Source organism: Lytechinus variegatus, chromosome 3 (assembly GCF_018143015.1).
Source record: "Lytechinus variegatus isolate NC3 chromosome 3, Lvar_3.0, whole genome shotgun sequence".
Lineage (NCBI taxonomy): Eukaryota > Metazoa > Echinodermata > Echinoidea > Temnopleuroida > Toxopneustidae > Lytechinus > Lytechinus variegatus.
This window is the reverse complement of record NC_054742.1, coordinates 5,552,007-5,779,818: the sequence shown is the minus strand read 5'-3', so window position 1 is coordinate 5,779,818 and position 227,812 is coordinate 5,552,007. Positions and strand designations below refer to the sequence as shown.

Below are 227,812 nucleotides of genomic sequence, written 5' to 3'. Positions count from 1 at the left end.
TTGGCAATAGTTCTCTAGCTTTATCAATTTGTACATGAACAAATGGACGAGCACACTCTTGTACATAAATTAATGGACTCCATCGCATCCTCCCCGCTTTCTCAAGTTTTGATTTCTCTCCCTTCCTCTCTCTAGCTCTAATAGCTGGCTTGGTCACATTTGTCCTACGGCCGGCGTACGGTGAGTCGAAAGCAGCAGTTTCTTTAATTAGGTGATCTGTCAATCGACAATAATAATGCCGTTTTTACATTATATATTAAGATCTAGGCCGGAATATCTTCAGCCTGTATAATTCATTACCATTTCAGATGTGCAGAAAAGACAAATCACCCTCCCCGGCCCCATGCTGTACTGACAACAGTACATAAACTTGAATACACGGGACTAGCATTGTTTTTGCAAATGCAAGTTTGGTAACGATTAACGAATTCGCGAATTTCCCTTTTTTAACGTAATTTTTGAGTCGAAAACTTAAGCTGAACTTACGAAATCAATGTCCATCCACATCCTAGCGATTAGAGCAGTTGTATGCAGCTCATGTAGGCATGAATAATGTGAAATCTAAGCTAAGACAAGTTCACCAACTCGTCAACAACTACGTGACCGGCCCGACCGGAGCTTTAGACATACAGCTAGCTAGCTGCAGGCGCTGGCAATCAGCGACCCATAGCAGACAGAGGAGACGAAATTTTTTTGTGTGTTTTGACACAAAATCATTTTGTCGACGGAATGATTTCGCAACGGAACGAAATGAATAGACAGAGACAAAATTTTTTTGTGTTTTGACACAAAATCATTTCGTCAACGGGATATCGCATCTGAACGAAATGAATAGACAGAGGAGACGAAATTTTTTTTGTGTTTTGACACAAAATCATTTTGTCCACGGAATAGATATCGCATCGGAACGAAATGAATAGACAGGGGAGACGAATTTTTTTGTGTGTTTTGACACAAAATCATTTCGTCGACAGAATAAATTTTGCATCGGGACGAAATGAATTTTGTGGACGAAATTGATTAAGGGTGACACAGAATAAATTTCGTATACGAAATCACACTGCATCATGACGAAATGATTTTCGTTTGAGTGAAAAAACAAAGTGTGCATACAGAATTTTCCATTGGACACTTAGGGCGCCATTTCGTTAGATCAAAATTCATTTTGTACATACGAAATAAATTTTGTGGACGCAATTACATTTCGTCTCAACGAAAATTGATTTCGTCGGACGAAATTAATTTTATGTGACAAAAAATAAATTTCGTATACGAAATAAAACAGCGTCATGACAAAATGATTTTCATATGAACAAAAACACATTTTGTGTACGGAATGGCGTGAATTGGACGGAATTACACATCGGACATTTGGTGCGCCATTTCGTTTGATCAAAATTCATTTCGTATGGCACGCCAAATAAAGTTTGTGGACGTAATTGCATTTTGTCTAGACAAAATTTATTTCGTGCATTTCGTCGAGACGAAATTAATTTTATGTGACAAAAAATAAATTTCGTATACGAAATAAAACAGCGTCATGACGAAATGATTTTCGTCTGAATAAAAACATATTTTGTGTACGAAATGACTTGATTTGGACGAAATATACTGGCGGACACTTGGCGCCCCATAGAAATGATTGCATTTGTTGATTAGTCTTCTGACTTTGAAACAGAGGGTCGTGGGTTCGAATGCCAGCCATGCTGTAATTTCCTTCAGCAAGAAACTGATCCACAGTGTGTTGCTCTCAACCCGGGTGAGGTACATGGGTATCGGTAGGAAGTAATTCCTTAAAAAGTTGTTTGCGCTATGAGCGCCTAGCTTAGCTGGGTAATGTAGGAGTGCCTTGAGCACCTAACAAGGTGGATATGTTTGCAATATAAATACCCTATATCATTAAGGGATTTTAGTTTTTAGTTTTAAGTAACTGGGTCTTGAGAAAAGACTATGCTTGATTCTCAATTTACTCTCAGCCCATATATTCACAATACGCGCCGTATAAGTTAAAACAGCAACAAAACATTTATTCCACCAGTTTTAATTAACTGAGTCTGGAGAATAGACTAAGCTTGATTCTTATTTCATAGGCGTAAATATTCATATCTGAATGACACGCGCCTTAAAACCCAAGCGAACAAAAACAACAACATTCATTCCACTGGAATATCATTTTCGTATCATAGTTTGGATTTATATTATATTTTTTTAAATAACCGGGTCTGGAAAAAAGACTTTGAAATTATACACAACAAAAAAAGTAAGTCCCCCCTTGAACAAACATCAATAATTTCTGAACCAATGCGAGTTTTTGATATATTTCTACATGAGCGTGAAGGTAATTTTATAAGCTACCCTCTGAGTAAATTTTATGGACGTATTTTACGTCATGCTTCAATGAGCACCGTCGGAAGGCAAAAATGTCACTTTTCAAAAGTCACAAGCCAAATATCATGACTTTGATTCCATTTCATAGGAACTAATTCCACATTCTCATCATGAAAAATAGTCAGAAAGCTTGTAAAAGGTACTTTCTAAAAGATGATACAACTTTTTTGGCTAAATTTCACGGTTGAATAAACACAAATCCAAATTTGCTATAATTGGATTTTTTACACATTTTTATCAATAAAAATGATTGAATGTGATGACAATTATTTTTGGAAAGAGTATCTTCAACAATATTCATCGTTTTCCGGTTCAATGGACATTTATTGAAAACAAAAAATACGATTTTCAAATATCATAGGCAAGTATTGTGTCATTTTTGTAACTGAAACTGATCTTTTATCATTTTTTTTCGTTATGTTCATGAGCAATTAACATGCTTCAATGATTCAAAGGCGTTTAATTAAACATTCACGCTTGAATGAACATGAGGAATGTGATTAGCTCTTTTTTACGTTATTGGAAAAAATGCGATTTGTAACTATGGATATCTGTCACAAACCTCCTTGTATGGTTCATTTGATTTGATTTTTATGAAAATCCCGATGTTTAATGCATCATATAGTGAGCACACAATATTCGAAAATTATGCAAATGGAAGAAGGTTCAAGGCGCCGATTGTTAAGGCCCTAAACCGCAAATTGCACCTAAACCGCAAATCGCCGCCTAAGCTTGTAGAAAAAAAGTATTTTTGAAAAGAAGGACCTTGGATGAGTGGTTTCACTCCCCTGGTAACATTTAGTATTAAAGTTTGAAAATTTTTGAAAATAAGCTACTATTACTACTACTTCTACTACCACTACTACTACTACTACTACTCCTATACTACTACTACTACTACTACTACTACTACTACTACTACTACTACTCCTACTCCTACTACTACTACTACTACTACTACTACTACTACTCTACTACTACTACTACTACTACTACTACTACTACTATAATACTACTACTACTACTCCTACTACTCCTACTACTACTAAAACTACTACTACTACTACTCTTACTGCTACTACTACTACTCTTACTGCTACTACTACTACTACTACTACTACTACTACTACTATAATACTACTACTACTACTCCTACTACTCCTACTACTACTAAAACTACTACTACTACTACTCTTACTGCTACTACTACTACTCTTACTGCTACTACTACTTCTACTACTGCTACTCCTACTACTACTACTACTACTACTACTCCTACTCCTACTACTACTCCTACTACTACTACTACTACTACTACTACTACTACTACTACTACTAAAACTACTACTACTACTTCTACTACTGCTACTCCTACTACTACTACTACTACTACTACTACTACTCCTACTACTGCTACTCCTACTACTACTACTACTATTTCGTACTGATTATGACTATAATAATATGAGTACATGGCTTCATTACCCTCGTAGCATTTTGTATTAAAGTTTTAAAAAGATTATAATAAATATTTAAAAAAATATTTATAGCGATTCTTTCTTTATTTTCCGCCTTTCATTTCTTCCCTTTTCCTTTTCCATTGCTTAAACCTACAGGCGTTAGATTATATTAGGGGAGAATTAGGGATACACAAAAAAAACACCCAAAGGGCGGCAAACATAAATCGCAGAAGGATAGAGGTTGAAGAGCGAGGAATTAGAACTAGGGCGCTGATCTCATTTTTATGAGAAATGTTGTTGTTGATCCCTTTGTTGATACACGTATTTATTTATTTGTTTATTCATTTAAATATTTTACCAGGGTGCTCATTCAACATAAAGTTGGTCTCCCATGGGGCCCTAAAAGGCTATCATTATTGTTCTTCTTGTTTGTTGGTTTTGGACTCTTGGTTATGGTGGGAGTTGGGCAACTTGGGCTGTACATAGTGCCGTTTTTTGTGTGTTTTTTTTTGTGTTTTTTTTTGTGTATCCCTAATTCTCCCCTAGTATAATCTAACGCCTGTAGGTTTAAGCAAAGGAAAAGGAAAAGGGAAGAAATGAAAGGCGGAAAATAAAGAAAGAATCGCTATAAATAATTTTTTTAATATTTATTATAATCTTTTTAAAACTTTAATACAAAATGTTACGAGGGTAATGAAGCCATGTACTCATATTATTATAGTCATAATCAGTACGAAATAGTAGTAGTAGTAGTAGTAGTAGGAGTAGCAGTAGTAGAAGTAGTAGTAGCAGTAAGAGTAGTAGTAGTAGTAGTTTTAGTAGTAGTAGTAGTAGTAGTAGTAGTAGTAGTAGTAGTAGGAGTAGTAGTAGGAGTAGGAGTAGGAGTAGTAGTAGTAGTAGTAGTAGTAGTAGTAGGAGTAGTAGAAGTAGTAGTAGCAGTAAGAGTAGTAGTAGTAGTAGTTTTAGTAGTAGTAGTAGTAGTAGTAGTAGTAGTAGTAGTAGTAGGAGTAGTAGTAGGAGTAGTAGTAGTAGTAGTAGTAGTAGTAGTAGGAGTAGCAGTAGTAGAAGTAGTAGTAGCAGTAAGAGTAGTAGTAGTAGCAGTAAGAGTAGTAGCAGTAGTAGTTTTAGTAGTAGTAGTAGTAGGAGTAGTAGTAGGAGTAGGAGTAGTAGTAGTAGTAGTAGTAGTAGTAGTAGTAGTAGTAGTAGTAGTAGTAGGAGTAGTAGTAGTAGTAGTAGTAGTAGTAGTAGTAGTAGTAGTAGAAGTAGTAGTAATAGTAGCTTATTTTCAAAAATTTTCAAACTTTAATACTAAATGTTATTAGGGGAGTGAAACCACTCATCCAAGGTCCTTCGTTTCGAAAATACTTTTTTTCTACAAGCTTAGGCGGCGATTTGCGGTTTAGGTGCAATTTGCGGTTTAGGCCCTAAACCGCAAATTGCACCTAAACCGCAAATTGCCGCCTAAGCATGTAGAATATTAACAAGAACCGTGCGCGCGTCAGAGGCGTGAACACAGAGGGCGGCAAACATAAATCGCAGAAGGATAGAGGTTGAAGAGTGAGGAATTAGAACTAGGGCGCTGATCTCATTTTTATGAGAAATGTTGTTGTTGATACACGTATTTATTTATTTGTTTGTTTATTTATTTATTCAAATATTTTACCAGGGTGCTCATTCAACATAAAGTTGGTCTCCCATGGGGCCCTAAAAGGCTATCATTATTGTTCTTCTTGTTTGTTGGTTTTGGACTTTTGGTTATGGCGGGAGTTGGGCAACTTTGGCTGTACATAGTGCCGTTTTTTTTGTGTTTTTTTTTTGTGTGTTTTTTTTGTGTATCCCTAATTCTCCCCTAGTATAATCTAACGCCTGTAGGTTTAAGCAAAGGAAAAGGAAAAGGGAAGAAATGAAAGGGGGAAAATAAAGAAAGAATCGCTATAAATAATTTTTTAAATATCTATCATAATCTTTTTAAAACTTTAATACAAAATGTTACGAGAATTTCACCACATAGCCAGTCAGTAATCGATTTGGTATGTATTTCTGATGCACTTGTTGACAATATTATTAAGTCAGGAGTGCAGTCAGCTGGACTTAGTGATCACTCTGTGATTGAAACATCAACCCCTTTCTCCTAAAATAACTAAATGTCGTTCTTTCAAGTACTTTGACAGTGAGAAATTTAAAGATGATGTAAGGAAAGTTGATTGGCATGAGTTTTATTCCTGTGGGACTGATGTTGAAAAATTGTGGCACTCCTTTAAAAACGCACTCCTAGACATTTGTGACTGGCATGCCCCCGTGATATCAGTGCGGCAAAAACAAAGAGGGGTACCTTGGATAAATGATGATTATTTGGTGTTAGCACGCGAAAGGGATTATTATCGAAAGCAATTTAGAAAAACAAGATTAATTCATTGGTGGAATAAATTTCAGTCTTCCCGTAACAGAGCTAATAACTTGATTAAAAATTTGAAAAAGAAATATTATCAGGACAAATTTAAGGACTGTGGAAATGACATAAAAAAGAACTGGAACGTTTTATCGAAGCTTCTACCTAAGAAAAATAAAACCACGAGTCATGATGTTAAGTTAACAATTGATGATGATCAAATACCTAACAATGAAATAGCTCACGTTCTAAACAAAGCCTTTAATGAAGTCGGCTCAAGGTTGCAAGCCCCTTCGAATAATTTCTCGAAAGATTTATTAAACAATTTACAAACTCTTTTTATTCCAGATTGTGAATTTAAATTTTGTGCAATCAAAAAGGAGTATGTTTTGAAAGAGCTATTACATATTGATTGTTCGAAAGCGGTCGGAGTAGATGGTATTTACCCTAGGTTTATTAAGCTGGCAGCAGAGAGTATAGCTGGACCTTTAACCCATTTATTTAATGCAACTTTACAAACTAGTGTTATTCCAGAAGATTTTAAGACAGCAAGAATTACTCCTGTACATAATTGACAATTATAGACCAATTTCTGTGCTTCCAATCCTGTCCAAAATACTAGAGAGAGCAGTACATGATCAATTGTATAAGTACTTAAATGTAAATGATCTACTTGCAAATTGTCAGTCTGGCTTCAGACCGTCTTATTCCACTGCCACTTGTCTAACTGAGATTACAGACTTTTTGTATGATCATAAAATGGACCGAAAACATGTTACTGGTGGTATTTTCTTGGACCTACGCAAAGCTTTTGATGTTATTCCTCACAATTTTATACTTGCAAAACTTAAGTACTATGGTATTACTGGCAATGAATACAACTGGATGGAATCGTATTTAACAGACAGAAGGCAATTTGTAATGATTAACAATTGTCGCAGGGAATTTTTAAAGATAAAATCAGGTGTTCCACAAGGATCTATATTGGGTCCATTGATATTTTGTATTTTTATTAATGACATGTGTAATTTGAAATTGCATGTACATTCTAAAATGTCTCTTTATGCTGATGATACCGCCATTTTTAATCACGGTGAATCAATTAAGGAGGTACAAAAGTATTTGCAAGATGATTTTGATTCAATATGTAAATGGTTAGACTTAAATAATATGCATTTACACCCGCAAAAAACAAAAGCTATGGTATTTGGTCAAAAGAAAAAGTTGAGGGGTGCTCATTTGCCAGTGAAATTCAGGAATATACAATTAGAAAATGTAAAAAAGATTAAATACTTAGGTGTCATGCTCGATCCGGGCTTGACTTGGTGTGAACATATTACTAATATCGTTTGTAAAATATCTCGAGCAATAGGTTGTATAAGGCGGATTAAGCATTTACAGTCCTTTGATATCATGAAAAAGCTGTACTTTTCTATGATTTTACCTTACATTGATTACTGTATTACATCTTGGGGAAGCAGTGCAAAAATACATTTAGATAAGATACAAAAACTTCAAAATAAATATGCCAGGATGCTTTTGAAAAAAGATTATAATACATCACAAATATCTCTGTTGCAGTCACTGAAGTGGCAATCGGTAGATCAGCGTATAAAATATCAGTATTGTGTTTTTGTATATAAAATAATGAACAATTTAGTTCCAAATTATTTAAAACCTTTAGTATGTAAACGGCCCGTTAAATACAGGACACGGTTTTCTTTGCGATGCCCCCTTCAGCTTCCCAAAGCTAGAACTGAATATAAAAGAAAATCTTTCGCATATTTCGGACCCAAATTATTTAATGCACTTCCTTCAAATTTACAAGCCTGTACGTGTACCTCCTTGTTAGTTTTTAAAAAATTATGCAAAGCCTTTCATACGAATTGATGAAGAGCGAAATAATATTCCATTGATTTACAATGCTATGTACTTGTATGTTTAGATTGTCACTTCCCACTCTAATTTTTTTTTATGTTAATTGTTTCTGATGTTAAATAGTTTGTATTTTGTATATTTGACGTTGAATGTTTTTTTGATGATATATTTTATAGTTATCTTGACATGTATTTTAAACTGCAGGGCGCCTTTGTAAAGCAGTTTCAAGAACTGAACAGGCCTACCCTGCAGTATAAAATAAATAAAACAAAATAAATAAATAAATAAATAATACGAGGGTAATGAAGCCATGTACTCATATTATCATAGTCATAATCAGTACGAAATAGTAGTAGTAGTAGTAGTAGGATAGGAGTAGTAGTAGTAGTAGTAGTAGTAGTAGTAGGAGTAGGAGTAGGAGTAGTAGTAGTAGTAGTAGTAGTAGTAGTAGTAGTAGTAGTAGTAGTAGAAGTAGTAGTAATTTATAGTTTATTTAGTTACAATTAACCAACGATATAAAGTTAATTTCTTTGAAGAGATTTTGGTATTGAACAAGATACAAAAACATGGTTAACTATTATATTCATGTGCATTTTTTTAACTTCTGTGCAGCCCTGATTCCCAGGACCAAAATCCAATTGAAACCAGTTGGATTTCCAACTGGTTTCAATTGGTTTCAATTGGTTTTAACTGGAATTTAACAATTTCCAATTGAAACCAGTTGGGCAACTGGAAATCCTAACTGGAACCAGTTGGGCAACTGGAAATCCTAACTGGAACCAGTTGGGCAACTGGAAATCCTAACTGGAACCAGTTGGGCAACTGGAAATCCTAACTGGAACCAGTTGGGCAACTGGAAATCCTAACTGGAACCAGTTGGGCAACTGGAAATCCTAACTGGAACCAGTTGGGTAAATGGATATGACTTCCAACTGGAAATGATTTCTAACTGGAACCAGTTGGGCAACTGGAAATCCTAACTGGAACCAGTTGGGTAACTGGAAATGACTTCCAACTGGAAATGATTTCTAACTGGAACCAGTTGGGTAACTGGAAATCTTAACTGGAACCAGTTGGGCAACTGGAAATCCTAACTGGAACCAGTTGGGTAACTGGAAATGACTTCCAACTGGAAATGATTTCTAACTGGAATCAGTTGGGTAACTGGAGATGACTTCTAACTGGAAAGATGGGTAACTGAATTCTAATTGGAACCAGTTGGGTAACTGGAAATAAAACTGGAACCAGTTGGGTAACTGGAAATCCTAACTGGATCCAGTTGGGTAACTGGAAATGATTTCCAATTGGTTTCCAATTGGAAATTTTCCAGTTACCCAACTGGATCCAATTGAAACCAGTTAATTTGCATATTTTCTGCCAGTGTGCACGGATTAATGTTTTATGAGATTCATCACGATTTACAATGTATCTATTTAATTTTTTTCAATTTGAAGTTCCACACTTTTTTCAGATAAGTGTTTCCAATACTTAGCAGTGAAAACCATGTTCATAAATGTTATAGATTATAATTAAAACAGATTCAAAGATAATTAGTACACCACTAACTGTTACCAAATTACATCAAATAAAAATACATATATTTGAAGAACTCCAATATGAATATATACATATGAAAGTCTGTATTTTATCAATGCCCTTTACATTGGTATTAATAGACAAATAACACTGCTTCTGTGTTGGCATGAGCAATAGTTAGTGCAAATGCTAATTAATTTGTAACTAATTAAGTTCATTCCAACTGGAAGTTCCAATTGGATCCAGTTGGAAACCAATTGGTTTCAACTGGTTCCAGTTGAAAACCAGTTGCCTCCAATTGGTTTCAACTGGAACCAATTGAAACCAGTTGCCTCCAATTGGATTCAACTGGTTTTAATAGGGAAATTGGAACAACTGGAACCAATTGAAAACCAATTGAAACCAATAGCCAACTGGTTCCAGTTGCCCAATTGGTTTTAACTGGAACCAGTTAGCAACTGGTTTTCAACTGGAACCAGTTAGCAACTGGTTTTCAATTGGAACCAGTTAGCAACTGGTTTTCAATTGGAACCAGTTGTTCCAATTTCCCTATTGAAACCAGTTGGCCAACTGGTTTCAATTGGTTTTGCTCTAATTTGTTTCAACTGGATTTTGGTCCTGGGTTCCAACAGCCAAAAATTAATGGAATTAAATAATTTGAAATCCAAAGTTCCTTTATCACCATTCAAGAAAAACATGTTAAATTTAGCATTCTGTTGAAATGACAGCAATCGGTGGCCTACCTTGAGAGAACAATATTTTCATAATTGAGTGACTGTCCTTTGAAAGCGATAAGGGCATGTCATCCGAAGTGATTGACTGTATAAGTGATTCGTACTTCAAAGCTATATTCCATGATGAAAGCCACGACTATAGTCCACGTTGTCATATTTCACTTCTTTTTAGCGGGAGAATACAAAAAAAAATGTCTGTGGTGATATTGTCATTATAATTACGTTTATGTGGACAGTTTTTGCTGATGGTATTCAAGTTCAGAGAAATAAAAGCAAGTAGCAAAAGAATAGGTATTGATGCGTTCTTGTTCTTTTATATCAATTTCCCTGTCCACCCCTTTCTCTCTATTCTCATCCTATAACACATACATTCAATCACACACACAAACACACAAACAGGTACACACCCAGACAGACACACGCACACACCATCATTTTGACAAAGTATCAGACAAATAACATGAAAACAACAAACTTCGGTGACATATTATAATAGGCATTACGTGAGTTACATGTTCCACGTACACAACTAAAAAGAAAAGGAAAAACAAAGATAGAAGAACAATGAATTCATGTTAAAAGATTTCCCTTATAAAAATCGCCAATGGTATTTGAATGGTGCCGAATGGTAGTTGAATGGTAATCTGAATGGTAAATGGTACGCGAATGGTATTTAAGTGGTGTTTCAATGGTAAGTTCTTAATGGTAATTGGTAGTTTATTTAATGGTAAATGGTATACCATATACCGAATGGTGTTTCAGTGGTATGTGACTAATGATATGATTGGTATGATGAATGGTATACCATTTACCCAATGGTGTCTCAGTGGTATTCAATGGTGTCTCAGTGGTATGTGCTTGTAATGGTATGATTGGTATGATGAATAGTATACCATACATCCAATGGTGTCTCAGTGGTATACAATGGTGTCTCAGTGGTATTCAATGGTGTCTCAGTAGTATGTGCCTGTAATGGTATGATTGGTATGATCAATGGTATACCATACACCAATGGTGTCTCAGTAGTATATGCCTCTAATGGTATGACTGGTATAATGAATGGTATACCATGCACCAATGGTGTCTCAGTGGTATACAATGGTGTCTCAGTGGTATTCAATGGTGTCTCAGTAGTATGTGTCTTTGATGGTATGACTGCATGGTATACCATGATATACCCAATGGTGTCTCAGTGGTATACAATGGTGTCTCAGTGGTATTCAATGGTGTCTCAGTGGTATGTGCTTGTAATGGTATGATGAATAGTATACCATACATCCAATGGTGTCTCAGTGGTATACAATGGTATCTCAGTGGTATTGAATAGTGTCTCAGTAGTATATGCCTCTAATGGTATGACCGGTATAATGAATGGTATACCATGCACCAATGGTGTCTTAGTGGTATACAATGGTGTCTCAGTGGTATTCAATGGTGTCTGAGTAGTATGTGTCTCTATAATGGTATGACTGGTATGATGAATTGTATACCATATACCCAATGGTGTCTCAGTGGTGTCAAATGGTGTCTGAGTAGTATGTGCCTCTAATGGTATGACTGCATGGTATACCATTATATACCCAATGGTGTCTCAGTGGTATACAATGGTGTCTCAGTGGTATTCAATGGTGTCTCAGTAGTATGTGCCTCTATAATGGTATGATTGGTATCAATATGGTGTCTTAGTAGTATGTGCCTAGTGGTATATAATATAATCATGTTGGATAATTGTAAAGCTATAGTGGCTTAGTGGTGTTTGCCTTATGAATGCCATTTGTGTTAATGCTGAATGATATGCCCAATTGCATTACCCATTAACATAATTCCGAAGATTTAAAGAAAATATATCAAAGATTAAAAGGTATTTAGAGTTAATTAAATATTTGACCTGTGACTTTTATGCGAGCAGCTTCCCCAAATCAAGTGTAATCGCTCATGATTGTAAACATGGTCTCTTGCATTCTTTTAAATTGTCTTTGTCCTTATTAAGTAAAAGGTCTATATGTGTTTAAATATTATTGATCCAGTGGTTATGATACAATATTATAAATTTGTTATATTTTACTATTGTACATAAATTTAAATCTGATGCAATGGGTGCATGCAAAAATAAAATCAATCGGTCAATGAAATCTTTTTTGATAAAAAGGGTTTTAATTTTTAATTAATAAGTTTTATTCTATTTTTATAATCATTTTGCTTGTTTATGGCCGCTTTTTATAAAAAGAACTATATATTTAGTGTTAGAAGATATTTGCAGTCAATCCCAAAATTCGATCAGATGCAAATTTACAGGTGATGATACATTAAGTTTATCTAGAACATATCAATTTGGATTTTTTTATGGATCAGTTGCAAGTTTGCAATGAAAAGTATGACTCTCATGATTTTGGAGTCTGAAATTGATTTGCGTTCGATTGCTTCGATTGCAAGTTTCTTGCAATGCCCCATATTTTGCTAAAAATGAATTCACTGTTGGTTGTCTTGGTCCCCCAACCTCTATCAAATTCCCATCCGCAAACCCTGATTTGGTCTGTCTGCAACGTCAAAAGCCCCATCTGACCCATTTGTACGCTATTATAGCTGCTTCCAATCATGAATTATTTCACCCTTTTTTTACAAATGATAGTTCCAAAATTCTAATTCTATTTTAGGCTCTAAATATTCTTTCCCACTTGTGGACGGCGTTTATAAAGAGGAGAGCTATTCTATAGGCCGGCATTACTTGATTGAAATGATTTATCCACATGGTCTTGCTCCCTCACCCCTATCAAAATTCCCTGCCGCCATACAGGGTATAGTACAATGTAACAGAAAAGAAATCTACTGAATGAAATCTCAATTTCAATCATTACAAAAGCAAATTAAAAGGGAAGAGGAGTGAGTAAAAAATATATATATAAAGGGGAAAAAACAAGAAAAGAAAAAAGGCAAAGAAGAAAAGAAAGATTAACAGAAAAGAAAAAAAGACAACGAAAATAAAAACGAAAATAACATAGAGAACAGCAAAAAAAAGTGAAGGGATCGAAAACTTTTTTCATACATTCCAAGATCCAAGGAAAACAGTGGCATGCACTCACGCCATCATGGTTTCCAACCCAGAACCAATCGAGAGGAAAAAGAAGACACCCCTGATTTGGTTTTAATTCACCCCCCACCCATATCGGGATGTGTATTTATCTTGGCGAAGAAGTCCCCTCCCCCCATATTTTGTGATAATTTATCCCCCCCCCCATATGCTTTCGCGAGAGGGGCCGCTTGGCTGCTTGCCAGGTAGCTCTATTATACGCGTTGTTCTCGCACTACGCACGCGCGAACGTCTATATCTAACCGCCAAGTGCAATATTTGAAAAAGAAAACTCGATCTACCGGTACTACCGTTTTGCTGTTGATAAGTCCGTCGATAATTCATCAAAAACTAAAGGAACACGGGTCAGATTCGGACAGCGACTTCAAAGTCATTTGTAGAAGGCTATAACAGTAAGTTCTATAACAATTTTCTTTGATTTATTTCTCAAATTGTCTCAAAATGTTAGATGTCGTTGTACTGCCACGACATGCACGACCACTGCACTGCCACCGTCACTGCCCCGTTGGCGCTGGCCGCTGCTCTACGGGCCGGGACGTGGCTTTGACGATAGGGAGTGCTTATGGTTTATGCTTTGTATTGGCAGAGTTAAGATCGGCGAGCATTGAATAGTAATTCGCTCATATTGCCTGATGTTTATTGTCAATGTTTTACAAAAACCATCTCTGAATACATTGAATTCGTGAATGAATGATTTGTTAATGCTAATGTCAAGACTGTCAAAGTTTTAATTGTGAATAAATAGACCGTTACTGCACACGTTAATTTACTGAAATTGAAAACTTGCCGACAAATATTGCTTTGAAATTAGGCCTATAATTTGTTGTTGTTGTTGTTGATAGATGTTGGTAAATGAGATAAAATGGAGGTGAAACATGGTAAGGGTCCTAAAGTTTAAAAAATGATAAAGGCTACGCAGGTCTATAACTTTGCTACACTGTACACACCACTCATTGCACATACTATTTCAATGGTAAAATGTGCACTTTGTGTGTGGAACTGTGACTGGACGGAGTGACAAACGATTCCTATTCAATTTTTCTACAGAGGCTGCAATAAATATGCAGAGAAAACTGGCGCTAATGCAGTTTTGCACCGGCCGATTACCAGCATACCTCATCACCAAAACTTGTTCCCAAATGTCATGACAGGTCTCTCAGTCACATTTCGATGTTAATATACCCACCGTTTTTCAAAATATTGGGAATGGCTGTATTTAGTCTTCGATCTCGACGTCGTTGATCTAATCCGTAGACATCACTTCGCGGATCTCTCGGATTCGCCGTAATATTTATATGGACTGAAGTTAGCAACCAAATCATGCTAACATGTGGCAAACAAACTGCCAGCATGCCGCATGCGAATCTTTTGATCGCATAACTTCGGTCCATATCAACATGACGGCGAATCCAAGCGATCCGCAATATTTTGAAAAGTGGTGGGCATATTGTGTATTGATCTCAAAATGTGTGTAGACAATTCTGGTGGGGAGTTTTGCTTGAAGTTGCATGCACAACGAACAATTGTCCATAGACTGTGTACAACGGATAGATCGTCTCCGCACAGCGATTCGAAGACCGCTGATTGGTCAATAGCGCAGATCACGTCATGACCACGTGGTCCCAAAAATAATTCCTTTGGACTGCGTGCGGAAGTATCGATAACGATATCCGGTCATGTTGTGTACACGGTAAATGGTCTTGGTTCGTGATCGGATCGCTCCGGTATCGATCGAAAATTATCGAAACTGCAATTTCATGCATATTCACGCGACGCTCCAAAACCCGGAAGCCAATTGACTTTATGCACGTTGCGATAGACTCTACAAATTCCAAGGAACACGATGACATATAGACGCTAATTCGTAAGATTTTGACGGAAAAGCAAGAAGTATTCAAAATTCGCTTACCTGTGCGGTATCGGTGAGAAAATAGATCCTCCGAGAATACCTTTCATAATTCATATAAAATATAGGAAAATTGAAATTCTAGGTCGATTTTGGTACGAGGTGATAGGGAATTGCACACTTGTTTTGGTGGAATTCTGTGTGGGGAAACAAAAGGCTTGCACTGCGCATGCTTACTATATTTTCATTCATAAATTGGTTCTCGGCAGTGGCTGGATGACGTCATGTAATAAGCAAAAATGTACACGACCGCTACGTTCACGCTCCGCTATCCGTTGTACACAATTGTTCACTGTGAGTTGGCTGGTGTGAAACTGCATTAGTGCCGGAGGGTATTCTTAGATCCTTTCATGGGGCTAGGCATATCAATTTTTAAAGTAAATTTTATCCTCTTTTAAAGTTAAGTTTGTCCTGTGATCACATTTTATCTGTTTTTATTTATTTACTGATCAAAACTTGCCTAAAAAACGTCTGGAGTTCATCCACTGGCATATGATTGTCCATGAACGGATCCATGATTTCTCAAAGGGGGTAGTGGGGCACATTTTCCCAAGGAAACTTTAAATAACAAGCAAACCAAAAAGGAGATCCTCTTGTATGAGACAATATTTTTAATATAAATATTTGCTGTAACTTTCGAAGGGGGGGGGGGGGGAGAACACTTGTGTAAGAAAGCCACATTTTTATCAAACACATCAACTATTGCTCTCAAGGTGGGGGCACAGGTCAAATGTGCCCACTTGGATCTGCTTCTGCGATTGTCAATACCAGAAAAATGGAATTTATGTCATCGATTACCCTCTTGAAAATTGCTGCTCTAGAAATTTGATTTCAGATGACATAGCTATTACTAGTATAAAGCATGCACAGTTATAATACAGCCTTGTCTGAACTACGCTGAAATACTATCACATTTCCTTATTTTTATCCTAAATTCTGGGCTGGTAATCAGAGGTCCATGAAAAATATCTTTAACATTAAAGTTCTAAGATCATTATTTTTCTATTACTATATTAGTATTCTATTTTTGTTTGTATCTGCACATACATGCAGATTTTACAACACTTAAATTGATTTTATTTCATTTTCAAAGTTTGGACGACGGATACACTGGATGATAAGGTAGATGATCCAGCCTTATCTTGGAATGACACGGCGGGTGTTGAACACAGAAAACGTACCGTGTACAAGAAACAATTGGAGTTTATGAAAGGTAGGTGTGTAAGAATTTTCTTCAGTAGAAAAAAATGCAAAGCTTCATGAGATAAAACAGATTGTATTCCTGCAGTGGCATAGCTGAAAAAAACCTTGTCAGGAATGGTAAAAAATCCTTAGAAAGGACAAATGTCATCCCTATTTAGAGGAGCACACGTCTTTTCTGACACCCCCCCCCCAGAAAAAAATCAGTATGTTGGCTGAGGGGGGAAGGGTGGACACTTTCCCCAGGTATTCATTTGTTGTGGTATTTGTCATCATTGGGGCAACCTCCCATTATATAATAGGTTATTGTCTACCCATCTATGGTTAAACATAAATTTATTTATCATATTTTACAAAATGTTTTGTTGATATTTGTTAATTGGTATCATTCAATTGAATGGTAGAGTATACTGCAAATTTCTCAATATATAAAAAAATATATGAACTTCTAAAGAAAGCTTACACACATGACAAGCATTCATATTTTGAACCCTTAGCTAATATACTGTCCTTTGCATTGTTTTCATCCAATATTTCTTATTACAGCTTCAAGGAATTAATCCTGCCGGGTACCCATTCACTTCATCTGGGTCTAGTGATGCACAGTGTGGATGAAATTCGGGCTGAAGGAAAACACACCATGGCTAGGACTCAAATTCACGACCCTCTGTTTGAAAGATGAGAGTCAGAACCACTAGACCACGACGTTCCCAGCTGATGTCATATCCCCACTTGTTCTTTTGTATTTTATTACAAGAAGTCGCGCTAATTTACATTTTGTCCTCCGAGAACTATAAAAAATGGAGTGAAAATTTATTTCAAAGACATGTCCACCCTAACAAAAAAGTTGATTTGATTAAAAAGAGAAAAATCAAACATAAAAATCGGATGAAAAATAAGAAAGGTATGACATTTTTAAGTTTCGCTCAATTTCACTTAATAGTTACATGCACATCCAGGTCGGTATGCAAATGAGGGAACTGATGACATCACTCATTCACTTTTCTTTGTTTTTTAAATATGAAATATTATAATTTTCTCCTCATTGTCCTATGAAATAAAGTTTTATTTTTATTTTTTATTGTCAAATCTGTAAAAAATTGAAATATTGTACAATTCAAACAATGAAAACCAAAACAAAAAGTGAGGGTCTTATTTTGCATCCGATTTAGATGAAATATTTTGCATGATGCTTGCCTGATTTTCTCTGTTGATTCAAAACAATCTTTTCTGTGGTGGACTAGACCTTTAATGTGAAGATATGCATTGCTGGAAATAATGATATGATACTTGGGACATATCATACACACATGTATGAAAATATGAAATAATTATTTCATTTTATAGAATAAGCCTAACAAATATTCCTGACGATCGTGTGTACATTGGGTTAATTTTTTACCAAAATGTTGTTAAATTTCAAATTCAATAACTTTGTTATTATCAGATTTTAATGAAATTTTCAGCATGATCCTTTTCTGATTCATTCTCTCCCTACCAAAATCTCCCCTTTTCTCATGCTTTCTTTCTATGGTCCCCTTCATTCTCCTTATAACTATGTTATATGTAAAGTGTAACCGGTCGTCCAACCAATTTGATTGAAGGGCTAGAGGTACTCGAGACTGAAAGCTATGTGATATAATTCAAAGTGTACATCAGACAAACAAAAAACACTGAAAATCTCATCCAAATTTGTTTAGGATTAACAAAGTTTTGACGAATTAAAGTTGTTATTTTTTGCTAAAACTGTTCTCTGCAAGTCCTCATGAATATACAAGATCACAATTTATATATTTTTTGTATTATATGAATTTAAATTTTGTCCAAGCTCGGTTGTAAAAAATTACGATTGACTACTGATTTACTGTGTAAGACAATATAACACAACAAAAATAGACAGAAAAGAAATGTGGGTATCTTGTATATATTATTTTCTATATATTTAGCAAAAAAGGTCTCTATTTTTCTTCTGTTTTTTAGTTTTCCAAATTGAATAATTTTCTTTCCTTATTTTCCTTATATTTTTTTTCTATGTGTGATATATTATTTATTTATTAATGTATCATTATTGTATTTATGATAAACTTTTGGCGTGTTTCTACAGTAAATCATTAAAAACAGTTTATCTTTTCCGGACTCGAATTACGATTGACTACTAATTTACTGTGTAAGACAATAATCTTTCTCACACATATTTAACACAACAAAAATAGACAGAAAAGAAATAAGTTGGTATCTTGTATATATTATTTTCTATATATTTTGCAAAAAAGGTCTCTATTTTTCTTCTGTTTTTTAGTGTTCCAAATTGAATAATTTTCTTTCCTTATTTTCATTATATTTTTTTTCTATGTGTGATATATTATTTATTTCTTAATGTATCATTATTGTATTTATGATAAACTTTTGGTGTGTTTCTACAGTAAATCATTAAAAACAGTTTATCTTTTCCGGACTTGAATAACCTTATCGTTCTTAAACCAACCTGTTTCTACAGACTGAATAATCTGATTAACTTGCATTTCGCGTCGCAAATACGGTGGAAATCGGAAAATTCAACCTATAACCTCACATTGCATTTTGGTATGTCAAAAATTGCATCTCGTTTGGAAAATTTTTAAAATTCATGGTAGATCTCACTCATTGTAGCAGGTACACGTTTCGCGATCAGCTGGCGAGATAAAAAACGGCCAGAATATATGTTTACCGTGAGATCGCACTTCTTGGTTCAAGCACTTAAGCCAGACACGTATGCTATTTTGCCCCGTGTTTTTACAGAAAAGTTAAACGGATTAACATGGCAATAACCACCTCTCAGAGAGATGGTTATGAGAAACCGTATTTTGCGCGATGCAATTTATCAATAAACCGCATCGCGTCTGTTTCTACAGGAAAGTTATCAGGGATTCTGGATACTTAGGCGGGTAATACCTTTTAACAATTCTATGTAGAAACATGCCATTGATATATCTTTTTAGGTGAAAAGAAAAAAGAGACCAATTTGGGAGTACTATTTTCCCCCCTTTTGGGGATATTTCATTTCTTCTAGGTGTGGTACCCTTTATTCATTTGGCCATGTGAAGGCTATCACACATTTTGAGTTTAATCTTCGAAATTTGGTGTTCATTAGTTTGTTGTCCAAACTCTGTCTTACATGTAAATTTGTTTATAGGAAGATTAACATAATATTTATGTGGAGTGCAATCATTGATCTCTTGTGGAGTCGCACAGTCACATGTATTCATAATATGGTGCTTTTATGCCATACCTGTCAATACTCTTTTGTACTTGAACTTATTAGTAAAAAAATGTTTATTAATGTCGTTGAAAGCAATTACACACAACAGGTTTAATAGGCCTGGGACTTTCGGGTTTTTTCTTTTCGGGTACCCGTGGTAATTTTCGGGCGGGTACCCGGGTACCCGAAAATCATGTCGCTCGAAATATGACTGGTGGAAAAACCCCATAGGTGACGTCATCCAGCCACTGCGACGCAAGCCAATTTATGAATGAAAATATAGTAAGCATGCGCATTGCAAGCCTCAGCCCCACGCAGTATTCCGTCAAAAAAAGTCTGCAATACTGTGTCACCTCGTACCAAAATCGACCTAGAATTCCACTTTCCTTTATTTCATATGAATTATGAAAGGTATTCTCAGAGGATCTGTTTTCCCACCGATACCGCACTGGTAAGCAAATTTTTATTACTTCTTGCTTTTCCGTCAAAATCTTACGAAGTAGCGTCGATATTACATCGTGTTCGTGAATTTCTAGAATCTATCGCTACGTGAACAAAGTCAATTGATTTCCGGGTTTCGGAGCGTCGAATGCGCCAGCCAATCACGATCGTGTTACCATTTTCGGTTTATGATAAACTGAAAATGGTATCAAGAACGTGATTGGCTGGCGCCTCGCATGCTCCGAAACCCGGAAATCAATTGACTTTGTTCACGTAGCGGTAGATTCTACAAACTCACAAACACGTTGCAACATCGACGCTACTTCGTAAGATTTTGACGGAAAAGCAAGAAGTAATAAATTTGGCTTACTTGTGTGGTATCGGTGAGAAAACAGATCCTCTGAGAATACCTTTCATAATCCATATGAAATAAAGGAAAGTGGAATTCTAGGTCGATTTTGGTACGAGGTGACACAGTATTGCAGACTTTTTTTGACGGAATACTGCGTGGGGCTGAGGCTTGCAATGCGCATGCTTACTATATTTTCATTCATAAATTGGCTTGCGTCGCAGTGGCTGGATGACGTCACTGCGCTGCAAAAGAAACATGGCGACGATTGAACGATCTCAGTCACATCGTCATCACTTGAAAAACTAGTATATTTAAGGATATTTCGAGGGTAATTGGTGAGATTCAGAATGAGACTTGTGTACTTTTGTGATGAGTTTACAATCATGTCTTACACTACGCAATACAAATCAAATGTACGTTATACTGGTGAGCAATTTTCGGGTATCGGGTATTGATTTTTCTACCCGGGTACCCGACGCTTCCGGGCGGGACCCGGGTACCCGGGTTTTAGTCCCAGCCCTAAGGTTTAACATCAAGTTTATTGTATTACAAGTATCAGGTTTGTATGCAGAACAGTGGTTTTGCCAAGTACTCAATCCATGTAAAAAGCAATATGAGAGAACAGGTTTATTCTTGGAAATGTTAGCCTTCATTTGTTGTGTTTTTCAATCAAACTCTGTCTTGATGCATGTTTACTTTTAGATAACAAGATTGACAGAGTATAGATATCAACGAGTAGCTAAGTCATATATATTAATAACTTATGTGCTTTAATTATAAAGTCTATACTTGTGAATACTCTGTGCCATTTATGCTGTACTTAAACTTCTTATAGTAAAAACATTTTATTGACGTTCTTGAAATAAGTAACTGTTTTCATTTTTTTTCTTGTGTATACTTATTCCATTATTAAGCCTACCACTAACCCCAGAGATATGCTGTTCACCAATGGTCTACCATTCACTGTACTTTATTGGCCTACTATACATTGCACATCGTTGTTCTACTGTCTACCATTCAGTGTAAACCATTGGTCTACCATTGAACTTGTGGTCTATAGTGTATGACCAATAGTGTTATTTGAATGGTTGACTAATAGTATAGTGTGTATGACAGTGTTGTATGGTAAATGGTAGGTCAATGGTGTACGGTGTATGGTAAGCCAATGGTGTATGGTAAGCCTATGGTGTACGGTGAATAGTAGTTCAATGGTGTATGGTAGGCCAATGGTGTACTGTAAATGGTAGGTCAATGGTATACGGTGTATGGTAGAATGGTGTAAAGTGAATGGTCAATCAATGGTGAATGGTGTGTGGTGTACGACGAATGGTAGTTGAATGGTGTATGGTGAGCGGTGAATGGTACGTGAATGGTGTACGACGAATGGTAGTTGAATGGTGTATGGTGAGCAGTGAATGGTACACGAATGGTGTACGGCGAATGGTAGTTGAATGGTGTATGGTGAGCAGTGAATGGTACACGAATGGTGTACGGCGAATGGTACGCGAATGGTGTACAGTGAATGGTGTACGATGAATGGTACGCGGATGGTGAATTGTACACGAATGGTGAATGGTACACGAATGGTGAATGGTACACGAATGGTGTATGTTGAATGGTAGGCGAATGGTGTAAGGTAATTGGTAGGCCAATGGTGTCCAGTGAATGGTGGCTGAATGGTAAATGGTAGGCCAGTGAATGGTGGCTGAATGGTGAATGGTGGTCAATGGTAAACCTGTCTATAGTGGCCATATGGTAGATCAATGGTGAATGGTGTTTGATCAATGGTATATGAATGGTAAATGGTGCTCATGAATATGGTAATAGTAAGGTCCGAATTATTTAAATTAGTTTGAATGGTATACCATTGAGGCTTGAATGGTATACCATTGGTGTATGGTGGGTGCTGTGCGAATGGTATTCCAATGGTATATCAATGGTGTATGATAAATGGTAGTCAATGGTATACCATTCAATTTTTTTTATAAGGGTTATTCACGAATGCATAAAGGACGAACGTGTAGCAGACTTAGCAGAACCAAACAACTTTCGCGAATTGCATGAAGTGTTTACGTACATGTATTCATGTATGCACAGCTAGCTGGCTCAATTTCTCGCGCGAACGTGCACGCACAAAGAGTGCATCGCTATTGAGTAAACGAGACTAAACTTTTTTTCTACAAGCTTAGGCGGCGATTTGCGGTTTAGGTGCAATTTGCGGTTTAGGGCCTTACACGCTACCGGTACCCGGGCCAAATCGTCTGTGACATCGACACCGGCGATACGATACGCGTGCCTACACGTACACGGATTGAAAGAAACCATCATGGCTGACGAGCAAACCCTCTCCCAGACAGCCAAACCAGGCGGAGACACAATTTTTAGCAAGATTGTACGAAAGGAAATTCCCGCACAGATCTTATTTGAAGATGAGGAGGTATGTAGTAGATTTATGTACCGTATTTTATCAATTCGTAGTTACCGGCAACAAGAGTCACCTGACATGCCTGACCCTGTCGCAAGTAAACCCATGGAGCGCCGGCCCGTGTAGCGGGCCGGCGCCCAGGCCAGGAGCTCACCGTGCATTTACCCATACTCACGGGACAACCTTTGGGTAGATATAGATTATGGTCAAAATATCTAGCAAGATGAATTATGAAAACAGAAATTATGCACTTACCACGATTATATGGATGATGGTCTAACGAGTGGTACATTAGGTATGTTGCAAAAAAAAAAAAATCTCAGAAATAAGGTGTTTTCTTCATGGCATCATTTCGAGCTCATCAAGACCTTTAATTTAACCCCGGGGGGGCCACTTACATTGACGAGTGGATACCATGCGCGACCAAAAAAACACGTAAAAAGGATGTCCTTTTCACGATAGGGCACGTTACGTACGTAACGTGATAAGGGTGTCAAAAACACAAAAATGAAAAAAGGGTATCTACATGTATTTCGCTAGGAAAATTACGTGTTTAGGGTCGAATTTGCGGGGATGATAAAACAAAATTAACTCATTGAGTGCTTCGTGCACGCTACGTATCCTACTATAACATGCCACACTCGTGCTCGCACGCCTACTATTGATTGCTTTGTGCTTGCATTGTTTCCTACCCTCGCCTGCTTCGTGCATGACTGCTCACATTCGGAATAACAATCATTGTTACGCCGTTTTGCATTGTATCGCGCATCGCATGCACGCCGTAATTAGCACTATTGTGTGCAGTGTGAACTCTGCTTTCTGACAGATAAACTTACGCGGTTTACATTCGACTTTTTCGAGTATTTCTACATTTTTTACAAGATATGGCTCCGCCTCTGAGAGAGAAGAGACCTAGGTTTTTGATCCATACAAAACACTCCACAAAATGGAACTACTTGATACAACTCATATTTTAGCGGTAAAGATAATAACCAATCCACACAATGAGGACATCATTATAAGGGGTATGAAATTTCCTACAACTTTACTACACAATATTTTGTGGATAAACTAATCGTTAGAGAGTTACAAGCAATTGTAATCATGACTATTGGAAGGAGTGAATACGACTCGCGATAACAAAATCAATGTGGCACAGGGTGGTTTTGTGGCTGGCACAGGGGATTAGCATCGGATTAGCACTGTGGCATTGGCTTAGTAGTGTGCGTGGCATGTTAAGAGTTAAAATGTTTTATAAAGGATGTCCTTTTTGCCCCAACACTACGTGTTTAGAGTCCTATTTGCGCGAGGTGTAGAAGGTGGGGCACAACGAACAATTGTGTACAACGGATAGCGGAGCGTGAACGTAGCGGTCGTGTACAGTTTTGCTTATTACATGACGTCATCCAGCCCCTGCCGAGAACCAATTTATGAATGAAAATATAGTAAGCATGCGCAGTGCAAGCCTTTTATTTCCTCACACAGAATTCCACCAAAACAAGTGTGCAATTCTCTATCACCTCGTACCAAAATCGACCTAGAATTTCACTTTCCCGTATTTTATATGAATTATGAAAGGTATTCTCGGAGGATCTATTTTCTCACCGATACTGCACAGGTAAGCAAATTTCGATTACTTCTTGCTTTTCCGTCAAAATCTTACGATTTAGCGTCTATATGCCATCGTGTTCGTTGGAATTTGTAGAGTCTATCGCAACGTGCACAAAGTCAATTGGCTTCCGGGTTTCGGAGCGTCGCCTGAATATGCATGAAATTGCAGAGTTTCGATAATTTTCGATCGATACCGGAGGGATCCGATCACGAACCAAAACTATTTACGGCGTACACAAAGTGACCGGATATCGTTATCGCTATCGATACTTCCGCACGCAGTCCGAAGGAATTATTTTGGGGACCACGTGGTCATGACGTGATCTGCGCGATTGACCAATCAGCGGTCTTCGAATCGCTGTGCGGAGACGATCTATCCGTTGTACACAGTCTATGGACAATTGTTCGTTGTGTGGGGTCGCACTAAACCAAAGTAAGGTAAAGCCGATCGACGACCGAAGGACCCGTAACAATAAAAAATTTCTGTACTTGTTTAGGGGTTCATTTCAGGGAATATTTGCCAAGAGTATCGTTTTGTTTCCAATACTTGTTAAGGGTAGGGTTCCACACGTCAATACTTGTTAAGGGGTGCATTTTCAGAATATGGAAATTACGTGTTTAGCAGGGCGCGACAAACCCGCTTGCCCGGGGCAAGTGAAAATGACGTGCGGGCAAGCACCTCTCAAAGTCAATTGCCCGATCGGGCAAGTGGATGTTGCGTCTTTTTTTTCTGTACCGTACCTCGTTTTCCATAAATCATCCAAAATCCACACTCAAAATCATGAATCAGCCTTAAAAAATAGCAAGTAGCGCAGTTTCAAATTCCGAAATTGCGTTATTTTTTCTGTACGTATTTCCATACATGGTACCAGGTATGAAAAAAAATCAACGCAATGGCCGGGAAACAGTTGAATGTAGTATAGGGGTCCATTATGACTACCACCATGTGCAATTTCTAATGCACATTTTCCCCCTTCCGATATCACAATTCTGTGATAAAATAATTAGAATTACACAGGAAATAAATCACAGAGTCTAGTAACCTCGCATTGGTGAGTTGTCATGTCATTCGGCTTTGCTTTTCAAAACGGCCTATTTAACATCCAAAATAACTTGCTGTATTTGTTAATTATAACTTAAAATTCATTTGTTTCCCTTTTTGAGGGGATGAGGTAAATATCAGACAATAAATCATCAAACAAAGCTCCATCTATACAAGGCCGGCGGGAGGCTCACACACGTGCGCATACTAGCTAGCCAGTCTGAGCTCTGTCTCTCTGCCAGAGCTCTGGGGGACAATTCGCTCAGTAAAGGCCTCAATGATGGCGATTTTCTGTTTCAGACAGAGTTTACATTTCGGGTATATTATTCAAAACTTCCATTAAAGTTTGATGATTTCTTCATTGTCATGTATATTTAAGTTATTAATGAATACATTCTCACCAAATTTAGACTCCCCCATAGAGAAATGCAATTTTCGTAGAAGTCTGCGTTTTCAAAGAACTTCAAGAAAAGTTAGGGTATGTGGGCCTTTATTACATGGCCGAGTATAGGTTATTGTACTGGAATAGGCGAAGTAGAAATTAGATATTGAATTCATTTGTATCAAAGTTCAACTCACAGTCACACCCACACAAACACGCACACACACACACACCCAAGATTCTAAGCAGAGTGAAAAAAATTACTTAAAAATCATACAATATTAAACAATGTTACTAAAATAATTCATTAATAAGTGAACAGGTATTCCTCAAACTAGAAAAAAAGTAGCATGTGAAAACATGTAGATAAAATTATTGACCGAGTGGAACATCATAAAATGATGAAGAAAAAAAGACTTGATGGTTTCCAAATAACTTTTTTTTTAATCAAGGAAATATGGAAAATAAATGACCATTTCATGGATTTAAAGATGCAAAATGTGAAATTTTAGCCACTCCACTTTTGATAATAAAATATTTTTTTCCGAGTCAATAAAGAGCTGAACATTTTACACTGGCTTTCTTTATAGTTTCCAACTACGGTAAATGAAAGCAATTCCAAGGAAATATGTTACGCAGGTAGCCATTTCATGGATTTAAAGATGCAAAATATGAAATTTTAGCAACTTTTATTGAAGGGTTTTTTAAAACCTTAAATAGCCATAAAATATTGATTTTTTTTCTCCAAAATAAACTTAAAGACTCAGGCCTACGTTGCTGAAAATATCCTTTTCAATGTGTGTTCTTTTATACTGGACAAGATTCTCAATTGTTATTTCGTATACCTTAATAAAAATAAGAGTAGTGCCGTCATAATGAAAAAAATATTTTAAAAATTGGGCAAGCAGTTTTTTCTATCGGGCAAGCAAATTTTTTCATCACTTGCCCAACAGGGCAAGTGACGAAAATTTTTTTGTAGAGGCCTGTGTTTAGGGTCCTTTTCGAGACCCCATGGTCGCGCATGGTATCCACTCGTGAATGGAAGTGGCCCCCCCCGGGAATTTAACACCTCATTTATCTCAATAGCTCCAGAAATAAGAAAGTTATTGCAGTTCTAAGCCAGTCTAAGGTCATATAAATCGCCTATTCAATTCTTATGTAGGCCCCTATTTCTTTGTTTTTTAAGCCAAAAGTTGTGATCTTAACTGGGACCAAGATGCGCTAATAGAAAACAGCAATGCGCATGCATTTGCATATATGGAAGTGCCCCAAAACACTCCCCAAAATAACAGAGGCCGCCGAAACAGGGACATAAAAAACATCTTTAGCGTCAGTAGATTTCATTCAAATTTCACCACAATATAGTTTACCGTAAGTAACGGTGTATTAACCGCACCTTTTTCTCGGCGGGATAGAAGCAAAAGTCGGGGTGCGGTTTATACACGGTGACGGGTTTGAGCCGGCCCGCCGTAACCCCTCCCGTACATGTACGATGTCTGCCAGTTCACAACACATCGAGTGGCCGGGCGTAGCCGCCCAGGCAATGTCGTTTAGAGGGGTATGAGCCGCGGGTAATGGGAAGCAATTATTACGATCTTAATTAGATATTGTCCAAAACAAACGCACCCACCTTCATGACACTAATTTTGACTTTATTCTCAATTCAAAGTAGTGAAGTTCCCTGGCTAAGTTAAAAGAGACGCCAAGCATACTCTGTAAAATTTTGTCACCGCTGAGCGGGAGTTGAGTGAGCTTGGAGATTACGTTGTAATATGGTTATAGTGCGACTTAAGCTGGCGCTATTCAAAGTTCCGTTTCGCGCCAGCTTGTTTTTTTCCTTCCTGTTTGCTCTTCATAAGATACCATGTAAACCACGCACGAGAGAGACGGCACGAAGCCGTAAAAAACAACTGGAAAAAATGTCAATTTCTTTGTTTCTTGAACTTTCCTGTAATCCTGTATCCAAAATTCATGCTAAGACATCAAATTTCTTATAGTGATTGTGAGGTTGTGATGCAAGAAATGTGAATGTTTCTTGCTCCTACGCTGGGAAAGACACAGATCATAATTTGATAAGATGTACTGGCATGACTGCTACTGTATGTAGTTTGCAATGTAATGGCAGTTCTGTGTGTGTGTACACTGTGACTGTGAGGTGAGCGAGTGTGTAAGTTGCCAATATTGTCGGGACCGTTCTTTCTTTCTAACATTTGTAGATGAATTGATCAAGAACAGCAGATTTCCGCATACCGGTATCTTTGGATACTTAACTTTGAAATCTTAAACTTAGTTTTTGTTTCTTCGTACCTCAAATATGCATGTAAATGTGAGAAGGATTTTTTTTTTTTTTTTTTTGTCCAAAGTTGGGTTAGGGTTAGGGTGCGGTTAATACACGGGTGTGGTTAATACACCGTTACTTACGGTAAATGTTGCTCTATCGGAATGAATACATTTTAGAGTGGGATGATACCTGTAAATGTGAATAGCAAGAGGTTGAAAGCAAGGCCAAAGTTCCAGTAGCACACAGAGTCGCAAGATTACCAAGTGAGAATTTTTTTCAAGTCTATATAGCTGCCATAAACATTCAACTATGTAAAAACAATGATGCAATGGGGAATAACTTTTCCTTAGACATGTACAAAAACAATACAAAGCAATGCCTCCACAGTCGCCCTGCAATTCTAGCCAGCACACTCAATGCCTCATTCAGAATGCACCTAGAGGGCACTTTTGCAACATACCTTCTGACATCAAGGCACAGACTGGAACCTCAAAAAATTTGAAAATAGGGTGTCTGGAGAATTTTTTTTTTTCCTTATTTCAAGAAAATGTCACGTTTTCTTTGTGAATTTGAAGAGAAATGACCTTCAGACTGCCAGAAATGTAACATTTTGAAAAAATTCCAATTATTGGCAGCAAAAAAGAAGAATGGAATTAGGTCAATTTTCAGCATTTCTCTGCCATAGACTTTTGTAGATCTAGTTAAGAAATGGGACACACACAAATCCAAAATGTTAGATTCCGAGAGCTGTTATAAGTTTATTATTAATGCCAAAAACTTGTCCATAAAGAGTCCAATAGGATTCGTTATGCTCTTTCTGATGGTATGATTTTTATAAAGATTTTTAAACGAGATCACAATGGAAAATTGCGACAAAGTGAAAAAAATTGTGCAAAACAGAAATTTCATTTTCCCATAGAAAACGCATGGGGAAATGGCAATCTTAACACACACACAAATAAGGGTTTGCAATTTATCTCTAAATCTTATTTATAATGATCATATAAACTAATTAATATAAACTTGTCCTTACTGTCAAAAGAAGCCCCTGAATTTTCTCTTTCCGTATGCCAAACACAAGTTAATAATCAATTCAGATCACATTTTTCTAGCAGCCTGAACTTCATGAAAAAATGTGCCATATTTTCCCCTAAATCAGCCTGTTTTATGCTGACACTTTTCAGTGTGGCTTCCGACACCCTAATCAAAAGTTCTCTCCTTCTACGCCAGTCTCGATTGAGCTCCCGTGAGTGAGGCCTGTGAGTATGAGTAAATGCACGGTGAGGTTCTAAAATCTGGCCCGCTTCACGGGCCGGAGCTCTTGATTCTGGGTTAGTTTCTGACGAGACCTATGAATAGCCAATTCTATGCTCCGCTGGCTCCGCGGCATCCCCTCCGACAGGCTCCGTCAATAGACAGATGACGGCCCTGCCTTGGCTTGGGTTCGTAATGCTGTACTATCTGTAGCCTGAACGAGCCAGGAGCCGCAAGTTTTTGAAAACCTCTGGGATGCTACATTATTAGGGTCCAGTAACACAAAAGTTAGCGATTATTCATAGACTCGATTTTTATTTTTAATTTTAAAATGATCATGTTGATTGTATGGGGGTGTATCCTACCTAGTTATAATGCCGGACACCAATTCAGTGCTTTAAATGACAACTGACAGTAACAGGAAGAGGAAATACAATCAAGAAAAATTCGCACTTTGCTATTCCAAATATTATGAAAATGATGAATATAGTAAAATTATTTTACTATTTTACCAACCGTTTTCTTTGCATCGCACTTGCTGCATGCCCCTCCACGAAAAACAATTATTTTCGTGCGTGACAAATTACATCATGATTCCAGACACCCGCCGGTCGGGTAATTGGGTAAATAGTCTCGATTGACGTAAGAAAGAATTGGTGTGAATTTATCTTTTATATCATATTATGAGTAAATTCTAAGTTTTTGCTTGCTTTTTGTCTCGCCCACCAGAAGTGAAGGCGAGACTTAGGGATCCAAATGTCGTCCGGCGTCCGTCAGTCACAAACCTAATGACACATAACTCCACAACCGTAAGTCACTTTTCAACCAAACTTGGGTGGTAGATGGACTTGGGGGACCTGCATGTTATGCTGCACTCAGAGGTCACGAGGTAAGATCAAAGGTCATTTTTAGGTCAACGTTAAAGTTTACATGCAAGACTCTTATTAAACCTAACTCCGCAACCGTAAGTCTCTTTTCAACCAAACTTGAATGGTAGATGGATTTGGGGGACCTGCATGTTATGTTGCAGTTGGAGGTCACATGGTAAGGTCAAAGGTCATTTTTAGGTCAACGTTAAAGTTTACATGCAAGACTCTATTATGACACCTAACTTTGCAACTGTAAGGCGCTTTTCAACCAAACTTGGATGGTAGATGGACTTGGGAGACGTGCATTTTATGCTGCAGTCGGAGGTCACATGGTAGGGTCAAAGGTCATCTTTAGGTCAACATTAAAGTTTTCATGCAAGACTCTTATGACACCTAACTCCGCAACCATACAGTACGTCACTTTTCAACGAAACTTGGATGGTGGATGGACTTGGGGGACCTGCATGTGAGGCTGCATTTGGAGGTCACATGGTAAGGTCAATGGTCATTTTCAGGTTAACGTTAAAGTTTACATGCAAGACTCCCTTATGACACCTAACTTCGCAACCGCAAGTCACTTTTCAACCAAACTTGGATGGTAAATGGACGTGGGGGACCTGCATGTTATGCTGCAGTTGGGGGTCACATGGTAAGGTCAAAGGTAATTTTTTTTAGGTCAACATTAAAGTTTACATGCAAGGCTCTTATGACAAGTGTTATTATCCCAGTCATTTCACAATGGAAGTTTCGATACAATTCTGTTGCGTGCCCTCACAAATCACAATATTTCTGGTCATTTTCACATGTGGGCGAGACACAAACTCGCTCTTGCCTTGTTTTATATCGAATCTGAGCAGATGTTGGTGATATTACTAGGGATGCCACTTGCGCGCCGAGAAATTCCTGCCAGTGCGTGCTGCTGATGGTTATCCTCGCAAATTCTTGGCAGGAATGATGAAAGTTATTCCAACAATGCAAAAAAAGTACACATATAACAACAAAAACAATGATACATTAACCTGAAGAAAAACTTTCAAGTTCTTATATTTTTATACCCATTGCTGACACATAGGCCTACATGTATTTCAACTACACCTTCGATGAAACCCTAGCATAATCAACCCATTCATACGTAAGATCAGCTGATTCGCATTGATCAAGATTTCAGGACAGAAAAATTTTATCTTAAGCAGGGGTGATCGAGATTTGAAGGGTATTTTGAAACTAAAGTATTCAGGCCTATTACATGTATGTTTTGTTTCATCATATACTATAATAGAAATATATATCAATCATAATAGTCGATGTAAAACTTACTTTGGTTTATATCCAGTGAATTATTTTTGATTAAATTTTTATTTTCCCCATTCGTTTTAATAATACATGGAATTATTTGCTATACATCTGTCATAATAACCCTAACCCTAAGGTCGTAAAGTGTTTGCTGTGTTTTGTTTCAGTGTAAGCTATTATAGAAATATATATATCATGATAATCGATTTAAAACTGAATTTACTTTGGTTTACATCACATTGAATATAAATTTAGATGAAATTTCACTTTCCCCATTCTTTTTACGCATGGACAAATGTCCTCTACGTCATAGCATGAACTTTGATCACTTTGATCTATTGCATAATAACAACAAAGAGTTCTATCATTTCATTTATACATAAAAACATGATTATGAGAGATTTCCAGCTTACATGCATTTCGATTCACAGAGTTTTAATGACAAACTTTTTATAAATTTTATTGATTAAAATATTACTTCATTAACCCAATAAGTAGGCTCACGATTCACAGAGTTTTAATGACAAACTTTTTATAAATTTTTAGTGCTGTAGCTCGTTTCCTTCAACTCGGTTCGAACCCGGCTCGTAAATCTTATCAGAATCATAGCTCGACCCGGAGAGGCCCGGTAACCCGGTCCGGCTAAAATTGATTTATGTCCATGCAAAAGTACAAAGTTTTGACCTACTTGACTCTTATCTGTGACCGACATCACCTTCTGACCTTGTTCTCAAAAGACGATACAAACCCCCAAAATATTTAATTCACTGTTTAATATATCATCCAGTAGTAATGTAGAGAGGGGATGGAGACGATACAAGGCCAAATTCGTCACATGCTTATCACCAGTGCAGCGGTCAACAGCACAGTCTGTGCACTGCTAGTGATTTACTACGAAACATGTGCTTTGAGATGATTTTTTTTGTGTGTGTGTGAAATCAAGAGGCAGACTACAAACCACATTGTTTATTATGTTATCATTCTGGTGACCCAATTTTCAAACAGGCTCTCACACTTTCTGTCTATCATAGGGCAGATTTTTTTCGGAGGGGTGGAGGTGGCAGAAAGAGTTAATTTCTGAGCGGATTTCATTCTTCATATTTGCTTTGAAGCAATAGAATATTTTACTCAAACTATTTTTTGTGTATGATTTATTTTTATCTGTCTTATTTTAGCCTTCAGCTACTAGTAATAATATTTTTAATAAAAATATTTAAAAAAAAAAAAATGAATCAAAATATATTTTTATTTCATATTAAACTTTGACAATCGGTCCAATACCATCCTACCCCTCCAATATCATCCTACCCCCATATCATCCATTTAGTCATCTCTCACGTTTTTTTTGTTTTTTTGCTGTTGTACACTTACCCTCCCCCCTTCTCTCTCTCTCCTGGTAACGGCACCCTCCTCTTCTCGTCCGTTTTGTCCACCCTCTTTAATGTATCCTTTAAATGGGAATTAAATTGTTTTGCACCCACTCCCAGCTAAGCTATTATTTTCGGATCACCGACTTTGTGGAAAATGTCAACACAACAGGGTTTGGGATGGAGGGCTTTTATGGTTAGCAGAAAAAAACTGGTATAAAAGATATCTCAATAAACCGGACAGATTATTTTACCAAAAAAGAGAGAAATATTCTGCATGTCATCACAGTCATAATATCAAAAGGAAAACTTCTTGAGTTATGACCATGCCTAATGGACCAACTGGCCTTTACTTGTAAACAAATTGGACATTCTCACCCAGTGAAACCATTATTCTCAGCCAATCACATGACCAGTCAGACGATATCGCATGGCAGGTACTGTACATGTGCTCCGTTAGCCGGCTAGCTATATCATCTCGATCCCTCACACACAAGGCCATAACTCAGACAGGAGGTCCGATCATGATGGGGAAAAAATGAAAATAAGGTTGGGATGGTTGGCCTTTGACCTGTCCCCTCGACCATCACACTAGGCAGATGGATTGCTTGTTAAAAATAGTTTCACTACTTTTATTGCGGTGACAAATGACACCTCAAATATCAAACAATCCGGGTTTATTTTCCGGGTTCGAGGGATTCAAAGTGAAACCCGACCCGTAAAGCTCCGAGCCGGTCAATGCCAACTCGGCGGGATTCAGCCCGGTAAACAATCCGAGCTACAGCACTATAAATTTTATTGATTAAAATATTACTTCATTATAGTCCAGGATAGGCCCCATAGAAACTTGACCAAACCTTGTTTTGTTATATATACAATATTTTTTGATGGTTTCTTGTCAATTCGAGGGTGCTGATTCCGAATCTGGATGATGCCACTCGTGTAACCTTGAGCATTTTCCGCAAATTGGCAAAATCCAATATGGCCGCCAAAATATGCAAATTACCCATGAAAATCCTAAAATTGTCCGCACATTGGCTATGACATGCATGAAATCGTGTTGCAGGGGTGAAATACTCTCTGAAAAAAAATAATTTTTGACAAAATATTTATTTTCCTGATATTCAAAATGGCCGCCATAGGCCATTGTATACTCTATTATGTACAATATGAATAGGGAAAACTAATTTTCACAAAAATTAGCACTAAACCGCAAAAAATCGCGATGTATGAACGAAGTAATATATGCAAATCATCATTACTAACGAGATATATCACTTATTATCTCATATATGGGGATATTGCTGTATTTTGATGTCTAAAATAGCCGACACTGGCCCAAAGAGATGTAAAATGGCAATGGCTTGGGCCAAAAAATGACAAGAGTGAGGACTAAAATGCATATTATTAAGATAAACAAGTGGAATGCTGACTAAAAGCATCATTGCCATCATTGCCATTAATATGCCATTTATGTGATAAATGCTGTATTTTGACATTCAAAATGACCGCCACCCATATAGGCCCTATATTTATCATGTACAATGCGAATGGACGAACTAATTTTCACAAGAGTGAGAATCATAAATGCATATAACTGATATACGATTAAAAATATTGTAAAAAAATTATTCTAACTAAATACATCACATATTGGTCGTGGAGGTAATGAATGCTGTACTTTGAAATCCAAAATGGCTGCCATAGGTCCTAAAAGTATTGTGTACATTGTAACATGGGACAAATTTTGACATAATTTGGCTTTTCTTGACTCTAAATATTATATATAATTGTGAATTGTGAATTGTGAAATGGTGAAATATTGTCTAAAACCATGTTTTCTACCGAGATACACCTTATATCATGTGTAATTAAGTTGATAAACGCTGCATTTTTAAATTGAAAATAGCCACCATAGGCCCTTATCGTAGAATATACAATTTGAGTGGAGATAAACAATGTTCACAAAATGGGCATATGGCAGCCATTTCGAATGCTGAAATACAGTTTTTATCACCTTAATTACTTAAGATATGATATATTCTGTTAGAAATCATGTTTTCAGACAATATTCCACTCATACATCACCATATGGCCAATCAAAGCCAAATTCTGTTGATATAATTTGTTCCCATTCACATTGTGCATAATACCATAAGGGCCTGTAGTGGCCATTTTGACTCTGCAATAACAGTATTTATCACCTAACTGGCAGAATAAATGATATATCTTTATAGAAATTTTGCTTTCAGACAATATTTTACTCATAGATCACCATTTATGGTGCTCACTCCTGTGAATATTGGTTTCCCACTTTGCATTATACATAATACTGTTAATGTCTATGGCGGCCATTTTGAAAGTCAAAGTACAGTATTTAACACAAACTTGAAACCTGAATGATGAATTTCGTTAGAAAATATGTTTTAGACAGTATCCCATTAATTTATCACATTTATATGCATTTCAGTGCTCTCTCTTGATTTCTTTGCTACTCTTTCTCATTGTGCATAATACTTTTAGGGCCTTTGGCAGCCATTTTGAATATCAAAATAAAACATTCATCACATACATGGCATATTAATAATATATTTCGTTAACAATTATGTTTTTAGTCAGTATTCCACTCATCCAATCTTAATAATATGCATTTTATTGATCACTCTTGTGACTTTTTTGGCCCCCATTGCCATTGTATGCAATACTGTTTGGGCCAGTAGCGGCTATTTTAGATATCAAAAAAACAGAAATAATCCCAAATATGACATAATAAATAATATATCTCGTAAGTAATGATGATTTGCATATATTACTTCGTTTATACATCGCGATTTTTTGCACTTTAGTGCTAATTTTTGTGAAAATTAGTTTTCCCTATTCATATTGTACATAATAGAGTATACAAGGGCCTTTGGCGGCCATTTTGAATATCAGAAAAATAAATATTTTGTCAAAAGTTTTTTTTTTCAGAGAGTATTTCACTCCTGCCACACAATTTCATGCATTTCATAGCCAATGTGTGGACAGTTTTAGGATTTTCATGGGTAATTTGCATATTTTGGCGGCCATATTGGATTTTGACAATTTGCGGAAAATGCTCAAGGTTACACGAGTGGCATCATTCAGATTCGGAATTAGCACCCTCGAATTGACAAGAAACCATCAAAAAATATTGTATATATAAAAAAACAAGGTTATGCCTCTTCTATCCTGGACTATTAACCCAATAAGTAGGCTATTTCAGACCAATTTATACAGGGGGGGTCAATTTGACCCCCCCCCTCAGATCTCGGCAGTTGATTGCGCGATCGCTGAAAAAATTTGCATGCGCGTAGAGTCAGATGTAAACTGCAAGACTGTATAGTAAATTTTTCAAAAAATGAATTGCTTATATTTTAATTAGTTATTTAAAGCGTATGAAATTTGCCCTAATTTTTGTTTTTTTGTGTACATGTCTTTGCCTTTAACTTGAAATTCATATAGCTAGTTGAATGCTACTAATTTTTGGTGAACATATAGATTTTTACATATCTAAAATTATACAAAAAAATTGCCAAAAAATAATTAATTTACTATGAATCTTACTGTTTTTTTAATTCTTCTGAATTTCTTTTTTTTCTTCAAACTTTTATTTTTTATTGTTTTTTATGAACTTTGTCAGGGACCTTTTTGCGATCATAAATAACATAAAATAAATCCATCTTAACCAACAAAAGTAAAAATAATCATACATTTATGAATTTGGGTTTAAAAACAACAATTTGCATTGACTTTGTACACGTATTTGAGCAATTTTTGGACCGACATGTACTTGCAAAACATCGCATAATTTCGGAACCGTGTACCGGGGCATTGCAAATTTGGTCTCAAAAGATGTACAAGACTTGAAAGTAAAAATTCAGCGAGTGGCATGTAAAGAAAAATTTGTGCGGTGGCATAGCAGTAAAAATTGTCGGGGGGGTCATATTGACCCCCCCCTCCTCCAGTTTAATAAGGGTTAGTGGAATTATAGATAACTAATGTTTTTACTGAATAAAGAGGTACTGGCCTTCCAAAATCCATAAAAGATTCTCTATTGTGCTTTTATTTATCTATTTTTTTATACAGCTTTAAAATCACTAAATTTCCTGTACATTGTAAGTCATATAGATTGGTCCTGCCCCATTGCAAATTTTACACGAGAAGCCTGTTAACCATAAATCAGTGATGTTAATTGTCAATATTCTACAATGTTAAGGTTGTTGACCTTTGCCAGCTCTCAGGGGTCAAAGGTCAAGCATAATGCACACCAATTATGCCATTAAAATCAATATTAAATAACTTAATACAAAAAGTTATCATGAACTAATGATGCATAAACATCAATATTTTCATATTTAGAGGTTGTTGACCTCTAAGTTTATTGACCTCTAGAGGTCAGCAGGGGTCATTTCTGACTTGAATCTTAATTTCAAGATGAAGCTTGTGGCAAGATATAACTATCATAGGGGGTTAATGCTTTATTTGAAAAGTGCTATGATGAGACCAGTGTTTGTATACTGCCAATTATCCTAAAAAAGTTTGCACGATGGCTGCCAATTTATATGCAAATTAGACAGCTTTCCACCACTTGGATTTTTCTTGACTTTTCGTATGTGCCTTTGGGGACTTCATGGAAATGCATTGTGGTGAAAAAAAATGTGTTGCAATTTGTTTGAGGTCAAACCTTAATTTTCCTGGACTATAGGAAGAAATAGAGGATTCTTCTTCCCTGCTATGCTGCATCACGTTAGAGATATCGGCAGCAACACATTGAAAGTTAGCCAATGTGTAATACAAACTTTGTGCACATCTGCGATTATCTGGTGCTCGCTGCCAATGCTATATTATAATTGGTGAAAATAATTGTTGGTAAACTTGTCACATAGAACACTTCCCTGAGAAGTTTGGCTCATGCTGGTTAACAAAATTTTATTTTCAATGTTTTTGAATTTCTTCAGATTCTAGCCTTTAAAGATGTCAATCCTGCAGCTCCTGTTCATTTCCTGGTGATTCCCAAGAGAGGTATTACAGGCATCTCAGCTGTAGAAGAGACTGATGTTATGGTACAGTAAATATGCTTTGAATAACTTCTTAAAATCCTATTCAATAAATACATTGTGTGGCAAACATGTAGAAAATCCAACTGAATAGCATTGAAGTGCAAATTATGCAAACTTTGAATAGTTGGAGTTGAAGGTTATCAGTCATGTTGTCATGTAACTCTAACTATACCCACAATGACGATGCCCTACTTATCTATTTAATTCAATTTTGCAGCTAAAGCTGGCACTTTTTTAAGTGAACTTGAGAAAAAGGACTCCTACACCATAATAAATTCAAAATCAATTATTATATAGCTTATTCTTGGATTATCCATTGGCATAAAATGTATTTTACATCTTTAAGAGCAAATGTATTTTATACCTTTAAGAGTAACAAATTTGTGTTGGCTTCACCAGTACATCAACTGAAGACAAGTGTCCAAAAATTAATATTCTTAAGTCATGAATATCTTCCAAGGATATAAACAATAGATTTGGATTTCATTGACTTTGGAAAAAAATTTGTATGGTAGAATAGTATGGCAAAGTGATAATGCTTATGAAGGGCTAATTTGATGACGATTAACCATTTGACTCATCTGTACAGTATGTACCCTTTAAGATTGCACAATAATGAGAAAAAGAGGGAGGAAGTGATTAAAACAAATCGATGGGATTTCATTCAATTAGCATCATAGATATGATTTGTCTCGGGGTATTTATGGTTTTATGTCTGCTACATGTCCATCTTAATAACCATGATAAGACTGAGCTCTTTTGATTCCTAAGAAGATGGGGGGGGGGGCTGATTCAGCACTCTATATGATTTTGACTATCGACAACGCGATCACAAAGATCGGCACACACGCTTCCCATGGCATAATCTACAAAACCGTAAGATGAAAGAACTAAAAATCTCATGTCCAATATTGTGTAAATTTATGTGGTCACATGTCATAAGGTTGTCCAATTTTGCGAACAGGGCCAAAATTGTCCAAATAAAATTGATATGTTATAGATACATGTATTACCATTCTGTAAATAATGAAAAAAAGTTTTAAGTCTCAAATACCTTTATTTTTCCTTAAAATGACCAATTAACAGCTAATTATTACATAGACGTCATTGTAAATACATGTATGAATTTTAAAATGTGTTTTTCTCAAATGGTGGCAAAAGTTATTAATGGAACATTAGATTACCCTAGTATTTTGCAGTTTTAATCTTGTAACATCAATAATTAAATCTGTAACAGAAATCGAATAATTATCTGTTATTGTATGCATATTAATTACACTAATTAATAAACAATATTCAATTTCACATAAAATTGCCCCCAAAATGTCTGTCACTATTTATATGCTAAGCAAAATGACTACATCATGGGAAGAAATGTTTGTTGCAATGATAGGCCTACACAACTTTTGTACTAAGAATTAAGTTTACAAATTTTCTTGATTAGGTTGCAGATCAGAGCTGACATACCTCTCATTCATTCCTGCATATTTTCAAAGATGTCAAAGTTTTATAACATTTACATGTAGTTGTTTTCTGCTTTTAAACTGCCTGGAAATATGAGGCTGACAGTCATATTACATATTATATTAACCTGTTAATTAAGTTTGATTAAAGGGGAATCCAACTCATATAAAAACTTGTTTTTATAATAAGAAAAAGAAAGATCAGACAAGTTGATAGGTGAAAGTTTGAACAATATTGGACAAACAACAAGAAAGTTATGAATTTTTAAAAGTTGTAAATATTGGTAATCACTATACCCATGGAGACTTCAAATTGGCCGCATATGGGATGTCATAGTGATGTAAGGCAAGGACTACTCTTCCATGTACTCCAATACATTTTATGGCTAAAATGTCACCCTTCCCAAAAGTTTATTTCAAATGATATTTTTCTTTCGTGAGGACATAACAAAAATATACTACCTGGATTATATTTAGATTACTGCCCCAGGAGAATGGGTACTTAGGAGAAAACCACAAATCCCTGATAATAAAGTACATGGCCTATGGGAAAGTTGTCCTTGCCCCTTGTCATAATTTACTTACCCAGTTGCCAATTTAAAATCTATATATTATTAGTGATCTCAATTTTAAAGTGGCTATGACTTTCTTATTGCTTGTCTGATTTCTTTCAAACTTTCACCATTCTGTTTAATTCTTTGTTTTCCTTCCCAACACAACATTTTATGGCTAAGGCTGGATTCCCCTTTAACATTCTATCATTCACCGCATCCACCGGCTATGCCACCCCTGTTACTAAAAATTTAATGTGCTATAGTTTTTGCTCCTGATATTGTATTGATCTAATTTATAGTACGGTAATATATTTAACCTATAGTTCTAGCTTCAAAATGAGATCTTACTTAATAAATTTGGTCAAGATGCTGTGATGTAGCAACAATTTATCCATGGCACTGTTTGGAAAATTGTTCATCCACCACCATTTTGGCATACCCAACATATGAAATGTGACCATGTGTAAAATAAAAAAAATCTTCTAGTGAAATTAACTAGACAAGGAACCCTCTGCTAATTATTTTTATTCGCAGACTCTGACACAATTTTTTTTTCTAATTGTATTTTTTTTTCAATAGAATATCAGCGACTTTATTCTGACCATAAATAAGATGAAAATATTTTTTAATTAGGAAAAATAGAAATAATGATGAATTTTGACTAAAAACACAATTTGCATCACATTTTTATTTGAGTTTTTAATGGGCTATGCAATTTCAAAATATGGCATGATGCCCCCATCTGATCGCACCTAAATTTGGTATGTAGTACACTCCTTAAGAATATAAACTACAAACCAGTAATAAAAAAAATAAATTATTATGAATAAAACTATGCAAATTTATGTGTGAAAAACATTTTCATATATCTAACATTCTATTTCAATTTGAATTTATAAAAAATTCCAATTATCAATTATCTTTATTTTCATATAGATTTTCATGAAGAAAATTGCACATTTTTCATGTGCATGCATTTTATTGTTTTTAGAATTTGTTATGTATCTCTTTGTTTTTAGAATTTCTTATGTATTTCATTGATTTTTTATCATTACACATCATTTTAACAAAAAAATTGAACCCTAGAATAAAGCAGACCAATTAGAATGAAAAATATTTACCTTTTCATGAATTTCATCTCACACTGACTTTATACAAAATTTAAAAAAATGAGCCATTATCGGGTTCCCGATAAGTTTCCATTGGTTAAGAGTTTGTTTTTTTTCAATGAGAGTTTCACAAGCTGATTGCAGAATGTGATACATGTATAAACATTCTGCAGTCTTTGTAGGATCTGAAATCTATGCATGAAAAAATTAAGGTTTTTTTCAAGACTTGTTCTTTTAATTTTTTAATGCAATTCAATGGCAACAGTTTTGTTCTTTTCTAACCATTTTCCCTCTTCACCAATTATACTCAGATTCTTGGTAAGATGATGTACACTGCTAAGAAGGTTGCACAGGAACAGGGACTGACAGATGGTTATCGTTTAGTGGTGAATGATGGTAAACATGGCTGCCAGAGTGTATATCACATTCATATCCATGTCATAGGTGGCAAACAACTGGGATGGCCTCCAGGCACTGAGTAGGTGTAATACGATTCATTTTTGTGAGTTTCAACAGGTAGTTTATCAAAATCTTGGTGGTAATGTTAATTCAAGTGGGCTTATGATAATTAATATAATCATGTGATATTTCATAAAGTGGTTAATACCATGTTTCTAAGTGTAACATTTTATTATCCAATTTTTGATAAGGACTGATAACGATCAGGTAATATATTATTATTTTAGTATAAGTATTTTGTAACATTATTTCTTCCTCATCCAGAAGTTAACAAAAAATTCTGTAAAAATGGCAAGATATTGGCAATACTTGGCCAATTCAAAATTCATATTTTGTGTATGAATTTTACGATACATTTTATGTGAATGTTCTTTCTGTGCATAACTTTCCAGACTTTCACAGTTGTATCAGAGAAGGTACATGTATTTAAAACATCTCACAGAATTCTTTTCATTTGAAGCAAATAATCAATGTTTATCAAATCCATGTAGATATGTTTGTAGAGGGAGCTTTTCAGACGAGATTTGATTGGTAAAGAGCCTCTCTAAGATAATGGGAATGTGTCAAAAGTAAATTGTAAATGATATTTTAATTTAACTTGCTATTTGTGTGGACTGAGCCTTTAAGAAAAATCATATGTTATAACCTTGAAATAGACTAAGGCTTGTATTCATACAACCTTTAATCATACTTATTTTTGTTTTTGCAACTTGTACTCTTTCTATTGACTTCTCTTTTGGTTTTGTTTTTAATAGAAAGTAAAATGAAGGAAAAACATTCTGAATATATAATAAAAAATATACAATCAGAAAAGGCGTAAATATTCTTTTAGAATGCAAATATGCTGTTAAAACAAACACCAAGTAACCAACAGCATCTTTATTTGTAGCATGGATTAATGTACAACAGATGACTTTGTCATTGTGATATTGTTAGAGTATTGTTAAATATTTATTATCCATGATGTCTCACTTAAAGATTAATCATTCTTCATGCATTAAATTGTAACTGTAGTCTTGTCTGTTTATAAAACTCTAGCATCCTGTCATTTGTTCAGAAAAAAAAAGGGGGGGGGGTTGAATTAACACCCCCTCAACATTTTCTGCGATTATTCCGCCGCGCGAATTTTTTTTACCGTGCCACTCGCAGAGTTTATACTTTTAAGTCTTGCGCATCTTTTGAGACCAAATTTACGACGCCCGGGTATGCGTTTCCGAAATTACGCAACATTTTTTAAGTGCATGTCAGACCAAAAATTGTTCCAAAACGTGATTTTGTGTACAAAGTCAATGCAAATTGAGTTTTCTCATCTTATAAAGATATGATTATTTTTACTTTAAAAAGCTGAAATCAATTGATTTTAGCATAATTATGCTTCTAAAAGGTTGTGCAATAAATCTGGTGAAAAAACAAAGAAAAACAAAAGGTTGCAAAACAAAGAAATACATAAGAAATTCATAAAACAATGAAATACAAACCGAAGTTTTTTTCAATTGCAATTGTTAAGAATGCTACAAAGAATATTTTTACCAAAAATTAGCATTCTAGGAGCTTTATTTAGTGAATTAGAGCAAAAAGTATGATTTATGCATAAATTTGCGTATTTAATTCATACAAAATAAAATCTCATTATTTTGGAAAATTTTACCATACAGCCACACTACTAGCTTGCAAATTTTTGCTGTGCTCGCGAGATCTTAGAGGGGGTTTGAATCAACACCCCCACCCCCCGGCCACAGAACAGCCCAAAAAGCCTGGCCTAGTTAGGCTTAAGTTGGTGCATTTTCTTTTAGGGTTAATGAAATATAATTCGGTAGAAAACATGCAAGGTGTTTGTGAAGAAAGAATTTTGTATGGAACTGCCATTTTTGTCTCGCCTGCATAGCAGAGCGAGACTAGTGCGGCAGCGTCAACATCAAAATCTTAAACAATGATTAAGTTTTTGAAATGACATCATAACTAAGAAAGAATATGAACCTAGTTCATGAAACTTTGACGTCTTAACATATATACCATTATGTGAATGGTTTGTTTTGGGAATTATTATTTTGTAGTAGTTTTTAGAGTCAACCTTGCTGCTATATTGAATCACGTAATGCAGACTGTTAAAGGCGCTCCACTTGTTTACTAACTCTAGCTGAGAGGTGACATGTAGAACGAAGGCCGTCCATTATAAATCCATTTTTTTGTCATAGACCATAATATTAAAGGCTGTTTGCTGTAACCCTTTTAATTAATTGACAATTAACTTTACATAGTCTCTATTAGGGTGTGTTCAATCATAGACCTATTAGAGATGGACATTTGACGCTATAATTTCTTTGATCGAACAAGATCCGCCGCCTAGCAATAATGTGCATCTGAATGAAAACATACAGGTCTTTTGACAATAGCGACTACCAAAGCATATCTGATGATTTACAAAGGGTACAACTTTCCTAGTTTTGGATTTTTTGGCTGATGCCCTGTGTAAGAAAATATTTTTCAGTCAACATGCTTTAGATTTGAAGAAGCGAACAATTTTATGACGTAAAAATATTATTATTTGATCCGCACACCTCTGCACGCACATAATGACCTCAATAACATTAAGAGATAAATGCTCTTTACTCGATATGAGACATGTATCTCTGGAATATTAGGAGAAAAATTTGACAAATATGGGGTTATAAATGACAGACAATTAATCACAATTTGCCACTATCTTAAAATACTGTATGCATACATTTTCTTAAATAAAACACATGGAACTAAGATTGCCAAAGCTAAACCAGAACTGCAGATTGATTTTTCAGGATTTAGGTAATTTATCATCGTATGCGCATACAGTTTGTGCAATATCAATGTCTACCGTAATCACGAACTGCTTCTTTCAACTAATTGATGGCAGAACACAGTAGGATGAAAGTAGAAAAATATGAAGAGAATGTTATTCAATGCACAAAGACGGTCACATGTAAGTGAATTCATTAACTATTCAATGAATGTCCATCTCTAATAGGTCCATGGTTCAATGTACATTTTTCAAATTTAAACAGCAACATGAATCATGATTGGAAACATGATTATAGAACACTAACAAGATCAGGTTGCACCATTCAGTGTAAAAAATATAAAGCTGTTTATACATGTACATCAGTTGTCTTAAATTTCCCACTCTCTTTTTGTCTCGCCCACCAGAGGTGAAGGCGAGACATAGGGATCCAAATATCGTCCGTCCATCACAAACCTTATGACACATAACTCCGCAACGGTAAGTCACTTGTCAACCAAACTTGGATGGTAGATGGACTTAGGGACTTGCATGTTGTGCTGCAGTTGGAGGCCACATGGTAAAGTCAAAGGTTATTTTCAGGTCAACGTTATTAAAAGTTTACATGCAAGACTCTCTTATGACACCTAACTCTGCAACCGTAAGTCACTTTTCAACCAAACTTGGATGGTAGATGTACTTGGGGAACCTGCATGTAAGGCTGCAGTCAGGGGTCACATGGTGAGGTCAAAGGTCATTTTCAGGTCGACGTTAAAGTTTACATGCAAGACTCTACTGACACCTAACTCCGCAACCGTAAGTCACTTTTCAACCGAATGTGAATCGCAGATGGACTTAGGGGACCTGCTTGTTGTGCTGCAGTCAGAGGTCACAGGGTAAGGTCAAAAGTCATTTTCAGGCCAACGTTAAAGTTTACATGCAAGACTCTTTTATGACACCTAACTCCGCAACTGCAAGACACTTTTCACCCGAACTTGGATTGTTGATGTAGTTAGGAGACCTGCATGTCATGCTGCAGTCGCAGGTCACATGGTAAGGTCGAAAGTCATTTTGAGGTCAACATTAAAGTTTACATGCAAGACTCTGTTACGACACCTAACTCCGCAACTGTAGTTCACTTTTCAACGAAACTTGGGTTGTAGATGTACTTAGGGGACCTGCATGTTATGCTGCAGTCGGAGGTCACATGGTAAGGTCAAAGGTTATTTTCAAGTCAACGTTAAAGTTTACATGCAAGACTCTTTTATGACACCTAACTCCACAACTGCAAGTCACTTTTCACCCGAACTTGGATTGTTGATGTAGTTAGGAGACCTGCATATCATGCTGCAGTCGCAGGTCACATGGTAATGTCAAAGGTCATTTTGAGGTCAACATTAAACTTTACTTGCAAGATTATTACGACAAGTGTTACTCCATCCCAGTCATTTCACAATGAAACAAAATCACTTATACCTTTTGTTGCATTCGCAATGCTCAAGGTCATAAAAATCTGAGCTGATTGCATTTCCAAACGTACCTTTTTCAGCATTTGAAATCTCCTCTGAATCAAGATCTGAGAGACATTTACTTTTACAACAGGGAATGGGGGACATTGAATATCCACCATTTTCCCCCCATATTCAAGTTTGTAATCATGTTTTCAATCATGATTCAAGTTTCTGTTTAAATTTGAAAATAGACATTAAACACACCCTAACTCTGAATGCAATTTACATGTAACTTGGGATATTAATCCAGTGGCTTAACCTGCATTTTATGGTACTGTCAATGGTCATGCTACAGTTAAAGGTCATTTCAGGCTATGTTTGCTAGCAGAACTATATCTGAACCTATATAATTTTGTAAGCTTCTGGTTTCAACAAAACTTGAAGTAGTGGTAGAGTAAGTATAGTATCATTCATGATGTGCCATAGAAAGCCAGATGTTTAGATCAATGGTCACCTGAAAGACTTTCTTTTGAATGTTTTCCTCCTGAGATGTAGTTTGGATTATCATTATTTTTGGGTTAAAATAAAGGAAGAAAGTTTCAAAGCCTGCCTAGATTGGAAATCCCCATGCCATTGTTAAATCACATTAAAAACCTGACAAATCTCAGTACTTTGATTCACATATTTCATATTTATTTCTGTCTCAGGAAATGTGAAGCATGTTTGTAACTTCAGATATTATTTACATGTATGATGGTGAAAGGAGGAAGGATACTCACTCATTTGGTGGAGCTGTGGGCAGAGATTAAAAAATGGACCCCATTAAGTCAAATACTAAAAAGGTGATGCTATGTGATTTTTAATTGGCATACTGTACATTGTTTTTAGGGAGAATTAATAAATTTTATTTTTCAGTACATTTTTTTAAAAAGCAAGTTCTCTCTGCACTGTTTCTGTGAATAGTGGATGAACCAAACAAACCTAAAATTCTCATTTGACATTATTTCAGACCCATATTTTGTATTTTTACTATGAATTAATTGAAGTAATACTGCTCCATGTAGATCATGAGCAGGTGCATAGTAAATGTTGTCTTTGTGACTAATTTGGTGATCCTCTTTAAAGGAAAGTCTTCATGCATTCAAATCCTCTTTTGTGACTAGTGTAAGGCTCATTCAAATTTCTCCTATTATAGTCGTAATACAGCGAGTCAAAACAGTGATTTTAATATTTTTGTATCAAATACATGTGCAGGCTTCACATAAATAGTACAGCGTGTCCCCCCCCAAAAAAAAATCCATCTGACAGAGGGCTGAATTCATTCTAAGATGTGATAGAATTCTCAAATAAATGTTTATGAGTAGAAAGCTCATTTCATGATCTAACTTCTATGAAAATTTCATTGGTCACACTTCAGCGATTTTGAGTGCACACTGCTACGTAACAGTAGTGCATTTTAGCCCATTCCAAGTTTGCAGCATTGATGCATTTCTGCATTGTCTATGGCATATTAACCCCAATTTCTATATCCAGGATCTGATGAGGGGAATCAGTGCACCAACTTGGAAAGGAAATATGAATGATGGATAAGTAAAATAAGCTGAAAATCAGGGGAATCCACAAGTTAATCATTACCCTTTGCGAAAAGGAACTTTACCAAAGAAAAAACAAATTGACTTTTTTTTTCTTTTAAAAAGTTACATTGAATTAAATTTAACTTGACCACAGTAGCTTATTAACTAAAAAAAGTAATGGAAACAAGATTGCAGTATAAGGCATGAAACAGACATGACCTGTTGCCTTAATCATTGTGCATCTCCTGTTATCAACATGAAATGAGTTGTTAAATGTTGTTTTTGCCCTTCTGAACATTCTCAAGGTTGTGATTTGATGAACCTGGTTAAGGCCTGGTCACACCGCCCGAGCGTTGTTGGAGCAGTCGTGGAGCGGAAGGGAAAGAGGGTCGAATTTCGCTCACAAAATTGGGGGAAAAAATAAAAAAAAACCCACAAACAATCGAAATAAAAAATGGTGAACGGTAGCGAGCGGTGATAATTTTTTTCTCTCCGCTCCACGACTGCTCCAACAACGCACGGGCAGTGTGACCATGCCTTTAGATCATGGAGATTTTCCTGGTCAGATCAGGGAATTCCTTGGTCAGAATGGTCAAAGGGGGGGGGGTTATATACTAGAAAGTGCAGAACAGAAGTTAGAACATATGAGCTTCCTAGTTCCATACATTTTTATTTTTTGAAGTAATGTAGCCGCATATCAGGGGAGCATTTCATCAATGTTTTCATCCGACAAGTTGTCAGATCTGACATCTTTCCATGATTTTGATTGGCTGAGAGGCACTGTTACTATAGTAACTGTCGGATAAAATGGGACTTGTCGGATAAAACGTCCGACAAGTCCTTTCATGAAACGCTCCCCTGAGGGACATTTTGGGGGGGACGCGCTGTATGTGTTATTCTTGTTTGATTTTTCAACTTTTTTGTGGAGGTGGACTTGCCCTTAGGTTTGAAGCACTGGTTTGTGTTTGGCATGCTTTTCCAATGAGCAATTGCCTTTTGAGCGAATGTCATGAAATCATTTTTGATTATGGTTAAGGTAGGTGTAAGTCAAAAACAACTTGACACCTCACAAATCCCTAATTTAACTCTTCATGCGTTACGTTCGCATTATTGCACATCCGTAGGCGTGTTTCGTTCGCATTTTTGCACAACCACACATTTCCCATAGATGTCCCCTGTTCCATTGTTTTTCGAACAATTGCATGCCCCGGAGTGTGCCTAGCTACAATGTATAGCCTGACGCTTTTATATACCGTACATGTGTACCGATTGATCGCGCGTGCGACATTACTTTAGCGTTCGACGGATAATCCGGGGGATTATCGCAGTTTACAAAGTACAGAATCATTGAGTTTTCCCAAAAAATTCAATACATCCTGATCACAGCCAGGAAGTTCATTGAAAAATGAGAGGATAAAATCAATAAACCCTCATCACAAACAATACCATGGTCAAGTTTATTGTAAGGAGTCTGTGACTCATGGCACGAATGTGAATGAGACCCTAAAATAATGCAACACACAGGGGGTTTACAGGTGAACGCATGAAGAGTTAAGAAAAAAAAATTATCATGTATTAAATCATAAAACATATGGCTGGAAAAAGTATCTTTCCCCAAATAGTTTGATACCATATTGTGGTATGTCTTCATGCTTGGATAATCAGTAGGTATTCTTTGCAGTGATATAAATTTTGATTTGCGCCAAAGGCATGACTGTGATTGATGAGCCTCATATGCCTATGATGTGGAATTTATACTAAAAAGTGTTGACATCTGGGGAGTGTTTCATGAAAGGAATTGTCAGACGGGTGCGTTGCAGAAAGAGTTGCGTTTAATGGCAAGTAAAAAAAAAAAATCGCAAGTCCCAAATACGCTCTGTTGATTGGTTAAAAATCAAGTTGCACAAGATGTTTAGAGTTGCGATTGATTGCAACTTTTTCTGCAACAGGCCCCAGTCCCATTTTATCTGACAGTTACAGTGATATTGCTTATCAGCCAATAAAAATCAAGGAAAGGTGTCAGACGAAAATGTTGATGAAATGCTCCCCTGCATACATTTCAGGGAAGGGGGATCTGTGCCTGGTTAAGGGAAAACAACGCCTGTTGGGCCATGTATTACTCTAATTAATTTGCAAGCGAGCAAACAAAAACAAATCGTTAGTGCTTGAACCCTAAATAGACTGGGCTATTTTTACACCTATAGAAGACTGAGGGGGTAGGATCTCGGCCATTGATCGCGCAATCGCAATGAACATGGGCACGCACATTACCCATGGCATAATCTACAAAAATTTAAGGTCAAATTCTGCGAAAAATCTCATTGCTAATTAATTATGCTAATTTATGAGTAAAAATCAAAAGTTTGCTCTAATTAACTGAATAATGCCCCTAAGATGCTAATGTTTAATACACAGACTCTTTATGGGAATCTGATCAAATGTACTTTTAAAAAATTACATCACAATTATATTGTATTTACTTATGTATTTAATTGTTTCCTAAATTTCTGACGTATTTCCTTGTTTTTTGACTTATTTTTTTTTTGTTTTTTCAATGGAAATTATCAAGGATTTTATTTTGGAAATAAGAAGGAATTAAATGATTTTAATCAGTAAAAAGGAATAATGATACATTTTGGCAAAAAACACTATTTGCATTGGATTTAATTGTACACAAATTCACGTTTTTGAGCAATTTTGGGCCTTCATGCACTTACAAAATGTTGCGTAATATCTGAATCGTGTACCGCGAGGTAGCAATGTTGGTCTCAAAAGTTGCGCGAGACTTGGAATACCTGACCTTTCGTTGGAGAACCCGAACGCTTATTTACGACGGTAGTTGATTTCGGAAGAGACTTTTGGGCCTGTCGTCATGGCCGTAAAACTCTTGTCCTGCAATGCAAATTGTGTGACATGAGATTTTTTTCGTTTCGCATCTGGGGGAGTATTCTGAAAAGTCTCGTAAGTTTCCACTTAAATTTCCTTTTAAGTTACCCATTTAATGGAGCGCTAATGTACCTCCAAATTTGTATTCTGAAAACTCTATTTGCGCTCAATTAAGTCCCTTTAGGCCACTCCCCTACTGAGTCGAATTAGCCAATCAAATGCGCTCTTACAACGTAGAATTTTCTCCTAGCGCGCAGTGTCTCTTCACTTTGCTGGCTTTGCAGCGCAGCGCCCGGCTGCTGCAGGTGCACTGCACTACGATCTTGATGAAAATAATTTTTGCTGAAATGCTAAAGCATTTGCATCTGAGACTAGAGGTTCGTTATGTTGTTGAAATTAACTGTTGTCTTTTCTCTTTCTCTCTCATTTATTGTACCTTTGTGCTTTTCTCTTTTTTTCGAACGGGTTCTGATTTTCACATCCCCCTATTTGAATCCATTTGTAGCTTTCTTTTTCTTATTTTTTACAATATTTTATTTGCCTCTGTCTTGGGGCCATGATGAGGGGGGGGGTCTTCTTTAACTTAATTCCTACTTATTTTAAAAACTACATACTTTTCATTTATATGAGAAATCTTCTCCAACAAAATTTGAATAAACATATTTTAAAAATCAACAAGCATTATTTAAAAAGAAAGCCGAAATTTGATTAAAATTTAATGTACAAACGTTATGACATTTATAGGTTTTTATAGGTGGGGAAAACGATGGCATCACTCACTATTTTTTTTTTGTATTTCATTCTATATTCGTTTAAATATCTAAGGGTCTATGCTTATTTTTTCATTGTCAGAAACAAAGTTTAATTCACCCCTGCACATTGCTGCATCTACCCAGATTTGGCAATTTCATTATTGTCAAAAAAAGTGTGCAAAAACAAAATAGTTTATGAAGCTAGAAAATATAGAAAAATAATAGTCATATTTTCCCTATAAGTACACAATTTCTGTCTCCCTTTTCCCCTTTTCTATTTTTTTATTAACAAATATAATCCCTATTTCTTATTTTACTTCTTTCTATATACCACATTTCCCCCCTTTATTCTATTCCCTTTTTAGCTCTCTCCTTTATTCTCTTCCTGCCTCCTTCCTTCCTCCTAGTATTAAACCGATTTGATGATATTTATACGAAATGAAAGCCACATCTAGCAAGATATGATGAGACTTAATGGACCTCTTATCACCATTATCTTTCCCCACTGGAAAGTCCGCTAATTGAGTGCTATGAGACTTTTCAGAATACCAAAAGTCTCGTAAATACTCAATTAAGTCTTCGTGCGGTCATAACGCGTACATTGCAAGTGCGCGCCACGTATCCCTGCCAAATAAGGATAGGGGCAATAAAGTGACTTTTCAGAATACCAAAATGCTAATTGAGCGCTAATTGAGCTTTCAGAATACTGCCCCCGGAACGGAAACATTCAATTTGCGTTTCGTGTGCAAAATTCTGGTTGCTACTATGGTAACAACGATAATCAGATTTTTTAGGACGACTTTCCAGAGCCACATTTGCTTCCTCCCAGAGCTCGAGAGGCCGCCGGGGGGCCCACTTCCATTGACGAGTGGATACCAGGCGCAACCACGCGTAAAAAGGGAGAGTGGGTAAGTACATTACGCATAGGCCTGTGTAACATTAAAAGGGTGTCAAAAACGATGATTAAAATAATGAAAAAAGGGATAAATTTCCAATACGTGTTGGGTGTCACAAGCCAAATACCTGTTAAGAGATGTATTTTCACAATCTGGAAAAGACTTGCTTCCCTTGTTTAGGGTGCTTTTCGAAACCCCATGGTCGCGCCTGGTATCCACTCATCCACCCAAGTAAAACATAATGCCCATTACATTGTGTGCTAGAGGCATATCGTTTGTGTAGGAGCAGGCAAAAGAAAAAAAACCCTGCAAATTTGGCTGTTGTTCAGACGTATTATGGCCTGTTGCATGCTGTGTACATGTACATAATCAACGCATGCAAAATGGTTTCGGCTGGAGAGGTGGTCTGACCCATGGAATCAATTGCCAATGATCCATCAATAATGCACATTAAATGCAATATTGATTCGATGGACTGTAATGATCTATAAGCCTTAATTCAGTATTTCCTTACTCAAAATGTACTCGGATTTGTTTGAAAAACCACTTTCTTATCCATGTCATAATCTACATTTCGCATGTCTCTAGCCAGCTTGAGTCACGATAGCCATGGTACAGGAACAGTCCCGCCGCGAGCTCAGGCAGGGCCTGTAACACGAAGCTTTGTAGAACACTTCTTCGTTTGCTTCTATTGACTATAATGTACAATCAATCTTAAAAATCAAGCGTATGATTTATCGTTAACTTGTGTTAGGGGACCAGAACCTAACCATCCCTGAGGTTTGCAAAAGGTGGCAAGTATGTCAGCGGGCGACGTGGTCAAAACAATTTGCGCAGCGGATTTATCGCAAAAGATGTCGAGGAGGGGGATCAGCCCCCTTCTTCTTAGGGTTAGGAAGTTGCATCTAAAAGTTTGCAGTGGATCTAATTTATTTTGAAAAATAAAAAAACATATTGTTTCAAATGAAATCTGAAATAATAAAACTCTTATATTTCTTTTTTCCCCAATTGATCGTGAGCACAGAAGGAACTGTGCAGTGCCAAATTGGTGCTAGTTACTCTATTCCTTGAACAACTAACAGTTCAGCAGCAACTCCAATCTTTTTTAACACCTGATGCAAACCTCCGGGTTGTGAGATGGACAATCTACCAACTGAGCAACATGTCAGTTTAAGTGCATTAATTAGCATGATTAAATGATAAATAAATTTGGATAATTTTACCACAATCTAATATTGGAGTTTGTGTATAGGGGTAATTGGTTTGCAGATTTTTATTACAATTTCATGTTCAACAGCAGCTGTCCTGCCATATCCTGGACAATGCATTTGAAAATTGCCTTGGGCTATACATGTAGATGTATTGGGTTAAATAATGGAAGTACATGTAGTCTTGGATTTTAGAGTATGATTTTTCTTTTATTTTTTTTCATTGCATTTTATGATTTCATTAAGTATAAAAGTATATAGCAACATAAGCAACAAAAAAAATCAAAGTGAAAGTTCACCCTGAAAAAAAGATTTAAAAATATTGGCGAAGTTTTAACCCTATCTAGGCCGGGGTATTTGGGGAGTTCCTATGGCCGGGGGGGGGGCCTCCCAGGCCCCCCCCCTAAGATCTCGGCCGTCGACCGCACGGTCGCGCAGAAAATTGGCACACGGGTTGCCTGGGACATAATCTACAAGATTGTAGAGTAATTTATTTCATGCGAATCGCTATTAAGTGATTATGCTAATTTATGCGTAATTAGTATGCGAAATCTTACTTTTTCCTCTTACTCCCTAAATAAAGCTCCAAATGTACTAATTTTTGGTATAGAAACTCTTTGTGGTGTCCTTAGCAAGTGTACATGAAAAAATTTGTGATAGCAAATAATTTTCTTATGTATTATATTGTTTTTTGCAATTTCTTATGTATTTCTTTGTTTTTTTGACCTTATGTTTTTCATTGTTTTTTCAATGAAATTTGTTGGGGACTCTTCTGTGATCATAAAAAGCATAAAATGAATACATTTAGACTAGCAAAACTAAACATAATCATACATTTATGAATTTTGGTTGAAAACACAATTTGCATTGACTTTGTACACGAAATCATGTTTTTGAGCAATTTTCGGTCTGACATGCACTTACATAATGTTGCGTAATTTCGGAACCACGTACCCGGGTGAAACAAAATTGGTCTCAAAAGTTGCGCAAGACTTGAAAGTAAAAAGTCAGAGAGCGGCGCAGTCAAAAAATTTCGCACGACGAAAATATCGCGCGATTTGTTGAGGGGGGGGCCTCTGAGGCCCCCCCCCCCCAGCCTAGATAGGGTTAAGGGAAATCTGTTAAAGATTAAGAATGTTAGAATTTTAAGTTTTCAATTTGTGACGTCATAAACGAGCAGCTGCCCCATATGTTAAGTAATATACAATGCACGAATTGCACTTTTTAAATGGTTCGTGACGACTTATTTTTGTTTTCTTTTCATGATGAGGTGTTAGATGCTTTGTCTATTTAAAGGACAAGTCCACCCCAACAAAAAGTTGATTAGAATAAAAAATAGGAAAATTCAACAAGCATAACACTGAAAATTTCATCAAAATCGGATGTAAAATATCAAAGTTATGACATTTTAAAGTTTTGATTTCACTAAAAAAGTTATATTCACATCCTTGTCGGTATGCAAATGAGGGGACTAATGACATCACTCACTATTTCTCTTGTATTTTATTATGTGAAATATGAAATATTCGAATTTTCTCCCTCTTGTCGTGTGAAACAATGATTAATTCCTCCCTGAACATGTGCTATTAGCATTGTTTAATACTACCATATATGGTTCAATCAAGTAGGTCCTTATTGTCAAATTTGTAAAAAAATTAAATATTGTATAATTCAAACAATAAAACACAAAAATGGAGAGTGAGGGACATCCACTGTCTCATCTGCATGTCACTGAGCTGTGCATATACTGTTTTGTGAACAATAAGCGAAACTTTAAACTGTCGTAACTTTTTTATTTTACATCCGATTTTGATGAAATTTTCAGCACAATGCTTGTTTGATTTATCCTTATTTATTCAAATCAACATTTTCTAGGATAGACTTGACATTTAATATACAAAATGTAGAATAAAAATCATTTTCAATTTTCTGAGAAAATGACATTTTTTCATTTATTTTTACCATTCACTTTGCAGGAATGCTGCTCGCATATGACATCACAAATCAAATAATAAAAATTCTAATAATTTTTCTATTCTTTGATAGATTTTTTCAAACCTTCAGCAATATTTTTCTGCTATTTTTAAAATAAACTTTTTGTCAGGGTAAACTTCCCCTTCAAAGTAACAAGGATTACAAAAATAAATTTACAAAAGGCATAATAATAAATTGTCATAACATATACGGTAATCCACTTGGTGTCATTTATTAATTTGTTCACGACTATCTAAAGATAGATGTTTATGTACAAAAAGATAGTACCAATTTAAATTCCAACCAATCTTATTCAAAATGTAAGAATGATTTACAATCATCTGAACTTCCAATTTACAAACCTGATATATTTAATTGCTCTCGATATCAATTAAGACCAAAACATTCAGTCTTTCATGCTCTCATTGAATTCATTAAACAAATACCTAAATGCTGAATAAAACAGCTGCTATTTCATTTCTTGGATAAGCAATTGTCTGATGACTGGACTATCAAGCAATCCATAAACTTAACGCTAGAACAGATAAAAATTGAGTAATATTACCTGGAAGGGCAAAAAGTATACAATGGTTATTAACATGGACTTCTATTCCTTGGCTTGGGAGACCTGAGAATTAATCTTACATGTAGGTCCTCTTCCATTTCTAATATACACAGATGATATATTATTCATATCTAGGAAAATTAAATTTCATGATGTTCACAGATGACACAATTTTCTTCTTGCCTAAACTACACATCAGTACATTCTGTGAAATATTTAATAAAGATCTACTTTGAAGACATTCAATAATTGTTAGCCAATAAAATAAATATATGCAAAATGTCATAATTGTTTTTCCTACAATAGTCAAAATAACATGGAAGTCAAACATGCAATTATCATATAATTCATGTGTTTCTAACTAAATGATAAAATTTCTTGGTAATATCGTGATGTTCTATTATTTCAATGAAAGTATGTACATATTTAAAAAAAAACACAAGCTAAATCTCATAATTTATGTAGGCCTGTTGGTCAGTCTCGCTGAAGACTTTAAATGATTTTTACAGTGTATTGTCATAATGAGCTAAGAGTAACATTACAGCCAGAAATAATGAAAGATGCAACACTGTGATCCTTAAGTCACCTTTGAACTCTTTTTGTACTCTAAATATTCTTACAAGTTTAGGTGACATATTGCAGTAGAATGTGTAGAAATAATGAACATTCAATGTCTTATATGTAAATTTCAACAGATGACATCAAATTATCTTTTAAAGCTTATCACATGACCTCTGACTTGGATAATAAAATGCAGGCCCCCACAGTGCATCTGTAACTGAGGTATAGTTGAAATAAAGAGCAAGCAATGAATAACTGCTGTAAGGGTTTTGCATGTAAATTTCAATGTTTGACCTTGAAAAGTTAGCATTATTTGATTTAGTCATTCATAAAGTATGTAATCACAGATAAACATAACAGAAAATGTATATATACAGGGTGTTTCTAAGAAAACAGATATGTTAACCAAAGGTCAGCTAAATCAGAAATACATGAATTATATGATTTCTATTCTACATAATAACTCACCAACTTTGAATTAACACCTTGTTTGCATCACAATTGTCACTGGTCATAGAGTTGTGGTCCTTCGAAGGCGAAGGGTACAAAACCTACATTTTTCAAGTTTGGGGGTTGTTATGTACATGCACGAAACCCACTTTGTTGTACAGTTTTGGTTTCCCCTTAAAATTCCAGTGAAATACTATCCCCTGTGCTAACTCTTAGTGACTGTCTTTGACATATTAACTGCCAACATCAATCTCTGTTGAAAACATTCATCCTACCTTTTGCCCCAACATCTTCAACATTTTCACAGAACCTCCTCTGTCGACACTGCATGTCTCACATTGCTCTTCTAACCATTGCAAGAAAGTGGCGAAGAACATCTGTCTCATGCCAAACATGTGCCTGCAAGTCACCAAGACGTACCCAACCAAGATTCCAACTAGACACCATTTATGTGACATTCACTCGCAAAAAAGTTATCAGAAGCGACATTTCATGGCATTTGAAGGGTAAAACTTTGATGAAACCAAAACCTTTAAAAAAAGTGGGTTTTCATGCATGTGCATTAAAACCCCCAAAACTTGGGGGAAAAAGGTTCTGTAGGGGAAGGCGGGGTGAGTTGAGCATAGGGGTAAGTTGAGCCACCACCACAAGGCTATTAATGAATAAGTCAGACATTGGGTGATTTCAAGTACGGTGTTGAGAGCGTGAAAAGGCAGCTGAACCGTGCCCCAACACCGAGCTGAGTTCAGAGGAGCAATACCGATCGCGTTATCGATATCCTATGACGTCACGCCTCTGCGCTGCTGATCATCTCAACTTTACGCGAGAAATTCTCGACGACGAAAGTGAAATCGGGAAGAAATTGCAGTAAAATCTTATCGTACAGAATGCACAGGTTAAAATCACTGCAATGATCAGAAAGCATAAATATTATTTTTCATTAAAATGTGTAAAACTAATGATTGCGCTTATCTTAACTTTAATAGATAATTTTACGGGGGTGTTTTATCGTGTTCGCCTCATGTTCGTGAACTACAGTTCATTAACACCAACACCGAACTTGAAATCACGATTTTCCCAATCCCTGGGGGTAGGTGTTGGTGAATAGGAAAATTGCACGTAGATCGTCAACACCAGCTGTAATGCTCAGTTCAGCAGACGACATTCAACACCAGAGCTCAACACAAACTGCCGGAAATACGTCATATTTTCCGAGGTCAATCCAACACCAGCGTGATTTCAAGTACGGTGTTGTAGCTGGTGATGTCCCAACACCAACACCAGATTTCAACACCGTACTTGAAATCACCCATTGTGGTGGTGCCATATATTGATGACCCATTACATAACCCCTAACCCACCACATTGTTTTCAACATTGAAACAAATAATAATTTGAGGGAAAAATACAAATTTCAGTCAGAAGAGTATTTAAAAAAGGTGTGAAATAGATAAATGCTTTTTACCCACACGCTTCTTTAAATATAATAAAGACAAAAGAACAATATTGTTAGTCCAGGTATCCTCATTCTTGTCATAGTCTTAAATTATGGATGCGGATGTGAAAATATCACATAAGTTTGGACTGGGGTAAGTTGAGCCATGGTAATTCATATGGTAATTAAAAAAACTTGAAAAGCTATTGATATGCAGGTAGAAAGGACCAAATTCACAAGGCAGTTGCTTACTTTCAGAGGATGTTAGTATTTATAGAGAATTAGCGCATGAAAAGACTTTAAATAAAAAATTGTCATGCTGGTTCTTGTCCCATACCTTTTGTACATGGTTTTTGTGGCTCAACTTACCACATGGGTGGGGCAAGTTAAGCCATTTAACATCTTTTTTTTTCAAAGGTGGCCATGACTTTCAGAGTGTGGGTATAATAGGTAAAAATGATTCCCCAAAAATTCAATGTTTATGGCAAGGTACTCATTTTTACAAGATTATGAATCATATAAGTTCTAACATGGAAAAAGCAAAAAAAAAATCTCAACTTACCCTGCCTTCCCCTACCCTTCACCTTCAAGGACCATAACTCTAACCCATGAAAATTGTGATGCAAGGAATGTTTCAAATTAAAGTTAATGAGTTATTCAGATATTTAGAATAGACAGGAACAGAATCATGTATTCTTGATATGGGGGGGGGGTCGTGGTCTAGAAGTTACGACTCTCATCTTTCAACCAGAGAGACGTGGATTCGAATCCCAGCCATGGCATGTTTACCTCATGCAAGAAATTTACCCACATTGTGCTGCACTTGACCCAGGTGAGGTGAATGGGTACCCGCTAGGATTTATTCCTTGAATGCTTTAGCAACTATGATGCCGGCTCAGCTATAGCCAGGGTCATAATTTATTACAAAGCATCAAGCCTAGTAGAGTATATGCAATTACGGGAGCTGCACTATACAAATGGAACATATTATTTAGAAATTAATAATTTGTGCTCAAAACTTAGTGAAACCCACCACAAAATGCACTCTTTCATGCTGAGTGTTGAATGTAGAAAACAACACTTCAATGTTTGGTGAGCCAACAGAAACTACTTAATTAATTGAAATATAGTTTTCACCTGACTTCGCAATTAGAAATTTATACATGACAGAGCTTGAACACTTTAAACGTGTTCATTTTCTAGTGGGATTCACTAAATTTTGAGAACCGCTGTCAGGGGGAGAAGCAGAGGCCATTCAAAGAGCATAATTTTTTTCTAAAAGTAAAATCTTTATACCTCAGTAACTCAAATTTTCTTACAACCATTATTTCCTCATTCCCCCTCACTCAAATAATTTTATTCCAAGGTTCATTTTAATTTTTTTTAATCACACTTATAGCCATGTATGATCTATGATAAATGTGTTTACTACTAAACATGTCATAAAATATATCAACATTTTTAAAAGCAGTCTTATCAACTAACAAGGTGGTTCACAAACCACAAGTCTCACCTGATTTTGCATTCAATAAAAGAAGCAATTTGATATTTTGACCACTAGATGACCTGTGACCTTATATCATCATGAAGATGTGTGGTATTACCAAATGATTATTTCCGCCAGGTACAAACACAATTGATGCAGAAATAAAGAAATGAGAGAATTTGAATGAAAAATGGATGGATGACCTCATACCATTTGATCTTTGACCCTTCCATCATTAAACCACAGGTATTGTATTACCCAAGAATTATTCTAACCAAGTGTGATCAAAATTGATGAAAAAAAATAAAGAAATGAGAGCAAAGTGGAAATAAACTTCAAAAAAATGATGGTCATGACCGCATATCATTTGACCCTTTGACCCCTAGATGACCTTTAACCCTATCATCCTCATGGGCTCACATGTAGTATTACCCAAGTATCATATGCACCAAGTATGAACATATTTGGTGCAGTAATAATGAAATGAGAGCATATTAAAAAAAAATTAACATTTTTTATCACACCAACATAAGTGGTAACTGCTGTAGGTTCCTAGTTCTGAACTTAGTTCAGGCAAGACAAATACTCTGCTCACATGGCCACAGGACACTCCTGATTTTGTATTTCAACAAGAGCTGTTTCAAAGCATTCATAGCTTTATTGAGGAGATGAAAATTGTTTTTGTAATCTCATTTTCTTGGACTGATAATCATTAATTAAAAATCTAGAAAATGTATCTTGGTTCAATAATCACCCCTTCAGATTTTCAAAGTAGTATAGGTACACAACACCTTGTTACAAAAAAACAAACATGTGATTTGAAAAATGTACCTACATGTATATCTACTGATCCATGAATTTTCAAAATCACCCATTATGTCTTTCTTTTCTGCATGTTACTGGGAAGAGAAAAAAAAACCTAGATGTATTCTCGATTACACAGTCAAACTTTATGACTGCACCATTGCCACATCAAGAATGTATTACACACCTACTGACCTCAATGACCTAGTGAATTAAAATATCATCAGGTCACATATGGATATATGAGCCAACTGTGCCATATTTGATATTGAAACCTCAAACAGTTCTTCACTTTTTGCGAAAATGTGATAGTTTCCAGGTATATATGGTATAACCCCTAGATATACATATATCTCTACAATATATAAATACACATAATTACATATTTTCGTATATGTTTTCGACAATAATGGCAATTCTTTGATTATGATACAAAAAGAAATAACGCTGAAAACTATGGACTTTTGCATGAAATTGGTTTGAAGACCACAACTATCCCATAATAGACATTAATAAAAACAAATACATTGCACTCTTTGGGCCGGTGTGACAATTAACATGAAAATGAAAGCAACTACACCTCACTTAAAAATAAAATTTGATTCAATATTCTTTTACTTACAATCAAACTTTGTTGACACCCCAAAAAAAAGAGTATAACTATAAATAAAAAAAATCTTACAATAACTGTTAATTTTAACAAAATGGCCACATTTATAGCCTAAAGTGGATAGTTCATGTACTAGATTGTGGCACTGTATTTCTTTGACATATAACATTAAGACAGGCTCTCTCAGGAAATAGAGTAGATGCTAGATAAGAAGTCAAGTATACACCATCGGGCAAACAATGATGGTCATCTATAATGAAGTTTCGTACATACTCTGTGATTGTCTTTAGATCTACGTAGCTCCTGTTCTCAAGTGTACTATCAAGAAGCTTCAAGGCCTGATGAATAGTCCCACTAGAGCCACGTGAAGTACGAGATGTGCTGGGGTACAACACTGCTCCTGGAGCATTGGCAACCATGCGGATACCTTCCTTTGGAAGTTGTGCCATGATAAACACTGCAAGGCTTCTTGCTGCTAGACGAAACCTTGTAAAAGAAATAAACATATTTGACGCAAATACATGTGACAATTTTAAAACCGTAACTGAAATCTAAATAATTACAAATAAGGCATAATAATTGACACAATCCTTATTAAACTGGAAGAGTGGTTTCGATTCGACCCCTCCCCTTGACAAATTTTGTAACTGCCACCGCACAAAATTATTTGAACCCACTGCACACCAACCGCGTAGCCAGGATTTCATTTTGGAGGGGGCGGTAAATGCACACAAAGCGTGCCAACACTTACAGAGCGCGCAAAGCGCGCTCCCTAGGGGGTGGGTGCAGGGAGGGGGAGTTTCCTCCTCCTGCGCGAAGCACGAAGCTTTTGGTGTTTCATAAATTAAAATGAAAAGGAGCCGTCTCTCTTGTCTCTATTTCAGCTCAAATTCAGTTGACTCATTGTGATTTTGAACATTGTTTTCATGAACCTTAATTTGTTTTCAAAAAGTGATTGTGAACGCACAAAAAAGGAATACATTGGAGGAAATTAAAATAATAATACCCTCATGCGGAAGCTAAAGCGTTTTATCAGTTTTTTGCCATGAAAAGGGTCCTGACTAAAGGGTCTTCTCAAAGATATATTGAATACTTCCCTTGGAAAGATCAGATTTGATTACAAACAATTTAGCGACAGTGCATATCTTTAACTCGCAAAACAGAGGAGAAGTGTATATATGCCGGGAGAAAGATATTCAGCCAAGCGCAGAGCAATGAAACTCTGAAATTTCAAAGGGCGGACGTTTCATCAAAATAATGCAGATACGTCTAATACCACCATCGGCTCTAATTAAAATGATTTTCTAAGATTATTGAACTTCTTTACGAGGAAATAGTGCGCAAAAAGTTGAAATTTCTGTGATTTATTGAAATCAAATTTAAAAAAAGAGGATTCCTAATTTCTTTGACTTATCCTGAAGTGCTTCATTTTTAATAATAAAGAAACTTAAGTGTCATTCAAAATTTCAAACTGAGTGTGCAAAACAGGGCAGGAGATGAATGTGAAGGCAAATGACATGAAGTTTAGGGACGAGAGCAAAAATATTACAGCATTCCCCCTGCAGGCTTCCCCTAAAGCACGCTCCAATTAAGAAGCCCATGCCCCCTGCAGGCGGTCATCACTTGCTCTTAAAAATAATCCGCCATGCCCCCTGCGTGCTGCCGCGTCTAATCTCTATAAATTAATCCACCATTCCCCCTGCAACCTAACACCGGATGTTCTAAATAATAATCCGCCATGCCCCCTGCGTGCTGCCGTGCAAAATCTTTCCAATTGAATCCACCGTTCCACCTGCAGCCTACCACCAGTTGCTCTTGAAAATAATCCACCATGCCCCCTGCGTGCTGCCGTGATAAATGTTAATCATTTGGGTGCGACGGGCTACGACGGGCTTCTACAGAAGCCGAGATTTGTTTGGTTTGATTCGATGGAGTTTTTTAACTTTTTTGAAATCTTTATGTACTAAAAGCTGTGCCACGTACTATTTCCTTTATAAACTTTTTTCAATAACAAAAATCCCGAAAATAGGAAATCATTTCGACTTTACCCGATTTTTACGTTGAAGTCAGACGGGGAAAATAAGTTTTATGACGAGTACGTACAGGCGCGCACTAGGCCAGGGGCCCGTTTCAGAAACGTTTTAACGCAAGCCAAAAAATCAATCACAAGTCCCAAATGCATGCTATTGATTGGTTGAAAATCGAGTTGCGCATGCTTTTTACAGTTGCGATGGATTGCAACTCTTTCTGCAATAGGCACCCGATCACGTAATTTGATCCATATCGTTGTTCTGAGAGTATATAGGCTAACATCTTTTCTGCAAGATCGTCACGTAATAAGCTATGCGTTTATTCACCACTTTCGTCTTATTATTTGTTTCATCAAGGAGATATATCTCTAGAATGATATCTATTTGTAATTGTATTTTCATAAAAACAAAAATCTTGTAGTGACGAGAGCAATGTCTTATACTTTGAGCTGATCTCGGTGCACTTTTGACCCCATCATCCCTCTTCTTCTCATTATTTTGAAGAAAAAAAAGAGAGAAAAGAAAGCAGTTTAGCACACCATTCATATGCTCTTTTCAAAAGGGAAACGTCCATGTAGTGCATGATATATCGGCATTACCAGAACAAAAGAATGTCTGGGCGGCCACTCAAACAAATTCCTTCCGAAAAGAGCAAGATACAGATGGTCAACGCCCCGAACAAAAGGACGATTAGTGTTTATCGGCAGGACGACCTGTTGAATGCTTTTCGAACTTAGCAATACAAAAAGCTTTTATGAATACTCTTTTTTATTTCGACCAACAACCAGTATCTCAAAAAAAAAAAACCTTGTTTCATTTCCGACAACACAGGTGCTTATGACAGTGAGTCATATTGCGTAAAAGCGCTTCCCCTGGGTGATAACAAGTATAAGGATGAAAAAAGAATCATTTAGGGCAATTCTAGAATAAAAAAATGCTCAGATGTCACGGAGAACGAGAGAGAATGAGAGACAGAGATATAAAGGGGGAATAGACCAGTGCGCTTTTGCTAAAATTCCATGAATATCTACTTAAACGAATAAAAACATGACTTTATTTGTTTGGTTATATCACTTTAAAAAACAAACACGTTTTGTTTGTCACAACTCTGTCCTCAGACCCTTGTCGGACTGATGACTTTTTATTATTACTCTTGTTTAACTCAGCCCCCACCCCCCCCCCCCCCCCCCGATGGAAATGTTCTGACCTACACTCTAATGTTGCTTGTTTGTCTCCTCTCTCCGATGTTCTGTTTGTAAAGCGGAAAAAAATAAGAATAACAATCATCCTGGCCAGTTTTTTCCCCGTTACGACCCCCCAAAAAATCGCATTTGGGCGCTTACCATGGTTAGTGTCCAAACGAAAATATTTTGGAAAAGAATTGTGTTATACAGGGACAGCCATGTTTTGTTTTTTTGTGCAGGGGTTGAGCTGTGGGACGGGGGTGAATCGAAAAAATCCCAATATTTCTAATTCATGTCATTTTACAGAATAAATTCATAACATGTTAGGTTTTAGAAGCTTGTCATCTCATTCTCCTTTTCTTTCCCAGATGAAAACTTGTGCATTGAAAAGTTGACAAAAACATAATCACTTCAAATAAAACCAATAATGAACTAAACGTTTCCTCTCCCGAAATGGAGGAAATAAAATAACATAGGAGGAGAAATTACGTTAAGGCATCCCCTGAAGAAAACATGTTTGTCTGGCGTGTCCCGACAGAACCCTCTTAATCCTACAATCTTTTACTCATTTGTGACCTACCACCCCCCCTCAAAAAAATATGTTGATACCGATCTAAATTTTATTGATGTTCCTACCTTTTAGCCAATTTCTTTCCCTTTTTAACCGACGAATAGCGTGGTAGAAAAGAATCATATGAAGAGCTCACTCGCAAAAGGGGTTAGGTCCATTTTTCATCAAATTTGATTTTTGGGCCTCAATATATAGATTTTTAGTAGTTCTATATTAAGATGATACCAAAGAAAAGTTGAAATTCCTATTCAAAAGTGATCCAAAATGGCAAAGAAAAATCACTTTTTTCAAAAGGAGCTAGGTCCATTCAAAATTTCAAACTGAGTGTGCAAAACAGAGCAGGAGATGAATGTGAAGGCAAATGACATGAAGTTTAGGGACGAGAGCAAAAATATTACAGCATTCCCCCTGCAGGCTTCCCCTAAAGCACGCTCCAATTAAGAAGCCCATGCCCCCTGCAGGCGGTCATCACTTGCTCTTAAAAATAATCCGCCATGCCCCCTGCGTGCTGCCGCGTCTAATCTCTATAAATTAATCCACCATTCCCCCTGCAACCTAACACCGGATGTTCTAAATAATAATCCGCCATGCCCCCTGCGTGCTGCCGTGCAAAATCTTTCCAATTGAATCCACCGTTCCACCTGCAGCCTACCACCAGTTGCTCTTGAAAATAATCCACCATGCCCCCTGCGTGCTGCCGTGATAAATGTTAATCATTTGGGTGCGACGGGCTACGACGGGCTTCTACAGAAGCCGAGATTTGTTTGGTTTGATTCGATGGAGTTTTTTAACTTTTTTGAAATCTTTATGTACTAAAAGCTGTGCCACGTACTATTTCCTTTATAAACTTTTTTCAATAACAAAAATCCCGAAAATAGGAAATCATTTCGACTTTACCCGATTTTTACGTTGAAGTCAGACGGGGAAAATAAGTTTTATGACGAGTACGTACAGGCGCGCACTAGGCCAGGGCCCGTTTCAGAAACGTTTTAACGCAAGCCAAAAAATCAATCACAAGTCCCAAATGCATGCTATTGATTGGTTGAAAATCGAGTTGCGCATGCTTTTTACAGTTGCGATGGATTGCAACTCTTTCTGCAATAGGCACCCGATCACGTAATTTGATCCATATCGTTGTTCTGAGAGTATATAGGCTAACATCTTTTCTGCAAGATCGTCACGTAATAAGCTATGCATTTATTCACCACTTTCGTCTTATTATTTGTTTCATCAAGGAGATATATCTCTAGAATGATATCTATTTGTAATTGTATTTTCATAAAAACAAAAATCTTGTAGTGACGAGAGCAATGTCTTATACTTTGAGCTGATCTCGGTGCACTTTTGACCCCATCATCCCTCTTCTTCTCATTATTTTGAAGAAAAAAAAGAGAGAAAAGAAAGCAGTTTAGCACACCATTCATATGCTCTTTTCAAAAGGGAAACGTCCATGTAGTGCATGATATATCGGCATTACCAGAACAAAAGAATGTCTGGGCGGCCACTCAAACAAATTCCTTCCGAAAAGAGCAAGATACAGATGGTCAACGCCCCGAACAAAAGGACGATTAGTGTTTATCGGCAGGACGACCTGTTGAATGCTTTTCGAACTTAGCAATACAAAAAGCTTTTATGAATACTCTTTTTTATTTCGACCAACAACCAGTATCTCAAAAAAAAAAAACCTTGTTTCATTTCCGACAACACAGGTGCTTATGACAGTGAGTCATATTGCGTAAAAGCGCTTCCCCTGGGTGATAACAAGTATAAGGATGAAAAAAGAATCATTTAGGGCAATTCTAGAATAAAAAAATGCTCAGATGTCACGGAGAACGAGAGAGAATGAGAGACAGAGATATAAAGGGGAATAGACCAGTGCGCTTTTGCTAAAATTCCATGAATATCTACTTAAACGAATAAAAACATGACTTTATTTGTTTGGTTATATCACTTTAAAAAACAAACACGTTTTGTTTGTCACAACTCTGTCCTCAGACCCTTGTCGGACTGATGACTTTTTATTATTACTCTTGTTTAACTCAGCCCCCCCACCCCCCCCCCCCCCCCCCCGATGGAAATGTTCTGACCTACACTCTAATGTTGCTTGTTTGTCTCCTCTCTCCGATGTTCTGTTTGTAAAGCGGAAAAAAATAAGAATAACAATCATCCTGGCCAGTTTTTTCCCCGTTACGACCCCCCAAAAAATCGCATTTGGGCGCTTACCATGGTTAGTGTCCAAACGAAAATATTTTGGAAAAGAATTGTGTTATACAGGGACAGCCATGTTTTGTTTTTTTGTGCAGGGGTTGAGCTGTGGGACGGGGGTGAATCGAAAAAATCCCAATATTTCTAATTCATGTCATTTTACAGAATAAATTCATAACATGTTAGGTTTTAGAAGCTTGTCATCTCATTCTCCTTTTCTTTCCCAGATGAAAACTTGTGCATTGAAAAGTTGACAAAAACATAATCACTTCAAATAAAACCAATAATGAACTAAACGTTTCCTCTCCCGAAATGGAGGAAATAAAATAACATAGGAGGAGAAATTACGTTAAGGCATCCCCTGAAGAAAACATGTTTGTCTGGCGTGTCCCGACAGAACCCTCTTAATCCTACAATCTTTTACTCATTTGTGACCTACCACCCCCCCTCAAAAAAATATGTTGATACCGATCTAAATTTTATTGATGTTCCTACCTTTTAGCCAATTTCTTTCCCTTTTTAACCGACGAATAGCGTGGTAGAAAAGAATCATATGAAGAGCTCACTCGCAAAAGGGGTTAGGTCCATTTTTCATCAAATTTGATTTTTGGGCCTCAATATATAGATTTTTAGTAGTTCTATATTAAGATGATACCAAAGAAAAGTTGAAATTCCTATTCAAAAGTGATCCAAAATGGCAAAGAAAAATCACTTTTTTCAAAAGGAGCTAGGTCCATTGTTCATAAATTTTATTGTTCTGTCTCAAAACCTCTAAATTTTTAGTCGCTCTGATGAAAACAAAGAAAATTTGAAACTGACATGCAAACATGAATAAAAGTGGCAAGGAAAAATCACTTCTTTAAAACCAAAATCGATTGGATTCATATCAGTTTAGTTGCAAATGGGGTTAGGTCCACGATAATGATTTTAAAAAAAATATATAGAAAAAATGAAGACTGGTAGATTTCTTTTATACCAAATTTTATGTTCGCATGATAGGGTAGTACATCATGACAATTTAGTTTCTCATAAGAATATTGCAGTAAGTGAGAATAAAAAACATGTTTTTTTCTCGGAATGGTCAAAAGTGGACATAACCCCTTTTGCAACTAAACTCGTTATATAGAAAAAAAAAACACCCACGCATTTTTTGTTTCCATTACTGCAAACAAACATTTGGGGCGCTTACCCTGGTTAGCATCAAAACCAAAATATCTGATTTTTTAATTAAACAAAAAACAGGGACCGCTGAGCCTTTTTTTTTAAATAGAGGGGTTGGGTTGAATGTGAGATCGAGGGAGAAGACCGGCCAACAAAAATCACAAATTTATACAGACTTCGACTTTTTCTTGTACGTGTTTGCTGAAGGGGGTGAGGACTGAAACTTTCTACCAACTCCGCCGTCTCTGAACTTTTAGACTGAACGATTAAAACGATAGAGACAAAAATGCATTCTAGCTATTTTGATTGTTGTTTTAATGATTTATTTATTATTTTAATTTGTCGAATGAAGATGCCGCTCACAAGAGTTCATATGGTGCAAAGCATACGGGAATGGTATAGCCTTAGTGGTAATTTATTCCAGAACCAATTAGAGCTTGGAGTGGACGAGAATATTATTACGTGTCTGTAGTATGTTCATGATATTATTTATTGATTATTATACAGTGTAGAAATGGAGAAATATATACTCTTTTTATTAATTCAGTGTTTTCTGACACTCTCGATCTTGAAAAAGACATCCCTTTTGCGCATGGTTTCCAGTCGTCAATGAAAGTCCCCCACTCCCCCCCCGAACAATGAGCTGACTTGTACACAACATTAACATATAACAAAACAAAATAAAGCGAAAATACCTTAGCACTTATGAGCAATTATATACAACATCACATGATTGCCAGATGCGAGAATATAATGGGGGAAAAATGAGTCACTTCATCTCCCCCCCCTCTCTCTGTCTCTTTTAAGGAGGCCCGAAATACCATGCGTCTTTTTGTGGAAGAAATGCGTCCGGGATTGGGGATTAGCTTTGAATGCATTTTACTTTGACACCATGCCGACTGCGCACTGAACGGGGTAATTACCTATTAGTGGGCGTCCAAGCTGGCTGCGTCCGGCATAGGGGATTATCTTGAAAATGCGCCATGATCTGACCCCATGCCGCCTGCATGCTGAATGGGGTTGTAGAGAGGCCCATGCTGGCTGCATCCGGCATGGGGGATTAAATTGAATATCGCATGGCTTTGACCCCATGCTGCCTGCGTGCTGAACGGGGCAATTGATTAGTAACAACCGTTCATGCTGGCTGCATCCGGCATGGGGGATTAATTCTGATTACCGGTACCCCATGCCTCTAGCGTTCACCCCATGCCCCCCGCAGGCTTCACGCTTTTTTGCTCTGTTCCCTTAATAGAATTTGATAAAAAAAAAAATATTGTACTTCTTTATTTAATACGACGCAAATTTTAGGAACCTGTTTGCCCCAGAATTATGGTTGTTTGGTAATGAGCTGAAAAGCAGGAGAAGTTGACTTTATGGAGGTGGCGGCAGAAATTGATATCAAATTTTACCCGCCCGGAGCCGACCCGACCAGATGTTGCGCGATCAATTTAAAAAAAGATAACTTCATATACTTTGGCGTAGCTTTACTCTAATTCCATGCCCTAATGGATACATTTGAACTTTAACCGGTAAGAAACACATATACCTGAGGTGGAAAAACAGGGTTAGAGAAAGGGTGGGGGAAACAATGGAGAATCGCAATATTGTCATTTAACTGCGCACAGCGCGAAAGAAAAATTCATATATAAATTTATAGCAAGAGTGATGGAGTTTCTATTTTAAGAAAAAAAATAATAAAAAGAAAAAAAACACAAAGCTACCTTTCCTCCCTTCCCTTTTTCTTTTCTCCTCTCTTTTTTCCCTTCTTATTTTTCCTTTTTTTTGGGGGGGCGACCGCCCCCACCGCCCCCCCTGGCTACGCGCCTGCTGCACACTGACGAGTCTTCCACACCAAATCTGCAGGGCTCGGTTCCAGATAACATTTTGTAAGTGGAAGTCGGACCAAAAATTGACATGACATGAAAATCAAGGAAATTAACATGGCCGGTTTGGAAATATAAAAATAGATCAAATAATAAATACAGAAAATTCTGATGAAATTAATTGGTGATCTGTCATATCTGAAAAACCACCTAATAATGGATTTACTAAAATGAATATAAAATCAAGAAATTAATGAAAATAATAAGACAACATTTATAGAGTCCATTGAAGGCTGTGATTGAGATTTATATGGTAGCCATTTTTTAAATCAAATTACAACATGCAGTTGTACGTTAATTTGTCTCCCTACCACAATAATGTTCTTAGAAAAAAGGTTAACAGCAAAAATTCACTACATTACACACACAAAATTGAAAAATTCTGTGTTGCAAATTTGGTTGATAAGACATCAGTTTTACATGTAGCTGCATAATAAGCATGTATTGTATGTTAACAAGAAATATTAATTAGTATTTATTTTGGTACACTATATAACAGGGATGCCACTAGGTGTCCTCCAAAAATACTGAAAGTTATCGCGGGCAGGGACAGTGTCCAAGATCAGTGGATTGGGGCATTGGCGACGGAAGCCCAAAAATTTAGGGGGGGTCCACTAAATTTTGAGATGGACACAGGTAAATTTTTTTTTTTTGGGGGGGGGGTATCCCCCACCTCAAAATTTAGGGGGGAGGGGCAAGTGGCTTCTTACCTTGTTCAAGTTGTTGTGATCGAAGACATTGAAGCCAAGGTTTGAAAAAACTGATAGTAGTTAGTTGTGTTTCTAAAGTAATAGAACGCTAGACTAGTAAAAGCTTCAGTCTCTGTATTTTGGTTGCTCTGCTGAACCGCGTTGGCTCCACTCACCAATACATAGACTGAAGAGTTGTTGGCCTGTACATACGACAATCAGCTAACCAAGTACCAGGTAGAACCGACCAGCGAAGCGGGCCGGACTTCACTGGGTTACGTATCGTATCAGCATGCAGCTATAACGTTAGATCCATCATTCGGCAGACCAATTTCTGGATCGTTTTTGGTACATAAAATGTCACATTATGAAAAAACAATCATATCCAAATTCACGAGAAAATATATAAAATTCAGAAACATCGTACCTTATACAGCAGTTACCGCTAATTCCTTTGAAATTATGATCAACACTTAGTCATCCTCGATCCTTTTGTTGGTCATTGTAAGTTGCCATCTTGGATGACATCATCATCTTTACAGACGTATTTACCAGTCACTATTATATTGCGATTCGTGCCGCTGCTTTGCGTTTGTCTATGTGCCTGCGATCGGAACTTGTCGCTCGCATTGATTGGCCAGGATATTGAGGATTCCAATCGAAAAGCCTTGATAAAAGCATAACTCAATGAACGTAGTGGGCAGTGCGTGCCTTTATAAATTATGTACTGTATAAAAGCAAGTATCTCTGGAAATATCTTTCACTCGGTCGATCGACATGCATCGCAATTAGAGGGACTTTCCAACTTTTTTTTAGTACACAGAAAACAGGAAAAGTCGGAAATACGGAAATAAGACGGACAACAGGGGAAAAAGACAGAATTCCGTATAAATACGGAAAAGTGGCATCTCTGATATAAGGTTATACTTCCCCTACAATGGCCATACGGTGAGTAAAGAACGGCCATTTTAACATTTTTGGAACCCGCTACATATAGGTGGTTTGAATAAAAACGAATAAAATCTTTTTTTTGACTGGCAGTACGGCCGCCATTGGGAAAATGTGACTGAGGTATAACTCCCCAGCCAAGCAGATGGGAAAAGTTTTGATATTTCACAATTGGCTACACAGAACCCAACTCTAGAGCAAAGTAGGGAGGCAGGAACGCTTGGGAGTTAAAATCCAGCTCTGATCTGTGCCCGAGAGTCCAGTTGGGGGCTATTATTTCTCAGAAATGCAGGAACGCCCAAATCATGTGAGTTAAAGCCTGGGAGTTGAATGGGGGCCATAAGTAGGTCCAGGTACCACAGGTTGAAAACCTTGGGAGATGAAGGTCCAATACCTTCCAACAGAACTAGCCGAAACTTCAGGTAAGGGCCCAAGAAATGGAGTGCAGGTCGCAAGTCAAGCCCCAAAAATTTGGATGCTCGGCTTGTGATGAACATGAGTACCAGGCAGGCTATGAGGCAGCTTAGCGGTTATAGCCCAAACCCTAGCCCTGAGAAAGATGCCCAGGCTCGACCCAACATCTCAGTCTGTAATTTAAGGAAGGCAAGAGGTGTGATGGCTCCCTCAGAGAGCTGAGAGACAACCTCAGCATATCCCTGGCTACTCTCAGTGGAGGAACAGTGGATGAATTGGCAGTGCTCATGTGCTAGAGAATGCTGACCTCAGTGGGTGCGACGGCATGGGTTAGAGTATGGCCAGAACGGCAAGCACCCAATAGGGCGTCGTGATCTGTGGCAGCGGTAGTGAACTAGGACGATGGCAATATCAGCCAGGTGTGATTTGCTAGCCCGCGGGGGGGGGGGGGGGGGGGTGTCAATGCTCTGCCTAGTGAAGGCTGCCTCCGAGGAGTTGTGGTTCTCTGCCTAGTGAGGTTTTCTGAGGAGTTGTGGTGCTCTGCCTAGTGATTAGTGAAGGCTTCCTCGGGGAAGTTGTAGTTCTCTGCCTAGTGAAGGCTGCTTCGGGGGAGTAGTGGTGCTCTGCCTAGCGAAAGCTTGTGGTGCTCTGCCTAGTGAAGGCTGCTTCGGGGGAGTAGTGGTGCTCTGCCTAGTGAAGACTTCCTCGGGGAGTTGTGGTGCTCTGCTTAGTGAAGGCTACTTCGGGGGAGTTGTGGTGCTCTGCCTAGATGCAAGGGTACAAAATTATGCTCCGCTCCCCAACCAGGTACCTAGTCATCACAATTTTGGTTTAAAAAATTTCACAAGACTTAAAAACTAAAAGTCGCAGTGTCCACCTAATACTTTAAACAAAAAATTGGTCATTATCTATATATAGATTTTTTTCTTCTTTTATTTATGACTAGCAGCAATTACCCACGGCAGCACAGGGGGTAGGAGTCATTTTTCTTTATCAAAGTGTGTGGGGGGAGGAGGGGGAGGGGGTGACAATCTTGTATGTACAGCTAGACTGCCTATTCACACTGAAAGCCAAGCAGTTTATTGATGAAATATATTTAGACAATTGATTCATAGCAGACTTCTCTTTCAATCTAGATAGGAGGTTCAATTAAGTTAAGCATCTTGGGTTGAACTGGAGGAAGAACTTCAATAATCATTACAGAGTGAAATCCAAATCTAACTATAAAATGGAAAAATGTATTAGAACACGGTGTATTCAGTAAGTAGTCAAGAGGCAATTATTGTGATATAGAAATGTTATGATTACATGTATTGGGTCAGAAATAAATATGTAAGTACATTGCACATGTACCTTACAATGTACATTAGACTGCGGTTGTTTGTACTTTTTAAATTAAAGGTTGCTCAATCATATATAAGTATGGCAGGATGTCAGGGTGATAAAATGAGTGAGACAGTCTGTAAAATCATTTTACCAAAGCTTGTTTATTACGATCACACTACATTAGTATTTTGTTAATCACACAGAAATAAAGTTTAACATATGAATTGGCGAACATAATACTAAAAATAGTTCATTTGGCCATGCGTTTTAAGTTGGGCCCGCAAATAGGTGGTATCGTTACATTTGCACGACAAGCACAGAAATAATTAATGGTATAAAACTTGAAATACATGTGCTACATGGGTATATTTGGTATCATATTAAAGGGAATCTTTATACCAATTACTTAAAAGAAAAAGAAATACTTGAGATTACTTCGTTAACCAGTAATTAGCAGTTATGTAACATCGATTGGCCATTTTTGCATGGTGGTAGACGAGGGGAGCATGACGAGGGGAGCATAAATTTTCATTTCATTAAAGGGGACTCCAGCCTTGGTCATGAAATGTAGTGTTGGAAAGGAGAAAAATAGATAAAACAGAATGGTGAAAGTTTGAAAGAAATCGGACCAGCAATAAGAAAGTTATGGCTGCTTTAAAATTGAAATCTCTATGATTATGTAGATTTCAAATTGGCAACTGGGTAAGTAAATTATGAGGAGAGGCAAGGACAACTTTCCCATAGGCCATGTACTTAATTATCAGTGATTTGTGGTTTTCTCTTAACTGCCCATTCCCCTGGGGCAGTAATCTAAATATAACCCTGGTAGTATATTGTTTTATGTCCTCATGAAAGAAAAAATAAAATTTGAAGTAAAACATTTGAAAAAATGACATATTAGCCATTTTATGTATTGGTGTACATGGAAGAGTAGTCCTTGCCTTACATCACTGTGTCATCAAATATGTGGCCAATTTGCAGTCTCCATGGATCTAGGGATTACCAATATTCACAACTTTAAAAAAATCATAACTTTCTTATTATTTGTCAGATAGTGTTCAAACTTTCACCTATCAACTTGTCTGATTTTTCTTGTTCCCCTAAGAACAAGTTTTTATTTGGGTTGGATTCCCCTTTAAGAAACTAAATGTGTAACATCACAGTACCTAAATTATGTAATAGTTTTGGAGCTCACTAGCTTACTCTTCAGTCATAAGTGGGTCAAATTTGAACTTTTAAGTTTAAAGGATACCTAATTAAGCTAATTAGTATAATTAATTGATGTAAAACATGAAATTAACATGATTGAAATTGTGACTGTCTGATGTATAGGAAATGAGAGATAAATACATTTGTGGGTTACACCTTGAATAAAATTTAGAAGCTGCATAAATTTCAAAAAGAAAAGCACAAAATAATTAAAGGCTTCAGAGATAAATCAATCTATTGTTTTAATAATCATGACCTCATGGTTTCAATATTGACAGCATAGACCGATAGTGATAACTTTGTGTCAGAATCTTCAGATTACTCTGGTATCATAATAGATACAAATACACCTTTTATGCAATTTTAATTAATGAAAACTTGTTTGTTGCAATAAAGTCCTCATCTGATTCTATTTACTTTTTTCTTAATGTTACATCACACTGCTTCTATAAATCAGTAAATGACACATATTTGGCTGGCACAAAAGTGTTCAGAGAATATTTTTCCAAATTATAAAAAAAACTAAACAAAAAACTACTTGAGAATGAAACTGGTACAAAGATTAAACAGAGGCAAATGTACCCATAGAAATATGTTCTGTGCATTGACATTCAATTGACCCAGTACCAAGAGACCATGTCCTGCAGAATGTTGAGCAAGAGGGTATATTTAAAATAAAACACTCTAAAATAACAAAGTATTTTTGCCAGGTGTCTGGATTTATTTATAACTTGTCAGTTGTTTTTGTTGACACTAATTTTAAATAAGCTTTTTAAGCAGTAATGAGAACTTTTCATTGTGCATTCACATTTTTCCTATATTTATATGTTAAACCTGACTCTCAGTTGTCAACCTGTGGTCCACCGGTCTTTGAGCCAAGAGGTGACAAATCCCACAATTTGAGTCAAATGAAATAATTTTTTATTCATAATAACCACAGTAAATATATTATAATATGCTGGTAAGTGTTTGCAAGTGTATTTATGCAAATAAAGGCAAGACTAATTAATGTTTTAGGGGTAAATCAAGCATTGATACATATTTACCCGCAAAAATTGTGATGTGAAATTTGGTCTTAAAAGATGATTGTGCCCAGTTATTTTGGTAGAGTTATCCCCAACAAGTTATATATCACTGGAAAGGTCTCACTCTAAAGAATTGAAATATGCATGTTATTTCCCTATAGGGTGTAAAGTTTATCCGATTCTCAGATTTATTGGGAAGTATGTTTTTTTCACAGTTTTCCACATATTTTGACCTTTAACTTTTTATGACATTACCCTATGCCTTTTCTGATTGCATTTTTGAATTCCTCAGACAATTTCCTTTCAGAATATATATACTTTTATGGGTAAAGGATGTCAAACATAAGAAAAAAATACAATTGTATAAAATGGTGCGATTTTCAAAGAAAATTTGAGTTGTAACGGAAATGGGCCCAACTCAAAACGCATGGCCATTTATATTTGTAAATGAATTTTAGAGACATTAATTTTGTTGAATGTGGGTAGCAAAGAAAGAAAATGCCAGTGTTATCAATGTTCCGAAGAAAATCTGATCAAATTTGCCCTTAAATAAAAGGGTTAATAGCAAATCTATTAAGAAATTTTTAATTTTGGGTTTTGGAACTTAGCACTGACTGATTAACAGACTCAACCAAACAACTTCATCACATGTTGGAATTTAGATTTACTGCGGCATCAATCATTCAATATAAATATTATGTCTTATACGTCAAAATACTAACCATGCACTGAACTGTGTGCAACAGAGCACTGGAACCATAGGCGGCGGAAGCAGGGGGGGCGTGTCCCCCCTCCTAAATGTATTTTTGATAATTTTTTTCTATTTTTTTTTTGCTTGTTAATTTTTTTTCCTGCGTCCCCCCCTAAATTCCCGTGGACCACCCCTCAACGTGTGTTTTCCCCCTAAAATTTAGGTTGATGACCCTTTTTTTTTATTATTTGCTTGTCAAAATTTTTTGGTTAGCAACTCCTAAAATTTAGGTGGTTGATAACCTTTTGGGGGGCGCTTTTCCAAATTTTTAACTGTGTCCATCCCAAAATTTCAGGTAGACACCCCCTAAATTTTTTGGCTTCCGCCGCCAATGACTGGCACAGCTTGGCCTTGGAGCATTGAGTGGCAGGTAGCTGAATCTGTTAAAATACAGGATTAAATATAAAGGATGTGTTAATGAAACTGGGTAGGTAGGTCATTGGATTGACCTAATTATCAAGAAAAGGTAACCTCAAAGATTCATCATGAAGGTTTTATCTCCCGATTTCACTGATGTTGACATAGATTCTAGGCCTACAAATAATATTCTCACTTCATAACCACACGCGTGTGGCCACATGTATGTGGCTGTATACACTGTCACTGCCTATAACATAAAAACTTTCTTACCACTTATGACCAGCATTTGATAGTAGCCTAGGCCTAGGGCTAGGCTATAGATTTCGGCCAAATCGTGTTTTGGGGAACCACTCGTAGATTTGTGTACGCGCACTTGTGTACGAAGTGAATGGAGGTGGAAATGGGGAACCGTGCGTGTGACTGAATAAAGCACTGCTGTATGAAGTGAACGGTGGTTCCCAATATCACAATAATGCCTAGATTTCTAGATCTTGAGACTTTTAAGTAACAAATTTATCATTAATAAAAGAAATAAATAGGTTTGTCAGAAAGTCGTACTCACCGGTACGGTAACCACTAAGGACATCGGCCGATTACGGTATGTTGTTTACGTTTCAGCAGCGCGCACACATGCATATAATGCAGCCAGCGCATGAGTAAGTACATATCGTATACCGTACCATACCTGGTCGACTGTCGGCATGCTTTGTATTTCGCTGACTCGAGAGAGGTAAAAGGGACTGGGAACTTCGAAGCTATACTCAGGGCTGCGAAAAGGAATGCCAAAAAGTTACGAATTGTAAAAAAACTTTAAATAATGCGACCAAAATACCACAAACAACCCCCCTCATGACAATCTGTGAACAATTTAACCATGTTTAGAAAAAATTCCAGCTCTATTGAGTGGAAAACTACGGAGAAAAGCTGCTTCAAACAAACGGAAGGACACACAAGATTAGCCAAATTATAGTAAGGATTCTCTATTTACCTCAAAGAGAGTTGTGAATGTCTACCAAAACCCAATGCTCCTAGGATACCAGATGATTTCCTATCTTCTCCTAATGTCAAAATGGCTGGCGCTAGATTATTGAGAGAGCGACACACATTACTCTCTGGGGCTCCAAAGTTGATCATCCTCACACTAAGCTCAATAGCCTTGTACCACCAAAGTAAGAGCTTGTACTCATGGTCTCGACTGTAATATAAGAAAAAAGATATTGCTTTGTTCATTAGTAAAAGCTGCACTTATTAACCAGGCATCGCAAATTTAATTTTAAGAGTAGAGTGAGACTTGAAAGTAAAGAGCCAGCGATAAGAGCAGTCAAACTAGCACACCAATCATGTGGAGCTCATCCAGCATCTCGCAAAGAAATTTAACACATTTCTTAATTTCAACCCAGTTGACACTGCAGTGAATTATGTTGGTGACATAAATTGACGAAACAGAAATGAAATTGATGAATAAATGACAGAGAAGAAGATTTTTTATGATTTAAGAATGAATTTTGTATAAGCAATAATAATTTTCTAGTTAAAATGTCTAAATTCTGTTTAGAACTTTGGTGAACCTCTTGTAGCTCTCAGATGGAACAAAATAATTCAAAATCGGTCAACAAATAAGCATTTTTTGTGAGTTTTGAAAAATATGCATAAATTAGCATATTTAATGAGTGTCAAAATTCTGTGTATAAATTTTGTATCACCACCTAGAGCTATCATATAAAGCAAACAAAATTGAAATTTATCAACATATGAAGGAAAAAAAGCATTTTTGTGATTTATAAATAAATTTCGCTCAAATTAGCATAATTTTCTAGTCAAAATTCTGTGTGGAAGTTTGATGACCCTCATGAAGGTCTACCAGATGGATGAGAAAAAAAATAAAAAAATTGGCCAACAAATAAAGAAACATTTATTTTTGATTATGAATAAATTTCGTATAAATTTGCATAAGTAATTTTCTAGTCAAAATTTCAAAATTCTGTGTACAAGTTTGGTGAACCTCATAAAGCTCTACCAGGCAGAAGCAAAACAATCAAAACCAGTCAACAAATAAAGGAGAAGCATTTTTGTGTAGATTTTGAAAAATGCGTATAAATTAACATATTTAATGAGTTTCAAAATTCTGTGTAGAGGTTTTGAATCACCCACCTAGTGCTATCATATAAAGCAAACAGAATTGCAATCGGACTTAAAATGAAGAAAAAGAATCATTTTGAAATTTTGGATGGACGACATGGCATAAGCTCATCCAGCCCTTCGGGCCGGATGAGCTTAGAAATTTGTTGTGGGGAAATATCACAAAAATATAAAGGGGTCATAAATTCCCCGGAAGGACTAGTGGGGTTAGAATCCCTCCATATCTTGTTCAATTGGATGTTGTTGTTTTTTACTGGATAATTTTTTTTTCAAGTTTCATGTTTTAAATCAGGAAAAGCTAACAAAGTTATACATCAATTTAATATATAATTATTTTCCTTTAAAGAAAAGACAAATATTTCATTTCAATATAAAATTCAATTTTCTCTGAGTAAACTCTAAAACACAATTGTTAGAAAAATTCATGTAAATGAAATAATTGGAGAACATATCAGTCTGGTACTGTAGTAGAACCCTCCATTCGTTGTGGCATTGGCATGCCGTCGGAAAAGCGGTGCCTATCGTCTCGCTCTGCTATGCAGGCAAGACAATATGCCAGGCATTGAGAAAGTACATGTATAGAATTATTTGTCTGGGTTGCACTGGCATTTACTATCCTTACTGATGGGCAAAGCCCCAAGCAAAAATAGGAATATTGTCAGTCCAACCAAAACAATCAAAACGAACGCCTGGTATATTTGTTTTATATCCTACTATTAATAAGTTAAAATGCTAGATTCTGATAATCTTATCCCACTGGTTCATCTCCAGTCTGAACTAAAATCTAGATCACACGCTGTACTGCACAGAACCCGCTTACTTGTGCTGACTGACTTACTTTACCTTTGCCACCGCATTAAGCAGAATATCACTATTGCCTGTACTGTCCCTTATGTCTCTCTGAGAGGGCGCATGATCTGTGACGTCAATGATGGAATAGTGTGCTATTCCAACATTGATCTCATGGCATAACAAATATTTCTCATGGGCATTTCGTTCTAAAAATCATAGTAATATTGCTGGTCAAACAATGCTATTTGAACCACTCACTACGAAGGATTTAATCCCTAAAGGAAATGAAATAATTTACCTTGGTTTGCAGTTGATACACCACTCTAACAGCCTAGTATTTATAGCTGTCTCCTCCTCTAGGCTCCTACACTGTGGAAGCTTCTGTGCAAGGTATGCGTACAAAGTGAGATATGAACCAGCTTCTAAGCATTGAAGAAGGAATTCATCATGAGATAGCTGTGGGATCTGAAGAACTGATACAATACTAGCCCAGCCATGAGTCTTATCATTAGGTGGTGGTTTCACTACAAAAAAGTAAGCAAGAAAATGAGTTATTCACCCTATACTCTGCAAAAATGTGGTGAAAGTTAATATGTCATTGTACTTGTACATTGACCAACCAGCTGTTGTGGCTGGTTGGTGTATGTGTCTACGTGTATAAGGAGGTTCCTCTTCAATTCCAATTGTTTATGTGTTTGTTTTGTGACTTACATCCTCTCAATGATCTGGATCTTGATTTTTTGTTAAATTTAATGGTTTACTCTCCAAACCTTAATTTTTTTCATGAATAACAACTTCCAAGATCACATTGATAGTATAGTCAGTGATTGCAAGTATATAAACTGTAGTGATTTTCGATGTAATGATATTAATAAAGTTTCTATCCTGCATGTTAATTTGAAAAGTATTTTCAAGAATTATGAACATATTGTGGTTTTCCTATCAAGTATAAATCACAAATTTTCAGTTATTGGTATTTCAGAAACCTGGTTCAAGCAAACAACAAATACATGTACATGTATGTTTGGCATTCCTGGTTATTCTCTTTTACAAATTTGTAGATCGAATAAACGAGGTGGTGGGGTATTATTATACATCAGAGATAGTATTGATTTCCAGTTGCATAATGACTTATCAGGAAAATTTTCTGGTTTTGAAAGTGTTTTTGTAGAAATAATAATGGATAACGTGAAATCTCTTGTTAGTTGTATATATAGAGCTCCTGATAACAACATTCCATCCTTTATTCAATCATTTGATCAACATATGCAAATCATTTGGATTATTTGCTTCGATGACAAAACCAACTCAAATTGCTTCTTTAACTTCAACACTAATAGATAATATTTTCACCAACTGTATCCAAGATGATTTTGATATTGGAATCTTTTGCTCAGATTTTTCTGATCATATGCCCATTTTCACCATTAATAAAGGTAAGTCCTTTTCGAAGGAAAATGTAAATGATATATCATATAGACGTGTGATTTCAAAAGGAAGGTTCAAAAAATTTAAGCAAGATCTTCTTGAGACTGATTGGTCTTTACCGTAAGTAACGATCTATTAACCGCACCTTTTTCTCGACGGGATAGAAGCAAAATTCGGGGGTGCAGTTTATCCATGGCGACGGGTCTGAGCCCGCACGTCATAACCCCTCCCGAACATGTAAGACGTCTGCCAGTTCACAACACATCAAGTGGCCAGGCGTAGCCGCCCAGGGCAATGTCGTTTAGAGGGGTATGAGCCGCGGGTAATGGGAAGCGATTATTACAATCTTAATCAAATATTGTTCATAACAAACGCACCCACCTTCATGACACTAATTTCAACTCTGGCCAAGTTCAAAGAGACACCAAGCATACTCTGTAATATTTTGTCACAGCTGAGCAAGAGTTGAGTGAGCTGAGAGCTTGCGATGTATTGTGGTTATAGTTTAAGCTGGCGCTTTTCATTTTAACCCGTCCCCTCCAAAGTCCCTAGGGTTAACCCTAACCCTTTCCTGTGTACCATGTACACCATGCACGAGCTGTGAACTGTCAACAAGCTGTGCTTCACTGGGGTCCCAAACCTATCATTCTGAGTTCTATGATGTTGTGCTTTGTACCACTGTTTGTGTTTGATATGGTTTGAATAAATACTATACTATACTAATACTGTGAAATCTAAACATAACACTAAAATATTTGAAAAATCATGATTAACACAAAGAGCCTAAAACAATTAAATTCTCTTGGTGTCTTCCAAGGCGATATTCTGGGGCTATTTTATTTTATGAAATTTTTGTGATATTGATAATCTGAGATCACTCTTTAGCTCTCAGATGATAAATTCATTTTTAAGTGAGATTAATTTTATTTTGAGTATCTTAAGGATAATATGCAGCAGTGCAGTGCCTGTGTAGACACATCCATAACATATCTATCCATTGCCATGCAGATGAAGTGCTTGTGCCCATGTTACTTTAAAGAAAATAAAATATATTTAAAATAGGTTGGGTGCTATATGCAGATATTTTCTAAAATATTTCTAGGTGAATCTATTCCAAATGTTGAAACGACTATAAAGGAAAATTACATAATCACTGACAGTAATACTCTATTATCTAACAAGACTTGTTGACTACACAAGTCTTTGAAATGATACTTGTAATGACGTGATATATACATCAAACAAAAATAGAGTATTGTCATTTTTTTTAAGAAATCCATCTCAAGACGCACCACCGTATTTGAATTTAAGAAACTGTCGCAATCTTATTCCTTTGCAACACTTCAATGAGGAAAGAATTTTAATTGGTTGAATGAGATGAGAGTGCAATAAAACAGCCTTTCTCATTGAAAATTGCTTCAAATAAACAGTGTAGGTGCATCTTACAGATATGAAATGAAGACAAGTGGAACGCCTCTGGCAGTCTCGCCTGCATTACGCAATGCAATTTAGCAGCAGTGCTTCCTTTGAAAATAGATTCTGAATATTATTAACAGTAGAAAACACTAATATGATAATAAAATATTATGTCCATTGACCCAAAATGACCTTTGACCATGATAATGTGACCTAAGACATGTGCAAAACAATCATTCATATTTGATTATCATATGTCGATGTTTCATTAGCTAGATCCATAAACTTCACTAGTTATGATGCCAATTCAACACATACTCTCAACACGGCCAGAGTTCATTGACCTTTAAATAAACTTTGATCTTGGCCATGTTCCTGAAATGCACACAGGGTATTCAGGGATACATTGCTGCTCTTATGTCCAAGTTTCCTGAACTAGATCCAAAGACTTTTAAAGTTATGATGACAATTCCTCAAATACCCCCAATATTACCAAAGTTTGTTGACTCTAAATGACCTTTGACCTTGGTCATGTGACCTGAAACTCGCACAGGATGTTCAAGGATTTGATTGCTCCTATGTCCACGTTTCATGAACTAGATCAATAAAATTTAAAAGTTGTGATGACAAATCCTCAAATAACCCCAACATGGCCAGAGTTTGTTGACCCTAAGTGACCTTTGACCTTCGTCATGTAACCTGAAACTCGCAAATGATATTCAGGTATACACGGTTGCTCTTATATCCAAATTTCATGAACTACATCCATAAACTTTTAAAGTTATGACAATTCTTCAAATAACCCTAACATGGCAAAGTTTGTTGTCCATAAGTGAACTTTGACCTTAATCATGTGACCTGAAACTCAGGCAGGATCATCAGTGATACACTATTCCCCTTATGTCTACTTTTAATGAACTACGTCCATATACTTTCGAAGTTATAAGAACATTTCAAAAACTTAACCTTGGTTAAGATTTCGACATTGATTCCCCCAACATGGTCCAAGTTCATTGACCCTAAATGACCTTTGACCTTGGTTATGTGACCTGAAACTCAGGCAGGATGTTAAGTAATACTTGATTACCCTTATGTCCAAGTTTCATGAACTAGGTCCATATACCTTGGTTAAGATGTCATTGTTGACGATGCCGCCTCCTCCGGAAAAGCGCGTCTACAGTCTCGCTCTGCTAAGCATGAGACAATAAAATGGTTCTGAGAATACCAATTCAAAGGGATCTTAAGGGTATTTATCTCACTGATTTAGATGGGGATAAAATGGATCTCAGAACCATCCTGATCCAAAAGAACTGACAAATATTACATAGAGAATGCAGTATATTGTGTGTGCTGCTACACATATAAGAGCAATCTAACACTTTCTCAAATTCGTGGCCATAGAAATGGAATATAAATAAAAAGTTTACCTGTAGCAAAATAGGAATCAATGCAAGACTCAATGATAACTGCCATGTGTTTGGTGGAGGCCAAGGAATTACATGCTACTGAGATAATTTGAAGTACTAGGTTATTATCAGCACAAGTAGCAAGCCATGATGTAAGTCCTCTGAGAATGGCATCAGGAGCACCGGTAATGGGTGAACAACCATTGAGAAGTGATAACACGGTGGTGAGGAGAGAACACAAGTGGGAAGATGAATCCACTCTTGGACCCGCTGAAAATAAAGACAAAAAAGAGAAATATTCTCAGAGAGTTACAATCAGGATATAATGAAACAGTAAAATGGTCATGTTCCATTCTAACGTAACCCAGGTAGGACAAAATATTTAGGCCAGCTTGCTCTTCAAGTTAGAAAAATGGCACCTATATGTAACTGGTATGTTCCTCTAGTAAAGTGCATATGAATAGATGCAGGTAAGCAGGATTAAAATCAAATCAACCTGGAAAGTATCCTAAAAGGGAATCCAACCAAAATGTCTTGGTCATCGTCTTAGGATGCTGGGTCTCAGTCAACTTCTTTGTCTCAGGATGTTAAGTCTCAATCTTGGTTTCAAAAGTTGGGGACTTGGTCTTGAGCTAAGGGTGTTTGGGTCTCAGGATGTTGGGTCTCTTTCTTAATCTTGGTCTCAGAATGTTGAGTCTCATTCTCAGGATGTTGAGTCTCTGTCCTGGTTTCAGGGGACCGTTTCATGAAAGTTGGCAGCACTGACAAGATGTCTTTCTCCGACAGTTACCATAGTAACAGTCAGGAGGGCAGAGCTTCTCAGCCAATCAAAAGCAAGGATTTTACTGAAATAGTCGGCACTGAAAATTAAGTTAGTGCTGACAACTTTTATGAAACACCCCCCAGGAAGTTGAGTCTCAGTCTTGGTCACAGGATGTTGAGTCGCTGTCTTGGTTTCAGGAAGTTGAGTCTGTCTTGGTCTTGGTTTCAGGATACCGAGTCACGGTCTTGGTTTTGGTCTTAGGATGTTGAGTCTCTGTCTTGATCTCAAGATGTTGGATTTCTGTCTTGGTCTCAGGATGTTGGGTCTCAGTCTTGGTCACAGAATGTTGGGTCTCTGTCTTGGTCACAGGATGTTGGGTCTCTGGCTTGGTCTCAGGATGTTGTGTCTTGGTCTCAGGATGTTGTGCCTCAGTCTAAGTCTTTTTCTTGGTCTCGGGATGTTGTCTCTCAGTCTTTGTCTCAGGATATCGGATTTCAGTCTTGGTCTCAAGATATTGAGTCTCTGTCATGGTCTTTCCAGACCTTTCGTTGGAAAACGCGGACGCTTATTTACGACGTTAGTTGATTTTGGAAGAGACTTTTGGGGCCTGTCGTCATGGTCATAAAACTCTGTCCTGCAATGCAAATTGTGTGACATGAGATTTTTTTTCATTTCGCATCTGCAACGGAAACATTCAATATGCATTTTGTGTGCAAAACTCTGGTTGCTACTATGGTAACAGCGATATTCCAATTTAGGACAACTTTCCGAAGCCACATTTGGTTCCTCCCAGAGCTCGAGAGGCTGCCTGGGGGGGGCTCACTTCCATTGATGAGTGGATACCAGGCGCGACCACGCGTAAAAGGGGACAGAGAGGGCAAGTACATTACGTATAGGCCTATGTAACGTTATCAGGGTGTCAAAAGGGATATATTTCCAATACTTGTAGGGTTTCACAAGCCAAATACTAGTAAAGAGATGCATTTTTCATAATCTGGAAAAGACTTGCTTCCCTTGTTTAGAGTGCTTTTTGAAACCCCATGTTCGTGCCTGGTATCCACTCATCAATGGAAGTGGTCCCCCCTGGGAATTTGAATCTAATCCCATATTTCCGGAGAAAGTAAAACATAATGCCCATTACATTGTGTGCTAGAGGCATATCGTTTGTGTAGGAGTAAACAAAAGAAAAACCCCCGCAAAATCGACTGAAGTTCAGACGAATTTGGCCTACAGCATGCTGTGTACATATCAAGGCATGCGAAATGGTTTCGGGTGGAGAGGTGATCTGACCCATGGAATCAATTGCCAGTGATCCACCAATAATCCACATTAAATGCAATATTGATTCGATGGACTGTATGATCTATATCTAAGCCTTAATTCAGTTAGTTTTTCATCACTTGATAAGTACTCGATTTGTTTGAAAAACCACTTTCTTATCAATGTCATATTCTATTGTGGGCCCTGCATTTCCAATATCTCCAGCCAGCTGTCATAGTAGAGGCTCACCGCCGGCTCAGGGGGCATATACGATGATGACCATCAGTCGTAATGTACATTCATGTATGGTGCAGGTCTCGCGTGAAAGAATTTTGGACACGAAAAGCAGATCTATAAGGGCCTTTAACACAAAGCTTAGCAATGATTGTAGAGCAGTTTTCTATGTTTGATTCTATAGACTATAATGTACAATCAATGTTATAAATCAAGTGTATGATTAAACGTTAGCTTTTGTGTTAGGGGACCCTAACGTTACCGTTCCTGAGGTTTGCCAAAGGTGGCAATTGTCTCAGGATGTTTGGCTCTGTATTGGTTTTGGTTTCAGGAAGTTAAGTCTCTTTCTTAATCTTGGTCTCAGGGATTAGTCTTGTCTTTTTGGTCTTAGGATGTTAATACTCTTGGTCTCAGGACATAGTGTGTTCATCTTGGGCTTGGTCTCAGGATGTTGTGTCTCTGTCTTGTTTTTTGTCTCAGGATGTTGGGTCTCTGTTTTGGTCTCAGAATGTTGGGCGTCTGTCTTGGTCGTGATCTTAGATGTTTAGGTTATCCAGGTCGTGATGTTACAGATGTTTGGGCTCAGTCTTGGTCTTTGCTGGGTGTGATACCACTACTACTATCCTCATTCGTGCTCTGTGGCACATAAGGCCTCCACGCTTTCTTTCCATTTTTAACGGTCTCTAGTACAACCCCTGGCCTCATTCCAATTCTTCCATCCGTAGGTATTTCTCTCCTCTACAGTTCTCCTCCTCCATGTTGTTTTTGGTCTACCCGTTCTAAGTTTTTCTCCTGGATTCCATGTTAGAGCAGTGTAACAATGATGGTCATCTTGCTTTCTGAGGACATGACCTATCCAATTCCAACGTCTTCTTTTGACTTCCTGACTCATCTTTTTAAGTTGAGTGAGATTATTGAGATCCTCTATGCCAATAATGTTTGGACAGAATATTTGAAGTGCTCTTATAAGGCATTGATATTGAAACGAATCTAACTTTTCTTCATCACTTTTGTTGATCTTTCATGTTTCACAACCATAGAGAAGTACAGCTCTGACTAATGCTTCGAAAAGGTTAACTTTGGTTTTCCTTCCATACTTCTTGGACTTCCACACCTTGTATAGTTTTACAAAAACATTTCTGACTTTATTAATTCTGCTTCTCATGTCATTTTCTCCACCAACCTCTTTACTAACAATTGTGCCAAGATAGGTGAATTCATCTATGTCTTCAATGTCTTTACCATTTAATTGAATTGCTTCATTTTTCTTTCTGTTCATTCTCAGAATTTTGGTTTTCTTGTCATTGATCTTGAGTCCAACTTTCTTTGCTAGTTCAGACATCCTATTTGTCTTCTGTTGCAATTGGTTGTGAGTTGATGATATGAGGGCAATATCGTCTGCAAAATCCGAGTTTTCAGGTTGGGACATGAATCTCCATTGAATGCCGGTTTTATTATCTTTTCAAATCCTGGTCATTATCCAATCAATTATGAGAAGAAACAAGAAAACTTACATCACATCTCCTTGTTTTATACCCGTTATTACTCGGAACCACTCTGTAGTATCATCAAGTACTGCACATGCACTGTCATTATACATTAGTTTTACCATGTTGATTATCTTTCTTGGAATACCATATTGCCTCGAAGTTGATGAAATTAATGTGAAGTGAGGCTTGCCATTCAATGGATTGCTCAACTATGTTTCTCAAGATGAAGATTTGTTCTGTTGTGTTTTTTCCTTCTTGAAATCCAGCCTGCTCTGCTCTTAACTTCTTGTCTATGCCGCATTTAATTCTGCTAATCAGTATCTTTCCAAACACTTTACTAGCAGTTGGGAGGAGGGTGATTCTTCTCCAGTTTCTACAATTAGATAAGTCACCCTTTTTTGGCAGTTTAACTATCAGTCCTTTTTTCCATTCAATACGTATGATTTCTTGGACCCAAATCTCAGTAATGATGATGTGTAGTTTGTCAGCTATTGTCTGGATATCTGCTTTCAACAATTCAGGTGTAATCATGATAATCATGATATAATCATGATATAAAAATGATAAAACAAACCTGAAGTAGATATGATAGTGATGTCATAGAGAAGACCATGGAGTGGGTTTGTAAACTCTTCAGCTCTGATCTCCCTGTTTTGCGAGCATTGACACATAAGGCCAACAACCAATCCTATGTAAGAAGCTTGTTTGGAAGCTAGCCGCAAGTTTGGTGGCTCCTTGCTTTCAACTCCACCTACAGCTCGCATTAACCTGCAGTGAAAAATTCAAATCAGTAGAGTTCTATTTCATTCTTGTATTACATTACTCACACATATCATTATAAGAATGAATCTGGAATGAGCTTAAATTCTGTATTGTGTACATTTGCTATGTCTTTTCATGTATCTAATTAAGACCACAGGCAAAAACACAACAGAATGAGTTGTCTCAAGATTATTTGTGTTCTAGGATTATACAATGCATACTGTAATTGTTAACATGCATATTTCCCTGAATAGAAAGATTCACCATTGTACAAAACTTTTTAACATGTCATAACCTTGAAATGTATACTTTATAAGAGAGCTTCATTTATCTATCAATTTAACAAGGCCAGGTAGAATTGACCCCAGAAGTTTTTTGAAACCCAGTTGTCTAGCAAAAACCTTGGTGACCCCTCTCTCATGCCGTAAAGAGGGAACTTCATGCCACCACGCATCTCCTTTAAAGTCATCAGACTAATCATCAGAGTGGCATGGAGGAAAAGGTCCCATAGATAAAGCTCACTCATAGTAAAAAAAATTCTTAACAAAACCTGAAAATTTACTATACTTCATGTTATTCATGTATCAATGCCAGATTCCATCAGACATTAATAAAAGGTGGTTCTGCAGCAATTCTCTACTTCCTAAAGCCTAATCTCACCAAAAACTTTGATAAGTTATCAATAAATCAAATTTGGTTGCTCTCGAGGAGAGGAACCCAGATTGAAAAAAAACATAATGGCTTTTTGATCTATGAAGAGTTTCAGCATTACCTATGTATATTTAGGGTACTTACTGGACAACATTATATATTTGCTCCATTGACGAAAGGCACATTAAGAAGGAGAAACAAAATCCACCAATAAAGAACAAAGTTGAATTTCTTACTACAAACTAGGTATGGTGTAAAAGCCAACTGCTCATTTCCCACAGATATGGCCAAGGCTTATTGTGTATTTCATATTTTCCTAGATATCGTTGTAACAACATATAGTCTTAATTGTTGGGTTCATGAGAAAATAATGTGCTTTGGCTCAAAGAAAGTATCAGTCAATGTGAATAAGAGTCTCAACTTTAACATTGACTTAAGAGTTTAGGGTATTTAGACAAACCATATCAGTCTAGTGAGAAAAAAGAGAAATTTGATTCTCTATCTTAAAGGTCTCTGTTGTGGATGGTTAATTTCAGATCTGTACTCATAAGGGTTGATACAATTCTTGTATCGCCGCTATATGCAGGGTATCCTCGAGAGAAGTGGCATTCTATGACAATGACGAATCCACTGTGACACTAATTCCTAATTAAAATTCACTTGTCACATGACACATTCACAACTATGCAAAGCACATTGAAAGCAAGAGCACCAATGGTACAGAAAAATGTCGGTGGGCAATGGGAAGTCTGTAGTCGAATTAGAATTGCTGTGTTCAAATGGAAAATCTCGCGATAGCCTCGTGGGGGGAATTCCACATTTGATAGATAAAATCAGGGGCGGCGGAACCGGGGAGGGGGGGCACTTGTCCCCAAAATTCCTAGTATGAAAAAATATCCTTTTTTTTTCAAAATGGAAAGTGCCTTTTTCTCAAAATGATATGTGCCCTTTTTCAAAATACAACACCAGTTTTGATGTAAAACAATACATTTTAGATTAGAAAATCAGAAAATTTTTGGCTAATGCTTTGCGCTCGCATCAATTACAATTAAGAAGGTACTCTTTCTCTTCTTCTTGGTTACAAAAAGTGCTTAATATGTCCGGTGTGTTGGCTCTGTTGATAGAGCGTCCTTCTCACAACCGGGAGGTGGGGGTTCTAACCCCGGCCGCGTCAGACCAAAAAAAGTTAAAAGATGGGAGTTGCTGCTACCCTGTTTGGCGTTCAACGGTTAAAGAGATAGAGCCTCGTCGATCCCGCGCTGCACAGCTGCTGCCAGGCCCACGATCAAGTAGGCAAAGCAAATTTTCAGAGTATTTCATTTGATGTCTATTTTGAACAATAAAATAGGGATTTTTTTCATTTCAGGTTGGAATATCTCAAATTTTCAGCTCGTGCCTTGCGCTCACATCAATTATTGTTTAGTAAGGTACTCATCCTGTTCTTGGTTACAAAAATTGGTTACAATGTTCAGTTTCTAGGTTGGAATATCAAAAATATTTAGCTCGTACTGAGCATTCACATTATTTGATTGGTGAGATATGTATCCTATTAATGTCACTAAATACAGTCCTTACCAGCTTCTTTTTCTGGTCAGTATATATATAAATAAAAACAAGTGGAATGCCTCTGGCCGTCTCACCTGCATCATGCGGTTCAATATAGCAGCAGTGCTGACTTTGAATACTACTCTAACTCGCACAAGATGTTCAGTGATACATGGTTACTCTTATGTCCACTTTTTATGAACTAGACCAATAAACTTACAGAGATATGATGGTTATTCAACAAAAAAACCCAACATGGCCAAAGTTCATTGACCTTACATGACTTTTGATCTTGATCATGTGACCTGAAACTCGAACAGGATTTTCAGTGATACTTGATTACTCTTATGTACAAGTTTCATGAATCAGATCCATAAACTTTCAAAGTTATGATGGTAATTCAACAGATACACCCAATTCGGCCAAAGTTCATTGACCTTTGACCTTGGTCATGTGACCTGAAACGCGCACAGGATGTTCAGTGATACTTGATTACTCCAATGTCCAAGTTTAATGAACTAGACCAATAAATTTTCAAAGTTATAATGGTAATTCAACAGATACCCCTGATTCGGCCAAAGTTCATTGACCCTAAATGACCTTTGACCTTAATCATGAGACCTGAAACTTGCACAAAATTTTCAGTGATGCTTGATTACTATTATGTTCAAGTTTCATGAATCAGATCCATAAACTTTCAAAGTTATGATGGGAATTCAACAGATATCCCCAATTCGGCCAAAGTTCATTGACCCTAAATGACCTTTGACCTTGGTCATGTGACGTGAAACTCAAGCAAGATATTCAGTGATACTTGATTAACCTTATGTCCAAGTTTCATAAACTAGGTCCATATATTTTCTAAGTTATGATGACATTTCAAAAACTTAACCTCAGGTTAAGATTTCGATGTTGATTCCTCCAACATGGTCTAAGTTCATTGACCCTAAATAACCTTTGACCTTGGTCATGTGACATGAAACTCTAATAGGATGTTCAGTAATACTTGATTAACCTTATGGCCAAGTTTTATTAACTAGGTCCATATACTATCTAAGTTATGACGTCATTTCAAAAACTTAACCTCAGGTTAAGATTTGATGTTGACGCCGCCGCCGTCGGAAAAGCGGCGCCTATAGTCTCACTTTGCTTCACAGGTGAGACAAAAATTATAACATTTGATAACATGATAACAAAAACTGCTCAGAATGTTTGATTTTCAGGTCTTATAAGTACATGAAATGTCCAACAGTTTGTAATATAGAATGATTAAGTACGTCGAACAACTTCTTTATATGTATAAGTACATCCAGACATTTTCTTTCCAAGACGGAAAAGTCAAAATTTTAACGCAAGTTTAAGTGCTAATTCTGGCGTTTTTTTTTCTGAAACTGTATTGAGAGCAGGCTAGTAAGCTATTGGACATTAAAAAACTATACAATCTATTATTACCAACTCTATTGATGATCTTGGAAAAACTTGTTAGAATAGATATATGTCTATAATTGCTCATTCATGATTAATCATCATTTTCATATCTACGTATAATCTTTGCAAGTTTCATTTTGCTTGGAAAAACCATACGGTTCATTGATCTTTGTTCGTTGGTCATTTGACCTGAAATGCACACAGGATGTTCAGTGATACTTGATTACGCTTATGTCCAAGTTTTATGAACTAGACCAATAAACTTTCAAAGTTATGATGGCAATTCAACAAATACTCCCAATTTGGCCAAAGTTCATTGACCCTAAATGACCTTTGACCTTAATCATGTGACCTGAAACTTGCACAGAATGTTCAGTGATAATTAATTACTATTATGTCCAAGTTTTATGAATCAGATCCATAAACTTTAAAAGTTATGATGGTAATTCAACATATACCCCCAATTTGGCCAAAGTTCATTGACCCTAAATGACCTTTGACCTTGGTCATGTGACGTGAAACTCAAGCAGGAATTTCAGTACCGGTAATACTTGATTAACCTAATGTCCAATTTTCATGAACTAGGTCCATATATTTTCTATATTATGCTGTCATTTCAAAAACTTAACCTTAGGCTAAGATTTTGATGTTGATTCCCCCAACATGGTCTAAGTTCACTGACCCTAAATGACCTTTGACCTTGGTCATGTGACCTGAAACTGAGGCAGAATGTTCACTTAGGGCTGTCATTTCAAAAACTTAACCTTAGGTTAAGATTTGGTGTTGACGCTGCTGCCATCGTCGGAAAAATGGCGCCTATAGTCTCACTCTGCTATGCAGGTGAGACAAAAATTGAATTAAAAGCATTTGTGATATCAATAGGTTGTTCATATACTTTATTTTAATAATATATCTGTAAAGTGTAGAGATGTCGTTCCGATGTACTAACTGCTATACATTTATAAAAGCGGAATATCATTATTATTATTATCATTATTTTCATAAGTAAATCTACTTGTAGGACAAGAGATTTTACATTGACCATTGATATAATTAATTACTTTCCATGGTGTGGATATCACACATTTTGTTATCTAGCTTTCTTCTGGGGCCCGTTGCATAAAACTTTTTACCTGAGAAAACTCAGGTTGTTTTTACCAGAGTTTTTGCCCTGTGTTAAAGTCAATGGCAGAAATCAGACTAACCTTAGTTTCCAGTTTTTACCAGAGTTTTCTCAGGTAAAAAGTTTCATGCAACAGGCCCCTGTAATGTTTTCTGCAACAATCTAATAAGAGATCTCAATTTAATACAATATTTTGTTATATTTATTGATATTATTAATGGTAGGATATTTCATACTTCAATTTTCTTTAATTCAAGTCACTTATTTTCATCTTTTTTATTTTTTCTTCTTCCTCACATCATTTTCCCCTCTCTGTTTATGCATTCATCTGCCTATGAATACCACCCTACCATTTTTCCACTCTGTTCTTCAATTTCCCAGACTATTTTATCACTCTTTTTATATATTTGCTTTTCACTATCCCTCTTCTTTCCCCTTTTTCTCATATGTTGTGAGGGAAAATACATTGAGCCTTAGCAATTGGGCACTAAAAAACAGGTTGAGATGAATTATATGTTTAACATGTAGTCCAGGTGATGATGATGATGATGAATGTGATGACATATACTACGATACATAAGTTGTGAATACAAATGAACCTAATATTGTCCAGCAAAACATTAATGATTCATTAAAATTATGGTTTTACTGCCTTCGGTCAATTTGAAAGATTTAGTCCCTTCTGATGGGCTGCTCAACTTCAGCAAGCAAGTTGATCTGGGGATGATTACCTATCTACAACACTAGTTTAAATGAAAACTTTCTACAAAAAACAGGATTGGGTTCATAATGAGCTCCTTCAGCACAGAGTAGGGCCAGCTAGCTTGCCTAAATAAAGCTTGCCCTGAACTAAAGCAAGCATGTCTAAGTCTTCTGCCAAATTTCCCAGGCCTGGACAGAAAGCCCCATTTCTCCATGATCTCTTGATAAAATTCCAATGAAAAGCCATAAAAAAAAAACTTTTTTGAGCGAGACATACATAAAACTTGATGCAAAGCACTGCCGCCACGTAAAGAAAAGCTGAGTGCCTCCTCAGATTTAAGTAATTTTAAAGCTGTGTTGAGATATATAGCTCATCTTAATTTCTAATTACTCTGAAATTCTTTTATGTGAAATGCTAAGCACTTGGAATATGCCATCCCTCTGAAGACTTATTGTGTAATTGACTTGATATTTTTCAGCTTCAGAAGAGACAAAATGACAAAATGTACATAAAGTGCATGAATGTTAAACTTACTTTAATATTGAGCCAACAGAGTGTTCCTCCAACACAAATCGTGGATTACTCTTCCTGAGCTGCCACATGGTGGCACTATGATAGCAGCTTTCATCTATAAGGTACCAATGTAACTCATGTGCTCCGGCAATAACAACCTTTATATTGCGTCCCTACAAATATTAAACATTGAATATCAAATGAGTTCAGCTAAAACTTTTATTACAAAAATCTCTGATTTCATAGCTTATAATATACATGTACTTTATCAGAACATACCAGCAACTAAAAGTCCCACATTCCAGCACTCAGACCCAAGTAAGATGCTTCCTAAACTAATTTTTTTTTAAATGACTAAAATAATCAACTTTGTATTAAACAAAATATATTTCCTAACCATAATCAATCAAATTCAAAGCAGGAGTAGCATGTCTCACCTCAAATTCCTATCCAAACTACTCATTGTCTACATATCTTATCAAAAAAAGGCCACCATATCATGAAATACATGTATTTGTCACCCCAGAAGGCACTTAGCAATTATGAACATACAAGTCACATCATCAATGATGAATTGCATGGAGATTACTAATGCAACTGCTACAGAAAAATTTACATCAAATAAATGGGAATCACAATTAACAAGAGACTAAACCAACAGATAAGGACAAGAGAGCAGAGAAAATGAAAATGCAAAATCCAGATTCCATATTTTTATTCATTGGCATAAGGTTTGAACTTGAATGCAAATATTGTGAGAAAAATACACTTTGCAAAGAATGAATATATTGACATGAATTCTGCTGCTCTCATTTGTTTTATCAAACATTGAAATAAGAAAAAAAATAGAAATTTGATGTGTCCAAAGAACACAGATGCCCGCGTTTAACCCGATTAGATAGTCATTCAATATGATTGAACTTAACATCATGCAGAAACCAATATGCATTTATATAAGGAACAAATTCAGAACTTTGAACCAACTCGCATATACAATGAGCTGTGACCTTTGACCTGTGGAATCCGAATTCTAACTTAGCCTGCATTTTGATGTCATCTACCTACACACCCCAATTTTTTAAAATCTGTTGAATATTTCATAAGTTATCATGCGGAAACGAACTTGCATATATGAGCTGTGACCTTTGACCTGCGGACTCCGAATTCAAATTTAGCCTGTATTTTGGTGTCATCGACCTAAACACCAAAAAAAAATTTAATCTGTTGAATATTTCATAAGCTATCATGCGGAAACCAACTTGCATATTTAATGAGCTTTGACCTGCAGACTCCAAATTCAAACTAAGCCTGTATTTTGGTTTTATCTAACTGCACACCAAATATTTAATCCATTACATATTTTTCAAGTTATTGCACGGGAACATTGTGGGGGATGGACGGAAGGACGGACAGACGGACAGTGGCAACGCTTAATGCTCCCTCCGGACTTCATCTGCGGGGGGCATAAAAAGTACTGGAATCTTATTGTATCTGACTGACGGGGGTGTTCCAGAATCTGTGACTCATACCTAAAAAGTTGATCAGCCAAGATCACTTTACACAAGACTCGCATGAAAATTTCCTCCACTTTTTACCAACCTGTGATTGCATGATATGTGGTGAGTTGCTAAAGATGATGAGCATACTAAGTAGTGCTGACAGAAAGAGATTAGCAGTCTGTATGTCACCCCTTGCGATTATACACTCTAGTATACCTGTCCATTGGATACGATGGAAGATAGATGCCAAGAAAAGAACACAACTCTCCTGTCCTTCTTCATACATCTATCATCAATCAAATAAAACAAATAATGTACATTGGAGATAGTTAAGATATTAATACATCTATCATCAATCAAATAAAACAATGTACATTGGAGTTAAGACATTAATACTTTAACTTTTTAACATAAGTGTAAAAAGTCCAAATGATTCCTAGTACCCAACTGAAAACAAAACTGTGGAAAAAATGGTAATATCTACTACATTAATTGACCTAGTACATACACTGTGCAATTTAACAGAGATCATCTACATGCCACATCACTTCCTCTTATTACAAAACCAAAAGTCTTTTGGAGCCTTGACCAGCGAGTTTGCATCATATGCAATTAAGCACTCTCAAATGAGTGTCATAATTTCAAACATTGTTGAATACCAGTTCGCATTCATGAGTGTGATACAATACTACAGCGCGTCCCAAAAAAAACTATACACTTTTGAAATGGCCGCCAAATAAAAAATCTAGCTCTTTGGGGAAAAAGACTCTCATATATGGATAGCCAATGAAGTCAACTTTCAAATGACACCAAAAAGTTGGAAAAATATTAATGCTTGAGCGAGCACTGCTCACTGAAACAAAGGGTATGAAAATTAGGGTGGGCTGGAATTAGCCTTCCAATTTATTTCAGTTGTTGAGAGGCAAATCATTTCGAACTTGCAAAGTTAAGGGCGTTGTGATAAATTAATGATCAACCTTGATCAGTTTTGATAGCTTAAGCAAATTTTTTAAGTTATTAAATTGAACTTTTATGCATGAGTGAACACAAATTACACTTTTGGAGCAGCATTTCAGCTTTATCATTTGGATATCTTTTGGGGCAGCATTTCAACTTTATCATGGCGATCTCAGCAATGTGTTCATGGGAGTCGGCCAGTCGGGAGAATAGGGGGTGAGATAGGGCTTAAGTGGGAGAAGTAGGTTGATGGAATAAGGGTCAACAGAACATTCAGCCCCCGCCCCCTCCCTCTTTCCCACCCTCCCCTCCTGTTGAGAGACTGATGGCTATTCTTATGTACGCGTGAAGTCCAGAGCAGAATGTTGGTTTAATGATTAATTCTGAATTAGGGCATCAACTTTTTCCTATCAATCATTCAATCAACAATTTATCAGTAAATTAACTCATTCAATGTGCAATGTGATCAATAAAACATTCATTTTTTTTCCAATAAATTATTTCATTAATCATCATAATCATTAATTTTTTTTGGCAATCATTCAAACTGACCATCAGCCACCGGTCACTTGGCAGTTAAGTTTTGAAAAGGCTACAATCCGGGAGATGAGACAGAGAGAGAGAGGGGGGGGGGCTGGAAAATGGAGGTGAAGAGGGGAGGGTACCTATGACTTTTAATTTGTAAAAGGACAAAAAGAAGAGGAATGCCCTTTTAACCAATCTTAGCATACCTCGCCTTCTTGCTTGTAACAGGTACATGTACCATCACATTACTCTGACTCTCATGAACACACTTCTGATGTCCACAAGATGAATATGCTACACTAAAATTGCATTCCTGTTCACTCATGCAGTACATTTCAATTGAGTAATTCATGAAATTTGCCTATTAAAACCAAAACTTATCTCACTCATGAATAGCAGAACACCCTTAGCTTTGTAAGTTCCAAAGGACTAACCTCTCAAAAAACTGTATGGCTAATTCCTGCCCAGCCTAGCCAAGCTTAGTCTCCCAGGAGGAGAGAAGTGGGGGGAGGGGGTGAGATGGAGGGAGGGGTTGCTAAATGTTCTGTTGACCTTAAGCCCATCAACTTACTTCACCTACCTAAGTCATATTACCCCTCTTCTCCTGACTGTCATGAACACATTGTTAGATCCACATGATCCACATGATAAAGCTGCACTAAAAATTGCAATTCATGATCACTCATGCATTAAATTTCAATTTAATAACGTATGAAATTTTCACAAACAACAAACTGATAACATCTGATCTTTAACTCACCAAATAACCTTCAACTTTGCAAGTACCAAACAAAACATCTGAAAGAAATTGGAAGGCTAATTCCAGCCCACCCTTATTTGCATACCCTCTGTTTCAGTGGGCAGTGCTCGCTCAAGCATGAATAATTTTCCAACTTTTTGGTGTCATTTGAAAGTTGACTTTATTGGCTTTCCATATCTATAAGTCTTTTCCCCAAAGTGCTACATTTTTTATTTGGCAGCCATTTCAAAAGTGTATAGTTTTTTTTGGGACGCACTGTAGTGTACCACAAGAGGCATTGTGATAGATAGGACCACTTCCAGTAGGATACTCACTGGTTTGTATGATACCCTGCTACATTACTGCATGAGGGTTTGCAGGAATACGATGGACACTCATTGGACCATGTGATACACTGCTTTAGTACTGCAAAAAAAATTATGCAGGAATAGGTCTATTCCAATTAGGATGTTCTCTTGTCCGTGTGACACACTGCTGCAGTACCACAAAAGGATATGCAGGAATAGGACCATTCCAATTAGGATACTTGAGGTCTGTGTGATACACTGCTGCAGTTCCACAATAGGGTTTGCAGGAATAGGACCACTCCAATGAGGATATTCACTGAGCCTTATGATACACTGCTACAGTACCCCAAGAGGGTTTGCAGGAATAGGACCACTCCAATGAGGATAAACATTGGTCCATGTGATACACTGCTACAGTTTCACAAGAGGACTGAAACTAGAACAATTTAAATTAGGATTAAGTTGAGGGTTTAGCCACAAACTTTTTTTTTATTTGGGATGATTCGTGGAATGTTAGCTTTAGTATAGTCACTACAGGTTGACTCCATTTTTTTACTCAGAATGTGTGGTAAGAAAGGGAACATATTGCAGTGAGAAACAGCAGCACTCAAAAGACTCTGAGGTTCATAAATTGGTACTATTGAGTATTCCAAGTCTGTGGAATCTAAGACAACTGGCAGGTATTCTATATGCACCAAGGATGTGCATGTTAGTTGAGATCCTTACCAATGTACAGCAGGATCCTTCCTTTACATCCGATATTGTAGGTTAAAGCATAGATTTAGGGCAAAAAAAAATCAGCTGAAATATGTAATTCGGTTTGGTGATGCCATAGGTCATGAGATGACTTCTGCTTTGTCAGATTGCACAGTAAATGTCCCATGGAAAAGAATAAATCATTTGGGAGATCTCAAGGTGTGAATAACAGTGTTACACACAGAAATGGGACTCACAATGAAGGAAAGACTATAATGTCTTGTGATCTGTTTCAAATTAAAGAGTTCTTTACTGGTTATATAAATAGAGTAGGTTAAATCTACTGCAGACTGGAAAATTTAGTGCTTGTCAGGACATTTTTTTATGCAACTTAAGGAATTTTAGTAAACAAAAGCAGAACAACGACCTACCTTAACCATGGATTGCATACAATAAACATCAGGAAAGAATTCAGTCCAAGGTAGACTAGTCATTGCCCTATGGTATGTATACAGAATGTCTTCTCTTACTCCTTTCTTCACCATACATCGTACATAGTAAGACCAGAACAAAGAGAGTACATTGGATGTTGCTGGATGCTGGGCATCTGGGTTTTCATTAAAAATGTAAAAAGATTACTTCAATTACACTCTCAAAGGGCTAAACATTATAATTATATTTTCTTTTAATTCAGGAAAAAAATCATTCATCTTCATCAGTTTAAAGTTGAGGGATAGTGTCCAATGATTTTGCACGTGATCCCACACAATTCTTAAATAGGCAACTAGTTTGAAAACAGTTAGACAGTCTCATTGCTTTATCTGTGGAAAATAGTAAATGGAAAATCTTTGAATGACGAGACGAATGAGTGGTCTCCTCACACAGTCAGTACCAGTGGTGTACAGAGGGTACAAGGGGCATGGGTGTGCTTGCCTCCCCCCAAAAAAAAAAAAAAAAAAATATGTCAAAATCTATCACAACATTGGATTTTTGTAACAAAAATTTTGAAACTTTTGCTTGCTCACTTGCAACTTTTTATCAATTTTGCCCAATATGCCATATCTTGCCCGCTTAAAATTTTTGGTTTAATACACCAGTCCACTAAGTCTCAGGCCGATCTATGATTGCTCCTATCAAAACTACGATCAATGATTAGTAAATATGCATTTAAGTCACTATTGTCAGATTTTTTTTTTTTGAGGGGGGTTCAGCAAAGTGATATTATGCTAAGAGTTTTGCCAATTTTCACAAAGTATACCAACCATGCACAGAGGAACAAATAAATTCAAAATAAGTTTATATCTTTCCACTAATGCATGACTTTTTCTCCTACAACAAAGTCAGTTTAAAAACTGAAAACTAAGCCCTAAAATTGTTTTTGGCCAATATCATACATGTATTCAGTATTTTTTCCCTTCTTTTATTGCTCTAACAGTGTCCAATAGCTTGATAGCAAGGACTAAAAATGTGCACTCTAAGAAGTATCCATTATTTGCTTTGTAAATAGTTTGTATTTTTTCATGTTGTCATTTTTCATCTGGATGGAAGATTCTACAAGGCATTTGTCAAGCTGTTTTTGCTGTTTACAGCTTCTACAATTAAAAAAAGGATGAATTTGTTGTTCCTCCAACCATTCAAATCCCTCCATGAGATATCTATATCTAATAGCTTCGAATTGCTAAGGGACGTTTTACGACAAGGAAACTGTAGCACAATAGTCATTTTATTACATAATGGAAAATTTAGATTATTTTCAAATTCCGACTATGATATTTGAAAAAAATCTATCACCATGGAGAGAAAAGAATCATATATAGAAAAATGCTTCTTACTCTTAATTGTTCATGAATCTATTACTATTATATTTGTACTTTTCTCTTTCGTTCTTTCTTTCACTGCACCTTGGGCACTCTGCAGAGTGGATTCGACGCATTACAAATCACATATATTATTATTAAGAAATTGAACTTACTATGAAAGAGAGCCTGTATGAAGCTAGTAGTCTCAATAAATAGTGTCACCATGACCAAAGCACTGTCCACATCTCCTTCCATCCAAGCTGGTACAACATCAAATTGTCCAGGCCTTTGAAATATAATGAAACATAGTTCATTTTCATAATTTCACAGACTGGAGGAAAATGGGAATGATGGTAATGGAGCTTAGCAGGCTAAAAATAATTGTTATTTTTCAGGGCTTTCTCATTGGGGCGATTGCAGAATTTTGAGGGCTATTTCTTTCATTTCATGGACTACATCTTAGGGGCAACAAACAATTATTCAGCAAATGCAATTATTATTATTCTGCCGTACTTAGTATATTTTCTTAATAATCTTGATTATTGTTTGTGACAGATCCTAGGGCGACTAGAAAAAATGGTTGCCCAAAAGCATGCATTTTGAGGGAACTTTAGGGGCAATTTGGGCAGTAATGAGGGCGAAATCGCCCATCGCCCTCATGTAATACACTGAAGCTTCGAATGAGAGATCACTGAAATCCATCCTAAAGATATAAATATACTATAAAAAATAGTTTTTTTGATTTGGTTGCCAGTCTATGTGCTTACCTTGTTGATGATGCAGCTTCTGCTGATCCAACCCATGGTGCAAACAAAGATAGCACTAATTCCCACAGCTTCCTAATACCTAAGTATAAACAAATATCAAACAGTCAAAGTCAAGGTATTTAGGTCCAGAACGGAGAGTATAAAGTTGAGGTTCTGCCATGTGTAAGCTAGATACGATCTGTTACTCTCAAAGTCTGATGTACCAAGAGAACTTTGAAGTTGAGGTCCTACCATGTGTAAGCTAGATACTAATTGTTACTTTCAAAGTCTGATGTAAAGTACCAAGAGAACTTTTTCAGCAATTTGAGGTACATGTATTTGGTCTTCAGAATAAACTCAAACATTGCACCAAAATCTTCTCACATTTCAGATTAACAGAAAATATGTTGAGGGGCTTTCCAGGCTGAATAGGGTTAACCATAGATGTCATGATCCCCTAATTTACTTGGATAATCCCTACTACAAGATGCACATATGTGCCAAGTTTGAGCTTAACTGATCAAACAATTCTTTGTTTCATCACAAGAATGAACCTTTTTTCATGTTAACAATGAACACTGTGAACTAGGATATTTGACCTTGTAACCCCAAAATTTGTTCAGATCACGATCACTCAGAAAGGTATAAAGGAGCCAAGTTTGAAGATGATAGCTATAATGGTTCTATTTATCTGTAGTTTTTATTTTCAAGCAAATAATGAGCTCTTTTTAATACCATTAACATTGTGACCCCTGAAAGTAATTACATTCATTTCTCTGATATGGATGCATGATACAAATTTGAAGGAAAAATGAATAAGGGGGTGAGGGGGGGGTGGTTATCTATGGAGCAACAGGTGCAAATCAAACAAGTAAAAAATGAAGTTAGTGTACAGCGCTGCCATAGAGAGTGACATTATTTGTTTGGCGTAACCTTGATCTGGGAGTTGAAAAGTGAACCCGCAGGAAATAATGGACAGGAAACTTTATCATAATTATCATATTAGGTGGATGATCTGAGAAAAGTCAAAGAGGAAGTACCTAGGAAAGATATCACTATGTAAGTTGGAAGCCATGGAAAGAGACTGAGCTACACAGCTTAAATGTGAAATATGAAAATATAAAAATAAAGTTTGAGCCAGTATAAAACAATAAAAAAAAAAAAAAAATGAAAAGTAAGAAAAGAGAGAAAGAAAGAAAGAAACAAACAAACAAAGTAAGAAATGAGAGAAAGAAAGAAAGAATGAAAGAAAGAAAGAAAGATGACAGAAATGAAAAGAGAGCAAAGTGGACACACAACTTGATAAACAAAAATTATAAATAGTAGCAAAAATTGATACCTTGGTCGATATTTCCATCAGTCTCTTGGAGCCTCTTTGCTTCTTTCAGGACAAAATTGAGAGCAAGATAACCCAGAAAACTAGAAAGTGTTGGCATGTAATCTTTCCAATGACTGTAAAGACCAAACCGAAGAAGATCTTGCTTGCTATGTCTTTGATTAGAGAAGTAATTACCCATCCATACCACGCTTTCTTCAAGCTATTAAATAAAGAAATTAGAGTGAGAGTAATTACTCATTCACATCAAGCTTTCTTCAAGCTTAAAAATAAATTAAAAGCACCATCAACAGGTAGAAAAAAGTAAAATATGTTCAAATTAATATGGCACACTTATGCTCAATTTATTGATTTTTATCAAATATATTCAATTAACTTACAGGTGCATGGGCCTAAAAATTGTTTCTTCAGCATACAGAGAGAAAAAAAAGTCATCAAAGTGTGATGAACAAATGAAAGGAATGCAATGCATACAACAAAAGTACAAAGTGAAATATATACAGGTGATAGATTAATGTACATGTGTTACCCTTTCTTGAAACAATAAAAAATGATTATTTTTTTTGTTTTTCATCCCCTATTCTCCTGTTTACACCAATAAACTATGACTTATTGGTCATTTTGTGATGGAGATTCATATTCCATTTCAGTCATGCATGTATGCATCACGTCACACCCTCATTGCAGAATTTGCCGACGCAGCTAATGGTTTTGCTATGGTCCTATACCCCTTAACAAAATTCTTGTTGGAGGAACCAAGATATTTCATTCCCAAGCGCTATCAACCCTGAATCGCCCGATAATCCCTCTTATGTAACGTTTCTCCTCTGCAGGCGCAAGCCAGAGGGTTAACTGCTATGATATTACTTAAGAGCAGCTCTGCCTGTAATAGGCCTTTCGGAATAAAATTATTGTATTTGATATCTAATCAAGTTTTCAAAGGCATATTGTATTTTTAAATCCAATGTTATTCTGTTTTCAGTTTTGAACGAAGAAAATTGGCCATGAAATAATGAAACTATTAAAGAGAAATAAAAATAACTGCATGCGATGGAGAGCAGGTTTGCTTGAATTGATGTGCTGCATATGTAATTGCGGTTTAGTTTTTATTTCGGACACATCGAGGTCAAGAAACACAAGTTTAGATACTTAAATAACTGGCCCGGGGTGATGATATTTTCCATGTTTCGTAATCAGGGTTTGTTTTCTACAACGATTTCACATCGTGTGTATGACTTACCTCACCAACTGAGAGAAGGGTTTCTTCTTGTACAAGTTTCTCAATCTGTTTTGGTCCAATATCTCCAAACTGTGGAAGTATATGACAGTTCAGTGTCTTTAAGACATCCTCCAGGATTTTCAGCTTCAAGTTCTTTTCTTCCATACCTGAAGAAAAATAAAATGTTAAAATCCCACAAAGCAAATATTCTATTAATATATTATTTTCACAGGCGGATCGAGTGGGAAGGAGGGCACAGCCACCCGTGCCCCCCTTTGAGAGCCATAATCAAAATTTGTAATGCAAATATAATATTTTTACCTAAGTGTGCCCCCCCCCCTTTAAAAATCTTGGATCTGCCACTGAATATTTTGGTAATAGGATTTAAAAAAAAAACTATTGCATAAAACTATTCCCATAGGGTTTCAAAAAGTTCCTAAATTTCAGCATATAATATTTATAGGAACTATTTTAGAATTTTGGATGTATAAACCAATGTTTGAAAATAAATGAGGATCGGTATAGAGAGAATCTTGGTACATCCAGTGTTGTAGCATGCTACAACACTCTGGATGTACCAAGCAAGTGCATACAATGTACACTGAATGCACAATATATTGTGAAGGTACAATGTACACTGAATGTGCAATGTATCCTGAATGTACAATGCATCCTGAATGTACGATGTATCCTGAATGTACGATGTACCCTGAATGTACGATGTATCCTGAATGTACAATGTACCATGAATGTACAATGTACCCTGAATGTACAATGTACCCTGAATGTACAATGTACCCTAAATGTACAATGTACACTGAATGTACAATGAATCCTGAATGTACAATGTACCCTGAATGTACGATGTATCCTGAATGTACAATGTACCCTGAATGTACGATGTATCCTGAATGTACAATGTACCCTAAATGTACAATGTACCCTGAATGTACAATGTATCCTGAATGTACGATGTATCCTGAATGTACAATGTACCCTGAATGTACGATGTATCCTGAATGTACAATGTATCCTGAATGTACAATGTACCCTGAATGTACAATGTATCCTGAATATACAATGTACCCTGAATGTACGATGTATCCTGAATGTACAATGTATCCTGAATGTACAATGTACCCTAAATGTACAATGTACCCTGATGTACGATGTATCCTGAATGTACGATGTACCCTAAATGTACGATGTATCCTGAATGTACAATGTATCCTGAATGTACAATGTACCCTAAATGTACATTGTACCCTGAATGTACAATGTATCCTGAATGTACAATGTATCCTGAATATACAATGTACCCTGAATGTACAATGTATCCTGAATGTACAATGTATCCTGAATATACAATGTACCCTGAATGTACGATGTATCCTGAATGTACAATGTATCCTGAATGTACAATGTATCCTGAATATACAATGTACCCTGAATGTACGATGTATCCTGAATGTACAATGTATCCTGAATGTACAATGTATCCTGAATGTACAATGTACCCTGAATGTACAATGTATCCTGAATATACAATGTACCCTGAATGTACGATGTATCCTGAATGTACAATGTACCCTGATGTACAATGTACCCTGAATGTACAATGTACCCTGAATGTACAATGTACCCTAAATGTACAATGTACACTGAATGTACAATGAATCCTGAATGTACAATGTACCCTGAATGTACGATGTATCCTGAATGTACAATGTACCCTGAATGTACAATGTACCCTGAATGTACAATGTACCCTAAATGTACAATGTACCCTGAATGTACAATGTACACTGAATGTACAATGAATCCTGAATGTACAATGTACCCTGAATGTACGATGTATCCTGAATGTACAATGTATCCTGAATGTACAATGTACCCTGAATGTACAATGTATCCTGAATATACAATGTACCCTGAATGTACGATGTATCCTGAATGTACAATGTATCCTGAATGTACAATGTACCCTAAATGTACAATGTACCCTGATGTACGATGTATCCTGAATGTACGATGTACCCTAAATGTACGATGTATCCTGAATGTACAATGTATCCTGAATGTACAATGTACCCTAAATGTACATTGTACCCTGAATGTACGATGTATCCTGAATGTACAATGTATCCTGAATATACAATGTACCCTGAATGTACAATGTACCCTGATGTACGATGTATCCTGAATGTACGATGTACCCTAAATGTACGATGTATCCTGAATGTACAATGTATCCTGAATGTACGATGTACCCTAAATGTACGATGTATCCTGAATGTACAATGTATCCTGAATGTACAATGTATCCTGAATATACAATGTACCCTGAATGTACGATGTATCCTGAATGTACAATGTATCCTGAATGTACAATGTATCCTGAATATACAATGTACCCTGAATGTACGATGTATCCTGAATGTACAATGTATCCTGAATGTACAATGTATCCTGAATGTACAATGTACCCTGAATGTACAATGTATCCTGAATATACAATGTACCCTGAATGTACGATGTATCCTGAATGTACAATGTACCCTGATGTACAATGTACCCTAAATGTATAATGTATCCTGAATGTACGATGTATCCTGAATGTGAATGTATCCTGAATGTACAATGTACCCTGATGTACGATGTATCCTGAATGTACAATGTATCCTGAATGTACGATGTATCCTGAATGTACAATGTATCCTGAATGTACAATGTATCCTGAATGTACAATGTACCCTGATGTACAATGTACCCTGAATGTACGATGTATCCTGAATATACAATGTACCCTGAATGTACGATGTATCCTGAATGTACAATGTATCCTGAATGTACAATGTACCCTGAATATACAATGTACCCTGAATGTACAATGTACCCTGATGTACGATGTATCCTGAATGTACGATGTACCCTAAATGTACGATGTATCCTGAATGTACAATGTATCCTGAATGTACAATGTACCCTAAATGTACGATGTATCCTGAATGTACAATGTATCCTGAATGTACATTGTATCCTGAATATACAATGTACCCTGAATGTACAATGTATCCTGAATGTACAATGTATCCTGAATGTACAATGTATCCTGAATATACAATGTACCCTGAATGTACGATGTATCCTGAATGTACAATGTATCCTGAATGTACAATGTATCCTGAATGTACAATGTACCCTGAATGTACAATGTATCCTGAATATACAATGTACCCTGAATGTACGATGTATCCTGAATGTACAATGTATCCTGAATGTACAATGTACCCTAAATGTACATTGTATCCTGAATGTACAATGTATCCTGAATGTACAATGTATCCTGAATGTACAATGTACCCTGAATGTACAATGTACCCTGATGTACGATGTATCCTGAATGTACGATGTACCCTAAATGTACGATGTATCCTGAATGTACAATGTATCCTGAATGTACGATGTACCCTGAATGTACGATGTATCCTGAATGTACAATGTATCCTGAATGTACATTGTATCCTGAATGTACAATGTACCCTGAATGTACGATGTATCCTGAATGTACAATGTATCCTGAATGTACAATGTATCCTGAATATACAATGTACCCTGAATGTACGATGTATCCTGAATGTACAATGTATCCTGAATGTACAATGTATCCTGAATGTACAATGTACCCTGAATGTACAATGTATCCTGAATATACAATGTACCCTGAATGTACGATGTATCCTGAATGTACAATGTACCCTGATGTACAATGTACCCTAAATGTATAATGTATCCTGAATGTACGATGTATCCTGAATGTGAATGTATCCTGAATGTACAATGTACCCTGATGTACGATGTATCCTGAATGTACAATGTATCCTGAATGTACAATGTATCCTGAATGTACAATGTATCCTGAATGTACAATGTACCCTGATGTACAATGTACCCTGAATGTACGATGTATCCTGAATATACAATGTACCCTGAATGTACGATGTATCCTGAATGTACAATGTATCCTGAATGTACAATGTACCCTGATGTACAATGTACCCTGAATGTACAATGTATCCTGAATGTACAATGTACCCTAAATGTACGATGTATCTTGAATGTACAATGTACCCTAAATGTACATTGTATCCTGAATGTACATGTATCCTGAATGTACAATGTATCCTGAATGTACAATGTACCCTGAATGTACAATGTATCCTGAATGTACAATGTATCCTGAATGTACAATGAATCCTGAATGTACAATGTATCCTGAATGTACGATGTATCCTGAATGTACAATGTATCCTGAATGTACAATGTATCCTGAATGTACAATATACTATGAATGAACAGTGTACATGTACCTTTTTATAGTGTACCGGTATGTATACGAGTTAAACACAACAGAAGGCCATCTTTAAATTAGAGTTTTTCATCCTACATGTAAACTCCTCAAAAGAAGTTTGGAAATCTGACTTTGATCGATAATCCCTCCGCAATTTTAGTAAATGTCAATGTGTAATTAATATCAATGAATAGAGCATTTAATTTTCTTTAAAATGACACCCTACATGATATAATTAGGGTTCACATGGAGGTGCAGAGCATTGAAATATGGGGCAAGGTCAAAATTTAAAAGTTGCAAAATAACACAATATTGAATGTCACTGTTCTTTTTTCAGTGGTGATGATAACAAAAAAACAAACATGCATGGGTATTTCAAACCACGACTCAAACCATGTTATCTCACATAACCATCACTACAGAAGCAGGGGCTTGATTTGAATGGATTTTCATCTCTATTGACACAGACAAAAGAATCATGTTCTCTATTGACCCTGAATGACTATTTCTGCTCATTTTGCAGCTTTTCAGTTCTGACCTCATCCTACACTTTCGAATCTTGCTCTTTTCATGATGGCATGATCTTAACAAGCATGGTATCATTTTAAAGAGAATTAAATGATCTTTTGAATGATATCAAATATGCATTGTGTAAAATTGGGAGTTGGGAGAAATTAATGGCCAAAGTCAGATTTCCAAACTTTTGTTGCTCGCTCTGCAGCTTTTCAATTTTAACCTCATCCAACACTTTTGAATCCTACTCTTTTGTGATGGCATGATCATAACAAGCATGGTATTGTTTTCAAGAAAATTAAATGATCTTTTGAACGATGTCAAATATGCATTGTGTAAAATTGGGAGTTGGGAGAAATTAATGGCCAAACTCAGATGCCAAAAATTTTTTGAGGGGTTTATATTGCGTGTGTTTCAGAGTTTTTGAAGACAAATACAAGCCATGTTTAATCTTAGATTGAGAACAATATTACATCAGCTGCTCCCAAAGGGCAATGATCCATTTAAGATTCTAAATTTTAACAAGCATGTAAATGAAAAAAAAAACAATTATTAATGTTATAGGATACATGCGCCTTCTAAAAAAGGGGGAAAATGGGCTACCTCATTTAATAGCACAAGGGTCATCAGTCATGCATAATATGATAACTTATGATCAGATTTATGAAATTATATAAGTTGAAGATAACTTACCTTTCATGACTATGTGAATAACAAAGGAATAATGCTGAGGGAAATTATAGAGAAAGACGGTCTGTAGATGCGATCTGTAAACTTCATAATGAGGGAGAGGTATAGAGTCTGAATCCTGTCTCCCTCCACAGGCAACCAATGCCTCAGTAATAATGGTGATGAGCTGAGAACAGGTAGAATGTGTGGGATGGTACTGCTCCAACCAATAAGCTATGTCAAACTAATGATAAATGAAATAAAATACATTTCAAGCCTATCAATGCTCAGCAATAAACTCGCTATTTAGCAAACATGTCACAGGCGACGAAACGTCAGGCTCATACAATGAAAGTGGAGGGGCACCTATTGTTTGGCAGAAAAAAAATGTCCCCTCCACTTTCTTTGTCTGAGCCTAGATGTTCCACCGCCTCTGGAACATATTGATAATAATAATAGTCAGTATTTGTATAGCGCATAACACATTATGAATAACATCTCTATGCGCTTCCAAAGGACTTGGATATTATTACCCTGGCTGCAGTTCAAACAGCTTTCACGTGCTCTGCATTTCAAGGCATATATTCCTACCCATTCACCTCACCTGGGTTGAGTGCAGCACAATGTGGATTAATTTCTTGCTGAAGGAAACTACGCCATGACTGGGATTTGAACCCACGACCCTCTGTTTCAAAATCCGGAGACTAATCCACTAGGCCACAACGTTCCACATATAAAATATGAGTAAAAACAAAAATCTTGAAAAAAAGAAATGTGGATAAGTTACTACAGTGAAATGTTGCATGTATACCAATTTCCTAATAAAGGAAATGTCACTTCTGAATTTTAACCTAATCTTTTTTTTTATATTGCACCGAATACATCACCAAGGCATTACCTATGCAGTAAATAGGAAACTTAAATACGTAGGTTTAGTGAGGAATGCTTAGTACATCTTTTATAATTCTTGGCTCATCATTTGTGTGACATTGTTCAAACTTTCGCCTAAAAGTACATGTAGCTGGTTCTCTGATTTTTGTTTCTATTTTTGTTGGATTTTATTTTAAAGAGAAAATAAATCCTACCTTAGTCAGGAGCATAAAAGCAAGATCCTGCATGTTCTTAACTGTAGCCCTAACTACTTCTGTGTACATATGAACAAATGATGAAGGACAGTTGCAAGGAACAAAGTTTGGTGCTAACACACCAGCAAGCTGATGGTTGGTTAGGATCTCAAGGAGAAGTGGTTGGGCTTGCTCAGGATAAGGTCTCACAAATTCCTATGGGAATGAATGGATACAAAAAAAAATCAGTTTTGTCTCACTTACTTTATGATCATGAGCCCTAACTGAGCCAAAGTATTTTGTGAGATCAAATGATGGGGGATCTCGCAGTCCCCCGTTTGAGATATTGGACATCATCCATGCAATCTTGCTAAAAAATTGGCATGCACATTGCCCGCGACCTAATCTACAAGACTATTATTTATTTCAATTGCTTTTTAAAAAATTATGCTAGTTTATGTGTGATACGCAAAATCATACTTTTGCTCTAATTCCCTAATATTCTCAACTTTTGCTCAGACAACTTTTGAGACCACTTTTGCGTCACCCGGGTACGAGATTCCGAATTTACGCAACATTACGTAAGTGCATGTCAGACCAAATATTGCTCAAAAACGCGATTTCATGTACAAATCCAATGCAAATTGTGTATATAGCCAAAATTCATAAATGTATCATTATTTCTACTTTTACTTATTAAACTTAATTAATTTTGCCTTGTTTATGATCAGAATTAAGTCTGGAACGATTTCCATAAAAAACAATAAAAAACAAAGAAATACATAAGAAATTAAAAAACAATAAAATACATAAGAAATCGGTCTTGGTACCAGAATTTTTTTCATTCACAATTTTTAGGAATGCTTGAAAGAATATTTTCACCAAAAACTAGCATTCTAGGAGCTTTATTTAGTGAATCAGAGCAAAAAGTATGATTTCATGAATAAATTAGCATAATTAATCAATATAAAATAAAAATATATGAATTTAGTGAAATTTACCAATGCAACTGCATAGATTACGTCATTCTCTACCATCATGCAAATTTTCGTTGTGATCGCGCAATCCACGGCTGAGATCCATTATGGCAACCCCCCCCCCGGAAATGACAAGAATCAAAAATACCCCCGGAGATTTAGGGTTAAGAATGGTAGAAGATTGAGAAGCTACTTGAAAGTTACCTGCCCTAAAATCTCAATACACGATGTAAAAAACTGTCTGGTAGGAGGATAATGCCTGCAATCATCATTCATCTTGTTGGCAAGGTGATATAGCAAGGCCACACCCACTTGGTTGTGGGTCACCTTCTCTTCCCCAGTAGATAAACGACTCTTATTGATCAAATCACTACAAATGAAATAAAAAAAACATAGTAGTTATGCTGACAAGGTACATACAGATCTTAGTGGTATTAGGTTTTTATTAAATGATTTTATTAATCAAGATGGATTTAAGATTGCATGCAGTAAAAGTCTATAATAATGATACTCAATTCTTATAAAGCGCAAATTACAGTTAAGTCTCTAAGTGCCTCCACTATTACCATATGATATCATCACCATAGTGCATCAATGACAACATTTTATTTCAATTTTATTAATGATTATTGGGATGAAACAAAATTCAAAAATTCTTTTCAGATCTTACAATCAAACAAGAAAAAAACAGTCATCTTCAGGAATGTTACATGGTGGTAGCCATAAACTTACTGAGTAAGGTGAATCTTGTTACGTGGGTTTCAAATTGTTACCTATCAGCCATATCTAGCTAGCTTTATTACATGTACATGTACCTCTGTAGGGTTTCCCCTGGATCATACCCACCAGACAGAATATGCCAGACAATTACTTATATTTAAATGAGCACTCTTTGCATCAATGAACAAGAAACTTGGTTACCTTTCAAGGAAGATCACCCTCTCCCCCCCCCCCCCCCCCCCCCCCCCCCCCCGTAGCCAGACTCTTTGTTATTGTTCTGTTCATAATCTGTTTTATGAATGCTAAAAAAAAGTTAGAAACATATTTCACTATTAAAAGCTGACAAAAGTATCAAAATTTCAGAAGAGGAATTAACATACAGTAGACTCTGCCAAAGTCAATCTCATGTAATTCAAACACTTGTTAAGGTCAAAGTGAAACAATTCAGATTCCCCCCCCCCCCAAAGACTTTCATGTTTATATTCAATGAATAAACAGACTTTTCAACTTTAATTGCCAGAATTGATCAATTTACAGACAACACTCCATGAAAGAAAAAACATGTACTGTAAGTAACGGTGGATTAACCGCACCCCTAACTTTGGACTAAAAAAAAATTCTTCTCACATTTACATGCATATTTGAGGTACAAAGAAACAAAAACTAAGTTTAAGATTTCAAATTATCCAAAGACATTACCGGTATGCAGAAATCTGCTGTTCTTGATCAATTCATCTACAAATGTTAGAAAGAAAGAACGGTCCCGACAATATTGGCCACTAACACACTCACTCACCTCACAGTCACAGTGTACACACACACAGCACTGCCATTACATTGCAAACTACGATACAATACCAGTCATGCCAGTACATCTTATCAAATTATGATCTGTGTCTTTCCCAGCGTAGGAGGAAGAAACATTCACATTTCTTGCATCACAACCTCACAATCACTTTCAAAAATTTGATGTCTTAGCATGAATTTTGGATACGGGATTTCAGGAAGGTTCAAGAAACAAAGAAATTGACATTTTTTCCAGTTGTTTTTTACGGCTTCATGCCGTCTCGTGCGTGATTTACATGGTATCTTATGAAAAGCAAACAGGAAGGAAAAAAACAAGCTGGCGCGAAATGGGACTTTGAATAGCGCCAGCTTAAGTCGCACTACAGTGCGTCCCAGAAAAAACGAAACCGAGATTTAGTGATGATCTATCATAACTTAATCATAAATAAAATAAACAAATGACCTACCAATGTAAAGCTTAGAATCTCTTCTTTTATCTGGTACTACTTAGATTATTCCTCATCCACGCATGAGTGAGCAAAAACAATTCAAAGAAAGGATGCCAAAAACTCATTTGGCGGGGGGTATCTAAATTTCAAAAAGAAAGTCACATGACTAAAAAGTTCAATATCTGCTCTTTTATTTGATACCTTAATCACAAAAAATGGTCAAGAAGTAAAAAAGTTATGATCCCTCGAAACAATGCTTGTATTTCCCTAATTTCAGTAAATAAACGTATTTTCACCCGTTTCCCACAGAAGCTATCGCACGGTAACAAGAGTTAATGCATGGCTGATCGTCAACAAAACGGAGCGTTGAGTGAGTTTGAACGCTAGCCTGTAAAACCTCTTCATTTTATGAAATTATTGAAATTCAAGCCTTATTTCAAATAACCAGAACTTTGTTTTTCCTCGACCTTTTTCTGTAATTGAGGTATCAAATTAAAGAGCAGAAATTGAACTTTTTAACAATGTGGTTTTCTTTTTAAAACCCAGATACGGCCCGCCAAGTGATTTTTTGGAATCCCCTCTTCAAATTGTTTTTGCTCACTCATGCGTGAATGTGAAATAATTTAAGTAATTCCAGATGAAAGAGGAGATTCTAAGCTTTAAAATGGTAGGTCATTAGTCTATTGTATTTGTGATTAAGTTATGATAAATCATCGATAAATCTCGGTTTTCGTTTTTTGTGGGACGCACTGTATAATCATATTACAACTCAATCTCTAAGCTCACTCAACTCTCGCTCAGCGGTGACAAAATATTACTGAGTATGCTTGGCGTCTCTTTTAACTTAGCCAGGGAACTTCACTACTTTGAATCGAGAATAAAGTCAAAAGTATGTGTCATGAAGGTGGGTGCGTTTGTTATGGACAATATTTAATGAAGATCGTAATAATCGCTTCCCATTACCGCGGCTCATACCCCTCTAAACGACATTGCCTGGGCAGCTACGCCCGGCCACTTGATGTCTTGTGAACTGGCAGACATCGTACATGTACAGGAGGAGTTAAGGCGGGCTGGCTCAGACCCGTCACCGTGTATAAACCGCACCCCGACTTTTGCTTCTATCCCGCCGAGAAAAAGGTGCGGTTAATACACCGTTACTTACGGTAACTTTCATCTCCAAACATTAGACATGTACCTGACTGTTAACATGTTGAATAAAGAACACTCATAAAATACATTGTTCATTGTGTATGTACATAAGATTCATGAAAATAAAGAACACTCATAAAATACATTGTTCATTGTGTATGTACACAAGATTCATGAAAATGTTAGGTCATAATCCCAGTACACTACATGGCCAATTAAGTGATTCAAAACCAAACCCCCTTTCCAAAAATCTCTGCAGAAGACACATTCTCCACCTCTAAATAGCCTGTTTGCACCCAAACTGCACAATTCCACCCAGGTACACTCAACATGACTATGTGTGAGGCCAACCTATCCCTCCAAGAACCAGAGACATTCTCTGAACAATACACACCCAACACCTCTCATTGGTCAGTCTACTTGACAATGTAAATGATGTCATGACAATATTAAGAAGTTATGATGCTTTCTGCTGAGTGCATTTCAGGATGTTTAATGTCCCTCGTATGTATTATCAACTCACGTAATGGCATTCTCAATGTGAACTGCAGCAGTGCAGATAATTGGAGGAGGTGGTGATTCCATTTCTATTGATAGCTGTTTGTACTCAGTTCTGTTTTCATCCAGCTTTCTTTTCACAGCATCACTTAGCTTGCATTCTTGGTGCTGAGAACAAATAAGTACATCCCCAAAGATATCATCAGAATCACTGGCCATATGAATGTTCTAAATCTATACAACAACTACAGGAACTGTGAATATTAACCAATTCAATAAGGGGGTAAGTAGCATTTATCTTTGGGTATATGCTTATTAGGTCAAATATAAAAACTGTAAAGATATAGCCTGGGGTATTTCAAAATTGCATACCAGGGGAGGGGGTGTTTCTAACCCTATTTCACTTAGCCTAGTTCAAGTTGCACTATACCTTCTAATAATGCAAGCAGTAACTAAAAACAATTTCACTCTTGTGGCCTTTGATGATATGCCATTCTTCTATCACAAGGGGTTTTATTCAAAGTATTAAACTAATGATCATTAAAACGTCTGGGACATAATTTGAGCCCTAATTTCAAGTTAAAATTTGAGTCCTACTTATCAAACTATGAAAAAGTTTAAAGAAATAGTATGAACTTACCCTGACAACAATCTTTGCTGGTCCTAAGCAACGATGCCTGGAAGAGACTGCTGATCTACAAGGAATTTCTAGTCTTGTCTGTGAATATTAGAACATTAATAAGGTTAATTTTGTCAAAATTCAAGATTGATTTACTTCAACCATCAGCAAGGCATCTGCATAATAATCAATCTAAACAGATTACAATGAATTCAAACACAATGGTTTGGTGATACAAGATGATACAAGCGAAGTAACTTAATATAAAAAAGGAGACCACTAAGTTGACAGACATACTGACTCTATAAGCTCCCTCAAGAGTTTTTCCCTTCAACCATCGCTTTACTGCATTATTTGACTTCACAAAAATACTGCAGGGAATGGAAGGTAATGTGCAAAATAATAAGGAACTAGAAATGTGACGTGTCCAAAGGACACAGATGCCCCCTGCTTAACGCGATCAGAAATTCATTCAATATGATTAAACTTAATATCGAGCAGAAACCAATATAATTTAGACCTTTGAACCAACTCGCATATTTAATGAGCTGTGACCTACCGACTCTGAATTCAAACTTAGCCTGTATTTTGGTGTCATCTACCTACACACCCAAAATTTTTAAATTCCATTACATGTAAATATTTTTTGAGCTATTGTGCGCAAACCAACTCGCATATTTTATGAGCTGTGACCTTTGACCTGCAGACTCCGAATTCGAACTTAGCCTGTATTTTGGTGTCATCTACCTACACACCAACAGTTTTTAAAATCCATTACATATTTTTCGAGTTATTGCGCAGAAACCAACTCACATGTTTAATGAGCTTTGACCTTTGACCTGCGGACTCAGAATTCGAAATTAGCTTGTATTTTGGTGTCATCTACCTACACACCAACATTTTTTTAAGATCCATAAAATATATTTCGAGTTATTACACGGAAACCAAGTGGGAGACAGACGGACGGGGGCAATGCTTAATGCCCCCTCCCGACTTCGTCTGCGGGGGCATAAAAATCAATTGTTAGCGGCTTTTATAAGAAAATATTTACCTCAACTTCTGAATTATGATAGAGGGTAGGCATGAGCTCAATATAACTCAGGTCCAATGCAACATTCAAGCTTTCTCTCGTTGAAAATGAGCTGAAATGATCAAGAGTATGTATGCATTCAGACCTCTATGCATTATAAAAATAATTGTAATGGTTCACTTAGATAATAAACTAATCTCCACATTACATTCACAGCATCTCTCTAGGCACAATTTAAGCAAACAAATCTTTAAAAAATTGTTAACTAGTATAAAGAAGTAACAGCAGAATGTAAAAAGAAATTATAGTCTCCTCCTCCTAAATTGATATTACAGCCCTAACCAAAAAGATTACAAAACAGGAATAATGTATTATAAGAATAAAATCTGACAATGAACTATTACTCCTTATGATCTATCCTTCTTTACACAATTTAATTTTATTTAGTATTTAGATACTATTTATTTCTCAAAACTGCAAGCTCGCGATAATTAATAGAAATTTACAAAATGTTGATTAAAGGACTAGAACAATTCAGGGAAACATACAGAACATATATATATATATATACATATATATATATATGTATATATATAAACCCCTCAAAAAAAGTTTTGAAATCTGAGTTTGGCCATCAATTTCTCCCAACTTCCAATTCTTAACAATGCATATTTGACATCATTCAAAAGATCATTTAATTTTCTTTAAAATGATACTATGCTTGTTATGACCATGCCATCATGAAAAGAACAGGATTCAAAAGTGTTGGATGAGGTCTGAATTGAAAAGCTGCAAAATGAGCAACAAAAGTTTGGAAATCTGAAATTGGCAATTAATTTTTCCCAAACTCCCAATTTTACACAATGCATATTTGATATCATTCAAAAGATCATTTAATTCTCTTTAAAATGATACCATGCCTGTTATGATCACACAATCACAAAAAAAGCAGGATACAAAGGTGTTGGGTGAGGTCTGAATTGAAAAGCTGCAAAACGAGCAGAAATATTGATGAAGGGTCAATACAGAACATGATTCTTTCGTCTGTGTCAATAGAGATGAAAATCCATTCAAATCAAGCCCCTGCTTCTGTCGTGATGGTTCTGTGAGATAACATGGTTTGAATCGTGGTTTGAAATACCCATCCATGTTTGTTTGTTTGCTTGCTTGTGCAGAGGTGTGTTTGATTCCATGTTAATATTGATGTTAAGGTGCATGAAAACAATTAAAAGAAACTGCTGAGAAACTCACTCAGTGACTTTCAATATTGTGTCATTTTGCAACTTTTGAATTTTGTCCTTTCCCCACATTTCAAGGCACTGCATCTTCATGTGAACCATAATCATATCATGTAGGGTATCATTTTAAAAAAAATCAATGATCTATTCATTGATATTAATTACACATTGATATTTACTAAAACCAAGGAGGGATTATCGATCAAAGTCAAAAGAAACCGCTGAGAAACTCACTCATCACCACGGAAAAAAGAACAGTGACTTTCAATATTGTGTCATTTTGCAACTTTTGAATTTTGACCTTGCCCCACATTTCAAGGAACTGCACCTTCATGTGAACCATAATCATATCATGTAGGGTATCATTTAAAAAAAAGTTAATGATCTATTCATTGATATTAATTACACATTGATATTTACTACAACCGAGGAGGGCTTATTGATCAAAGTCAGATTTCAAAACATTTTTTGAGGAATTTATATATATATACAATGAATGTAAATGTATGTATGATCACACTGTGACTCTTACTTGGCATAGTTGAGCATCTCTTGAAGGTCACCTTCAATTAACTGGAGCATAGCTTGATGATCCACTAAAACGTTATCTGGTATTTCTCTTATGGGAGCTATAAAGGCTTTGACATCTGGCTCTGGTTTGGGCTTCTCATACTGATGTAGATGGTTGAGAATATGTGTTGAGGCTACAAAAACAATGATAGACCACAATACCAAAAGTATGACTTAACAATGGCCTGATATAAGATGTGATTTCAAGTGTACCTGATATGAGGTGTGATTTCAAGTGTACCTGATATGAGATGTGATTTCAAGTGAACCTGATATGAGATGTGATTTCAAGTGTGCCTGATATGAGATGTGATTTCAAGTGTACCTGATATGAGATGTGATTTCAATTGTGCCTGATATGAGATGTGATTTCAAGTGTGCCTGATAAGAGATGTGATTTCAAGTGTGCCTGATATGAGATGTGATTTCAAGTGTGCCTGATATGAGATGTGATTTCAAGTGTACCTGATATGAGATGTGATTTCAAGTGTGCCTGATATGAGATGTGATTTCATGTGTGCCTGATATGAGATGTGATTTCAAGTGTACCTGATATCAGATGTGATTTCAAGTGTGCCTGATATAAGATGTGATTTCAAGTGTACCTGATATCAGATGTGATTTCAAGTGTACCTGATATGAGATGCGATTTCATGTGTACCTTCTATGGGGCAACATGAATGAGAATCTGATTTTTCATTGAAGACAGGATCAACAGGTGCACGTAAAGTTACCTTTGCACCAAAGACAAGATAATACTGCAATGCTTAAAGATTGCGATTTGACTTTTGAAAGGAGTTGCAATCACTAGATCAATGACCAATATCTGTGTAGGGGGGCAGTTTGCTAGGATTACTGTTATTCAGATAAAAGTGTTAACATTCTGACTGTTGAGAATTACCTTCTTTTTCCTGATCCTGAGCAATGAGACTATTATTCCTGTACATAGTTGGTCTTGTAACCTGAAGCCATTGGGTTACCAATATGTCTACTCCATAACTCACACGATCCCAATCAACATACTCCATCCAAGGCTCCTGAAAATAGTAACAAATAATTGATAAATAACCTCATCTCTTTTTCTTAGAATCAAGAAATTCATTATACATAACAGTGAAGAAGGCAAAATGTGTTTAAATACTTCCTTACATACATATGCCACATAACATTTGTGACAAAAGTGAAAAATGAACTTACTTATTGACAAGCTCATGATTACATAAAAATAGGTTCATATAAATGAATACAAAACCTTCATTACTACACTTTACTCATTAAAAATCAATATCACTGTCAATTCATGAAGAATCAAATATAAACAGATACCACACCCAGTTGGTAATTTGTCAAAACAGTGACATGTGAGCTTACCATTTGAGCAGCAAATATTGTTGCCAGTTTCTCTCTGTCATACTGGTCTGGTAATGCAGGTAGATATAAACTTGATTCATGAAGTAATGGTTCTTCAAGCCAAAGGAGGAATGTCTGATACAGCCTGATATAAACAAAGAACAATGGAATATCCATGATTGAGGGTGAACTTTCCTTCTATATCAATAATTCCTGGTGACTGGGATTTCCATTTCTCTTATAAATTTTCAACCTCACATATATATGTGATTTCATAGTAATTACTACACAACACTACAAATCAGATGCATCCGAGAATAAATCAACAATGGTATGCAAGGTTTCGCGATCTGACATGAGAGTTGGTAAATCGTGAAACAAATCATTTGTATCCCTACATACAGTACGTAATCAACAAAATTTAAAGGTTTCCGTCCTCTCGTTTTATGAGGGAGGCACAACAAAAGTACATCAGAAATAACTTCATTCTCACTACGGAAACAGTGACCAGCAAATCTCATACTACATGAATGTTTAATTACAGAGGTGGAGATCGGGGGAGATCTCCATAAATTTCATCTATTGCTGTGAGATTTCTCCCACTAATATTTCATACCCTCATTAAAAGCCGAGTATATGTGCCATCTAGTCTATCTTTTAACCCTACATCTCCCGGGGTATTTTGATTCTTGTCATTCCGGGGGGATCTCAGCTGCGGATTGCGCGATCACATGATGAGCTTCAATAAATGTCATGTACTCGGTCTTTTGGGAATTCAAGTAGAGGCCAATCTTTGCAGAGGCATCCTCTACTGCAAGATGCAGTTCTTGTGCATCCTTCAAAAGAGCAGAAGTCAATGCTATATCACCAGCATAATCTAAATCAGTCAAATATTTGGTTAGGTCCCTACTTGTAGACATAGTTTTGATGTCCATTCCTTTTGTTTGTACACCATCCAGTGAATATCTTAGAATGTAATCTACTACAATAATACAAATAGATATTGTGCCAAGTGTCACCCTGAAGAATTCCAGAAGTTGTCACACACTGTCCATTTGATCCATCTACACTTTGAGAAAAGGAAAGTGGATCTATATACATTACATTGGCTGCTTGCATTACTTCATTTGGGATACCATATAATTTGAAAGAATTTCAATCATATTACAATGGTTAACACTACAAATGACTTTGAGAAATCAAGGAAGATGATAGTAAGTTGTTCCCTAGATATTCATAATAACTATTAATTTACTTGAGAAGCTTTTTGTGAATTTCCTTGTCAGTGATAGCTTCACAATCCTTGCTGTTATTCCCATCAACCACTCCTTCATTTCCTCCAACAGCACCCTCTACAGTGTTCTTCTGTCTCATGTGTGGTTGACCTTCAGAGAAGTGACCTTCAGGTATGTCTCCCTGACTAGCATTATGATGATAGTCCGCAGTTTGTGAAAGTTGACGTTTCAGCTTCTTCAAGAAAGTTACATCACTGTAGCACTGGAAAAAGCGGTAACCTATGCTATATCGCTCTACAGTCCTGAAAGAGAGAGAATAATCAACCATAATAATTTATTTTACACTAATCAATTATGCTAATTTAAGCATTATGATAGAACTTGACTGTACATCTGTAAATAAAGCCTAAAAAAGAAGACTTTTAGAGGAATTCTGATTAAATGCACAGATAAATAATTGGTATCAAAATGCTTTCTTATGTATTTTATTGTTTTGCACAATACAGAGCAGCTTTTTTGTTCAATAAATAGTAATTAATTTTCCATAATTGTCAACATTTTGGTAATATTGTATTACTGCAATATATCACCATAATCATAAAACCATTATTGCATAAGAGTAAAACAACTAAAGAGATAAACATTGAGCTTTGGAAAATGGTCTTTGGAGTTTTGTAATTGCTTTTTGAATTCATTGTTGTCATTGTATTCAAACAATTTGTATTTTTTTCCTTGTTTGTACCGAAAATTATTGTATTATAGTTTGTTTGTTTTTTCATTCGAAAAGGAGATACTGCAATAGCTTATAATTTTTGTTGAATTGATATGTAACAAATGACAACAGAAATGGTATAAAGAGAAGAAAAAATTATTGAACACTCAATATTTTTTTTTAATATCGCATCATTTCAATATTCAAATATCACCCAGCACTATTCCATTTATAAAAAAGGGGTAATTGGAGGTTTGAGGAAATTATTAATCCACTTGCAAAAATTAAAATAATGCTAATCATAAACTTTAAAGATTGACCTGAATCTCGTGATATTTTTATGCCATGTTGAATTAACTGTGGTGAAAGAAAAGTATAATGTTTAGGCTATTTTCAATCTATCATTAGATGTAAGCTCTAGATAATGGTACTGTCTGGCTGATCTATATCAAAATGTACCAAACTCATACAATGATTCAAGTTTGAATGACCTGGAAAGCTCTTAGCATTGAATCAATAATTCTGTGTGATACTCAACATCAACTAAACTGATATTTTTTAATGATTTATGCTATGAAGATGTCCTTTTACTTTTGGAAAACATGAATAAAATCAGCACTTTAAAATTCATTTTAGCAGGGCGGGAGGGTTTCCTCCACTGTTCTAGCAGCCTGGATATATAGTGTTGTCTTCCTGGGCATGAGAATGTGTTAAATGTGATGGAGTTGTGTGCACATTGTGAAGTGTTCTATAATGGGACCTTTTTTTATTGATTTATATATACTCTTATTATCTTTATTGAATTTTACTTGAGGTTGACTTACAATTTAGGATATTTATGGAAAATTACTTTAATTTTTCTAAATAATACTTGTGCTGGCAATGGTACTTGACAGAGATGTCTGAATTTATGTGAACTTCAGTCTAACACTTACGTTGGGCTATTTGTCAGTTTTTTTAAGTTGGCCTTGGCGCTCTTTTGACCAAAATTAGCAACCCTATGAAAGTGGCCTTCATTCCCCCTTTATAATGACCTTGATGCTCATAAAATATTGGGGTATTAAAGGCCATATTTCCCTAAGCTGAAAGTGCTCTATTAAAGATGGCCTTCACCTTACAAAATCTTATTTTGAGCCCTGACATGGTGATGTGTGAAAAAATGTAACAGAATCATTATATCTTTCATTGTTCCACAACCTAGGCAAGTCACAACTAATTTGATACATGTACCTTATATACCTTGATACTATACCTTACCCATTCACAGCTAATACATGTACATACAAAACTTTGACTTTGAAATGTATGATAATGTAATTTGATTTCATTTTTTGTATAGAAAAGTAATACAGGTGGATTTTATTTTTCAGATTGTTTTAAAGAATACAATGATATCTTACCCGCCTGGTGCCTTCATTCTTTCTAGATAAAGAGTAAAGAACATTTGCCATATAACTGGTAATAGAGGATGCATGATGTCTGTATCCAAAGCCAGTTGAGCCCACCGGTAGATAGGTAGCTGGTTTGCATTCACCAAGTAATTACTCTTTAATTGCTGGTTAGCTCTCTATAAGCAAACAATAATAGTGGTAACAGTAATAGAGAACAGCCAGAAAGAAAACAAGTGGAATGCCTCTGGCCGTCTCACCTGCATCACGCGGTTCAATATAGCAGCAGTGCTCACTTTGAATACTACTCTAACTCGCACAAGATGTTCAGTGATACATGGTTACTCTTATTTCCCTTTTTTATGAACTAGACCAATAAACTTACAGAGATATGATGGTTATTCAACAAAAAACCCCAACATGGCCAAAGTTCATTGACCTTACATGACCTTTGACCTTGATCATATGACCTGAAACTCGAACAGGATGTTCAGTGATACTTGATTACTCTTATGTACAAGTTTCATGAATCAGATCCATAAACTTTCAAAGTTATGATGGTAATTCAACAGATACGCCCAATTCGGCCAAAGTTCATTGACCTTTGACCTTAGTCATGTGACCTGAAATGCGCACAGGATGTTCAGTGATACTTGATTACTCTAATGTCCAAGTTTAATGAACTAGACCAATAAACTTTCAAAGTTATGATGTTAATTCAACAGATACCCCTGATTCGGCCAAAGTTCATTGACCCTAAATGACCTTTGACCTTAATCATGAGACCTGAAACTTGCACAAAATTTTCAGTAATGCTTGATTACTATTATGTCCAAGTTTCATGAATCAGATCCATAACCTTTCAAAGTTATGATGGGAATTCAACAGATATCCCCAATTCGGCCAAAGTTCATTGACCCTAAATGACCTTTGACCTTGGTCATGTGACGTGAAACTCATGCAAGATGTTCAGTGATACTTGATTAACCTTATGTCCAAGTATGACCTTTGACCTCGGTCATGTGACATGAAACTCAAATAGGATGTTCAGTAATACTTGATTAACCTTATGGCCAAGTTTTATTAACTAGGTCCATATACTTTCTAAGTTATGACGTCATTTCAAAAACTTAACCTCAGGTTAAGATTTGATGTTGACGCCGCCGCCGTCGGAAAAGCGGCGCCTATAGTCTCACTTTGCTTCGCAGGTGAGACAAAAAGCATCAGAAATAATTGCATCCATATGTAAATGGGTTTATAATATTTATATATGTAAATTATATATAAATATATATATTATAATTAATATTTTCCTTTTCATCTTGAATATTGTATAGTAATCATTGCAAATATTAAATGTTCCCTACTTTTGTACGCGCTATGGTACTTTTTGTTTTTAGCGCCTCTAAATACCCATTATTATTATTATTATTTATACTGGGCATTGTAGCTCGACCTAGTAATGCAAGATAAGGAACACACAATATCTGAGCACTGGTCACGTCTTTAAGAAGATGACTGTCCCAGAAGTAAACAATCATATCTGATTCTCTATCCTTCAGCACACATGCTGCTGATGTTGCAAAAAGGGCTAATGCAAAAACTTGGAATGATTAAGAGGTCTTTCACAGCAACAAATGAGAAAGGATGGCTTAAGCTTTCCAAGGCCATTGTAAGACCTTCTCTGGAATATTACAACTCTGCATGGGCTCCAGTCTACAAATGAGATGACGATCTACTTGAAAAGGTACAACAGAGAGCAACCAGACTTTTGCCTCATCTCTGTCATCTAGACTATCCTGAAAGGCTAAAGGCTTTAAAACTACCTACTCTATCATATAGAAGACAAAGAGCAGAACTGATCCAAATATACAAAATTTCAAGAGGACTTGATCAAATTGACCAAAACAACTTCTTTGAGATTGATGTTCATGGTAGAATCAAAGGTCATAGGATGAAAGTAAGAAACACAGAGGCAAACTAGAGATGCTCTGCAGGTCGCGCAGCCGAGCACACGTATCCCCCGAACCCACCGCATCATCCATCATTGCAATATATACAGCTCACAAAGAAAATTTGACAAATAAATACAATTATCATGGCAACAATGACCCTGCCCACATTCTGCCTGTGTGAACCAAATTTGATGACAATAAAATGACGTAGCAGCGTAACTCTGCAGAACCTAAAGTATTCTCCAGTAGCACCTGTTGGGGAATACAATTATATAGTAATCTGGATATATTTTGTAAACCTAACCCTAAGACGCCCCCCTCCATCAAAAATGATAGGCATCTTCGATTTACCATTTAATATTGCTTCTGTGTGCCAACTGCTATGACAAACTTTCTATATGAGAACAGTATGGTATTATGATACATGTACCTTGGAATTTAGCAGGATTGTATCCATGACAATAAAGACCCCCCCTCCACCACCAAAAATGATAGGCATCTTCACTTTACCTTCTAATATTGCTTCTGTGTGCCAACTGGTATGACAAACTGGAAATAAATCAGAAGGTTTTACCAATTTTTTTCACAAAAATATGATTACCTCTCTCTCTCCTGTGTTCTTCCTCTAAGGTTGGCACCGTTGGAAGGGCTGCATGGCAACCATGTCTACACCCACTCCAAAATCATTAGGCAGCTTTGCTTTACCATAATGGACCTTCATGACAAATTTGAAGATGAACAGAGAAGAAACGCAGCCAGTAGAGCACTCACAAGAAAATCTCTGCTACATGTATTTCCACAAAAACGATGTCTCTGCCCACACCCAAAATCAGTAAGCGGCTTTGCTTAATGGATCTTCATGCACATTTGAAGACAATCAGAGAAGAAATGCTGCTGGTAGAGCGCTCACAAGGACATCTCTGCTATTTCTACAAAAACCCTTTGTTACCATGGCATCGATGTCTTCGCCCATACCAAAATCAATAGGCGACTTTGCTTTACCATAATGGACCATCATGCCACATTTGAAGATGATCGGAGAATAACTGCAGCTGGTAGAACGCTCACAATGACATCTCTGCTATTCCACAAAACTCTCGTTACCATGGCAATGATGTCTCTGCCAACACCAAAATCAATAGGCAGCTTTGCTTTACCCTAATGGACCTTCATGCCACATTTGAAGATGATCAGAGAAGAAATACAACTGGTAGAGTGATCACAAGGACATCTCTGCTATTTCCACATAAACTCGTTACCATGGCAATGATGTCTCCGCCCACACCAAAAGCAATAGGCGGCTTTGTTTTACCATAACCGACCTTCATGCCACATTTGAAGATAATTGGACAAGAAATGCAGCTGGTATAGCACTCACAAGGACATCTCTGCTATTCCACAAAGCTCTTGCTACCATGGAAAAGATGCTTCCGCCCACACCATAATCAATAGTCGGCTTTGCTTTACCATAACTGACCTTCATGCCAAATTTGAAGATGATCAGAGAATAAATGCAGCTGGTAAAGCGCTCACAAAGAAATCTCTGCAACGGCGGATGCGGCCGCAGGACGAGGCCAAATCCATAGTATCCTTCGAACTCTGTTCAGGGGATACAATGAGTGTAAATAACTGGAATGCTTTACCCGAGGAAGAAGTTTCATTGAGAGGCACTGAAAAAAACATCCTACCAGAGACTATCCAATGTGATGAAGGGCAAATAAGCTACAAGCTTTAAGTCACTAAATCCAAGTAAGTAAGTAAGATATGTGTCTGTAAAAACTTAATTGCTCACACATGCATACACGTACAGACACATTGTTTCAGGCATCCCCATCTGGCATGAATTGATTTCTGTTTGTTTGTGAGTTACATTAATAATATTGCCATTTTACTAGCATTGTTAGTTAATGTTGCTAGTAAGTATATTTCCACTTGGGTCTGTCATAATCATTTATTAACACATCTTCTAGAATCTCAAGAATAAAAGAATTGTTAATACATGTACCTTGAGAGCTTGGTCATTGGTCAGATTGGCATTGGCATGAAGCTCCTGTGAGATGACTTGAAGCACCCCATTTTCCTGCAGAAATCTTGTCTCTGCTAACATGAGAGAGTAAGCAAGCCAAGGGAATTCTTTCTTGTATTGCTCTGTCATGGTGGGTAAAGGACTGGATGAGGAGACTAGGGACATAACAGATGATAGCAAACCGCTAGCCCTAGGATTACGCACATTCTTCTGTGAAATGAAGGTCAAAGGTGAAATGATAGTATCACATTAATATAAATCTTATATATGATGGGGTGTCCAAACTTTACATACATTTTAAAAATATTCATCAGGTTTAAATTCGTTCACAATTTATAGAAAATCAATCTAAAAAATAGCTACATTGACGGCAAGAGGGTAAGCTAGAAAATCATGATTTAAATGTGAAGTAGGTCAAGGGGTCTTGCTGGTATCGCGATCTCAAAATGCTATTCCAATCGCTGTGCTAAAAATCAGTTCTGAAAGTGTGACCTAACTTCGCAGGACAAAGTCTCGAAATTTAAAGCAAATCTCAAGCTCAAAAGGAGAGATATTATATCAGACGAGTGGCAAAATGCTAGAGAATCGGTCAATACCATGTTTTACTCACATAATTGATAATATCTGCTTGCAAAATGATATTATGATGCTTGTTAGGAAGTTCAGACTTTTTTTTAACCAGTGCTGACGGTGACAAATTTGCCAATCTTTTATCAATATTTTCATGAATATTCAACTCATCCTAAAGAAACTTACGGTAGAGGGTAATTTTAGGTCGCTTTTCATGTTGATGTCAGATTTTAAAGATATTGAATACTTTTTGAGATAATGACCATCCGCGAAGTATGGACACATGCAAAGTTTGGACTCACTGCCATACTAAAGGTCAAGCCCAACCCTACAAAGCTTGAGTTGACTACATAAAGAAAAATCAAACAAGTGCTAACATTAAAAATGTCATCAATATTGTATAACACATATAACATAAGACGGTCAGTGGGGTTTCAAGAAAACAACTGAACATTTAGAAGACTCCAGAGGCAGAAATTTTTAGATAGTAAATTATGTGCATGAAGCGGACATCAGGAGTACAAAGTCCCTGTGGGATAGGTTAATGCTCTCAGCTCAGAGCATATCTGACAGGTCTATACCCCCTCACCTTAATTTCAATTTTATAGATAATTCCGATGTTAGAAAAAATGAAAAAATAAGTTTAAATAAATCAAATTCAAGCAAATAGATTCTTGATTCTAAAACTAGTACATCATATTGCAAATGTGTATCTTGCATTTTTATTTTGATGTAGTGAAATAAGAGCCAAAAAAAATAAAATTGTTAGTGTTAAAGTCATTACGAAAACTGCACATGTCCAGCCCAAGCCAGGCTAGCACCTAACAGCTGCTTATTAATGCGCCTAGGCTGGGAATATAGTCAGTCAGGCATGAGTAAAGTTCATGAGTAGTGTCATAACCGAACAACACATCATGCATTATATTGCCAATAAAGCCAAAGGAAGAAAAAATAGGACAAACTTAATAACCCATATCAAGTTTTCTATTAAGCACTAATATGGTACCATATCTTCCAAAGTGTCAATTGTATGCAGTACACTACCAAATTCACTTGGCTTCATCAAGCTCTGAGAGAGAAATATCACATGCAATGGAGATCCCTTGTTTACATTTCAGTCATTTTGAGATACATGCATGACAATGTACAAAAGGAATATAATACAGACTATACACACAATAAGCAAATTATAAGAAATAGCCTTGAAAAAATCAGTCTTTTTTGTTATTGTCTATCTTCATAATTTCCCAGCTTTTTACAATAACAATAACGGCTGGATTTATATAGTGCTTTTTACCTGAGGATACAAAGTGCTGCTATTACTATTCATAGCTTACTCTTGTGTATAGATAGCATAACCTTGAGCATTATCCGCAAATCAGTAAAAATCCAATACGGCTTCCAAACTGCACTTTACCCATGGAAATCACAAAATTATCCACATATTAACTTTGAAATTCCTGTACCGGTAATTGTCTTGCAGGTGTCAAATAATCTCTGAAAACGTGATTTTTCACAAAATATTTTCTTTATAGTCAAAACAGCCACCATAGGCCCCTGTACACTCTTTCATGTCTAATACTAAGCTCATTTTGACAAATGTGAGCATTAAAGGACAAGTCCACCCCAACAAAAACTTGATTTAAATAAAAAGAGAAAAATTAAACAAGCATAACGCTGAAAATTTCATCAAAATCTGATGTAAAATAAGAAAGTTATGGCATTTTAAAGTTTCGCTTATTTTCAACAAAATAGTTATATGAACGAGCCAATTACAACCAAATGAGAGAGTTGATGACATCACTCACTCACTATTTCTTTTGTATTTTATTATCTGAAATATAAAATATTGTTATTTTCTCGTCACTGTCATGTGAAATGAAGTTTCATTCCTCTCTGAACATGTGGAATTCCATTATTTAAACATTTTGTGCTTCAGGCAAGGAGGTCCTAACCTTTAGATAATCTTGACAATAAGTTTTTCTTCATTGTTATTAATTGTTAAGTAATTATTTAATTCATTGTTATTTAATGTTTGAAAAATAAAAAACAGAAGAAATAGTGAGTTGGGGACATAATCATCTCTCTCATTTGCGTGTTGCTGAGTTGTGCATATAACTGTTTTGTGAAAAATAAGCAAAACTTTAAATATCATAACTTTCTTATTTTAAGTCCGATTTTGATGAAATTTTCAACATTATTCTTGTTTGATTTTTCGCTATTGATTCAAATCAACATTTTCTGGGGTGGACTTGACTTTTAACAAGTCAAGTCTCGCCTGGCAGTCTCGCCTGCATTACATGATTTGATATAGCAGCAGTGCAGACTTTTGAAAACGAATTGAGGATGGTATCTTCAAAATGCAATAAAAATGTTGGGAGTCGCTCGGTACTTGGCAGATTTACACAGTTGAAAGATCAATCCCAAAGCAGACGAAGAGCGGAATCGCTTGTTGCTCCTGTCTATTTTCAACACTTCATACATGAGAGGTGACTAAGATCAGATTCTTAATATTCTCTATTCTCATCAACTAATATGATCTTACCCTGAAGTGTGTCATGAAGATTTCTTGCGTCAGTACATCACTTGCTTTGTGACTGATAAGGGCAGACTCTAAGGTTGCATCTAGAACCTGACATACATCATGATTGGTATGCCAACTCTTACAGGATGTCAGGATAATGAGCCAAAATTCAAGCATGGTATCAGTCAAGCCAGGAAGTGAGCCAGGCTTCTTGCTACCTTGTAGAAGCGTCTTAGGAATAACAGTAAAAATAGTGAATTAAAAATGGAGGATTAAATATAGCCACAGATTTTTCTCAGATGAAATAAAAACTTTATCTCTGTTTGAATCAGTGAGATAAAATCATCTTAACCCAACTTTAAGTATGCTATTTTGGACCGGGATATACCTTCATATCTCAGCTGCTAATCACACAATTGCCACAAAAATTTGCACACATGTAGAGCTGCGTGACACCTAAAAGTCTGCATCAAAAAAAATTTCCAAAAATTATTTGTACAAATTTCTTAGTAATTAAAGGACAAGTCCACTCCAACTAAAAGTTGACTTGAATAAAAAGAAAAAAATCCAGCAAGCATAACACTGAAAATTTCATCAAAATTGGATGTAAAATAAGAAAGTTATGACATTTTGAAGTTTCGCTTAATTTCACAAAAAAGTTATTTGCACATCCCGGTCAATATGCAAATGAGGGAACTGATGACATCACTCACTATTTCTCCTGTGAAACAAAGTTTTATTTCTCCTTGAACACGTGGAATTACCATTTTTTTACATTCTATGGTTCAGTCCAGTTGGTTCTTATTTTCAAATCTTACAAATTGAAATATTGTCTAATTCAAACAATGAAAAACAAAAGAAATAGTGAGTGAAGGACATCATCCATTCTCTCATTTGCATGTGACTCAATTGTGCATATAACTATTTTGTGAAAAATAAGCATAACTTCAAAATGTCATAACTTTCTAATTTTACATCCGATTTTTGATGAAGTTTTTAGCACTATGCTAGTTTGATTTTTCTCTATTGATTCAAATCAACATTTTTCTGGGGTGGACGTGGCCTTTAAGTATGCATAGTGTATGAATTTTTCCTCCTTTAACTCACTTTAAATAATTAGAAGAAAGCTAATAAAACGCAAAGCAAAAAAATATCAACTTTAACATTTTTTACAAAAATCTACAAATCAAAAAAAGCTATATAATTCATGCATTTTATTGTTTTGTGAAATTTGTATGCAATTTCTGGATTTTTTATTTTTGTATTTCATTGTTTGTTTTGTTTTGTCTCGTTTTTGTTGGGCTATGTCTGTGACTCTTTTGGATCATAAATAGCATGATATAAATCCATTCAAACCAGCAAAGGTAAAAATAATCATACATTTATGTTTTTTAGTTAAAACACAATTTGCATTAATATGTTAGAGGTCAATATCACAGAATTTCAAAGACCTATTAGTCAACAAAAGTAATTAAATATTTTAATATTTAGCTTTCTCCTTAAAATGTTTAAGTATTTCTGTCAGTGATTATATTATTTTCCTTTATTTTCATTTCAACATTTAGAGAAAATTCACCTAAAAATATTGCGGAAAATGATGATGCACAGTAGGCCTTGGAATAAACATCCATTGATCGAATAGAAAATGGCTTGCCACCGATCGCTAATTGATTAGCAAAATTTACACTAATCAAATTTTTGGCAGATCCTGATTAGGCCTAGACAATTGGGATAACTCGATTACTCAAGTAATAGTAACAAAATGACAAGATAACAATGATAAGCTTTAGAAAATGATGTTACCAATATAATTTGTCAAAACTGAACTATGATTGTATCACATTCACAGTTAAAGGTCAAGTCCACCCCAGAAAATTGTTGATTTGAATCGATAGAGAAAAATCAAACAAACATAACGCTGCAAATTTCATCAAAATCAGATGTAAAATAAGAAAGTTAAGACATTTTTCACACAACAGTTCAATGCACAACTCAGCGATATTCAACCGAGAGTCTGTTAAAATAATGGCAATTCCACATGTTCTGGGAGAAATAAAACTTTGTTTCACTTGACAAGGAGAAAATTAGAATATTTCATATAATAAAATACAAAAAAAATAGTGAGTGGGTGACATCATCAGTCTGCCAATTTGCATACCAACCAGTGGCGAGCTCACAGAAGCGTTGTTAGCGTACCAGAACGCTAACATTAGGGCCAGTCACACCTTTCATTTTACTTATTGAAAAATTTCGTCCATTGCCCACACCATGCCCCAACCCCCACCTGTGGTACTGCCCATGATGTTAAAATATTTTGCAAAATGTATTTAATTTTTAAGTACCTGTCAAAATTACAATTTTCATCATTTGAACCTATAATTGGATCTATTTTGGGAGACTAGTCGACATCTGCTGATGTGGTTTACGGTACACCATGTGCAGTGTTATAGAAACAGTGGATAGAAGAAGAGAAGAAGTGGATAGGCCGTCTTCAGGAGAGAGACAGTCAACCTGTCCGAAACGTCAGGTCTCTCTACTACTCATCATCTCTACTCACCGACTCAAACCAGCATCTCCTCATCAGCTCTACTACTCAAGCTGTTCTCACTCAACATTCCTTCTGGTTTACAGTCCTTTTCTATGGTGGCCCTGAAGGGACATCGCATAAAGACCAAATCGCGGATATTCACGACGAAATTGGCGACGAAATTCACGACATCGTGAATTTCGTCGCCAATTTCGTCGCGAATTATTCACGACGAAATTCACAACGTCGTGAATTTCGTCGCCAATTTCGTCGTGAATTTGTTTTGCTTGCCTGGGCGGTATGCGGCCGGGTTGAAACCAACTCACCTGCTGCTAATTCGTCCACTCACAACAGGGTCTACATTCATTTAGTATAATCATGGACGTCCATGGTATAATGCAATTAAGTCTGTCACTTTTCGCCATTAAGTATAAAAAAATTATATCTCTATGCTTTTCGCCTAACCATGGTCCAATAACCATATGGTCCAGTCATCACTTCGTCTCATCACCAGTTCGTCTTTGACCATTTCGTCTCATAACTAGTTGGTCTAATATAGTTTTATTTTCCTTAATTTCGCCCAATTATCACTTGGCATTACTGGCTTGGCATTAGACCACTTGAAAATTAACCATTTAAAAGACAGAACGATGTCCACTGCTATCCATATGCATAGGCGGATCCAGGGGGGACGAGGGGCCCGCCCCCCCCCATTGGCGGAGCAAAAAAAGGAATGAACGAAAAAAAAGAGGGAAAAGAGAAAAGGAAAAGATCGAGACGAGTGAATAAAATAAGATGAGGGAAGACATGGAAATAAAAAGAATCTTTCATGTCACTATATGATTGTTTAGTTATATAGCTATCCTGCTTACGATTACAAAAATTGATTAAAAATTTCCATTCTTTGTGTAGAAATGTCAAAAGTTTTTAGCTCGCCCTTCGCGTTCACATCAATTGTTTATTATATACCTATTCTGTTTAAGTTACAAAAAGTCCTTAGAATTCTCCTTTTTTTAGGTAAAAATGTAAAAAAAATCCAGATCGCGCATCGCGCTCACATTATTTGATTTTTAAAATATATAACGTCTTCGTGCTAACTGCATGCAGTCTTTAACATTTACCTTCAATTTCCACCAGTTCATTTCTGCTCGCGGTTCGCGCGTTCGTAATAATTATTTATTTGCATGCACATATCTTTTTTAGGAAAACAAACATTGCAAAGAATGTTAAAATTTTAGGAAAATATACATAAGATTTCAAAACAAAATAGCTCGCGTATCGCGCTCACATTATATAAATAAGGATATATTTTATGTTGATTTGTAAGAATAAAGCTAAGAAGACCCCCTCTTCACAGAAACCAAAGATCATCTTCGAGCGGCCGATCGGGGAAAATATGACTGAAAAATTATACCCCCCCTATATGGCGAAGGCTATACACACGTACATGACTGCTCTCGCTGCTGGTCAAGGAACATATGAAACCACGCAGGGTCCAGGGTATTATATAACTCTCTACACGGTGGTGAGGGGTAGCCATGGGAACAGATTATAGGGATTAGGAACAGATTATAGGGTAGGGGATGCAATGTGCTAACCCAGGGAAAAGTGAAATGATGACAATATGCGAATGCATGGAGGCCTATACAAACACAATAGGCTGTGGATCCGCCCCTGGAACATAGGCAATGCGAGCGCGAGCAAAAATTTGATAGTGAGTGACATGAAAGATTCTTTTTATTTCCATGTCTATTTTTTTCACTCGTCGTCCTCTTCTAGCTCATTTCTCCTCTATTTTAATTCCCTCTTTTTTTCTTTATTTCTTAATTCCTTCCCTTTTTCATGTTTTATTGCTCCGGGCCCCCCCCCCCCCGCCTCCCCCCCCCCCCCCCGGGGGGGAGGCGGGCCCCTCGGCCCCCCAGGATCCGCCTATATGGATAGCAGTGGACATCGTTCTGTCGTTTCAATGGTATACTTTCAATTGTCTAATGCCAACTCGTCTGCCATCATTTGGTCTACCATCAGTTCGTCCACGTCCACATGGTCTAACTGCCATTTCGTCTAATAACCAAGTTGGTCCAATTGCCATTTATTCCACGTGCCATTTGGTCTAATTGAAGTAAGTGTTAATTGGGCGAAATTAAGGAAAATAAAATTGATATTAGACCAACTATAGTTATGAGACGAAATGGTCAAAGACGAACTGGTGAGTGATAAGACGAAGTGATGACTGGACCAAATGGTTATTGGACCATGGTTGTTAGGCGAAAAGTTAATGGACAGAATTGCATTATACTAAATGAATGTAGACCCTGTTGTGAGTGGACGAATTAGCAGCAGGCGAGTTGGTTTCAACCCGGCCGCATACCGCCCAGGCAAGCAAAACAAATTCTTGACGAAATTGGCGACGAAATTCACAACGTCGTGAATTTCGTCGTGAATTTCAAATTCACGACGAAATTGGCGACAAAATTCACGATGTCGTGAATTTCGTCGCCAATTTCGTCGTGAATATTCGCGATTTGGTCTATATGCGATGTCCCTTCAGGGCCACCATACTTTTCAGGACTATTTTCAAGAAAGAATACTCTACTCTCAAATCTCCACTTTCTCGCCTATCCACTTCTCTTCTTCTATCCACTGTTTCTATAACACTCCACATGGTGTACCGTAAACCACATCAGCAATTGTACATGCCACCATGCAAACCTTCAAACAACATCTAGTCGACATCTGGAATTAAGTGATGGTGTACGTGTTGGAAAGTAAATTTAAATTGGGAGAGGGGCCAGGGCTAAGAGACTGCAATGTTTTTAAACATGAAAGAATTCTTGCTCCCACCGCTATCTTTTTTTCTCTCTCTCTCTCTCTCACTCACACACACGCACCAACACACAGAGATGGGGAGCGGTAAATTTTCTTTTTCTGGAGTCACGACCTTTATGGGAATACACATGGCTTCTTCTTTGTCTCCCAAAAGTTTAATTGGCCATCGAATGTCCAATCACATATCAGCTCAAGTCAGCTCGTTGTGTATGTGTTTAAGCACACATACATGCAACCAGAGAGTTATATACACCTATGAATAAATCATACATTGTGTATCGAGGGCATAGAAGGCCGGGTGGGATTAAAATTTTTGGACCTCTTTCAGGTTGGTGTTTATGAATGGTAGTAATTCATCACTTTATTGACATTCAAATCGTTCAAACAAAGGAATAAAATATATACAAACATAGAAGAAAGGAATGCCCAGGACATATCTGAGTAACAGAACAAGCAGGGCATACATAAATAACATAGATTATATTAACGTAATAGCATATACAATACATTACTATAATTACCCCGAATCAAAATATTAAAACAAGCATGAAATTATTATAAAGAAATACAGTGGGTAAAAGGAAAAAAAAAAGTAAAAGCAGTTGAGAAAAGAGAGGTGGAAGTTATAAAAGTGAGAGAAGGAATGAAAAAGGGGAAGAGTAAAAGAGAGAGGAGAGGGAGAGGGAGAGGGGTGGGGGCTGGTGGGAGAGAGGGGGTGTGATAGAAAAAGAGAGAGAAAAGAACATGTGACTTCCAGGGCATTAAATAAATTTAAATGATTGCACATACATCCCGACACAGACCAGATTACATTTCTTCCTTCCTTGGATACATAGTTATAAATGTTTTTTCCCCTCCACACCACACACTCTCAGACAAAAAAGAAAGAAAAAAAACAGTATTGGGCCGGTGAACGCATGAACCCACCAACCGTTAGACAAAGAAAAACCACACTAAATGAATGCATTTTATCAATCAACAGCCGGATGGCTCATACGCTCACCAACGGCAATATGTTGAACAATTTATTTCCAAATTGTTAATTTTTGACAAATTATATTGGTAACATCATTTTTTAAAACTGTATCAGGTATTTAAAAACAATTTTCATCAATGTTATCTTGTAATTTTGCTAATATTACTTGAGTAATCGAGTTATTCGAAGTGTCTAATCGGGATTTGCCGAACATTCGATTGGTGTAAATTTTGCTAATCGATTACCGATCGCAGCAAGCCATTTGATCAATCAATGTTTAATCCAAGGCCTACTCAACATAAATGTTTAAAACCTAATTGAAACAAATAACTGTTCTTGACATTTGAAATATATAAAATCTAACACCACATTTATCAAACTCCTGATAATGACTGAGGCCATCTAAAGTTTGACTTTTAACTGTTCCAGATACTGACCAATAAGGCATTCATTCGTAAAACAATTATGAAAAAATTATTTCTTACTTTACTTACAATGTAATATTGAAGCCAAAACATGAATTTCTTTCATTTTCATATCTTAAATACATTTTTGAAGGCATTACAACATGAAAATTTTATATCGAGAGAAAACTGTTTTGGTGATTTCTCTACTCAAAAAATACATGATAAAAATATACTTACTGCAATCATACTAGAAAAAAGGTGTGTACACTCTCTTTGGAAAGACAAGGAAAGTTTCTCAAGTATTCTGGTATACTGATGATCAGCAGTTAGAATGGCCTCTACTAAAGAGACAAACCTGAAAACAAAAACAAATGGAAAACATTTTCCTTAACTATGAAAGAATTTTGAAATATCTACAGATATGCATTATTCTTTCAGAAATGTGATCGATTTGGTCCTGAACATAGTTTATGCCCATCTTTTATATGAAATCAATCCAGATGAAAAATCATTTCTGAAACAGATATATAATGACATAAACTACTATTTCAGAGAACTGATCAATTCAATTCTAAAGTAAAGCTTGACAATTGTTTTACAACAGAAAATTTAAATGTTATGAATTAATTAGAGTGACTATATTAAAAACTGATAAATTAGGTATTTACATACATAAACTTGACACTCTTAGATAAAAAAAATATTCAATGACAACATTATTAAATTTGATTCTTTCATATACAACTCACTTGACGCTCTGTAGAAGATACTCTTGACAACCGGATGCAATGAAGGTTGGAACAATCTTTCCTATCAGAGGTATACACATCCTGTAACAACCAGCACTAATAAGGTTCTGGAGATACTCCAAGCCTTTAGTCAAGAATTCCTCAAGGCTGTCAAACAAGATATGGGAAAAATAGTTGTATGCAAACCCTTGAAATAAAGTAATTCCTGAATTATTTTTTAGTAACTAAAGAGCAAAATGTAAAGAAAAAAAGCATATTGGATGTCTCCTGTATCCTTTTGAAGGAGATAAAACAGACTAACTCTGGTTGATCTGTATGATGTAATTTAATGGGACTTGAAGATAAAAGTACAGCTAACATATCATAAGATGAAAATATACTTTCATGTAAAATCACATCACCAAAAGAGTGTGGAATAAATGTATGGGTAGAACAACTGAGCATTGTTGTCTAGTGGATTAGTCTCCAGACTTTGAAATGGATGGTCATGAGAGCAACAGTGCATTGTGGTCTAGTGGATTAGTCTCATGACTTTGCAATGGATGGTCATGGGAGCAACAGTGCATTGTGGTCTAGTGGATTAGTCTCAGGACTTTGAAATGGATGGTCATGAGAGCAACAGTGCATTGTGGTCTAGTGGATTAGTCTCAGGACTTTGAAATGGATGGTCATGGGAGCAACAGTGCGTTGTGGTCTAGTGGATTAGTCTCAGGACTTTGAAATGGATGGTCATGAGAGCAACAGTGCATTGTGGTCTAGTGGATTAGTCTCATGACTTTGCAATGGATGGTCATGGGAGCAACAGTGCATTGTGGTCTAGTGGATTAGTCTCAGGACTTTACAATGGATGGTCATGAGAGCAACAGTGCATTGTGGTCTAGTGGATTAGTCTCAGGACTTTGAAATGGATGGTCATGAGAGCAACAGTGCATTGTGGTCTAGTGGATTAGTCTCAGGACTTTGCAATGGATGGTCATGAGAGCAACAGTGCATTGTGGTCTAGTGGATTAGTCTCAGGACTTTGAAATGGATGGTCATGGGAGCAACAGTGCGTTGTGGTCTAGTGGATTAGTCTCAGGACTTTGAAATGGATGGTCATGAGAGCAACAGTGCATTGTGGTCTAGTGGATTAGTCTCAGGACTTTGCAATGGATGGTCATGGGAGCAACAGTGCATTGTGGTCTAGTGGATTAGTCTCAGGACTTTGAAATGGATGGTCATGAGAGCAACAGTGCATTGTGGTCTAGTGGATTAGTCTAAGGACTTTGAAATGGATGGTCATGAGAGCAACAGTGCATTGTGGTCTCGTGGATTAGTCTAAGGACTTTGAAATGGATGGTCATGAGAGCAACAGTGCATTGTGGTCTAGTGGATTAGTCTCAGGACTTTGCAATGGATGGTCATGGGAGCAACAGTGCATTGTGGTCTAGTGGATTAGTCTCAGGACTTTGAAATGGATGGTCATGAGAGCAACAGTGCATTGTGGTCTAGTGGATTAGTCTCAGGACTTTGAAATGGATGGTCATGAGAGCAACAGTGCATTGTGGTCTAGTGGATTAGTCTCAGGACTTTACAATGGATGGTCATGAGAGCAACAGTGCATTGTGGTCTAGTGGATTAGTCTAAGGACTTTGAAATGGATGGTCATGAGAGCAACAGTGCATTGTGGTCTAGTGGATTAGTCTCAGGACTTTGCAATGGATGGTCATGGGAGCAACAGTGCATTGTGGTCTAGTGGATTAGTCTCAGGACTTTGAAATGGATGGTCATGAGAGCAACAGTGCATTGTGGTCTAGTGGATTAGTCTCAGGACTTTACAATGGATGGTCATGAGAGCAACAGTGCATTGTGGTCTAGTGGATTAGTCTCAGGACTTTGAAATGGATGGTCATGGGAGCAAGTGCGTTGTGGTCTAGTGGATTAGTCTCAGGACTTTAAAATGGATGGTCATGGGAGCAACAGTGCATTGTGGTCTAGTGGATTAGTCTCAGGACTTTGCAATGGATGGTCATGAGAGCAACAGTGCATTGTGGTCTAGTGGATTAGTCTCAGGACTTTGAAATGGATGGTCATGGGAGCAAGTGCGTTGTGGTCTAGTGGATTAGTCTCAGGACTTTAAAATGGATGGTCATGGGAGCAACAGTGCATTGTGGTCTAGTGGATTAGTCTCAGGACTTTGCAATGGATGGTCATGAGAGCAACAGTGCATTGTGGTCTAGTGGATTAGTCTCAGGACTTTAAAATGGATAGTCATGGGAGCAACAGTGCATTGTGGTCTAGTGGATTAGTCTCAGGACTTTGAAATGGATGGTCATGGGAGCAAGTGCGTTGTGGTCTAGTGGATTAGTCTCAGGACTTTAAAATGGATGGTCATGGGAGCAACAGTGCATTGTGGTCTAGTGGATTAGTCTCAGGACTTTGCAATGGATGGTCATGAGAGCAACAGTGCATTGTGGTCTAGTGGATTAGTCTCAGGACTTTGAAATGGATGGTCATGGGAGCAAGTGCGTTGTGGTCTAGTGGATTAGTCTCAGGACTTTGAAATGGATGGTCATGGGAGCAACAGTGCATTGTGGTCTAGTGGATTAGTCTCAGGACTTTGCAATGGATGGTCATGAGAGCAACAGTGCATTGTGGTCTAGTGGATTAGTCTCAGGACTTTGCAATGGATGGTCATGAGAGCAACAGTGCATTGTGGTCTAGTGGATTAGTCTCAGGACTTTACAATGGATGGTCATGAGAGCAACAGTGCATTGTGGTCTAGTGGATTAGTCTCAGGACTTTGCAATGGATGGTCATGAGAGCAACAGTGCATTGTGGTCTAGTGGATTAGTCTCAGGACTTTACAATGGATGGTCATGAGAGCAACAGTGCATTGTGGTCTAGTGGATTAGTCTCAGGACTTTACAATGGATGGTCATGAGAGCAACAGTGCATTGTGGTCTAGTGGATTAGTCTCAGGACTTTACAATGGATGGTCATGAGAGCAACAGTGCGTTGTGGTCTAGTGGATTAGTCTCATGACTTTGCAATGGATGGTCATGAGAGCAACAGTGCATTGTGGTCTAGTGGATTAGTCTCAGGACTTTGAAATGGATGGTCATGAGAGCAACAGAGGGTTGTGGTCTAGTGGATTATTCAATTCAATTCAACTCAATTTATTCAAATTCCATTCAATAAAAACACAAGATACAATATCAGAGATATTCATAATTGGTAACAAAGCAATTAAACATACATAAATATAAAATGAAATTTGGGAGACTGCAAAAGACCAAAAAGTTTTGACGAGGCAGACCAGGAGTGCCATCATGGCAATACATACATTGGCATAGGTTAAAATGATGACATTAAAAAAAATGTAGTGATGTCCTAATCCCCCCCCCCCCCAAATCGGGAACTGGAAACCAGTGTAACAATATATAAATGATCTAAATACACTTTAAGAAAATTTATGAGTCATATGATGATGTTTTTTAGCTTACATTTAAAAGAATAAAGAGAAGAACATTCTTTTATTTCATGAGGCAGTGAGAGCCAAAAATCAGGTCCTCTACATGTATGTGTAATGGATTTCTAAGCAAGTACTGTTTTGGGATTACTCAGATAAAAACCTCTGGTATTGTGTTCATGAACCTGGGTATTGTGTATAAACACTGAATTAAAATTGCTTGAATAGTCTCCAGAATTCAAAATGGATGAGCAACAGAGCGTTGTGGTCTTTTGGATTAGTCTCAGGACTTTGAAATGGATGGTCATGGATATGAATCCCAGCACATGGCTGCATTCAACCCTTGTGAGATAAATGGGTACCAGCAGGAAAAAAAATCTTCAAAATGCTTTGAGCATCAGAATCGGTAGCCTAGCTAAGTAGTGGTAGTAGTAGTTTGGTTACTTGGTATTTATTGAATCAAGAAAAAAAAACAGAAATACAGTCCGAACATTGAAAAGTCCAGTGTACAATAAAATCATAAAAATAATACAGAAAATACTACATCAAATCAATTACTTATTAAACGTAAAAAATATACCTGTAAAATCTAAGAAAAATACACTTAAAGAATACAACAAAGTATGTATAAACATCTATTAATTGTAATACCTTAATTCTTATATCAAATACTAAAAGTTGGGGGAATCACCAAAATCGAAATATGATAAACCTAAAATGACTGGGATATTTTGATGTCTTAAGAGATATTTTTTAGTTTGATTTTTCTAAATAGTCAAATTTCAAAATTACTACCAAATGGAAGGTGAGCAAAAATATGCAGAGGAGAGTGCTTGTAAATACATGTAGAAATTCAATTAAAGATAATGAAGAAATAGGCCTTACTCATGACCTGCTTTTGTCATTGCCACAGCTATATAACATGCCAGGGGTATCTTGCTGGACAGTGCTTTGTTGACAGGGTAAAGAGTTGGATCACCATTCAAATCTGGTGGTGCAAAATCTCTTTCTGATGACAATGATGTTCCTCTTGCTTCTGATGTTTTAGAGTGGTAACCTCCTGATGCAGAAAGGATGGATGTTGGTTGATCTTGACTATGGAGGCGTAGTTTGTTGAGAAGGTCCCAACACCATACATCTAGATTAACCACATCTCCAAGTACAACAGATATTCCCCACTGTATGTGGATATATTTTCAAAAATGTGAAGTAAGTTTACACTAAAAAAATGATATTCTTCTTTAGATTTTAGTTCTGAATAAAAAGTTAAAACATTTTAGACAAAGTATTGGATAACATATTATTAATACTTGGGGGATTTCAAACAGATCATAATAAAAAAAACTGATTGAAACACCTACCAAAATACAAAGTACATGTAAATTCACTTGTATCCAAGTTAAGAAGAAGAGAAAGGCATACGGTATGCAATCACAAAAAAGAATATGAAGAGAACATCAACTCTTTGTGGTATTACTATTAACTAGTTCCACTTGAATGAGATTTTTCACCATCATTCTCTCAGAGCAGTTATACTATGACTACTTACAGAAATAGTTGAGGCAATGAAGGCTCCTTGAGATTTCTCTGCTATGTGTTTAGTGAATGCTTCCATGACCAAGATAGCTACCTTACGATGAAGGCTGATATCCAGAACTAGTTCATCCTCCTTGTTACAATATAAAATATAGATTAGGAATTAATGTCCATATAATTTGATCAACAGCATAGCAATGCAAATAACAACAGCATCTTCATCTCCTTCATCAAAAGTACCATCATTGTCATCACCCAATTCAAAATCTGAAATTATCCTAATTATCATCCTTTGATAGTTTTTTCTAATTTTCTCATTGGCCTACATTGAAAAGGCCATTTTAGATTATAGTGACAAGGGGGATTCCCAAGCTGTTTGTTTTTACACAAAATCATGTTTTAAGGCCACTTTATGTTTAATTTGCATACACAAAAAAAAGGCTTCTAATGAAATATATATGAATACAGAAAAATCAAAAGGGCCTAACATCAAATATTTCATCAAATTTGGAAGTAAAATAAGACAAAATGATAGAATAAAACAATTAAAAAAACTTATTTTTTCCACAATTAAGAATTTTTACTGTCATTACTTTCACTTGCAAGGCTGCAAGAAAAAAATATTTCATATTTCAAATTTCATTTAGGAAAAATACAAAAAGAAATGAGTGAATAAAATCAAAGGTTGCCTTATTTGCATATTGACCATAATAACTATTTTATGAAATTAAACAAAACTTTGAAATGTCATAACTTTCTAATTTCTCCCACCAATTTTGAATAAATTCTCACTGTTACGCTTACTTGACTTTCTTCGTATCATTCAAATTAACTTTTGCTGCAGTGGACTTTCCCTTTAATCAGAACTACATACTCTGTTGTGGCAAATATTGTCTAAAAAAATATAATGCACTCAAAAAGAAAAAAAAATTCTGTAAATAGATATATCATGCAAAGAATTGAAGGGGGAATGGTTAGAGGTAAATGGATGAATTAACACAGTCCATAGTACAAAAATTGCTTCTCAAAAATTTCCTTTAGACTTTATCATCTTTACACTCATGGATGAAATAAATACCTGTTCAGTGTAACCCCAGTCAAGTTTGGATAAAATAAGCCTTGCTAGTTGGTTCTTCGTAGAGTCTGGACTATGATCTAAAATCCAACCTCGTAGTAGGCTCATATCAGAAACAGAAGGTTTCCAAAGATGCACAGGTAATTCAGAGCATAAGTATACACTCATCTGTAGATAAAGGAAACTAAGCTGATGTTCATCACAAAATATTTGTCAGCATTGCCCTTTGTAACATCCACCCAAACATAAAGTAGCAACCACACAGAAACGCTGTTAGTGGCAGTGTTGTAAGCGCTAACAAGTCACTCACACCATGAGCAGAATTACCACACAGAAAGTGCTGTTAGGTGCAAGTGTTGTTAGTGGGTTTGAGTCATAGGGTTAGGCAAAATCTATGACTTAGTGTAGTGATCTGCATTTGGATTGATACAGTGCAAGGGGCCTTTATCCCATAGGCTCAATGTATTATCCCTATTAAACCAGGGCTCGAATTCACTACATTGATTCTTAATTTGTGATAAAATTATACCACAGTTTCAATCCCTAAATTTTGATTATTTTGACATTATGAAGACCTATATTTCAATGAAAAATGTTCTATTAACAGCAAATATCACTAATTAATTGTTGGATATAACACTAATTAAAAAAAATGAATGACAAAATTGTGATAGACTTTTGCATAATTTCAGTAAGAAAAGGTTGTATTTAAATGAATATCAGGAATGTACAAGCAAGCTGCATGATGATGTCATTTGTCATCTGCCCAATTATTAACAATTGTATGTATAAAATCATGTTTATTTAAACGTTATTTGTCCCCAGATGGGAAATAAATACGACCACTGCTTCAAGGATCACCATGACCATAGACATGTTTAAATACAAGCATGTAATGTTGAAACATTCACCAGTTCACAGTAACATCAGAAAAAAGGGAATGAGGTATGGGACTTGGCATAGTAAGTCCATTTCTTGGATGTACATGGTGGCATAGGCCTAATTGCTTTCAAAATACTGTAGTGTTCACTTCATTCCGTTCATTTATTTATTTTACTTTCATATCTTTCAATGAAGAATTGTATTATTTTTCACCAGAGTTTATTGGAATTTGCTCATCTAATCTCATTCTGTTTACTTGCTTGAGTACTCTTTTAAATCGATCAAGGTCTATAGCACTTGGTATAAAATTGGAGATGAGTTTTACGTAGCGCAGGCAAGAAATATCCACTAACATTGTCACCATTGGTGTCCTTGGTACTGTTAGTGAATAGTTCAAACACTAGCGCTAATGTTAGCTTCTGTGCAACCTTGTAATGTTAGTCTAACAGTGCTAGCTAGTGATTCAGCTAGAATTATGCTTCTGTGCCGCCAAAATCTCACTAACGGTGCTGTTAGTGCTTTGCTAACAACATTTCTGTGTGGCTGGTACAGATAAACTTAAGCATTTATGGGAAAGCCGTCAAAAAGTTTTTCTTGTATTAGTTTTTTTTATATTAAAGTAGATATTTCAGTATTGATAGATGCTCAAAATGAATTTTTGTCGAAACTTGTGTGCACACTAACCTTTTTGTCCAGGGTGTAAAAAAAAGGTTACACACAATTGGCACAATTTTTAGCAGTCTCCCAATCAAATGAAATGCTATTTGCCTAATAGTATGTTCATTTTGATCTGTGTGTCCAATCAGAACAATAGTTTTAAATTTCAATTTGTTTTATATGTGGTTGAGGATTCACAATATACAATAACATTATTTCATAAACACAGATTAAAGAATGAAAGTTACCGATCCAATGACATCCATGGATGACTGGATAAGACTGAAGATGTTGGTGATAATGAAAGGATGAGTGAGTGCCACACTAGCAAGTAATTCCCTTCCAACCTTAGAACATGAGTCTCTGGTATATTTGTTCACATAAGCAAGCTGAAACAAAAAACAGAAAATGCAGTTATCACATAAAGAAAAGTCACTGTTTTCAAATCTTCAAATCGTCCCTCATTATCATTGTTTAAAGTCTGTATTTCTTCAATAACTGCCATCATCAGTACCCATCTGACACCTCTCTTGGCACATAATCAAATGTTTTCTTTAGATCAGCAAAAGCAAAATACAACTGCCTCTCTTGCGTATACATGTAGGTAGAAGTAGTGATAGTAAAAGTAGTATTAGTAGTAGAATAGTAGTAGTAATGGTATACAAATAGTGAATAGGCATGAGTGCGATCATCATGGTGCTAGATTTCACACGAGGTGAAAGATGCTCTACCCAACGAGGCATTAATAGCCGAGTTGAATAGAGCATCAGGCTGTACCTGTATTTCACCTTCATTTATTATTGAGCACAATGAATTAAATCAAATTGTCACGTCACCTCCTAAGTGGTACATTTTGGAAGGTAGTTGTACACTAGTAGTTAATGACTCACCTCATAGACTTCATTAGTGATAGTGATTACGAAGTCAGGTTCTTTGTTACTTCTAGCACTGGCCATGTTAGCAAATGTTGTTAGCAGATATATTACCTCTGACATTGGCATGTTCAGGAGCCTATTGCCAAAATTTGCTATTTTGGTAGAATCTGCTGGGAGAGACATCAAGTTTTAAAAACTAAGAATGAGACAAAACTACTGGTAGACAAAAAGGCATTTGAAATTGTATGCAATGTAATTATTTTGATTTCATGAAACTAATGGCACTTCATTCTTTATAGTAGTTGATCTTCCAAAATACATTTGGAATTTTAACTGGACATTGTGGTGCTTGACGGTTTCTAAGATTGTGGCTTTAAATTTAGCTTAATTAGTTACAAACAGCAGGATAAGGATACGAAATGGCTACCAATAATCAAATTTTCTTGACTCATTTGAAGATACAAGGGTGATACTGGATCCTCTAATGTGCATGTAGTTCAAAATGCAATTCTATACCCAAGTAACATATATTTGTAAAAATAAATGCTATTTACAAAATTCAAGCTCAGGTTAAGAATTTGATGTTGACAACAGAACTGCTGTTGGAAAAGCAGATTCTATGGCCTGTATTCTGAAGTGGCATTTAACTTAAACTCGGGTTTAAAGTTGTGCTGTAAGTATGAATAGCCAATTGTTACATAAATCAATAACAGTGGAGATATCATATTTCAGCTCATTTGGCTCTCAAATCATTCATAATTGTCTAGGAAGTATAAATAGATGATTGTCTTCAACATCGATGAATCAGGAAAGAGCATGGAAAACATACGAAACATACAACTTAATAAAAATTTAGCACAGAGTTAGACCACGGTCTAAGTTAAACCTGACTTCAGAATACGGCCTGAGGATGAAGTGTAGTCTAATCAGAAAATTTCATGACTCGGTCAGAGTATAATTGAAAATCCTGTGGTTGGTTTTTGCTGTGTTTCCACAAGAATTTAAAGTTGTATTTATTACAAACCTGAAAGGTCCCACTTGTATTCATCTAACCTGGCTCTGGTTTTAACATTGATCGAGGTTGATGAGCAAACTTCTCCTTTATCAGAATGATGTAGAAACCATAGTAACTTCCACATCATATAAGATGACAAGCAGGAGTATGGCATGTCAGCTAAGAATTGCCATGTGCCAAGCCTAAATGAATAACAAGAGATATATTGAAATAAGTTTATTATTCTGTTCTGTTATATTATACAGATAAAGAATATTAGCCAAATTTTTAAGAAATCATTATAATGAAATTCACTCATTTACCAAATGTTAGTAGTAAAGAATACCACTGCACAAATAAAGGAGTGACAAAATGTATTGTTAGCATACAAGTAGTCACACAGCCAGTGAGGCCAGGTAGGAGTGACAAATTGTATTGATAGCATACAAGTAGTCAGACAGCCCCAGGTTTGTAATTTTCTACAATTTTTGTGTTCTATATACACAAATTCACAAATTCTTAATTCTATGTAAAAAGAAAATCATTGTTTTGCTTTACTCTAATACCCGAAAGTGAGTAGACAGAGTTAATAAACATTTTTCTTATCTTACAAGAGGACAGGCAGGGGTATGATACATGTATGTCTGTTCAGAAATGTCACTAACCAGTTCTAAATGAATTATAGTAAGAAACATTATGAATACTGACAACAAACATGTTGGTCAAGGGAAAGACTGTGTGGTCACTCTTTCTCTAGATGCTGCTTTAGCCAAGTGACTACATTTGACATCTTAAGGTCATGGTACAGCAGTAATATGAGCTGACAAACATGCATATACATGTAACTGTTTTTCAGCATTTTTTTTTTAACCGATCACAGATTTCACCACGATGACGAATACAAAAAAAAAAGAGAGAAAAGAAACTACCATGAACCTTCAACAGCCATACTTTGGTACTATTACACAAGTCAACAAATCAGTGGATTCACAATACACCATCTATCGGTTGCAGTGGACATGCCAAAATTTGCAATGCCTCATGGGAAAAAGTCAATATCTATTGCCAGGGGCGGCGGAAGTGGGGAGGCAGGGGGGCACTTGAATCCAACAAAAAATTCTCACATGGAAAAAATGCCCTTTTTCCTAAATGGAAAGTCCCCTTTTTTAATAATGAAGTATCCTTTTTGAAGAAAAACATAATGTTTAGGTCAGAAAATTACAAAAAATTTTGGCTCGCGTTTCTCACTCGCATCAATTATTGTTTAGTAAGATACTCATTTTCTTCTTGGTTACAAAAAGTGCTTCAGGATGTTCCACAGTTATGTTTGTGCGCGTCATGACCGGGGGGTGGGGGGTACTCAACCAAAAAAGTAGTAGGTATGTGCCACTGGTGAGACAAAAAACGGGGGCCTTGGAGCGGGCTTATTGTAAAAAGGAGGGTCCTCTGAACGGGCTTCAGAACTACAAATGTTTGTGAATACAGGGGTCCTTGGAACTTTGTGTGCCTTTGTGTGCATCCCAATGGAACGGGCATACGTGCATGCTCTAGCCCGGCGCATGGGCACCGGGTGCGCTAGTGCAGAGGGGATGGTCGGACAGCGCTCTGCGGCCGCTTTTCACCAAATTAAGGCTCATCGCAGCAGATCAATGCGACCAGAATGGCAAACGGAACATATGCAAAGCTTTGGAGCGGATATCTTTCTTCTTTTTTCCCATAAGAAGAAAATGCTATGCTTCGGAGCAGCTTTCTTTATTCTTTTTCTCAATAAGACAAAAATGCTATGCCAGGATTTCATTCTGGAGGGGGCGGTAAATGCAAGCGAAGTGTGCCAACACTTACAGAGCACCCTTGGGGGTGGGTGCAGGGAAGGAGAGTTTTCCCCTCCCATCCGAAGCGCGAAGCTTTTGGTGTTTCATAAATTAAAATGAAAAGGAGCCATCTCTCTTTTCTCTAGTACCTATATCAGCTCCAATTCAGTTGACGATTTTGAACCTTGTTTTTAAAAGTGATTGTGAACGCACAAAAAAGGAATACAATTGAAATGCTAATAACCCCGAGCGAAGCGCGGAAGCTAAAGCGTTTTATCAATTTTTTCCATGGAAAGGGTCCTGAGAAAAGGGTGTTCTCAAAGATGTATTGAAATCTTCTCTTGGAAAGATCAGAATTGATTACAAACAATTTAGCGACAGTGCATATCTTTAACTAGCAGAACAGAGAAGAAATTTACTTGTCGGGAGGAAGATATTCCTTCCCGTGCAAAGCAATGAAACTCTGAAATTTCAAAGGGCGGACGTTTCATCAAATGCAGGTATCTTGTACCCCATCGGCTCTAATTCAATTGATTTTCTAAGATTATTGAACTTCATTACAAGGAAAATAGCTAAAATTTGAAACTTCTGTGATTTATTGAAATTATATAAAAAGGATGCCTAATTCCTTTGACTTATCCTGAAGCACATCATTTTTAATCAAAGAAACGTAACGTTAAGTGTCATTCAAAATTTCAAACTGAGGGCGCAAAACAGGACAGGAGATGAATGTGCAGGGAAATGACATGAAATTTAATAGAATTTGATTAAAAATATTGTACTTTTTTATTCAATACGATGAAGAATTTTATACCTCCCTCTTTTTAAATTAGGAACCTGATTGCCCCAAAATTATGGTTGTTTAGTAATTAGCTGAAAAGCAGGAGAAGTTGATTCTAGTGATGGAAGAAACTGATATAAAGATATTACTCACCCGGAGCCAACCCGACCAGAAGTTGCGCGATCAATGAAAAAAAAGGATAACTTCATATACTTCGGCCTAACCTTACTCTAAATCCATGCCCTACATGTATATACATTTGAACTTTAACTGGCAAGAAACACATATAGCTGAGGTGGATAAATAGGGTTAGAGAAAGGGTGGAGGAAACAATGGAGAACTTCAATATTGTCATTTAACCGCGCACAGAGCGGAAGCAAAATTAATATAAAAATATAGAGCAAGAATGAAGGAGTTTCTCTTTTGAGAAAAAAAAGGATAAAAAGGTAAAAAAAAAAAACACAAAGTTATCTTTCTTCCTTTTCCTCCCTTCCCTTTTCCTTTTCTCCTCTATTTTTCCCTTCTTTTTTTTTCTTTTTGGGGACATGTTGGGGGGGCGACCATAGCTTTTCAACACGTTTTAGGGGGTTTAGGAAGCACATTTGCTCTAATAAAAGTGCTGATAGTTTGAAAACAAGCACATGAACCCATATTTTTATTGCTTGTACCTCTAAGGTTCCTCTACAACTTTGCAAAGTTTAGTGAAAATGACATGGGTTTTGAATTAAGTGCAGCATTTATTGTACTTCTCAAGTTTGTTATTGAAATTTCACATTTTTTTAGGTTGAGTTTTTGTTGTCTTTCGCTCAATCTCTGAAAATTGAGATTGCTGTAAGACTTAAAAGATCAAATAAATACCAATATAAATAGATTATCCATCATAAGGATAAAATTAAAAATCATTATGTGAAATTTTCATGGATTTTGACCGAGTAATAAACTCTGTTGTGATCTCACGAGGTCTAAAAATGCCAAATTCTAATGAATGCGCAATTCTTATAAAGAACATCCATTTGGGTGAAATTTGAAGCTATATAGCAAAAAATCAAGCACATGGACCCATGTTAATTTTTGCATACTTGGAATAGTCAGGCGCTAAAGTATCTATCTGAAAAGTATGATGAAAATGACGTGGATTTTCAATGTTTGACAGCAAGACCACAGAACCATTCGCATTTTAGACAGTATTATCAAACTTTTGCTTGCTTATATTTTCGGCGCTTTTTGGGCTGTTTCAAGCCAACTCGCAATACTTTGGACACTGATCATTTAAAAACAATGGACCTCATATTTTCATATTTTAACGCCTTCAAATTATATTCCTTTAGTAATCTGGAGAGTATGATGAATATGACATGTATTTTGAATATTTGTTAGCAGTAAGAACTACAGAACCATTAGTATTAGACATTTATGGATGGTATTAGATTTTTGCTGGTTCAAGCAAATTTAGAGTGTTTCAAGCAAACTCGCAACACTTTGGACACTGATAATATAAAACAAGCTAATGGACCCCATACTTTCAATATTTTAATCTCTTAAGAATAAATTCCTCTACAAATCTAGAGAGTAAGATGACAATGACATGGATTTTGAGGGGTTGAGAGCAGAACTGCTGCACCATTCGCATTTTACACGGTATTATCAGACTTTTGCATGTTTTCAGCTATTTTCAAGCCAACACTTTGGACACTGATAGTTTAAAAACGAGCAAGTGGACCCCATATTTTGAATTTGAACTTCCCTACACCTTTCCGATGCATTCCTCTACAATTTTGCCGAATTTGATGAAAATGACATGGATTTTGAATAAAGGGCAGCTTAAACTACACTTTCTTGATTTTCAAGTAGATTCACTTCTTTTGAAGAAGATTTGTATTTTGGAAGTTTATGCACAATTCTTGTCAAATGAGGGTGCTGCTGACTCCAAATAGATATAGTTTTGCCAATTAAAAGACTTTCTCCTACTTTGGTATCCACTTAGTTACATATCCTGAAAGTTTCATAAAGTTTGATGCGATATCAACAGAGTAAATCTGACTTAAACTCATTTGGTGAATTTGTGAGGTCTAAGTGAGGCATGACTCTTGATTGCGCAACATTTCATATCATTCAAATACGGCAGCTTTGAAGTCCCGCAGAAAAAAATAAGCACATGAACCTATGTTTGTTTTGCAATTTCACAATGCATAGGTACCAAAGCAACTCTCTGCAAAATTTGGTGAAAATGACATGGACTTCATTTTAACTGTGGAACCTTAAAATGTCAAGTTTCCAGGTTGGATTATCACAAATTTTCTGCTCGAGCTTTGCGCTCACATTAACTATTCAATAAGGTAATCATTTTGTTCTTGGTTACAAAGAGTGCTTAAGATATCGAGTTTTCAGGTTGGATTATCACAAATTTTCAGCTTGCGCTTCGAATTGCATTATTCGATTGGTGATATATATCATATGTATCCTAAAGTATGAATCAGTCACTAAATGCAGTCCTTATCAGGTCCCTTTTCTGGTCAGTACATTGAAAATTTCAGCACGCGCTTTGCACTCGAGTCAATCCTTTAGTTAGATACACAAATTTTTCATGGTAACATCACCAAAAACTGCTTGGAATTTTTGATTTTCATGTCTTATTAAATGAAATGTCCAAAAGTTTGAGCTTACACTGCGCTCGCAACATTTCGCGAAGATGCCCTTCAATAATTCATGGTATAAATGACCAAAAAGCAAGTTTCACAACTTCAGATTTTACATACCGCTGACTCGCTACACTCGCTCGCTGAAAATGAAGCCTAAATGTATATTTCATTGAACAGAAATCACTTCAAAATGGCTTTGCTCAACTTGATTACTGCAAAACATATACAAATACTTCATGAAGATGACAATCTCATGGTAAAAATATCTGTTGAACCAAAATGCTAATTTTAACATGTAAGTACCTGTTTTTTACTTTGCCCCCACCCCAAACGAAAATACATGTACATTCCTCCGCCCCTGTCTATTGCACATGTTAGTTCTAAAATGCATGCATGCATGAGATTATTAAGCGCTGGCCAATGCAGTTCAACCAGATATGCTGTTTACTAGGGTCCAGGAGGTGGGAGAGATTTTTGCCCGCATCTTTCCGAAATTAAGACCCTTTTTGGTGAATTCTTGCCGTATGGTTTTTATTTTTGAAGCATCAGAGTCACATAACAGTACACTAGCACTATGCGCTGCCCGCGTTCGGAATTTTGCCTGTTTGCTGCAACCGATAGATGGCGCACCATATTGTGAATCTACCAAATTGGGTTTAACCAAGAAACAACACATACTCCTCTTTATAGCACTGTCAAACTCAATAGGTAGGAAATACTTGATGAATAGTTTAATACAGAAAAGCTTGAAAGGGACAAATCAGTCATTTCTTGAATGCAAACAAGGTATTACTGGCAGAAACATGAAGCAAAGGATAGATCAGGTAGCCAAAAATTGTGCGCTTGCTGATAAAACCCATGACTGTAGCAATGTCAGGGAGAAAGGGTGATGTTGATAAAACAGACAAAATATTTCATAATTAAAAGCATTGGGAAAAAGACTGAAGTGGTAAAAGAAACTTTCCAATTAGTTATGTTTGCACTACAAAAGAGAGAACCATGATAGCCAGCTATCTATTTGTTGCTTTGTCTACACAATGTGGGATATATTTGTACCCAAGCTGCTGGTCCACCTTCAGCTATGTCTCCATGTCCCCAGAATGAATATTATGTTTGCTTGAAAGGAAAACCATTCATACTGAGTCTCATAAACTGAATAACAAAAAAAAACATAAACAAAAAAAACTGCAGAGTTCGCAGAGAAAGGGACATCTAAACGCCAACAACAGTAGTGCACAAAACAAATGAAGCACATAGTTCAACAAAAACATCCAAACCAGTGCTTAACATCAAAGTCTATGAAAAGTGTGAACAAGGCGTTGGAGGTTTTGGCATATTCAAAGGAACCTAATTCTTTTTTTTTAAGAAATAAAATGATTTCTATAGAAAACTACAAAAACTGATTTTGGATATGTTGAAGTGATTGTCAAAATCAGGCACTGTGATCTACATAATTTTGTGGACACATGGTGGTATTCTTTGAGGATCTATCCAGGATCTCTGTTCACAGGATGAGGATAGTAATGTATACTGCACTACCCTGCAGAACATTTCCTCAATCTCACTATACATTATAGAAAATGTGATACACTGCACTTCAATGAAAAACACCTCATACATCTCACAATACATTAGTACAATCATGATACAGAGCACTGCAATGAAGAGCACCTCATCAATCTCAACATACCTTGGAGCAAAAAAACACACTCATGAATCTCACCATACATTGGTGCACTCATGATACAATGAACTCCCCTGTAGAACACCTCATCAAACTCAAAAAACCTTGGAGCTTTGAATAATACTTCATCAATCTTATTTTTAAGATTCTTTTACTACTCTTTCACTGTACACGTGGTGTACACGTGGATCCGCTCCTCTCTATAACATATCCTTGATACACCAGTATACCCCTTCTAGATCTCTTCGTTCTCAAGACTCTGGTTTGATGGTTATCCCTAAAATCAAAACAAAGTGGGGGGAACGTACATTTGCCCATGCTGGGCCATCTGCATGGAATTCTCTTCCTCGAACCATTAAAGATAGTAGCTCTGTTGAAATGTTTAAATCTAATCTTAAAACCTATATGTTTAAATTGGCCTACAATTGATATTTATCCCTTCTATTTGTCTTCAGCACTTTTAATCTAAATACTTTTCCTTCTTTTTCACCTCTACTTTGCACTAGTGCGCCTAGAGCATTTGATATTCTTATGGATTTGGCGCCATACAAATCATATATATTATTATTATTAATCTCAGCATACATTGGAGCACACATTACACACACATCACCCAGAAGAGCACCTTATCAAACTCAACATAACTTGGAGCACTCATGACACATTGCATTGCCCAGAAGAGCACGTTATCAAACTCAACATACCTTGGAGCACTCATGATTCACTGCACTGCCCTGAAGAACACCTCATCAACATACCTTGGAGCACCCGTGGTACACTGCAACGCCCCGAAGAACACCTCATCAAATTTAACATAGCTCGGAGCACTTATGATACACTGCACCCCCCTGAAAAGCACCTCATCAAAATCAACATACCTCGGAGCACTCATGAAACACTGTACCACCCTGAAAAACACCTCATCAAACTCAACATAGCTTGGAGCTTTGAATAACACTTCATCAATCTCAGCATACATTGGAGCACACATGACACACACATCGCCCAGAAGAGCACCTTATCAAACTCAACATACCTTGGAGCACTCATAATTCACTGCACTGACCTGAAGAGCACTTCAATATACCTTGGAACACCCATGATACACTGCAACGCCCCAAAGAACACCTCATCAAACTTAACATAGCTCAGAGCACTTATGATACGCTGCACCCCCCTGAAAAATACCCTGTCAAACTCAACATACCTTGGAGCACTAATGATATACTTCACCGCCCTGAAGAACACCAACAATATCAACATGCATGCACATCAGAGCACTCATGATACACTGTACCACTCTGAAGAATAGCTCATCAAACTCAACATACCTCGGAGCACTCATGATACACTGTACCGCCCTGAAAAACACCTAATCAAACTCAACATACCTCGGAGCACTCATGATACACTGTACCGCCCTGAAGAACACCTAATCAAACTCAACATACCTCGGAGCACTCATGATACACTGCACCACTCTGAAGAACACCTAATCAAACTAAACATACCTCGGAGCACTCATAATACACTGCACCGCCCTGAAGAACATCTCATCAATCTCAACCTGTATCATCTGTAGAGTTATCTCATGGTGAGAGTTTGAACCAGGTAAGATTGTTCCTTCTGAGTCTCTGCAAACTTCAAGTCTCCATGTCTTGTAGTTGGTCCAATGATAAGATACATACTGTACAGTGTGCCTAGGAGTATAATTATTCAAAGTAAAAACTCCTTGTTTGAAACACTCAGAACATGGTATTCAACTAAATACTAATATATACCTTATTGGCAAATTAATGCTTGATAAAACTTATTTCTATAATACAAAAATCTTGATAGGAAGAATAAAAGGTTCTCTAAAATCATAACAGCACATTTCATTCTTAGTTAACTTAAAAATTCCAAGCATTCTCAGCATCTGCTGATTAAATAGACACCTTACAAAAACTCTATTCTCCACCTTCTAGCAAAAAAAAAATGAGCTAAGCATCTTACCACATTCCCAAGTGTCTAATCTATAATAAAATGTGAGGATTATTAACTATTTGAGTTTGGTCTTTGATTCTAATACCATTATCCTTAATCCCCTTCATCTCCTCCAGGTGGCATACAAAGATCGTTAAATTCTTAAAAAGACTCATGATCATCATAGGGTATAAAATTTTGTTCAGCGCGTAGATACATTTTTTCAGAATCCTTGCCTTTAAACACATTGTAGGGGCATCATACAATCATGCAGGGGAATTGCATGATACAATATATTGCCTCCTGTTGCTTTGTCTTTGGCCATATGTGATGCCCAATACATCAATTTTTACAATGGCTATAAAACACGTAAACATGAAAAAATTAATCTGTAGCCAAAAATGATGACCCCTATAAATCCTAGACTTATTTAATGTACTATGATCACAGCAAATGTAATAATACTTGCCTATCTAACACCAAATACTTCTTTTTTCAGAAGTGTGTTCTACAATAAATACAGCATAAATGAGGCTTTAGTGAGGAAAAATTTCAACAAAAGCTCTGACTTTTCAAAACTTGCTTTAAAACAGTGACAATATTTATTTGAACAATTGGACAGCAGTGATTTTTAAAGAAGACCTGACATTTACCTGATTAGTCTGCCGATTCTCTTGACAAACTGACGATATCTTGATCTATTGAAGGTTTCAAGGCCAGTATTGAAGATTTGGATGAGAGTTGAACTGAATGCAATTAATTTCAGTATATCTTGGCTATCTACCTTCTCTATGTTGTACTCTTTGTCAGCTAATAAACGTAGAGAGAACAAATTTGTTTTATTCCATAATCAATCAGGATACAACACCTGAAAGTTTGAAAGTACAAACCAACCTTGGTTTTTATTGTAAAAAAAATAATCATTGGTGTTTCTGTGGTCATTCTCATTTGTTTTTTGTTTAGTCAATGATGAGAGGAGAGGAGTTACACCTACAAATGTAATAAACTCCAAAAAATGTAATAACGAATGTAATAAGACTTTACCCACAAATGTAATAATTTTTGATCGCTTACAAATGTAATAAAGTTGAAGGGATATTTGGCGAATCTGTTCTCAACTAAAACCTTATAGTAATGAGTTTATATAGTGCAGTCTTTTCTCCACACCTGGTTCTATAAAACATTTAAACAATCTTCCAAACAAAGACCCCACAATCAAATCTTCTTAATGTTGAATAACATAGAAATATATAACAGTCTTTCCTCCACACCCAGATTTTTCAAATAGCAAATAATAAAAGAAAAAAAAAAAAATCATAATGATAAAAAAAACCACTATCTTAACATGGAAATATAGCATTGTCTTTCCTCCAAAACCCCGTTATTAAAAAAAATTAAAAATAAAAAAAATATATAACACAAACAAACAACGAAAAAAGACCCAGTGCTCAATCGTATCAACATTGAATAGCATGGATTTTTTTTTAATCAGAAATTACTGAGTCTGGAAGAAAAACTATGTTTTAAATGCATTCTTTATACAGGATCTTCGAATGGGAGATGATTTTAATTTAAATGGTTTTCTTTGTTTCTTTTGTTGTTCTGTTTTGTTATTTTAACTAATCTAGTCTGGTAAAACTAAGTATGTGCTATCACAGGGTTTTATAGTTTGGGAGATGCTGGGGTCTTAGTTTAAAGGTTAACGTTTTGTTTAATTTTCATTTTTAAAAGAACTGGGTGTGGGGTAAAGACAACGCTCTAAACCCAAGCATTTTATAACTGGGTCTAAATTTTGAAGATTGGTCTTAGCTTTGAATTTTTTTTTCATTTTTTTTTAAATAACCGGTTCTAGATGAAAAACTAGGCTTAATACTCGTGTTAATGGGTTATTAAAACAAAGGGTTGTGGGTTCAAATCCAAGCCATGGTGTAATTTCCTTCAGCAAGAAATTTTTCGACATTGTGCTGAAATCAACCCAGGATTAATTCCTTGAATGCACAGAGCATTAAAAGGTAGCTCAAGCTAAAGCTAGGGTAATTATAATACAGAGCTGCCAACCTTAACAAGAACATTTCAGTATCTTCAGTATCAAATCAGTATTTTGCTGATGAAATCAGTATTTCAAAGAAATACCATAGGACAACACATAGAACTGGCCATTAGAAAATCAGTATTTTGCATGAAACCATCAGTATTCTTCTCATTTTTCAGTACAAAATACTGAATATCCTACTTGGCAGCACTGATAATAACATCGTGCCTTGGAATAGAATATTTCTAGATAGATGGCGGCGCTATATAAATGCCTATAATTATTATTATTACTCCACAGGAATAAGAATATGACAGGGTCTTAAGTTTTTAAGATTGTTTAAATTCTTTTTTTTAAATGACTTGGTCTGGAATAAAGACAATGCTCTGAACATGTACATTTCTACATGGTCTCAGTTTGGAGGATGTTGGTTCTTAGGTGAGGGGGTTAGGTTTTATTGCTATTCTTATTGCTTATTCATGAAATAACCGGGTCTGGAGGAAACAATACAATCGATCTTCATGTTATTCCACAGGAATTAGATTATGGAGTATTCATTTGAAATATTTTTTTAACTTTTTTATTCTTGTTTTAAATAGTAACCAAGTCTAAATTAAGAATGCTTGCTTTACCCATGCATTATTACAATGTTTTGATGGGGTCTTAGTTTTTTTCAAATTGGATGTGGGCTACTAACAATGCTCTCAACCCATATTTTTTTACTGGGTCTAAATTTTGAAGATTGGTATTAGCTTTGAAGTTTTATATTCCTTTTTAAATAACCAGGTCTGGAGCAAAGACTATGCTTAATCCCCAAAGGACTGGATGGCCATCATGGCCTGCCCCCCCCCCTACTCCGACACTTCCCGCAATACGGTATGTCTGGAATAAAGAAAACGCTCTAAACCTCTATTTTATTACAGGTTCTTAGTTTGAAGGATTGTTTTGTCTTAGATTTGGATTTTATTATTATTATTATTGGCATTATATTTTAAAAAAATATATTGGGTTGAAAGAATACGCTATATTTCCATGCTATTCAATATTGATAAAATTATGGGGTCTTTATAATTTTGGGGTATTTTATTTATCATTTTGAAATAACTGGGTTTGGAGGAAAGACTATGCTAAATTTTCATGTTATTCAACCTTATCAAGAGTGTAGGGTCTTTATTTTGTTTTTAATGATTTTTCATCTTAAAATAACTGGGTTTGGAGGAAAAACTACACTTTATTTCCATGTTTTTCATCATTAATAAGATTGTGTGGACTTTTTTGGAAGATTTGTTAAATGTTTTAGATAACCTGATAAGGAGAAAAGTCCTGCGCTACATGAATGCATTACTACAGAGTTTTTGTTAAGAACAAATTCATCAAAAATATCCCTTCAAATTTATCACTGTACATTTGTGGGTAAAGTCATTATTTCATTACATTTGTGGGTTATCAAAAATTATTACATTTGTTAGTAAAGTGCATTATTACATTTGTGGGTAAAGTGTTATTACATTTGTGGGTAAAGTCTTGTTACATTTATGGGCATTATTATATTTGTGGGTGTAACAGGGGGTTACCCTTGTAATTTCATCTATTTTCTCCCCCACTTTCCTGACCCTATGCAAGTCTGGCACATAAAGAATGCCCTCCTGTGGTGATAGGATCTTGATCACAATAGTTTTTAAGACCATCATTACAAAAATACATTCTCATACATTAGCACTGCAAAACATGAAGGAGCAAAGATATTCATGAATGAAATATTCCAAGAATAAACTAATGGGGTCTACAAATCATAAAAATAAATGGATTACAGAGTACTTACAGGTGTACCATAAATTTATTTCCAGAGTTAGAATATGACTATACAATCATTCCATTATGGCTTGAGTATGAATAACAAGAAAAAAACGATTTTGTGTTTCGCCCACTTATGAAAATAACCTGAAATATCGTGATTAGCGAGGGCACGCGACAGAATTGTATCAAAACTTCAATGTGAAATGACTGGGATGGAATAATACTTGTCATAAGAGCTTTGATCGTAAACTTTAACGTTGACCTGAAAATGACCTTTGAGGCTTTGACCTTACCATGTGACCTCTGACTGCAGCATAACATGCAGGTCGCCAAGGTAAATCTACCATCCAAGTTTTGTTGAAAAGTGACTTACGGCTGCGGAGTTAGGTCTCAGAAGAGAGTCTTGCATGTAAACTTTAACGTTGACCTGAAAATGACCTTTGACCTTACAATGTGAACTCCGACTGCAGCCTAACATGCAGGTCCCCCAAGTCCATCTACTATCCAAGTTTGGTTGAAAAGTGACTTATGGTTGCAGAGTTAGGTGTCATAAGAGAGTCTTGCATGTAAACTTTAACGTTGACCTGAAATGAACTTTGACCTTATCATGTGACTTCCGACTGCAGCATTACATGCAGGTCCCCCAAGTCAATATACCATCCAACTTTGGTTGAAAAGCGACTTACGGTTGCGGAGTAAGGTCTCAGAAGAGACTTGCATGAAAACTTTAGCGTTGACCTGAAAATGACCTTTGACCTTATCATATGACCTCCAACTGCAGCATAACATGCAGATCCCCCAAGTCCATCTACCATCCAAGTTTGGCTGAAAAGTGACCTACGGTTGCGGAGTTAGGTGTCATAAGAGAGTCTTGCATGTAAACTTTAACTTTGACCTGCATGTAAACTTTAACGTTGACCTGAAAATAACCTATGACCTTACCATGTGACCTCTGACTGCAGCATAACATGCAGGTCCCCCAAGTCCATCTACCATCCAAGTTTGGTTGAAAAGCGACTTACGGTTGTGGAGTCATGTGTCATTAGGTTTGTTACAGATGGACGACGGACGACAGATGACGGACGACATTTGGATCCCGAAGTCTCGCCTTCACCTCTGGTGGGCGAGACAAAAATATGCATCTATCAACAATTCAGGGACTTACTACTTTTATCCAGAGAGAGAATGTGACTAAACAAGTCCGTGAATGGAAATTGAGCTAACAGCTCCACAAGATCAGCTTCATTGAGCAGTAGATTATGAGATGATTCTTCCTGTAATAAATTAATAAGATTCCAACAAAATCATCTAATAACTGTAGCAGAAACAAGATGTAAATACACAAACTGGCTTAAACAGTTTACACAACTGTACCAAACAATTTCTCTAAAAAATAAGATAATTTGCAAGCCAAGAAAAATACTCTCATATTATACTTGCTTATACAGCGCTTAATATATTAGAAGTCTCAAAGTGCTCTACAGTAACGTAGCACAATTACCCTGGGTTTAGCAGAGCAGCTGCAAAACATGATGCAATGTACACATTCATCTAACCGGGGTAGAGTGCAGCACAATGTGGGAAGATTTCTAACTAAAGGAAAACAGGCAATGACTTGGAATTGATCCCACATCCCAAAGATGAGAGTCATAACCACAAGACCAAGATGCACCCACACATTATTTCATGTGCATATGTTTGATACCTAGATTTTCTACACTGAATGTTCTGTTCATTTTTATCATAAAAGTTAAACCAAAATAATACACTGAGACTATCACAAAACTAGATTAATTCTTGAGTGCACACAGACAAAATCTATCCTTCCAACATTACCAGACCAAGAATATATTACCCATTTGACCTCTGATATGTTAAAATAATGACCTCTTTTATCTTTGACCAGTTGACCAGAAAATCAGAATATCATCATTAGAATAAATAGAGGAGTTTGAAGTTGATCCCTCTTCATTTATTTCAAGAATTTTCAGGTATATGACCTCTGTGACCTTTGACTTTGTGACCAAACAACTAATCAAATTAACATTCCTGCCACATAAATACACAAGCCCTGTTTGGAGTTCGTCCATCTAACAGTCTTTCACTCAATGCAAAAACAAGATATTTTAACATAATTAATGACCCCTTTAATCATTGGCCTTATGACCCAAAAATCTAATTAGATCATTAACACTCTCATACGTATACATGAGCCAAGTTTCAAATTGAACCCTTTCATGATTGTTTAGTTAACAGAAGAATGACACATTTAATGTACATGTATGTAATGACCTCTGAGACCCTTGACCTCATGACCCCAAAAACTAATTAGATCATCCTCAGTCCTACACGCGGCTTGGTCCATGTTTGAAGGTGATATGACAAACTGTTCCATCATTATCACAAGAATAACAGACAACAGGACAAGCCAAATATCTAATACCTCCTACATGTGTATGGTGGGAGGACGCATAAAAATTATTCAGCTTCTCTTTCGCAAAATCGACTGATTTGCCTGAAGGACTGAGTGTGATCTGCAGCATCCTATTTTTGTAAAAGCAATACAATGTACATGTATTTCCACTTTAATGTAAAAAAAAGAGAGAAATCTTCAGAAATGAGTTTTGATCGATAAACAATGTGTCTTCTGCCTTTGGTAGGTAGGGGATACATGTAGCAATTGTATCATATTGTATTACTTACATCTTCTGATTCTAGATCTTCATCAACCAATGTCCAATTGATGGTTGCATCACTAATATTAGAGGAAAAAGGGTTGTTTGATACAACCTTCATCTTAGCCAAGAACTCATCCCGGTATCTATAACATCAAGAAATAATTAAATTTAAGCAGACTTATTTAACTTTCAATGAAGAAAAAAACAGATGCAGGAAACACTTTAAGAAATTACAATAGGCATATTTTATAATTTTCAATGTAACTACTTAATTAGCATTACCATAGCACACAAATTCAGCTTACATGTACAATAAAGGTCTGTATGTTACTGAGTGAACAGGCTGGAATTCATTGCTTAATCTTCGTCCCAACAACATCTCATGGATTGATAATTTCAACTAGAAATTTGATGTGTCCAAAGGACACAGATGCCCCTGCTTAACGCTATCATAAATTCATTCAATATGATTGAACCTAATATCGTGCAGAAACCTACACACACCGATAATTTGGTAATCTGTTGATTATTCCCTAAATTACTATTCAGAAACCAACTTGCACATACAATGAGCTGTGACCTTTGACCTGCAGACTCCAAATTCGAACTTAGCGCCAGTAAGTTATTGTGTTTGATGTGTTTTTTGTAACCTGTATGTCGCCCTCTGCGAGGGATGGCGTCTTATCGGCCCTTACAATGGCCGGGCACAGTAATTGAGGTTTGCTCTAAAGTTGGTATAATAAAACTGTTATTACCGTAACTGGTTTCCCATCTCCTTTGTTACTTAATGTCGTAGTCTGTATTTTGGTGTCATCTAACTACACACCCAATTTTTTAAAACTCTGTTGAATTTCGTAAGTTATCATGCAGAAACCAACTAGCATATTTGATGAGCTGTGACCTTTGACCTGCAGACTGAATTTGAACATAGCCTGTATTTCGGTGTCATCTACCTACATACCCAAATTTTTTTTAAAGGTCAAGTCCACCTCAGAAAATGTTGATTTAAATCAATAGAGAAAAATCAAACAAGCACAATGCTGAAAATTTCATCAAAATCGGATGTAAAATAAGAAAGTTATGACATTTCAAAGTTTCGCTTATTCTCAACAAAATAGTTATATGAACGAGCCAGTTACATCCAAATGAGAGTCGATGACGTCACTCACTCACTATTTATTTTGTTTTTTATTGTTTGAATTATACAATATTTCAATTTTTACGAATTTGATGATAAGGACCTCATTGCCTGAAGCACAAAATGTTAAAATAATGGAATTCCACGTGTTCAGGAAGGAATGAAACTTCATTTCACATGACAATGACGAGAAAATAAAAATATTTCATAATTCATACAATAAAATACAAAAGAAATAGTGAGTGATGTCATCAACTCTCTCATTTGGATGTAACTGGCTTGTTCATATATACAATCGATCAGGAATTCATTTGTACATGTACGTCCCCGCACTAAGCGAAGTTGATGTAGATATTTATTTATACCAGACTCAATACACATATTTAACAGTAGGGCAAGATGAGGTCAAACTGCATTGTAGGCTAATTTGTCTTAGATGGGAGGGGTTGGGGATCAGTCCCCTTGGAACAGCATGGTACTTATTTATTTCATGTGTTCAATAACCATTTAAATATCTGTTGAGTCATAACACCATTTTGCTGTTATATATTGTCAATTATCATTTATTGTACATTGTATTCGTAGATTTATTGGTAACCAGCGAGCAGCAAATTTCATTTTAATTGGACAATAAATTCAATTCAATTTAATTCAATAAAACCAATGATGCATAGACTATCATTTTGAGCCAAAATGATACTCTCTCTTTTAGTCTGCATGACGTGTCTGAACCTGATTTATAGGGAAAAGGGGGGTAGGTGAACTATGTATGCAGGATATGTCTCCTCTGTAGAAGAAAGAAATAAAATTCACACAATCTTGATGATGAGACAGATGCTGTTTGAAGGTTTGCATGGTGGCATGTACAATTGCTGATGTGGTTTACGGTACACCATGTGGAGTGTTATAGAAACAGTAGATAGAAGAGAAGAAGTGGATAGGCGAGAAAGTGGAGATTTGAGATTAGAGTATTCTTTCTTGAAAAATAGAAAAACAGGTTGACTGTCCGTCTTCAGGAGACGGACAGTCAACCTGTCCGAAACGTCGAGTCTCTCTACTACTCATCATCTCTACTCGCCGACTCAAGCCAGCATCTCCTCATCAGCTCTACTACTCAAGCTGTTCTCACTCAACATTCCTTCTGGTTTACAGTCCTTTTCAGGACTATTTTCAAGAAAGAATACTCTAATCTCAAATCTCCACTTTCTCGCCTATCCACTTCTCTTCTTCTATCCACTGTTTCTATAACACTCCACATGGTGTACCGTAAACCACATCAGCAATCAGCAATCTTGATGATGTTTGGTGGTATGAGCAATCATGGAAGAGGTTTACGGTACACCATGTGTAAAGTCCTAGAGGGACTGGAAAAGTGGATAGAATTGGAGTTATATAGGTTTGAAAATAGCAAATTCTGTTTTAAATTAGTGTAGTCCTTTAAAGGACTGCAAACAGGAAGGAATAGAGTAGAGTTGTAGTAGGAGCTGGAGTTTACCAGATATATGTCCTAAGAGAGTCTTTCACTTAAACTTAAAAATTGTCCTAAAAATGGCCTTTGACCTTACCATGTGACCTCCGACTGCAGCATAGCATGCAGATCTTCTAAGTACATCTACAACCCATGTTTGGATGAAAATTGACTGACTGTTGCAGAGTTATGTGTCATTAGAGAGTCATGCAAGAAACATTTAATGTTGACCTCAAAATGACCTTAGCCCTTACTATGTCACCTCCGACTGCAACATAACATGCAGGTCTCCTAAGTACATGTACATCTTTGACCTTTGTGACCTCAGACTGCAGCAATACATGCAGGGGCTCGTTGCATAAAACTTTTTCCACAAAAACTCCAACAAATTTTTTGCCAGAATTTTTAATGTGTAGTTTTCAATGGCATAATTTTGACAGCCAGAGTCTGTTCATTTGCCAAAGTTTTTTTTTATGGCAAAAGTTTTATGTAACAGGCCCCAGGTCTCCTCAGTACATCTACAATTCAAGTTTGGGTGAAAAGTAACTTACGGATGCAGAGTTATATGTCATGCATGTAAGAGTATCTTGCACATACATTGTAAACTTGAACATTGACCTCAAAATGACCTTTGAACTTACCATGTGACCTCCCACTGCACAATATCATGCAGGTGGGTGTTTCATAAAGCTGTTCATAAGTTAAGAGCGACTTTAAGAACGACTGGTGATCCTTTTTTAAGCGCAAAACCCTTGCCAATTAACGTTTTGGTGTACACCATTTACATGTACCACAAGAAAGGATCACCAGTCATTCTCAAAGTTGCTCTTAACTTACAACCAACTTTATGAAACGGCCCCCCGGTCTCTTAGTCCTAAGTACATCTACAACTCATGTTTGGGTGAAAAGTGACTCAATGTTGCAGAGAGTTATGTGTCACAAGAGAGTCTGGCATGTAAACGTTAACGTTGACCTCAGCATGACCTCCAACTGCAGCATAACCTGAAGGTCTTCTAAGTACACCTACCACAAAGTTTGGGTGAAAAGTGACTTACGGTTGCAGAGGTATGTGTCATAATGTTTCTGACAGACGGATAACATTTGGATCCAGAGCTGCCAACCTGAAAAGGAACTTTTCAGTATTTTTGAAGCTGAAAATCAGTATTTCGGTGAGGAAATCAGTATTTTCAAAAAATACCATAGGACCACACATACAACTGAAACTTTAGAAATCAGTATTTTACATGAAACTATCAGTATTCTTCTCACTTTTCAGTACTAAATAATGAAAATCAGTACTACTTGGCAGCTCTGTGGATCCCTTAGTCTCTCCTTTGCTGGTGGGCAAGACAAAAATGTACTGACCTGACAGGAGCCATAAGGGTAGCTAGCATGTTAACGAAGTGATGAAGGAGTGGGCTGTCCCAGATATCATGTGACATTTGACCTTGAGTAGATGATGGGACATCATCCATGCTAATAAGATGGCGGTTTCCAGCTGCTTCTTGTACAGGAGCTGGCACCTGGAGAAAAAGATCATGATGAGAAGTAGTAATTATAGCTGAGGTTTCTCCCATGCCCCACTACCCTTCCAGTTTTCATCCTCCATCCTCAACCAACCCTCCTACTCTTCTCTTCAACTTGCTTCTGACATCTTCTCAAAAAAAAACATATTAATTTAGTGCATATACCATGTCTAACTTCCTAAATCATTAAACAAACACCATTCCTTTCATCTTCAAACATTTTTTTTCCAATTGATGTCATTATACCTCTACACTTTATCCTTGTTACTAATTTTTTTTTAAATTCTGCTTTTGTATAGCGCACAATACATACATGTAGGAACATCTTTATTAAAAGCACAAATATTATAATCTTGGTTATATGATCCTGGCTTGTTGGTACAGTGTATACAATTTATGCACGTTCTCCACTCCCTAAGGACCCATAAAAAAAGTTTCCGAACTCATTTGCTAGGCATGCTACCTAGGATATATTCCCTTCTCCAGTTGTCACAACTACCTTCCATGCAAATCACCATCCAGCAAACAAGTCATAAGCAATTTTGTGTCTTGCCCACTTATGAAAATAACCAGAAATATTGTGATTTGCAAGGGCACGCAACAGAATTGTATCAAAACTTCATTGTGAAATAACTGGGATGGAATAACATTTGTCATAGGAGTCTTGCATGTAAACTTTAGTGTTGACCTTAAAGTGGAATCCAACCCAAATGAAACCTTGTTTTTATAAGAAAAAGAAAAATCAGACAAGTTGATAAGTGAAAGTTTGAACAATATTGAACAAATAACAAGAAAGTTATGAATTTTTTAAAGTTGTAAATATTAGTAATCACTATACCCATGGAGACTTCAAATTGGCTGCTTATGTGATGTCATAGTGATGTAAGGCAAGGACTACTCATCCATGTACTCCAATACATATTATGGCTAAAATGTCATTTTTCCCAAAAGTTTTATTTCAAATTATATTTTTCTTTCATGAGGACATTAAACAATATACTACCTGGGTTATATTCAGATTACTGCCCCAGGAGAATGGGTACTTATAGGAGAAAACCACAAATCCGTGATAATAAAGTACATGGCCTATGGGAAAGTTGTCCTTGCCCCTTGTCATAATTTACTTACCCAGTTGCCAATTTGAAATCTACATGGTATTAGTGATCTCAATTTTAAAGCAGCTATAACTTTCTTATTGCTTGTCCGATTTCTTTCAAACTTTCACCATTCTGTTTAATTCAATTTTCTCCTTCCCACCACAACATTTTATGGCCAAGGCTGGATTCCCCTTTAAAATGAACTTAGACCTTACCATGTGACCTCCGAACACAATAACATGCATGTATACAAGTACACCTACAACCTAAGTTTGGTTTAACCCTAAAAGGACTGGGTTATTTAAGATGTATTGAGGACTTCTGACCTCGGTCACTGTTTGCGCAATCGCGCCGAAATTTGGCACGCACATTCTTTACCAGTAAAAAACATTCTGAAAATAATTACCGGTATTTTTTATATTTATTTATTATGAATAAAATATGCAAATTTATTCATGAAAATCATTATTTGCATATTTAACACCCAATTTCACTTCAAAATTTCTTCTTTTTTGCAGATGTCATCTTTTTAATCTAACGAAAAGGTTTCCACAAAGAAAAACTGGGAAAGCCAATTTTTTACCTTACGTATTTATTTCTCTTTAAAATTTCTTATGTATTTCTTTGTTTTTTCATCTTTTGTTTTTCATTGTTTTTTTTTAATGGAAAATATTTCATTTAACAACCAAATTAAACCCTAAATCAATTAAGCAGATTTTAATACAGTTGCAGTTACGTGTCACAAGAGTCTTGCATGTAGACTTGACTGGAAAATGACCTTTGACCTTAACATTTGACCTCCGACTGCAGCATAACATGCAGGTCCCCTATGTACATCTACCATCCAAGTTTGGTTGAAAAGTGACTTAAGGTTGCGGAGTTATGTGTCATAATGTTTGTGACGGACAGACGACGGATGACATTTGGATTCATAAGTCTCACCTTCATCTGTAGTGGGCGAGACAAAAATACTAATGACATGTTTCACAGTGATATCATTATTTAAAATATGCATTAGATTTTGCTCCTTCTTATGATTTACTATCACTTGCAGAACATTTTACAATTCAATTCAATTCAACTGAATCTATTCCATTTGCAATAAAAAAATATACATAATACAATTACAACAAATATTAACAAGCATAAGGTAAAAAAAATGGAATGAGAATTGCAAAAATGAGCAATCATTATGAGGATGTTCTAGGCAATGTAATGGACGAGCATGCGCCTGAAGAGACATAGATAATCACTTCTTGTCCACATGCACCTTCATAATGTGATTTCCTGCATGAAGCAAAGAGAGATCTTATTAGGACTTGGGAGCCGCTAACTCCAACAAACTCAAAGTGTACAGGTAAGTTTTAAGACTGAGATTAACAGGTACATGTAACATGCAGAGCCACATTGAATAGAGTAAATGAAATTACTATCACAGAATCGCATTTGATGATTGTAAGACTAGGTAAATCTTTCAGCAGAAGTCTAACTCTCCTCATCGGCAACTGTAAAGGATTTTCCAAGTAAAAACACTTATGATGAATAGTTTGCTAACCAGTTTGTGAAATTCTTCTCAAAGAAGGTTAAAGATATAAGAAATGAGTTACAAAATAACACAATAACAACTGCAATGTCGGCTGGTGGCACCACCATAGGAATCCAGACTGGTTCTGAAAGAGCTGAAAGTTTGGCTAGCAAACAGAGACCAAGAAGACATATGTGTTGTGTGCGGGAAGTTGTTCAGAGGGTGAATAGGTATGGCGGTTCACAAGGGAAGAATGAGGTGTGGATTGATGGCAGTAGAGCGCGACTGCACCAGTGCTGAGTGGGGTGAGATAGTGGGAGGTCCTAGTCAGGCTTCAGACCAAAGTACCAGTGAACCTCCTCATGCTTTACATGCAGGGTTGGAGAAAAAGGAGCCAATAGCATGGCCACCAGCTAACAGTTACAAGTGGAAACAGATACATAGCAAGCTTGGATGAATTTTAGAGGTTGAATTATTGGAAATGTAGGGAAGATGTGGAATGTTTGAGGGGTTGTGCTACGAGTTGTGTGCAGATGAGTTCAAAACAAGACCTGTGAAGGAGAGTGTTGAAAGCTAGGAGAAAGACACTAACAGCAAACCAGAGACAAGGAGGGAGCATTTGTTGGCTCAATTGAGGGTAGAAAAGAAGAGTCTGTGACGAAGATGGCTGATGAGGTAGAGAGAGCTAGCTTGAATGACTTGTATGAGAATTTGAAGAAGAGGTACACGGATGTGAGAAGGGCTGAATACCTGTGCAAGAAGCGAAAGAAGAGGAGGGAGAAGCAGAGGAAGGAGTTTTATAAGAATTCACACAAGTTTGCCAAGAGGCTGTTAAGGGAAGGGGCCTCAGGTAATTTGGATTTGTCCAAGGAGGAATTAGAGAGACATTTGAGGGAGACATATTGTGATGAAAGAAGAGAGGAACTGTTTGTAGAGCTGCCAGGGCTGGTTAGGTTTCAAGAGCCCGAGGTCTGTTTTGACGCGAGTGAGCCGGAGCTTTAGGAGGTTGATGGAGTGGTGAGGAAGGCTACAGCTGGTAGTGCTGCTGGGCAGGATGGCTTGTCCTACAAGTTGTTCAAGTATTGCCCTCATGTCAAAGAAGTTCTCTGGCAGATCCTCACGGTACGTTGGCGGAGGCAGATTGTCCCAGGTAGATGGTGTTTGGCTGAAGGGGTTTACATCCCTAACGAAGGGTATTGGGCAGTTCAGACCCATCTTGCTTTAGAATGTGGGTGGTAAGACACTCCTTAGTGTATCTTAGCTAGGCGTTTGACAGACTTTGTCATGAAGAACAAGTTTGTAGACACATCTGTCCAGAAAGCTGGGGTTCCGGGTTTCCCTGTGTGCTTGGAACATACAGATGATCTGGGAGTCAATCCAGAGGTGCAAACGGGAAAAGAAGGATATGGATGTTATCTGGCTGAATTTGGTGAATGCTTATGGGTCAGTACCTCAAAGCTACCTTAGCTTAGCTCTGGAGTTTTTCTCGGTGCCAAAAGTGATCCAGGAATTGGTGCAGGGGTATTATAGTCAGTTTAAGATGAGATTCACGACTCAAGCTATATACGACAGAGTGGTAGGCATTGGAGGTTGGTATCACGATGGGATGTCCAGTCTCGCTGCTGCTGTTTGTTCTGTGTATGTAGGTGTTGACCTGCTGCAAGTCCTCAGAGATTGAAGGGTTGGCACTGGCTGGAGAGGTTGTTGTGCCCTCTGTCAGGGCATTCATGGATGACCCGATGATTGTCGGGCAACAAGTCCCAGGTAAACAAGGGCCTCAGTAGACTTGAGGAGCTGGTAGGTTCAACTAGGATAAAGTTCAAGGCCAAGAAGAGTCAGTCAGTTTCAATGGGGAAGGGCAAGGTGGTTGAGGGGAGGTTTCGTATTGGAGATGAGGATATACCTCAGGGTTCTGAGAAAGGGGTGAAGATTTTGGTATGAAGATAAGTTGAATGACAGGCATCGAAGGATGCAGATCTATGACAAAGTGGTAGAGTGGTTAAAGAAAGTGGATAGGACATTGATCCCTGGGAATGTAAAGATGTGGTGCTGCCAATATGGGTTGCTGCCACGGATCATGAAGCAACTGCGGGTGTATGAGAACTCAGTTTCCATGGTTGGGATGATGCAGTAGAAGATGAATTCGTTCTACTAGAAGTGGTTAGGAGTTCCCTGAATGTTGACAGATTTGGCATGCTTATGTAGATCTGGAAAGCTAAGGCTTCCTATGGCATCAGTGGCAGAAGAGTAGAAGGCTTGGAAAGTTAGGTTGGTCATGATGTTGAGAGTCGGAGGATCAGAAAACAGCAGATTCTAGGCCACCGATCCATACAGGGAGAAAGTGGAAGGCAGAAAAGGCTGCGGATGAAGTCATGGCAATGGCAAAGTGGAAGGAGATGTCTAAGTGGGTAGGAACGGGGTAGGGTATGGTCCTGGCATGAGAAGGTATATAGCAAGGACGGCAGGAATGGTAAGAGGGATTTGGTGGTTGAGGTGGTCAAGAAGAGGAGGAATGTAGGTTGGCAAAAGCTGCACAGCAGGGTGTGCAGGGTGCATGGACTCATTGGGAAGAGGTGGAGCAGAGGAATGTCTCCTGGGACTAACTCAGGACGATGCCGTCTGGAGCCATGCGCATTAAGATCAGTTCCAACTTTGATGTCCTGCCATAGCCAGTGAATTTGAAGAGGTGGGGTTGTGTAGAGGATGACAGCTGCAGGTTTGCAGGTAAGCAAAAGGGTCGTTAGAACATGTCCTGTCAGCTGGTGGGGGGTTATTGCAAGCCTATACATGGAGGCCTATCAGGTATTGAAGGAGATGGGAGCTTTGGCAAAGGCAGTGGTAGAGGCAAGAATAAAAAATGGACCCTAGAGAGTGAGAGGTATCGAGTTTGTCCAGAGGGCGACAATGTGTAGTAATACTAGGCAGAGACAAGGTGCAGGTTGGTTGTTAGCTGCTTTTGTGTGAAAATTCAGTTCTTGTAAACATGGGATACGGAAAAGTCTCCCTGCGATTTTCAGCCCAATGAATTTGTTTTCACGCTGAGTCAGCCCACTGAAAACGATGACTTCAACACCCAACTTCAGTCCCGTATACTCGCGATTGATTGCAGGGCTGAGTACCATTATTATCAATTCTAACATCATGTGTTATAGAGCTTTAGAAGGACTATAGAATTGGGTTCACTGGTATCACTAACTCCTTGTTATTTTTTGTCAGAAACCCATTTTCATACAGTGATTTCTCAAAAAATAAGTCTTTGGCATGCAAATCCGTAAATATCTCGTAAATATGCACAGCAAATCTCAGTAATATTCAATGATGGGTATAGATATATCTGGAAGTTCAAGAGTAAGTTTTGCAGGCAACAAAAATGAAAGTAAGCAGGAATTTAAAAATATTTGATTATTTGATATCATTTTTTCAGGATAGAATGACATTATTTTGGATAAGTCCTTAAAATTTTAGGAAATTTTGTTTACATACAGTGAAACTATAACCAAGTGAATTTTTCATGAAAAAATGAACTCTGTCTCCACGTGCATGGAAGACTTTTGAAAATTCAAAACAAATCGGGCACTTTGGCAGAGTTAATTGCACCTTTCCGCTGGGCCTGTACTGTAGAGAAGAAATACCAAAAATCAGAAGTCACTGGCAGCAAAATATCAGGAAATTAAAACAATACCTAATGAAATTTTTATTACATTTTGAAAATTGAACAAAAAATGTAGGAATATGATACTTTGAAATAAGTTATATTTCACCAAATTTGTCTAGATAAAAATCAATTAAAGTGCTACTTAGATATTACCTGTAGAAATGTAGTAGCCCACTCAGTAATGCCTGGAGGACATCGTAACAAGTGTTGAAAGATGAACATATGATCATCAAGAGTTGCTATCCTCAAGAGGATACATACCTAACACCAAAGAAAAATAATGTTCACATCAATAAAGACAAACATTTTTCAAATCTGATACCCCTTCTATAAAATGAAGCCTATCATTCACCTGAATTTTTCAATGATGTTTATGGTATGATTGTATATTCTATTTGTTAGGATGTCAAATAAATGAATTGAAAAAAATAAATGAATTGATTCACCCCAAACTACACATTGTATCTTGATTGTATAGATCAGTATCATTACATCCAAGGGAATACAAACTACAATATTTGAATTACAGTACTGTTTCAGTACTGTTAACACAGAGTGATAAGTCTTTTAACAAATTTAAGAAGTACAGGAATGTACTGAAAAGTATATTGAAAAATGCTCGCAAAAATTCTATTATGACTTATTCCAAATAAATAAAAATAATCTTTCAAAAGTTTGGCAAATCATTAATGAGTTGATAGGGAGAACTAAACAAGACAGATTTCCCACATATTTTATGAAAAATTATGTTAAAATAGAAAGTGATAGTGATATTGCTGAAGAATTCAACAACTATTTTTCAAGTATTGCTTCTTTTGCACAGTCTAAACTAAATCAATCCCCGAAAAGTCATTCCAGTTCTTACCTCAATAGATTCTGTAATAATTTTTTTGTATCCAACATGTGAAACAGAAATTATTAACATTGTTTAAAAAATGAAAAATCCAAACAGTACAGGAATTAATGGTGTAAGCGTGCATCTTATAAAGAATATTCACTCAATTGTTTTTCCTTTAGTCCATATTGTTAATTTATCTACAGGTATGTGCACTGGCTCTGTGCCAAATAATATGATAATTGGTAAAATAGGCCCAATATACAAGAAAGGTGACAAGCACCTTTTTTCTAATTATAGACCAATTACCTTATTTCCGTTTTTTCAAAAATACTGGAAAAAATTATGTACAATCGTATAATTAATCATGTATGTAAGAATTCTTTATTAACCAATGCTCAATATGGTTTCAGGTCTAATCATTCTTGTGAACATGCTCTGATTGAATTGCATGATATCCTATTACATAATATTCATAATTTCCATTCATTTGGTATCTTTCTAAAATTTGTCAAAAACATTTGACTCGATTGACCATAACATTCTTTTATATAAATTGCCATATTTTGGAATTCGTGGAGTGGTTTCATAGTTATTTATTGAATAGGAAACATTACCAAACCTTCAATAATAATGACTCATCTTTTTCCAATGTGGAATGCGAAATTCCGCAGGGGTCCGTACACTGCCCCCTGCTTTTTCTGTTATATGTCAATGATTTATGTAATGTTTTCTTCATTTTTCCATTTCATTTTGTCTGCTGATGATACCAACATTGTCTCTTCACACTAAGATTTTTATATACTCCAGCGTAAGACAAGTGAAGAACTCTGCAAACTTATCAACTGGTTTGATTCCAATAAGTTAGCAATCATTTATGATAAAACATGTATTTTGTATTTCTCCAAATCAAATATAAGTCTCCCCATCACAAAGTCAAAGTAAAAATTAATAATTCATATTTGAATGTTTCAAAGTCAGTAAAATTCCTTGGAGTTTTACTGGATGATCAACTTTCTTTTCGAGACCATCGCATGAATTTACTTAATAAGATTTCCAAAAATGTCGGTATCATCAGTAAATTGTGTTCTATTTTACCCGAAAAACAATTATTTATGTTGTACAACTCACTTGTACTTCCTTTTATTTATTATTGTAATATTACTTGGGGAAACATAGGAAAAAATCAATAAGAACCCTTTCATAAATTGCAGAAAAAAGCCTTACGTATCTGTATTAAATCTTCCTATTATGCATCATCTGTCCCCCTCTTCTTTGAACTAAAAACACTAAATATTTATCATATTTATGAATTTAAAGTGCACAGTTTTTATGTATTGTATTAAACAGGAAATGGCACGTGTAAACATTATGAATTTTTTTAATTATAATGATTTTCACCAGTATAATACTCATTCAGCTTCTCATTTTCATCTTCCACTGACCTCTAATAATCAAATTCATAATTCTTTTAAACATGAAGAACCTAGAATTTATAACAATTTAGATCCTATAATTCGGTCTTGTTCAACTACCTCTTCATTTACAATTTTACTTAAAAGACAAGTAATTAGTAGTTATTCATCTTGATTCCTTTTCCCTGTTCTGAACATACCCTCCTCTCCCCCCCCCTCTCTCTCTCTCTCTCTCTTGATGGATGTGTGTTGGGTGTGGCTGACCGTGATTCTGTGTTTGATGTGTGAATGTATATGTTATGATTATTAATGATTATTTGAGTACTTGTAAAGGGGCAACTGCTTACAAGATTCTAATCTTTTTGGTTGCCTCTTAACCCTATCTAGGCCGGGGGGGGCCTCGGAGGCCCCCCTCAACGAATTGCGCGATATTTTCGCCGTGCGAAATTTTTTGACTGCGCCACTCGCGGACTTTTTACTTTCAAGTCTTGCGCAACTTTTGAGACCAATTTTGCGTCACCCGGGTACCTGGTTCCGAAATTACGCAACATTGTGTATGTGCATGTCAGACCGAAAATGGCTCAAAAACGTGATTTTGTGTACAAAGTCAATGCAAATTGTGTTTTCAACCAAAATTCATAAATGTATGATTATTTTTAGTTTTGCTAGTCTAAATGTATTCATTTTATGCTTTTTATGATCACAGAAGAGTCCCCAACAAATTTCATTGAAAAAACAATGAAAAACAAAAGGTGAAAAAACAAAGAAATACATAAGAAATTGCAAATAACAATATAATACATAAGAAAATGATTTGATATCACAATTTTTTTCATGTACACTTGCTAAGGACAACACAAAGTGTTTCTATACCAAAAATTAGTACATTCGGAGTTTTATCTAGGGAGTTAGAGGAAAAAGTATGATTTCGCACACTAATTACGCATAAATTAGCATAATCACTGAATAGCGATTCGCATGAAATAAATTACTATACAATCTGGTAGCTTATGTCCCAATCAACCCGCGTGCCAATTTTCGGCGCGATCACGCAGTCGACGGCCGAGATCTTAGGGGGGGCCTGGGAGGCCCCCCCCCCGGCCATAGGAACTCCCAAAATACCCCGGCCTAGATAGGGTTAATACCATATTTTTCTTTTATATGAATGTATGAATTATATTTATTTGTTGTATGTCTTGTTACATTTATGCATTTATATATTATGTTATTTTACATTGTATCTAAATATTTTATACGGTGAATAAATGAATTGAATTGAATTGAACACTTTCTATAATATCTCAGTCTCAAAATCACAGACTTACCATACGATGTAACCACAATCTAGAGTTTTCAACAAACTCTGAATCTGAGATTGGTCTACGCTGGAATGCAAACAGAACTGAGATACACTGTCTCAATTTGGTTAAATCACCTTGAGCCACAGAAGAATTTGTATTCACCAAATGAGCTGCAATAAGAAAAATACATCCTTATTCATCATTATATTCACTTCAGCTGGAGTCTTATTTGCTGTTTGGGCACACTCAGTGAATGAAGCATTTTATTGCTAATGACCTGACAGTATCAAACTTTTTACAAATAGAAAATGAGTGGTAATAACATCTGAAAGGTCTATGGTAATATTCCTCAGCATCTTCAATTTTCATAAAAAAGGAAAAAATTTCATGGTGATATGGACAATCAAAGAAGTGTTACAAGTGGTGAGTCCTAGAATTTAACGACTAAGAAAAGTGGATAAAGGTAAAGTGAACCTTTCTGAAATGAGTGTAGGTCTTCAAAAGACTGTAAAAAGGAAAAGATGAGAGTCTTGAGTAGTTACAGAGATAAGAAAAGACTGACTTAACTTGGCGAGTAGAGTTGCAGAGCAGGAGTATTCTCTCCTGATTAGTGCACTTACTAACCGACAACTTTTCTGGTTTATAATCCTTTTAAGGACTAAACTCGTTTCAGAAAAGAATAATCTTACCTTCCATATCTCTTCTACTTCTATCCACTTTTCATCTAGGGCCCACTCTCACCATATGGTGTACTGTAAAAATCTTCCATGAAAATTCACTTAACTTCATAAAAAGTTTAAGGAAAAATCAAAGTCGCATGTAATAAATGTTGTTTTACCTCCAACAGATATGGTGTTATCAACATCTTTGAACAGGTCAGACCTATTCAATAGGTGATGTATATAGACCTCAATTTGAAGCCTGGATAGCTGTGATGTATATGAGACAAGGGCATAGGTACTATGGACATGGTTGCGGAGCTGAGAAAGGGCATTCTCTACTGCCTTCAGTTTTCCTTCATGGTACTCTACAATCTTGAATGTATGGCTGGCTTTCACACCCACATCATCTTGACACTGACCCTGCAATAAATGGATCAATCATAACTTCTTTAATGATTATTTCTCATAATTCTAAACTGGATCTCAAAGAGAAAGGATGAAACATCTGGACAATAGGACATGTTGCTTTAGATGCTTACATTTCTTTGAAAGCTAAGCAATGCCTACAGTAATACCTTAAATGTATATTGAGAAACTTAAGGTCATCTTAGGGCTGTATGTGGTATAACAACAGAATTCTTGAACAATACAGAATATTCACATCTTAGGAACTTGTCATTTGGGAAGAAAACATGGAACATCACATGAAAGCTGAAAAAATTTGTTAACAAAAAAGTTATAATTGTAGTTTCATGAAAACATAAAATGAAGACACAGTGAATAGAGAGTTCAAACATACTAATAAAAATGTACTTGCACATTGATTATAGTACGTCCAGTTTTCATATACCTGTAATTCTCCTGTAAATCTCCACTGTTGTATGTAAAAAGTTGTTAGTTTTTAAGTAATTGTACATGTATGCAATGTTACATTATCTTACCTTTACAGGAATCTCATTCTGTGTAAAGCTCCAGATTTGTTCCACATTGTCCAAGTAATCCTCCCTCTGTCCTTTCATCTCAGTTTGAATAGTTCCTACATTTATCCGAGCTCGAAGATAGTTACTCACAAGTTCATAAAACTCATGCTTGTCAAGTACATAGTTCCCCTTGTATGAGAAAATCAAAGCAAATATAATATGTTTGTGAACTTCTGAGCCACGGTGCAAAAAAGTGACCATTACAGTTAATTTTCCACCGAATGGTAACTTGTATAATATCCTTGATTGTGATTGGCTATTGATCAGGGTTACCATGGTAGTTACTATTGGATGGCAAAGTTACCATAGCAGTAACTTTTATGCAACAAGGCCCTGTTGTTCAATGTGAAGTACTAATAACTATGTGTATTTCATGCAATAGATACGTATGAATCTGTTCAAATGGCAAAAGGAAATATAAACTGATATCTAAATGGAAAAGATAAACATATGATGCAAATCAATGAAATTCTAACAAAAATGCTTCAAAGGTATGACAATATTCTTTATTTTTATTTCTTACATTCTGCTCCATGTTGTGTACTCAAAAATTCCATAAAATTGTTTTTTTTTCAAATGTTCAACAATTTTTAGTAGTACATCAAATATCATCCAAAATATTATTGCATAGTACCATGATGTAACATATTTTTTATTACAAATTCATGTAAATTGATCATGAACATTTTGGAGAGCTACTCAAGTGAACTCAATGAAATACCCTTCTAGCCTAGGTACATGTAAGTCATGACCCACATCTTGACTCTATGAAATACCCTTCTAGGTACATGTAAGTCATGACCCACATCTTGACTCTTGCACTGAACATCACTATACCCTTATAACAGAGAAAATTTGATAGACAGTTATCTGTAGACCAATCAGAGTAGGGTTTGATCAATCTACGTAACATGGTACACTAAAAAAACTAATGTAATAAATTAAACTTCTTAATAAGAGAGATTCAGGTAACAGAAAGGTCAAAATTTACTCCAAAAGAAGAGTCCTTGACCAGCATATGAATAAGAGACTCGGGCCAAGTTTTGCGAAGGCAAAGAAATTAAACACAAGTTTGTTGTGGCATAAATACTACAAAATGACAGGATTTTACATGTGGCCAAGACAAAATGTTTTTACACCAAGTGCACTTAAAGAAATACAGTTGGATGAATTGAAGTAATGATACCATTTGAATTACTATTCAGTGCGAATAAACAAAACGGGACAGATTTGGAAAGTCTATAAAATTTTTGTTTCATATTATGATCTCTATATTTTGGTGTCAATAGGTGCTCTGAAGTCTTATCCTTCAAATGCCATCAAAATAATTCAGTTTCGTTCATGCTTGAGTTAACCAGAATGTTTTTGTCTAGGGCTAAAAAAGAGGCTTGCGCCAAAATGGCATAAAATGATAAATATGATGGTCGGACTTCTTGCTAATCAGCAGATTTCCTCTTAACCTTTTCATTATCTTTGCCATAATTTTCGAATTATCCGGTCAAAATTAATTTCCAAATCTACTTATTTGCTTGAATATTTCTGTTGATGTTCCTTTTTAATATGTTCTCTTTCAGCTTTGAATATTCCTTCTTTAGGCAAGAACATTTTTTTTTAACTGAATTATGAGAGAGCGTTTTTTTTTTTTCAACATCCTTTCATTGTGTGCTACAAAGGTTATTGTGCCTTTGAACAGTGGCATACTGATGGGTAGGGGCTCGGGGATTCCCCCCCCCCCCCACCAATAAAAAAAATCATGACCAAGAAAAAAAGTGGAAAGAAAAATAACAGAAAACATAGAAAATGAAAGGTGATATCGTTTTCTGAATATTTTGTCAAAATCACAAAATTTGATATTTTGATTTAAAAAGTGGAAATTTTGGCTAGCTCGCTTCACAACTTTCTAATACATTTTACCCGGTCTGCCATATTTTGCTCCTTCAAAATTTACTTGATACACCATTACCACTGAAAGACATGAATCCCTTCCCATTTGTCCTGTCAAGAACATAATCAAACTTGATGAAGGAATAACCCCTTGAAAATAGGATTCATGTAGAGGTACCATAACTTAATTTGTTTCACCCAATAAAAGGATTTAAATAATTACAAATTCTCGCAATTAATAATGCAAATCTTCTTACTTGGGTTGACAAAATGACTTCTTACATGTATCTTACTTATGAAGGAAACTTCAAAGGTAAGAAGTTTAAATGAAAAAAAAATAATTCAGGTAAATAAATAAATTTGTAAATGAAATTTAACAGCATAATTCGAAAAATTATGGCAAAAAAAATTGAAAAGATTAAGAGAAAGTCTGCTGATTAGCCAAAGGTCTAAACATCAAATTTCTCATTTCTGCCATTTTGGCGCAAGCCTCTTTTTGATCCCCCGACAAAAACATTGCGTGTTTGATCAAGCATGAACAAAATTTATTTTTCTAAATGGCATTTGAAAGATAAGATCTAAGAGCATCTATTAACATCAAAATATATATAGAATATTTTGAAACAAATTTTTTATAGACTTTTCAAAACTGTCCCATTTTTTTATACACACTGTATACAGTATTCATAATGACAATACCTTAAATTAGGATCAAAACCAAAATTGGACAGTAAACAAGGGCAAAAAAGGTAAATAACGAAAAAATAACAGAACAATTCACCTTCATGAATTCCTCTACAAATGCATCTTGTTGAGTAAGCATGCTATTGAAGTAATAGTACTCAAGTTCCTTTTGGTTAAGTGGTAGCATAGATTCCATTGACCATGTTTCTGTTCTTACAGCCTTATTACATTGAGAGTTGGTTGAACTTGTCACTTCCTTAATTCCTTCAGCAGATCTGTTAATGTCTCCTTCACCTTGTTCTTGAACCTTCAAACCAGAGATAAACAGAGGATCCTCTCCTGGAGCCACTTCTTGAAGTGTGATTGCTCCTGACATCACTTCAAGCTGCTCTTTAGGTTCTGGGTTCTCATTGACTGGTGTTCCTAACTTGCCTTGATTGCTGCTTAGTGGATCAATTGTTTCATCAATGTCTCCTGGTGTAAGAACTTCAGCAGCTGGTGGGGCTGTTGGTTGTTCTGTATCACATGAAGTAGTCTCATCTATCAAAAGGAAACATGAATGATAAACAAGTGGAATGCCTCTGGCCGTCTCACCTGCATCACGCGGTTCAATATAGCAGCAGTGCTGACTTTGCATACTACTCTAACTCGCACAAGATGTTCAGTGATACGTGGTTACTCTTATGTCCTCTTTTTATGAACTAGACCAATAAACTTACAGAGATATGATGGTTATTCAACAAAAAACCCCAACATGGCCAAAGTTCATTGACCTTACATGACCTTTGACCTTGATCATGTGACCTGAAACTGGAACAGGATGTTCAGTGATACTTGATTACTCTTATTTACAAGTTTCATGAATCAGATCCATAAACTTTCAAAGTTATGATGGTAATTCAACAGATACACCCAATTCGGCTAAAGTTCATTGACCTTTGACCTTGGACATGTGACCTGAAACACGCACAGGATGTTCAGTGATACTTGGTTACTCTAATGTCCAAGTTTAACGAACTAGACCAATAAACTTTCAAAGTTATGATGGTAATTCAACAGATACCCCCGATTCGGCCAAAGTTCATTGACCCTAAATGACCTTTGACCTTAATCATGAGACCTGAAACTTGCACAAAATGTTCAGTGATGCTTGATTACTATTATGTCCAAGTTTCATGAATCAGATCCATAAACTTTCAAAGTTATGATGGGAATTCAACAGATATCCCCAATTCGGCCAAAGTTCATTGACCCTAAATGACCTTTGACCTTGATCATGTGACCTGAAACTTGCACAAAATGTTCAGTGATGCTTGATTACTATTATGTCCAAGTTTCATGAATCAGATCCATAAACTTTCAAAGTTATGATGGGAATTCAACAGATATCCCCAATTCGTCCAAAGTTCATTGACCCTAAATGACCTTTGACCTTGGTCATGTGACGTGAAACTCATGCAGGATGTTCATTGATACTTGATTAACCTTATGTCCAAGTTTCATGAACTAGGTCCATATATTTTCTAAGTTACGATGACATTTCAAAAACTTAACCTCAGGTTAAGATTTCAATGTTGATTCCTCCAACATGGTCTAAGTTCATTGACCCTAAATGACCTTTGACCTTGGTCATGTGACATGAAACTCTAATAGGATGTTCAGTAATACTTGATTAACCTTATGGCCAAGTTTTATTAACTAGGTCCATATACTTTCTAAGTTATGATGTCATTTCAAAAACTTAACCTCAGGTTAAGATTTGATGTTGACGCCACCGCCGCCGCCGCCGCCGCCGTCGCCGTCGGAAAAGTGGCGCCTATAGTCTCACTTTGCTTCGCAGGTGAGACAAAAAGCAAAGCCTGAGAACAGTAGAACCAAGATCTTAGGATCCATTGTCCAAGGCTGAGTGAACTGGTGTGACAAGGTGTTTACCAACTTGGCCAAAAAATGACAAAATTGTTCTCACTCCCTACTCATATATTCTGTGGTTCGCTTCAATCACAATTTGGCTTCAAAACAAGTCTAATTTAATTTGGGAGCTCAGCTGTGGTTAGCGTACTCTTACACACATTTTTTTTACTTTTGATCAATATATTGAGAGTAATCTAGGGTGTTTTCTGCACAAACCTCAATTCCAGATTCTACATAAATCTTCTATTTTACAAAGCTATTATTGTGTAATAACATGCACAAATGAGCAAAAAAATATTAGTACTGCACATTTTGACAAATTAGAAAAAAGAATGTGCCAAGACATCTCCCTCAAAGGCACTTCAGTTATTGCATAAATACATTATTTCAACATTTTGTGCTTCAGGCAAGGAGGTCCTAATTGTCAAATTCGTAAAAATTGAAATATTGTATAATTCTAACAATTAAACTTAAGCAGGAAATTCAGTAGTACTTGATTAACTTTATGGCCAAGTTTCATGAACTAGGTCCATATACTTTCTAAGTTATACTGTCATTTCATAAACTTAACCTTCGGTTAAGATTTGTGTTGACGCCGCCGCCGTCACCACCTTTGGAAAAGCGGCGCCTACAGTGCGTCCCACAAAAAACGAAACCGAGATTTATCGATGATTCACCATAACTTAATCACAAATACAATAGACAAATGACCTACCATTGTAAAGCTCCTCTTTCATCTGAAATTAGTTAATTTTCAATTCACGCATGAGTGAGCAAAAACAATTTGAAGAGGGGATACTAAAAATTCATTTGGTGGGCTGTATCTGGGTTTCAAAAAGAAAACCACATTTTTTAAAAAGTTTAATATCTGCTCTTTAATTTGATACCTCAATTACAGAAAATGGTCAAAAAGTAACAAAGTTATGTTCCCTCGAAACAATGCTTGTATTTCCATAGGAAAACTTCCAAACGATTCTACTCTTTATTCAATAAACTTGGGGTCATACATGTACTCGTGATGTACTTTGCAGCACTGCAAAGGAAAGTATTTTGAAATTGTAGACTTTTAAAAATGGTCCATGGAATAATTTCAGTTTATTAGCTTCATAAAAGAACACATCAGATCTACAGTTTGAGTACAGATAATGAGAACAATCGTGTCATACCTACAGCTGAATAATTACCTGTTCATCCAGTGTGACGTCAGCGCACAGAATGTAAAATATGCACAGAACATGATGCACACAAACATACATTGTAACTGTGGAACGTCCTTATTAAATCAAAAGATATCACTCCAATATGCATACATGTACATGAATAAAGCTTGAAGTTGATCAGTTATCTCAAGAAATATATTTCAATGTTTGGGTTTCTAACACATGCACACATAGGTATGAACAATGCATATTCCATTAATTTAAAGTAGGATAAATGCCTTACACTATGCATAAGTGCCATTAACAGGAATTGAACCATGTGTTTGGCCAGGCACCATAGAACAATTGGCCACGGTACCTCAAAAGGTCAATATAAAAAATGACCTGATATCACTAAAATAACCCCTGAAAATATGCCTCCAGCTCAAACTGAAGAAGGCATGGGGCCGTATTCTGAGGTCATTTTATCTTTAAAATATTTTATTTTATCTCCTAAAATGAAATTGGTATTCTGAGATGACATTTTATCTCTCAGATAAAATTTTTAATTTTATCTTGCGTATAAATTTTACCTTGCGTATCTACAGATGATACACAACAGAACAATGCCTGCGTAGACATACCTATCGCGTATCTGGCTATTGCAACACGGATGATGTGCTTGCGCCCGTGTTACTTTGAAGAAAAAATAAAATAAACTTAAAAGAGGGTAGGGGCTATTTTATCTCCGCGAAGTTGATTTCATCATTATTTCTATGTGAAGTAACTCCAAATGTTGACATAATATTGAAGAAAAAATATATATTTATTGAGAATAACACCTTAAAGTTATTCCTGTACAATCAGGAAGTATTTCATAAGACTTTTCTTGACTAATATTGTCTCTGAAATGATGCTTGAAAAGATGGGATATAGACTTCGAAAAAAAATTTAGAGTATTGTCATTTTTTAAAGAGAAATCTCTGTAAAGACGCGCAAGCGTATAGTGCAAGCGTATTTGAAGTCAATAAATTGACGCAATATCACTCCTTTGCCACACCTCCTGGCGGAATGGATTTCTATTGGTTGAGTGATGTGAGAGAGCTATAAAAGCGCGTTTCTAATTGGATATTGATTTAAAAATAGGTGTGTCTTACAGAGATAAAATGAAGATACAAGTGGAATGCCTCTGGCCGTCTCACCTGCATCATGCGGTTCAATATAGCAGCAGTGCTGACTTTGAATACTACTCTAACTCGCACAAGATGTTCAGTGATACATGGTTACTCTTATGTCCACTTTTTATGAACTAGACCAATAAACTTACAGAGATATGATGGTTATTCAACGAAAAACCCCAACATGGCCAAAGTTCATTGACCTTACATGACCTTTGACCTTTATCATGTGACCTGAAACTCGAACAGGATGTTCAGTGATACTTGATTACTCTTATGTACAAGATTCATGAATCAGATCCATAAACTTTCAAAGTTATGATGGTAATTCAACAGATACACCCTATTCGGCCAAAGTTCATTGACCTTTGACCTTGGTCATGTGACCTGAAACGCACACAGGATGTTCAGTGATACTTGATTACTCTAATGTCCAAGTTTAATGAACTAGACCAATAAACTTTCAAAGTAATGATGGTAATTCAACAGATACCCTCGATTCGGCCAAAGTTCATTGACCCTTAATGACCTTTGACCTTAATCATGTGACCTGAAACTTGAACAGGATGTTCAGTGATGCTTGATTACTATTATGTCCAAGTTTCATGAATCAGATCCATAAACTTTCAAAGTTATGACGGGAATTCAACAGATATCCCCAATTCGGCCAAAGTTCATTGACCCTAAATGACCTTTGACCTTGGTCATGTGACGTGAAACTCATGCAGGATGTTCAGTGATACTTGATTAATCTTATGTCCAAGTTTCATGAACTAGGTCCATATATTTTCTAAGTTATGATGACATTTCAAAAACTTAACCTCAGGTTAAGATTTCGATGTTGATTCCTCCAACATGGTCTAAGTTCATTGACCCTAAATGACCTTTGACCTTGGTCATGTGACATGAAACTCTAATAGGATGTTCAGTAATACTTGATTAACCTTATGGCCAAGTTTTATTAACTAGGTCCATATACTTTCTAAGTTATGATGTCATTTCAAAAACTTAACCTCAGGTTAAGATTTGATGTTGACGCCGCCGCCGCCGTCGGAAAAGCGGCGCCTATAGTCTCACTTTGCTTCGCAGGTGAGACAAAAATTGTTCTCAGAATACCAATTCGGAGGGATTTTAAGGGTATTTATCTCTCTGATTTTAACGGAGATAAAATATTTTATTTCATCTGAGATAAAATGGATCTCAGAATACCACCCCAAGGCATAAAAACAAAAACAAAAATCAAAACCTACCATGATTCGAGGGATGCCAAATCCTACCCAAATCCTTCAATGACCATTTAGTTTCATAGGCTAGAATACTAAGTACTTGAGTGATGAACATTGAGATTCATAACCTAGAATTTCAAGTCATTCTGGGCAAACATGTAATTATCGATAAAACAATTTGACACGATTTGATACCTATAGATTATGCAATTTAATTCCTGTAATTTGCAATATAATAATAATAATGGTGTCTAATTATAGGTCCACCTTTCAGTTCTCATGGTGCTTGTATCTTTACATGTAGATGGGAGTTTTTATCTGAAAGTTTTTATTTTGGAAATTTTATCTGAAAGAAATATGCTGTCCCAAACTCCCAAAACTGTCCCAGCAGTTTCATTACCTAGATCCTGGCCCGTTCTGGATCCCAAAATGAACTCATTGTGTGTCTACAAATTCTGCAGGACCTGGGCTCTGTTACAACCAATAATGTCGTAGATTGAGACATTCTGCCAAGAGCGTCCAATGCATTATGTCGTAACTTTTCTAACGCATAACGTCACATGTCGCAATGCATGATGTCGCAGTAAATTTCTAACGCATAACGTCGCATGTCGCAAGGCATGTCACAGCGGTATAATTTGCTTCAAGACTCCAGTTACAGATAAGAAATAAACTATGATTTCACTCAGTATTTTGTTAAAGTTTATTCATCTGAACATTTGTGTCTCGCCTGAATGAAGTTCAAGACCTCGTAATCACTTTCCTGTTAGTCGGTTAGTTTGTTTTTGTTCAACTTGCTCATATTTCTTTTTTTGTGCATGAACTATGTTAATACTTGGCACCTATGATCCTTGGGTGATATCGCATGTGACCCCATGAGAATGATGAAGTCAAAGGTCATCTAGGGGTCATATGGGGTCGTGTTCATCCTTTTCCGAAGTTTTTGTTTCAGTTCCTCCCATTTTTTTAATTGTGTATCAATTTTGATCACATTTTGATCACACTTATTCCAAAGGATCCTTGGGTAATCACTTGTGTGTTGTTGGGAAGATGGGTCAAAGGTCATCTAAGAGTCAAAAGGTCAAGTTTTGGTTCAACTTGCTCTCGTGTTTTTTTCTGCATCAATTATGTTCACACTTGGTACATATGATCCTTGGGAAACACCATATGTGTGTCCATGCGGATGATCGGGTTAAAGGTCATGTAAGGGTCAAAAGGTCAATTTTTCTTCAAACTGCTCTCATTTCTTTATTTCTGCATAAATTATGTTTACACTTGGTACAATGATCATTGGGAAATACCAAGTGTGTTCATGAGGATGATGGGGTCATAGGTCATCTAGGGGTCAAAAGGTCATATTGCATATTCTATTGATCGTGAAATCAAACAAGACTCATGGTTCGTGAACCACCTTGTTCAAAGTGTATGCTAGGGTGTTTGGGTGAGTGATTTGGGACAGGATTGGTAATGTAACAAAATGATGCGCTCTCTGATTGATCTGATACCACATTGTAAACTCCTGAAGAAAACGGAGGACCCGTCGAAAATTTGACTGAATAATAAAATCTTTATTGGCAATTAAAGCATTATCATTATCAGCATTATTTTGTTATATAATGCACTGTATATATTCTTCCACAACATATTTTAAAACCCCTTTATTAAAAATCTTTTATTTATTTGAGAAAAAAAAGAGTTACCAGTACCTCGTGTCATAACTCCTGTGGGATGGTCGAATCTACCTACATGTATGTTTTATTCGCTGTTCCATGCTTGTTTGGTGAAATAATGGTCTGTTATGCATATTAAACACAGCCTGTACAGTCATGACAGTATTACATGTATTTCAACGAAATTTCTCTATTCTAATCTTGTCTCTGACCATGCAAACGCGAGTGTTGATTTCACAGAAAAAATTCAGGGGGTGGGAATATGAGGGTGACAAGATTTGGACAGACGAAATACTGGACACTTTGAGATCAGATGTGGTGATCTCCCACGGTATTTAAACCTCCAAACACCTGATCTTTTACTTGACTTACATGTAGATTCCAACGATGTACCCTTGCACAAATTATCGTCCAGATAATTTTCAGTTGACAACGTCATCAGTTCCTCATTGAAATCAAAGGACGAACTCTTTCTCATGCACCATAATGTGAGAAGTCTCAATAAGAATGTGGATCACTTTCATTCTCTTATTCATCAACTCAATTATGGTTACTGTGTTGTTGGTTTATCTGAGACCTGGTTGAATGATATTAAATACTCTCTCGTTTCTATTGATGGGTTTTTCCTTTTATTCTAATAACAGAGAACATAAAAGAGGGGGAGGGGTTGGGTGTTACATGTCTAATAATTTAAATGTCAGAGAAAAGAGCTACATGTAAATAAAATGTCTCATTTTATTGAATGTATTTTTATTCAATTGAAATGCCTGACAAGAAGCAAATGGTTGTTGGTGAAATATACAGGCCTCCAAAAGGTAACACTCAAGATTTCTTGGATTGTCTCCAAAACTTACTGTCATCTCCTGTTCTTTACAACAAGAATGTCTTTCTTATGGGAGACTTCAATCTAGATTTATTGCACTGTAACACTGCTTCTTCTTGCCAGGAATTTAATGTCATGTTATCTGGCTCTTTTATACCCTCAATTACCAAACCAACTAGAATTACAGACTCGTTGTCAACTTTGATAGAAAATATTTTTGTAAATAGTTTATCTACATCAGACCTTCATTTTTTAGGAGCGCGATCGCGCCGGCGCTCCTACCGCGCTCCTAAAAAAAATAAGGAGAGCAAAAATTTGCGCTCCTAAAAAAAATTGAAAAAAAAATTGCTAAAATTTCACATTTCACATAGATCTTTAAATCCATGAAATGGCCTTCTTTTTCCATAATTCCTTGAAATTACTTTGATTTAGTTGAAAACTATCAGAAAAATGAAGAATATTCATCTCTTTCCCGACTGATTTTAATTTAAACTCGGTAAATATTGCAGTCCCATGTAGTCCCATATGTAGATTTTCATGGCAACACCATGGAAGTCTACATGTGGGACTACAATATTTAGATCTACCGAGATAAGTTCAAATCAGAGTCGGGAAAGAGGTGAATATTCTTCATTTTCCTGATAGTTTTCAACTAAATCAAAGTAATTTCAAGGAATTATGGAAAAAAGAAGGGCATTTCATGGATTTAAAGATGTAAAATGTGAAATTTCTTCAATTTTTTTTTTTTTTTTTTTTTTTTTTTTTTTAGCAGGAGCGTGTACGACATCTTGTAAACGTATTGACGTGACCCAGGCCTGGTTCCACCACAGATTAATTAATAGCTAACACAGCTATTGCATATATATACAATGTTAAGAAAAATCTGCAATTTATCAAATAATGTTGACCTGAAAATGACCATTGACCTTACCATGTGACCTCTGACTGCAGCATAACATGCACGTCCCCCAAGTCTATCTAACATCCAAGTTTGGTTGAAAAGTGACTTACGGTTGCGGAGTTAGGTGTCATAAGAGAGTCTTGCATGTAAACTTTAACGTTGACCTGAAAATGACCTTTGACCTTATCATGTGACCTCCGACTGCAGCATTACATGCAGGTTACCCACGTCCATCTACCATCGAAGTTTGGTTGAAAAGCGACTTACGGTTGCGGAGTTAGACCATTAAGAAAGTCTTGCATGTAAACTTTAACGTTGACCTGAAAATGACCTTTGACCTTACCATGTGACCTCAGACTGCAGCATAACATGCAGGTCCCCCAAGTCCATCTACCATCCACGTTTGGTTGAAAAGAGACTTACGGTTGTGGAGTTATGTGTCATTACAGGTTTGTGACGGACGGACGACAGACGGACGACAAACGGACGTCGGACGACATTTGGATCCCTAAGTCTCGCCTTCACCTCTGGTGGGCGAGACAAAAAGAACAACATTATGCATTGACTGCCACATTATGCCTTGGTGTGACATTATGAGAAGCTGCGATATTGTCAGTTGTAACAGGCCCCGTTGCATAATTACTTAGTATGGATTTCATGCAAGTTACCAATGTTGGATTGGATGGCAATGCAATCATGGGACCCTAAAACCACCATCACTTCCCTCCGGCAAAGGAACTGTCTTTAGTAAAAATAGATTGTGCAGCAGCCAGTAGATTTAATTATCCAAACAAAGTCAAAATAATCAATATGGAATGCTACACAGTAGGCTACGTGTAATTATTAAAATTCATAATTGTATCTGTTTTCTTGGATCTCTGAACAATGCATTCTCGATACTTTGTTGAATATTGAAACCAGCTTTTAAATCTTTTGTTTTTCATGTGCACTATAGTGCTTCTGTCCATGCAATAAATCTGCAATACATCCAATTGTGTTTGGATTTTGGTGTGATTAGTTCTGTTCTGTACTCATCATGCATACAGCAATAAGAAACAGAGCAGTTTAGCTGCAAATGACATGATTTGACATTTGTACTCTTGGGATAAGATGCATGCAAAGCGCAATACATGTATACCATGTTGCAAAAGAATAGAAAATTTTGACAAACAATTATGAGGGAATTATTTACATGTACATGTAGATGGGTTATTTTTTCTTGCTGGGATACAGTCACAATGTATTGATCCCTGAACAGTCCTCTGGGAATTGTAATGGAGCACGAACCATCAGGATTGAAATCCCTATTGCAGATAGGATTACATGCCATAGAGCATTATCTCACCTGACAAGTTGCAGACAAGAAAACCTGCATATTTCTCCATAGAACATACCTTTAGATGTAGTTTCCTGAAGAGACTCATCAATGGAAGCTTCTTTAGAGGGAAATGGCAAGAAGTCAAATTTTTCTACACTATCATCTCCTTGGGATGCACACATCCCTTTGCTCTCATCAATCATCTCTTCCGTTTCAGTAGCCACTGTATCCTCAAGATCAGATTGATTAGGTTTCCTGAGAACTTCTTCATTGTGTGATGTCCCTTGCACAGTACTATCTTGATTTCTGTTTGAATGTTGAATCCCTGAAGAAGCATCTTTCTCAGCAGCACAAGCACCTTCTTCATGACACTCAATTACAGAGGAAACCACCGAAGCTGTGGTAATTGCCCCACTGTGTTTAAAATCAGAAGAAACCATCAAAGCTGTGGCAGTTGCCTCACCATGTTTCAAATCTTTCTCAAGCGATTCTGCAGCATATGAATATAAGTCTTCAGGTTCACTGTCCTCTTTCTCATCTCTTTTTCTTTCTTGGTTTGTTTCCTCCACTTCATCTCCAGTCTGTTTATCATCTCCCAACACTCGAAAACAAGAAATATTTTCTTTCTTCAAAGATTCAGTATTCAAAGGATCTTCACTAGCTGTTAGACTTTGGTCTCTTTCACCTCTCTTCCGTAAAGAACCTGAGATGGAATCGGTACTTTCCTCTTTGTTCTCCTCAATGGGTTTTTCCTCTGACTCCAGCTTTGCAGATGACTCCCCTTCAAGCAGAGGATCACTTGATTTAGCTTTTTTATTCTGAACAAAGACAAGAAACAACAATTTATATCTATTGATGTCAAATATCAAAATACTGGCTAAAGCCTGAAGGGGTTAATAAATAAAATAAACACAGACCCATATTTACAATAAATTTTTTAGGACAGTTGCCCAAACTGCGATTTTGCTCTTTATCACATTTTTGGCTAACATTAAGATAGAACTACATGAAATGGGATTTCATTTACCAATTTTTGTGCCTTACATAACATTCCATGATCTGAACAAAAAAAATAAACATACATACATGTACAGAGCACAAACTTCTGGGGTTGTTTCATAAAGATTTAAGTATGACTTAGAGTTGCACTTAAATACTGAGTTGCATGCGGTATGAAAGGCTTGACCGCATTGGTCATGAGGACGTGCACTAATGCGTATCTACCAACAAGATATTGCGTTGCATATCATGTAAGCATCGGCATTTAAGTGCAACTTAAAGTGATACTTGAATCTTTGTGAAACACCCACCTGGATTTATTATGTACATGTAGCAGGGTACATCTACACAAGTACATTCATGAAATTTAAAAATTTTATAATGCCAAAAAATGAAACTGTTCATGAAGCAGTTAGATTGAAACGTTCTATAAAACAAAGTATGTTAATTTCTCGTTTGAGCTGTATTACACGTATGTATCTTTAAAGGAGAATGAAACCATTGGAACAAGATAGCTTGTGTGAAAACACAAAAATCAAAGAAACAGATCAACAAAAGTTTGAGAAAAATCGGACAAATAATGAGAAAGTTATGAGCATTTGAATATTGCGATCACTAATGCTATGGAGATATCAAATTGGCAATGCGACAAAGATGTGTGATGTCACTTGTGAACAACTCTCCCATTACTTTAGTATATATTTCACTTAAATTGCCTCTTTTATCACATCTATCCATAGATCATGTGTTCTTTCTACATGAGGGCATGTAATACATATTTTTTTAGAATACATCATGGATAGAGAGTTTGTATCATCATAAGAAAAAGCAAAAAGAGACATTTTGAGGGTATTTTATAGTCCACCAAAGGGAAAGTTGTTCATCAGTGACATCACACATCCTTGTCGCATTGCCAATGGGAGGATCTCCATGGCATTAGTGATTGCAATATTCAAATGCTCATAACTTTCTCATTATTTGTCCGATTTTTCTCAAACTTTCTTTATTCTTATTCTTTGATTTTTCTGTTTCTACACAAGCCTATTTGTTCCAAAGGTTTCATTCCCCTTTAATAATATTGATTGTATCTTTTTGTATGTACTACAGCAAAGCATGATGGTAAACGCTGGGTAGGCTGGATGATCTGTTTTTCTCTGGTTGATGCTAATGAGAGTAGGATCATATGAAGATCCTTTTAATCCTAATTGGCAGTGGAAGCATTAACAATTTAGGGGATGGAAAAAATATTTTCATCCACATTTTCCCCAATCGGCCACTAAAAGGTGATTTTTTTAAAATCATCATTGTAGTCCCAACTCTTAAGTTTTAGGAACGACTTAGCTTACGATCTTGAAAGATGTTCCTCATAGGCCGTTAGGGCCTAAATTAATAATGAGAATAGAAAGTGGGAACTCAAATTTATGGATATATTTCATCTATTCAGACCTGAAAATTGAACATTCTGAGCAGCTTTTGCAATCATGAACAAGATCATGAAGATGCAGTGTCTCAAATAATAAAAAATGAGAAGATGAACTAACGTGGAATAAAAAAAATTATAAATTTGGCCATCATGGATATGAATTAGATCTATTATCATTATCATTATTACCAGTATTATTATTATTTTTTGGCATAATATATATGAACTAAATAATTTCATGTATAACCTGAAGGTCGTCTTCCTTTCCAATCCATGTGACTTAAATTATGGTGGTGTGACCTTAATTTGCGCGTTACCTAATTTTGTGCACGGTTGAATATATCAATATCTTGAAAAACTAACATCACCAACAGAAAAAGCAACATAAAATTACTTACTCTCTGGAAGGGAAGGACTCAATTTGTAAAATTGGCAAAACATCGGCAATTTTTTTCACCTTTTGTGTCCGCAATGAGAAAATCAGAACTTCTCAACAAGCATCAAGAAATTGCCAGTTTGCAAGCAGAGGTCTCCAAATAAGTATGTGATACTAACCAAATTTGTGGCATTTTAACTTCCATCTGATACAATTATCTTACCCTTACCAGCTTGATTTCGTTTCTAAAGCTTTGCTATACTATCGTGCACAAATCAAGGTCACACTTTTTTATGACACTTTTTCAGCCGAGCGCGCAATAGTTGATCGCCATGGAATTTTCAGATCGCGATACGAGCGAAACCCTTGACCTTCTTTATAATTCTGTCAAGCGAATTTGACTTCATGATGATTTTTAAAATGTGCGCAAATTATGGTCACCCAATTATACAGAATAGTGAAAAGTAAAACATAAAGTTGAAGATTATACAAATAATGCATACAGCCGAGTGGGTTAGTGGAAATGCAGAGCACGCAAGGTTTCTTTAGATAGGTGCCGCACTGTGCACGAGCTGCTGGCAGCGAGTGCCCAGTGTGCACCATCTGAAGAAACCAAGCTTTCTCTGCATTTACTTTTAGTTACATGTACACACGACTAGCCTGGGGCGTTTTGGGGAGTGAAAGTCATATACTGTACGTATGGTCACTCCCCACTAACGCCTGGGAGCCCTACCTATATTCCCCCACGAACGGGTACAAAACCAGAAACTTTCGCCCCCGAGAATTCTACTTTCCCTCTAAAAGATCTAACCCTAAAACATGTACATGGGGTCCAACTTCATTTCCAACATTTCTGCGATATTGATTTCATTTTTAAAGAATTCATTAAAAAACAAGAGATTTGTTTTGAAAAGATGGGAAGAGCTTACGGCCGTGTTTACGTCGCCATCTTGATTTCTTTGTCTTCCGCTTGGCGACAGCACGCAAATCGCGGGATTTGCGATTTGCATTTTGGTCGCGTTAATTTTCAAAATTTTTATTCATTAAAGACAAAAATTGAAGAGAAGGGGATTTTGCATTGCAAGTCCCCTAATGTTGGCTGCACGATAGCGAGCCGTCTGTGTACGAGGAGAAATATTTTAAAAATGTTAAAAAACTCCTCGAAACAGACATGACAGACGGCTGCCGGCAATCCTGTATTTTAGGGGTCTAAATTATTTTAGGTTGCTAACTTCAGTTCAGGCAACAGCTCCAAGACCGTTGTTAACGGTAGTTCAGTAGTGCGTACGTACGTGCCGGGTATGGCGGGCCGTTTATTATTTCTTCATTGCATACCCCCCCAGCCCGGCCATGACTAGTCCCGGGTCACGTGACACCCCGACGGCTTTAGGTATACTGTTATTCTATACCACCCCCCCCTGGCCCCTATATACATGTAGGCATGTGACAAAAAAAATGAAAATCCTCAAATCTCAATGATTTTGGTATCATTTGAAAGCCCTTAAAAAGACCTTTCAAATGATACCAAGAACTCAAGAAATTATAAAGTTATTCCAGTTTAAGTCGCGCATATTTATCCAAATTTGTGGTCATTGTCTTAATGTAAAGTCAATGGAGTGCATAACCGATTTTTTGTGACCATTTTGAACCCAAGTCTTCAACGGGCTCTAACTTCTTTGTTTTTGAGCCCTTTGAAGTAATTTAGGTATCAATGGAAAGGTGAAAGAAAACTCAATTGATGTGTAATCATTTCACTTGGTAATTTTTCTTCTTAATATGTGTAAAATAATTTCTTTTAATTGGTGAATACAAAAATTATTCCCAAGTTAGTAATGAAAAATAAATTGCAACTGTATGCAAATTAGTAATTTTGGTCACAAAAGTTCTTTCGTTCTTTCTTTCTTCTCTCACTGCGCCTTGGGCATTCTGCCGAGTGGATTTGGCGCATTACAAATTACATATATTATTAAAAGTGACATTTTAATGATTTTTTAAAGTGTGTGCTCTGTACAACATTGGCATACCATAGTCCTACCTGTAGATTCTCCACAGGCAGGGTGGTAGCAGTGAACAAGTGATACCTACTTATATCGCATGATACCCCATTGGTAAATACAACTTTACATCTACTACATAGGCCACTGGCGTGTAGCTGTATACTATTAACAGCCAGCCATACCCGGCACGTAAGTACGCACTACTGAACTACCGTTAACAACAGTCTTGGAGCTGTTGCCTGAAGTTAGCAACCTAAAATAATTTAGACCCCTAAAAATCAAATACTATGAATACAGGATTGCCCGGCTGCCAGCTGTCTAACTCAGTCAGCTTATAGACATTGCATTATTCGTTAAGGATCTACTTACAAAGGATCTACTAACTTTAATAAATTAACTGTTCGAAGTTAAGTTTGACCACTCACTTTTCCCCCTGTCCTCCTCTTGGCCTTGCCCTTGGGTCGAACAGCCTCTGCCATAGTTAGTCTTTGTTTATGCCCGCCTGGGGCTGGGGCTGGGCCGGGGCTTCCTCCACCTGTAATCCTGCGCCTGCTAACCACGTCCGGCCTAACTCAGCTCACTCCTCAGCCGGCCATGTCCATGAAACAAAGGGCCTCAACGGCAAATTTGATGAAATTTCACTTCTGTCTCTGAACCTGATCTATCGTATGAGTCGAAGCCAAACGAAACGCCGACGAACAGCAGTCACGAAACTGGAAACATAAACTCCTAGCTCCTCGTACGTTCGTACTCGTACGGTGTATATAGAGTATACGGTAGTCCTAGCTAGAAGATCAAAGTCCCAGTGATCACATGATGAGCTAGACGGCTGAGATCAGTAGCTGATTCCGGCTCATCTGCACCGTCTTTCACTGTATGGTGTCGTCAAATTAGTCATGTTTTAACTTTTTTTTAATAGGATTGCTTTACTGCGGCTCTGCGATCATGAGTCCTCAATTCAGGGTGACCAGACGTCCCGTATTTCCCGGGATTGTCCCGTATTTTGCTCCTTTGTCCCGGCGTCCCGACAAACCCTTCCCGGGACGCCTATTTGTCCCGTATTTCAGAATATTGAACAAAATGTAGTGAATACATTTAAAAGTGACGAATTTTCATGAAATAACCAACAGATGACGGATGACGAAGCAGAGACAACAATTAAATCGATAACTGTAAACTTTTGCAAGTGTGATTTTCTTGCTAACCCAATACAGTTCATTGTAAACAAACTGGCCTCCTGCCCGTGTGTGGCAGGCTACTATAGGCATGTAGGATCGGAGCAAATTCTCAATGGTGCAAACAATCTCACATGATAAACAGTTTTTCATCCAAAATGATCACAAAATCTGCGGGAAATTCTTTAAATTATATTATGGATTCTCAGATTAATGCAATCGGAGGAACAAGTTATTGTTTCAGCTTTCGTTTTGAGCTTTGGTGTGGATGATGCCGTGATGTTTCATATATTTTTTTTAATTTGACAATATGTTTCACTTTAAAATTTTATTCATTTCAGAATCTACAACATCTTACCTTTAATTTTTTTCAACACATCTAAAAAAAAAACCCAAATAACATTATGATTTTTGTTAAATGATCGGATTTTTTGTTTGCTTGAAGTTTGAACTTTTTTCCTCTTTGTTTCTTTTCTACCCTATCCTTCCTGCTTGCCCTTTTTTGTTCCATCTATCTTTATTTCCTATCTTTCTTTCCTGAACATTTTTTTTTCTCTCTCTCTGTTCATTTTTCTTTCCTTCCTTCCTTATCTGAATTTCGTTCTTATCAAATTTCCTTTTTTATTTCCTTCATTCTTTCTTTCCTTGAAATGTATTTGGCTTCCTCCTCTCTTCCACTCCTGTTTCTTTTCGTTCTTTCTTCCCTACCACTATGCAGGCGCGTAGCCAGGGGGCGGTGGGGGCGGTCGCCCCCCCCCCCAAAAAAAAAAAGTCCCCAAAAAAAGAAAAAATGAAGGGAAAAAGAGGAGAAAAGGAAAAGGGAAGAAAGGTAGTTTTGTGTTTTTTTTTCCTTTTTATTCCTTTTTTTTCAAAAGAGAAACTCCTTCATTCTCGCTCTGTATTTTTATATGATTTTTGCTTCCGCGCTGCGCGCGGTTAAATGACAATATTGAAGTTCTCCACTGTTTCCCCCACCCTTTCTCTAACCCTATTTTCCATCTCAGCTATATGTGTTTCTTGCCAGATAAAGTTCAAATGTATATAGGGCATGGATTTAAAGTAAGGTTAGGCCGAAGTATATGAAGTTATCCTTTTTTTATTGATCACGCAACTTCTGGTCGGGTCGACTCCGGGCGGCGCGTTTCCGTTTTACACCCTGGCGAAGGCATTTTCCGGAAAAGTAGCCAAAAAGCGACTAGTGAAGAGTCTATACGTCTACGTTTGTTTACATTATCAGCTGGGCGCGCGATCCAAAGTCCGCACCGAAGTTATCCGCAGAACATGCGGTACTTGCAAATGCAGCTGAGCTTATACTTTCCAGGTTCAATACGAATGTTTGCCTTGATCATTTGCCTTGCCGATTTGCTTATGTCTGTCTTTCTCTCTATCTGTCTATATATCTATCTCTCAAATTCTATCTCTATCTATGTAACTGCAGTATCTATCTATCTAATAATCTTCTCTGTCTCTCTCATTCTTTATCTAACATCTATCTATCTCAAATTCTCTATCTCTCTCTATCTATCAATCCATCTGTCTGTCTTTCTCTATTTCTCTCTACCTACCTATGTAACTACAGTATCTATCTGTTAATTTGTCGCTCTTCTCTCTCATTCTTGATCTACATGTATCTGACATCTATCTATCTCTCAAATTCTCTATCTATCTCTCTATCCATCTATCTATCCATCTGTCTGTCTTTCTCTATTTCTCTCTACCTACCTATGTAACTACAGTATCTATCTGTTAATTTGTCGCTCTTCTCTCTCATTCTTGATCTACATGTATCTGACATCTATCTATCTCTCAAATTCTCTATCTATCTCTCTATCCATCTATCTATCCATCTGTCTGTCTTTCTCTATTTCTCTCTATCTATATTTATCTATTTTTTAACTAGAGTATCTATCTATCTATCTGTTAATTTGTTAATAATCTTCTCTGTCTCTCTCATTCTTTAATCATCTATTTAATATCTCTCTCTATCTATCCATCTGCCTGTCTTTCTCTTATTCTCTCTATCTATTTATATATCTATTTTTTAACTTATCTATCTGTTAATTTGTTAATATTTTTTGTCTCTCTCCCTCTTTATCTATCTAACATCTATCTATCTCTCATCTATCTATCTATCCATCTGTCTGTCTTTCTCTATTTCTCTCTATCTATATATCTATCTATCTATCTATGTATCTATCTATATCTGTTAATTTGTCTATCTTCTCCGTCTTTCTCATTCTTTATCTTTCTATCTATCTAACATCTATCTATCTGTCTCTCAAATTCTCTATCTCTCTCCTTCTCGAGCATCTGTCTGTCTTTTTCTCTCTTTCTCTTTGTCCATATTTCTATCTATAACATCTCTCTCTCTATCTATCTATCAATCCTTCTCTCTCTCCCTCTCCCCCCCCCCCCCTCTCCCTCTATATATCGACCTCTCTGTCTCTCCCCCTCTCTCTATTTATCTATCTATCCATCATCTCTCTCTCTTTCTATCTATCTATCCACCTCTCTCTCAGTGGCGTAGCTACGGGGGGGGCATGGGGGGCACGTGCCCCCCCCCCCTGAGATTTGGTGTGCCCCCCTTGGTGCCCCCCAGAAAAAATTGGCAGAGCAAAAAAAAAGAAAGAAGGAGGGAGAAAGAAGAAAAGAAAAGAAGAAGAAAGACAGAAGAAAAAAAAGAAGAGGAAAACGAGAGGAGGAAGACGAGTGAATAAAATAATGTGAGGGGAAGACTTTCAATTAAAAAGAAAATCTTTCATGTTACTACATAGAATTTTTCCTTGCGCTTCGCGCCAGAATTGCCTGTTCGATGAGATTCATATCTTGCTCAATAGGCTGATATTGAGCAAATTTTTAAGTCAATATACAAAACATATTTTAGCTCGGACATCGAGCTTTCATTATTTTTTTTTCATTTACAAATTCAAGTGCTCTGTAAAATGTCCGATTTATGGGCTATATATCAGCATTTTGAAGCTCACGCTGCGTGGTCACATTGTTTGATTTGTCAAGTTCATATTGTCTACGTGTATTCCATAATGTTCCATTAAACAAATGTATCCAGAATGCCCACATTCTAGGTCTAAATCTAAAACATGCGCGATAGCCTGCATGTTCTTTATTTAAAATGTACTTAAATTATCCAGTTTCACATCAGAATATCAATAATTATTGTCTGCTCACGCTTCACGATTGCATTATTAATGATACCCAATTGACTATATCCTATTTTTGATTTACAAAATATGACTAGTGTGTCCCGCTTTTATGTCTAAAATCTCAATTTTCTTCCTCTCGCGCTTCGCGCTCGCATCAATTGTTTAGTTACATACCTATCCCATTTATTAATACAAAAATTAGAATGACCAATTTTTAGGTCGGAATGTCAAAAAAATTTGCTCGCGCTTTGCGCTCGCATTATTGAAATATATTGGCGTTCGCAGTAACCATCTAGTTAAATCTTCTTCACATTACACGTAACATTGCCCAGAAAATTGAATTTTCAGAAAAAATACACAAAAGTAAAAAAAAAATCGCTCGCGCTTCGCGCTCGCACTTTTCATAAGGCTTATGAGATTATTTCATGTTTATGTTGTTTTATAAGAATAAAACTAAGAAGTGACTGATCGGGGAAAATATAGGTGAAGATAATTTCGGGCCCCGCCCCCTATTGGCGAAAGTCGGATCCGCCCTTGTGACACACCGGAAAATGGCCGGTGCCCCCCCTGAAAAAGCAAGGACCCCCCCAGTGCCCCCCCCCCCCCCGGGAGAAAAAATCCTAGCTACGCCACTGCTCTCTCTCTCTCTCTCTCTCTCTCTATCTCTATCTATCTATCGATCTATCTATCTTGTCTCTATCTATTTATCTATCGGCAGCTTCTAAGTGTATCAATCCATCAAACTTCACTTTGTCTTTCCATTATAAGTATCTGTTTATTTTGATTTTGTCTGTCATTCTATTCATTTAGTTAATAATTTATTTTTAGAAAAAAAAACTATCATAAACAACGCGACTGCAAAAGCATGTTGGGATTTCACTCCTACTGCCGTTCTCTCTGTACATGAAGTGCCGAGGAACTCTGTGCTCTGATGAGTAACTGTGCATGCATGCGGTGGTGGACTCGCCTGTGTCGCACGCTGCATGCAACCAGCGACGTGTGTAGACTCTTCACTAGTCGCTTTTTGGCTACTTTTCCGGAAAATGCTTTCGCCAGGGTGTAAAACGGAAACGCGCCTCCGGGCGGGTAAAATCTTTATATCAGTTTTTGCCGTCATCTCCATAAAGTCAACTTCTCCTGCTTTTCAGCTCATTACTAAACAACCATAATTTTTGGGCAAACAGGTTCCTAATTTAAAAAGAGGAAGGTATAAAATTCGTGTCGTTTTGAATAAAAAAAGTCAAATATCTTTTTTTTTAATAAATTCTATTAAATTTCATGTCATTTCCCTGCACACTCATCTCCTGTCCTGTTTTGCGCCCTCAGTTTTAAATTTTGAATGACACTTACGTTTCTTTGATTCAAAATGAAGTGCTTCAGGATAAGTCAAAGAAATTAGGCAACCTTCAATAACTCACAGAAGTTTCTATTTTCCTTGTAATGAAGTTCAGTAATCGTAGAAAATCAATTGAAATAGAGCCGATGGGGTACAAGATACCTGCATTTGATGAAACGTCCGCCCTTTGAAATTTCAGAGTTTCATTGCTCTGCGCGGGAAGGAATATCTTCCTCCCGACAAATATATTTCTTCTCTTCTGTTTTGCGAGTTAAAGATATGCGCTGTCGCTAAATTGTTTGTAATCAATTATGATCTTTCCAAGAGAAGTATTCAATATATCATTGAGAATACCCTTTTCTCGGGACCCTTTCCATGGAAAAAATTATAAAAAAAGGTTTAGCTTCCGCGCTTCGCGCGGGGTTATTAGTATTTTAATTTCCTCCATTGTATTAATTCCTTTTTGTGCGTTCACAATCACTTTGAAAACAAGGTTCAAAATCGTCAACTATTTTTGGAGCTGATATAGGTACTAGAGACAAGAGAGATGGCTCCTTTTCATTTTAATTTATGAATCACCAAAAGCTTCGCGCTTCGCGCTCTGTTAGTGTTGGCACGCTTCGCGTGCATTTACCGCCCCCTCCAAAATGAAATCCTGGCTACGCGGTTGACACTATTTTCTCTTTTTTCGTTCTCTCCTCCCTTAATTCTTCCCTCCCCCCTCTTTCTTCTTTTCTTTATTTTATTTTCCCCTCTACTTCTTTTTCCTTATTCTTTCTTTCCCTTCCTTTCTTCCTTCCTTCCTTCCTTCCTTCCATTCCTGTTATTCTTCTTTCTTTCAAAGAATGAAGGAAACATATTTCTTTACTTCATTCTTTTATTCCTCCTCCTTTTTCTTACTTTTCCCCCTTTAATTCTCTCCTTTTTGTCTTTCATACATTTATTCATCTTCCCTTCTTTTATCTTTCTTTCTTTCTTTCTATATAATTACAAAGCCAATGATATGGAAACCTTTTTTTTTATCTCTTTTATTTTTTCTTTCATCCTTCATTTATTCTAACTTTCTGGGGTTTTTTTCCTTAATTTTTTTTCGATCCTTCTCAATTCATCTCTTTTCTTTCTCTCCTTCATTCTTTCGTTCACCCTCAATTTCAATTCTTTATATTTTTTCACAAGTCTAACACTGTGCGTGGGATATTCTTTGTTGATCTTTGTTTGTCGATTGTCCCGTATTTCATTTCGTAAAATCTGGTCACCCTGCCTCAATTGTTCATGCCTATAATATAGTTATCATGATAGGGGTTCCACGCTCTACATATAATTTATATGCAGTGTCTATATTTTGTATCAGTAGCATGATTCACAGGGGAGCGTATCACTCTCGAGCACTAGCGTACCCACGGGCGGGGCAGAGGGGGCAGACTGCCTGCCAATTAGCATTAACAAATTTTGCCGTCGAATCCTTATCTAGAGCACTTTTTGACGTTTGGCCGGTCTACTATTATGTCTTACTTACATTTTTAAGGCATTTTGAACAGTGACGTAGCTAGGATTTTTTCCTGGGGGGGGCACTGGGGGTCCTTGCTTTTTCAGGGGGGGGGCACCAGCCATTTTTTCCGGTGTGTGTCACGGTGTATGTGTCACAAGGGCGGATCCGACTTTCGCCAATAAGGGACGGGGCCCGAAATTACCTTCACCTATATTTTCCCCGATCAGTCATTTCTTAGTTTTTAATCTTACAAAACAACATAAACATGAAATAATTTCATAAGCCTTATAAAAAGTGCGAGCGCAAAGCGCGAGCGATTTTTTTTTTTTTACATTCATGTATTTTGTCCTGAAAATTTGATATTTTGGGCAATGTTATGTGTGATCCTGAAAAAGATTTGTATGTAACTAGATGGTTACTGCGAACGCCAAGCACGAGCAGAAATTTCAATTGTTTTAGCATTATCGAAAGGGACCTGTTAAGGACTGCTTACAGTTACCCACGAAGACGGTATATGTTTCAATAATGCGAGCGCAAAGCGCGAGCAAATTTTTTTGACATTCCAACATTAAAATGGTAATTCTGAGCACTTTTTGTATTAACAAATGGGATAGGTATGTAACTAAACAATTGATGCGAGCGCGAAGCGCGAGAGGAAGAAAAATGAGATTTTAGACCTAAAACAGGACACTATATATTCATATTTTGTAAATCATAAATAGGATATAGTTAATTGGGTATCATTAATAATGCGATCATGAAGCGTGAGCAGACAATTATTGATATTCTGATGTGAAACTGGATAATTTAAGGACTTTTTAAATAAAGAACATGCAGGCTATCGCTCATGTTTTAGATTTAGACCTACAAGATTCTGAATACATTCGTTTAATGGAACATTATGGAATTCACGTAGTCAATATGAACTTGACACATCAAATGATGTGACCACGCAGTTTGAGCTTAAAATGATGATATGTAGACCATATAAAACGGACATTTTACAGAGCACTTAAATTTGTAAATGAAAAAAATAATGAAAGCTCGATGTCCGAGCTAAAATATGTTTTGTATATTGACTTCAAAACTTGCTCAATATCAGATATTAAGCAAGATAATGAATCTCATGAAACAGGCAATTCTGGCGCGAAGCGCAAGCACAAAATAGTAACATGAAAGATTTTTTTATTGCAAATCTTCCCCTCACATTATTTCATTCACTCGTCTTCCTCCTCTTATGTATTTGTATTCTGTATTTCTTTTTCTTTTCCCTCTTTCTTTTCCTCTTTCTCCTTTTTTTTGCTCTCCCAATTTTTTTCTGGGGGGCACCTGGGGGGGGGGGGCACACCAAATCTCAGGGGGGCACGTGCCCCCCCCCCACAGGCCCCCCCCGTAGCTACGCCACTGATTTTGAACTTTTTTCACCTTAAATGACCTTTAACTGACCTATGCGTGATTTAAATGCCCAGTCATCCATATATTTGCATATATATGATTTTTCGTTAGCTCTAGTTTGATACCAGACATGTTAATTCGTTAAAATATGAAAATCATATTGAAGAGGTTACGGTATGTGAAAAAGTAGGCGTGGCCTATGACGTCAATAAAAAATGCCCAAGGGTGCACAGGTGGCACCTGTCGGATTCTTGGAGTAGACACCCTATACTACAACTTCCAGTACAAAAATTGCAGTCATATCCAATTTGACGGTTATCAATATTGATGAGTTGTGTGATATTCCGGGGTAAAGCCGTTAACAGTGTGAAAAGGGGTGAAAAAAAAGATAGTATGGGGTTAGGATAAAACGGGGTTAAGGAATTGCAGTGTGAAAAGCAATTAAAGCCATAGAGGGTGAATGTCAAAGGGGGTGGTTGTCCTGAGCTGGTATAAGCATGTGGGTGGAGTGCTCATCATAGAGGTACGTATACGTGCATGGGTGCCGGTGTGTGCGGGATGAGTGTCGAAATTCGGTGGATGCCGCGGATATACCTTATCGTACGCGTATACGGGCGCCGGATCCCGCAGTGCTTCCACTCTTCCAGGAATCCGAATTCCCAGGAAGTTTTGCTGTCTTCCAGGATCATTGCAGAAGTGAATAATTCTAGGAAGTTATCATTTCCGGGAATGGTATTATTTTTCTGAATATTCTGTCAAAATCTATCACAAAATTAGATCTTTTTAAATTAACATTTCAAAATGTTTGCAGCCTATATACAAGTTTGCCCGTTACGTCATGTTTCGCACCCTGATTTTTTTTGGCTCAATTTCGGCAATGTGAGCTATATTTCATTTGTGTGTGTGTGTGTGTGTTTATAGAAGAGAATTATAGCTTATGGAAGACTGGAGAACATCCCAGCTAACACAAAATCATTGACAAAATATCATGAAAATGTTTGGTCAATCATCGAATATTTTAGGGAAATTTTAAAATCATATTAAAATACATGGTTTTCTCATTAAAACATTTTCCTAACGTTTAGCTGCAACATAAAAAAAATTACATTTATTTTCCCAATGTATTTTAATAATGTTAATAAAATGTTGCAATGATGTCTTTCTGATACTTTAAGTTAATGTTCTGAAAACTTTTTTAATAATTCTGAAAACCATGCATTTTAATATAATTCAAAAACTTTTTTTTTTAAACATAGTGTTGTTTCCGTTTAATGTTCTAAAAAGTTTTTAAAAAATGTTAAGAAAATGTCGCAAACTATGTTTTCAAAATATTTGATTTCAATGTGAAGTTCATCTTTACAACGCTATCCTATATAGGCCTACCCATATTATCTGATCCTATATCCTATTCATATCCTAAACTCAAACATATAATTTAATAACCTACACCTGTCCACAAGAGTCCTGTCATTGATTCCTATTTACGTGACGACTTTCCACTATGAAAAATTTATATTTATGAAAATGATATAGTAATCAATCTACATATTATTGTGAAACTTTTGATGGTGAAACAAGTATATAAACATAATAACGTTAATTGTTATATCTGAAATTTTGATCATTCACTGTTCTCATGAATATTCATGACTTCTAAATCATGTGCAGATGACCAAACGTTTTCCCAAAGTTGGCATAACGTAATTGTTTTTCAAACAACCCAGGAACGAACTCGATTCCAAATAACATTGATGTTTGAGTGAAAGGTCAAATTTTTATACAAAATGAATGGCAGAGTTCATGGGAAAACACGGAAAAGGCAGGCACCTTTTTAACATACAACCAGAGGTGAAATATAAATGTATTATAAAAGGTTTTTGCAGGAAAGATGAACGAATATTACAACATCAATTCCGTCTTGGTCAATGCAGAATAAATTATTATAATTATATAATGAAAAAACACGATACAGGACTTTGTAATAATTGTCAAACTCATGAAACCATGGAACATTTCATGTTATTATGTCCTTTATAATTATGCCAGACAAAGGGATCGACTTTATCGCAAATTGAAAGTTACGAACCCGAACCTACGACGTTATTCGCCAAAGAAGAAAATTTTCCGGCCATTTTGGCCTTTAAAAAAGGCAGCAGAAAATATAACCAACTCTAGAAAATATATAAACATACATATATGTGCATGTACCATAGAGCTATAGCTCTATGCATGTACTATATGAATATACCTATCGAGGCTGGTTACTATTTTGTTGAGTGTATTTATATTCAGGCTTATAGGCTGATTTTGTAGTAGTATGTCGCATTATATACCTATGTATATATGTAAATAGGGAGGGGGGGGGGGAAGAGAGAGAGAAAAAAATATTTATATCTGGATATTCTATTGGGAATTATACCTTTTCTTTCTTATTCTTTTTTTTACTCGTTTTTTTTAATAGACCGAAGATATGGAGTAAGGAGCGCTTATAAATGCTTTCGAAAGAAACATTATTAAAACTAATAAACTAAAACCCACATCCATGAAAGGAAAACACAAACACGAGTACTAACTGTTAAATCTAACAAACGATGTTAAAGCAAAATAAGATCTAAATACTATACAACGCCTTTCCTCGGTGAATTATCTCTCACACACAGTGCAATATAATAGCAAAATTGAATGACAAGAACTGTACAGGGGCTCACAGGCCTAATTCATTTCCTGTAGACTCGTGTATTAAGTGGCACTTAAGAATAATTCATAAAAAAGATAAGGGGGAAATTCGAGGGTTGAATGTTTACTACCAGTGGATAGGATACATGTCTGACATTCCATATCTATCTGACCAGAAAAGGGTATATACCTCGACCGGCTCATTTTAAAAATAAATAAGCACTTATGAAGACTACACCTGACGGGACCAATTTCATCACTTGAGAGAGTAAAATGACCCTAATTCTTCCGCCAGTAAAAATATAGTTCCATATAATGGTGATATATCTTTCCAATTTGGAAAAAGTATGTTCAGTAGGTACCCTGCCTAGAATCAGTGTAAAATTGTCAGTCATATTCATTCATTTTTGTCAATCAGCAATATCAAATTTAAAAATTGAGCAATGGGTTGGCTCGAATGAATATCTTTTGCCTGCCAGGATGGGCGGAAATCTGTCCCGAAAGGTAGGGGGACCACAGGGGCGGATCCAGCCTTCGCCAATAAGGGGGGGGGGTGAATTTATTTCAGCCATATTATGTTAATCACCGATCGGCCGCTCAAGGATGATTTTTGTGTGTTTCATCGGAGGGGTAGTCCTCATGGTCACTTCTTAGCTTCATTCTTATAAATCAACATAAATATGTAATATCATAATCCTTATTGATATAATGCGAGCGCGAAGCGCGAACAATTTTTTTTTGGTGGAAATTTTATGTATTTTTTCCTAAGATGTGAACATTCTGGGCAATGTTTGTTATCCTGAAAAAGATTCAACTAAATAATTACTACGAACGCGAAGCGCGAGCAGAAATAAACTGATGGAAAAGGTACCTGTTAAAGATAGCTTGCAGTTAGCAATAAAGACGTTACATATAATTTCAACAATCAAATAATGCGAGCGCGAAGCGTGAGCCGTTTTTTCTTATTTTCACCTTAAGAATGGAAATACTAAGCCCTTTGAACTTAAACATAATAGGTATATAATTAAACAGTTGATGCGAAGCGCGAGCGCAAAATTTTGAGGTTTAGACCCAAGAACGAGACACTCTATTCATGTTTGTAAATCATTAAAGGATGAGTAATTGGGGGTCTTCCTTACATTAATAATGTGAGTGCAAGGTGCAGCCAGAAAATACGTTTAATTTAAACAGATCGAAAAGGTGTTTGTTAAGGACTGCTTGCACTTAGTCAAGAAGGCATTGCATATTTCAACAATCAATTAACGCTAGCGCGAATCGCGAGCTGTAAAATTTGACATTTCTACAAAAAGAATCGATTTTTTTTTATTTTTAAATAGGGTAGCTATACAACTAAACAATTGATGCAAGCGAAGCGCGAGCAAAAAAAATCGAGATTTTGACCTAAAAACGGGACACTTCATTTTTTGTAATCATGAAAAGGATGAATAATACTAGGGGATCTTTCTACATTAATAATGCGAGCAGAACATTTTTATATTGTGATCTGAAACTGGATAATGATTTAAATAGAGAACAAGTTGAATATCTGAATAAACATGCACGTGTTTCAGATTTAGACCTAGAATCTAGGCAGTCTACACATCTTTATCATGAAAAATCAAAGCGATCGCGAAGCGCGAGCTTAAACTTGATATTCCGATCTGAAAAAGAGTCAATTTCAACTATATATTTCAAGCACTTTGTAGGAAAATTGTGAGGTGAATATCGCACTTTAAAGAGCTGATATTTTTCATTATCATTTGAGTTTTGACATAGGACCGGGACATCCTTAGGACATGTCATATGAAAAGGATAACTATCTTCCTATTCCTCTTGCTAAGCGCGAGATGAAACAAAAGGGACAATTCAATTATTAAATTAATATATTACTTATCAATGCCTAATGAGGGAGAGAAAGCTGATGATATTATGGCATGAAAACTGAACATTTCAAGCAATTTTGTAGGTGAGGTGGATATGAATCTCGCCAATCAAAATGCGAGCGAGTGGCGCTATCTGATACGTTTTGACAATCAGACTTGAAAAGGGATATTTGTCAAACTAAATGGAATACACGAAAATAATAGGTACTTAATAAATCGAAATTTGCGAGCGCTCAGCGCGATCAGAAAATGTCAATATTCAGACCATAAAGCTGTCATTTTTACAGAGCACTTTTTAAAAATCATTTTGTAAATCACACAAAATAATGAAAGTTCGATTTCCGAGGTGAAATGTGTAATGTATATTGACTTCCAAACTTGATATTTAAGCTCCATATTGATCAATCACCTAACGGGCAATGCGAGCGCAAAGCGGGAGCTAAAATTTTATATAATGACATGAAAGATTCTTTTTATTTTCCTAGTCTTCCTTTCATCATATTTCATTCACTTTGGAAAATTCGACAAGCAAAAAAAAAAGAAAAACAGGGGAAAAAAAGGTTTTCAACCAAAAATATATAAGATCATTTACTCCAAAATGCATGTATTATTTCGAATCTGAATGATGTATTTTTCTCCATAATAAAAGACCAAAAATAGTACGGGGGACATTTGATTTCTGTTTTAACTATTTATTCGGATTTATTCGTCCCCCCTGTCCCCTGTGATTTCTGCCCATGCCTGCCAGTTGTGATTAGGCCCGTGCAACCACAGGGGAGGGTGGAATCCCTCTCGCTTAGCATGGCGGAAATCATCGGATATCGATGGATAGCGCCACCTGCATGAGTCCACACTAAACTCAACCATGCAACCAACCAATCCAACGTTATCGTTTCAATTACTATTTTCACTATATATTCACGTGAAACTATATTGCAACCAGCTTTTGCAGGTTGGGCCATGTACAAATAAAATGAATTACAATTATATAAGAACGTTATCATAAGAACGTTATCATGATGTCATACAAACATAAAAGTTTTATTTTCTCGACATAATCATTTCCAACCTTTTTTTTCCCAGGCAAAATTTCCTAATAATATTGTCAAAATATTTCATTATGACCTTTCTAGAACGTTTGATGTAATTTTAATCATATGGAAATATTGTTTTCAAAACATTTTGTTTTCATCAGGCAATCAATATTTTCAAAGTGAAATAAAGATTTTCTTGAAAAATGGTAATATGATGTTGTGAAAACATCAAAACAATAAACCTTTCAATAAATTCTATTAACATTTTGAAAACGTTAAACAAAATGTTAGACTAAATAGCTTATTGGAATATTTCAAAAAATATTGTGTGGTGATTTTTCTAGAACGTTTGATGTTGACGTCATTCGGCCTACATTTTGATAACGTTGAAAGCAAATTATTAACATTGTAAAGGTGTTATTAAGATGTTTCGTTGATTTATGAAAAAAAAATATCATGAAAATGTGAAAATGGTTTTATTTAAATGAACTCTTGTTTGTATTGGGTTTTGAAATCGTAAAAAAATGATTTAATATCGTGTTCAATATCATGTCTTTTAAATTCTCATGACCTTTCTAGAATGTGTAATGTTATTCATGAAATATTCTGAAAACATTTTTAAAATGTATTGTTTCTGAAAAAATTATCATCATGATAATCTATTATCAAAACATTTTAAAGAATGTGTTTAGAAATAATTTTTATTATTTTTTAAGATTATTTAGCATAAATATTTTGAGAACATATTTTCATAACTTCTACAACCTTTAAAGCTATTATCATTACGCTTTACTAATGTTTTGACATGGTATTTTCTTATATCAAATGTTTTTATCGTAATGGTTGGAAAATATTTTGTTTCTGAAAATATGTAAGTATGATATCATAAAAAAAATCAAAATAAAGATGTTTGTTGTACATTTTATTAGCACTTTGGAAAAACATTACAAAACTATTTTTTATTTCTACTTATTTTTTAGTAACATTTTTTCATATTTTTCGAGAACGTTTGATGTTATTATAACACCCAATGCATAACTTTATAAAGATGTTAGTAAATAGTTGTTTCTGCAAAAATGTTAAAATGATATTTTTTTTTATAAAGTCAGAGTAGGTATGATGTATTTTCAAAAACATTTTGGTAACATTATGTTTTGTTAAAATAATAAAATTTCGAGAATGTTTTATGCTATTGTCATAATATTCTACCAACATACATGTAATGTTTTTTACATTAATGTATACAAGAACGATGTTAGTAAAATGCATTTTTCTGAAATAATGTTATATAATAAAAACAATTTTCCTCCTTTTTAGTGTTCATAACATTTCACGAACGTCTTATGTTTTTGCTATGATATTATAACAACATTAAAAATATTTTTAGATCCCATGTATAACTTTATAAAGATAGAAAAAAGTTTTTTAAAAGTTTAAATTGTATTATAAAGACACTAAAATAAGGATGTTTCTGATATATTTTGAAATATTTTAGGCATTTTTTCAAAAATGTTTTGTTGAACTATTATAAAAACATATAGGACCTATCTTAATTACGTTTCTATAAGGGTTTAGTATTGTCATAATACTCTAACAATACTTTTAAAATGTTATTTTTTCATCAAAAATGTAAAAATCATATCATCTTTTTACATGAGAATGAAAAAAACATGCATAGTCTCAGTAATTATGCACCCAGGACTACAGCTTCGAGAACGGACTGAACAAGTATAGAGAAGTGAACCAGTGAAGTTCAAGTTCGACGCTGACCAACCAGGGGGGCGTTTCATGAAATGACTTGTCGGACGTTTTATCCGACAAGCCCCATTTTATCCGACAGTTACCATAGTAACAGTAGGCTACCTCTCAGCCAGCATCAGAGAAAGATGTCAGGGGCCCGTTGCAGAAAGAGTTGCAATCAATCGCAACTCTAAAAATCATTCGCGACTACCAATCAACAGCGCGCATTTGGGACTTGCGATTGATTTTTGGCTTGCGTTTAAACGCAACTCTTTCTGCAACGGACCCCAGATCTGACAACATGTCGGATGAAAATGTTGATGAAACGCTTCCCTGGACACGCGTTTCCGTTTTACACCCTGGCGAAGGCATTTTCCGGAAAAGTAGCCAAAAAGCGACTAGTGAAGAGTCTACACACGTCGCTGGTTGCATGCAGCGTGTGACACAGGCGAGTCCACCACCGCATGCAATTTGCACAGTTACTGATCAGAGCACAGAGTTCCTCGGCACTTCATGTACAGAGAGAGCGGCAGTCAGGAGTGAAATCAATACACATCTCTATGAGTGAAATCCGAACATGCTTTTGCAGTCGCGTTGTTTATGATAGTTTTTTTTTCTAAAAATAAATTAAAATGAATAGAATGACAGACAAAATCAAAATAAACAGATACTTATAATGGAAAGCCAAATTGAAGTTTGATGGATTGATACACTTAGAAGCTGTCGAAAGATAGATATAGAAGACTGATAAATAGATAGAGACAAGATAGCCAGATAGATAGATAGATAGAAAGAAAGAGAGAGAGACAGAGAGAGAGGTGGATAGGTAGATAGAAAGAGAGAGAAAGAGGGAGAGATGGAGATAGAGAATTTGAGAGACAGATAGATAGAAAGATAAAGAATGAGAGAGACAGGATAGACAAGATAGATAGATACATAGATAGATAGATATATAGATAGAGAGAAATATAGAAAGACAGACAGATGGATAGATAGAGGATTTGAGAGATAGATAGATGAGAGAAAGATAGATGTTAGATAGAGAGGGAGAGAGACAAAGAATATTAACAAATTAACAGATAGATAGATACTCTAGTTAAAAAAATAGATAGATAAATAGATAGAGAGAATGAGAGAAAGACAGACAGATGGATAGATAGATAGGGAGAGATAGAGAGATTTTGAGAGATAAATAGATGTTAGATAGATAAAGAATGAGAGAAACAGAGAAGATAGACAAATTAACCGATACTGTAGTTTCATAGATAGATAGATGGAAGAAAGACAGACAGATGGATAGAGAGAGAGAGAGCTGGAGAATTTTAGAGATAGATAGATGTCAGATAGATCAAGAATAAGAGAGAAGAGCGACAAATTAACAGATAGATACTGTAGTTACTATATGTTGAGAGAGAGAAATAGAGAAAGACAGACAGATGGATGGATAGATAGAGAGAGATAGAGAATTTGAGATAGATAGAAGTTAGATAAACAATGAGAGAGACAGAGAAGATTATTAGATAGATAGATACTGCAGTTACATAGATAGATAGAGATAGAATTTGAGAGATAGATATATAGACAGATAGAGAGAAAGACAGACATCAGCAAATCGGCAAGGCAAATGATCAAGGCATACATTCGTATTGAACCTGGAAAGTATAAGCTCAGCTGCACTTTGCAAATTTATGTTCTGCGGATAACTTCGGTGCGGACTTTGGATCGCGCGCCCAGCTGATAATGTAAGCAAACGTAGACGTAGACTCTTCACTAGTCGCTTTTTGGCCACTTTTCCGGAAAATGCCTTCGCCAGGGTGTAAAACGGAAACGCGCTCCCTGGACATGATCCAGCCAACCTATAGAGGAGAAAAAATTTGGAACTGAATACAGAGTCATAATATGACTTCTTTCAGTAGTATCCCTATAAAAAAACATTGGGAAATATGTCTAAAATACAATTCAGTAACGTTTTTGAAAAATATTAGGAAATAATTTTCAAAAACGTTTAGTTATTATATAAATATAATTTCATAACCTTTCAAGAAGATATTGTCAAAATACTTTGACCAGCGTGTTTAGAAAGATATTATTCAATGTAAAACATTCATGTTAGTAAAATGCTATTTTGTTTCTCAAAAAATGTTAATATTATATCACAAAAACGTAAAAATAAGGATGTTTGTAATTTACTTTTAAAACATTATTTTGAAAACATTTGAAAAACATTTTCCAAAAATGTATTGTTAAAATATATACAGTAAAACCATAGTTTCACATCATTTCAAAAACGTTTATTATTACTGCCATAATATTCTAACAACGTTTTTGAATGCTGTTTTTTACATCCAATTGAAGATATATTATGATGGCAGTAAAATGTTTGTGTGTTTCTCTTTAAATGTTAAAATGATATCACAAAAACGTCAAAATTATTATGTTTCTAATACATTTTTAAAACATTCTTAGAGAAAATCAGAAAAAACATTTTCAAAAATGTTCTGTTGAAATAATTTCGAAAACATATTTTCATGACTGTTAGATATTATTGCCATAACATCCTAAGAACGTTTTAAAATGTTATGTTTACATTAATCATGTAACATTCTAAAAAAAAGTGATAAAAATATTTTAGCTTTCAAGTTAAGAATGCTCTTTCATATCATTTAAATAACAAGATTAGACATTTTGATAAGATGTTTTAATAATATTTATTAAAAATGTCTTTAATGTTTTCTTTTCAGGCCATCAAATCATTATGTATGCTTCATATCAATAACGTTTATTTAATGTTTAACATATCGGGGATAATGTTTGATTAATGTTATTCAGATGTTCTTAAGAAACGGGTTTTTTTTTAATTAAAGCGACGTTAAGTGTTAAACTTATAAGATCTTAAAAAATCGTTATAGCGACGTTATGTGTTACACTGTTAGAAAATTTATCCTTAAAATAAAAGAAGTTCCTGCAGCAGCAGAGTCTCGAGAACACCTGTTACCAGATTGCGTAATCTCACAGAAAATTGGTATTTGGTGTATGGAACTTTACAAATTTCCGTTATTAAAACACCCTTTTCCCTTTTTTAAACAGATCTGGGGCCGATTGCACGAAAGGGTCTTTGCAAGGACCGTCTTTCGTGTCGCCCATCTCTATGATGCGCCATGTGAAACGCATTTTAAATAAATCATCTGCAAACATATTTCATTCGTCCGTTCAAATAAACAAAGTATTTGTTTATTAAATGATGTATATCATGAAATTGTATAAAATTTGATTTAAAAGCAAGCTAACGAATCTTATTCTTTATCATAAATTTCAGAAACATCCCGCTTATAGCATATTATAAAAGATGGGCGACACGAAAGACGGTCCTTGGAAAGACCCTTTAGTGCAATCGGCCCCTGTTCTATTAAAGGACAAGTCCGCCCCAACAAAAAGATGATTGAACTAGAACTGCAATCGTTTCAGAACGATGTGCATGCATTGACGCCTCTGATTTAATAGAGGGCAAGAAACAGGAGGAGATCAAGAGAAAACTCTAGATGATATACATTCTCAAAATATTAGAGGGCGCTATTTCTTAAAGGAATGATCACTGATGCGTAAAACACAGTTGGAGTATGTGAAATGATACAATTGGCAAACCCTGAAAACATGAGACCAAAATAAATTCAAACAAGGAAGTTATGGCAATTTAACTATTTCAAGACTTTGCAATAGAAGGCGCTATTTTTAAAGGTTACGGTCCCTAATTATGGACAGTATGTCTACCAAATCAGAATGAATTTGGATGAGAAACGGAGGCAGGAGAGGACTAACAAAAATTACATGTTAATCAAATTGGATTTTGGCAGATTTTGCTTTTCATAGGAAATTACATTCTCGAGTCAAACAATTTCGTCCATTCTTAGACCATGTGGCCGCTGAAGAAAGAGAGAGAAAGACGCAGAGAGAGTAATAGAAATAAGCATACAAATTCGCTGACAATTCATTAACGTAACCCAGTGTTAAAGGGGAATCCAGCCTTGGCCATAAAATGTTGTGTTGGGAAGGAGAAAAATAAATTAAACAGAATGGTGAAAGTTTGAAAGAAATTGGACAAGCAATAAGAAAGTTATAGCTGCTTTAAAATTGAGATCAGTAATACTATGTAGATTTCAAATTGGCAACTGGGTAAGTAAATTATGACAAGAGGCAAGGACAACTTTCCCATAGGCCATGTACTTTATTATCAGGGATTTGTGGTTTTCTCCTAAGTACCCATTCCCCTGGGGCAGTAATCTAAATATAACCCATGTAGTATATTGTTTTATGTCCTCATGAAAGAAAAATATAATTTGAAATAAAACTTTTGGGAAAAATGACATTTTAGCCATAATATGTATTGGAGTACATGGAAGAGTAGTCCTTGCCTTACATCACTATGACATCCCATATGCGGCCAATTTGAAATCTCCATGGGTATAGTGATTACCAGTATTTACAACTTTTAAAAATTCATATCTTTCTTTTCGTTTGTCTAATATTGTTCAAACTTTCACCTATCAACTTGTCTGATTTTTCTTTTCCTTATAAAAACAAGTTTTTATTTGGGTTGGATTCCCCTTTAAGTACATATCAGAACGATGTGCATGCATAAACTGAGTTTATCGCCTTATTGGACAAATGGCGTGCCATAGTACGTTCAGTTCGTTTTTGCGCGAAACCGATGCAATAGACACTGTGTACAATTCTGTTGTTGATAATGTGTACATAGTGAGCAGTATACCATGTGTTCAGATTGACTTATCTTGAAATTTTCTGTTGTAACCTATGTCGTATTTGGTATCACTGGAAAGAGTATTCCAATGCGGTGACATTGATACCACTTTTATTTGTGCGCAGGCAATAGACCGGAAGTAAATGCCATATAAAGAAAGACATTAAAAATGAAGGTTTTGCACAATAATTTTAAGCTGACGTCAGCAATTTGTTAGTTTCTGTTACAAAAGGTTGACGAACTGTTGAAGTATATATCAATACTCATATCTGCCAAGTTAGAAATAATAAGCTTCAATAATAAGGAAATAAGAGCAAGTTGAAGTTGTGCTGGCATTGAAGTGCCTTTTGGGGTATTTTGCTGATTTTCGGGAGCATTTTTCAGATATTTTGTCAGTTGTAAGGTATATATTTTTTTAAATGGCATGAAAGGGCATATCTTGAAGACCCTAAATCCAAGAAAGGGTACGGGTTTGGCCATGCATGACGCAATGAGGAGCATTCAAAGGTAAGTGTTTTTGAAACTTTAGAGGGCGCTATTTCAATGACGAAAAATCAGTGATGCGTGAAAACTCAGTAGTATGTATGATATGGTACTGTAATCAACTCCTGAATATATGAGCTCGAAATGAATAAAAACAAGAAAATTATGGCCATTTTACGATTTTTTGACTTTACATTTTAATAAATATGAAGTTTTTGAAGGAAGGCTATTTCGGATTTGAATTTAAGGCATGAAGATGGCATTTTGAAGGTCAAGTTATACGTCGCAGATGACGGAGCAACTCTTGGACTATCTATAGCAATTTGTTAGAAGTCTTTAGCATGCAGGATAACTGAGATATGAAAGAATGAAAAAAGGTATTGAAATGGACTTGAAATGGACAAAATGGCGCCTGGATGGTCATGCATGAGTGATTTTGGAAAATGGAAGACGAGAGGCACAACTAGGGATGCTGGACAACATGTCTACCAAATTTGGTTGAATTTGGATGAAGGACGGAGCCAGGGTAGAGCTAACAAAACCATGTGTTAAACAAATGGGATTTTGGTGGAAGAAGAAGAAGATTACGGACTAGAACTGCAATCGTTTCAGAACGATGTGCATGCATTGACGCCTCTGATTTAATAGAGGGCAAGAAACAGAAGGAGATAGAGAGAAAACTCTAGATGATATACATTCTCAAAATATTAGAGGGCGCTATTTTTTTAAAGAATGGTCACCGATGCATAAAACACAGTTGGAGTATGTGAAATGATACAATTGGCAAACCCTGAAAACATGAGACCAAAATAAATTCAAACAAGGAAGTTATGGCAATTTAACTATTTCAAGACTTTGCACGAGAGGGCGCTATTTCTAAAGGTTATGGTCACTAATTATGGACAATATGTCTATCAAATCAAAATGAATTTGGATGAGAAACGGAGGCAGCCGAAGACTAACAAAAATTACATTTAATCAAATTGGATTTTGGCAGATTTTGCCTTCCATAGGAAGTTACATTCTCGAGTCAAACAGATTTCGTCCATTTTTAGACCATGTGGCCGCTGAACAAAGAGAGAGAGAGAGAGATAAAGACGTAGAGAGAGTAATAGAAATAAGCATACAAATTCACTGACAATTCATTAACGTAACCCAGTGTTAAGTACATATCAGAACGATGTGCATGCATGAACTGAGTTTATCAATGCAATAGACACTGTGTACAATTCTGTTGTTGATAATGTGTGCATAGTGAGCAGTATACCATGTGTTCAGATTGACTTATCTTGAAATTTTCTGTTGTAACCTATGTCGTATTTGGTATCACTGGAAAGAGTATTCCAATGCGGTGACATTGATACCACTTTTATTTGTGCGCAGGCAATAGACCGGAAGTAAATGCCATATAAAGAAAGACATTAAAAATGAAGGTTTTGCACAATAATTTGAGGCTGACGTCAGATTTTTGTCAGTTTTTGTTACAAAAGGTTAACGAACGGTTGAAGTATATATCAATACTCATATCAGCCAAGTTAGAAAGAATAAGCTTCAATAATAAGGAAATAAGAGCAAGTTGAAGTTGTGCTGGCATTAAAGTGCATTTTGGGGTATTTTGCTGATTTTCGGGAGCATTTTTCAGATATTTCGTCAGTTGTAAGGTATATATTTTTTTAAATGGCATGAAAGATCATATCTTGAAGACCCTAAATTCAAAAAAGGGTACGGGTTTGGCCACGCATGACGCAATGAGGAGCATTCAAAGGTAAGCGTTTTTGAAACTTTAGAGGGCGCTATTTCGATGCCGGAAGGTCAATGATGCGTGAAAACTCAGTAGCCTGTATGTTATGATACCGTAATCAATTCTTGAAATAATGAGTTCAAAATGAATCAAAACAAGAAAGTTATGGCCATTTTACGAATTTATGACTTTACATTTCAATAAATATGACGTTTTTGAAGGAAGGCTATTTCGGATTTGAATTTAGGACATGAAGATGGCATTTTGAAGGTCAGGTTATACGTCGCAGATGATAGAGAAAGTCTTGGACTATCTATAGCAATTTGTTAGAAGTCTGTAGCATGCAGGATAATTGAGATATGAAAGAATGAAGAATGGTATGCAAATGGACTTGAAATTGACAAAATGGCGCCTGGATGGTCATGCATGAGTGATTTTGGAAAATGGAAGACGAGAGGCACAACTAGGGATGCTGGACAACATGTCTACCAAATTTGGTTGAATTTGGATGAAGGACGGAGTCAGGGTAGAGCTAACAAAACCATGTGTTAAACAAATGGGATTTTGGTGGAAGAAGAAGAAGAAGAAGAAGACTAGAACTGCAATCGTTTCAGAACGATGTGCATGCATTGACGCCTCTGATTTAATAGAGGGCAAGAAACAGGAGGAGATCAAGAGAAAACTCTAGATGATATACATTCTCAAAATATTAGAGGGCGCTATTTTTTAAAAGAATGGTCACTGATGCGTAATACACAGTTGGAGTACATGTACGTGAAACGATACAATTGGCAAACCCTGAAAACATGAGACCAAAATAAATTCAAACAAGGAAGTTATGGCAATTTAACTATTTCAAGACTTTGCAATAGAAGGCGCTATTTCTAAAGGTTATGGTCCCTAATTATGAACAGTATGTCTACCAAATCAGAATGAATTTGGATGAGAAACGGAGGCAGGAGAGGACTAACAAAAATTACATGTTAAATTGGATTTTGGCAGATTTTGCTTTTCATAGGAAATTACATTCTCGAGTCAAACAAATTTCGTCCATTTTTAGACCATGTGGCCACTGAAGAAAGAGAGAGAGAGAGAGAAAGACGCAGAGAGAGTAATAGAAATAAGCATACAAATTCGCTGACAATTCATCAACGTAACCCAGTGTTAAGTACATACCAGAATGATGTGCATGCATAAACTGAGTTTATCGCCTTACTGGACAAATGGCGTGCCATAGTAGTTCGTTTTTTTGCGAAACCGATGCAATAGACACTGTGTACAATTCTGTTGTTGATAATGTGTACATAGTGAGCAGTATACCATGTGTTCAGATTGACTTATCTTGAAATTTTCTGTTGTGACCTATGTCGTATTTGGTATCACTGGAAAGAGTATTCCAATGCGGTGACATTGATACCACTTTTATTTTTGAGCAGGCAATAGACCGGAAGTAAATGCCATATAAAGAAAGACATTAAAAATGAAGGTTTTGCACAATAATTTGAAGCTGACGTCAGATTTTTGTCAGTTTTTGTTACAAAAGGTTGACGAACGGTTGAAGTATATATCAATACTCATATCAGCCAAGTTAGAAAGAATAAGCTTCAATAATAAGGAAATAAGAGCAAGTTGAAGTTGTGCTGGCATTAAAGTGCATTTTGGGGTATTTTGCTGATTTTCGGGAGCATTTTTCAGATATTTCGTTAGTTGTAAGGTATATATTTTTTTAATGGCATGAAAGATCATATCTTGAAGACCCTAAATTCAAAAAAGGGTACGGGTTTGGCCACGCATGACGCAATGAGGAGCATTCAAAGGTAAGCGTTTTTGAAACTTTAGAGGGCGCTATTTCGATGACGGAAGGTCAATGATGCGTAAAAACTCAGTAGCTTGTATGTTATGATACCGTAATCAATTCTTGAAATAATGAGTTCAAAATGAATCAAAACAAGAAAGTTATGGCCATTTTACGAATTTATGACTTTACATTTCAATAAATATGACGTTTTTGAAGGAAGGCTATTTCGGATTTGAATTTAGGACATGAAGATGGCATTTTGAAGGTCAGGTTATACGTCGCAGATGATAGAGCAACTCTTTGACTATCTATAGCAATTTGTTAGAAGTCTGTAGCATGCAGGATAATTGAGATATGAAAGAATGAAGAATGGTATGCAAATGGACTTGAAATGGACAAAATGGCGCCTGGATGGTCATGCATGAGTGATTTTGGAAAATGGAAGACGAGAGGCACAACTAGGGATGCTGGACAACATGTCTACCAAATTTGGATGAATTTGGATGAGGGACGGAGTCAGGGTAGAGCTAACAAAACCATGTGTTAAACAAATGGGATTTTGGTGGAAGAAGAAGAAGAAGAAGACTAGAACTGCAATCGTTTCAGAACGATGTGCATGCATTGACGCCTCTGATTTAATAGAGGGCAAGAAACAGAAAGAGATAGAAAGAAAACTGTAGATGATATACATTCTCAAAATATTAGAGGGCGCTATTTCTTAAAGGAATGGTCACTGATGCGTAAAACACAGTTAAATTATGTGAAATGATACAATTGGCAAACCCTGAAAATATGAGACAAAAATAAATTCAAAGGAAGTTATGGCAATTCAACTATTTTAAGACTTTGCAATAGAGGGCGCTATTTCTAAAGTTATGGTCACTAATTATGGATAACATGTCTACCAAATTAGAATGAATTTTGATGAGGAACGGTGGCAGGGGAGGACTAACAAATATTACATGTTAATCAAATTGGATATTAGCACATTTTGCTGTCCATAGGAAGTTACATTCTCGAGTAAAAATTTTTAGACCATATTGGCGGCCCATACGTGGTTGTTGAAAATGTGTGCATTGTGAGCAGTATACCATGTGTTCAGATTGACTTATCTTGAAATTTTCTGTTGTAACCTATGTCGTATTTGGTATCACTGGAAAGAGTATTCCAATGCGGTGACATTGATACCACTTTTATTTGTGTGGAAGCAATAGACCGGAAGTAAATGCCATATAAAGAAAGACATTAAAAATGAAGGTTTTGCACAATAATTTTAAGCTACCGTCAGCAATTTGTTAGTTTCTGTTACAAAACATTAACGAACTGTTTAAGTATATATCAATACTCATATCTGCCAAGTTAAAAAGAATAAGCTTCAATAATGAGGAAATAAGAGCAAGTTGAAGTTGTGCTGGCAGTAAAGTGCATTTTGGGGTATTTTGCTGATTTTCGGGAGCATTTTTGAGATATTTCGTCAGTTGTAAGGTATATATTTTTTTAAATGGCATGAAAGGGCATATCTTGAAGACCCTAAATCCAAGAAAGGGTACGGGTTTGGCCATGCATGACGCAATGAGGGGCATTCAAAGATAAGCGTTTTTGAAACTTTAGAGGGCGCTATTTCAATGACGGAAGATCAATGATGCGTGAAAACTTAGTAGCATGTATGTTATGATACCGTGATCAATTTCTAAGAGAATGAGCGCAAAATGAATAAAAACACAAAAGTTACGGCCATTTTACGACTTTTAGACATTACATTTCAATAAATATGAAGTTTTTGAAGGAAGGCTATTTCGGATTTGAATTTAAGGCATGAAGATGGCATTTTGAAGGTCAAGTTATACGTCGCAGATGATGGAGCAACTCTTGGACTATCTATAGCAATTTGTTAGAAGTCTGTAGCATGCAGGATAACTGAGATATGAAAGAATGAAGAATGGTATGCAAATGGACTTGAAATTGACAAAATGGCGCCTGGATGGTCATGCATGAGTGATTTTGGAAAATGGAAGACGAGAGGCACAACTAGGGATGCTGGACAACATGTCTACCAAATTTGGATGAATTTGGATGAGGGACGGAGTCAGGGTAGAGCTAACAAAACCATGTGTTAAACAAATGGGATTTTGGTGGAAGAAGAAGAAGAAGAAGACTAGAACTGCAATCGTTTCAGAACGATGTGCATGCATTGACGCCTCTGATTTAATAGAGGGCAAGAAACAGGAGGAGATCAAGAGAAAACTCTAGATGATATACATTCTCAAAATATTAGAGGGCGCTATTTCTTAAAGGAATGATCACTGATGCGTAAAACACTGTTGGAGTATGTGAAATGATACAATTGGCAAACCCTGAAAACATGAGACCAAAATAAATTCAAACAAGGAAGTTATGGCAATTTAACTATTTCAAGACTTTGCAATAGAAGGCGCTATTTCTAAAGGTTATGGTCCCTAATTATGGACAGTATGTCTACCAAATCAGAATGAATTTGGATGAGAAACGGAGGCAGGAGAGGACTAACAAAAATTACATGTTAATCAAATTGGATTTTGGCAGATTTTGCTTTTCATAGGAAATTACATTCTCGAGTAAAACAAATTTCGTCCATTTTTAGACCATGTGGCCGCTGAAGAAAGAGAGAGAGAGAGAAAGACGCAGAGAGAGTAATAGAAATAAGCATACAAATTCGCTGACAATTCATCAACGTAACCCAGTGTTAAGTACATATCAGAACGATGTGCATGCATAAACTGAGTTTATCGCCTTATTGGACAAATGGCGTGCCATAGGACGTTCAGTTCGTTTTTTGCGCGAAACCGATGCAATAGACACTGTGTACAATTCTGTTGTTGATAATGTGTACATAGTGAGCAGTATACCATGTGTTCAGATTGACTTATCTTGAAATTTTCTGTTGTAACCTATGTCGTATTTGGTATCACTGGAAAGAGTATTCCAATGCGGTGACATTGATACCACTTTTATTTGTGCGCAGGCAATAGACCGGAAGTAAATGCCATATAAAGAAAGACATTAAAAATGAAGGTTTTGCACAAGTGCCATAGGACGTTCAGTTCGTTTTTGCGCGAAACCGATGCAATAGACACTGTGTACAATTCTGTTGTTGATAATGTGTACATAGTGAGCAGTATACCATGTGTTCAGATTGACTTATCTTGAAATTTTCTGTTGTAACCTATGTCGTATTTGGTATCACTGGAAAGAGTATTCCAATGCGGTGACATTGATACCACTTTTATTTGTGCGCAGGCAATAGACCGGAAGTAAATGCCATATAAAGAAAGACATTAAAAATGAAGGTTTTGCACAATAATTTGAAGCTGACGTCAGATTTTTGTCAGTTTTTGTTACAAAAGGTTGACGAACGGTTGAAGTATATATCAATACTCATATCAGCCAAGTTAGAAAGAATAAGCTTCAATAATAAGGAAATAAGAGCAAGTTGAAGTTGTGCTGGCATTACAGTGCATTTTGGGGTATTTTGCTGATTTTCGGGAGCATTTTTCAGATATTTCGTCAGTTGTAAGGTATATATTTTTTTAAATGGCATGAAAGATCATATCTTGAAGACCCTAAATTCAAAAAAGGGTACGGGTTTGGCCACGCATGACGCAATGAGGAGCATTCAAAGGTAAGCATTTTTTAACTTTAGAGGGCGCTATTTCGATGACGGAAGGTCAATGATGCGTGAAAACTCAGTAGCTTGTATGTTATGATACCGTAATCAATTCTTGAAATAATGAGTTCAAAATGAATCAAAACAAGAAAGTTATGGCTATTTTACGAATTCATGACTTTACATTTCAATAAATATGACGTTTTTGAAGGAAGGCTATTTCGGATTTGAATTTAGGACATGAAGATGGCATTTTGAAGGTCAGGTTATACGTCGCAGATGATAGAGAAAGTCTTGGACTATCTATAGCAATTTGTTAGAAGTCTGTAGCATGCAGGATAATTGAGATATGAAAGAATGAAGAATGGTATGCAAATGGACTTGAAATTGACAAAATGGCGCCTGGATGGTCATGCATGAGTGATTTTGGAAAATGGAAGACGAGAGGCACAACTACAGATGCTGGACAACATGTCTACCAAATTTGGATGAATTTGGATGAGGGACGGAGTCAGGGTAGAGCTAACAAAATCATGTATTAAACAAATGGGATTTTGGTGGAAGAAGAAGAAGAAGAAGAAGAAGACTAGAACTGCAATCGTTTCAGAACGATGTGCATGCATTGACGCCTCTGATTTAATAGAGGGCAAGAAACAGGAGGAGATCAAGAGAAAACTCTAGATGATATACATTCTCAAAATATTAGAGGGCGCTATTTCTTAAAGGAATGATCACTGATGTGTAAAACATAGTTGGAGTATGTGAAATGATGCAATTGGCAAACCCTGAAAACATAAGACCAAAATAAATTCAAACAAGGAAGTTATGGCAATTTAACTATTTCAAGACTTTGCAATAGAAGGCGCTATTTCTAAAGGTTATGGTCCCTAATTATGGACAGTATGTCTACCAAATCAGAATGAATTTGGATGAGAAACGGAGGCAGGAGAGGACTAACAAAAATTACATGTTAATCAAATTGGATTTTGGCAGATTTTGCTTTTCATAGGAAATTACATTCTCGAGTAAAACAAATTTCGTCCATTTTTAGACCATGTGGCCGCTGAAGAAAGAGAGAGAGAGAAAGACGCAGAGAGAGTAATAGAAATAAGCATACAAATTCGCTGACAATTCATCAACGTAACCCAGTGTTAAGTACATATCAGAACGATGTGCATGCATAAACTGAGTTTATCGCCTTATTGGACAAATGGCGTGCCATAGGACGTTCAGTTCGTTTTTGCGCGAAACCGATGCAAAAGACACTGTGTACAATTCTGTTGTTGATAATGTGTACATAGTGAGCAGTATACCATGTGTTCAGATTGACTTATCTTGAAATTTTCTGTTGTAACCTATGTCGTATTTGGTATCACTGGAAAGAGTATTCCAATGCGGTGACATTGATACCACTTTTATTTGTGCGCAGGCAATAGACCGGAAGTAAATGCCATATAAAGAAAGACATTAAAAATGAAGGTTTTGCACAATAATTTGAAGCTGACGTCAGATTTTTGTCAGTTTTTGTTACAAAAGGTTGACGAACGGTTGAAGTATATATCAATACTCATATCAGCCAAGTTAGAAAGAATAAGCTTCAATAATAAGGAAATAAGAGCAAGTTGAAGTTGTGCTGGCATTAAAGTGCATTTTGGGGTATTTTGCTGATTTTCGGGAGCATTTTTCAGATATTTCGTCAGTTGTAAGGTATATATTTTTTTAAATGGCATGAAAGGGCATATCTTGAAGACCCTAAATCCAAGAAAGGGTACGGGTTTGGCCATGCATGACGCAATGAGGAGCATTCAAAGGTGTTTTTGAAACTTTAGAGGGCGCTATTTCAATGACGAAAAATCAGTGATGCGTGAAAACTGAGTAGTATGTATGATACGTTACTGTAATCAACTCCTGAATATATGAGCTCGAAATGAATAAAAACAAGAAAATTATGGCCATTTTACGATTTTTTGACTTTACATTTTAATAAATATGAAGTTTTTGAAGGAAGGCTATTTCGGATTTGAATTTAAGGCATGAAGATGGCATTTTGAAGGTCAAGTTATACGTCGCAGATGACGGAGCAACTCTTGGACTATCTATAGCAATTTGTTAGAAGTCTTTAGCATGCAGGATAACTGAGATATGAAAGAATGAAGAATGGTATGCAAATGGACTTGAAATTGACAAAATGGCGCCTGGACGGTCATGCATGAGTGATTTTGGAAAATGGAAGACGAGAGGCACAACTAGGGATGCTGGACAACATGTCTACCAAATTTGGTTGAATTTGGATGAAGGACGGAGCCAGGGTAGAGCTAACAAAACCATGTGTTAAACAAATGGGATTTTGGTGGAAGAAGAAGAAGAAGAAGACTAGAACTGCAATCGTTTCAGAACGATGTGCATGCATTGACGCCTCTGATTTAATAGAGGGCAAGAAACAAAAAGAGATAGAAAGAAAACTTTAGATGATATACATTCTCAAAATATTAGAGGGCGCTATTTCTTAAATGAATGGTCACTGATGCGTAAAACACAGTTAGATTATGTGAAATGATATGGCAAACCCTGAAAATATGAGACAAAAATAAATTCAAAGGAAGTTATGGCAATTCAACTATTTTAAGACTTTGCAATAGAGGGCGCTATTTCTAAATTTATGGTCACTAATTATGAATAACATGTCTACCAAATTAGAATGAATTTTGATGAGGAACGGTGGCAGGGGAGGACTAATAAATATTACATGTTAATCAAATTGGATATTAGCACTTTTTGCTGTCCATAGGAAGTTACATTCTCGAGTAAAATTTTTTAGACCATATTGGCGGCCCATACGTGGTTGTTGAAAATGTGTGCATTGTGAGCAGTATACCATGTGTTCAGATTGACTTATCTTGAAATTTTCTGTTGTAACCTATGTCGTATTTGGTATCACTGGAAAGAGTATTCCAATGCGGTGACATTGATACCACTTTTATTTGTGCGCAGGCAATAGACCGGAAGTAAATGCCATATAAAGAAAGACATTAAAAATGAAGGTTTTGCACAATAATTTTAAGCTGACGTCAGCAATTTGTTAGTTTCTGTTACAAAACATTAACGAACTGTTGAAGTATATATCAATACTCATATCTGCCAAGTTAGAAAGAATAAGCTTCAATAATAAGGAAATAAGAGCAAGTTGAAGTTGTGCTGG

General features: G+C 36.3%; 2 protein-coding genes and 1 long non-coding RNA gene across 4 annotated transcripts; 2 read left to right on the top strand and 1 right to left on the bottom strand.

The window, feature by feature from the left end:
• Positions 1-13,824: 13,824 nt before the first annotated feature.
• Positions 13,825-17,152, top strand: LOC121412172. The gene is made up of 3 exons (XR_005969562.1): positions 13,825-13,865; positions 16,473-16,592; positions 17,126-17,152. It is a non-coding gene; the product is annotated as an uncharacterized LOC121412172 (long non-coding RNA).
• Positions 17,153-22,846: 5,694 nt separating this feature from the next.
• Positions 22,847-46,844, top strand: LOC121410068 (histidine triad nucleotide-binding protein 1-like). The gene is made up of 4 exons (XM_041601923.1): positions 22,847-23,047; positions 38,114-38,218; positions 41,653-41,819; positions 46,711-46,844. Exons 1-4 carry the CDS (start codon positions 22,937-22,939, stop codon positions 46,730-46,732), a joined length of 405 nt encoding a protein of 134 aa, XP_041457857.1. The 5' UTR covers positions 22,847-22,936; the 3' UTR covers positions 46,733-46,844.
• Positions 46,845-61,134: 14,290 nt separating this feature from the next.
• Positions 61,135-197,100, bottom strand: LOC121410067 (ectopic P granules protein 5 homolog). 2 transcript variants are annotated; one of them, XM_041601921.1, is made up of 45 exons: positions 196,729-197,100; positions 191,585-192,326; positions 181,440-181,882; positions 178,736-178,903; positions 177,971-178,214; positions 177,157-177,302; positions 173,735-173,842; positions 167,144-167,301; positions 163,198-163,315; positions 161,660-161,768; positions 157,319-157,475; positions 156,212-156,400; positions 147,816-147,988; positions 146,807-146,958; positions 146,165-146,305; positions 144,381-144,545; positions 143,316-143,435; positions 142,652-142,944; positions 138,316-138,462; positions 137,804-137,921; positions 130,852-131,061; positions 127,716-127,946; positions 123,768-123,934; positions 121,676-121,957; positions 120,442-120,565; positions 119,972-120,107; positions 119,033-119,204; positions 117,284-117,374; positions 116,254-116,331; positions 115,639-115,781; positions 112,216-112,381; positions 111,056-111,250; positions 109,995-110,214; positions 104,459-104,604; positions 103,222-103,420; positions 101,904-101,982; positions 101,310-101,422; positions 99,769-99,944; positions 96,213-96,398; positions 94,635-94,786; positions 88,463-88,656; positions 84,163-84,411; positions 80,190-80,415; positions 77,949-78,155; positions 61,135-61,690 (listed from the first exon to the last, which is right to left on the bottom strand). In XM_041601921.1, the coding sequence occupies exons 1-45, from the start codon at positions 196,780-196,782 to the stop codon at positions 61,330-61,332; spliced, it is 8,448 nt and encodes a 2,815-aa protein (XP_041457855.1). In that variant the 5' UTR covers positions 196,783-197,100; the 3' UTR covers positions 61,135-61,329. The 2 variants fall into 2 exon arrangements, with proteins under 2 accessions (XP_041457855.1, XP_041457856.1); XM_041601922.1 differs by lacking the exon at positions 61,135-61,690 and adding an exon at positions 76,691-77,727.
• Positions 197,101-227,812: the final 30,712 nt, after the last annotated feature.

Excerpts from the sequence above, each read along its gene's own strand:
- LOC121410067 (XM_041601921.1), bottom strand. The coding sequence starts at position 196,782 with ATGGCAGAGGCTGTTCGACCCAAGGGCAAGGCCAAGAGGAGGACAGGG. Across the intron at positions 178,904-181,439 it reads TTGTAGAGGAATTCATGAAG|GGGAACTATGTACTTGACAA; the intron begins GTGAATTGTTCT and ends TTCTCATACAAG. Across the intron at positions 143,436-144,380 it reads ACTGGGGTTACACTGAACAG|GAGGATGAACTAGTTCTGGA; the intron begins GTATTTATTTCA and ends TATTGTAACAAG.
- LOC121410068 (XM_041601923.1), top strand. The coding sequence starts at position 22,937 with ATGGCTGACGAGCAAACCCTCTCCCAGACAGCCAAACCAGGCGGAGAC. Across the intron at positions 23,048-38,113 it reads TCTTATTTGAAGATGAGGAG|ATTCTAGCCTTTAAAGATGT; the intron begins GTATGTAGTAGA and ends GAATTTCTTCAG. Across the intron at positions 41,820-46,710 it reads GGATGGCCTCCAGGCACTGA|GAAATGTGAAGCATGTTTGT; the intron begins GTAGGTGTAATA and ends TTTCTGTCTCAG.